Raw genomic sequence first — 220600 nt, 5'->3', positions numbered from 1 at the left:
GACGTTCTCAATTTGGACAGGAGTCCAGCCGTTTCCTGACTCTGGGTGTCTCCCTGCTCAGAATTCAAGGAAAACCGTACAAAGGGATATGTTTATAGTTCAGTAGGTCTGGGGTGCATTGTTTGGGATACAATGCCTGGTCTGGCTGGAGCCAGCCGACCAGCCAACCCCTCAGATCAAACGACAGGCCAGGGACCAGAGTGGGCTGCCCACTGTTGGCCACAGGCCAGTCTACAGAGACATGTCTGGGCACGTGCACTGTAATCACTGTCTCATTTGGTCTACAGACACACAGACTGGGTCTGGGTCATTGAGTGGGGATGATGATGTGAGGAGAGGTATTGAGTGTTTCCTCAACAAAAACTGCCTCTAATACAAGTTAGTCATACAGTGTGAGATTTCTGAAAAACCTATGGATGAAGGTCATTGCTGTAACTTTGTGTATTTCAAAGATGGATGTCAACCTTCTCTAACATTCCCATCTCAGTTACATGGTTTAATACATCCAAAGCATTACACAAAAATAGAGCACCAGGTTTGTTGTTGAGTCCTACCAACAGAAACATGTGTCACATGCTCCCTCTAGTTCTAATGCTTTGTATACCGTGCTTAACTTTACATATCACATGTTTGAACTTTTACACGTTCATTTGAGTGACCATGACACTGACAATACGTCTTACTACAAAAACATGACATGATTAAACTGTAAATTACAAAGAAATATACAACTACACATTCCTTCTACTGTGTACAAACTTTCAAGATCCATATAGTGTCCTCAGTATCGTTCACTGTATTCAGGTTAGTTATATTTTCCCAGCTAGTTATTCTGAGCCTTCTGAGGGACATTACAGTAAATCTAATCTAGTATGTCTGAATTATTATGGACTGCCTAGGGCAGAAAGGGGGAGGAAGGTTTTAAAGAGGGAAATTGTGTGAGATAAGCATTATTTTGTATTATTGTTTCAGTGGGAGATTGGATCTATGTGTCAACCTCTCTGATACTAGTGTTACAATGCCAACATGTCCAAGGCTCGAGTCCAGAATCAGACTCATTGACTTCAGGAAAATGTTAGAGACTTGAGAAGAGAGGGATACCGGAGTGCTTTTACAGATTCCTTTTGAATGTGTGTATTCAGAGTTCAGAGTAACCTGTAAAACACGTTTTATATATAGAATGAAATAGAATAGAATATTGGTATTTTATAGTAAATTAGCAGAATGTAGTAACTTTTATTTACTGTGGTCAAATTCTCTGACTGGATTTACACAGTTTGTATTTGACCCTGCTCAAAATTCAGCTTAGAGCAAAGGTCTGTGTAGAGGTAGTTTTACTTATCACCATTCTTCGGCAAATGCGTAAGGCTGAAACACCATGGTGTAACTCACAGCATTAGAAACAAGTACTAGATCAAGACCCATTGTATAATGCAGAGACTGATGATTGACTGTATTAATTTAGATGTAGCCATTTCAACCTCCCCATACCTCTTCTACACAACAAAGAGTGGAGGGATTCACTTGACCTACCAAAGGACATGTGCTTAGACAACCACTGTGATGCCAGTTATTCAATGAAGAATTGAGTTTTCCACCACGTTCACTAGTCTTGTGACATTGTGCTTTGTTGCAGTGTAACATAACACTATCTAAGAACTGTGAGGAATACTTTAATTTGTCCTCAAATGTAACTATTATATTTTTGTTTGAGGTGTAGTGATTTGTAAAGGCAAATAGGATGGATACTAATTACACAAATAGGTTTCCCTTTTATAGGAACAATAACAATAACATACATTGCTTATTGCTTATTTTAAGTTCCACTATGATTTATTACCACAATCCATAGAGTCCTCTGATAAAAGAACATGGAGCTTTCATTGTGTGTCAAATATGTGGTGTTTGCTCATGCAACAGTAATTGTGTTCAAATCATCTGGCTGTTGGTCATACTAAATAACTCTGTGTGTATAATGTAGGCTTCAGTGGGGTGATATTTTGATGTAATCTGGCCCTGTTTGCAAATGAGAATTCCAGTTGCACAATGCACGCCACTGGAGTGTTTTCACTCACTGTGGGCGGTACACACTACGACAGCAAGTGTGCTCAGTGTCCCAGGCTATTATGATCACAACAATGAAATTAAACATTATGTTTTTCTGGAAGCCACTTTAGATGCTATGTGTGATTATGATTAGACTCAATGCATACCCTAATCTACAGTCTTGGAGAACAGACACAAAGCTCGGAACAGATTCTTTTGTGTTGTGGTCCATAGGATAAACTTTCACTTTCAAGGCTTGACAATTGGCCAAGAAACTTGTGTTTGAGCAAAACAAACAGAACCATTGTGTATTTTTCCCTTACCAATACACATAGCTCATCTGACATTATGAGTTCACACTCCTCTAACCACCGTCTGTCTATCTAAGATAAACAGGCCACATGTGTGGGTTTGGACTTTGCACATAAGCTATGTACCGGTGACTATTCATAGGAGCTAAGTGCATATCCTAAGCTTACTCCATCCATCATTATATAATAAGGAATTTAAATCATATTTGGTCCTTTGCAGGCTAAATGCAAAGTGATCAGGGCCAATTGAGGATCATATGGGACCAATAATATTCGTATCATAATTGTTCTTAGCTATAAAAAAAAAATGATGTACATTATTACAGTTTGAATTGCAATTTAATGTTTGAATTGTAATGCATAAACAGGCACAGTTATCCATATATTTCATTGCCCCCCCCCATGCCTCCAAAGAAACATCTACTGTGGACATCTACTGTGTAGATGAAAATGGACATTGTCCACAAAACAAGACAGCTGATATGGATTCCTGTAAGACAGTTGTATGAAAATAAGAAAGGGTACAGTAGCCTGTTTTTATATTTTCTAAATATAATATTAAAAAACAGTTCCCAGAGTATACAATTTCATGAAGTGCTATTTTGATTCTCACATGCATTTAGGCTATCAACTGATAAACACCACTTGTGAAACCCGGTATGTGTGGTATGCTGGTGGTGTGTCTAAGCCTTAGGAGCCATGACTAACGTCTAAAGGTGATCATAGCCCATACCACAATGTAAACGCATTCAATCTCTGTAGCAGAGAGCAGCATAGGTTTGTGGCTGCAGGAGACACACGTTTTAGGATAGTCTGGCTGGCTGTTCAGACAGACCCCTGAGGACTACACTAACGAATTACTCTAGTAATCCATTGTCTGTAAAAAAAAAATGTTTTAAAAACATCACAACAAAATGTGATAATACCTACTTAACCAAGTTGTCATTGATACAATAGTCTACGGGGAATAAAAATAAACCTGTCAAAATAAATCAATATGCAGCCACCCATTCACCCTGTCTGAAATTAAATTAATTGAGTTTTTCCAATTTGGAATAGACCTCCTTCTCCACCAATAGGCAAGAAGGGTGGCGTGTAAATTCATCTGTGGGAAATATACCCCTTTGCGTCTTCAGAGGGAAGCAAAACTTCACAAACTCTCCGCAGACAAGGCAACGTGAACGTCGAGGAAGTCAAGAGGCAACGTGAACGTCGTGGAAATCAAGAGGCTGAGGTTGTTTAAAAAATCAAAAACACATGCAACCTAATTTCACGCTGTTGAACTTGAAACATGTGTTTCCAGAATACAAGAGAGGAGTACCAGTGACAATTTGTGGACAACATTTTACAGTTATCGCGGTGCCATGGGAAAAAGCATGAAGACGTAACCAAGGTAACAATACTATCTGATTGAGACGTTACATTCTCAGAACCGTAGTAGTATTTTCTGGCAATAGTTGAATATAATATAATATAATATAATGTTAAAGAGGCAATCTGCATTTCGAACAATAACAATCCACCTACCCCGCCACTGTTTTGGTAAATAGCTGAGGAATGGACTGAATAAATTAAATTCATAGACAGAACTATGGATGAAATGGTCTGACCATATAAAAAATGACGTTTGAGGCTATACAGTGTTTGTTTACAGTTTAATTGTTTACAAAAAAATGTGGTCGACAAGCTTATATTTTGGGTTATGATAGGAGACATTATGCATTTATGAGTTATTTTCAATAATCGATGGGTAGAGATCGTATATTTAAAAGTTTTTTTGAATTTTTTAAAATAAATAATATGAAATTGATTAAACATAATTCTCAGCATATCAATAGCATAGGTATAATTGTAAATAATATGATCACAACAATATCACACATGAGGAAAAGACAGTAATGCTTAGAATTAAAATACAAGCCAGACAACCTATCAGTCGCATTTGCTTTGACAGCTCGAAAACCCCGCCTATCTGACGTCATCCCCTTTCTTTCCAAAGATATTTATAAGCAAACCAAGATAAACCACGGCCTATCGTTTCCAATAGGAACAAATTAGTCATAGTGGGCAGAACAAGCAAGGAGGTGGGCAGAGCCAAGTACGAGCTAGCGAGATCCTATTTGCCTGTTCTATCCTACATCTGCATATTTCCGTTAGGGAACGCCTATTGTGTGAAATGCGTGAATGGAATAACTCAACTCGCATTTGTGCTCCTTATAAACAACGCGATGTTTAACATTTTTGACAAAGTCTACACAACTTAGTCCACTCTGTTCAAAACAGATTTTAGTTTAGTGAAAATAAATATGTATTGGGATCAAATGTTAATCGGTTAGAAACTTTGCAGAATTTCGGCCAAAATCCATTTCCTTCCATCTTCTCCCACTGCTCGCCACTGGGCTTCCTCTCACTACCAAATTTGGTAGTGAGTGGAAACGCCAAGCGAATGCTTCACATTTATACATCCGGTGAAATATCTGTCTCATTGTTCTATCTGTGTTTCTTCCTCTCTGTAGACTTCGGCAGTTTTGCTCGCTGCGTAGCTACGAAAGGGTTCGATTTAGCTTCAAATCTCGATCTGCACCTCCGCTTTGATGGCATTTTTTCTTTCCTATAGTGCCCCCGCCACTCTTTGAAAATTCCACCTAAAAGGAAAAAACGATCCACCCCAAATATTGGGTTTTATTCTCACGTAAGTACCTACTAGCTAGCTAGCTTGGTAAGTGGTTAACGTTAACTGTTTAAGGAGGGAAAGTAGCTAGAGTTAGCCGCAGCTAGCTACGTTAGCTAGTTAGGCAATGAACGAACTAGCTAACGACTGACTGTCATTATTGTCGTCATTCATCAAAGTTATTTAGCTAGCTATTTTAGTTTATTATATATTATCATAGCTAGCTAGCCAACTGTGCTAAGATAATTAACGTTAGTTACGATTATTTAAACGTTATCAGTGTTTCTAGCACTCGGAGTCTTATTTACAGCCATTTATCACACGTTAGCTAATATTCGCCTGCTGAGTTGGCATGTAATGTAAGTTAGCTGGCTAGCTAGCTATGGACGGTTTGTTTTGAAATTTCAGTGTTGTTATTTTGGAAACACAACAGTGGTACAATCAATAGCTATTTAGTTGAGGTTAGAACTTAGTTAACAACATTTAACATATTCGACAACATAAGGTACAACGTGGCATTCATTCAAAATTGAGAAATAATGATTTGAGATGACAACCATAACAACCTAAAGAGAATTTCACACCCGTTATAGCTGTGAAAACCATCAGTCCCTAACGATCAATTAACCTATGTCTTGCTTTCCCATTCAATATTTAATTTGATCTCATCTAATCCTCAGAGCCAGCTTTGCCTCTCTTTCCTCTTGACTCAACTGTATCTTGTCTTCTGTGCAGGTGTACAATTACTACCCAGACGGCTTAGGGGCGGCTCTCCGCCGAGAGCCGTTCGACTTCAACGCAGAGCCACCTTGGGATCCTAGCTGATAGTGGGGGAGCTCCATCTCCCAACTCGTCCATGTGAGTAGACATCAGGTCGCATAGGAGGAGTAATGTTCTCGGTTCAGTTTAGCCTCTTAGATCATAATAAATATAAAATACAATGGACAGGTTGTCCATGTCCTTGTGGTGACTGTTGTAATAACAATAGCATAGTGTTGGGCTACTTTTATCTGATGCTCTCTGTCCCTGTTTTTACTGGTGACTGGTTAGATCCAGTAACAGAGAGGAGGGGCCACTCAGCTATGAGTCATAGTTGTAACACAATGTTTCCTGTCTTCACCTTTAACCTAAATATGATGATTTCTTTGTGTATGTCATGTTGTAAGTATACTGTTAGATTTGTGATATGCTTTTATTTCCTCCCAGATCTTTGCCCCAGTGAAGTTAGTGGTCTGTAGAGTTAAACATTTTTCAAAGTTGCACAAATGTTTTTTTCCATCAACCAAAAAGAGACCATAATTTGTGACCTTTGATCTTTTGTCTTAATTGTAGTGGGTTGTTTTCAGTGTATTCACAGACTGCTGAGATGTTGTTTTAGTCATGCCACGGCTGGCCTGTTTCTTAGAGCTGTTCCAGCTTGCTATCATGAAGCTGTCTCTGTGTTTTTGAATTGCCAGTACGAGGCTCCCAGCCACAGAACAGAGACAGGGAGACACACAGCACCCTTATGATCACAATAGTCCAACCTGGCTGTGCGACACTGCACCCCTCTGATTACAGACAGTGTTCTGGTCCAGTCCAGCCGTCAGACATTGCAGTCTGAGGCCAACCAACCAGACATTGTGTCACCGCACACACACAGTGCACATCTGGGCCAGACCCAGGCCCACAATGCTCTACTGACTGACGTATTATGTAACATTATTGAATGCAGAGATCTGACATCCCATGCCGCTGGTATTGTACCCAGATAATGCCATCAAAAGAAACCTTTATGGGTCACTGCCAGTGGGATTAATCCTAATTGTCGGGAGTAATTGATGGTAAGGTAAACAAACTCCATGCCCCAGAGATCTTGTTTTCACAGTGGCTGTCCAGACACCCAGAGCTTCCCATACACAGCCCCATAACGTGATTTCCACCAAGACCTCTGATTGGCTGACCTCACAAATATCTTGGTTCACAGCCGGAAAACATCCTAAAGGCTTAACTGGTCAAACTAAGTGTAACATTTAGAGAAAAGTAGACCAACTGCTTTGGCCTTTTTCTGTCAAATAATTACCTATTTCTTTCCCCCCCATTTTTGTAATGATTGGATGGATCTAATTTTCCCCATCCACTTCAATAGTTAGGGCTATATTTCACGCTGTCTCTCTTCCTGTGTTTTCCAGTTTGCTGCATACTATCTAAGGGCTCAGAGAGCGACCACTTCACCCAGGGGCTCAGAGAGCGACCACTTCACCCAGGGGCTCAGAGAGCGACCACTTCACCCAGGGGCTCAGAGAGCGACCACTTCACCCAGGGGCTCAGAGAGCGACCACTTCACCCAGGGGCTCAGAGAGCGACCACTTCACCCAGGGGCTCAGAGAGAGACCACTTCACCAAGGCATAATTCTTTATGACTGGCAGATTAGCAGACAACAGTTGAGATGAAGGGACTAGCTGATGAACCAAACTACTCCATCGCCCTGCTGGAGGGAGCCACGGCCCTCAGCGACATGGTTGAGAATCACATTTATGAGCAAACACTGGTAAGTACTGTAAAGAGACATTCTCTGTACATTAATATACTTGCTACTTTATAGCGTATCGAAGTTGTGCCCATGGAAATGAGATTAGTTGATTGCCTAATCCAGAAATAGATTGATAAATTCTAGCAATCAGCACATAAATAAATTGATTGAGGATGTGACAAATACAATGCTGCTTTGTAAAACTGTGTGCCAGTCTCCTCTCACTTGGTTGAAGTGACAGGTTAATGAGTCATTGCGCCCGGTGACCACGCTCTATATGCTTTCAATTCACATCAGTGAAAAAATGAGGTTGTGGATTTCTCTTATATAATTGTATGGTGTTGGTTGATAGACAGTAAGAATAATCAGTCATTGTGTACTTGACAGATACAGGTGAATGACATAATAGCATGCCAGACAGCCAGTAAACCTGTCATGTCATGTTTTTCCTCCCTCAGGCTGAGAAGAATGCGTTCTTCGTGGCAGACTTGGGGGTCCTTATGAGGCAACATGTTCGCTGGCGAACCCACATGCCCCAGATGCGTCCCTTCTACGCTGTCCAAGCCAACAGCAGCCTGGCTGTCATTGAGATCCTAGCTGCTCTCGGCACTGGCTTCATCTGCACCAACAAGGTGCCTGCAGCGCTCTCTCCCGCTACTACTGTCATAACACTGCAATAGCATAACAGGCAACCTGTCCAGATCAAATTGCATTTTAGTGTAGATTAATTTACAGGTCCTTTTCCACAGCTTTAGGATGTGTTTTTCAGTTAAATGCATTTTATAGATTCATGGCTTACATCAGTTGCAGCTTCTCACAGCGCTGTTTAGGATTTGTTGGGCCAATTACTGCTTTATAACTGCTTCATAATTCGACTGGCCTCTACTCACAGAAAATAGGAAGGAGCGCCATCTAGTGGAGAAATGTCTCGCCACAGATCATGGCTCCTTCACTACTTAGAGCTGTAATATCAACATTGATGTTTTTGTGTCTTTTCAGTATGAGTTGGAGCTTGTGCAGGGCTATGGCGTTCCCTCTGAAGACATTATCTACAGCGGTGTGTGTAAGCAGATCTCCCAGATCAAGTACGCAGCTAAGAACGGCATCGACTTCCTGGTGTGTGACAACGAGGCCGAGCTACGCAAGATCGCTCGCTGCCATCCCCGTGCCAAGTAGGTGTCCATGTAACTGTTATTAAACCGTTGTTTTAAAAGTCTATATTTCATACTCTCTACAATAAAACTACAATGGCTATAGATATGAAATCCCTAAAAATGATAATCTCCCTCGTCTCTGCTCAGACTGCTGCTGGAGGTGTCCACAGAGGCTTCCGGTGAGGAGATGGGCATGGCGTTTGGCTCCAAGCTGAAGGACTGCAGGCACCTGCTGGAGAGCGCCAAGGAACTGGGCCTGCAGGTGGTGGGGGTCAGGTAAGTCCTTCTGCAACGCCACCCTTCCTCTCTAGTCAGAGTTCATTATTATATTCTAGGTTTTTCTCTTTTGTCTTTTAATTATGTGCTAATAAATTAAACTGTATGTGTGCAGCAGAATGGTGTGCCTGTGTCCAATACTATTTTCACCCTGAGGAGAAAATAGTTTACTGTATCATTGGGGATTGGACAATTCAGCAGTATTTTTTTTGTTTGCCTGAATAATATAGTCACTTGCTCGAAAATGTGAAAATAGTTGTTTACACCCAAATTGCTGTAACTTGTCGGTCACTTAACAATAGGGAGGAAGTAGAAAAATCAGTTTTATGGACCTGCTACATTGGACGTATAACTTCCGCAGAGTGTGAGACACTCCTATTCATTTCAACAAAACCCTGGGTGTAAGCGTGCCGGCTCCCCAAGAGGTTTGCGCTGCTTGAGCTGAACTCTATTTCTATTCTATTTTCAAGATTTCAACATGCAGCTCGCAGCCGAGATCAATAGGACATAGTAGCTAGTGCGCTGCGCTCTGACCACACGTTAAGCTTCCAGTTAAGCAGGCTACTGACATTTTATTTTTTGAAATTTTATCGCCTGCCTAATGAAGCTGCCCGGCTGCCATAAATTGACCGTCTTTCACTTAAACAATGGAGATGAACCAGACAGATCAGTTTTAGGTTAGGCCTACTGGATTTTTTTTTGCAGTTTTGTTCTTTCACTTCATTATTCCATTTTGTTATTACTTTGGGTGACCTCAGAGCAGGCTCGACTTGCCCGTCTGCTCAGTTTCCGTTCCTCAGTCAATCACCTGATTATATGGTATTCCCATGACGTCATCATTATCCCCATGATGCAGGTTCCACATTCCCAGCTCCTGTGACGACCCTCAGGCCTACAGCCATGCAGTGTCTGACGCTCGCTGTGTCTTTGACATGGGGGTGAGTTAGCTGGTGCTTATGTTATGGGACATTGAATGTGCATAATATGTGAAGGAGACAGCCTGAAATATGAACCACCCTCCTATTATATTTTTGTTTTGAAGTTTACAAGTATTTTTCTTTAATGTTGTTTTCAGGAGGATATTGGCTTCAGTATGACAATCCTGGATATTGGATGTGGATTCAACGGCTCAGAGACTCAGCTGAAACAGGTCATTATTGTATGATATGAGCTCGATACATTGGACTGATTTAGATGGATTACTTCAGCTGAATTAATATGTGACTCAGTCAGTCAATGGTCACAAACAACTTCACCTTTTTTCTGACGTCAGGCCTTTACTAGTAATGTATTTTTCAAAGGAAAGCCTTCACACAGCTTACCTTTTGAATTTGAACAAACACACTCTATAGAATGCCTGTTAGGCTGAAGGTGCTGACTGTTTTTTTCCCCCTGGTAACAGATTAACAGTGCAGTCAGGCCGTTGTTGGACCTGTACTTCCCTGCATCGTCTGGCGTCTCCATCATGGCAGAGCCTGGCAGTTACTACGTGTCCTCCTCTTTCACCCTGGCTGTCAACATCATCGCTAAGGAAGTAGGCGCCCGGGATCTTTATGGCAATCACGGTCAGGGGCAGTACCTTCTCAATACCTAGCATATGAAGTCAAATGCACTTCCATGGTGTGGTGGGCTGGTCAAAATCAGTGCTATAGTAAACGTGGTTCAGCAGACCTAGATGCTCCAGCAGACCAGCACACACCTTTTCTACTATTGTGTCTCATGACTCTTGACTGCCATACCTCTTTACAGATGAACCATCTCCCAACGATGAGCCAGAGTTCCTGTACTACATGAATGATGGGGTGTATGGCTCGTTCACTAGCAAGCTAGCAGACAATGTGATTCCAGCCCCGGCTCTGCCCAAGGTGAGTTTTGGCTTCAGGGCTTAGTAAACTAAATCTAAATAAACAAAATTACTAATGAAATGGCAATTATTCAGCATTTTCATGATTTTTTCATCACTAAGAAAAGTTCAGTTCAATTCAATTTCCTGTCTCAAGCACCCTGGAGTGAATATTAGGCTACACCCCAAATGGAAACCCTATTCCCTATTTACTCATAACCATGGCCCATAAGTCTCTCTAAATGACTCTCTCTGTGTCCCTGGATGTCCCAGAGCGGTGTGTCTGAGGAACCAGTGTTTGCCAGCAGTCTGTGGGGTCCGTCGGGTGATGAGCTGGACCAGGTGGTGGATCAGTGTCTGCTGCCAGAGCTCAGTGTGGGAGACTGGCTGATCTTCAACAACGCTGGTGCCTATAGCCTGGGCCCTCCGTCTACTTTCACAGATTCACCCAGACCCCCTGTCTACTACACCATCTCTACTGGAGACTGGTAAGAGACAGACGAATGTCAGGGTCAGGCTGTCACTGTTTGAAATGGGGAGCTGTTGAGGATTTGATTTGATTTATTGTTTGAGGTGAGTTTCCCTCATTTAATGTATGTAAAGTGCTTTCACCATCTGGAAAAGTGTTATTAAATTACATCAGTTTGTTTATTTGGGACCTACTGAGTTTTATGTTAACAGTTGTGTGCTTCCATTGACTTAGTTTGTTCTATATTTTTTTAGTAGTCATTGAAGTGAAGATTAGTTATTTTCAACAAGTTTTGTTTTTTGTTGTTGACAGGCTTGAGATGCAGGATGCTGGTATCACCCAGGACATCAGCATGAAGAACTTCTCTCTGGTCCCCTACTTCCTCCACTCCAGCCAATCAGACGAAGCCCTGTCGGTCCCAGCTTAGGCTAGCTGAACCAATCCCATGTCTCTGCTGTGCTGACCTCACCTGGTCAACATTCCAATGGGAGGAAAAGACTGAATGGTGCTTGCTGGCTAAAAGCTTTTTATTATTCATTTCATAAGGAATTGAGCTTTTTTTGGGGGGGGGAACAAGCCCTATACAGTATGTTGTTGGCTCTCTCAAGGAATAGCACAGATGTTCCTTCCTTTTCCACATGCAATAAAATGGATGAGTCTGTAGGGGTGGAACTCCCACCTGTGTGGGTATCCTATGTGGTTACAGTTTACATACAGTAAATGGAATTTAAAAGTTATACATGAAACATGTATTATATTGCCTATGTCTCCTTTTGCCAGTCTTGTAAATTCAATTGTTTACCTACTCAAAGTGGAGCAGTTGCTTATTTTAACAAAACCTGATGTTTTAAAGCCATTTTTGGATGCTTCGCTAAAACATATTTATGTTTATTTATGGTTTTGTTTGTGTTTGTTTTTTGTGCTATGAATATCTGATCCCCTGGCATTTATGATCAGTCAGTATTTAAAAGGGGGCATACAGTAGCCAATGATGCATCCCAAATGGCACTCTATTCCCTATTTACTGCACTACTTTTGAACAGGGCCCATAGTGCACTACTTTTGACCAGATCCCTATCTAGGGAATAGTGTCATTTGGGATGCATAAAACAGTACAGTTCCTCAGATAAAGGGGAACTCTATTTGACTCAAGCAATATGACTACAGAATATCATTCACCAAACATCTCGTTGATAGGGAGCTTGTGCTCACACTCTAAATATAGACCGTCTTGAGACAATTATCATAATGCAACATTGATGTTTCATTTTTTTTTTTTTTAATCCCTCTTACAAGTCTCTGTGGAAAGAATTGTCTGTGAATTGGTCTCCAGTTTTGCCTAAAGTAAATTAATATAAAAGCTCTGAATCATAATGTGTATATGTTGTTCTTGCTAGTAAAACATACATTTTCACCCACCGCTTATTAACCGCAATGTTATACTGGTAACATGAGCCACTATACCCAAACATACACAGGGGACAGTTTATTAGGTATACCTAATACTGGGTCGGACCCCCTTTGCCTCTAGAACAGCCCGAATTCTTTGGGGCATGGAAACATTGATCAATTGATATCAAAATAAAATGCTTTTGGTCACATATGCATATTTAGCAGATGTTATTGCGGGTTTAGTGAAATGCTTGTGTTCCTAGCTCCAACAGTGTGGTAGTATCTAACAATATACACATCTAAAAGTAAAATAATGGCATGAAGAAATATATAAATATTAGATTGAGCTATGTCGGAGTGGCATTGACTAAAATACAGTACAATAGAATACAGTATATACATATGAGATGAGTAAAGCAGTATGTAAACATTCAAGTGACTAGTGTTCCATTATTGAAGTGGCCAGTGATTCTATGTATATAGGGCAGCAGCCTCTAAGGTGCAGGGTTGCATAACCGGGTGGAAGCTGGTTAGTGATGGCTATTTAACAGTCTGATGACCTTGAGATAGCTGTTTTTCAGGCTCTTGGTCCCAGCTTACAGTGCCTTGCGAAAGTATTCGGCCCCCTTGAACTTTGCGACCTTTTGCCACATTTCAGGCTTCAAACATAAATATATAAAACTGTATTTTTTTGTGAAGAATCATCAACAAGTGGGACACAATCATGAAGTGGAACGACATTTATTGGATATTTCAAACTTTTTTAACAAATCAAAAACTGAAAAATTGGGCGTGCAAAATTATTCAGCCCCCTTAAGTTAATACTTTGTAGCGCCACCTTTTGCTGCGATTACAGCTGTAAGTCGCTTGGGGTATGTCTCTATCAGTTTTGCACATCGAGACTGACATTTTTTCCCATTCCTCCTTGCAAAACAGCTCGAGCTCAGTGAGGTTGGATGGAGAGCATTTGTGAACAGCAGTTTTCAGTTCTTTCCACAGATTCTCGATTGGATTCAGGTCTGGACTTTGACTTGGCCATTCTAACACCTGGATATGTTTATTTTTGAACCATTCCATTGTAGATTTTGCTTTATGTTTTGGATCATTGTCTTGTTGGAAGACAAATCTTCGTCCCAGTCTCAGGTCTTTTGCAGACTCCATCAGGTTTTCTTCCAGAATGGTCCTGTATTTGGCTCCATCCATCTTCCCATCAATTTTAACCATCTTCCCTGTCCCTGCTGAAGAAAAGCAGGCCCAAACCATGATGCTGCCACCACCATGTTTGACAGTGGGGATGGTGTGTTCAGGGTGATGAGCTGTGTTGCTTTTACGCCAAACATAACGTTTTGCATTGTTGCCAAAAAGTTCCATTTTGGTTTCATCTGACCAGAGCACCTTCTTCCACATGTTTGGCGTGTCTCCCAGGTGGCTTGTGGCAAACTTTAAACGACACTTTTTATGGATATCTTTAAGAAATGGCTTTCTTCTTACCACTCTTCCATAAAGGCCAGATTTGTGCAATATACGACTGATTGTTGTCCTATGGACAGAGTCTCCCACCTCAGCTGTAGATCTCTGCAGTTCATCCAGAGTGATCATGGGCCTCTTGGCTGCATCTCTGATCAGTCTTCTCCTTGTATGAGCTGAAAGTTTAGAGGGACGGCCAGGTCTTGGTAGATTTGCAGTGCTCTGATACTCCTTCCATTTCAATATTATCGCTTGCACAGTGCTCCTTGGGATGTTTAAAGCTTGGGAAATCTTTTTGTATCCAAATCCGGCTTTAAACTTCTTCACAACAGTATCTCGGACCTGCCTGGTGTGTTCCTTGTTCTTCATGATGCTCTCTGCCCTTTTTAACGTACCTCTGAGACTATCACAGTGCAGGTGCATTTATACGGAGACTTGATTACACACAGGTGGATTGTATTTATCATCATTAGTCATTTAGGTCAACATTGGATCATTCAGAGATCCTCACTGAACTTCTGGAGAGAGTTTGCTGCACTGAAAGTAAAGGGGCTGAATAATTTTGCACGCCCAATTTTTCAGTTTTTGATTTGTTAAAAAAGTTTGAAATATCCAATAAATGTTGTTCCACTTCATGATTGTGTCCCACTTGTTGTTGATTCTTCACAAAAAATACAGTTTTATATCTTTATGTTTGAAGCCTGAAATGTGGCAAAAGGTCGCAAAGTTCAAGGGGGCCGAATACTTTCGCAAGGCACTGTATATGCACCTGTACTGACTTCGCCTTCATGATGATGGCGGGGTGAACAGGCAGTGGCTCGGGTGGTTGTTGTCATTGATGATCTTTCTGGCCTTCCTGTGACATCAGGTGCTCTAGGTGTCCTGGAGGGCAGGTAGTTTGCCTCCGGTGAGGTGTTGGGCAGACCGTTGCGGGCGTAGCAGTTGCCGTACCAGGCGGCGATACAGCCTGACTTGATGCTCTCAATTGTGCATCTGTAAAAGTTTGTGAGGGTTTTAGTTGCCAAGCCAAATTTATTCAACCTCCTGAGGTTGAAGAGGCGCTGTTGCGCCTTCTTCACCACATTGTTTGTGTGGGTGGACCATTTCAGGTCGTCAAAAAAGTGATGAGTACACCAAGGAACTTGGAGCTTTCCACCTTCTCCACTGCGGTCCCATCGATGTGGATAGGGGCGTGCTCCCTCGGCTGTTTCCTGAAGTCCACGATCAGCTCCTTGGTTTTGTTGATGTTGAGTGAGAGGTTATTTTCCTGGCACCACTCTCCCAGGGCCCTCACCTCCCTGTAGGCTGTCTTGTCATTGTTGGTAATCAGCCCTACTAATGTTGTGTCGTCTGCAAACTTGATTGAGTTGGAGGCATATGTGGCCACGCAGTCATTGGTGAACAAGGAGTACAGGAGGGGGCTCAGCACACACCCTTGTGGGGCCCCAGTGTTGAGGATCAGCAAAGTGGAGGTGTTGTTTTGAAGTCCAGGAACCAGTTGCACGGGGCGGGGTTCAGACCCAGGGCCCAAACTTAATGATGAGCTTGGAGGGTACTATGGTGTTGAATGCTGAGCTGTAGTCAATGAACAGCATTCTTACATAGGTATTCCTCTTGTCCAGACGGGATAGGGCAGTGCGATGGCGATTGCATCGTCTGTGGACCTATTGGGGCGGTAAGCAAATTGAAGTGGGTCTTGGTGTAAGGTAGAGGTGATATGATCCTTAACTAGCCTCTCAAAGCACTTCATGGAACAATGGTGGACATCTTGAAGCAAGTGGGGATAGCGGATAGGGAGAGATTGAATATGTCTAAACACCAGTCAGCTGGTCTGCACATGCTCTGAGGACGTGGCTAGGGATGCCGTCTCGCATCAAAGTGGGCTAAGAAGGTGTTTAGCTTGTCCGGAAGCAAGGTCAAGAGACCTAACGTGTGCCAGGAAAACATTCCCCACTCCATTCTGCCACCAGCCTGTACCATTAACACCTGGCAGGATAGAGCCATACTCGTGCTGCTTACTCGAAATCCTGACTCTGCCATAAGCATGACGCAACAGGAACCGGGATTTGTCAGACCAGGCAAAGTTTTTCCACTCCTCAATCGTCCAGTGTTGGTGATCGTATGCCCACTGGAGCCGCTTCTTCTTGTTTTTAGCTGATAGGAGTGGAACCCGGTGTGGTCGTCTACTGCAATAGCCCATTCTTGACAAGGACCGACGAGTTGTGCGTTCTGAGATGCCGTCCTGCACACCACTGTTGTATGCCGCTATTTGCCTGTTTGCCTTTTAGCTTGCACGATTCTTGCCATTGTCCTTCGACCTCTTATCAACAAGCAAGTTTTCGCCCATAGGACTGCCACTGACGGGATGTTTTTTGTTTGTCGCACCATTCTCGGTAAACCCTATACACTGTCGTGCGTGAAAAGCCTAGGAGGCCAGCTGTTTCTGAGATACTGGCACCGACGATCATAACACGTTAGGTTGTTTAGGTCACTCATTTTGCCCATTCTAACGTTCAATTGAACAGTAACTGGATGCCTGTCTGTTACGAATCCCATTTTGGCCCGACAGTCTAGGGGGGGATGGTAGTGAGACCCGTAACATAACTCATGTAAATTATAATTGTGACAAAGTACGTGTGAACGAAATAACCACGACAACCGAAATAATACCGTCAAACTCAGGGTTTATTTATAAACACACGGTAATGGGGGGGAGCAGGAAAAGGGGCTGAGCTGGACCCAAGGAAATAAACAAATATGCAAAAACACCCCTAAGCTAGACTAGCCTATTTCAACAACAGCTAAGTAACTAACCAAAAATACAGTGGGTGGTCCACCCAGTTCTAACTAGTGTTTTTAACAAAGTTCACCTACGGGTAGTGTATGCCCATGGGCGACTTGTCTTGGTTTCCCCCTTTTCCCACCAGCAACAAACAAACACCATAACCAAAACAATACTCACAGGTGATGACAAAGTGCTATGGAGGTGCTCAAACAAAAGAGAGGTTAATTAATACACAGAGAGCGCGTGCAAAACAGAGGTCTACAAACATGGCATTACAAAGAGATTGAGCTTGAAATCTATATAGAGCAGAGATCTACCAACATGGCATTACAAAGATTGAGCTACTGAAATCTATCAAGAGCAGAGATCTACCAACATGGCATTACAAAAAGATTGAGCTCTCCTGAAATCTACAAAGAGCAGAGATCTACCAACATGGCATTACAAAAAGATTGAGCTCTAGAGCAAACAAATGATGGGGGTTTTAAACCATGGGGAAGGAACTATGATAGGGTAGGAAACAGGAGGAGGTGTGTCTTCTGATTGATGGGTTGATTGTTGACTGATTGGGGAGTGATGATTTTCACCTGTGAGGGGAGAAGGAGAGAAAAGAAACACACACAGGATACACACAGACACAGGATACCTGTATCCGTAACACTGTCTGCCTGCTTTATATAGCAGGCCACATGAATCAGTCTCTGTAGGAGCAAACCATAATCGAAAAATGTGTTGATGTACCTAATAAATTGGCCACAGTGTATATTCCACTAGAACAGGGTGTGTTGTCTATTTTCGACTGAGGATAACAATGTTGAGTAACTGGTTTTATGTTCACTCTACACAGAAAGTGAATGCCTCTCAATGGAAGGAGACTCCGGTGACCTCTAACCTACTATTCAGTCACAACACCACCTTGAAGTGACACAGATAGGTGCCCAGAAAGAGAAGTATACTACAAAGCAGGATCAATGTGCTTTGGGCAGCTAACTTTAATAAACAACCAAAAATAACAGTTGATTTTCTGGTTCATTAAGAAAGCTAAACATGTATACACTATATATACAAAAGTATGTGGACACCCCTTGAAATTAGTGGATTCAGCTATTTCAGCCACACCTGTTTCTGACAGGTGTATAAAATCGAGCACACAGTTATGCAATCTCCATAGACAAACATTGGCAGTAGAATGGCCTTACTGAAGAGCTCAGTGCCTTTCAATGTGGCACAGTCATAGGATGCCATCTTTCCAACAAGTCAGTTTGTGAAATTTCTGCACTGCTAAAGCTGCCCTGGTCAACTGTAAGTGCTGTTATTGTGAAGTGAAAACGTCTAGGAGCAACAACGGTTCAGTAGTGAAGTGGTAGGCCACACAAGCTCACAGAACAGGACAGCCGGGTGCTGAAGCGAGTAGCGAGTAAAATAATAATCTGTCCTCGGTTGCAACACTCCCTATCGAGATCCAAAAAACATCAGCACAAGAACTGTTTGTCGGGAGCTTCATGAAATGGGTTTCCATGGCCGAGCAGCCTCACCCAAGCCTAAGATCACCATGCGCAATGCCACGCGTCGGCTGGAGTGGTGTAAAGCTCGCTGCCATTGAACTCAAGCAGTAGAAACACGTTCTCTGTAGTGATGAATCACTCTACACCATCTGGCAGTATAACGGACAAATCTAGGTTTGGCGGGTACAGAGAACACTACCTGCCCCATTGCATAGTGTCGACTGTAAAGTTTTGTGGAGGAGGAATAATGGTCTGGGGCTGTTTTTCATGGTTCGGGCTAAATCTTAGCGCTACAGCATGCAATGACATTTTTAACGATTCTGTGCTTCCAACATTGTGGCAACAGTTTGGGGAAGGCCCTTTCCTGTTTCAGAATGGCAATGCACAAAGTGAGGTCCATACAGAAATGGTTTGTCGAGATCATTGTGGAAGTACTTGACTGGCCTGCACAGAGCCCTGACTTCAACCTCATCGAACACTTTTGGGATGAATTGGAACGCTGACTGTGAGCCAGGCCTAATCGCCCAACATCAATGCCCGACCTCACTAATGCATGTGGCTGAATGAAATCAAGTCCCCGCAGCAATGTTCCAACATCTAGTGCATTGGTATTCAACTCTTACTCTGTGAGGTCCGCAGCCTGCTGGTTTTCTGTTTTACCTAATAATTAATTGCACACACCTGGTGTCTCAGATCTAAATAAGTTCCTGATTAGAGGGGAACAATGAAAAGAAACCAGTGGAAGTGGCTGCGAGGTCGAGAGTTGAGTTTTAGGGATCTATTGGAAAGCCTTCCCAGAAGAGTGGAGGCTCTTCTTTCACACCAAGAAAGTCACGAAGAGGGCACAACAACTCATTTTCCCCCTCAGGAGACTGAAAAGATTTGGCATGGGTCCCCAGATCCTCAAAAAGTTCTACAGCTGCACCATCGAGAGCATCCTGACCGGTTGCATCATCACCTGGTATGGCAACTGTTCTGCATCTGACTGTAAGGCGCTACATTGTGTACAGCCCAGTACATCACTGGGGCCAAGCTTTCTGCTATCCAGGACCTATATACTAGGCGGTGTCAGAGGAAGAGACAAAAAATTGTCAAAGACTCCAATCACCCAAGTCATAAACTGTTCTCTCTGCTACCGCACGGCAAGATGTACCCGGAGCGCCAAGTCTAGGTCCAAAAGGCTCCTTAACAGCTTCTACCCCCAAGCCATAAGACTGCTGAACAATTCATAAATTCCCCTCCCCCTTGTTACGTTTTATTTTTTACTTTAGTTTATTTAGTAAATATTTTCTTAACTATTTCTTGAACTGCATTGTTGGTTAAGGGCTTATAAGTGAGCATTTCATGGTAATGTAAACATAGATACACTATATATACACTGTTGTATTTGGCACATGTGACAAATACAATTTGATTTGAATTCAACACAAATACAACAAACTAGTAAAGTTTTACACATTTTATTTCACCTGTAACAAAATAAGAAATATATGTAATTTAGTCAAGTTAAATATACATTTTCTCTTAACATTCTATCTTTGGCCAAACATAATTCCCATGAATATTAAATATACAGTGTATTGAGCACATTCAGTAGGTAGAAAAACAATTAAATGCACAAGATCTAATAGTCCTGCATAGTTTTGCAATCCATAACAGTAATTGACTTATTTGGTAGGCTCACAGATTCTGGAAGAGTCTATTTATTAAGGCTCTGGCTGTTCAGTTTTAACTTCTACATTTCTGGACCTTGCTCCACACTTTGGAGGTTGCCACCAAAAGAGCGGACAGTTGCCACCACTATAACCAAATGACAAGAGGGTGATCTCGTCTTGTCAGTAGTTCAAAGCACAGTTGTAAACAATAATATTTGTATAATCTTCAAGAAGAGCTGATCAAACTTTTAATGTAAAGGAGTAAAACCCTGCTATCATTCATCACACATTAAACTGCCAATAACAACATAATATCTCAAGTGGACCTGAATGAAATATGAAATTAAAAGTCAAGAAACTTTAAACATGTCTAAGAACTTTAGTTTTTTAAGAATTCAACATGTAATTAATTGCATTGAAGTCTTCAGTGAGCAGTAGCACAGTGAATGAGTTCCTTCCCATCTAATGAAGAAACAGCTTATTCTACAGTGTCTTTAAGGCAAGAGTTTATTCTGGGCAGAGGACGAAGGAATGGTGCTGAAAACACTGCATGTGTAACATCAACGCTGTGACAGACTCCCATCTGCCAACAGGGCACCTTCTTGGTGGCCAGGTGTCGACGGGCGTGCTTGGCCAGGTGGTCGCTACGCATGAAGCGGCTGTGGCACATGGGGCAGGCGAAGCGCTTCTCTCCCGTGTGGGTTCTACGGTGGCGTGATAGCTCATCGGATCGAGCGAAGCATCTCTCACAGCCTTCCCACCTGCATTTGAAAGGTTTCTCACCTGAACAGAACACATAGAGGAAAGACTAGTATTACAGCAAGAGACGCACACAGTCAGCCATACAGGCTAAGAAGGTCCTGATCTTGTTATTATGTAAGGTCTTTGAACGCTGTGGCTTTAGTGCAATTACAGCACCAATAAGGTAGGTAGCAAGAGGAAGCCAAAGAAAAGAACAACTTTTAAAAAACCTGAGATAAACTCTGTTGTTATTCCTACAATATGTAATGCTTGTGTTACTTGTAAACAAAAAGGCCACTACCTGAATTTGTAACATTTAAACCAGACTCCCCACAAGCCCTGTCTTACCTGTGTGAGTCCTCATGTGAGCCTTGAGGTGGGAGCTCTTAAAGTAGGTCTTGCCACAGTCCTCGTGGGGGCAGATATGGCTGCGGACTCTGGACACCTCAGCAGGCTGCAGGCTGCTCCGCTGGACCACTGAGGTGAAGCCTGGCGCTGGGGCGATGGCTGGCAGCTTGGTGCCACCAGATGTCAGCACTGACGGCTGGATCCCGACAACTGGCCGGGGAACCAAGAAGATGATAGGGCCCTTTGTCACCTGGTCGCCCATGAAGAAGACTGAAGGAGGACCAACTGCTGCTGACTGTTGTTGGTGACTGGTCTCTACCATTGGAATATGACTGTTCGCTGCAATGGGCACAGCAGGTAGTATCTGGCAGTAAACTGGAACAGGAGAAACCCCACAGTTGACAGGGGACACCGATGTAGGTTGGTGGAATTTACCAACAGAGGCTGGCAGAGTCACAGTAACCGGAGCCTGGGTGGCAGCCAGTTCAGCAGAGGAGTCAAGGGGTGTCATGTTCCCTTTGGAGTCCCTGCCAGATAGCCTATCTGCCAGGGGGTTGATGCTGTCTGGGCTTGGCTGGGGCTGGGGAGGCAGGGGTTGGGTTAGTCTGTGCTCCAGGGGGGCGGCTGGACAGATGCTCCAGCTGCAGTGCTGTGCGTCTGCAGTGTGACGGATCACACTAGTGGCTTGTGATTGGGGCTGGCTGACCATCTGTGGCTGTGTCAAGCCCTGCTGTGCTGGCTGTGGATTATGGCTCTGGCACCAGGAGGTCTGTACTGTCTCTGGAGCAGGATGACTGTGAATGGCCTCAAAGTTTGGCGGGCTGTATGGCGGGGTCATACACTGAGACGGGAGGGTAAAAAAAACAAGGTTGTGGTTACGAAACAATATAATCTCTACATTGTGTGAGGTTATATTTATTAAATTTAACTTATTCTGGAGAATTATCACAGTGAATGTATGTGACAGAACTTGAGAGAACACACACAAGTAACACAGGAAATTTACCAGAGACTCATGAACCTCAGCCGGGTCAAGTGAGAGACGAGAGTCATCCTCTGAGAAGTCAGAGGAAGGGGTCAGAGGTCGGAACTGTCTATGCTTGAAGCTCCTGGAAGTCCTGGCTTTCCAGTGGGTGTTCATGAACATAAGAGCCTCCATGTCTCCCACGGCCATAGGGTGACACTGGGACTCTTCATGGTTCTGACTGCCAGGATGGTACAGCTCATCAACTTCCATTGTGCCACTCTGTTAAGAGATAAAGAAATATACACTGAGTGTACAAAACATTAAGAACACCTGCTCTTTCCATGATATTGACTGACCTGGTGAATCTAGGTGAAAGCTATGATTCCTTATTGATGTCACTTGTTAAATCCACTTCAATCAGTGTAGATGAAGGGGAGGAGACGGGTTAAAGAAGGATTTTTAAGCCTTCAGACAATTGAGACATGGCTTGTTCATATGTGCCATTCAGAGGGTAAGTGGGCAAGCCAAAATATTTCAGTGCCAGGCACACCGGTTTGTTTCAAGAAATACAACACTGCTGGGTTATTCACACAACAGTTTTCTGTGTGTATCAAGAATGGTCCACCACCCAATAGACATCCAGCCAACTTGACACAATTATGGGAAGCATTGGAGGCAACATGGGCAAGCATCCCCGATAATGGACTATTAAGGCCCAGTGCGCTACTTCTGTGGGAATATATACACTACTGTATAAAGTTTGGGGTCACTTAGAAATGTTCTTGTTTTTAAAAGAGAAGGAAAAAAAAATCCATTAAAAATAACATAAAATTGATCAGAAATACAGTGTAAACATTGTTAATGTTGTAAATGACTATTGCAGCTGGAAACGGCTGATTTTTAATGGAATATCTACATAGGCGTAGAGGCCCGTTATCAGCAACCAATCACTCCTGTGTTCTAATGGCACGTTGTGTTAGCTAATCCGTTATCATTTTAAAAGGCTAATTTATCATTAGAAAACCATTTTGCAATTATGTTAACACAGCTGAAAACTGTTGTCTGATTAAAGAAGCAATAAAACTGTCCTTCTTTAGACTAGTGGAGTATCTGGAGCATCAGCATTTGTGGGTTCAATTACAGGCTCAAAATGGCCAGAAACAAAGGACTTTCTACTGAAAGTTGTCAGTCTATTCTTGTTCTGAGAAATGAAGGTAATTCCATGCGAGAAATTGCCAAGAAACTGAAGATCTCATACAATGCTGTGTACTACTCCCTTCACAGAACAGCGCAAACTGCCTCTAACCAGAATAGAAAGAGGAGTGGGAGGCCCCGGTGCACAACTGAGCAAGAGGACAAGTACATTAGTGTCTAGTTTGAGAAACAGCCGCCTCAAAGTCCTCAACTGGCAGCTTCATTAAATAGTACCCGCAAAACACCAGTCTCAAAGTCAACAGTGAAGAGGCGACTCCGGGATGCTGGCCCAGGCAGAGTTGCAAAGAAAAAGCCAAATCTCAGACTGGCCAATAAAAAGAAAAGATTAAGATGGGCAAAACACAGACACTGGACAGAGAAACTCTGCCTAGAAAGCCAGCATCCCAGAGTCGGCGGGATGTTTTTATTTAACTAGGCAAGTCAGTTAAGAACAAATTCTTATTTGACAATGATGGTGACGCTGGGCCAATTGTGCACCACCCTATCGGCCTCCCGATCATGGCCGGTTGTGATACAGCCCAGGATCAAACCAGGGTCTGTAGTGATGCCTCTAGCACTGAGATGCAGTGCCTTGACCGCTGTGCCACTCAGGAGCCACTATGTGCAATGGCAAAATTTATAGAATTGCCATAAATTTACTTTATTTTTTTTTTTTATCTCTGCTGTCAAGTAAACAAGTAAAATGTTTTGCTAACTTATGGCCCCGAAAAGGCTAGGGCCAGCCCTGGCTACTGGTTTAATACATTTACAATAGTAAGAGAGTTCAGTCATTTAACTTCACAAATGGATTGACTGCACAAATCAGTTGACTGCATGTGTGGGTATGGATGTGGGTACGCAGACCCGCCAGCCACTTCGGCTCTTTGTGAGGAGTTCAGAATTTGTGCCCCCTATCACAGTTCAGAATTTGTGCCCCCTATCACAGTTCAGAATTTTGTAAACTGTGAGTGATCGGCTAGTGTATCCCAGCACTTTGGCCTTTAACACAGTTACCCAGTAGATGCACCGGGCGTGCTGCTTATACAAACAGTCCCACGCCCCCTCCCACAGGCTACGCAGAAAGATGGGACTCAAATCTACTGTCCTACAAGTTAAACTAAATCTCAACATCCACTTATTATTACTGAAAATATCTCAAAAAGTTGTTTACTTCAAAACCTATTCCAAAAAGACATGCACTTTTTTAAAAAACAAAATGTAATCATCCAGCTTCACTAACGTTAGTGGTTTCCTAAATACTTCAGTGAGAATGAGTATTGTAGCTACTTACATTGTTGTGGCGCTCGACAAAGGACGACATACATTTTCTCATATTCGGAGACAATGTATCGAATGTAACGTCACTGTGTTAATGAAGTGGTGTGTGACAGTCAGATTTGTGGTAAATGTTACAATAGATGTTTCCCTTTTCCTTTTTCTAGTTCCATTCAGCGATACTTTCAAATGCAGTGGATACAGAGGGGCAGGTCTCTACTTTCAGCCAATCATACACAAAGGTGTGTTAGACAGGAACCAATAAGAAAAGAATCAACGCGTGATCAGGGGCTGATGTGGTCCGTGGAAACAGCGTGGTACACAACAGCATCAGCGTGTGAAAATACCGCTGCGAATCCTCTTTTTCCGAGTTGAGTGAGTCACATAAAACCCCTAACATGACGAATTGTCGAATTTTGAAAGATATCAGTTATTTCACTCTCTACTGAACTACATCTGATGATACTTTAATTGTTATATTATATTACATTATTTTACACACCTGATATTGTTAGTCCAAATAAAACTTTTATTTTTATTTTTTTAAGTCTAAGACTTGACTTAAAAATATAAAATCCAATATTATATAGTAGACTAGTCTCATAGACTATACAATGTAGTAAACGTAAATCCGGGATACCAAATTTGTATCATATATTACATTTGGTATGGTTGCGGCAGGTAGCCTAGGTCTGGGGGGCGGGGTGTAAGTAAAGGTTAGTGGTGAGTGTCAGCTGTCAAGATGTTCCTCCTTTGGGGCAGAGACTGGGAACAATGGGAGGCTGCATACAGAGACAATAGTGAAACATACACACAGATTGCCTCCCAAATGGCCCCCTGTTCACTTAACAATGTACTACTTTTGACCAGGACCCATAGGGTAGTGCACTATATAGAAAATAGGGAGCTATTTGATATGCACCCAACAGCCAGGCAGCACGGCAGCTCCAGGCCTCTGGGTGGTGTTACTGTCTATCTGACATTGAATGATAATATTTAACATCATACCTCCATTAAAATAACTGTCTATAAATCAAATAATAAAATATTTAATTCAGTCCAGTCAGTTATGACTCACTGAACTCTTTCCATCAAGTACAGTGTTCCTTAAAAGAGTTAACTCCATTACAGGTTCACTGTATCACAGTATCATGTAGTGTCAATGCACGGTCTCTAGACGACCAGCGGTCTCTAGCTCTGGGTGCCAAGTTTATGTACTGTACATCTCGGCCAAATAGTGTGTCCTAGATTCAAGTTGTAATGCAAATAGATGGGGTTGTATCTGGAGTGTTGGGACTGGAAACTGTGCCAGTACAGTATCTTGTATCAGTATCAGAACATTATAGGCTATCTGAGCTGCTGCTGTTCATCTGAGATTATTGCTGGAATGGAGGTGTGGCAAGAGGGCCTGGGCACAGTCCCTGAATCCATCCCTTTTTCTCAGAAGAGACCAGGAAAAGCCCAGCAGTGTCCATCCCTCCCCCTTTCTTACATAAATGCCAGCAGTCACATTATGCTGAACTCTGAAGCTGGGTTGCTTGTGAGATCGTAATGCATGGGGGTGGAGGAGTGAGTGGAGGAGTGAGAGGTGGTTGCATGCCTCTAGGCCTAGACAGACCCATATTAGATTACTAACATTTTTATTTTAACCTTTATTTAACTAGGTAAGTCAGTTAAGAACAAATTCTTATTTTCAATGACTGCCTAGGAACAGTGGGTTAACTGCCTTGTTCAGGGGCAGAACGACAGATTTTTACCTTGTCAATTCAGGGATTCGATTGTGCAACCTTTCGGTTACTAGTCCAACGCTCTAACCACTAGGTTACCTGCCGCCCCATTAACATTAAGACTAGACGCAGACTTATTCCAGTTTATCCCACACTGACCAGTCCTAAAATCAATATTTTTTTAGTCCCAGCTAGCAGTACAGAGGAGTTATTTTGAAGCATCACACCTCAGTGAGCTATCTTGTTACTGAGCTGGAAATAACTCATATTTGTGCTGGCCTGAGTGACGAGAGCTGGTGTCGTCCCAGCTGATGTGGGCCTGTTTAGTGGTGGTGAAATAGCAGTGGAGAGAGGCTCAGCATTTGGTCTTCAGAGTGTACATTGGAGGATTGTAAAATGTCAATCTTAAATCCTGGAGACATTGGCACTGTTTACTGATGCCTAAGAGATTTCTCCCTGTGTGAATGGGTGAGACCTCGTTTCAAGTATTCTTTCAAATACTTTTGAGAATTTCAATTAGTCCACCTGGAATGCCAGATGGGTGACATTTGTACTTTTGGGACTATTCTATTGTGAAAGGCAAGCTCAATCAAGTGCAGCTAAAGTTTTTGTTGTCTATCATAGTAAACTAATATAATTTGAAACCAGGTGTGGTGTGGATTACTTTAAGTAAAGGACACCAGGGTTTTACTCCAAACACTCCCCCACACAATATGACTCTAACTACAGTACTCCTCTGCTTATTTACTTATCAAATGGGGCAGTGTTTTTTTCCCCCAAGATGGCGTAGCAGTCGGACGTGTATTTGTCTTGTTCCGTATAAATAGTTGTTTTCCTTGTTTTTTTTCATATATATTTCATATATACTTTACTCACTTTCCATCTACGGACTGAAAATATTTTCCTGCAACCCGCCTCACCCAATGTGGTACAGTCTGCTATTTTTATACTTTAGAACTGGAACACCCATTAGAAGCTAGCCAGCTAACTAGCTACTAGCTAGTAGTCAGTTAGCCACTGCTAGCGGTCTTCACCGTTAACTCGGACACCAGCCAGCTTCAGCTCAGTCAATACCTGCCAGTCTGCACAGCGTGATATCAACCCAGAGCATATCGAACTGCTTTTTCTCTACCGCATCACCGGATTCCCGCCGCAAGCTCTGGACCATAACACCGGATCATCACAGCTAGTTAGCTGCAACCGAGTGGCTACTGCTGGCTGACACCTCTGTCTCGAAGCAAGCACAAGTTAACCTTGAGCTAGCCTCGAGCTAGGCCCATCTCCCGGCTAGCCGAAGAGGTCTACCAGCTAATTCTTTAGCTACAATACCTATTTTGCCAATTAGCCTGGAACCTTTATTGCCGACACAGAGCCCCACCGATCCATCACGACTGGTCTGCCGACATAATCGTCTGAGGTGGTTTCAACAGGCTTTTCTGTTGCAAGGTCGCTGAAGACCCATTTGCTAGGCCCGGCCTGCTAGCTTTCTGAATCGCCGTGTCTCCAGCTCGCCTAGCGTTGTAGCGACTACCGAACGGCTCCCTGACTCACCTATTGCTGCTCATTGGACCCTCATTGCTTCTGAAGCTAAGCAGGGTTGGTCCTGGTCAGTCCCTGGATGGGAGACCAGATGCTGCTGGAAGTGGTGTTGGAGGGCCAGTAGGAGGCACTCTTTCCTCTGGTCTAAAAAAAATATCCCAATGCCCCAGGGCAGTGATTGGGGATATTGCCCTGTGTAGGGTGCCGTCTTTCGGATGGGACGTTAAACGGGTGTCCTGACTCTCTGAGGTCATTAAAGATCCCATGGCACTTATCGTAAGAGTAGGGTTGTTAACCCCGGTGTCCTGGCTAAATTCCCAATCTGACCCTCAAACCATCACGGTCACCTAATAATCCCCAGTTTACAATTGGCTCATTCATCCCCCTCCTCTCCCCTGTAACTATTCCCCAGGTCGTTTCTGCAAATGGGAACGTGTTCTCAGTCAACTTACCTGGTAAAATAACGGATAAATAAAAATAAATAAATAAATGATCACTTGGCTACACATGCCTCTCCCTAATGTCAATATGCCTTGTCTACTGCTGTGTCAGTTAGTTATTATTGTTTTATTTCACTGTAGAGCCCCCAGCCCCGCCTAACATTCCTTAGATAGCTCTTTTGTCCCACTCCCCACACATGCAGAGACCTCAACTGGCTTAACTGGTGCCTCCAGAGACCCAACCGCTCTCATCATCACTCAATGCCTAGGTTTACCTCCACTATACTCACATCCTACCATACCCTTGTCTGTACATTATGCCCTGAATCTATTCTACCACGCCCAGAAATCTGCTCCTTTTATTCTCTGTTCCCAACGCACTAGACGACCAGTTCGTATAGCCTTTAGCTGTACCCTGATCCTACTCATCCTCTTTTCTGTTGGTTCCATTTTTCTGTGCTCCGTTTTTTTACTTAACAAATAAGGAATACTTAAAATGTGCACTTATAAATCATAACAATTTTGTTTTAAATACAGCTGTAGACAGAAGTCAAAGATCAAAGATCACACATGCAAATGTCTCTCCTGAATTCTGCAAAATAGGAAAAGGTCCAAGTTATTTTATTATGCTTGCAGTCAACCCCTAGTGATGTCACCTCCTACGTCATTACCTTCTACTCATGAGACCAAGCCCATGCATACACAACTATACAAACAATAGTTTCAGTGTTATCTAAAGGCTCAGCAGTAAATGTCCACTCCCCAAGTTGATTTATAGTGGTATGTCTGACTAGACTCTTATCTCTATCACTCCCCTGCAGGGTTCTGTGTCTATGAATCTATTTTATCTTTGAGGCGCTTTCTCACACACCCCCTGTTTTGATTGCAATCACTCACACATCTCTCAGACCGTTTCTTTACAAGAGGCAGAGACTAGAAAAGACTGCGGAACAATATTAAACCTTATAATGAAAATATATATTGTTCATCTGTAGTCTAGGACCCTGTAAATGTGGAGGGAGAGGGGTCTTATAGCCCTTCCCCTTCTATTAATACAACATAAGCATAATCAATTATTATAATACATCAAACATTTTGTGCAGACCCTATCATGACCCCAAGTTGACCCCGTCAGTTCCTCTGGTGATGTAGAGGTTAACCCAGGCCCTGTAGCCCCCAGTACCACACCTATTCCCCAGGCGCTGTAACCGTAAAAAGCTTGGTTTCATGCATGTTAACATCAGAAGCCTCCTCACTAAGTTTGTTTATTTCACTGCTTTAGCACACTCCGCCAACCCCGATGTGCTAGCAGTGTCTGAATCCTGGCTTAGGAAGGCCACCAAAAATTCTGAAATGTCCATCCCCGACTACAACATTTTCCGATAAGTTAGAACTGCCAAGGGGGCAGAGTTGCTATCCAGGTCTGTGCCCAAACAATTCAAGCTTCTACTTTTAAAAATCCACCTTTCCAGAAATAAGTCTCTCACCATTGCCGCTAGTTATATACCCCCCTCAGCCTCCAGCTGTGCCCTGGACACCATATGTGAACTGATTGCCCCCCATCTATTTTTAGAGTCCGTACTGTTAGGGGACCTATACTGGGATATGTTTAACACCCTGGCCATCCTACATTCTAAGCTAGATGCCCTCATCCCATCAGTAGAGGATGCCTGGTTGCTCTTTAAAAGTGCTTTCCTCACCATCTTAAATAAGCATGCCCCATTCAAAAAATGTAGAACTAAGAACAGATATAGCCCTTGGTTCACCCCAGACTTTACTGCCCATGACGAGCACAAAAACATCCTGTACCTTCTCCACTATGCAATCTGGTTTCCGAGCTGGTCATGGGTGCACCTCAGCCATGCTGAGGTCCTAAACGATATCATAACCATCATTGATAAAAGACAGTACTGTGCAGCCGTCTTTATTGACCTGGCCAAGGCTTTCGACTCTGTCAATCACCGCATTCTTATCGGCAGACTCAATAGCCTTGGTTTCTCAAATGGCTGCCTCGCCTGGTTCACCAACTACTTCTCAGATAGAGTTCAGTGTGTCAAATCGGAGGGCCTGTTGTCCGGACCTCTGCCAGTCTCTATGGGGGTACCACAGGGTTCAATTCTCGGGCCGACTCTTTTTTCTGTACATACAGTGGGGCAAAAAAGTATTTAGTCAGCCACCAATTGTGCAAGTTCTCCCACTTAAAAAGATGAGAGAGGCCTGTAATTTTCATCATGGGTACACTTCAACTATGACAGACAAAATTAGAAAAGAAATGAAAGAAAATCACATTGTAGGATTTTTAATTAATTAATTTGCAAATTATGGTGGTCACCTACAAACAAGCAAGATTTCTGGCTCTCACAGACCTGTAACTTCTTCTTTAAGAGGCTCCTCTGTCCTCCACTCGTTGCCTGTATTAATGGCACCTGTTTGAACTTGTTATCAGTATAAAAGACACCTGTCCACAACCTCAAACAGTCACACTCCAAACTCCACTATGGCCAAGACCAAAGAGCTGTCAAAGGACACCAGAAACAAAATTGTAGACCTGCACCAGGCTGGGAAGACTGAATCTGCAATAGGTAAGCAGCTTGGTTTGAAGAAATCAACTGTGGGTGCAATTATTAGGAAATGGAAGACATACAAGACTACTGATACAACACTCCTTCCGTGGCCTCCAACTGCTTTTAAATGCTAGTAAAACTAAATGCATGCTCTTCAACTGATTGCTGCCCGCACCTGCCCGCCCGACTAGCATCACTACTCTGGACGGTTCTGACTTAGAATATGTGGACAACTACAAATACCTAGGTGTCTGGTTAAACTGTAAACTCTCCTTCCAGACTCACATTAAGCATCTCCAATCCAAAATCAAATCAAAATCAAATCCTATTTCGCAACAAAGCATCCTTCACTCATGCTGTCAAACATACAGTGGGGCAAATTGTGCAAGTTCTCCGACTTAAAAACATGAGAGAGGCCTGTAATTTATCATAGGTACACTTCAACTATGACAGACAAAATTAGAGAAAAAAAATCCAGAAAATCACATTGTAGGATTTTTAATGAATTTATTTGCAAATTATGGTGGAAAATAAGTATTTGGTCAATAATAAAAGTGTATCTCAATACTTTGTTATATACCCTTTGTTGTCAATGACAGAGGTCAAACATTTTCTGTAAGTCTTCACAAGGTTTTCACACACTGTTGCTGGTATTTTGGCCCATTCCTCCATGCAGATCTCCTCTAGAGCAGTGATGTTTTGGGGCTGTTGCTGGGCAACACGGACTTTCAACTCCCTCCAAAGATTTTCTATGGGGTTGAGATCTGGAGACTGGCTAGGCCACTCCAGGACCTTGAAATGCTTCTTACGAAGCCACTCCTTCGTTGCCCGGGCAGTGTTTTTGGGATCATTGTCATGCTGAAAACCCAGCCACGTTTCATCTTCAATGCCCTTGCTGATGGAAGGAGGTTTTCACTCAAAATCTCACGATACATGGCCCCATTCATTCTTTGCTTTACACGGATCAGTCGTCCTGGTCCCTTTGTAGAAAAACATCCCCAAAGCATGATGTTTCCACCCCCATGCTTCACAGTAGGTATGGTGTTCTTTGGATGCAACTCAGCATTCTTTGTCCTTCAAACATGACGAGTTGAGTTTTTACCAAAAAGTTATATTTTGGTTTCATCTGACCATATGACATTCTTCTAATCTTCTTCTGGATCATCCAAATGCTCTCTAGCAAACTTCAGACGAGTCTGGACATGTACTGGCTTAAGCAGGGAGACACGTCTGGCACTGCAGGATTTGAGTCCCTGGCGGCGTAGTGTGTTACTGATGGTAGGCTTTGTTACTTTGGTGCCAGCTCTCTGCAGGTCATTCACTAGGTCCCCCCGTGTGGTTCTGGGATTTTTGCTCACCGTTCTTCAGATCGAGGGAGATTATCAGTGGTCTTGTATGTCTTCCATTTCCTAATAATTGCACCCACAGTTGATTTCTTCAAACCAAGCTGCTTACCTATTGCAGATTCAGTCTTCCCAGCCTGGTGCAGGTCTACAATGGTGTTTCTGGTGTCCTTTGACAGCTCTTTGGTCTTGGCCATAGTGGAGTTTGGAGTGTGACTGTTTGAGGTTGTGGATAGGTGTATTTTATACTGATAAAAAGTTCAAACAGGTGCCATTAATACAGGCAACGAGTGGAGGACAGAGGAGCCTCTTAAAGAAGAAGTTACAAGTCTGTGAGAGCCAGAAATCTTGCTTGTTTGTAGGTGACCAAAGACTTATTTTCCACCATAATTTGCAAATAAATTCATTAAAAATCCTACAATGTGATTTTATGGATTTTTTTTCTCATTTTGTCTGTCATAGTTGAAGTGTACCTATGATGAAAATTACAGGCCTCCCTCATCTTTTTAAGTGGGAGAACTTGCACAATTGGTGGCTGACTAAATACTTTTTTGCCCCACTGTACCCTCGTAAAACTGACTATCCTACTGATCCTTGACTTTGGCGACTGTCATTTAAAAAATAGCCTCCAACACTCTACTCAGCAAATTGGATGTAGTCTATCACAGTGCCATCTGTTTTGTCACCAAAGCCCCATATACTACCCACCACTGCAACCTGTATGCTCTCATTGGCTGGCCCTCGCTACATATTATTCGCCAAACACACTGGCTCCAGGTCATCTATAAGTCTTTGCTAGGTAAAGCCCCACCTTATCTCAGCTCACTGGTCACCATAGCAACACCCACCCGTAGCATGCGCTCCAGCAGGTATATTTCACTGGTCATCCCCAAAGCCAACACCTCCTTGGGCCACCTTCCCTTCCAGTTCTCTGCTGCCAATGATTGGAAAAAATTGCAAAATTCACTGAAGCTGGAGACTCATATCTCCCCCTCTAACTTTCAGAATCAGCTGTCAGAGCAGCTTACTGTACCTGTACAGAGCCCATCTGTAAATAGCACACACAACTACCCCATCCCCATATTGTTATTTATTTATTTTTGCTCTTTTGCACCCCAGTATCTCTACTTGCACATCATCATCTGCACATCTATCACTCCAGTGTTAATGCTAAATTGTAATTATTTCGCCTCTATGGCCTATTTATTGCCTTTAGCTCCCTAATCTTACTACATTTGCACACACTGTACATAGATTCCTCTATTGTTTTATTGACTGTACGTGTGTTTATCCCATATGTAACTCTGTTTTGTTGTTTTTGTAGGACAAATTGCTTTATCTTGGTCAGGTCACAGTTGTTAATGAGAACCTGTTCTCAACTGGCCTATCTGGTTAAATAAAGGTGAAAAAAAAAAAAAAAAAATGGAGCCTTTAAGTGGCTAGAAAATGGCAGAGGTTGTAATCTGATTTAAATTGTATAACCAATGTGAATATGTGAGGTGAAAGTTGAAGGATGTGCACTAGATTTCTGCATTGTATAATGCAGTGCATCCATTGCAGTGACACAGCAAGTTTCCTGCTGTTTGTTTTATTATCAGTATGTCCATATTGATCCCCATTTTAGGCCATTTGATAACACATTGACCCGTAATCTAAAAATAACAGTGATATTTCTATGTTCTTGTTTGACTTGGCTCTGATAAAAGGTTACATTTAGGCTTAGTGGCAACAGAGTGGTACTGGCATGGAGTTCAAGCACCTCAGGATAGGAATACACAGAGGCACACAGTGGATTTCTGGAAAAGCAACATGTTTTGGTGACAGTTCCACCAGCTATACAATCTGTTTAACTGCTGGAAATGTTCTTGCAGGTGATATTTTTAGGGAAATGACTTGTCAGACAATTAGCAAGCATAATCTGCTAAATGTATACATCATCTGAATAATCAGTGTTTTTTTTCTTCTGTCATCCAACTATTTTAACAGCATCTTAACAATGCATTACATTATGTAAACTAAGCCCCCCCCCCTATATAATGTGGCTTGCCACTGACAATTCAGAATACAACAATGCAAAGTACCTGAAGAGAAAGTAAAAAACAAACAATTATTATTTGTTATAAAACTGTTATAAACATAGACCACAGAGGTTATAACACAACATAAGAAACTAAAACATGGTCACCTCACATTTACTTGTGTGTACGCCTAGTACCAGACTAATGGCCACATGAACCAGATTTGCCCTCATGTTTTTCTTTTTTTGTAGAAACATTTTGCAATACCGCTGAGAGAATTGTCAACCAGCTGTACCAAATCTAACTTTACTGAAGAAAGCAAGTGAGTGTGAAGCAGATCACAGCAGCTGGCTCTCTGGGAACTTTGCAGTTTATGTTGATTCTGATGGAATGCGAGAGTCTCTCTGTCAGATGAAAGACTCTCTCCACTTATTCACCTCAGAGGCAGGCAGAGAGAAGTGGAGCTCTCTATTCCCTTCTTTTACACCCCTATACTCAAATGGGCTGTACAGTCACGAATTTCAGAGTATTAGTAATTTCTTCCACTGTATAGGCTGATGATGAAGAAGAGATGACGAACAGACAAACCTGTAGCATTACCTATGTGCCTCTCTTTGTCATTCAAATGAGCAGTTGTATACAGTTTAGATAATTTTATACCCTGAGAACACAGATATATCCATTTCCATTTGTGTTGTTTTTTTAACACAGAGCATATACTGTATCTTTTCTTTTTTGAGAAATATAGAAATCTTTATTTTCTGAATTAAATTCCTTCATAAATGAATTCTTCCTCTGATACTGTGATCATAAAATACAATATTTATTGAAAAAGTAATTTAAAAAAAAGAAACAGTCAAATACTTGTGATTTGACAAAGAGTTATTGGGTATCATAAGGGTAGGATTAGGGCCGTGTCTCTGGGATACTCGATCAGCAGCCAACAACACACTTCTCAAAAAGTGAAAGACAAAGCCTGCCATCTGCTGATATAAAAAACAAACTTCAAGTTACCCAGACAGACCATGGGTCTAAACTACTGAAGCTGTTTCTAGATGAGTAGGTACATGCAATCAATGCTCCTGCAACATAATAGAGTTATCTAAAAAACTGCACCAGGTCTATCAAAATGTTTTAATACATTTTCTTCAAAAATATGTACTGTAACATACAATCCCTCAACACTGGATGCGTAGCAAAAGCCAGCCAACATGTTTTTATTGCTGTGTGGAAATTGAAAAACAGGCTAAAATAATTATACCTTTGGTTCCTGCTGCCATGCTTCTTTTGGGGGTTCTGTCATAATTAGGCCAGCACAGCACTCATATCCAGGGCAACATGAATCAAGCAGTCCATGTATGATTTTGACAGTGGTTACTGAAGGTCTATAGACAAGAGCTATCTGTGGACCTTTTTTCATTACGCCACTATACCCACTGGGCAAAAACTGGTTGAATCAATATTGTTTCCACATCATTTCAACCCCAAAAATGAAATGTGATGACTTTGAACCAACGTGGAAAACGGATTGGATTTGTAAAAAGTCATCAATATAAGAGAATTTTGTATTTTATTCACACAACTTTTAACTTAAATCCTATGATAGGGTATAATGTTGGTTGATTTCACGTTGAATTCATGTTCGTTGACAACTCAACCAAATGTAATTCAAAACTAGACATTTAATTGAAGTATGTAATTCCTCTCTTGAGCTGTGGGGATGTCAACCAGCAGAGGGAGCATGGGGATTATACATGGAATGGGATACAATCATTGGCTAATATACACCTACACGAAAGTCATACTGGACAGTGATCCTCAATCTCCATGTTATAGTATCCACATACCAGTTTGCATAACGGAGAATGTTTATTTATCAGAAAAGTAATGACAGAGTGGAAAGGAAATGTCTGAATGTAAGACATGATTTTGTTTGCTCTATTGATCCAGTTTTGTCAATGTCAGAGGAAGTGCCTGCTATCATTGTTTGCTAAATTCCCACAGAGCTTCAAATTTATTATGGATTATCTCAAACATCCTTGGATTTGTTGGCAGCATTCCTTTGTGCATCCTTATCGTGCACCTGGAGGCATTGTGTATAATCTTCCTTCTAGGAGAGGATACTATCATAATTATCCTACCTCTTCTGTCAGGACCAATATAAAAAACAGTACCAATTTCCTTTAAACTGTAGTCTACTAATCCTAGACATCATATATCAACACATTCTTGTCTATTGGTGTTCTGTATTATGTCATTCTGTATTATGTTTAATGTTTGGTGTGGACCCCAGGAAGAGTAGCTGCTGCTTTCGCAACAGCTGATGGGGATCCTAATAAAATACCCAAATAACAAATAGATTTATCACAATTCAGTTACATTTTTAAAATAGCACGAGCTAGACGTCTAGAAATGTTCATTTCCTTTATCTTCATTGCCTTTCTTCTCTAAACCAATCCCGTTCCGTTTAACATATTCCCTGTTTCTGTTCAAGGTCCAACCAGCATCCAGTTTTCGTGTGTGCTAAGGTTAATCAACATACAGAACGAAAAAGCTTGGTAGAGTTAAGATGGCGGCATGTGGGTGAGGAGGCTGTAGTTCTAAGCTCGGGATTTTTTGTCATAAAATATTTATATGAATCCTTACATATACAGATATCGAGAAAATAACATTTCCCAGACACATTTGTGTGTTCATTTGGATTGGATCCATGACATCCATACACTTTGTGGTTCACCCGTTGCCCGGGACTGAGGACCAGCTCAATGACAGGTATTTGTTGCGGGCGTGGAAAATAGGGGTTTAAATCAATATATATGTGTAGGGTGTGGCACCCGACGATTATCTATTTGTTTCGAAGCAATATTCATATTGTCATGTGCATTTCAATCAAACAATTTTCGACCACATTACCGTACTTGAAGCAAGGCCCGGCATCTTGAACAAGCCTCTTCAACGTAGCTAACGACGTTAGCTAGCCTGGTGGCTAACTAGCCCATAGCTAGCAGCAGTTAACGGAGCTGTTTCGTTCGTTCTCTGTCTGGAATGATTGGCCGATGGTCAAAGTTGAGACGGACAATGCGGGTTGGGGGATGGGGGGGACGTCAGTGATTATGGCATTGTAATGATCCGTCAATGTTTTTTGTGCATTTGACTTTGTATGTCATGTTAGCTACCTTTTGGATATCTTATTGTCGACTATCCAGCTGGCTAGCTCAACGGAACGTTTGAAGATGTAGCTAGCTAGTTAAGTGGCTAATAAGCTAGCTAATGTATTAGTCACTGCTAGATAACGTTAGCTAAACTAGCCACATTTGTGCCAATATGTTTGCTTGCTCGTTAGGTACCGTTATCCAGCCAACCAACTGTAAGATAACATTGGATTGCTTATTTGATTCGACTTGTTTATCTAGCCAACGACGTTAGTTAAATAACAAACGTTAGTCAACCAACTAATATTGTTCGTCGTGAACTTGTAACTTGCCTAGTTCAATAAAAAATATATCAACCAGTTTTCAACGTCATAGTCATAATCTCCAGCATCAAACCAATACAGTTTGTGAAAACAGCGCTTTTCTATGATATGTGGTTTAAAAAAGTTAAGGTCCTAAAAAAATTATTCTCTGTGACATTAAAAGTATGATTTAAAAAATAATGATTTTCAAAACCTGCAACGAGTTTCTAGGCCACGGGTGTATTTTCTTGGCCCCCATGTCACCGCGACTCTCACACTGTTTTAAAATCACTGTTGAAGATATAATTTGGTAGCAAGAACGTTTTAACTTTGTATTCTTTGAAGTACAAAACAGAAATGCGCCGTTTTCACATATGCTGGACATAATAAGAGGTTGAAAGTGGTGGAGTTGGCCTTTTTAAGTGACTTTATTCTTTATTTTTACAGACGTTAGCTTAAGAGAGACAAGGACCAGCTATGAACAGTTGACTGTCTGTCTTGTGACCTGCATTTTGCTCTGTATGTGATTTATAGTAAACCTATTTATATCATCCATTGAGATTGAACAGATTAATGGGCCGTTCTACTTTAAGACAGAGATTGGGATGTTGGAAAAGCACATATTGAATGACCTTGAATTAAAATCCAGGATATGACATATGAAGCTAGGAATTTGTACTTGTGTATAATCCAGGTCTGTACCATTGGCCACCTGCTTGGGCCTAATTTACCAAGATGGTTCAGTTGACTTAACTTTGGCCTAATACAATCATGTTCACTCATCTTGTGACAATTGGCTGATGTGGAATGACAATCAATCCCTAGGTAAGCCATATATTTTATATATGCTAGCACAGGCAATGGCATGCATTCACATTTGCTATATGGTCACCATGTGCTAATATATCCCCCTACTGCTCAACTGCAGTTGTCTTACCAAAGAGGTGTTTCTTACCATAGTTCTCACAAAAAATGATATATTTGCTTACAAGAATGGGTTGTGACTCACAAGCCAGTTTCATGGACTGCTCTTGCCTCGACTGTTCAGGATGTCTTTCCATGATCCAGCTGAGTACACTAATTCTTCTCTGACCCACATGGATAAAACAGTATTTTTGTACAGGTTAGGAGGAGAACATTAGGTTGAGAATATGCAAACACATTTCTTGCAGACTAAAAGTGCCCTTCTATCCTGTTGATGTTGGTTATAAATGGCTCTGGGTGGTGTGCCTCGTATATCAGGACAGTGTTGCTGGCTCATTGTTTATCTTCTGCTGACGGACTGGTTCCTGTCGCTGGACAACCCACCGGGCCTTGCCTTATAAGTCATTGCCATCCATTGGCTTGTCCACTGTGCTTGCTTGACAGGAAATGTCATTTGGCATAGGCCTATTACTTACATTTTCACCCCTTACAGCTTGCATGCAACTGTCTGATAGCCTTTCCCCTTTGCAACAGGTAATATTGCATCTTTGGAGTTGCTAGTGCGCGAGTTGCTAGTGCGCGATGAGACAAGGATAGCCCTACCGGCCAAACCCCCCACCCCCCCCTAACCCGGACGACGCTAGTCCAATTAGTCCACAGCCGGCTGCGACAGAGCCTGGGCGCGAACCCAGAATCTCTGGTTGCACAGCTAGCACTGCGATGCAGTGCACTAGACCACTGCGCCACCCGGGAGGCTGCGACATGGTTTTTAAACTTCCCTACAATCAAATATTTTGCAGGTCTAGGATGGTGACAGTTAAGGACTTGGAGTTGTACTAAATAATCACTCTGCTAAACTTGTACTAAAAATAATGGTCACAATAGTACATACACTAAGTTGACTGTGCCCTTTAAACTGCTTGGAAAATCCCTGAAAATTATGTCATGGCTTTAGAAGCTTCTGATAGGCTAATTGACACTTTGAGTCAATTGGAGGTGTACCTGTGGATGTATTTCAAGGCCTACCTTCAAACTCATTGCTTCTTTGCTTGACATCATAGGAAAATCAAAATAAATCAGCCAAGACCTCAGAAAAAAATTGTAGCCTTCCACAAGTCTGGTTCATCCTTGGGAACAATTTCCAAATGCCTGAAGGTACCATGTTCATCTGTACAAACAATAGTACACAAGTATAAACATCATGGGACCAAGCAGCTGTCATACCGCTCAGGAAGGAAACATGTTCTGTCTCCTAGAGATTAACTTACTTTGGTGAGAAGTGCAAATCAATCCCAGAACAACAAAGGACCTGTGAAGATGCTGGAGGAAACGGGTACAAAAGTATCTCTATATCTACTCTAAAATGAGTCCTATAGCGACATAACCTGAAAGGCCGCTTAGCAAGGAAGAAGCCACTGCTCCAAAACCGCAATAAAAAAAGCCAGACTACGGTTTGAAACTGCACATGGGGACAAAGATTGTACTTTTTGGAGAAATGTCCTCTGGTCTGATGAAACAAAAATAGAACTGTTTGGCCATAATGACCATCGTTATGTTTGGAAGAAAAAGGGGGATGCTTGCAAGCCGAAGTACATCATCCCAACCGTGAAGCACGGGGGAGGCAGCATCATGTTGTGGGGGTGCTTTGCTGCTGGTGACACTGGTGCACTTCACAAAATAAATGGCATCACGAGGAAGGAAAATTGCGTGGATATTTTGAAGCAATCTTTCAAGACATCAGTCAGGAAGTTAAAGCTTGGTCGCAAATTGGTCTTCCAAATGGACAATGACCCAAGCATACTTCCAAAGTTGTGGCAAAATGGCTTAAGGACAACAGAGTCAAGGTATTGGAGTGGCCATCACAAAGCCCTGACCTCAATCCTACAGAAAATGTGTGGGCAGAACAGAAAAGGCGTGTGCGAGTAAGGAGGCCTATAAACTTAACTCGGTTACACCAGCTCTGTCTGTCAGGATTGGGCCAAAATTCACCCAACTTATTGTGGGAAGTTTGTGGAAGGCTACCTGAAACGTTTGACCCAAGTTAAACAATTTAAAGACAATGCTACCAAATACACTCAATTAGTATGTAAACTTCTGACCCACTGCGGATGTGATGAAAGAAATAAAAGCAGAAATAAATAATTATATTATTCTGACATTTCACATTCATAAAATAAAGTGGTGATCCTAACTGACCTAAGACACAATTTTTACTCTGATTAAATTTCAGGAATTGTGAAAAATTGAGTTTAAATGTATTTGGCTAAGGTGTATGTAAACTTCTGACTTCAACTGTAGCTCCGCACATTCCCTCTGTCTTTTGACTTTGGGAATGACCTGCCCGCTGGCATCCTGTGAGTGAAGGCAACAGTCCCAATGCAGTGCATGTGGTTATACACACCATGCTCTAACTGTTTAAGCTATACTGCTATTTAGATTTTTTTTAAAATTGAAGCTGGTGTGTAATTTTGATACTATTGAGATTCTCATCGGACTTCTTGTTAATGTCGTGCAAGCAGATGCCTTGCTCCTTAGTCTACACAGAGTACAGACTAGTAGAAATGTCCTTATTGGCCATGGATTTCCAGACCGTTAATTGCACAGATTCATACCGTGAACAGGAATGAACAATCTCACTAATGTCAATGTTTTTTTATTTAATTTTTTATCCTTAACAGACTTCGTGAAGTGTCGGAGAAACTCAACAAATACAACTTTAACAGGTAAGACTTGAATATGATGTATTTTATTTTAACTGTGGAATAATAAGCAAATGTATTATTCAGCCATGTCTTTCAGCAGGGACCACGTTCCACAGGTATATAGCGGTTTCTACATGTTAACATTCACTACATTATCTGTTTCCAATGCAGTCATCCACACCTCAACCTGCTGGAGCAGGCCTCCTTAAAACAATGTGTAGTTGGCCCAAACCATGCTGGCTTTCTGCTTGAGGTAACATCGAAGGATTTCTGTATATTACAATCAATAACATTTGAGCTGTACTGCCTCTACATTTTGGATGGCGGTTGTGATTCCAAATGGCACCATATTTCCCTATACAGTGCACAGTCTTTAAAAAAAATAAAAATAAGAGCACCATTTATTAATAAAACAAATATTTTAGTGCAGTCTTTTTTGTGACATGCCATCATCACCTTTTCATTTTTGATAATATGTAGTAATTTCTTTCTTTCCAGGATGGACGTGTGTGTCGGATCAGCTTTGCTGTCCAGCCTGATCGTTTGGAGCTGACCAAACCAGATGGCAACGATGGGTGAGACGAGACTGTTTACACTAGGAATATAGTTTAATCCTAATGGAGTTTAAGATAACTTTATATACCAGGGGTTGCATTAGCTTTTAGAAATTGGTGGTTTCAAAACATATACCATTAAAAAAAATCTGCGTTTTAAACCATTTCACCTGTGTTTTTATATTGAAAGTTTTTTTTTGTTTGTTGCTTCAGTAGAGTGATGAACTATATAGTTGTACACCCCTTTTCTTCACACAAAACACATTAGTGCAACACATTCGGCAGAAAATTGTTTTCATCCGATGACAACAGAAGTGCAATGCCATTTGGCTAGTAAATTAGTTTGCAATGAAAAAGCAAGGTATTTTTTTGCAAAAACAATGGGTGGCCATCATATTTGTAATGTTTGTCATCGAAAGAATGTAGCCAGCTACATTTCCTAATGTTTTGCCGGATGAAAATCTTTTTTTGTAACTTGTTACTGAAAAAACTACACTGGAGGCAAGTACCGAACACATCATATCAGTCAGAGTGCTGTCTGGTGATCCTATGAGAGAGCAGAGATTTCATCTGAGTGGGGAAGTGCAACTGAAGCACAAAATGAGTCCTTTTACATTCTTGATTTGGCGCGAACCCTGCCTGAAGCCGAGCAGAATTGACAAATAGAAGCGTTTTAGATCTGTATTTACAAAACGCAGCGAGATATTTTGTCTGCCTTGACTCCTGCATGCTGAAGCCTAGCAATGGTGAGTCCTGCGAGTTGAGTTCCACTGAGTTCATACTAAGTCCTTAGGCTTACTAGTTGAACGGTTTCATTATGTTATTACTTAGTCACTTAAAACACTATGACAAATGAAAGACCAGAAAGTGTTCACTGTGTTGAGGTGTTTTGCATCATGGACAATGTATGTTTATAGATAAGTCATTGGTATTTTATTCCATCTCTGCAATTTACTGTCCCCCCAAAAAACTAGACAAAACAAAGCTCGCAATGGTATTTTATCATTTAGGAAATCTATGCAGCATTCTGAAAGCCAATTGCATTTATGAATGAGCTTTTCTTTGTTTTATTTTGTATGAGCAAGAATGCCCTTTTAGCTTTTGCTCGGGATTGTGTTGGTGGCCGGCATGCATTTGTGAGTTTCATTGATAGCATATATATCTTACCAGCAGAACAGCATCGAACTGTGTACTAGGCCCTCTAGTTGCAAAGCATGCAAGTGAATCAGCCTGAGAATGACTGTTGAACAATGTGACTGGTTTACTTTAAGCTTTTCTGCAGAGCATATGTTTTGTTGCCTGGCACAGTGAAATAAGCTGAACTTTTGAAAAGAAAATGACATGGTTTCAGATGGTAATGGCTTTGCAGTCAGCCGCATTGTGGTTTACTGGAAAGCCTTACTGTGGAAAAAGCACTGCACATTTTCAATCAGTAACTTTGACAGCTGACTGAACAAAGCTTCCACTCAGAATACTATCCAGTCACACTGCACTATATTTCATTTTTTTACAGTGTCATACTTGTGTAATAAATGATAAACAAATGTACATTTTTACAGGTCTGTGAAGTCTGAAGTTTACAGGTCTCTGAAGTCTGCACAACTCATTGTTAGGCCTATTATACTCAGTTGCTAAATAAAACACTTCTATATTTTGTGTGTTGCTAAAATGCCTAATCGTAAAATGTATCTGCATTCTTTCATTGGGAAGCAATTCACAATATATTGAGATACTGTGTACAAAAGAGTCATGGGTTTGAATCTCAGAGAGGACATTGCTGTTATGGTCAGTCTCAGGCGTTGCTTATGATTTGGTGGCAAGTATGTAATGCAATTGACTCAATTAAATGTAGACTGCAGCATATCCATACATCCATGTACAATAGACATCAAATGTATTTAACACAATACACTCCGATGATATCAAATGATCATATTTTAGGAGTTAGCAATCGCAGCCCTAAAAAATCCCAAGAACCTTTAAAAAGGAATAAGTCTTGACGACGGAACGAGTTGCAGCCAATTCTGATTCCCGAGGGTGTTGCCATGCTAGTCTCCATTTCCCCTGGGTTTTTTTTAACCTTAAACATAAAAATGTAAAAGCCCTAAGACATGGGCCACAACCTGGGATTTCCACTCCCAGGTTGTCGTCTTAATCTTTGGTCCCATGTGGGACTACTAGGTATGTAGTAACTGATCTGATCTCCCGTCTTCCCGTCTTTTGTTTCCAGTTCAAAGTTGAGTGGCAGTGGTTCAGGGACAGGAAGGAGCTCCAGGCCAGGCAGGACTAGTGATCCTCCCTGGTTCCTGTCTGGCTCTGACACACTGGGCAGACTGGCAGGCAACACCCTTGGGTAAGTTCTGGCAGTAAGGGCCCTCAGGAAAAACCTCCCCTAGACACACTCGGGTAAAGTCGTTATATGGCTTCATGTGCATTAGCGCCACTTAGGCCTAGACAAAGACAGCTGCAGGAGGACTGCTGATGTCATTACTATCCAGGATTCAGGTATTGTCCATGTAAAATGAGATGACGTGGTCAGAATCAGACCTTGTAACACAGTTGTCCTGGAAATTGGGACCTTCAATCCAAAGCAGCAGCATCTCTGAGGTTAAAGGCATAAACATTAAATACCTATTGAGCTTTGATAGAAATGTGCTGTGGGCTGATTTTCAATGAGACTAGGTGAAAGCAATCTACCATCCTCCATTGTTTTTTCCACCTTGTTTTTTTTTTCTTACCTTACTGGCCCCTTAATTATGAGATTTAATGTAGTCAAATTCATCTCTCAAAAATGACAAGACATTTGCTACCAAACTATTTCTTCCAAATTGCAGTATGCATAAATACCCTAGGACCTCTGCTCTCTCTGTGAAAGCCAGCTGTCCCACGGTTAATTGCTAATCCAGTGTGCAGGCAGGCAGCCGTGTGTTGAGTTGAGTTTCTGCTGTGTGGCTGACTGCTGTGCCTGACCTTCGCCTTGTGCTATAACAGGAGTCGCTGGAGCTCCGGGGTGAACGGTGGATCAGGTGGAGGAGGTGGTGGTGGTGGCGGCGGTGGCAGCAGCAGCAGTGTAGGAGGTGCAGGGGGAGGAGGTGTCGGAGGAGCTGTCAGTGGAGGAGGTGGTGGAGGCTCCTCTGGGAGGTCATCTACAGCTGCCAGGGACTCGAGACGTCAGACCAGGGTGATCCGCACAGGGAGGGACCGGGGCTCTGGTCTCCTGGGCAGCCAGCCCCAGCCTGTCATCCCTGCCTCGGTCATCCCAGAGGAACTCATCTCCCAGGTTAGACCCACTGTCTGTCCTCAACTACATTTTTATTTAAATTCTGAAAGTGACCCCACCATATGACAATTTTATTGCTTGACCAGAGCCCCTCACATAAAGGGCCTCAACACATGTCCTTCACTTCTCTCTGGTGCTCAGTCACCACCGTCACATGGTTGATTTCTGTGTGGTGATCTTCATGTTGCCTCTCTTCTTCCCCAGGCTCAGGTGGTCCTCCAGGGGAAGTCTAGGAGTGTGATCATCCGGGAGCTCCAGAGGACCAACCTGGATGTCAACCTGGCTGTCAACAACCTACTGAGCAGAGACGATGAGGACGGTGACGATGGCGATGACACAGCCAGCGAGTCCTACCTCCCTGGAGGTACCACTTTATTTCACCTTGATGTGTATTCTACAGCTTTCTCATTAAGATGATAATCTATTGCAAGAAAGACTCAGCATGGCAGCTTTGTATGAAGAGCAGAGGGCTCTCAAACCGTTTGGTCTGGTTTTAAGGGGCTTATGTGAACGCTTTATGTAGATGGTATTTGCTAAATTTGTGAAACTGATGGAGTTTTCACAATTCTAAATGCAAACGTCTTTATTAACCTATGGGTTTGACCCTTGCCTGATGGGACCTTAATAGTCATGTCATTAACATCCCTCTCTTTTGTGTTGACCTTACAGAGGACCTGATGTCCTTGCTGGATGCTGACATCCACTCAGCCCACCCCAGTGTCATCATCGATGCTGACGCCATGTTCTCTGAGGACATCAGCTACTTCGGCTACCCCTCCTTCAGACGCTCCTCCCTGTCCCGCCTGGGTTCCTCGCGAGGTAACTGACCACACGGCACTCAGAGCTGCTGCCTAGGGACCATCATCCTCTTCTGTAGTCAGGAGATGGAGATTGAAATAATATTTATCTTCCTAAATAGTTGTAGTAACAAGTTACCTTATCCGTTACCTAAATGGATGTAAGATTACTTTTCACCACATATAGTATATGCTTTTGGTTCTCTGATAGTCGAGGTATATTGTTTAAGTCAATACTAGTCTTTCCTTTTCAACCTGTCGGCAAAGCCCATGTGGATGTGGTGTTGTGAATGTGTGTTCAGTGTGCTGCATGGCCATAATACCTGTTCTTCAGTGAGCCCTCTGAGAAAGGCCCATTAGACCCTGTCATTACAGGCACCACTCTCTACTGCAGCCGTATGCTGTAGGATAAACCCTCTCCCTTGTAAATGCATGTCTATCTCTAATCTATCCTGACCTGTCTTCCTACCTCACATTTCAACATGTGAGTGTGCAGACACCACTATTAACTTTCACCTTTTTACTGCCAAAACCCTCTTATTTGCATAATTCTAAAAACAAATTTCTTTAATTTGTTGACGGGTCTTCCCCAGAGAGTGGCTTACTTTTATCCCACTGGTGTGACCCCATTGCCATACCAGTTCTCCTTCTTCCCTTAGAGCGTGACTCAGAGCTGTTGCGTGAGCGCGAGTCTGTGTTGAGGTTGCGGGAGCGAAGGTGGCTGGATGGGGCCTCGTTTGACACGGAGAGGGGCTCCACCAGCCGCGAGGGGGAGCCCAGCCTGGACAAGAAGAACATCCCCGTCCAGAGCCCTGTCTCTCTGGGCGAGGAGCTGCAGTGGTGGCCTGACAAGGTGGGAGGATGGGGACATTGATCGATTGGTTGATGGAATAATTTGATTAATGGCAAGGTCCACTCATTTTGGTGTTCATTCATTCATGTGATGTCAATAAAGCTTGTTCAGGGAACATGACAGCATTAATTTATCATGTTAATTGATTTCCCACTTGGCTTATTTCTATCAATATGTTTTAAGTTTTCGCTAGGTCTATATCCTCAATATTGTTTTGGGTTAATATGCACAGATCAGATGAGCACATTTTTCTAAGTAATATTTCTGTTGGCGTTTTGGTCCAGGATGGTGTGAAGTTTGTGAGCATCGGGTCCTTGTTCTCTGAGCTGGTGGCAGTGAGCTCTAAGGGGGAACTCTACCAGTGGAAGTGGAGTGAACCAGAACCATACAGAAACACACAGGTAAACAGCAGTACTGTACAACAAGCCAACAGGACTGATTGCATGAACAATGTGAAGGATTCAGCAGCAGACTTTATCAAATAAAATTCAAATGATATATCAGAGACCAGTGCTGTACACTAAGAACATTAACTCTCCTCCTGAGGACTACTTTGCAAATAGGTGTTTTCATTCAAATACACATTTTATTAGCAAACCCACCCCATTAAAAAAAATATATATATAAAAAATGGACTCCTCCTCCAATCAGAACCCTTCTATCCGCCACCCCCGGGTGTCCTTCTTGGGCCTGGCCAATGAGAAGATAACCCTGCTGTCTGCTAACAGCATCAGAGCCACCGTGGCCACAGAGACCAACAAGGTGGCGACCTGGATGGATGACACCCTGAGCAGCGTGGCATCCAAGCTGGAACACAGTGCCCAGGCCTACCCTGAGCTGCAGGGGGAGCGCATCGTGTCTCTGCACTGCTGTGCCCTCTACACCTGCGCCCAGCTGGAGAGCAGCCTGTACTGGTGGTGAGTTACAGTACTTAATCTTCACTGCCGAGAGAGAGATTGGCTGGGTTTGCACTGGGATTGTGCCAAGCAAGCTCAATCAAGTGCAGCTAAAGTATTTGAAAAATAACAATTACTAGTTGAACTCAGGCAGTGGCTGGCCAGAGGCCCTCGCTCTACTCAAATGTCCAGTGCAAATGTAGAATTCGGTCCTTGAGATGTCTATGCGTACAAGAAGGTTCATCTGGTGGTTTATGTTTTGAAATGTTTCCTCAGGGGTGTTGTGCCTTTTAGTCAACGGAAAAAGATGCTTGAAAAGGCTAGAGCCAAGAACAAGAAGCCAAAGTCCAGTGCCGGCATCTCCTCAATACCCAACATCACCGTGGGAACGCAGGTGACAAAACATAACGTTAAAACATAAAACCAAGACTATGGGAGCATTAGAACCCTGTGTATAAATGTTCCTTTTTCCTGAAATGTTTTTGTTTTCTGCACCTGTGAATCCGGTTGGATGTCTGTTGCGTACACTCGTACACTGCTTTTGAACGAATGTGAACAGGTGTTTGTGTCCTCTCTCCAGGTGTGCCTGAGGAATAACCCCCTCTACCACGCTGGTGCTGTTGCCTTTTCTGTCAACGCTGGGATCCCCAAGGTGGGACTGCTCCTCGAGTCTGTCTGGAACATGAACGACAGCTGCAGGTTCCAGCTGCGATCACCAGAGAGCCTCAAGAACATGGACAAGACCACCAAGACACAGGAGATCAAGTGAGTTAACTTCCATTTCAGAGAGCAGCTGATCTCAATTTGCTCCCTGCCCTTTTCCCTTGGCCCTAACCCTTCTTTGTTTGCAGATGTGCAAATATCAAAGGGTTAGGCCCACGAGAAGGGGTAGGGAGTGAATTGAGACCAGCTTGTTCCCTTCTAAGCCACTCCAAATCTAAATCAAAGACACTCGTCTCCAAAACTCATGAACTCAATCCTACCCATTCTCGCCTTAGAACGGAGAGCAAGCCGGAGTTGGTAAAGACTGAGATGGGCCCCCCTCCTTCCCCGGCCTCCACCTGCAGTGACACCTCCTCCATCGCTAGCAGTGCCTCGCTGCCCTACAGTACGTCACATTACTAGCTACTATACTAACCACCTCTCTCGCTCTAATATTGCCATGACTCATTTGCCTTTGAAACAGATGGTGTGGCAATTGCAGGTCTCAATAATTTTTTTGCTTGCAGTTTGAGTTTGTCTCTAGTTGTTGTATCTGATAATGAAATCTGCTGTATCTGCTTACGAGACTTGGGTTAAATACTTCCGTCAAATGCTTGTGCTGCTATTGATTTAGCTTGCATAGTACAATGGAACCCAGATAGAATAGTCCTAAAAGTGCAAACCTCGCCCACCTTGCACAGTGGACAAGCTAAATCAAGCACACTGAGTATTTTACATGTTTGTTAACCCTGGTCTGCTGTTGTATGAATATCCTAGCGTGTTCTCTGCCCATACAGAACGAAGACGCTCGACCCCGGCTCCCAAAGAGGAGGAGAAGGTGAACGAGGAGCAGTGGCCTCTTCGGGAAGTGGTGTTTGTGGAGGATGTTAAAAATGTCCCTGTGGGAAAGGTGGGTGTGGCTACAGGAAGGGACCAGACCCTAACGCTCTCTGGCAGACTGGGGGATAGACACCATTGTTTTGTTTTTATTAACACTAAAATATTTAGATTTATCACATTTGATTAGTTATTTCTAAAACCTTCTACTCTATTTTTCAGATTTAGTTTTTTTTCTGTTTTCATTGACATGTAAAGAAATGCCTAAGAGCAGAACTCAAAGCCGTAGTAAAATGTTTTGTATCCTGTGGATTGTCTGTCCGTTGTTATTTTGGCGTCTTCACGACGGCCCTATTTGCAACAGCTCCGTCTTTTAACTTCAGGTGCTGAAAGTGGACGGTGCGTATGTAGCTGTGAAGTTTCCAGGGACGTCCAGCAGCGTGAGCACACAGCCGAGTCAGACTAGTGCTCCAGCTCCCATCACTGACTCTGACCCCTCCTCACTGCTGCAGGACTGTAGGCTGCTCAGAATAGACGAGTTACAGGTACGACTATTGGACGCTCACTTACTCACATACTTATAACAGTATAGTGTAGTTATTATTACTCCCAAAGAAATTTGTTTTCAGTGATGGTTTAATGTTTGTGCAATTTATCTAATCAATCTAAGCGCAATTTTACAATAAAAGTATCTGTCATTGTAGTATTACATCTGTTGTATAAATGTTTGTCTAAAAGCTGGTGCCTCTTTTAATCAACAGGTGGTAAAAACTGGTGGAACTCCTAAAGTTCCAGATTGCTTCCAGCGTACACCTAAAAAACTCTGCATCCCAGAGAAGGCTGAGATTCTGGCTGTGAATGTTGACTCCAAAGGTAAGACAATACAATGAAGTAATTCTTGTTGGTGTTGAATGCCGATAATGTAGTGTTGAGTGTTTTAAGTGTGGATATGAATGAATTCTATGTGTATTTCTGACTTGCTGTATTTTCTGCCCCTTCAGGAGTCCACGCAGTGCTGAAGACTGGTAACTGGGTGAGGTACTGTATCTTTGACCTGGCCACAGGCAAAGCAGAGCAGGAGAATAACTTCCCCACCAGTAACCTGGCCTTCCTGGGGCAGAGTGAACGCAATGTAGCGATCTTCACCGCAGGACAGGTCAGCACCTCTCCGCTACTCAATACAACCTTTTCTAATATAGCCATGCTTCATGTATTGCGAAAAGGTCGTGTAGGCAATTGCATATCCAACAATTTCCCTATTTTCTAAGCACATTTTGACCATTTTATTTCCAGGACTCCCCAGTCATCCTTCGTGATGGAAATGGCACAATTTACCCAATGGCCAAAGACTGTATGGGCGGGATCCGAGACCCTGAGTGGCTGGACCTGCCGCCCATCGCCAGCCTGGGCATGGGGGTGCACTCCCTGGCCAACCTCCCCACCAACTCAACCATCAAGAAGAAAGCTGCTATTATCATATTGGCTGTGGAGGTTAGCAAAATGTGATATTATTTAAAGCGCAAAGGGGATTATTTAGTTGATGGTCAATTTGTTACTGGGAGGATTGTCATTTTTGCAGGTTTCCCTAGATTGAGCTTACTTCTGGACCAAAAAAACATGCTCAATATAAACTCAGCAAAAAAGAAGCGTCCTCTCACTGTCAACTGCGTTTATTTTCAGCAAACTTAACATGTAAATATATTTATAAACATAAGATTCAACAACTGACAAGTTCTGCAGGCGTAACTAACAGAAATAGAACAATGTGTCCCTGAACAAAGGGGGGGGGGTCAAAATCAAAAGTAACCGTCAGTATCTGGTGTGGCCACCATCTGCATTAAGTACTGCAGTACATCTCCTCATGGACTGCACCAGATTTGCCAGTTCCTGCTGTGAGATGATACCCAACTCTTCCACCAAGGCACCTGCAAGTTTCCAGACATTTCTGGGGGGAATGGCCCTAGCCCTCAGGCCCTAGCCCTCACCCGCCGATCCAACATGTCCAAGACGTGCTCAATGGGATTGAGATCCGGGCTCTTCGCTGGCCATGGCAGAACACTGACATTCCTGCCTTGCAGGAATTCACGCACAGAATGAGCAGTATGACAGGTGGCGTTGTCATACTAGAGGGTCATGTTAGGATGAGCCTGCAGGAAGAGTACCACATGAGGGAGGAGGATGTCTTCCTTTGTAATGCACAGCGTTGAGATTGCCTGCAATGACAACAAGCTCAGTCCGATGATGCTGTGACACACTGCCCCAGACCATGACAGACCCTCCACCTCCAAATCAATCCCGCTCCAGAGGACAGGCCTCGGTGTAATGCTCATTCTTTCGTCGATAAACGCGAAACAGAGAAGAGCACTTTTTGCCAGTCCTGTCTGGTTCAGTGACGGTGGGTTTGTGTCCATAGGCGACGATGTTGCTGGTGATGTCTGGTGAGGACCTGCCTTACAACAGGCCTACAAGCCCGCAGTCCAGCCTCTCTCAGCCTATTGTGGACAGTTTGAGCACTGATAGAGGGATAGTGCGTTCCTGGTGTAACTCGGGCAGTTGTTGTTGCCATTCTGTGCAGGTGTTACACGTGATCTGCCACTGCGAGAACGATCAGCTGTCCGTCCTGTCTCCCTGTAGCGCTGTCTTAGGTGTCTCACAGTACGGACATTGCAATTTATTGTCCTGGCCACATCTGCAGTCCTCAAGCCTTGCAGCATGCCTAAAGCACGTTCACGCAGATGAGCAGGGACCCTGGCCATCTTTCTTCCGTGTTTTTCAGAGTCTGTAGAAAGTCCTCTTTAGTGTGCTAAGTTTTCATAACCGTGACCTAAATTGCCTACTGTCTGTAAGCTGTTAGTGTCTTAACGACCATTTCACAGGTGCATGTTCATTAATTGTTTATGGATCATTGAACAAACTTGGGAAACAGTGTTTACGATGAACACTTTACAATGAAGATCTGAAGTTATTTGGAATTTTACGAATTATCTTTGAAAGACAGGGTCCTGAAAAAGGGACGTTTCTTTTTTTTCTGAGTTTAGGCTCTACATTGGATGTGCTTTTTAGCCAAGGAAAAGTATGTTTTTAACCTTAAACCTTCCCTTATTGTATTCTGTTGATAAATGCTTTTGTATTTTGCAATTTTTTATTCCCGCTGTAAAGTATATTGAGATGCTGATGCACTTTAAATAACTTTGTTTAACTTGTGTTTCCAGAAGCAGACGTTGATGCAGCACGTGCTGCGTTGTGACTTTGAGGCCTGTCGTCAGTACCTGGTCAACCTGGAGCAGGCTGTTCTCCTGGAGCAGAGTCCCCACGTTCTCCACTCCTTTCTGGGCCACCGCTGCGACGGCAACCGCAACATCCTCCACGCCTGTGTCTCAGTCTGCTTCCCCGTCAGCAACAAGGAGACCAAGGAGGAGGAAGGTAAAACCACGGCTAGAGTGCTGGGTGGTGTATACAGCGAGATGAAACATTGCAGATGGAATTCAACAAATGGAGTTAACTGGATTCCTTGTTTTACCTGAAACACAAATCATATCTGTTCTACACAATATATTCCAATCTGAAATTTCTGTGAGGTTACACCAGCGTCAAGACTCCTGAAGTCTCCAAAGGCACAGTGTCAGTTTTGAGGCATCCTCTGTGTTATCTTTCCCATCTCCCATTTGACTTCCATTATTTCTTCATCTCCCTGTGTGTGTATATGTGTGGTAACTGTTGGGCTGGTGTTTTCCAGAAGCTGAACGGTCTGAGAGGAATACGTTTGCAGAGAGACTGTCAGCAGTGGAGGCCATCGCCAACGCAATCTCTGTGGTGTCTAGCAACAGCTCTGGGAACAGGACGGGCTCTTCTAGCAGCAGAGGGTAACTAACTTATAAGTTTTTAAGTTGACCATTTTCTTTCAGGCAACATGTTCATGATGAAAAACACTGAAGAACTGGATTATACTAACTGATTGTTCCATAATGCACAATAAGTTAAATAATTTTACTGAGCCTATTGGCTTTTTTTCCATTCTTAAAAAACCTATCAGGATGCCATTTAAGACACTTGAGACCAAGAACACTATCTTGGTGCCCATTTATGTTTACATGTCAGTCCTATTGTCTTTCCACCACTCATGTAACCTGTTAAGTGTGTTCTGTCTGACGCAGGCTGCGTCTGAGGGAGATGATGAGGCGCTCTCTGAGAGCAGCAGGGCTTGGTCGTCACGAGTCCGGCCCCTCCTCCAGCGACCACCAGGACCCTGTGTCCCCACCCATCGCCCCTCCCAGCTGGGTGCCTGACCCCCCTCCCATGGACCCAGACGGTGACATAGACTTCATCCTGGCCCCTGCAGTGGGATCTCTCACCACAGCCTCAACAGGGACCAGCCAGGGCCCCAGCACCTCCACTATACCAGGTTAGATACCTATCTAGATACAACCACACCTAGCTAGCTACTCCACCACTATACCAGGTCAAATACCTAGCCTGTGTGGTACTAAATGTCACCTAATTCCCTGTTTAGAGCACTACTTATGGCCAGAGCCTCTATATAAGGAATAGGATTCCATTTGGAACCAACCAATGGCTAGCTACTTCCTCACTATACTGCCATACATGCTCAGGTGTGGAGTTAGTTAGGGTTACCCTATTGTTGTTCTCCCCAATGTCTCTGACATGTTCCATCCTCCTGCCACAGGCCCCTCTGAGTCTTCGGTGGTGGAGTCTAAAGACCGCAAGGCCAACGCCCACCTCATCCTCAAACTGATGTGTGACAGCATGGTTCTTAGGCCACACCTCCGCGAGCTGCTCTCTGCCAAGTAAGACTAATTAGTTTTCATCTTTCTTTAAAAAACTTAAGTAAAGTTCCATTTTTTTGTATTTTCTTTGTGATAGAGGCAGGTGTGATTGAGGTGGGAGATTGAGAGTTGAGAAGGCCAATGGGTCTGGGCAAGCTTTTTCATTTTATAACACCGTAATGCCTTGTTTCATTAAAATACTTAACTATTGCTCTCATTATTATTGATGTTTGTCCCCCCCTCCTTTCTGTTGCTGTTCTAAAGAGTGTGTGTGTATTTGACAGGGATGCCCGTGGAATGACCCCGTTCATGCTGGCAGTAAGTGGGAGAGCTTACCCAGCTGCCATTACTGTTCTGGAGGCTGCGCAGAAAATGGCCAAGGGTACATCACTCACTACACTTTATTTGTCTTTGGTTGAGAAAGAGGAGACTTTGGCAGTGCTACTAATGGATATGAATGCCTACATGTTGATGTAAAGACATAAGTCATTAATTTATACATGAAGTGATTATACATGTACTGTTTAATAAGGAGAGTATCATTTTTTTAATGTGGAGATGACTACCTAAACTTAATAACCTAATAAAAATCAATATTTTAATGTTCTGTTGCAAATCCTGTTGTGTAGTGGGAGACCCCGGCATGACTGAGAAGGTGGATGCAGACTCTGTGTTCATGGAGATGATTTGTCCCTCGGGGACCAACCCTGACGACTCTCCTCTCTACGTCCTCTGCTGCAACGACACCTGCAGCTTCACCTGGACAGGCGCTGAACACATCAACCAGGTGGGTGGGTCACTTGGGAGGACAATGCAACACGCACAACAAATGAGTCACCTGTTCACACTGATTTGCCTTTTCACAGATGGGAATCTTTGCTGACCATTTACTCTCTGTCCCATCTAGGATATCTTTGAGTGCCGGACCTGCGGCCTGTTGGAGTCTCTCTGCTGCTGCACTGAGTGCGCCAGGGTGTGTCACAAAGGACACGACTGCAAGTATGTATTTCACTCTTCATCCTGATGTTAGTGGATTTTATTACTTACATCCCGGTTTTATACTGTTGTAATGCATCACTGCATCTGATACAGGGGATTTGCACCAGGCCTTTAATGTCTTTCTCCCCAGACTCAAGAGGACCTCTCCCACTGCATACTGTGACTGCTGGGAGAAGTGTAAGTGTAAGACGCTGATCGCTGGACAGAAAGCTGCTCGCCTGGACCTGCTGTACAGACTGCTCACCACCACTAACCTGGTCACCAGTCCGAACAGCCGGTAAACACACACACTGACTGACTGTGGGCTGTATTTTCTGTTCATTGTTAACACGTATTGCTTTTAAATCCAATGTTGGTTCTCTTCAATCAATCTGTAAGGTGTTTTTTCAGGGGCTTTAGTAATGTGTTTTTCCTCCTCTGGCTGGCCAACAGGGGGGAGCATATCCTTCTGTTCCTGGTGCAGACTGTTGCTAGGCAGAGTGTGGAGCACTGCCAATACCGGCCCCCTCGCATCAGAGAGGACAGGAACCGCAAGGCTGCCAATGCTGAAGGTGGGTGGAGGTTTACTACTGTTGGCAAGCCTGGTTTCACTTCAAGTAACACTGAAAATCTAGCATGATGGCATCAATTCTCTATTCTAATAGTTTTTTTATGTTGTCCTCCCTGTCTGTCAGACTCTGACATGCCGGACCATGACCTGGAACCTCCACGCTTCGCCCAGCTGGCCCTGGAGAGGGTGCTGCAGGACTGGAATGCTCTCAAGTCCATGATAATGTTCGGATCCCAGGAGAATAAAGACCCGTGAGTTCTCTAGCCCTGCCTGCCTTCACCAGCTCAGTGTCACTTCTCAAACCTCTTTGTCCATTCCTCCAACCTCTCTTTTATCCCGCCATCCCTCCTACCTCTTTGTCCATCCCTCCAATTTATACTTCAGCTGTCTAAAATAGTTACCGAAGCAAGCACATTTTCTTCCTGAAATGTACCTCATCAGATGAGCAGCTGTTTTACCAGTTACGAGTCCTCTTAGTAGTGTCACCTTTAACTCTGGCGTCCTGGTTGTGTGTTCCAGGCTGAGTGCCAGCAGCCGTATCGCCCATCTTCTTCCAGAGGAGCAGGTGTACCTGAACCAGCAGAGTGGCACCATCCGCCTGGACTGCTTCACACACTGCCTCATCGTGAAGTGTGCCCCTGACATAACAGTAAGTCGGATCAGTCTACCCCCCCCCCCCCCCCCTTAAATTACTCAGCTTCAGGAGTCACCTACAGGACGCACCACCCATCTTCTGTTGCAAGTCCTCTCTCAGGGTCGGATTCTCACACAGATTAAGCCTAGTCCTGGACTCCACCTATTTCATTGGAGAATTTAATTTGGGTCAGAGTAACTTGCCCAGAGGGTACACTACCTCCTATCTATGTGGCAAGTGCAACATTATCCCTCTAGGTGTAACTATGTGGAGTCAACCTTGAAGGTGGTCTGGTCTGTGTGTTAGCTAACTATCTCTGAATCTTCTGTCTCCTGTAGTTTATTGACACCCTACTGGGGACCTTGGTGAAGGAGCTGCAGAACAAGTACACTCCTGGCCGGAGAGAGGAGGCCATCGTCGTCACCAGGAGGTTCCTGCGCTCTGTGGCCAGGGTGTTTGTTATCCTCAGCGTCGAGATGGCTTCATCCAAAAAGAAAAAGTATGAGTACCAAATCCAGATTGATCTGCATTTTCCTGTTGTACAGGGCTGGGGAAGCAGTACAAGACAAATAAAATGTGTTTAAATCCACTAAAGGGCTAGTCCAGTCCTTTAAAATCACCTAAACTAAAGGACTGGACTAGCCCTTTAGTGGATTTAAACACATTTTATTTGTCTTGTACTGCTCCCCACTCCTAGGGGAATATAAACATAGCAGCAAGGACTGATTTGATACTTCCAGTTGACATCTAATCTCTTTTCTCGTTGTTTCTTCCAGTAACTTCATCCCCCAGCCCATTGGGAAGTGCAGGCGTGTGTTCCAGGCCCTGCTGCCCTATGCGGTGGAGGAGCTGTGCAACGTGGCGGAGTCCCTCATCGTGCCTGTGAGGATGGGCATCGCCCGGCCTACCGCCCCCTTCACCCTGGCCAGCACCAGCATCGATGCCGTGCAGGGCAGCGAGGAACTCTTCTCTGTGGAACCCTTGCCACCGAGACCCTCCCCAGACCAGTCCAGCAAGTGAGTGGTTTTACTCTGCATTCGCACAGACAGACATGCAGACTGTGTTCCCCAGCTCTGTTGATTTTGAGGTCTTCTATAATCTAGGGAAGTATAAATGTATATGTATAAATTGGTTTAAAGTGGCTTGGATTTAAACATTGGCGTTAACTCAAATGGTCTTGTTTGCCTGTGTGTGTCAGTTCTAGTCAGACTGCATCGTCCTACATCATCAGGAACCCCCAGCCTCGCCGCAGCAGCCAGTCCCAGCCGGTCAGAGGGAGAGACGAGGAGCAGGATGACATTGTGTCTGCTGATGTTGAAGAGGTGAAGAGTCTCACTAGAAAAGGAACATATCAATGGGGGGGGGCAAAGATCAAAGTGTTGGGTGTAATCAGGGTTGCTGTCAGTTTAATTAGAATTTCAGTTTACTTCTGACATTGATTGAATTGAAATGGAATTGAACCCAACCCTTGATGACATTTGCTTTCTCAGTACTGATTCCCAACTGTCTACCTCTGTTGTGGCAGGTGGAGGTTGTCGAGGGCGTTGCCGGGGAGGAGGATCACCATGAAGACCAGGAGGAACAGGGAGAACAGGGAGAGGAGAACACTGAGGCAGAGGGACAGCATGATGAACATGATGAGGATGGTGAGAACCTAGACTGGACTGACTTTTTTACCACTAATGTGGTAGAATTTTACAACCTTTCTACTAATTATTGACAGTGATGCTGATGGTGGTTGAAGAGGGTTATGTCCTTTCCTCTCCAGGAAGCGACATGGAGTTGGATCTGCTGGCTGCTGCAGAGACTGAGAGCGACAGCGAGAGTAACCATAGCAACCAGGACAATGCCAGCGGGCGGAGGAGTGTTGTCACCGCAGCAACTGCTGGCTCCGAAGCAGGTATTATAATTCCCACCATTATCTTTTGTATTCACATTTTAGTTTAAGTCCTTGTCATTTTAATTAAATTTAAATCCCTGGTTTATGTTCTTCTGTGATGTGGCCACTGGCCAGCCAGCCATCTAAATGACCTCATTTAACGATTCTACCTGAGTTCCAGAGACTGCTAAATGGAAATCGCTTTCTGCCTCAACGCCCTCTTTAATATTCAGTTGCTGTTCAGGCGGACTAACTATTTTTCTGTCTCATTATCACCAGTCTTGACTGGCCGTCACACCAGCTAGTAAAAGGGAAGAGGCCCTATTTATTTTTTTTTTAGGTCACATTGTTCTTACCACTATTGACATGGCTTAAGACTGCAGACCAACTAGTCTACTACTAGGGTTTCATTACTCAATGTATTTCATTTGCAGGATGTAGAATATTTTCAAAATGTTGGTATGGGCTCCTTTTTACTACAATGCATAATATGTCAGGGCTAAAGTGACATTTGAGGTGCACACACAGTTTATCCTAAGGAGTTCACCCAGTATTGCCCTCCATCTCACATATCACCATGGTTCTCATCAACTAATAATATCTTACTCCCAAGTCTAACTGTCTTGTTGGTGTTTCTCCCTGAATAACAATCTATTCACTTTCTTTAGACTTGCTAGCTGGTGTGGGGTTTCTACATTTTGCCTTTGATTCTTTGTTTGTGGTTGTAATTGCTTTTGATATGGAAAAGTCAGGAAATATTTATAATTATGGTGTCTTTTCCCATCAGACACTACTAAGATCACTCAATAAGACCAACAATAGAAATAAAAACCTATGATGGCCCAGTTTTTCAGAGTGATCGATCTGGATTTAGCCCATCAGATAGGATTAAATGCATAGCTGGAAACAGAATGAATAGAACAGGAGTCCCAATTAAAAGCAATAATTCTGTTATTTATTATATTTTATGCGTTTATTCCTATGCGATAGGCGAAATAACATTCTAAACTGCACCCTGGTGAAACTGTGGTACTTTAGCCTAATTTGAACAACAAGAAGCAGCGTTGTTTAAGCTGAGTTTAGCCGCTCAATATAACATGGCAGTGGTGTGGAATACTAACCTGCACTCCTGCTACCTGGCAAGGTGAGCAGCCACTCACACTCATCTCTCCTCTGTTTCCCCATCCTCCTCTATTTCCCCATCTCTCCCTAATCCCCCTTCGTCTTCCCATCCCTCTCCACCAAGGTGCCAGCAGTGTCCCTGCCTTCTTTTCAGAGGACGACTCCCAGTCCAACGACTCGAGCGACTCGGACAGCAGCAGCAGCCAGAGCGATGACGTGGACCAGGAGACCTTTCTATTGGATGAGCCCTTGGAGAGGACCACCACCGCCTCGCACGTCAACAGTGCTGCCCAGGCGCCACGCTCCATGCAGTGGGCTGTACGCAACACCCCCAGCCAGAGAACCACGGGCAGCGCCCCCTCCAGCTCCTCCACCCCCGCTGGTCAGCACTAAACTACTACACACAATATCTAGGCTGTACGCACCAGCACTCTCATATTGACACATCCAAGATGGACTGCATTTAGGACAGTCTTGTATTGATTTTTTTTAAATGTCTTTTGTCTGTCATTCTATCGCAAGAGAATATTGGACTGAGTCAGTGGGACATTTTTGGTATGTTTTGCTGGGGACTATGTTGGTGAGGTCTGTCTGTGCTGACGCTCATGTCTCTGTGCCCAGCAGCGAGCTCCACCGGTCTGATCTACATCGACCCATCCAACCTGCGGCGCAGCAGTGCCATCAGCACCAGCGCGGCCGCTGCGGCTGCAGCTCTGGAGGCCTCCAACTCGTCCAGCTACCTGACGTCAGCCTCCAGCTTAGCCCGGGCCTACAGCATCGTCATCAGACAGATCTCTGACCTGATGAGCCTCATCCCCAAGTACAACCACCTGGTCTACTCCCAGTACCCTGCTGCAGTCAAACTCACCTACCAGGACGCTGTCAACCTGCAGGTGACACAGACCCACACACAGATCACATTGCATTATGTTACCTACCAATGTTGACACATGTTAGTGTCAACAAAGTGGTTCTGGATGTATTTTATAGGATAATTATTTTGTCCACACCTTTCTGAATAAAGTGACTAACCGTTTTGTGGAGATGCAAATTTGATTGACTTTTACACTACACAAGTGTTATTGACGTTCTGACTGAAACGAGCTTATCTGTTTGTTAAACCACCAGAACTTTGTTGAGGAGAAGCTGATCCCTACGTGGAACTGGATGGTGTCCATCATGGACTCTACAGAGGCTCAGCTGCGTTACGGCTCGGCCCTGTCCTCAGCAGGCGACCCCGGACACCCATCCCACCCCCTCCACGCCTCGCAGCACTCCGCCCGCAGGGAGCGCATGACCGCCCGCGAGGAAGCCAGCCTCCGCACCTTGGAGGGACGGAGGTCTGGGTAAAATAAGTGTAACCCAAAATAGTAGAATGTGTTATTGGCAATCAGCAGTGTTTCGTAGGCCCCCACTAGTTTGCCATTGTTTATGGATTATATTTCAAGTCGCTGATGTGTGTGTTCCTTCCTCCCAGGCGTGCGGCCACTCTGCTGACAGTGCGTCAGGGGATGATGTCAGCGCGGGGTGACTTCCTGAACTACGCCCTGTCTCTGATGCGTTCCCATAATGACGAGCACTCTGACGTTCTGCCTGTGCTGGATGTGTGTTCTCTCAAACACGTGGCCTACGTCTTCCAGGCCCTCATCTACTGGATCAAAGCCATGAACCAGCAGACAACTCTGGACACAACACAGATGGACCGCAAGAGGTACTGACTCCCCTGGAATGGATGGACATGTTTACACTGACTCTTTCTTGACTATTTTCTCCATTCCTCCATGGCTCCTCACCTCTGACCTTGGCTTCTTCTGCAATGCTTTTTGAGAAGGAAGCGAGGACGTGGGGAATCAAGGAAAGCCTAATTGAGAAGGAGCCACTGACTCCCCTCACTGACTCCACTGTCAAATATTCAGTGTGATTTAACTCTATTCGTTTACCCCACAGGAGCCGAGAGATTCTGGAACTGGGACTGGACAATGAAGATTCTGAACATGAGAATGACGAGGACACCAATCAAAGTAAGTTAATTGAATTATGAATGATATGCTTTGATATTTGTGTGTTCTGTTTGAAGTGTTCTCATACAGGTGTCTTAATATATTATTGTTCACCTCAGTTGGATAGATAGCCGTTTTAAGAGTGAGTTACTAGTCCATTGACATGTGGAGCACTGTTAGGTTGTTTTCTGGTATTGCAAGGCAGACAAGCCAGAAGAAAGGCAGTTAGGCAGAAACGAGGCAAAAAGAAGAGGGCAGCTCCCAAAGGTACAGTTAAGTTCAGATTAGACAAACAGTGTTGCCCTTTTTGAGTCACTTAAATCTGACAAACGACACTTAAACTGTTTGCTCAATCAGCCACCTTTAGTCACTGTTAGTGAACAGTGCTGTGAAAAGTATTTGCCCCTTTTTATAATTTTCTCTACTTCTGCATATTTTTTATACTGAATTATCAGATCTTCAACCCAAAAAAAAGTAATTGCCACCTTACACTCAACAACTGGTCGTGCCACCATTAGCTGTAATGACTCCAACCAAACGCTTCTGTAGTTGTTGATCAGTCTCTCACGTCACTGTGGAGGAATTTTGGCCCACTCTTCCATGCAGAACTGCTTTAACTCGGCGACATTTGTGGGTTTTCAAGCATGAACTGCTATTTTCAAGTCCTGCCACCACAACTCAATTGGAATTAGGTCTGGACTTAGATTAGACCAGGTATTCCCAAACTGGGGTACGCGAAATGCCGTCAGGGGTACGCCAAATAAAAGTGATTTCACATTTTCAAACAGTGCATTTTAATTTACCAACGGGGCTAAACATCTGGGTGAGGGTTTTTTTCTCGCCTGAGTAGCCTCGTTTCACAGCTAAAAATGGAATGAAACCATGTAGTGTTCAGCGAAATAACGACACAATGTCAAATACAGGTAGCCTAGTCAAATAATTAACATCCAATCACATTAACTTGTCTAGCGGAACCCCGTTCTACTAGCAGAACCCCCCCCCCCCCCCCCCCGCAACAGCCAGTGAAAGTGTAGGGCGCCAAATTCAAAACAACAAATCTCATAATAAAAATTCCTCATGTTTCCAAGTATTTTACACCATTTTAAAGATAAAATTCTCGTTAATCCAGCCACAGTGTCTGATTTCAAAAAGGATTTACAACGAAAGCACCACAAACGATTGTTAGGTCACCACCAAGCCACAGAAAAACACAGCCATTTTTCCAGCCAAAGAGAGGAGTCACAAAAAGCAGAAATTGAGAAAATTAATCACTTACCTTTGATCTTCATCAGATGACGCTCATAGGACTTCATGTTACACAATAATGTATGTTTTGTTTGATGAAGTTCATATTTATATAAAAAAAAATCTGAGTTTACATTGGCGCATTACGTTCAGTAGTTCTGAAACATGCGGTGATTGTGCAGAGAGCCACATCAAATTACAGAAATACTCATAATAAACATTGATAAAGATACGACTATTATACATGGAACTTTTGATAAACTTCTCCTTAAGGCAACCGCTGTGTCAGATTTTAAAAAAACTTCACGGAGAAAGCAAACCATGCAATAATCTGAGTACAGTTTTTAGACAACAAAGCAGCCAAAAAGATACCCGCCATATTGGGTAGTCAACATTTCTCAGAAATAGCATTTTAAATATTCACTAACCTTTGATCTTCATCAGAATGCACTCCCAGGAATCCCAGTTCCACTATAAATGTTTGATTTGTTCGATAATGTCCATCGGTTATGTCCAAATATCTTATTTTGTAAGGGCGTTTGGTAAACAAATCCAAAAGCGCATTCAGGTCGCGCAGAACGTCGGACAAAAAGTTCAAAATGTTCCGTTACAGCCCGTAGAAACATGCCAAACTAAGTATGGAATCAATCTTTAGGATGTTTTTAACATAACTTCATTAATATTCCATCCGTTCCTTTGTCTGTACAAATGAAGTGGAACGTAGCTACCTTTCACGTGAGCGCGCCAGACCGAGGCTGTGGCACTCTGCCAGACCACTCACTCGAAGAGCTCTTATGAGCCCCTCCTTTTAGAGTAGAATCCTCAAAACAGTGTGTAAATACTGTTGACATCTAGTGGAAGCCTTGGGAAGTGAAACATAACTCACATCCCACTATTTTCAATGGGGGCTGAGTTGAAAAACTACAAACCTCAGATTTCCCACTTCCTGGTTGGATTTCTTCTCAGGCGTTTGCCTGCCATATGAGTTCTGTTATACTCAGACATTATTCAAACAGTTTTAGAAACTTCAGTGTTTTCTATCCAAATGTACTAATTATATGCATATTCTAGCTTTTACGGCTGGGTAGCAGGCAGCTTAATTTGGGCACGTTTTTCATCCAAGCTACCCAATACTGCCCCCTACCCCAAAGAAGTTAAGGGCCAGTAGGAGGTACCCTTTCCTCTGGTCTAAAAAAAATAATAATATCCCAATGCCCCAGGGCAGTGATTGTGGCCATTTCCCTGTGTAGGGTGCTGTCTTTCGGGATGGGAAGTTAAACATGTGTCCTGACTCTGTGGTCACTAAAGATCCCATGGCACTTATCGTGAGAGTAGGGGTGTCATGTAGCAACAGCACGTCACTAGCACTAGTATGTTGTCGAGCGCTGAAACCTGAACTAAAGATCTCAGTTTAAAAGCTGGCTGTTTTTAAATAATTCTATGTTATTTTTGAGCCTGCGGCTCTGTTGGGCTACATTTTTGTGAGCGCCGCTATCTCTCCCGGTATCCTGACAGATTCTGTATAGGGGGAGAGACGCAAAGCCTAGCTGTCTCGGCGGACTCAAATAGAGGCCGCCATTGAAAATTTCCAGCGTTGCAGGAGCTGTGTTTACTTTGCATTGTTCCGGGACAATGTGGACCGCGCTGACTTTCAATGTAGCAACTGCTTGCTTGCGGAGGACTACAGGAGCAAAGTAGCTACTCTTAGCAAACAAGTAGCAAACTTACATAAGCTACTGGAGAACCCACGGACACCTACTTTTTCCTTCCACCCCAGTAGCTGGACGCCGCTCTGGTCTGGTGGAAGTTTTGCCGCCGTGTCGGCTCTCCACAGCTGGTGTTAGGCAGGGTTCCATCCCAGAAGGGGTCTCCCCCCTTCCCTGGAGAACAGAGCTGATCTCAACCCAACCAACCAGCCATGGAGGTACGTCACTCGGCGTGGAAATCGAAGAAGGCGTCCTCTGGCAACGAGGGTCTCTATGGAGATGTTGAACCCGGAACTGACACGGACCAAAAACAGCTTTTCCGCCCTGGATCCAGAGGTTCCAGCACCTTGGTCCTTGGTGGCTTTTCAATCAAGATCTAATCCGGAGGTACCTGCGTCTTCGTCCTCGGTTCTGTCTCCCTCTCCGGTGGCTTCTACCTCGGGTTCAAATCCTCGGAGCTCCCAGCCTCACCAGACCGTGAGGCTGCCTTAGAGACCGGCCCATTCAACATCACCAGCTGTCATCATAGGCAGCTCCATGGTGAAAACCCTGTACTACGCAGGAGCACGAGTACAGGACATAAGGCTGCTTCTGTCTGTTCTACCACAGATGCCCAGAGCTGACACTGTCATAGTCCATGTGAGGTCAAACGACATCAGGAGGGCTAGCTCTGAACATTTTAAAAATGTATTTTAAAGAACTGATTTTAGCATTAAAAGACTCCCAAAAACGGCCAATCATTTCAGGTCCAGTACCATCGTTGGGCCGCAGGTGTGAAAGATTCAGCAGACTGCACCTCTGCTGGAGTCAATTTTATTAATAACTTTGACACCTTCTGGAAGCAGAAGATACTCTCAGGAATGACGGAGTCCATCCAAATCATCTTGGCTCCTGGACTCTGTCCACGCATTTCAAGGCTGCGTTAAAACCATGACTGGTAAATGAACCAAGACCTGCTCAGTTAATCCCTACCATTGTGACAATGAGTCGTCATAATGCTGCATCAAGTGTATATGATCTTAATGGCATTGGCAAACAATGTAAGTAATTTATGTACCCCTAATTGCCCCAAATACATCTGTTTATTCTACAGCTATTGTAAGCGGTCACCATGAGCCTGTAAACCAGAGTTACACTGTTAGCACTGAGGCGGTGTGCAATAATAGGAAGACCACTTTATGCAGCTCAGCCTGCACTCTCCGCTCCAATGTAAATAACTTGAGTAAGTCTACCTCGACAAGCTTCCCAGTAAAGCATTAAAAACAATCAAGCAACACAGGAAAGTGCTAAAAAAAATAGCCCATATTAACATATGCAGCCTAAGAAACAAGGTCCATGAAGTCAATGACGTGCTTGTAACAGATTACATTTCATATTCTATCTCTGAAACTCACTTAGATAATACTTTGATACAGCGGTAGGAATACATGGTTATAACATCTACTGAAAAGCCCACGGAGGCGATGTTGCGATCTATATTCAGAACCACATTCCTGTAAAGCTTAGATGATTTAATGTTAAATACTGTTGAAGTAATATGGCTACAGGTTCATCTGCTTCACCTAAAGCCCATTCTTGTGGGAAGATTGTATAGATCACCAAGTGCTAACAGTCAGTATCTGGATAATGTGTGTGAAATGCTTGATAATATATGTGATATCAACAGAGAAGTATATTTTCTGGGTGATTTTTAAATATTGACTTGCTATCATCAAGCTGCCCACTCAGGAAAAAACCTTGAACTCTAACAAGTGCCTGCAACCTGGATCATGTTGTCAGGCAACCAACCAGGGTAGTTACAAACAGTACAGGAATTAAATCATCTTATTGATCACATCTTTACTAACGCTGCAGATTTGTGCTTTAAAGTAGTATCCAAATTCATATAATGTAGTGATCACAATATAATAGCAATATCTATGAAAACCAAAGTTCCAAAGGCTGGGCCTAATATAGTGTATGAGTTCATACAATAAGTTTTGTTGATGTAAAGAATATTTGCTGGTCTGTGGCGTGTAATGAGGAGCAATCAGACGCTGCACTTGACACGTTTATGAAACTACTTATTCCAGTTATTATTAAGCACGCATCCTTTAAGAAAATTACTGTAAAAACTGTTAAATCCCCTTGGATTGATGAGGAATTGAACAATTGTATGGTTGAGAGGGATGAGGCAAAAGGTATGGCGATTAAGTCTGGCAGTCCAACTGATTGGCAAACGTACTGCAAATTTAAGAAAATGTGACTAAACTAAATAAAACTTAAACTACACTATGAAACAAATAAAGAATGTTAGTAAAGCTTTGGGGCAACTTAAATGGCATTTTTGGGAAAAAAAGCTAACTCTGCTCCTTCAGTCATTGAATCAGACGACTCATCACAAAGTCCACTGATATTGCAAACTACTTTAATGACTTTTGCATTGGCAAGATAAGCAAACTTGGGGATGACATGCCAGCAACAAACGCTGACACTACACAAGTATATCGGACCAAATTATGAAAGACAACAATTGTTATTTTGAATACCGTAAAGTCAGTGTGGAAGAGGTGAGAATTGTTGTCTATCAACGATAACAAGCCACCAGGGTCTGACAATCTGAATGGAAAATTACTGAGGATAATAGCAGACGATATTGCAACTCCTACTTGACACATCTTTTAAATTTAAGCCTACTAGAGAGCGTGTGCCCTCAGGCCTGGAGAGAAGCTAAAGTCATTCCGCTACCCAAGAATAGTAAATCCCCCTTTACTGGCTCAAATAGCCAACGAATCAGCCTGTTACCAACCCTTAGTAAACTTCTGGAAAAAATGGTGTTTGACCAGATACAATGCTATTTCACAGTCAACAAATTGACAACAGAATTTCAGCATGCTTATAGGGAAGGACAGTCAACAAGCACAGCACTTAAACAAATTACTGATTGGCTGAGAGAAATTGATAAAATGATTATGGGGGCTGTCTTGTTAGACTACAGTGCAGCTTTTGACATTATCGATTATAGTCTGCTGTCAGGAAAACTTGTATTATGGCTTTACACCCCCTGCTATATTGTGGATAAAGAGTTACCTGTCAAACAGAACAGAGGGTGTTCTTTAATGGAAGCCTCTCAAATATAAACCAGTTAGAATCAGGAATTCCCCAGGGTAGCTGTTTAGGCCCTTTTTTGTTTTTATTCCATTTTTACTAACGACATGCCACTGACTTTGAGTAAAGCCAGTGTGTCTATGTATCCAGATGACTATACACGTCAGCTACTACAGCAACTGAAATGACTGCAACACTCAACAAAGAGCTGCAGTTAGTTTGAGTGGGTGGCAAGGAATAAGTTGGCCATAAATATTTCTAAATCGAAAAGCATTGTATTTGGGGAAAAAAACACTCACTAAACCCTAATCCTCAACTAAATCTTGTAATAATGTGGATATTGAGCAAGTTGAGATGACTAAACTGCTTGGAGTAACCCTAGATTGTAAACTGTCATGGTCAAAACATATTGATGCAGTAGTAGCTAAGATGGAGAGAAGTCTGTCTATAATAAAGTGATGCTCTGCCTTAACAACACTATCAACAAGGCAGGTCCTACAGGCCCTAGTTGTGTCGCACCTTGACTACTGTTCAGTCGTGTGGTCAGGTGCCACAAAAAAGGACTTAGGAAAATTGGCTCAGAACAGGGCAGCACGGCTTTCCCTTGGATGTACACAGAGCTAATATTAATAATATGCATATCAATCTCTCCTGGCTGAAAGTGGAGGAGAGATTGACTTTATCACTACTTTTATTTATGAGCTGCCTGCCTAAACTACTGGCACACAGCTCGGACACCCATGCATACCCTACAAGACATGCCACAAGAGGGCCCTTCACAGTCCAAGTCCAGAACAGACTATGGGAGGCACACAGTACTATATAGAGCCATGACTACATGGAACTCTATTCCACATCAAGTAACAGACGCAAGCAGTCAAATTAGATTTTTTTTTTTAACTGATAAAAAACAAAAAAACACCTTATGGAACAGCTGGGACTGTGAAGAAACAAACATTGGCACAGACACACACGCGCATATATATATACATACATACATACATACATACATACATACATACATACATACATACATACATACACATGGATTTAGTACTGTAGATATGTTGTAGTGGTGGAGTAGGGGCCTGAGGGCACACAGTGTGTTGTGAAATCTGAATGTATTGTATGTTTTTTAAATTTGTTTAAACTGCCTTAATTTTGCTGGACCCCAAGAAGAGTTGTTGCTTTGGCACTATTCCCCAGGTCGTTGCTATAAATGAGAATGTGTTCTCAGTCAACTTACCTGGTAAAATAAGGGTTCAATAAACATGCTTGACCATTGGTTAAAGTTCTTACTGTGGAATGCAGTGTTTGGTTTTCGGCAGGCATAATGGGACCCATGTCGTCCAAAAAGTTGTTATACTTTTGACTCATCTGTCAATGGAAATGTAATTCTTCAGGTGCTTTTTGGTAAACTTGATACACCTTTTTGGATGAGATGGGTCCCATTATGTCTGTCGAAAACCAAACACTGCATTCCACAGTAAGAAACCACAAGCATGGTGGTGGTAATGTGACGGTTTGGGGATGCTTTGCTCCCTCAGGACCTGAATGACTTGCCTTAGAGCAGAATTCACAGTTCCTTCTATTATCAGAATTCTACAGGAGAATGTCAGGCCATCCGTCTGAGTTGAAGCTGAAGCGCATCTGGGTCATGCGGCAAGAAAGTGATCCAAAAGTGACAAATTTAAAGTTTTGGAATGGCCTAGTCAAAGTCCAGACCTAATCCTAATTGAGACCACGTTGTGTTAAGACTTGAACTGAGCAGTTCGTGAAGCCAGAAATGTTGTTGAGCTAAAGCAGTTCTACATGCAAGAATGGGCCAAAATTCCTCCACAGCGTTGAGCGACTCAACAACTACAGGAAGCATTTGGTTGCTGTTATTGCAGCTAAAGGTGGCACAATCAGTTATTGAGTATAAGGGGCAATTACTTTTTCACACAGGGGAATTGGGTGTTGCATCACTTTGTTAATTAAATAAATAAAATAAGTATACATTTTGGTTATTTGTAAACTCAGGTTCTCTTTATCTAGTATTATGTTTTAGTTCAAGTTCTGATGATCCTAGAGTGCGTCTCTCTTTAATTTTCAAGTTTTCTACTCCGCTAGCCAGCACCTCGCCTAAATAGGTGTGCGTTTCTTTTTCTTCTAGAAAGATCTGATGATAACATTCAGTAGCAAAAATAGAGAAAATCAGAAAGGGGGCAAATACTTTAAAAGTCACTGTAGGTCATGGCTCTCCATACCTGTTCATGGAGAGCTACCCTCGTAGGTTTTCACTCCAACCCCAGTTTTAAGTAACCCGATTTCAGATTATCAACCAGCTAATTATTAGAATCAGGTGCGTGTGATTACAGTTGCCGTGAACCTACAGGACGGTAGCTCTCCAGGAACTGGGTTGAAGAGCGCTGATGTAGGTGATAGTTCAAACAACTGCCTATGTACAGTTGTTTTTTTGGCCAGTCTTTCCCAGTGGTCTTTTGCAGTGTGGAGAAATGCAGAGAAGTAGTGCTGACCTCTCTCCCTCTCAGGCTCCACGCTCCAGGATAAGGAGGATGACCCGGTCCCTGCTGAGACGGGGCAGAACCACCCGTTCTTCCGGCGCTCTGACTCCATGACCTTCCTGGGCTGTATCCCCCCCAACCCCTTCGAGGTCCCCCTGGCTGAGGCCATCCCCCTGGCAGACCAGCCTCACCTCCTGCAGGTTAGTGCATTTCTTTCATTTGCACTGACCAGTATAAGTCGTTATCAATAAAACGTCACAATACAGTGCAGAGCGTTAGATTTGGCTGCTGGGGGGCAAGGAGACCCCCACCTCCACTAAAACCATTGACAGGTAGATGCTGTTTTTAAGGGATTGTTAACTATTTGGTTTTAATATCACTTTGAAGAGCATAGTCAGAACTACACAGTTCTGATTATTCCACATTTAGCTCTATCAGAGTTAAACAACAAGTAACTGCATGTTTTTCATGATCAGTAAACATCAATTGATCATGGATTGTCAGATGCATGAGGGTAACCTATCATTTGGCATCTAGCTAGCTAAACAAACTATGTCACTTAGCTTGCTTCATCAGAGGTTAGGCTTTTGGAAAGAGCTTGACATTGGCAAGTCCTCGTCAAATTATCATTTGGACTACTGTAATCACCTCTAGATGCCAAGCAAATTAAACAATATTTGGATATAGACTTCTAGTTTATCCCCTGAAAGTTAGCTTGTTAACTAGCCATATTGATGTCATCTGTTATTGGCTAGCCAATTTGACGTGGTCCATTAATCATGTTTGTCAGCAGCAATTGCGATTTAAACACCCAATTGTTTTTTAAAGGGCTTATGTTAGTTAACTTCACTAAGTAGGTCTATGTTGGTTGGAGGAAAAAAAGTACATAAGGTCTACTTAGCACTATGTTTAGCCAACTGTACAACGTTTCTACCGGTAGCTTGCAAAGTAAACGTCATTATCAGCTAACAATAGACTTACATTGGGAAATGCGGCCTTCTGCTGCTTGACAGGCAGAGCCCACAAAGGATGGGGAAATGAACCTAAACCTCTCATATTTATCAGGTATAGTTAGTTTACTTTTCACTCAAATATCTAACTAAAGGTTGAGAGACGTCAGGGTAGCCTCAACATATCTGAAATTACATGGCCAATTTATGTTTACTGATCATGACAAGCATGGATACTTGTTGTTTAACTCTGATAGAGCTAAATCTGGAATAATCTGAACTGTGTAGTTCTGACTATGCTCTTCATGAGGTTAAGATATTACAACCAAGTAGTTGTAACATTTATTTAACAACCCCTTGAAAACAGATTTTAGTTGTCAATGGTTTAAGCGGCACTGGGGGTCTCCTTGCCCCCCACCAGGCAAATCTAAAACTCTGCACTTTATTGTGACATTTTATTGATAACTATCCGAGGGAAATTAAAGTGACATGTGCAGGTGAAGTCCTAACGGGCTCCCCAAACAGCCTCTTCTGTATAATCCTTAATGCAGTGTAATTGATGCAGACCGTAATTATGTTAAATCACAGCTATAGCGCTTATTTGCCTACTTATACCTTTATGGGGCAAGCAGTGCAATATACACTTGAAGTCAATAAATCCACCACTAACAATACGCTGTTCATCTCTGTTTTTAGTTTGTTACAATAATGACACTGCAACTTATTTTTCTACCTCCCAGCCCAATGCAAGGAAGGAGGATCTGTTTGGCCGTCCTAGTCAGGGCCTGTACTCGTCCTCGTACACAGCAAGCAAAGGCCTGGCCGAGGCCGCCCTGGACCGCAGCTGCATGGAGGTTAACATGGGCTCCTCTCAGGTATACATAACACACTGTGTGCCCTGACAACACACCAGCTCTAATACGCTTATCATGCATCCTTCCTTTATCCCTCATCCCTTCAATCAACATGCATCCTTCCCTTATCCCGCCCTTCCCTCCTTTCTTGAAGGAATCACTGGTCTAACATGGCTGGATTGGTGAAAGCAATGGAAACTGGAAAGCTTGCCAACGCCAATCCATGTTAGATCAGTGATTAGTACTTCATGGAAGGAAAAATAGGAAGGAGAGATGCATCAAATTATGGGAGCAGAGCCACAGTCTTCACAGTACATTTCCATCATAATAAAAAACATTCATTATAGAAACCATTCACTACAACCACAGCTGTGTTGTGTCCTACAGATCCTACCCACCAAGATGTCCTACTCAGCCAACCTGAAGAACGTGATGAGTATGGAGACTAGTCAACGCGGCAGAGAGGACCAGCCCATGGACCAGGAGCTAGTGGCGCCAAAGCCAGGCCCCTCACCCCATGACCTAGCTGCCCAGCTGAAGAGCAGCCTCCTGGCTGAAATAGGCCTCACTGAGAGTGATGGCCCCCCGCTCCCTTCCTTTAGGTATGGTACACGTGTCTTAGTGGCTAGTAAATAAATGAAAATCCCATCTCGGTCTGCTTTCTCAGGTCGATTTATTTTTGCTTCAGTAAGGAAACAAAGAATATAGTTAGGTTACATAAATTAAAAATGTTCTCCCTCTTTGCGTCATACAACTGCATATGTATATGCCCCTTACTCTCCTGTCTTTTGTATTAACAAGGACGTAACATTGTTGTGCCTTCTCCTGTGTTCTCCAGACCCCACTGTAATACTAACCAGGAAGTATATCATCTCTCTGTCCTCTCCAGACCCCACTGTAGTTTCATGGGGATGGTGATCTCCCATGACATGCTGCTGGGCCGCTGGCGTCTGTCTCTGGAGCTGTTCGGGCGCGTCTTCATGGAGGATGTTGGAGCAGAGCCTGGATCGGTATGCACACTCAGGGATTGGTTTAAACACTTATACTGTATTATATTTATAGTATTTCCCCTGCCCCAAACCATTAATACAATGAAATCCACAAAAATATACAGCTAGACATGGACAAAATAAATAAAAAATACCTTTACCAAGAGGATGAAAGTTTATGAATTGCCTGGCTGGGCTGTTGAACAGGGCATTGATGATTCAAATGGAACTGTTAACAGGCTTTTCCCTGTGGATTATCGTGAATAACTAACAGCTATCAACCAATCAGCATCCCGGATCCAAATGTACGCTTTTAGAACGGTAGAAGTCTCTACAGCTTTCTGTCCCCAGATCTTGACAGACAAACATGTAATAAAGAAAAGTACAATTACCAAGATGAGATCAGGACTAAAAAAAATCTGTTAAACATTAAAAACAGTTGACGATCTAACCAGACATTTAATCCTGACTGTCTGATCCCGTCCCCAGATCCTGACCGAGCTGGGGGGATTTGAGGTGAAGGAGTCTAAGTTCCGCCGGGAGATGGAGAAACTCCGTAACCTCCAGTCCCGTGACCTGGCCCTGGAGGTGGACCGTGACCGTGACCAGCTGATCCAGCAGACCATGAGGCAGCTCAACACCCACTTTGGCCGGCGCTGCACCACCACACCCATGGCTGTGCACCGCGTCAAGGTCACCTTCAAGGACGAGCCGGGCGAGGGTAGTGGCGTGGCCCGTAGCTTCTACACGGCCATCGCCCTGGCCTTCCTGTCCAATGACAAGCTGCCCAACCTGGACTGTGTGCAGAGCGTCAGCAAGGGCATGCAGGCCAGCAGTACGTGTCATCACGATTACAACTCAAGTATGACATTGAGTATGAAACTACTAGCGTCAATTTATTAATTACTTAACCCAAATGGCAGTTTAACATGGTGACTGACAACTTACTGCTACCACCACTCTGGGGAAGCAAGAGGAATTTCAGAGGAGAACAGAGATATATAGATCTTTCCTAAAGTCTCCCTCTGTGTGTAGATCTGATGCAGCGGCTGAGGAACAGAGACCGGGAGAGGGAGCGGAGGAGTGGAGGGCTCCGAGCCGGCTCTAGGAGAGATCGAGACAGGTGAGAGACCAAACTTCCTGCCCACCAACCCTGTGGTTGTATTGTGTCATTAGGACATGTTGCCTTTCAGAAAACATTTGACCTTCATGTGTCAGGCTGGAGTTACACAAAGCAACTTTCAAGCAAATTTAGTTTCAGTTAGAGGTTGCAAGTGACATCTCAAGCAACTTTGCTGATACACGAAGTAACTCAAACGTAATTGAAATTGCGTGCAACAGCCAATCAAATTGAAGCTGCTATTGTCATTATGGTTTGAGAAGTCGTACCTCAGCTAGTCAAAATGACCAAGCTAGCAATAACCTAAGCTAGCTAGTGCAGTCATTAATCATGACTTCCCATGATGCCAATATTTATTTACAGCTCTCGTTTGGCTAATGTCTCTTCTACCAACCTTGATCACGGTTCCTGCAGCACTGACAGCTGTGTTGACTTGACAACTGGGTCAGAGTTGCGACCCTTCAAATGGATCATGTGCGACGCATTCATTTTGATTGGCTGTTGCTTGCAACTAGCGCACAAAGTATTTTTAATTTATTTTGCAACTGGATGCAACCATGTTGTAGATGAATTGCTTATCAGTTGCTGGTGGTGTTACACAAAGCAATTCAAATGCAACATAGTTTGAAAGTTGTAACTATAGCTTTATACATCTCTACTCAACTACACCGAAATAACACTCACTACTGAGCTGAGCCGAGCTGACCTGGTTACGCATCCACCAAAGTTTCTGTCCTGCACTGCATTGTCTCACATCGGATAACATGGCGGCCGTCTGTACTGATCTGTCTGATCTCGCAGACACTCATGGATAGCTAAAAAGAAGTCTGACTACAATATGCTGTCCTAACATAAAAAAATGTTACCAAGGTGACATCATCTACTGAACCCCTGTACATCCTCAAGCGTCAGTTAATCTTACCAAAAATGATGAACCTGTAGCTAATATTTAAAAGAGTAATGAGGATGTCTTCACTACCTAATTCTATATCTAGCTAAGGTGTTTTGTGGTGGTAATTCTTTATGTACGAACATTTCTAATCAATCCATATGAAAACACCAGTTCACACTCTCAATGCTGAATACTCCCTCTAGCTCTAGCAATGCACATGAGTTTTCATGATATCTGTTCTGCTGTGATTAGTGTGCCGAGTTCTACAGCACAGCTGACTGCTCTCTGCAACGTTATCGCGTTGGCCAAATGTTACAAAGTAGCGAGGCACAATAGCAGCTGTCTGTTGCATACATGCTGATTTCTGAGAGTCCCGTAACCCTGGTTCTGTACAACTTAATCAACAAGCTGTTAAACTAGCTACCGTATGGCCGTTCAAACAAGCTTGTACTAGGCTGTTAGCTGGAGCATGGTTTGCCGTCATAGCCAGAATTAGGAACTAGTGTTGAGCAAAATCTAGTTTTATAGATTAGTTCCACGTCCTACAAGACCGATCGGTTGAGGGACGAGCATTGATCTGGCGTAAGACAATGGCTTGCACTGGCCAGTTTGATTTGGGTCGGCACGATGGTGTAGAATGTTTGCGGGCGCTAGCTAACCTTCCTTTCTGTGTGTGTGTTCCAGGGACTCGAGGAGACAGCTGTCCATTGACACCCGGCCCTTCAGGCCAGCCTCTGAGGGGAACCCCAGTGACGAACCTGACCCACTACCTGCCCACAGACAGGCCCTGGGAGAGAGGCTGTACCCCCGCGTCCACGCTATGCAGCCGGTACCTACCAGCTTTACAACAATCTAATTCTAAGTATATTATCTATAAATGCAGTATCCATTCATTATCTAATCTATAATGCATAATATCTATATACAATCAAGAAATACTGTATGTGATGGGTGGTGAATAAGTGAAAACCTCAGGACAGTCTACATAATGTGACTGACTGGTGTTGTTCCTTCCTCTCCAGGCGTTTGCCAGTAAGATCACAGGGATGCTGCTGGAGCTCTCCCCAGCCCAGCTGCTGTTGCTCCTGGCCAGTGAGGACTCTCTCAGGGCCAGGGTGGAGGAGGCCATGGAGCTGCTCATTGCACATGGAAGGTATAGTACAGTGTCCTATTCACCACTCTGTCATTTTGTTCTCAAAATAGCACCCTGCTCGCAGTGCACTACTTTTGACCAGAGCCTCTTTATGCTATATAGGCAAAAAGGTGCCATTTGGGACGCATCGTCACCATACACAATTTCAAGGATGCCCTCTTTGCCTGGTCTCCCTTTTACCTCAATAGGACAACCTGGTTTGATAAAAATAAAGGATAACCTGACTAGAACCCATCTCTCCTTCCACAGGGAAAATGGTGCTGACAGCATACTGGACCTGGGTCTCCTGGAGGCTCCTGAGAAAGCACAGGTAAGCTTCAGCTCTCCATCTCCGGTCCCAGCATGCCCCAGCTCTGTGGTCCAGGAACACAAGTCATTAGACATGCCTGAAAGAAAGTTTTATGAAGAATAAAAGGACTGTTTGTCAACATTTCAGCCTTAGCAACCTTTCTCAAGACCAGTCACTTATATTTTACTGGGTGGCACTGATTTGAATTATAACCAACCATTATAACCAAAAATGTGTCAACTTTGTCAATTACGAATAGTTGTTGCTCATTTCCTGGTTGTAGCAGCAGGAGAACCGTAAGCGTCATGGCTCCACCCGCAGTGTGGTGGACATGGAGCTGGACGACCCTGAAGACGGAGATGACAACGCTCCCCTGTTCTACCAGCCCGGGAAGAGAGGCTTCTACTCTCCCCGGCCCGGCAAGAACACGGAGGCCAGGCTCAACTGCTTCAGGAACATCGGCAGGTAAGTCCTAGCATCCCATTCCCTTTATAGTGCAACCGGGACCCATAGGGAATCTGCAGACAATATTTACTTGTATTCAGGGATAAAACAACTAAATTATATGTAGCCTACCTCAAAGAATTTCCAAGTATTTAAGTTTTTTTATATTTTTTTCTTCTCCAGAATACTAGGGCTGTGTCTGCTGCAGAATGAGCTCTGTCCAATTACCTTGAACAGACATGTCATCAAGGTGCTGCTCGGCAGAAAGGTAATGATTTCCACTGTTATATGTGCACTGTTGTACACTGCAATATGGAAACCACTATATCTGGACTTGTACACGGATAGAGTTCTCATCAGTATGTGTGTCTGTGAGCAGGTGAACTGGCATGACTTTGCCTTCTTTGACCCGGTAATGTACGAGAGCCTGCGACAGTTGATCCGTCACTCTCAGGCTGGAGAGGCAGAGGCTGTGTTTGCAGCTATGGACCTGGCCTTCGCCATAGACCTGTGTAAGGAGGAAGGGGCTGGACAGGTAAAGAACTCACAGGGAGAATATTTCACATGCAGTCAACTCAACTCAGGAAGTGCACTTGGGAAACATTTTCAGTCCCGATTTTTCATTTCGTTATATTTTTGCACCTGACTGCATGCTCTGGTTTTAATGCACTCTGTCACAACTGGCATTTCACTGTACTTGTGCATGCAACATTAAACATTTGAAACTGCCAGGTTTTGCATTTATCAGAAGTTGACTGTTTTGAAAACACTTCTATTCTGCAGTCTAATTGTGACAGAGAGTGTTATGAAACATCGCATTGCATTATTAACATGACGTCTGCTGTCCATGGCTATATCAGGTGGAGCTGCTGTCAGGTGGGGTCAACATGCCTGTGACTCCTCTCAACGTTTACGAATACGTGAGAAAGTACGCCGAACACAGGATGCTGGTGGTTGCCGAGCAACCTCTTCATGTGAGTTGTACACTCATGTGGCAGTGTGAATTACCATTCACTATAATAAGGGGAACCAAGTGGGGCATTCTGTATCGAGTTAGGTCTAAAGTTAGCCTGGTCCCAGATCTGTTTTTGGCATGCCATAGGAGTTTCCAAAACAGCAAATCGGACACCAGTCCAGTCTAAAGCTGGAGTAGGGATAAGCCTAGATGTATACAGAGACAATATCGTCGAGTGTAAATGTATGTGAGATTAATACCTTGTTCTTTCTCAGCTGATGAGAAGGGGATGGATGTGTACTGTATATAAAGATGTTGACATTTAATGTTAATACTGTTTTGTCCATTCCAGGCGATGAGGAAGGGTCTGTTGGATGTCCTTCCTAAGAATGCCCTGGAGGACTTGACTGCTGAGGACTTCAGGCTGCTGGTCAACGGCTGTGGAGAGGTCAACGTGCAGATGCTCATCAGCTTCACTTCCTTCAATGATGAATCTGGTACAAAGACCTTGGCCCGTATTCACAAAGAATCTCAGAGTATGAGTGCTGATGTAGGATCAGTTTTGCCTTTTTGATCACAATTAATAAGATTATATGGACAGGGAGACCTGATCCTAGAACTGTGAAACCTGGATCTTTTTAGTTTTCCTTTGGTTATTGATCCTCACCCTAATACTTTTAGTTATGCAGTTAGAAGTCTTGTAACAAAAATACGTTTGTACTTTTACATGACTTAAGTGTGTTTGAGTTGATGGTTTTTATTCCATGATTGAGTCACTTATTTTTGTTATCCCACTCTGAATCTCAACAGGGGAAAATGCTGATAAGTTGTTGCAGTTCAAACGCTGGTTTTGGTCCATCGTGGAGAAGATGAGCATGACTGAGAGGCAAGATCTGGTAAGAAATTATTTTCACTACCTGATGCAGTCCCAGTTTGTGATTTTTATCTGCAGAAACTCAAATATAAATTCCAATACAATCGGATTCCTCTCCCTCTCTGCAGGTGTACTTCTGGACCTCCAGTCCGTCTCTGCCAGCCAGTGAGGAAGGCTTCCAGCCCATGCCCTCCATCACCATCAGGCCTCCGGATGACCAGCACCTGCCCACGGCCAACACCTGCATCTCGCGTCTCTACGTGCCACTCTACTCCTCCAAACAGATTCTAAAACAGAAACTCTTACTAGCCATTAAGACCAAGAACTTTGGTTTTGTGTAGAGGTTGACAAACATGTTTACCTGTTGTGTAATATTTACCTAGTTACATTTTTGTAGATTTGTTTTTTGTCTATACAATTTTATGGAATTTGAAGAAAATACAAAAAATGCAGTCGCTCCCCTGGCGGTTATTTTGTTTGTGTTGTGAACACAGACGGCTTGTTCTTATTTTATTTTAATTTTTTTAGTTCTGAAGGTAATATACATTCCTGCATTGGCTTTGTAAAGTTGAAACCCTCTGCTCTATTGGCTTAAACCTTTAGTTCCCAGGAATTTGGCTCGACAGCAAACTGTGCCGAAGCTCAGCCAAAGAGGACCGCAGTAGAAGTATTTAAAAAGTTAGTCTAAAAAAAAAAAAACACTGTGATTATGATTTTGTTCCTTGCCCTAAACAGAATACTTTCTATCACTGACAGTTCGCTGCTGCCTTGATGGAAAGTCAATATTTTTCTTGTATAGGGGGAGTAGGGAATTTCAAAATAAACTTGGATGCAAATTATCATTTTAGTCTCTTGATTGTTGTAGAATGTATTTCTGAATATGGTTTAAATGGATGACCTCACAATAAATGCTAGGCATGCTGATAACCTGGTTTTAGGAACTTTACAAAGACTGCAATTATTTAGATTGTCGGAATACACCCAAGCATACAATAAAACAGGCCACAAATTCTACTTGACGAGGTGGGCAGCAAAAGTTTGGTTTAAGATATGTGATTCATCATTGGGTATAGTTTTTAATCAAATATACTGGTAACTAACCCCAAGTAATCTGTTCTAGTCCAGGACCACCATTCTTAATCTGTATGAGGAAATTCGTCATGATTTCAGAGGGACTCCTTCTTCCATGACGTTGCACCAATCGTAGAGCGGGATGCTGCTAAGCACCGCCTGTTTTTCTGTTGCTCCTCGAAATCAACCTTCTTGCTTTATCAGTGGGCAAGAAACCGGTTCATCAGTCATACGAGCTGGACAAATAGCTAGCTATATGAGGGTAATTTATTTCGACCGACTCAAATGTTACATGATTGACAGCTAGCTAACGCGTTAGCAGCTAGGTGGATGACAAGCTAGCGATGATCGTGGTTTTATTGTTTGCCCTGTCAAAACCGTTATTTTTAGCCAGCTAACGTTAACTTTTGCATATTCTGTCAATCATCGAGATCAACCCAAATGGCAGAGAACTGGCAGGACGCGGCCTGTCAACAGGTCAAGTTGATAGCAGGTCGCCTGAATGAGCTTCTTTCCACTGGCCTAGACCTCTTGCACTCAGAACTCGGGGTGGATTTTGGAGTGAAGCCCGAGATTCCGCCATGGTTGATCTTCTTAGCAGCGTGTATTGGGCTCGTGCTAATGGTAGCTATGTGGGCCTCCGCATGTCGCGGGCTCTTCAAGAAGCGACCGACCATAGTTGAAGTTGAGGCCATGGAAAGCACTAAACCAGCTACTATCAAGACGGCAAAAGCAGAGGAACCGAAGAAAAAGAAAAGGAAACCTACAGAAAAGGTAACGTTTCCAATGCTAGCTTACTAGCTCATTTTGACAGCTCTGTCACAGTAGCTAGCTAACGTTTAGTAGCCGACATTAGCATGATTCGGCTAGCTAGATTAACCTGTCACGTGAGCCAAACTAATATTTGTTTTTAAATTAAGCCTTGTGTTCTCTTTTGCCCCACAGAAATCACAGCCAAATGGTAGTGTAGTTGCTGAGCTACAAGAGGAAGTCAGAGTGACTGAAGAAGACAACCTGCCAGTAGTGCCACATCATTCTCAAGTCAAGACAGAAAAGGCTTCTGAGGTAGGCCTAATGTTGCTTGTAGAGGCAAATTCTTGTATGCAAGCCTAGGAGACTAGTGAAACAATTGAATCTGTTGTATACAAAACAGAAGTCCGTTGTATGCTAAATAAATTCAGATATGCTTGGTTATACCTAGCTACACAATATCCCAATTTCTGCACTAAAACAAGCCTTCAAGATTGAGAACCGGCCTTATGGCGTTTGTAGTGGAGTTTTCCTAGTGATGATGTGGCTTTTAGACTAGAGGCCTGCCTCCCTTAGGACTCCTACAGTCCTGTGATGTGCAGGGGCCAGCTGGCAATGTCTGTTTGCCAGATTTTAACTTGCAGATGCAGCAAATCCTAAAGGATGGGACGGATGGCTTCCTCACTTAGCTAGTGTCAAGTGTAGCTCCTCCATGATCAAATACAGCTTTCAACCCAGTTGACTGTCAGTCTGTCAATCAATGCTCTCTATAGTTGTTTTTGACATCAATCTGCATTGAGGGGCTGACACTTCCAATATAATACTTATTTGATTTGTTTGGTTTATAGCTTTTGGGATTGTAAAGGACCGTATAGCCTATACATTACATGTCAAAAGGCTCTTGGTAGACAGATTTAGGTGAACAGGATGGTGTATGTGATTTGAGAGATATAGAGATATATATATATATATATATATACACACACACACACACACACACACACACACACACACACACACCCCGACCTACCTACCTAGTTTGACTGCGTTGACTTGATTGAGTGACTTTCATAACATGGGGTTTCTGTTCTAATGGTGCAGGGGGCGATGCATCTGTATGTTACCACTTTCCCTTTCTTTGCCTTGTAGCATTAATCCACCATACATGTTGAAATCTATATATTTAGGTAAAGAATACAAAGAAGAAGCAGAAACAGGCAGTAAAGGAGGCTAAGACGGCTTCTTCTCATGGCAAGGAATCGGAGGAAGGTACGCCATACAATACCACCAACTGTATGAATCAATTGTGCCTAGCAAAGCGCGGTGGGGGGCATACATTTACAGCTAATTATTACGTCCTTTCAGGGAAATTGAAATTAGTCATATTTTAATGTTAGTCTATGAAAGATTAAATCAATCATTCATGCAATCTGACCAAGATTCGGGGGGAGCACTGCTCTAGAATCAGCGTTCTCCCTTTCCAATCTTACCTTGACATTAGAATTATTCTACAAGACTGACGATGGATCGGCTCCTAGAGAGTTCACCTATGGTTACAAATATTGAGGCGGCTTATTCTAATGCTTACCTTATAATAATGCACTAAATCCAGGTTGTGCAAATGTTACATCATGAAATATATTGAGGCAAAAATGTATCGGTAGCTTACAAATATCCAAATAAAACGATTGCATTAACATGAAATTGATTTCTATATCATTCAAAAATGTGTATGTAGCCTATACAGTATTTGTCTTTTAATACAGTCATCTCGGTGTTCATTTGAAGCGTATTTGTTATGCAAAAAAATGGGCAACTTTGTTTTTGTAGTCAGTCTACAAACCTCTGATGTAATCAGCAGTCACAGAAAGACGGATAAACATCTGTGTATAAAGTGACGCGGAAGGGCAAGAAACATCTAACAACGTACTTTGCTGTTCTATGAGTGGTCTGAGGCAGTCGTTAAATAATGAGCATTTTCAAGAGCAACTTCAGTAATGATTGTTTTGGGAAACAGCTCGGAGATGTAACGATGTTCCTAAGAAGGCTTTAACGATGAACTTATTGTTTTGGGAAACTGGGCCCAGAGCCTGGACATTCTAACAGTGGATTTGAACATGAGATGTAGGCCTATTTAACTTGATCCCACTAACCTTCCCCATGTTTCTATCAGTATCAGGCACCTGGGAGACCAAGGTCAGTAACAAGGAGAAGCGTGAGCAGCGCCGTAAAGACAAGACCACCGGTGACGGCTCAGGGAGCCCTGGAGGAGTGGATCCTCTGCCTAGTACTCCTCCCACCGAGTCAACCAAAGTCAGCCCTAAAGCTGCAAACCCTGGGTCTGTCTCTGAGAAGAAGGAAAAGAAGAAGAAAGGTAAAGCTAGCTTGTCCATCACCTTATGGTATACCTCTCTGCTGGCAAAAGGCTGCAGCTGAGCAGGCCTGAGCTTGGTTAGACACCTACACTTTCACAAACTTTCTGTAAACATACTAATTTGGCATCCAGGGAGACTGCTACTCTCTGTCTTCTCCTGTTATTGAGTTCTGCTGGTCCCCTGTTGATCAGACCTGCTATAAATACAGACCCTGGAGGACTCCGATCCCAGAGAGAGAGCGGTGTAGCTTCTGCTGCTTGTCAATTGCTCTGTTAGCTTGGAAGCCAAACTGACATGCTCCGTTTCACCACTGAAACAATAGAACTGAGCATATCAGTTTGCGTTCCAGGCTACTGCTCTTTGTGTGTTGACATGCTCTCCATTTGCAAATAGGAAATATAAATGTATATGGAAATATAGCTACAGCCTTGCCTTTAAACATGAGTGTTATTTTCCCAGGAGAATCCTCCAAAACCAAAGCAGAGAAAGCAGGTGCCGTTGTTGCTGTTGCCGTAGGCAGACCTCAAGGTAAAAAAATATATACATATTGATTCAAATAAGGGTCTGATTAAGGCTTAGGGTGAAATCAAATCATGTCCCATTTTTAAGAAAAACAATTAGTTACATGCTCTTACTTGTGTAGTATTTGGTTGGAGTCCATTTCTTAGGCACACTATTTAAAGTGGTGCCATTGTGTGGATGTTCTTGAAGGATGTTAAATGTGTGTGTGTTGGTGTCAGCTATCAGCAGCGAGGAGGCTCCGGTAGTGACTGGAGGATGGACTGACCGGGCTGTGACGGCCCCAGCCCTTACCATTGTTCCTGATAAGGAGCACTGGACCACTTCTGAGAGCAATCAAGACACCACTGTCTGGGGGCACGAGACTGAAAGAAATTATAGTAGTAATATTTCCCTCGAATATACTGCATATGTACATATTAATCAAATCTTTCTTTTTGTTAAATGCAGGGAATACAGTATACACAGTACAATTACATTTTTACTGGCAGGAGTTTTCACTGAGGTTTTCTATTGCAATGTTGTGTTATTAGGAGGGTGGACTTATTAGGAGGATCCCTGATAACAGAGATAAAGGCTAAAGACCTGAATCTAGTCTCATTAACCAGACTAACAGTTGGCACTGCAGGTAATGGGCTGACTGTTCTTTGTGGACTCCTGGTGTAGGATCACCTTTTGGCCTCTAGATGGCATGGTTTACAGTACAGACAAGTATAGTGCCCTACAAAGGCAAAACGCATTAACTATGAATTTGGTCAAAAATATTTTTATCTGTTGTAATGGCCAGGTATGTTATTTGATTCGTGTGGTAATAAGTTTCCTGACACAAGAACAAGCCAGTTAATCAGAATATATAATGGAGTAACAAAAATTGCTCTCTGCCTAGACAGAAAGACAGACTTTGCAGTAAAAACAATTACTTAGGTACTGTGTTTTGCCTTTTGTAGGGCAGTATAGATATTTAATCAGATTAGTAGTTTAAACATGTTTTTTAAATGATACAAAGGATCAAAATCATATGGCAATATTAGTTTGCGTATATTGGTGATAGTCCGCCATGAAGCCAAGTCGTTGTGTGTGTTCCAGCAGTGGAACCCCAGCTGCCGTGTCCCAGCCAGCCTGAGCCTCAAGTGGAAGACGAGTGGTCTGGTCTGAGTAAGTAAAACAAACCTTTACACTGGCAATAAGTCATTGCAGGGATTAGATCGCATAATGAGTAGTTATACGGGTTGCAAGGTGGCCTGTAGATCAGTGATTCTGCACAGTCCAACTGTATTGTAGTCAGACTGCTGTAGGTTGGAAAATCATCATCTCTGTCTGTAGCATGTGTTGTAAAGGTTGTGTTTTTGTGAGGTGTTTTAACTAGAGCTTTCCTCTGGATGTGTTTTCAGATGGTGATGGGTCTGCTGCTGCAGCAGACGGGTGCTCTGACTGGAATGCCCCAGCGGAGGTGTGGGGGAACTATGAGGAACTCCCTGCTCCAGTAGAGGCTGCCCCCCCTGTCCTCAAGGAGTCCCTGCCAGAGACGGTCAAGGTTAGTCGCCAGTTGTGAGAACACTTTTTAGGTACCCCTCACGAGAGGTTTCTAACATCAAGGGCCTGTTCCTGGTTAAATAAATAACATGCCTTATATTTAAATACTGTCAATATAATCTGGGAAAGTTGAGGAGAGAGAAACCATCTCCAGAGTTAAACAGAACATTTCATGAGGAAGATGTCAGGGATTTAATTTAAATGTTGCATTTAAAAACCTCAATATAACTATGCAGGATAGACTGACTGGTAATGTGCACTACATCCTTGGAATATAACTAGTTTGACTGCAGTGCAACAGTCGCTTCTAAAGTGACCTGTACAAGGTTCTGCACAGAGTAATAGTAGTGATTTGGTGATTGCTTCATTTTAAAAGCCTCTGTCAAACAAAACTACACATTTTAAATTTCAGAAGCCTCATGTAAAAAAAAAACAACTATCTGCTGCTTAAGTTCAAGTTGGGGAAATGTTGTCAAGTTGTTGATTTGGGTTGAGCAGTCTAGATCTGTTAAGTATTTGAATTAATTTTGTACTTTGAATGTTGTTTCACAGCAGGTATCTGATGAAGAGAGAGAAAAGGCGGAGCCTGCCGCTGATGGAACTGGTAAATTGAAAAAGAAGAAAAAGAAGAAGAAGAAGCAAGCTGAAGATGATGTAGTTACTGGCCAGGTATCACCGTAGACTAAGCACTTACTGGATTCCTCCTTAACAACATTATAATGTTACTATAGTGATTAGTCTTATTACACAGGAATAGAGCAACTTAATTTAAACTGTTACCATCACTCGTTAGAACTACATTGCTGTGTCCTTCATTGGGTCATTGCTACCTGTGGCCTTCCTGATTGGCTCATATTTGTTCTGTTTGTCTGTGATTGACAGGAGTCAGAGGAGCGAAGTAAAAAGGTTGTTGCTGAGGCCAAGGTGAAGAAGCAGCCAATCCAGGAGCCTACTGCTCCTGCTGTCAATGTTGCTGCTGTGAAGGTTGGTGACACTGCTCTATAGACCTCAATGGCTGTGTCAAATGGCACCCTATTCCCTAATAGTGTACTACTTTTGACGAGGGCCTGTAAGGACTATAAAGTGCAATTTCGTTTAGGGGACCCCTGTTGGCCCAAGAGCACCCCCAGTGAGTGGCAAAGGTTCTTTAGCCTCTTTAATCCCAAGGTTTCTAATTCCTGCAGGCAAGAGTGGAGCAACCAGTTGTGGTTCAGAACACAGCCCCCATCACACAAGTGCCACCCCAACCCGCAGAGACGGAGCCTACTGCCAAGCAGAACAGTCTACCTGCTCCAACACATAGTAAGTCTATCAGAACTATGTGAATCACACTGGAGTCTGGTCTAGTGGTAGTGCTGCAGACCCTGGACTACGTATCTCTGCCAGCAGCTGGGGTTCGATCCCTGCATACATCTTACTTCACTTTATACTTTCCTCTATTCTATATCCCCACTCATTTCTTGCTATACTATGATCACAATAGAAACACATTAATATTAAAGGAGGAATAGCTTTACCTTGCCCTCAAACCATTCAGATCTAGACATATTAGTAAGCTGCTTGGTGGTGTTCCTGGGCAGGGCTGCCATGTTGTGTGATTGACTGGGCCACTAAGCTGCCTGCATACCACCTTCCTCTGAAGTGTAGCTCTTGTAGGAAGCAGCTAGGCCAGGTTATTACTACCAGATGTCCCCTCTCTCCATTCAGTTTGATTGGCTATCCCAGCTAGAGCATTAGTCCTTCTCTTTAATGTATCAATCATACGGTTGCAAAATTTCAGTAACTTTCCTTAAATCCTATTTGGAAGATTCTTGGAATACGTTTAGGAATAAGCAGAAAGTCCAGGAAAGTTACAAATGTTGCAACCCTAAAAACTCAAGACTGTATACAGGCAGGGCTGCAGTTCTCGCTCCATCTCCACTCACACTTTTCTACAGCTGCACTGTTTCTCAATCCACTCTTGGAGGACCACACCTCCACGGGGTGCACATTTCTGTTTCAACCCAGCTACTATCCAAGCCATTGATTGGATGATTCAGGTGGTAGTACTGCGCGAGAACAAAAATGTACACTTCCTAGTGATCATTCTGGAATGGATTCTACACACTTCCTGCTTCTAAAGTCTTCGTTTCTGTTTTATATTTATGATTTTTTTTTTTTCAACCTGTGTCTTGTCTTACAAGGAGTCCCATATTGTATTGTAAGACTATTCTCCCTGTGTTGTCCCTCATAGAAAAACCTGAAGAGAGCCAGCCTTCCAAACCAGTGATGAAGAAGAAACGGGCAAGAAGAGAAACATGAGTTGGAGTCATGAACATTATATGCAAAATACTTTGGATAAAACAGCTGTTTATGCAACATATAAATACTTCCCCTTTTAAAAACGGAAATATCAAACTTCTAAGTTCTGACCGGCCAGCTTCATATCCAAAATGCAGCCTGGTCAAGCAGACTGGATCTAGATGAACTGTAAAGCTAAATTCTGCGATTCTGATCAATATCGTAGTGTGGGCACACATGAACTGTTTTCCAATTCCAATGAATCATTCGAACGATCATGTTTGATGATTAGACACCTAGAAAATGAATAATAAATCGTGATTTAATAGTGATTGGGATGTTGTGGCTTTGAGATTATTATAGAGGAAGAGTCAGCCGAGTCACGTTACAGGCCTTTATTCTGCAGTCTTTGTTTGCTGTTTATATCGTTAACCATATTGGTGCAGTGACTCATGCTCAAAAGGTCAAGTCCAACACTATAAGGTTGTGTTCAATAGGGCACATGGTAGCAAACCGTTTTGAAAGGGAAAAACGAAATAAGAGATTGCTATCTGACAAGTCCAGGTAGTCCTCCCTGTTTCAGTCAATTTTGTACTGTTTGGTGTCTCATGAAAACGACCCAAGGGAATCATGTTTAGCATTTGGATGCAGGTGGTGTTAGTGGTATCTCTGCTATTCTGCTGTACATGGAAAAGAGACATACTTTCAGTTACTTGCTGTTATTTTGATAATCAGTGTTGTGCTCAGACTGTGTAGTTGCTTCTACCATTGATGGCTGTTGTCCTGTCCACCCGTGGTTGATGATTCTAAAGTCCTCAACCTTTTGTAACCTCTTTGTAATGAAACCGCTTCAAGCCATATGTAAAAAAATAAAAAGGCCCTTTTCTATATTTGATTTGTCTTTTATATTTCTATAGTTTTTTCCTATTAATCAGTTACCTCTTATTTTTCTCCTTTTTCTTTTGAGCAACTGATTGGTGTTTAGTCCTGCTGTAGACAGGATGGTTTCAAACTGCTTTAATCAATGATGTATTTGTAATGATGCAGTAATCAGGAATACAATTTGATGCCTTAGTTGGTTGGGTAATGTAGGCATGTGCTCTACCAACCGTTTTAATGTGCTGATTGTGTCCTATGTTGGACCATGTTTATTCTGCACCCTGAATCTTTCTCCACTTGTCTTTCTTTCTCTGGAAATGTAACATGTGAATTGCTTCCATTTTTCCTGATTGGGGATAGTAATGTCTCTGTTGAATTATTTAAATCAATGTGTTTGATACTTGTCCTTTACCTCTGTCTTTATTGTCAGAATGTTCCAAATGCAATAGAATCAAATATGCCTTTTGTGTGAATTTCTACCATAAAGATCATAAAGGCACTATTGTGAAGCGTGAATATTCTTATTCAACATATCTCAATAAACATAGCAGGCAGCTACAGTGTAACTATTTAAATTTCCCGGCGTTGGTGAAGGATGATGGGAACTCTATTCTCGAAACTAGTTACATCACCGGCTCTTGATCCTATCTAGCCCAGGTCACATGCTCCAATGTTTGCTACTTGCTGAGTTGATCGCTAGAGCCGCGGTGAGGCTTTTATCACGAATTGTGGACGACACCGCGCGCGCCGGAGAAATTCACCTCGATCTATTTGGATTGTTTATCATTAACAGATATATATATCTGTGAAGTGCGTCTTCCTCGGACTACAATATGATTTCCCCGTGGGACCGATGGCATTCCACCAGATGCTGCCTGTGCTGTCATGTCCGCACAGGCACTGTTATCCTGGGGGTTTGGTATATGGTGAGCATCCACAGTCGCTATTATTCACATACCACTATTTAGATAGGCTCAACAAAAACGGTATGTTATTATTTGTAGGACGTTTTTCCATGTTAAATTATGTTTATCAAGTAGAAAGTGGTCTCATTGTGATTGGCTGCAAGTGATAACATTTATTTAATGGATTGTTTTGTTAATTATGAATGAACAAGTTATTCCTCTAAGGTGTCAACGTAACCTAACACCATTGGGGAAAAAACGTTCATTAATTTTTCAGTACACTCAGCCCTTCAGGACAGGTTACAGGTCTTGTCAGGTAGAAAGAAGCCTTTAGGCTATGGCAATAATTAATTTTACAATATGCATATAGGGCCTAGGCATATGTATAATTAATTTAAAAGTTAACACACTCTCTATCCTTGTGGAGTCTTTCCATCATGTTGACATTAAATTGAATGTCAGCCTACATTGCTGAGTTAAAGAGGTGGTTCACTCAAATTATACAATTACTGTTTCCTTACCTGGAACACACAGCCAAATAGTTCCTAATTAAGGAATCATATAATAAAGTAATTTGGGTGAACTAGTTATCCCTTTATAAAGACTGAGCTATTAATATGTATCTGTATCCTTGTCAGTCTGACTGGTCCTTATGTCTTTGATATTAGCTGATTAATGCCATCAAATGCTTGTGGAGCCTTTCCTTCGTGTTGTGGTTGAACCTTTCCCTAACGTTGATGTGTATCGTGCTCCTATCGTGTTTGTCAGTCTAAATGTCCTTATGTCTTAATGTCCTTTAGCTGATGAATGCGGTGGTGTTACTCATTCTCGTCACGGCCCTGGGTGATCCTGACCAGTACCATCTGACCAGCGCTGAGCTGGCTAACGACTTAGATGACATGGATGACGCCAGTAAGTAGCCTACAGCTTTATGTCTGGGATAGATGTGTGTGTGACGTTGCATAGGCCTGCCCACACCTCCTTAGTAGCCTGACGGGCCAGTGTGTTTGTGCTCTAGCCAACTCCTCTGTGTGTATGTGATGACAATGATGGAAACTACTATGGCGTTACATATCAACGCCAAAACTACTGGTTTTATAAATCACTTTATATAATTGAAAGCAGCCAATAGTCAGTATTTCTCTCACTACACAATAAAGCAAATAAAATCTCTGTCCGTGGGCACGCATGTCTAATGTTCAGCTGTGTTGTGTATTTCCACAAACTTGCTAAATCAGCTAGGTCTTGCCCAGGTTGGAAGTGCTGTAGCAGCATATGCTGGCCAAATCGACATGTCTGCCATTGGTTGTCTGTACAGTAGTGGCTGATTGACACTGACTGAGTTGACCCAGTTCCGGTCAGATTAAGCGGTCCTGTGATCCCTTTTGCCGTTGGTCCAGCTGGCCCTGCATTAGGCAGGCCATAGAAATATAATTACTAGAACGGCCATCCCTGTTCAAGTCAATGTGCCATGATAGGTGGAACGGCAAATTTCTACGAGGCAGGAAGTGATTCAGTTCAGGCTAGTTACAGAACTAAAGCAGACTGGCTTTTGTTCTGTTCTGTTGGAGCAGACAACTGTGTTCTCTGGGCTGTGCACAGATGGACAGGATTACTGTGACGCTGACAGTTTGTGACATAGTATTTTTGTTTTCTGTGAAATCCACTCAATGTCATGGTATCAAGATCAGGTCACATCTACACAGAGAAAGTTGGGTCATTGACACTGATTATGTGAAAATCTAAGAATGAGCTGAGTTTATTATAAGCTTATAAATTACTGTGAGATTAAGACAATCACCATCCAAGGACAAAACACCAAGTGATTTTTTTCATAATTTGCTACGGTTTAATTTATTTTAATGCAGACCTTGTATACAGTATGATTTCCCTTCTTTTCCAGACATGTGTATTGCTTCAGCAATCTCGTTGTTGATGATACTAATTTCTGGGATGGCGACCTACGGTGCGTATAAGGTAAGCAAAAGTCATGTCAAAAGCTTTCTGCTGTTGCTTGTACTGGTATACTATGTCTGCTCTCATAAGAATGAATACAGATGAAGACACTAGGAGGATCATCCAAATATAGTTTAAACTTTATTGTCCAAATGTAGTTAAAAAAAAAAAAAACAGTTAAAATCCAGATTTACAGACATGGTCTTGAATGGCATCGTCCCACTAGAGTAAGTTCACCAAAACTCCCACCAGAAACACATTGATTTATGTTTAACGCATCGGTCAGACCGTTTTGTTTGAATCTTTGTTTTTTCAGATAGATATATTAGCCTTTCCTGCCGCTGCAGCTCTTCAGATGCTATTCCCTCGTGTCTAACAAACAGTTTTTCCTGTTTCAGCAACATGCTGCTTGGATCATCCCATTCTTCTGCTACCAAGTCTTTGACTGTGCACTGAACACCCTGGTGGCTGTTAGTATTGTGGTCTACCCCAACACCATACAAGATTACCTCCAACAGCTGGTAAGAAGGACTCCAAAGTCAAACTCTTATTCTAATAAAGTGCCTGACATGACACTCTATTGCCTGTATAATGCACTAGATAGTGCACCATATAAGGAATTGGGTGCCATTTTGGATGTAGCCACCACACTCTACCCCCAATCTCACTGCAGCTGATTTTGTCCATCTATCTGGTGTCACCCTCACAGCCTGAGAACTTCCCCTACAAAGAGGACATCATGGCCATGAGCAATGTGTGCCTGGTCTTCATCGTGCTCCTCTTCATCGGATGCATCCTCACCTTCAAGGTAACTGCTACTGAACTGACACACACACACATATAATTTTCATTACTTACTGTATGAGTGACAAAACAGTGCTTATGCTGTGTGAGAGATGAAAATTGTGCTCATCTGAGGAAGTTATTCAGGTTATTTTTTGGGCAGAAACCCTTGGGGACAGACAGAGGGTCCTGCAGTGGTTCAAACGTCTGGCAGAAGCCGTTTCACAAGGCTGTTGTTTTCATAACACTATAATGGGAGCCATTAAGGCAGTGCCCTCGTCAGTGTTGCTCTTGGCCCATTCAGGCTAGAGAGCTTTCACATTAGCTCTGACACAAACTGTCAGATGATGCCAACTACCAATGTCCCACCACACTATACAACTCTGTTTTATGGCATTGTAAAAGCCCCTCTAAATGGCCTGCCTGTTCTATTAGGCTGCTGCTACAGAGCTCCATAGACTATCCAAAAGTAGGGAAACAGATTGAAAGAGGATGTGGTTTATTTTGATAGACTGCAGTAAGGCTCTGTGTCACCATGTAAAACTGTGGAGATACCTTACTGAGAGCATCTTAATGCAAACATGCTATAATAATGAGGATGAGCACACGTTTCTATTACTTCTGGTCCAATCCAAAAGTAAGGGTTGATACGTAGCTTTGCTCTCAGTGAGTGATAATTGTTCTGTATAGATGTTTGCTACCTCTACCAGCATATCATCCACAGACGACTGACGATTGTATGTGAGTTTAGCACATTGAGTAATGTATTTTGGAAACACAGAATGTCTATAGACATTATATACCATTACTTTACGTTGTTGAAGAGCCCGTAAAAGTGACAGAGGTGTGAATTCATTAAAGTTTTGTTACGTTACAGCCTTATTGTATAATGTATTAAATAAAAAATGTTCCTCATCAATCTACACACAATACCCCATAATGGCAAAGCAAAAAGTTTTTTTTATTTTTTATGTTTGCACATTTCTTTAAAAAATAAAACAATGAATACCTTATTTACATAAGTATTCAGACCCTTTGCTATGAGACTCGAAATTGAGCCCAGCTGCATCCTGTTTCCATTGATCATCCTTGAGATGTTTCTACTATTTGATTGGAGTCCACCTGTGGTAAATTCAATTGATTGGACATAATTTGGAAAGGCACACACCTGTTTATAAAAGGTCCCACAGTTGACAGTGCATGTCAGAGAAAAAAACAAGCCATGAGGTCGTTGGAATTGTCCCCAGAGCTCGGAGACAGGATTGTGTCGAGGCACAGATCTGTGGGAGGTGTAACAAAACATTTCTGCAGCATTGAAGGTTCCCAAGAACACAGTGGCCTCCATTCTTAATTGGAAGAAGTTTGGAACCACCAAGACACTTCCTAGAGCTGCCCGCCCGGCCAAACTGAGCAATCGGGGGAGAAGGGCTTTGGTCAGGGAGGTCACCAAGAACCCGATGGTCACTTTGACAGAGCTCAAGAGTTTCTCTGTTGAGATGAGAGAACCTTCCAGAAGCAGAACTATCTCTGCAGCACTCCACCAATCAGGCATTTATGGTAGAGTGGCCAGATGGAAACCACTCCTTAGTAAATGGCACATGACAGCACACTTGGAGTTTGCCAAAAGGCACTTAATGATCTCTGACCATGAGAAACAAGATTCTCAGGTCTGATGAAACCAAGATTGAACTCTTTGGCCTGAATGCCAAGTGTCACGTCTGGAGGAAACCTGGCACCATCGCTACGGTGAAGCATAGTGGTGGCAGCATCATGCTGTGGGGGTGTTTTTCAGTGGCAGGGACCGGGCGACTAGTCAGGATTGAGGAAAAGATTAACGGAGCAAAGTACAGAGAGATCCTTGATGAAAACCTACTCCAGAGCACTCAGAACCTCAGACTGGGACGAAGGTTCACCTTGCAACAGGACAATGACCCTAAGCACACAGGCAAGACAACGCAGGAGAGTGGCTTCGGGACAAGTCTCTGAATGTCCTTGAGTGGCCCAGCCAGAGCCCGGACTTGAACCCGACCTGAAAATAGCTGTGCAGCGATATATATACACTTCTCAAAAAAATAAAGGGAACACTAAAATAACACATCCTAGATATGAATGAATGAAATATTCTTATTAAATACTTTTTTCTTTACATAGTTGAATATGCTGACAACAAAATCACACAGAAATTATCAATGGAAATCAAATTTATCAACCCATGGAGGTCTGGATTAGGAGTCACACTCAAAATTAAAGTGGAAAACCACACTACAGTAAAAATGAGGCTCAGTAGTATGTGTGGCCTCCACGTGCCTGTATGACCTCCCTACAACGCCTGGGCATGCTCCTGATGAGGTGGCGGATGGTCTCCTGAGGGATCTCCTCCCAGACCTGGACTAAAGCATCCGCCAACTCCTGGACAGTCTGTGGTGCAACGTGGCGTTGGTGGATGGAGCGAGACATGATGTCCCAGATGTGCTCAATTGGATTCAGGTCTGGGGAACGGGCGGGCCAGTCCATAGCATCAATGCCTTCCTCTTGCAGGAACTGCTGACACACTCCAGCCACATGAGGTCTAGCATTGTCTTGCATTAGGAGGAACCCAGGGCCAACCGCACCAGCATATGGTCTCACAAGGGGTCTGAGGATCTCATCTCGGTACCTAATGGCAGTCAGGCTACCTCTGGCGAGCACATGGAGGGCTGTGCGGCCCCCCAAAGAAATGCCACACCACACCATGACTGACCCACCGCTAAACCGGTCATGCTGGAGGATGTTGCAGGCAGCAGAACGTTCTCCACGGCGTCTCCAGACTGTCACGTCTGTCACATGTGCTCAGTGTGAACCTGCTTTCATCTGTGAAGAGCACAGGGCGTCAGTGGCGAATTTGCCAATCTTGGTGTTCTCTGGCAAATGCCAAACGTCCTGCACGGTGTTGGGCTGTAAGCACAACCCCCACCTGTGGACGTCGGGCCCTCATACCACCCTCATGGAGTCTGTTTCTGACCGTTTGAGCAGACACATGCCCATTTGTGGCCTGCTGGAGGTCATTTTGCAGGGCTCTGGCAGTGCTCCTCCTGCTCCTCCTTGCACAAAGTCCTGCTGCTGTGTTGTTGCCCTCCTACGGCCTCCTCCACGTCTCCTGATGTACTGGCCTGTCTCCTGGTAGCGCCTCCATGCTCTGGACACTACGCTGACAGACACAGCAAACCTTCTTGCCACAGCTCGCATTGATGTGCCCTCCTGGATGAGCTGCACTACCTGAGCCACTTGTGTGGGTTGTAGACTCCGTCTCATGCAACCACTATAGTGAAAGCACCACCAGCATTCAAAAGTGATCAAAACATCAGCCAGGAAGCATAGGAACTGAGAAGTGGTCTGTGGTTATCACCTGCAGAACCACTCCTTTATTGGGGGTGTCTTGCTAATTGCATATAATTTCCACCTGTTGTCTATTCCATTTGCACAACAGCATGTGAAATTTATTGTCAATCAGTATTGCTTCCTAAGTGGACAGTTTGATTTCACAGAAGTGTGATTGACTTGGAGTTACATTGTGTTGTGTAAGTGTTCCCTTTATTTTTTGAGCAGTGTATATATATATATATGTATATATCAAAAGAAATCAGCCCTCAGGGAAAAAAAATTGTAGACCTCCACATGTCTGGTTCATCCTCGGGAGCAATTTCCAAACGCCTGAAGGTGCCACGTTCATCTGTACAAAAAATAGTATGCAAGTATAAACACCATGGGACCACTCAGCCGTCATACTGCTCAGGAAGGAGACGCGTTCTGTTTCCTAGAGATTAACATACTTTAGTGCGAAACACACATACATACATACAGTGGGGCAAAAAAGTATTTGGTCAGCCACCAATTGTGCAAGTTCTCCCACTTAAAAAGAAGAGAGGCCTGTAAAAAAAATCCAGAAAATGACATTATAGGATTTTTAATGAATTTATTTGCCAATTATGGTGGAAAATAAGTATTTGGTCACCTACAAACAAGTAAGATTTCTGACTCTCACAAACCTGTAACTTCTTCTTTAAGAGGCTCCTCTGTCCACCACTCGTTACCTGTATTAATGGCACCTGTGTGAACTTGTTATCAGTATAAAAGACACCTGTCCACAACCTCAAACAGTCACACTCCAACCTCCACTATGGCCAAGACCAAAGAGCTGTCAAAAGACACCAGAAACAAAATTGTAGACCTGCACCAGGCTGGGAAGACTGAATCTGCAATAGGTAAGCAGCTTGGTTTGAAGAAATCAACTGTGGGAGCAATTATTAGGAAATGGAAGACATACAAGACCACTGATAATCTCCCTCGATCTGAGGCTCCACGCAAGATCTCACCCCGTGGGGTCAAAATGATCACAAGAACGGTGAGCAAAAATCCAAGAACCGCACGGGGGGACCTAGTGAATGACCTGCAGAGAGCTGGCACCAAAGTAACAAAGCCTACCATCAGTAACACACTACGCTGCCAGGGACTCAAATCCTGCAGTGCCAGACGTGTCCCCCTGCTTAAGCCAGTACATTTCCAGGCCCGTCTGAAGTTTGCTAGAGAGCATTTGGATGATCCAGAAGAAGATTGGGAGAATGTCATATGGTCAGATGAAACCAAAATATAACTTTTTGGTAAAAACTCAACTTGTCGTGTTTGGAGGACAAAGAATGCTGAGTTGCATCCAAAGAACACCATACCTACTGTGAAGCATGGGGGTGGAAACATCATGCTTTGGGGCTGTTTTTCTGCAAAGGGACCAGGACGACTGATCCGTGTAAAGGAAAGAATGAATGGGGCCATGTACCGTGAGATTTTGAGTGAAAACCTCCTTCCATCAGCAAGGGCATTGAAGATGAAACGTGGCTGGGTCTTTCAGCATGACAATGATCCCAAACACACCGCCCGGGCAACGAAGGAGTGGCTTCGTAAGAAGCATTTCAAGGTCCTGGAGTGGCCTAGCCAGTCTCCAGATCTCAAGCCCATAGAAAATCTTTGGAGGGAGTTGAAAGTCCGTGTTGCCCAGCAACAGCCCCAAAACATCACTGCTCTAGAGGAGATCTGCATGGAGGAATGGGCCAAAATACCAGCAACAGTGTGTGAAAACTTACAGAAAACGTTTGACCTCTGTCATTGCCAACAAAGGGTATATAACAAAGTATTGAGACATTTTTGTTATTGACCAAATACTTATTTTCCACCATAATTTGCAAATAAATTCATAAAAAATCCTACAATGTGATTTTCTGGATTTTTTTTTTCTCATTTTGTCTGTCATAGTTGAAGTGCACCTACGATGAAAATTACAGGCCTCATCTTTTTAAGTGGGAGAACTTGCACAATTGGTGGCTGACTAAATACTTTTTTGCCCCACTATACATACACACACACACACACACACACACACACACACACACTGGGGAGAACAAGTATTTGATTCCGTCTCTCACAGTTGATGTGTACCTATGATAAAAATTACAGACCTCTACATGCTTTGTAAGTAGGAAAACCTGCAAAATCGGCAGTGTATCTGTAACGGATGTGAAACGGCTAGCTTAGTTAGCGTGGGCGCTAAATAGCGTTTCAATCAGTGACGTCACTTGCTCTGAGACCTTGAAGTAGTAGTTCCCCTTGCTCTGCAAGGGCCGCGGCTTTTGTGGAGCGATGGGTAACGACGCTTCGTAGGTGTCAGTTGTTGATGTGTGCAGAAGGTCCCTGGTTCGCGCCCGGGTATGGGCGAGGGGACGGTTTAAAATTATACTGTTACATTGATGCTGTTGACCCGGATTACTGGTTGCTGCGGAAAAAAAAAGGAGGAAGGTCAAAAGGGGGGTGAGTGTAACGGATGTGAAACGGCTAGCTTAGTTAGCGTGGGCGCTAAATAGCGTTTCAATCAGTGACGTCACTTGCTCTGAGACCTTGAAGTAGTAGGTCCCCTTGCTTTTGTGGAGCGATGGGTAACGATGCTTCGAGGGTGACTGTTGATGTGTGCAGAAGGCCCCTGGTTCGCGCCCGGGTATGGGCGAGGGGACGGTTTAAAATTATACTGTTACATATCAAATACTTGTTCTCCCCACTGTATGTGTGTGTGTGCGCAAATTCTAAAAACCTGCTTTGCTTTGTCATTATGGTGTATTGTGTGTAGATTGATGAGGGGACACACACAATTTAATCAATTTTAGAGAATGTGGAAAAAGTCTAGGTGTCTGAATACTTTCCAAATGCACTGTGTATATATACAGCTGAGCTCAGTCCTAGTCTGTCTTATAGGAGCCAACTGCTTTACCAGATGGTGTTTGGCTGGACAGGACAAATCGCCCAGAAAACTACCGTACTGCTCACTGAGCGTGATGATGTCAGGGAATAATGAGAGCTTGTTTTTGTACCACTCTCCTGAATGAGCTGTACTATACCTTTCTGCAATGGACTGGACATTGAGTCTTGTCATTTTCTGAATGAATGAATCCCCTCTGCATTGGGCTGGAGATTGAGTCTTTACGCTTTCTGAATTAATTATACAGTACCCCTTTGGATTAAGATGAATATTGAGCCTTTGAGAGATACTGTACCTTTTAAATTATGTCAGCTGTTGATAAAGTTATTTTCTTTCATGTCTTTGATAATGGTTTTCCCTTTGCAGGCATACCTGATAGCATGTGTGTGGAACTGCTACCGGTATGTGCGTGCAAGAAGCACCACAGAAGTCCTGATATACGTCACTACTAATGACACCACGGTAAGTCCCAGGATACAAGCATCTATTTAAATTGCTGTACTGTACATGAATGACAAGTCCTACATTATGGCATGGTGGGTTCGTTTTTGTATTTTATACTAGTCTGCTGTAGTTACTACAGTGTTATGCAATTTCCTCTGTTCAGTTAGTTGGGTTTGAAGAAACTGACATATACTCCAGACAAACCACCTCTGTGAATGCTAACTACCTTTATGACAGTTATGTTTTTCCACAAATATTGACATGCTTTTACTCCTACAATAATGTTTTAATTTCCAACTCGACCAGCAGCTGAGAAATGCACTGTTTCTGTTATTCACTCTAACCCTTTGCTTGCAAAGTTGAAACAATCTAGATATTTACCAGTGCTGTACTATCATATAATATATTTCTTTGTATCATATGAATACATCTCATCTACTCTATAATTACCCATCCCTCCCTTCCTCATTAACTCCCTCTGCTTTGTGCTTTGCATTCTGGAGAAAGTAAAAATAATAAATATATCATAAAGCATTCATCATATCTCGGTGTGATAGGTCACTGATCAGGTTCATATTATGCGTAGGTTAGGTTCCCCTCAAGACGGTGAGGGAGAGCACATTCCATCAGTAAAGCCATCATGTCAGAGTAGGAAGGAAGTATAAAGTTGTAGTAAGAGGCTTTGCGTGGATGAGGCCGGAAAAAAATCCACACTGGCAAACTCATTAATATGGCCATAGTACATTGGCCACCTACTCAATGAAAATCTCTTGGTTTGTCTCTCTCTCTACTGGTATCATATAGCTCAAGCTTGGCCACCTGGCTGCTTATCCGCAGATATTACAACACGTTATCCACTGTTGAACCAGGGGAGGGGAGAAATGCAGCCTGAAAACATGGCGTTAGCGAGGGGTGGATCTGGTTTAGCTATCAGATCATTGCAGCACTGCTCATCCAGCTAGCCTGGGGGAAGAAGATTACTGTGTGATGTCACAATGCAGGTGTAGGAGAGGAGAGTCAGGGGTTGTCAACAGTGTTTGTACCTCAACGATGAGAGTCAGAACAATACCATTATCAGGACTTTTTGTTCCACCAGTAAAATGTGTCACTGCATAATGTTGTAATTGACAAGAGTTTGATATCCAAAAGTGATGAAGTAGGCTTATGTAAATTGGATATTTATTTGTCACCCCGAATATAAACCTTAAATTCAAAGCCACTACGAATGGCTCATGATGCTCATGATTTGTTTTGAACATGTAGAGCACAGGTCAGCTACAATGTGGCTTTTTTTGTTCTGACCCCCAAACGTTTTTAGCACCAGGAATTCAGCTTAAAATCTGTTCAAGTATTTCCACCCCCCCTACTTTCATTTCTTTTTTTACCTGTCCCGCAGTTGGCATTTTGCCTACTGCTGGGGACGTCATTGTAAATAAGAATTTGTACTTAATTGTCTTGCATATTTAAATAAAACATATATAGTTGCCTACCCTGATGTAGAGGAATGACTTGATGTTTTGGTCTAGAGAAGCTGAGGCCCTTCTGGTGCTCCTTATGTGTAAAACACCTTAGCTATAAAAGGGATTGGACGAGACTGCTCTTTTTAACCATTCAAATCATTAGTCAAAAGTGCGAGAAAAACAACATTCTGCCTGCCATGCTTTCTGTAGGTCTAGGCTTTTCAATTTAGGCTTCGAGTGGGCAAGTGGGCAGAACATATTCTGGTAGACCACCAGTCTAATGGAGTGTTCTGATTCCCTACTTCTCTCCTGAAGTGTACACTCACTCACTCCCCTCCTAAACTTAAATGATGTTGATTAAGTGATTTAGAGGAGTTTCCTACACCAGTCCATTCCTTTTAAATCTATAGTGGGGATTGACTGAGTGTACACTTCATGGAAAAAGGTAGACTGCAGCCATCTGTGTATTATTGACAGGTTATTATAATCAGGGACACTGCGTTGCCTTCCGACAGGTGGCGTCACTCCTACACGACGCTAAGCCCTCGAACAGTGCAGATGGAGTTGTGCTAATAATGGGGATAGCCTACTGTAGATGTGATGTCTTCCACATTATGAAAGTCAGTATGTCTGGACTGAGCAGAGCCACCGAGGGGGCGGTTTTCCAGACACACATTGCTTTTTAGTCCAGGACTCGACCTAATCTGTGTCCGGGAAACCACCCCGTGAAGTATAGCTTCAGGACATCAAACACAATGTGTAGTGTTAAATCACTGGTCTGAGATCAGAAAGGTTCACCATGACATGGACTCCAGCCTGGACTGTAATGCCATTATGCCCCTAACTAGTGCCTTACTGATGTGTGTGAGGATGGCATTGGCATACTCTAACCAACCGGTGTTGTCCATCGAAAATGCATTGAATCAGAGATGTTGCCTATAGTATGTCTCTGTGTTAGTAGGAAAACCAGGATGGGTTACATGCATCTGAGAGCGACACACACACACACACACACACACACACACACATCCCATGATAGCATTTGGTTGGTTCCCCAGAGAGAGTGTAGTAGTCTGAAGAGAGGACATCTGAGACGGAGTTCTACTTTACCTCATCAAATACATAGAGGAACTGGCTGACTGAACCTGACTCATGTCAGTCAGATAGGATGAGAATGTGGACTTGCCTTGCTGACTGAGAACCACAGTCACTGCCTGGAATCCAAACTGTTTCACTTCACAGATTTCAGTCTGGACCTGCTCCAATAGACTTGGATCGCATTCATTTACTGTATGGCCTTCTCTATAGATTTGGCCTCTCAATAGACTTGTACCACATTCATTCATGGCCTGCCTTTGTCCCTCTTTAATCTTCTCTATTCTCCCATCCAGACTATTTGAAGATCATTACAGATCTGTTTTGAAATCCTCTGTCATCCTCTCTATATATGACCATCGTGTCACTTCCGGGAGCTCACACTATTTTCACTTTATCCTCAAGAGTATATTTGACCAACTGCTGTTTGGAATTAGACCAATACACAGCCTATTATATTACTGCTTGTAGTCTTTGCCAGTGACAAAAACCAATATATTCGAAACCATGTCAAAAAGTTAAATAGCATTTTGATGTCGGTTGTCAGTCACACATTAGAAGACTCTGGTCTTGATCACCCTTTATTCTGTATTCCCAGGTACTGTTACCCCCATACGATGACACCATGGCTATTCCATCATCCAAGAACGCTCCTCCCCCCTATGGGGCACCCTACATAGCATGAAGAATCTGGGCCGCTGTTCTGCTGACGGACTGGACCCCCTTGTTACTACAGCAGCCAGACATTCCAACCAGACCTGGGCAACAAATATGATGTTTTCTTTCCAATACATTATTCATTTTATAGTTGGCATTTGATAACTGGGTGTGTAGTGTTAGCAGTATTTTAATTTAAAAAAAAATGTTTTGTAATAATTTGACCCAGACCCCAATACTACTGATTCTTTTCAAAACATTTAACCTACACACATTTACTTATTTACCTGTTACTGTGATACTGTTTAACATTATACTGTTTATTTGGAGTTATTTATTTTCACTGATCTACAGTTGAAACATTGAGCAGGAAAGAGTTCAAATATGAGCGCTAGTAGTGAGTGTAATAGCAGATATATTTTTATTTATTGTACTAAACTGTACTTCTACATGTTCTCTACTGTCAGTCCTAGTCCAAAGGCCACCCACCAGAAACGTGTTTTCATGGTCTAAGTACACACCCTCAGGGGTGTCCCCTCCTGTATTCCCTTTTCACCCACGACTGCGTGGCCAAACACGACTCCAACACCATCATTAAGTTTGCTCACGATACAACAGTGGTAGGCTTGATCACCAACAACGATGAGACGACCTATAGGGAGGAGGTCAGAGAACTGGCCGTGTGGTGCCAGGAAAACAATCTCTCCCTCAATGTGAGCAAGACAAAGGAGCTGATCGTGGACTACAGCAAAAGGCTGGCCGAAGAGGCCCCCATTAACATCGACGGGGCTGTAGTGGAGCGGGTCGAGAGTTTCAAGTTCCTTGGTGTCCACATCACCAACAAACTATCATGGTCCAAACACACCAAGACAGTTGTGAAGAGGGCACGACAAAACCTTTTCCCCCTCAGGAGACTGAAAAGATTTGGCATAGGCCCCCAGATCCTCAAAAGATTCTACAGCTGCACCATCGAGAGCATCCTGACCCGTTGCATCACCGCCTGGTATGGCAACTGCTCAGCATCTGACCGTAAGGCACTACAGAGGGTAGTGCGAACGGCCCAGGGCCAAACTTCCTGCCATCCAGGACCTATATAATAGGCGGTGTCAGAGGAAAGCCCATAAAATTGTCAGTGACTCCAGTCCCCCAAGTTATAGGCTGTCTTCTCTGCTACCGCATGGCAAGCGATACCGGAGCTCCAAGTCTAGGACCAAAAGGCTCCTCAACAGCTTCTACCCCCAAACCATTAGACTGCTGAACAATTTACATTGACCCCCCCCCCCCCCCCTTGTACACTGCTGCTACTCGCTGTTTGTTTGTTACCTAAGCCTAGTCATTTTGCCCCCACCTACATGTATAGATTACCTCAACTAGCCTGTACCCCTGCACACTGACTCTGGACCGGTGCCCTTGTATATAGCCTTGTTATTCTTATTCTTATTGTGTCACTTTTTATTATAACTTTTGATTGTAGCCTACTTGGTAAATATTTACTTCTTCATGAATTGCACTGTTGCTTAGTAAGTAAGAATTTCACGGTAAAGTCTAGACCTACACAAATCAAATCAGGCACTGCAACCCCCCCACATTTTTTTAAATGTATTATTATTGCCCATGATTTAGGCTGGTCCCAGAGCTGTATGTGCGTTTTCATGACGATTACAGTCAGAGGAGTTAGCTAAAGCACACACAGATCTGAAAACAGGCGAATGAGGATTGTATCCTCGACTCAAAATATTTATTTGTTCTGCCCATGATCACTGTTCGTTGTTGGATTTCCTTTACAAACAACATCCTTTCTGATTAGGGTGCACTGAGAGATGTATGTTGCTATGCGCGGAAGGATCCCAAAGATTTAAAGCACTTGCCTGTAATCTAACAGATGACCGAAGAGCAGAAGTCATATCACCAAGTTACTTGTACGTTATAGTTTAGTGTGTGTAGAAAACTGTCATTATCCTGAATTATTACAACAGGACTGTGTTGAGTTGACATTTATTTTTAAGGTTGAGTTATATGACTTGTACATTTGATCTTATATCTGTGTTGTTTCGAATAAAGTAAAAAGTGGTGGTCCTGTTTTTTGAATTAAGCCAATGTAAGCAGACCAGTCTGCTCTGCTGGATGCAGTTATTGGCAAGCTGTTCCCCAGACGGGGGATGTCCTCTGAGGACTCCGTCACATTTAACCGTCTGCTGCTGCAGCATAAAAAGACATAGAAGTTATATTTATTTGTCTATTAAAAACACATTTAATTGATGGACAGATCTTGTTTTTATTTTGGATCCATAAGTATGCTGTGTGTTGTATTTACTGTGCATCTCATTTTAATGTGTTATACACTTGATCAGTTCTAGGGCAGGGGCTACGGTTCTGTTTTTCAAAAGGGCTTTGAGACAAATCCACTATAGTATAATTGTGTTACGTCACATCACTGCTGGTTAGGCCTATGAGATGAAAAGTCAAGGACTAAAAGGCCTCGTTTTTTCTTCGACTGGCACTAATTCTGTCTTCCTCATAAACCTGAATAATGGAAATTCTCTATGATACGTGGAAACTATTTGGCCATCGACTTTAAAAGCGGTTAGGGCCATAACGTTGTAACATTGTAAGACAGGTAGTCTATTTTCAGGATGATTGACATACAGTAAGCCTATATACAGTACAATACTTCCATTAAGGCTTTGTGTTCTCCCCCTGTAAATACTATATTAGTTACAGTAAGCCTATATACAGTACAATACTTCCATTAAGGCTTTCTTTGTGTTCTCCCCCAGAGAGCTTGTGTAATTATCACATATAGTATGCCTGGCCTACTGTACCTCCAGTAATGCCTGTGTAATTATCACATATAGTATGCCTGGCCTACTGCACCTCCAGTAATGCCTGTGTAATTATCACATATAGTATGCCTGGCCTACTGTACCTCCAGTAATGCCTGTGTAATTATCACATATAGTATGCCTGGCCTACTGTACCTCCAGTAATGCCTGTGTCTTTCCCCAGAGAGCCTGTGTAAAGGGAAGCCCCTGGATTTTGTGTTCATCATCGACAGCTCCCGCAGCGTGCGTCCCAGCGACTACGAAAAGGTCAAGATCTTCATCACCAACATCGTGGCCTTCCTGGACGTGGGGCCGGAGGCGACGCGCGTCGGGCTGCTGCAGTACGGCAGCGTGGTGCAGAACGAGTTCTCCCTCAACACCTACAGCAGCAAGGTAGTCTAGGCCCAAGGGAACAAGTTAACCCATAACAACTATCGCAGCAAGGTAGCCTGGGGAACAAGTTCTTTGTCTCTCTCTCTGTCTCTCTCTCTGTGTCTCTCTTTCTCTGTGTCTCTCTTTCTCCGTGTCTCTCTCTCTCTCTGTGTCTCTCTCTGTGTCTCTCTCTGTGTCTCTCTCTCTCTCTCTCTCTAACATCAATCGCAGCAAGGTACCCTGGGGAATGAGTTCTTTAGCTCTCTCTCTGTCTCTCTCTCTGTGTCTCTCTCTCTCTCTCTGTGTCTCTGGCTCTCTCTGTGTCTCTGGCTCTCTCTGTGTCTCTGGCTCTCTCTGTGTCTCTCTCTCTCTCTCTGTGTCTCTGGCTCTCTGTGTCTCTCTCTCTGTGTCTGTCTCTCTGAGTCTCTCTCCGTGTCTGTGCGTCTCTCTCTCAATTCAATTCAATTCAAGGGGCTTTATTGGCATGGGAAACGTGTTAACATTGCCAAAGCAAGTGAGGTAGATAATATGCAAAAGTGAAATAAACAATAAAAATTAACAGTAAACATTACACATACAGAAGTATCAAAACAATAAAGACATTACAAATGTCTTATATATATATACTGTGTTTTAACAGTGTACAAATGGTTAAAGTACACAAGGGAAAATAAATAAGCATAAATATGGGTTGGGTCTCTCTCTCTCTCTCTCAGATATACTGTTCTATTATTTTTACAATATGTTTATTTGGTCTTCCTAGTACAGTTGCACAGAAACCGTCTGTAACAAGAATCCCCAATAAACGAACCCACCCACATTAACAAACACATAACTGTTGTATTCAAGGCAGATGTGGAGCGGGTGGTGAAGGCCATGGACCACCTGACCCCGGCACCATGACCGGCCTGGCTATCCAGTACACCATGGAGACAGCCTTCACCGAGCCAGAGGGCGCCCGACCCGCCGACATGCACATCCCCCGCATCGCCATGATCGTAACGGACGGGCGCCCCCAGGACATGGTGGAGGAGGTGGCAGCACAGGCCCGGCAGGCGGGCATCCAGATATTCGCCATCGGAGTGGGCAGGGTGGATATGAACACGCTGCGGGCCATCGGGAGTGAGCCCCACTCGGAGCATGTGTACCTGGTGGCCAACTTCAGCCAGATAGAGACCCTCATCTCCGTCTTCCAGTCCAATCTGTGTGGAGGTGTTTTCTCTCTGTTCATCTCTCAATACTCTCATGTGCTTTAATCATTAAATTGATGGAGATTCTAAGGATGTATTATTTGTATATGTGTGTGTATGTATGCTCTGTGATGGACCATCAGTGTGATCACCTCTGTGTGAGCACCCCAGCCTCCTACATGTGCCGGTGCAGAAGGGGTTACACCCTTAACTCCGATGGCAAGACCTGCCGCAGTGAGTGAACAGCAGCAGAAGCATAGGGGAAGGGTTAGGGTTCTGGTTAGGGTTCTGGTTAGGGTTCTGGTTAGGGTTAGGGTTCTGGTTAGGGTTCTGGTTAGGGTTAGGGTTAGGGATAGGGTCAGCTACAGCAGTAGTATTCAATCCTGTCTTTGCCTATGTTGTGGTCCTCCTGGTTCTGTAGTGGAAGACCCGTGTGATGTGGTGGACCATGGCTGTGCCCACATCTGTGCCAACATGCCAGGGGTACTCGGCTACGAGTGTCGCTGCCGGCTTGGGTATGAACTCAACGAGGACGAGAGCACGTGCCGAAGTGAGATTCTAAGTTTTTCTTCTTTCGTTCTTTCTTTCTTTCTTTTTTGTGGTTATGACTAAAGTTAACATAGAACAAAAATAATGAATTTACCCTGAAAACAAGTAATTTATCTGCTTGTGAAGGTTAACCTGAATTCCAGATTTGCATATGTCCTTTCATTGCTCAAATCTGATGGTCTATTATACTGAAAACAATACTTAGTTTTTGGTTACATTTCAATCCATGGACTGGCTCAGTGATGCAACTATGCTTGACTATTGTAGTGTTCACAATCAGTTCTTTAAGCAGTTGAAGGGTGGAGGTGGAGGTCCAAGTCCACCCACATTTGGACGTGCCCCTAGTTCTCTAGTGGAACTTCAGACTTCAGAGTAGCATAGGGGAGATCTCCAAGAGGAAGTGTGCTTTTTGAATCATCTCACTGGCTGCTGACATATGGGGGAGTGTGTCCATGGTATCAGAATACTAAGAAATCATAACAGACAGCCAGGGTTCCATCTGGTTTGATCTGTAGAAAGGGTTCTACATGGAACCAAAAGGGTTCTCCTATGGGGACAGCCGAACAAACCTTTTTGGCTCTAGATAGCACCTTTTTTCTAAGAGTGTATGATCCGATACAAATTGCACAATAAACATTTCAATTCACTTCAGAAAGCACACCTCTCGAGTGTATTACAATCCTAACACATTTGGAATATTGATTTCAGAGCCCTGTGTGTTAATCATAATCTGTAAGTGCTTAAAAAAAATAGGCAGAAACAACTGGTATTACAGGAAATAAAGAACATTTCAAATTAAAGGCACCTATTCTCTTTTTGACATCCTGAGAATAATGTATGAATTCAAGCCTGTCTATGTGTGTCTCTACCCCCCCCCCCCCCCCCCCCCCCCCAGTGACCTGGGGAACCATGGCTGTCAGCATGACTGTGTCAGCTCTCCTGAGTCCTACGTCTGTAGATGCACGAGGGGCTATGTTCTCAACCGCAATGGCAAGACCTGCAGCAGTAAGTTCATCACTCCTCTGGTTGTATGAACTGTGTTACTGTGCTATTAACAACACTGTACTCAACTCCCCCCCCCTCCTGAGATGGAAGTGCCAGTACACCTCTAAAAATGGTTTAAAATATATTTAATCTAACAAATAAAGCAATCAGAAACTGTTAATTCAAAATATCAGTCCCTGGAGGACTCCGCAACAGAGGGCTGTGCTCACTGCGTGGGCAGTGTTGAGGAAAACATTTGTAATGTATTTATTTGTTGAATGTAGTGAATATGTGAGTCACTGTTATATTTCTATATAACAGTGTAGAAGTGTTACTTCCCTGAAAGAATATTAGCATGCGTTGTCCCTTTCTCTCTCCTGCCTTGTTTCTATCTCTGTACCCGATGTGACTAACACCTCTCAGAGATTGACCACTGTGCTCTTGGCGACCACAGGTGTGAACATGAGTGTGTGAACACTGAAGATTCATTTTTCTGTTTTTCTGTATCTCAGTCTCACCTAATACGCAGAAATATCATTTGTATTCAACATTTTACTTAGATTTCAACATACTAGCAAGTCTTGCTTATTGATTCATTTGTGTGTAGATGTCGAGAAGGCTACAAACTCAGACCTGATAACAGAACCTGCCAGAGTAAGTCCATGACATGCTTCCATGTCTTACTATCAGCTGTGTGGTAACAGATCTTTTGGACATTGCACAGTAATACGAGGATCTTCTCTATGCATCATGCTGTTTTGGCCCAATGGATTCACATCCCTTTGAATTGGTATGTTAGAATGAATGTTACGCATTAATGCTTATGTGACTGAGGGAAGTTGGACTGCCTTCAAATATACACCTAACTTCCTCTTTTGTAATGGGTCTGACTGTGACTGAGTGTTTTTCCATCCTGGTATTTATATGTTACATAAATTGTGAGTTGTGATTATGAGGTCATGGTTAATCCTGATGCTCCCTCTAGTCCAGGGTGTTCTTTTCCTGGATTAAGAGGAATATTCCATACCGTTTGACAGTGACAGGCACATGTCATGAAGGAAGTAAGAGTAGTCCTCGATAGGTAGATAGATGGATATTCATGCACATTATTACCCAATGTTGCATTAAAATGACTATGTATTTGGTACCATGAAGCCTGGAGTAGAGTAGAGAACATACATTTCCATTATTAATGAGAATGATCCTTATTACTATTTGAATTTGACCTGCACCAGGGGTGCAACTTTCACTGGGGACGGGGGACTTGTCCCCCGCACATTCTGAAATTGCATTTTTGTCCCCCCCAGTTTTATCATTGAAATGTGATACAAAACGATGCAATGGTGTGCTTTAGGACCATGTGGACGCCTCTAAGCGGCCAGTAGGCTGTTTGGAGTGTTTATCTGACTGGATAAAAATAATAATATGTCCCCCCACTCTAAAACCAAAGTTGCGCCCCTGACCTACACACAGGTAGGTCTTCATAATGTTGGGCCATTATTGTAAAATGAGCCAGTTATCAGCCTATCAGCGACATTGTTTAAGTAATGTAGGCTAGTACATTCTTCTGCTGTCTTGCCATGGTATAGTTCATTTGGGGTGTCGTGACGACTCAACACTATTTGTCTCTAATACGGCAGAGTGTTCAGATGGAGTGATGGATCTGGTATTTGTAATTGACGGTTCTAAAAGCCTGGGGCCGGCCAACTTTGACCTTGACAAGCAGTTTGTGAACAGCATCGTGTACTCTCTGGACGTGTCCGGCACGGGCACCCACGTGGGGCTGCTGCAGTACTCCAGTAAGGTCCGCACAGAGTTCATCCTGGGTCAGTATACCTCAGGCCGGGACATCAACAGGGCCCGTGTCGCAGATGCAGTACATGGGCAGAGGATCCATGACGGGCGCTGCCCTGCGTCACATGTTTGAGTACAGCTTCTCTGCCAAGGAGGGGGCCAGGCCTGACATGCCACGGATCAGCATCGTGTTCACCGACTGACGATCCCAGGATGATGTGTCGAAATGGGCCACTAAGGCAAAGGATGCCGGTACGGTTTCTTACATCGTGTTTGCTGAACTTGATCTGATTGCAGAGCCATTTAAATAGCCTTTAATAGAGTACCATCTTCTCTTAAAGGAGTCATTCATCCACTTCCTTCTGACCTGCTTCCCCGCCCCCAGGTATCACGATATATGCACTTGGTGTTGGTAAAGCCATCGAAGAGGAGCTCAGGGAAATTGCTTCCGAGCCAGATGATAAGCATTTGTACTATGCTGAAGATTTTAGCAACATGGGAGAAATTACAGACAAATTGAAGTCACGGATATGTAAAGGTACCCAATGAATAAAACACACTCTAAAATAACTTTCTTATTAAAGATCCATCACAGCTACACATTATTCATTATTTCTCACACTTTCCTGCACAGTGCACAAATCGTCTCATCTTGAATAAATTATCAAATCTATAAATACAAATACTAAATCAAAAAATGCCCCTAACCCCATCTAAAGTCTTAAAACTAATCCGATTGTTTATGGTGGTGCTTATAGACTTCCATATAATTTTTTATACTTAAGCAATAATCCCTGAAGGGGTGTGGTATATGGCCAATATACCACGGCTAAGGGCGGTTCCTATGCACTCCGCATTGCGTCGTGCATAAGAACAGCCCTTAGCCGTGATATATCGACCATATACCACAAACCCCCGAGGTGACTTATTGCTATTATAAACTGGTTACCAATGTAATTAGAGGATTACATACACATTTTTTGTTGTACCCGTGGTATACCTCTGATATACCACGGCTGTCAGCCAATCAGCATTCAGGGCTCGAACCACCCAGTTTAAAATGTGTGTTAGATCGATTTTCTCTCATGCACTGCATTTCAGGAAATATTTATTGAGGAGTCGGTAAGTACTTTATGTTCAGGGGAAAAATGCTGTACATCTCTGCCACCTGCAGGTGAATTTATGAAGTACAACAGCAACCATACAATTGGAGGCCTATCATTGTACAGTATATTGTGCAGCTCTGGGAATGAATAATTGTATTGCACTTAATCTGTGTCAGTCTGTTCCTAAAAGACAATCCATACGGTGTCTGTCTGTGAACAGAGAAACCCTCCCCTCAAGATATGTGTAAGTGTGAGAACATGATGCTCTTCCAGAGGCAGGTCAGCGAACAGTTTAGGAGACTGACCCAGAATAATATCCTTTACAGCTCTGTGGTGGTGTGCATACTTTAGATAAGAGCTTTAATATTGCCATAACATTGAATGCTTTACAAACGGTACCCTATTTACTGTATGGTGCGCTACTTTTGACCAGAGTCCTATCAGCCCTGGTCAAAAGTAGTGCACTATAAAGGAAATAGGCTGCCATTTAGGATGCAATCATTATGTTTAAAAATGTGTTTGGTTTAAAATCAATAACTTCCTTAATGTGTAAATACTTGAGGTTGTGTCAAAAAGGATGGAGACCCTTGAGAATCAGCTTGGACACAAATGAAGGAAGGACAAAGACATTGCTTTCATCTGTTCGTCCTCAACGGATTCTTCTCAACTGGCCTGCGGTGCAAGGGCTTCACTAAACTTCAAGGGATAACTTTAAGCTATTTCAACATGCTACACTGAAACATAATATGGTATATTTTCTACTGTAACTGCTATTTATATTCTGAACAAAACGATGCATTTGGCTGTGGACTGGAGTGAAGCCAAAAATACTGTATATCTTTGCTACATTCAGGTATCAAAATGTACTTATTTTTAAAAGTAAAATGTTATTTGGCAGATGACTGCAATTTATAGATCCAAATATAACTCATATAAGATACAGTACAACATTTTATGACAAATCACTTTGTATTTCAAGCAAAATGCTTTCTATTGCTGTTGATGTGAATAAAATCCCTGTTGATCTTGCTTGTATTGTACTTTGTGGAACACCACAATATGCTACAATGTTTTCAAAGATTGGAAGATCAGATCATCTGTTAGATTTGGATTGAACCTGACAAGGTTTTTGTATAAAACAGAAACACACATAGTGGTCTTACTGCTACAATTTTCAATGCATGTGAATCCTGAATAATCTAACAATGAAACATTGTTTGCCTTGCTGCATAGATCTAGGTTAGAGTCAGCCGCTCCTTTTCCCTCCCTGATAGATCAAGCTTCACTATGTTGTGAACCCGGCTGTCAGGTCTCTGGATAACACACCGCTAGGGGCATGTCCCAAATGGCACCATATTCCCTAGATAGTGGACCCTAGTCAAGGGTAGTGCACTAAATAGGGAATAGAGTGCCATTTTGGATGCACACCACCAGGCCTTTTGTCTTCCTCTCCGTCCCTTTACAAAGGTCATGTGTTTCCTGGCCAAACACCAGGCTTTGGTGTTGCTTACAGATACGTGATCAGAATATCAAACCAGGGTGTGAGATGAATTCAGAGGGTTGGAACCTGTTGAAGTAGGTACGCTACACTGCACCAAGTGGACCTGTGCAGGGCAGGAGCATGATAGTAGCAAGTGGTGAGGTACACAACATGTTTCAAAAGTATGTGGACACCTGCTCGTCCAAAATCACGGGCATTAAAATGGTGTTGGTCCCCCGTTGCTGCTGTAACAGCCTCCACTCCTCTGGGAAGGCTTTCACTAGATGTTGGAACATTGCTGCAGGACTTACTTCCGTTCAGCCACAAGAGCATTAGTGAGGTTGGGCGAATTGCCTTGGCTCACAGTCAGCGTTCCAATTCCTCCCACAGGTGTTTGATGGAGTTGAGGTCAGGGCTCTGTGCAGGCCAGTCAAGTTCTTACACACCGATCTCGACAAACCATTCCTGTATGGACTTTAGTTTGTCATACTGAAACAGGAAGTAGGCCTTTGTGTCGCTGCTCAGCCATAGAAACTCATTTAATGAAGCTCCCAACAGTTAGTGCTGACATTGCTTCCAGCGGTAGTTTAGAACTCGTTAGTGAGTGCTGCAACCTAGGACAGAATTTTTACGCACTTCGGGCGTCCGGTTTCGTGAGCTTGTGTGGCCTACCACTTTGTGGCTGAGCCGTTGTTGCTCCTATATGTTTCCACTTCACAATGACAGCACTTACTGTTTACCGAGGCAGCTCTAGCAGGGTAGACATTTGACCAACTGACTTGTTGGAAAGGTGGCACCCTATGACAGTCCCACATTGAAAGTCACTAAGCTCTTCAGTAAGGCAATTCTAATGACAATGTTTGTCTATGAAGAACACATGGCTGTGTGCTCGATTTTAGACACCTGTCAGCAGGTGTCCACATACTTGTATATATAGTGTAGAGTTGTCACATGAGAAATATCAGGAAAAAAAATGCATTGTGACCAGATTTGATACAAGAGAGCTTATTTCTTGCATGTCGCTAGTCGTGTTGGTATGTGACCAGCTTGTCTTTTGCTTCCATTCAACAAAAACAATACTTCCCATATCAACCTTTTGGGTTGATGAATACACACATTTTATTTAAAATTACAAACCATGTAACAAAAGATTACAAACCAAAAATAGTTACATAAAGGTTCTTAATGACAGTAAAATTGAGCTGACCAGATGACAATTGACAGTAAGCTGGTAAGAAAAACACTTAAAACTTCAAATGGTTTTGCTGGAGACAGCCAGCAAACCACTTAGCAACCGTTGCTCTTCTCTTACCGTCATAGTAATCACACAATAGAATTTACAACCAGAGGGAAAAACAGTTAATCAAACTAAAATCTAAAACACCAGTCCTCCTCCTCACCAGTAGTGTGTAAGAAACCAACCCCTCTCTTAACACATGCACACATTATGAAACAGACTAGCATTTCAGATGAATAATCAGCAACTTAAATTAAAATGTTGTCTGACTTTGATCAGAGAGGTCATGGTGTTAATCATTTTGGAGCAGCCTAGAGCGCAACACACCAAGCTGCCGCAGAGAGAAAAACAACCACTGATCCGATCAAAACAACTGTTGACTAGCTGGTAAAAGGCTGCTAAATGCATTTTTAATTTAACCTTTATTTAACTAGGCAAGTCAGTTAAGAATTTGTTCTTATTGTCAATGACTGCCTAGGAACAGTGGGCAGTGAACCTGCCTTGTTCAGGGGCAGAACGACAGACCTTGTCAGCTCTGGGATTCGATCTTGCAACCTTCCGGTTACTGGTCCAATGCTCTAACCACTAGGCTACCTGCCACCCCATGTCTCTTAAAATAAGAAGTCTCCTACTTTCAACACGGCTGCATCACACACACACTGTCTGGAGACAAGGGACCGTTCAAACAACTTCCATAAAACAACTCAACGCTCAATTAACAAGTTGTATGGGGAAAGACTTTGCTCCCAAGGCCCACCAGTAAATGTAGATTATCACTCATTTTCAGGGGGGTAATTTTCATCTTTAAAGTCTAATATAATGAGCATCTCCTTGCCTTGAGACAGTTATATGCAGGGTTGGTTTGAGTCGGTTTCAGAGTCCTACATTAACTGAGAATGTTAGCTACAGTGCAGAGGTTCAAGATGAGTTGAGCTCACACTTCAGTACACTGGCCGTCAGGCCTTCGCGACCTCACACTACTGCTGCTGGAGGCCTCAGCCCCAGGGGGGGACCTGTCCTCTGGGCTCTCCCCCAAACGCTGTCTCTGCTCCCGGGGATCCACTGCCTCCCCATCCCCCTCGTCGTCGCTCCAGTCCCCAGAACCATCCACAGAGGTGTTAGGACCAGATGACATGGAGGGTGTAGCAGTGGCCTCTTCTTCCCCCTCCTCTCCCTCTCCAACCTCAGCCCTCTCAGGCGCATCTGTGGGACTGATGTGGAGCAGGGCCAGGGTGTCCTCCAGGGAGGGGCTGGTCGGGCTGCCAGGCTGGCCCCCCAGAGAGGTGGGAGGCCTGGCAGGAGCAGACAGGACTGTGGAGGTAGCTGGAGAGGCTGCAGCCTGCTGCACTGCGGCTGCTGAAGTATCAGCCCCGTCTGCAGAGTTCCCTCTCCCTGCCGCAGCGGACCCCTGCGCGCCACCCTCGGTGTCCAGACGGAGGCCCGCCACCCCTTTCTTGGGGATGTCCACAACGTCCCGTTTTATCTTGCGGCGGCGGCCGTGCTCATTGCGCCGGTACTGCACCATGTTCTCCAGGTCGGCCACGTACAGGAACCCGGCTATCAGCATCTCAGCCGTCTTCTTGCCCTTGGAGAAAGCGTCCTCCAGCTCACGACTGGTCCTTTCGTCATACTGCCACCAGCCATTCCTTCCCTCATAGTACCAGGCATTGTCCCCTGTGGCACCCCACCCTCCGGTCTTAAGCTCTTCGGGGGACAGCAGAGTGGGGTGCTCCAGGAAGTCCTCGGGAACCTCCTGTCTACAGAGAGCACAGCGCTTGCTCTGCCAGGACGCCCCTTTCACACACAGGAAGCAGAAGACATGGCGGCAGGGTAGCTGGACAGGGTGAACACAGCTCTGCAGGCAAATGGCACATTCTGGGACAGGCAGGGCAGGTGATGAGCCACTGGAAACAGAGCAGGCAGAGTCACCACTCCCCTTCTTACTGGATGGGAGCGAGCTCAAAGTGTGGTCAACCTCACCACAGCTAGCCATCCTTAGGAAGTACTTTTGGGGGGGGGGGCAAAGAGACAGAAAATGATGTTAATGTGAACTACGAGCATCATAGTTGTCAAATTAAATCAACCAATACACTGAACAAGTTAAAGCAGTTTATTTAGCTACACACAGGACAGGCAGAGATTCTGTAGTAGCTACTTACTGTAATATCTGCTAATGTTGCCGCTGTAGCATTAGGCTTATTGGTGGTTGTTCAAATGTCTCACTGCCAAAAGGAAACGAAGGTTATAGCACAGACTTTTTTTAATCAATAGATGAGGTTATGATTCCGGGAAGGTAAACAATATGGGAATGACAATAAATCAATTGTTTTCAGATAGTCTTTCAATTATTTATATTTGATTATTTTAAACTAAATGAAAAATCGGTCACCATGTCAGTCACCATGAAATGACCGATACACTAGCTAGTTAACCTGTTTGGGCTAGGAGGCAGCATTTTCAAGTTTGGATGAAAAGCGTGTCCAGAGTAAACTGCCTGCTACCCAGTCCCAGTTGCTAATATATGCATATTATTAGTAGATTTGGATAAAAAAAAAACTCTGAAGTTTCTAAAACTGTTTGAATGATGTCTGTGAGTATAACAGCACTCATATGGTAGGAAAAAACCAGGAAGTGGGAAATCTGAGGTTTGTAGTTTTTCAACTCTTGGCCTATTGAATACACAGTGTCAATGGGTCATATTGCACTCCCTAAGGCTTCCACTAGATGTCATTAGTCTTTAGAACCTTGTTTGATGCTTCTACTGTGAAGTGGGGGTGAATGAGAGGGGATTGAGTCAGAGGTCTGCCAGAGACCCACGAGCTGGTGACACGTGTTCATGTGAAAGGTAGCTTGCGTTCCATTGCATTTCTGAAGACAAAGGAATTCTCCGGTTGGAACATTATTGAAGATTTGTTAAAAACATCCTAAAGATGGATTCTATACTTCATTTTACATGTTTCTACGGACTGTAACGGAACTTTTTGACTTTGTCTGCTCCTAGTAATCGTGTGTCATGCATTTGGAATACTGGGCTAAACGTGCTAACAAAAAGGAGATATTTGGACATATATTAACTATCGAACAAATCAAACATTTGTGGAACTGGGATTCCTGGGAGTGCATTCTGATGAAGATCAAAGGTAAGTGAATATTTATAATGCTATTTCTGACTTCTTGTTGTTCTTGTTGACTTCAACACGGCGGATATCTTTTTGGGTTGTGTTGGTCTCAGCGCCGTACACAGATTATTGCATGGTTTGCTTTTTCCATAAAGTTTTTTAAAAATCTGACACAGCGGTTGCATTAAGTAGAAGTATATCTTTACTTCTGTGAATAACTTGTATCTTTTATCAATGTTTATTATGAGTATTTCTGTAAATTGATGTGGCTCTGTGAAAATTCACGGGATGTTTTGGAGGCAAAGCCAAATGTAAACTGAGGTTTTTGGATATAAATATGAACTTGATTGAACAAAACATACATGTATTGTGTAACATGTTGTCCCAGGAGTGTCATCTGATAAAGAATATCAAAGGTTAGTGATTCATTTTATCTCCATTTCTGCTTTTTGTGACTCCTCTCTTTGGTTGGATAATAGCTGTATGGTTTCTGTGACTAGTTGCCGACCTAACAATGATATGTTCTGCTTTCACCGAAAAGCCTTTTTGAAATCGGACACTGTGGTTGGATTACCGAGAATTTTATCTTTAAAATGGTGTCTAATATTTGTATGTTTGAGAAATTTTAATTAGGACATTTCTGTTGATTGAATTTGCGCCCTGCAATTTCATTGGCTGTTGGCGAGCTAGCGGAACCCCGTTCCTAGACAGGTTAACAATTACATTTTGGACCTTATATGGCAGTTGGCAACCAACTTGAGGTGCATTACTGCAACCGACTGAAGTTTGGACCTAAGTTCTTCTTCAATTCACCCAAATAGGACCAATTATACTATTTTAGCGTCTGGTCACGCAGGTGCACCCGAGCAGTGTGGGTGCAATGATTGAATAGCGTGTACATGTATTTTGCAAAACTCGCGTACACGACTGGTTTGATCAGCATGTAAGTTCCATTTTATCGCCTGGCTACGCAGAAACTCATTGACCTGTGCAAGCAGTGTGGATGCAATGATTTATTAACAGATTCTTTTACCATTTTTCCTCCCCAATTTCGTGGTAAGCAATTGGTAGTTATAATCTCTTCTCGTCGCTGAAACTCCCGTACGAACTCGTGAAAGTCGAGAGCCGTGCATCCTCCGAAACACAACCCAACCAAGCCACACTGATTCCTTGAAACTGTACACCTGGCGACCATGTCACCGTGCACTGCTCCCAGCTCACCACAAGAGTCACTAGTGTGCAATGGGACAAGTACATCGCTGCCCCTAATGACGCTGGGCACATTGTTCACCTCCCCATGGGTCTCCGGTCGCAGCCTGCTGCGACAGAGCCTGGACTTAAACCCAGAATCTCTAGTGGCACAGCTAACACTGCTTTAGACCACTCAAGCGCCACTCAAGAGGCCCTTAACATGCATGTCTGAATTTATTTTGCACTCAAGCGATGTGAGCAGTATGGTCAGTATGTGAGCTAGCTAACTGACAGGACCTGTATCGCGATACTCGTTAGTATCGTGGCAAGGAAACAAAACATTAAGCAGATTTAACTTATTTTGGAAAACAGCCCTAATGTTACAAACAAAACATGTCATCCAGTGTCACTTATTACCCATTGTCATATTTTTTTCCCAAGCTATTTTACATACAGCAGGTTATTAAAAGGACCAAAGAGTCGAGTCTGCTTCGTTAAAATTTGCGCGATGGAAAAAAAATATCGTGAAAAAACGGAAGACAGCAAACGTAAGCGAGAACAGCAGTTTTTTTCCCCTTCTTCCTTCGAGGATAAACCACCGTTAGCCATGTAACGTTATCTAACTAACGTTGGCTAATCGCCGAGCTAGCAAACTCGACAGCATTCTCATTTTACATAACATTATCGTAGCGAACTACGACCACAATATTTTGATATTTTCGGTGACGGTGTTAGTCGCATTGAAAATGCGACAAACTGACGTTAGCTAGTCTGCTAACTTTGATTTGAACTAACGTTACCCACCCCCAGGAGGATAAAAACAACGAGACATGTTGTATCCAAGTATCTAGGACTGACAACGTAGCTAGCTGACGTTAGCTTGCCGTCTCGGTCGACAAAGAAAGCCAGAGCTCGTCACGTCTCTCTCTTAGCCGAGACTGTAAAGTCGCATGTTAGATTTATCGGTCATTGTGCGCCTCTTGTATTGTTAAATATTACATTGACCTTAAATCATACACATTTATCTAAATTAGCTGCATAGCGAGAAATGTTAAGTTAAACTCACCCGTCTGTTTTCCTCCTTCACAAAAAGCAGCGTAGTAAGTCTAGCGCATTTAGCCTGTTAACGTGATGACTACCTTAATTGTACGTAATCACGCACAGCACACGCACATTACAATTTTCTCGAATCAGCAGAGAAGTGCAATATGAAGTAATTGCAGACCGCAATTCGGGACGTTTCTTAGGGTGGGCGTTCCTTGATATTAGAAAACGCACATTTGTGTATACCATTGGTCAGTCCATAGATATTTAGTTTTTTTTTAACCTTTATTTAACTAGGCAAGCCAGTTAAGAACACATTCTTATTTACAATGACACCATACACCAGCCAAATTGGTGGTCACACCAGATACGGGCTGTTTTTCTGATCCACACCCCAATTTTACATTTTTTTTTTAAAGTTATGTGATCAGATGTAGGTCTGTATTTCCAGTGAAAACAATGGTTTAGGGCCTAATGAATTCAATTCAATTGACTGATTTCCTTATATGAACTGTAACTGAGTAGAATCTTTGAAGTTGTTGCATTTATATTTTTGTCCAGTGTAGTTACACACAGCACTGTTACCATACAATATTTTCAACTTGCATATTTGATACACATTGACATATATGATCACACTGTGTATGTTCATTTTTTACAGTAATTATTATCCAACATGTCCTCACCTGGGATTTGAACTCAAAACCTCTTGGTTCATGATATTCTGATATGCCACCATGTCTGTGTCAATTAATCTGATTGGATTCATTTATTTAATCAACATTAGATTTTTCTGTATAGGGGAACCCTCGTCACACTGGCCTGTGCTGTTTCAGACACAGGGAATATATACCTCCATATTTTATATTCCCTGTGTCAACTTCTTCGATCAATTCCTGATCAACGGGCCATCTGGCAGCAAAGGATTGGCAAATCCCACTGGGTGGATGAAATATGTGCATTTTGTTGACTTCCTGAAATATTTAATTGAGCATACGAAATGCTCAAAGGAAAAGCCCTGTTCACTCCTTTTGGACAAAACCACGAGTCTCTTTTGTCCAGTGACAGACTCAATTATGCCAAAGAAAATGGCATAATTATGCTGTAATTTCCACCCCATGCTCTTGTCGGGTTCAACCCTTAGACAGGTCTGTCTACGGGCCACTAAAGACACCGCGTGTGATGCCTGGATGAGGAACAATCCCGGGAAGACAATGTCAATTTATGACATTCCAGGCCTCCCGGGTGGCACAGTGGTTAAGGGCGCTGCGCCAGCTGTGCCACCAGAGACTCTGGGTTCGCGCCCAGGCTCTGTCGTAACCATCCGCGACCGGGAGGTCCGTGGGGCGACGCACAATTGGCATAGGGGGGGTTAGGGAGGGTTTGGCCAGTAGGGATATCCTTGTCTCATCGCACACCAGCGACTCCTGTGGCGGGCCAGGCACAGTGCTCGCTAACAGGTGTTTCCTCCGTTGGTGCGGCTGGCTTCCGGGTTGGATGCGCGCTGTGTGCGGCTTGGTTGGGCATCGGAGAGTTGTAGCGATGAGATAAGATAGTAGCTACTAACAATTGTTGTAATCGTCTACTCTCTGGCTGCAAGCCCCTTGAACATTCAGGCTGGTACAACCTTTCAGATTGCCCCATTCAGAACCCAACATTCCAGCCCAGCACCCTGCCTATTGCGAGCTCAGTTCTTATGCCATTCCAGCCCTGCCTATTGCTGATAGCGGACTACCAACTCCTGAGCAGATCCAGCTATATCAAAAAGCTGGCCCCTGAAAACCAGCTTGCAAAGGAAGAAAATAGCGCAAAACTGCAATTCTAACTCAGTGAAGCAGGTACTAGAAATGCAAAAGAATAGGCACAATCTAGAAAAAGGCTGTTTCTGAAGAAAGGGAAGCAGGACCTGAACAAGGCAGCTAAAAAAAGAAAAATGGTAGAAGAGTCATCATCAGATGAAGAGGAGTGATTCTGCCTCGTCTGTGTGGAGCCATTTTCAAACAGCCTTCCAAAGGAGACTTGGGTGAAGTGTGTGAGATGCAACAAATGGGCCCATGATGCTTGTACCTCAGGCCAGGCAATTTATGTCAGCCAGAACTGTGACTCTGAAGATGAGTCTGATTAGTCAGATACGGATGTACTCGTATAGACTGTTACAAAACTGTGCATTAGTGTGTTCAAACACCTCGTCTGATTTGTTAAGACTTGTGGCAGACCAGGGGGTTGGGTCAAAACCTTTACCCAGATCAGATCACAGACAGAGTAGGATTAGCTCAGTTTCAAAGGTGTTTATTCTAATAATAGTTCAAAAGAAAATAATAGGTCTCCACCATGAGACCCTCTCGGGGATACCATCTTCTTGGCTCCTGGTCTTGCTGTATCCTGTGGGGATCAAAAACTGAACTCACTCCTGTTACCTCCGCAACCGTCCCCAACTATACGAGAGTCCTTTCTTCCCCCACTCTCTCCCTGTGTGCTGCCCATCTGGCAGCTTTATGGGACTTGCACAGCAGGTGAGCAATCAGTCCCAATTTGTCAAACAATTCTTATTTGTGTTCTTATTTGTTGATAATCCAATGTGACAATTTACCCGACGTAACGTGACAATTTACCTGCTTATGGGGTAAATTGTCACAAGTGCACACTCTCTATTTAGCGGTCTACAACTCCATACTGAAATAAGATAAGAAGATGTAATGAATACAACATAAGTGCCCAAGACTTACTTCTTTCATTTGGTATACATTTATACCATTGTGATGTATTGTCCCCAGTAAATGTTAGACAGCGTGACAAGTGTGACAACATACCTCACTCTCCCCTACATTAGACATTAACATGCACAATGCAATCATGTATGTCAACATGTGTCCAATATGTTATTGACACAGACGTGGTGGCATAGCAGGAAGATTGGTATACTGTGAACCAAGAGGTTGTGATTTTGCACAATGTAATCAGGTGTCAAATATGTAAGTTGAAAACATTGGATGTTAAAAGCACTGTGTGTGTAACTGTTTCTACAGCCTTTTTCTGTTGGTAAAATAATACTTTTCTAGTTTAATTAACATATGAGACAAAATTGAGCAAACACATTTTAAGACCCACTGAATTTTTGTCTACCTTTCCTCATGTTGAAAAACTAAAAATGAAAAGTTGAGTAAACCAAAAAAAAGTCTGTGGAACCAGTTACTTAATTATTCATATTTAGTTACAGTGTACCCAGCCCTTGAGTTCTCAATTGAATGTATGGACAACAGCTGGATCAACGACTACAATCCCAACACTCGGTTTTAATGTTAAGAAACGTTATTAATCCTTCTAGCAATACGGTTTTATAAACCTTTGGAACTTAACTTTCATGTAAGCGAGAAAGATTCTTTCAATTGTATTATTATTAAATAAAAAAAGATACACTTACTGTGAGCAGTTTTGCAAAGTTGCACCTGGATGTTTTCACACACCACCTCGGATAGCACACTTCCTCTCATCTTGCGCTCTCATTTCTATTGGTCCATTCTATTGGTCTATTCCATTCCACATTTCCGACTGGATCGCATGTATTTCTCAAAATACAACTGGGTGCAACTGTCAAAAAACTGCGTACAGTAAGTGTACCTTTTGGATATAATATAATATTTCTCGATTATATGAAAGTTCAATTCCAAATGTTACCGAAAGTGTATTTGCATTTAGACAGCATTTGGCCAGCGTTGGGCCATTCCCCTCACAAGGCTAAACGGGACATACTAATAGCTCAATGTAATGTAATGGAATTGGAGTGTTGAACACGGGTAAGTAAGGTTGTGGTGGGTTTGATTCAGCATGTCACTGACAGTTCTTTGACTATCTATGACCATCTATTTAATGCAATTTATGTGAAGGCCTATATTAACTTACAAACAACTGTGTTTAGGATGGATATATCTTCAAAAGACTTGCAAAAACGAAGCAAACGCAGTCAATCTGAAATTAGAAAGGCAGGTCTCCAGAGAGTGTTTATTGATGTAGTTGACAAATAATAAAGGGGCGATTCCATACTAGCGTGTCCCAAAAATATTTAGGTTATCTCCGAATGTTCTAGCTATTTTCACATAGAAACTTCATATGGGAGTAAGGATGTTTGATATGCTTTTTAGATTTGTACCACAAACTATTTTTGTGGGATGAGAGTGGCCAATTCGTCCCTTTTAGACCTATAGATGTCCCCTGTAAGATGATCCATGAACTGTACATGATAAAGACAACATCGTGGTGTCATTATACTCCTTATCGAGTGCTCTAAAATATGGAGTGTCTTGTTTCTGAAATATATATATATTTTAGAAATTGTCCACTTTTATCATGATTTTCCCCCAAATGGTTTGTGATACAAATTGAAAAAGCATGCCAAACATCCTTCCCATGAATTAAGGTTTCATGTGACAGTTGCCAGAACAATCTGAGATACCAAAAATATTTTCAGGCATAGAATTACCCAAAGATAACAAATGAAAAACAAAGACAAGTACAAACCCATTATAGTTTATTTGACATACAGATGCTTTTGATTTCTGCTCAGGTGGCTTTAGTGAAAGCACAGATCCTGCTTACACAGACAGGCAAACTAGCACTTTGTCCAGGACGCTTCTGAACAAACATGACCAATAATAAGTTGGGTGGAAAACACTGGGGTCCGTCCTCATTCTTTCACAAAATCAATTCAGTCGGTTTGTCTCATATGTTTACTATACATCTGGATGCAGTAACCACATCTGACTGTCTGTCTTTCTGTTACTGATATCCCATGATAATTTACTCAGCAAAAAACAACAAACAAAAACATAAAGACAACAACAACAACAATTCTACATAATGTCACAAATTAAACCTACATTGAAACCAAGACGCAAAGTTTGTTTTTAACTCCTCCCTCAGCCTTTTAAATAACCAATTCAACAAGCATTTACATTGTCCCGACTCTCAATGACAAACACATCATCATCCCCATACTGTCACATTTCAATGTCTCACTCCTCTCCTCTCTGTACAGTCCCATCCAATCACAAGAGCAGTTTTGTTCATTCCCCTCCAATCAACAGCATTCTTGGGTCTCTCTGGTCTGGTGAAACTAGAGGACAGGACGGGAAGGGGGAGGCGGCCTCTCAGTGGTGTGGTGGAGGGGGGCAGATAGGTAGGTATGTAGGGGAGAAGTCCTTAGAGTCTGTAGTGGCTCGATCGAGTGACCCCATCTCTCTTGTGCATATACAGTATATATTTAAATAATACAGGTAGCAGCAGCACCCCTTCAGCAAGGAGTTGAGGGGGCGAGGGGGACAAAGAGGGGGTGGAGTGAGAGGGCTCCTCCAGGCTCTGTTACTGTGTAGGACCTCCTCCCTCAGGTGAGACAACAGGGTCTCTGTTTTGGCCTCTCCGGCGTCTTTGCTCTGTCTTGTTCCTGTTCTCAGAGTCCTCCCGGTCACCTGCCTCCCCCCTCTCCCTCTCTCTCTCCTTCTTCCTCTCCCGCCGGCCTTCCCCCTGGCTGTCCTTGTCCCGGCGGTTGTCCCGATTTCTCCTTTCGCCCCGCCGCTCACCCTTCCTCCCCTTGCCTTGCCCTAGAGATGGAAAAAACATTGAACAGAAAACACTTGTTAGTCAACTGCTGGCATCTGGTTAAAAGGTGCCTTTTGAGTTTACCAAGGAAAGAAAACAATTCTGTTTCTATACACAGCCTGTCGTCTCTTTATAATGATTTCTGTTGTAGATTAAACTCTGATATTTTCAAGTGATCTACATTACTTTACACAGAGAGCTGGTTGAGGGTCATGGCAGGAGCTGCACTTTCAGATAAGGATATACAGAATAAGATGAATATGAAGAGAGAATGGGTGTGATGATGGCTGTCCAGGGAGTAACTCTGTAGTATGGCACAGTACAAACATGTTCCCCCTATTCACCACTAGAGGTCAGCCTTGCATCACAGACAGTGGCCACACCCTGTGAACAAGGTTTATTTCAGCTGTTGCAATTCTCCACTGAAAGGCTTTGTCAAAAATAGAATGCCTTTAAATAGTTTATCTACTCAGTTGATCTGCTCTTTCGCCATCTCATAAACAAATCAATTTCATGGAATGTTGTAGAGGTTACCACTGAAAGCTGAAAAGCCCCACATCATTCATATAAAACACCCCGAGAGAGAGAGAGAGAGAGAGAGAGAGAGAGAGAGAGAGAGAGAGAGAGAGAGAGAGAGAGAGAGAGAGAGAGAGAGAGAGAGAGAGAGAGAGAGAGAGAGAGAGAGAGAGAGAGAGAGAGAGAGAGAGAGAGAGAGAGAGAGAGAGAGAGAGAGAGAGAGATCGACAAAATGAAAAGCAGCAGGATTGCGAAACTGCTGAGGTAGGCACGGAGCCCCTCTCTCCCCCTGGCCCCCCTTCAGCCTGTGTCCATTAATCAGCCCAGCCGTGCTCTGAGCTCCGCTCCATCCTGACCAGGCAGAGGAGGGCTCGCAGCGCACGCCAGCCCAACGCTGACCCACACATTCCTGGGGTCCAGCCAATGCGATATAGGGCCCTACCATACAACTCTGTTTAGTCTTTCCTGGCTCTGGTCGGCAGGAATAATGAAAGCACACCAGCCTCAAAGGTGAGACAAAACTGGTGCTGGCACTGGTGCTAGCTCTCCCCAGCTGTAATCTGTATCTGAACTATCTGAGCTCAGGGCAGGAGAGGAGGAGAGGCCCCCATACATCCCACAAGGCCAGGAAGATTGTATGGTGTGTGTGTGTCCAGTGTGTGTTTATGGCATATGTGTGTGTGTGTGTGTGTGTGTATAGTACAGTGTGAAAGAGGCATTATTGAAAGGGCTTTGGTGGGTTGCTCTTGCAGCAGGAGTGTAGGGTCCAAACAATGTGTGGGGGTGTAGAGAGGGATAGAGAGAAAAAGAGAGCAAGAGAGAGTGAGATAACTAGATAATGAGAGAGAGAGAGACTGGAACAGAGACACAGCGAGAGAGAGCAAGAGAATGATAGAGAGAAAAAGAATGATGGAGACAGAGAGAGAGAGGGGGAGACAGAGAGATACACACAGAGAGACAGGGATATAGAGAGAGAGACAAGGAGAAAGAGGGAGACAGAGAGAGACACTCAGAGAGATGGAGATAGAGAGAGAGACACACAGAGCGACAGGGAGATAGAGACAGGGAGACAGAGAGAGACACTCAGAGAGACAGGGAGATAGAGACACACAGGGAGATAAAGAGAGAGGGAGATGGAGAGAGACAGAAAGAGACAGGGAGACAGAGAGAGAGACACTCAGAGAGACAGGGCGATAGAGAGAGACAGAGAGACAGGGAGACAGAGAGAGACACTCTGAGAGACAGGAAGATAGAGAGAGAGTCACACAGAGAGACTGGGAGACAGAGAGAGAGGGAGACAGAGAGTCTCAGAAAGACAGGGAGATAGAGAGAGACACACAGAGGGAGACAATGAGATAGACATGGAGACAGAGAGAGACACTCAGAGAGACAGGAAGATAGAGAGAATCACACAGAGAAAGACGGGGAGATAGAGAGAGACAATGGGATAGAGAGAGAGAGACAGGGAAATAGAGAGACAGGGATATATGAATATATATATATTTATAAAGAGAGAGAGACAGGGATATATGTATATATATATTTATAGAGGGAGAGAGAGAGAGAGAGACAGGGAGATAGACACACAGAGAGAGACAGGAAGATAGAGAGAATCACACAGAGAAAGACGGGGAGATAGAGAGAGACAATGGGATAGAGAGAGAGAGACAGGGAAATAGAGAGACAGGGATATATGAATATATATATATTTATAAAGAGAGAGAGAGACAGGGATATATGTGTATATATATTTATAGAGGGAGAGAGAGAGAGAGAGACAGGGAGATAGACACACAGAGAGAGACAGGGATACATGTATATATATATTTATAGAGAGAGAGAGAGAGAAAGAGAGAGAGACACATAGAGAGAGAGACAGGGAGATAGCGTGAGAGACAGGAAGATAGAGAGAGACACACAAAGAGAGAATGATAGAGAGTAAAAGAGAATGATAGAGAATGATAGAGAGAATGATAGAGAGAAAAAGAGAATGAGAAAGAATGATAGAGAGAGAATGATAAAGAGAGAATGAGGGAGAGAGAGAATGATATAGAGAGAATGAGAGCGATAGAGAGAGAGAATGATAGAGAGAGAAAGAGATGAGCAGCATTCTGAATCTGACTCCGCCCCCCCATCCCAACCCACCTCTGGCTCTTTCAACACAGGAAGTCCCCTCTACACACATTGTTTTGTTTGTCATAACCATTTAAAGATAAGCGGCTTAGTCATAATCTCTGGGTTTCCTAAAACCCAAGGCACAACTTCATCTGGGCTCGTGTTGAGGTGATTACTGGGTATGTTTATCAGAGAAGGCTTTTGTCTGTCTGAACTGTGTCTATGGATTCTATAAACTGTCCAGCGATGCAGTGGACCCGAAGGAGACACTTGAATTAAAACACTTTCAACAGAGATTTAGCACATTCTTACCAGCATGGTCATCACCGCTACACTGCAGTGGATGACTGGCAGTGTTTTTTGGGATGGTTTGTGTGTGTGTGTGTGGGTGTGTGTGTGTGTGTGTGTGGGGGGGGGGGGGTGCAGCTATTATAAAACAAACATTTTGATGTGACGTATGTCCACGTAAAGTATGATCAGGTTCAGGCATGTGGTTTATATAAACTGTAAAATAGAACTGTGAAAAATGACTATAAAAGTAATATCAACAGAGCTGGATTATAAGATTACTGTAACTAAGGACAGCTTTCAAAAGTGTTGCAACTTCACAAGAGTTTATGCAAGTGCTTGGCTTTCACATTGCTTAGCCCTAGCTAGATATCTCAGCTGAATTGATACTTTCATTGAACTGTCATCTGGCATTGATTATTTACCATTTTTATCATAGAGTTTGGGTGAAAAGGGGAGATATAGAGAGAGAAAGTGAAAGAGAGAGCAGTGAGTGTAAGAAAACTGCTGAAATTGTTTCTCGGGATCACCCTCCAACACACACTCCTATGCAGTGCAATTACACTGATATCCCTACAGTGCATTGGTTGCACAAAGTACTAGACATCATGCTGCTCAGTGCTCACTGGTGTGCAGACTGTTTGTGTGTTAGGGTGCCTGTGTGTGCAGACCGTTTGTGTGTTAGGGTGCCTGTGTGTGCAGACCGTTTGTGTGTTAGGGTGCCTGTGTGTGCAGACCGTTTGTGTTTTAGGGTGCCTGTGTGTGCATGCGGGGAAACAGTCTGGCCCGCTGTCAGAGAGGGGATGTGCAGGAGCATAATTAGTCTAATGACGCAGAGGGGGCAACATCCTCCATGGCAGGCACACTGTCGTCCAGGGGGCTTTTGGTGGGAGCCAGGCTGGGATTAAAGGCTCTGGGCTGTCCCACAGGAGAAATGCCCGGAGCTTTGAAGGCTACGGGACGCCTGTCCCGCTCCCCCTCACTGGGGGACGGGAGGGGGCTACCTTCTAGCTGGGTTAGATAGATAGGGGAACGGTGGTTTGGAGGACAAATTAGCCGCAGTTGTTAACACAAAGCAGACAGCAGGCAGGCAGGCGAGGACATGTATGTTAACATTTACGACAACCAAGCATGTTGAAGGAGGGGGAGGAGGACACTGTACACTGAAAAGATATGACACCTCTGGCTACTGTAGCTCAACAGAGCTTACTAGAGATGAAACGACCAAATCAGAGTTGTGTTAAAGAGGAAGAGTGAAAGTGAGGGTTCTTGCCCTGTGATTCATTCTGTGACATTCCATATTTCTCTAAGTACTGGACCTGTTTAAAGTCCAGCTCCTGTTGTCATTTTTGTGGATAAGGAGCGTAAAACCTCCTTGATTCATATTGAGAGTTCCTGCTCTCTGATTCATAAGGAGGGGGAGGACTGGGGGTGACATGGAGGTTACAACGTTCTGTTTAAAAACAGAAAAGACCGATGGAGAGAGCCAAAAGAGAAGAAGTTAGAAAACAACAGCCATTAGGGAGAGCTGGAGGGAGACGGCAAGAGAGACGGGGAGAAAAGAGACAGGGAGAGAAAAGGGGGAGAAAAGAGACAGGGAGAGAAAATACACAGGGAGAGAAAAGAGACAGGGAGAGAAAAGAGACAGGGAGAGAAAAGAGACAGGGAGAGAAAAGACACAGGGAGAGAAAAGACACAGGGAGAGAAAAGAGACAGGGAGAGAAAAGGGGGAGAAAAGAGACAGGGAGAGAAAAAGGAGAGAAAAGAGACAGGGAGAGAAAAGAGACGGGGAGAGAAAAGAGACAGGGAGAGAAAGGGGGAGAAAAGAGACAGGGATAGAAAAGGGGGAGAAATGAGACAGGGAGAGAAAAGAGACAGGGAGAGAAAAGGGGGAGAAAAGAGAAGGAGAGAAAAGAGACGGGGAGAGAAAAGGGGGAGAAAAGAGACAGGGAGAGAAAAGGGGGAGAAAAGGGGGAGAAAAGAGACAGGGGGAGAAAAGAGACAGGGAGAAAAGAAGAGAGAGAAAAAGAGTGAGAGCTCTTTCTAGAGAAAGACAAAACTTGGCTGGAGAAATAACAAATAAACCTGGTCTGGGGATGGACGGAGGCCCTTGGGGAGCAATGGAGGGAAGATGGAGGGGTGAAGGGATAGAGGGAGGAGGATGTATCAGTGTCTGAGGGGCTGGTGGGGATTAGAGCGAGCTGGCGGAGGTCGGACCAGTGACCCCGTGGCGTATGCGGAACGTAAACACGGAGCGGAGGGGACGCGCCAGAGCAGATAATTAGCTCTGCTCACTGGATGTTCCAGGAGCCGGCCGGCCGACCCGGGGGAAGCAGCTGGGTAATCACACGCAGGGGCAAGGTCGATAACCGTGTGTGTGTGTGTGTGTGTGTGTGTGTGTGTGTGTGTGATAACCAGGCCTCGGCCTACAGTGTGTAACCGGCACCCACCCACACACCTACCCACCCACAGCTCTGGCCTGCCTCCACCCCGCTCAGGCCGATCAGCACAGCACCGACTCCACACTAAGACCCCCACTCCACCACGGGACAGGGGAACAGGAGCCCCATTCAGGAGGAAGGAGGGGTGGTGTGTTTTTTTTGGGTGTGCAAAAGAGAGTATCAGCAGGGTGGAGAAAAAGGGGAGAAAGAGAGAAAGACGACAGACTGGGGGAGGAGCAGAGGCCACATTTCACAGCCTAAATGACAGATTCAACCCAACCAGGACTCTTTACAAATTACCGCCTATGGTTTTTAAAGGGACCAGTTGATGTGGGTGTGTATTCAGATCTGTATGTGTGTTGGCAGCTGCTGTTATTAGTCTAAACTAATGCTGATTCCCCCCATCGCCTCATGGCTCCCCAAGGGAGGATGTTTGAGGAGTCTGTGTGTTTCTGCTTCACAGTAAACTTTTCTGCTGAATCGCTACTGAGGGGTTGTGTTTGTGCTGTAAGTAAGGCTGCCTCAAGGCCCTGGTGGGCTGGGGAGCTGGGGGCCTGGGGGGCTCGAGGGCTGAGGGCCTGTTGTCTGACCCTTAACACTACAGTCAGGGCCGGCTGAAGGATCAGTCTCCCCTCAGCCACCAATGACAAACAAACCACATACAAATATAATAAGCAACAAGCAAATATGTTTTTATGACCCCAAACTCCTTCTTACAAACACTCTTTCTGTTTGGCTTCGGTTGAAAACATATTTTTGGTAATTCATTAGAAATCATCAGATCAATGTTTACGAGGAAAAATCGAGTGTTTTGACATATTTTTATAATCCGTAAAGTCTGGATTCGAAGAGTTGGAGCAACAACACACAGGCGTTTCACCATTATCCACTAACCACAATGCATATTCTTAAAGTCAACAATTCAGGTCCCTTAAGGAGAGGAGAGGAGTGGCAGATGACTGACCAGTCATTTCAGATTATAGTGTAGGGACAAAGTTGGTTCCGGAACTCTAGCCTACAACTGTACTAACAATGGAGATAGTGACCTGTCCTACTACTGATGACCCCCGTATAGTTATTATAGTATTTACCTGGACATCGCCTCCTCTTGAGGACACACTCTTTCTTTTCCCAGATGGGGGGACAGGGTTTTCCGTAGGCGGTAGGGAACTGGACAACTTCCCGGGTCCTCGTCTCCTCACCCCATTTAAATCCACAGGTTTTCCCTGACCGGGAGCAGGGGCTCCACTCTCCCCACTCACCCACTGCGCAGTGCACTGCACAAATGATTAAGGAAGAGGAGGAGACACACACTCTATGTTACAAGAGGCATAGACCAAAGCTATCAACAACCAACATTCACATATAGAAGGGCAAAGTCACTGTAAAGCATTTGAAGTAAACACCAGTGGAGTCTAGTGCCACTTTAAATCGGAGGTTGGGCTTATTGTTTTGGCTGGATACTAAACACACCATGTGTTTGATGTGTTCCATACCTTTTCATTCCGGCCCAATGAGCCCATCCTCAGATTTCCCCACCAGCCTCCACTGGTAAACACTCTCTCCTCCTTGTTCTGGAGCTCACCTTGAAGGGAACACTCCATGAGTTTGTCGTTTGGTTCAAACTCATCTGGACAGACGTGGTGACACTTCCCCAGCAGCAGGTACAGGCCTGGTCTGCACCTCGTACATGTGTCATTGATCAGACAGGCATCACAGTCCGCAGGACACTCTGAAACACCAACACATACATAATATTACACCTGCACTGGAGTCAAATCACATCAACACACACAACAAAGACCTTTACAATTACATTTAACTGCATTCTTCCATTCTAAGAAAACCAAATGCAATACGATATGCTATTTTAACTCCACATTTTACATCATGTGATTGAGACATAGAAACAAATATGTAACGCTAATACACTACACTAGCCCTCTCTTTGTAACGTGTCTAACACCAACACCATCAGGACTTGACAATAACGTAACAGTCTAATATTCTACTCACTGGGAACACATTCCCTTTGTGTGTCGCTGCAGACCAGGCTCTCTGGGCAGCTCTCCTGACACTTGCCCAGGTGGAGATAGTACCCCGCTCGGCACCGCATGCAAAGGTTCTTATTGAAGCAAGAATCACACTCCGGCCTGCACTCTGAAACACCCAGTCAGTCTGTCAACAGCCTGCAAGATTATGTTGCTCTTGAAGTGATTTGTTGAACATGCAGTATGTTAGAATGAGCAGCACTCTAAAACAGGACAATTGGCTGCACATAGATGCACATCCCTTCATGAGATTTTAGTGTACAAAATAATAGAAGATCATGCATTTGGAGTGACTGGCATGCAGTGATACCAAATAGACTTAATACATACACTAAAACACAGATTAAGCCTAGCCCTGGACTAAAAAGCATGGAGATTCTCAGTTGAAATAGCTTTTTAGTCTAGGACTAGGCTTAATCTGTCTATGTAAACCGTCCCTTAGTGTAAAAGTAGAGGTAGGTTACGTCTTTGGTAATAGCCATGCAACTTACTTGTGCATGTGTTTCTGTCTGGTGAGCGGGTGCCATAGAAACCACTGGGGCAGGAGGGCAGACACACCCCCATCTGCCTCATCCCATTTCTCTCCAGGAAGATAAAGAGGCGGGGCTTACAGGACAGACAGCCATTATAATCAGAGCAGGTCAGACAGCCTCCCTGGCACCCTGAGCTCACCCCTGGGTTCTCTGCAGGTAAGACGGAGGGAGAGGATGTGGCACAGAAGGACAAAAGTCAGTTTAGACATTTTACTTTATGTGTCTCAAATGGCACAACATTGACTTTATAGTGCACTGCAAAAGTAGTGCACTATAGGAATAGGTTGCCATTTGGGAAGCAACCATACAATCAGTTGGCACAGGGTTTCTCAAACTTTTTGGGATACTGTACCCCCCCAATCACATGTTGATCTGCCTGAAGTACCCCACTCCTCCTGTACAACTGATCGTTTGGCATATGGGTCCTTTCCAAGTACCCTGTGTACAGGCCAGGCTGGCAGGTACCCTCACAGGGTACTGCTACCCAAAGATGAGAAGCACTGATTAAGCAGAGACTCTTATCCAGAGTGCTTTATAATAACATAAGTGTATTCAACTAAAGTAATTGAGACAACGACATGATCATTGCAAAAGGTATTGTCTTATGTCAGGTGGCGTCACTCCTACGTGATGATCGTCCCTAAACTGACATGGTAGTATATCTGACTTTAACAATATGCAAAAGGTGCATCAACACCCAGCCACACTAAACCAACCAACAACGGTGGAACAGAGGAACATCCCTCAACATGTTGTTACACTATCATTTACATTCAATAGAACTAATGTGGAAATGGAGATATCCTACGTTTTTAAAAGAATCGACAATGCCAATCCAAGTTATTGTTTTAATATATTACTGCGGCTGTGAGACAGATGAAGGTGTTAACCAACACTGCAACTCAACACATCACACGTCAACATATCACAAATCAACTACGCCTCTCTCTCTCTCTCTCTCTCTCTCTCTCTCTCTCTCTCTCTCTCTCTCTCTCTATGCCAATTAAATAAAGAGGGACTACTGCTTACATTTAAACAAATATAGCTCTTCAGACTATATGAACTGTTTGTAGTCTATGACTTCTATCCAACTACCGCAACGAGGATACCAAATAGCCAACAAAGCGTTTGGATGGTGACAAAATGCTACAGATTTACAGATTTTTCTGGGAACAATGACCATAGAACAACTCAATACTAAACATGACAGGCAACAAGCAGGCCTGTGGACTCTCTTGGAGGGAAAAATAATCAAATGAGACGTCAAGCATACCAAGGTTCGCACGCAATGCCAGAAGCCGCGCACTTCTTATTCTCGCTCTCTCCACAGAAGGAGTACAGTTTATTCGTTGTACTATGACTAAAAGGACGAAACAATTTGGCAACATTATCAATATTCAGACAGACCTCCAGCTGACTGTCTGGCCATGACACTGCGAACACAGCCAAATGAGTAAGATGAGTAATCGGCACTGGCACTGATAACTTTGCAACATGTCTCAAATTCATCTTCATTATGCTTCGTGTTGAAGATAAGCCTATCTGTCGACCCACATCGTTCACAGGGTCGACTGTGTTATAAACAGGGAAAGGCTGAGCTTTCATTATGACTGATGGTAGGATTAGAAAGGGATTGCAAAACTGCCTGTCTGTAGGCCTATACATTCTACTAAGATAGCAAGTCTTGTGTCAGAGATATTTCCATAGGCTCAGAAAAAAGCCCTGCCAGAATGTGAATAACATCCAATTTCTCTGTTGGTTGGTGTGGAGGTTGGCACCTGCTCAGGTTGAAATTATTAACATTTTATGTACGCAAAATGTTCACAGGAAAGTGTTATTACTCAGACTTTGGAGTTGGTCTCCAGGTTAAAGTCCTGCATAAATGTGTCCAGTCTCTACTATAATAAGGAGGCTATAAAATGCCCAGGGTAGGACAGTGTCTTTGAAAGAGGGATAGTGTCATCACAGTATGTGAGAAGTCTACAGTCAAATGGGGAACTGAGCAGAGGCTCCATTACCACAAACTGCCATCTTGGACTGGGCATAAGTGAAAACTCATGCGTCCTGACTGCCACTGCTGATTTAAGCTATGTGTGACTGATTTGTAGGGCAGGATGTCAAATGGCTTAACTCTCAACTCTTGTTGAATTACAGAGCTTGACCTCAGAGGACGGTGGAGATGAGGACAGACTGGTTGAGAGGAGAAGAGGTTGGGTATGTACTAGGACTACCAGCAGGAACTGCAAGTGAGTACCTGACTGAGGATATATATTGCTATTTCACACTACTGATCCAAGCTGAACTGAGCTGTATTGGTCCTGGTTATGCATCTACTGTACCATAGTTGCTGGAACCATGCAGGAAAGGACATGTGAAAAGATCATATCTGAGCCTGCACATTATAGTTTGGGTTGGCACGATGTGACAAGGGTACTAGCAGGTGGCTCTGGGTTACTTTAAACCAGGAGTGCTCAAACTTTTGGGATTGGTGGGACAAAATATAATCTGAGTGGTGGGCCGCGGGCCAAACAAATGTACATGATTTATTTAAAAACAAGGTAAACAATACCCTTTTAGGGTCGTGAAATAATAGTTTTTTTGAAGGTAATCATAAAATGTCACTTCAAACATTAATCAAATCATAGCCATATAACTTGACACACATTCTGATTACCACCCACTGGGCAAAAACTACTTGAATCAACAGTGTTACCACGTCAAATTGAATGTGATGACTTTGAATTTACGTGGAAAATTGATTGCAAAAAGTTACCAACGCAAGTGAATTTTGACTTTATTTTACACACGTGTTTACCGAAATCCAACTATGTGGTGATTTTTGTTGTTGTGGTTGATTTCACGTTGAATTCATGTTAGCTGGCAACTCAAGCAAATGTAAATCAAAACTAGATGTTGAAATAACTTCTGTGCCCAGTGGGCAGATGTATTACATTTTTTTACCATTGTAGCATAGTAACTGCAACCAAGTTTCTATGTTCATAAGGCTAATGACTTTATTGTGTGCAGGTTTTGGGGGGGGGCTAAGCCCCCCACTTTGCACGCAAAACATTTTAGTGTCCCCCTCTTGGCCGCGGAGAGAAATATTTGCAGCTTTAAAGTTAATGGGGGGGGGGGGGGGGGAATTCAGCAATTCTACAAATGTTTCCATGGGGCAGAGAGGAAATGTTGCAGTTTTTTTATATGCTACAATGGTAAAAAATGCAATACATCTGTCCACTCAAGAGCTGGGTCAAAGGCCAGAGAATGGCATGCATGGTACCTGATGCAATGACAGGGAGCACCTCACTGAGTCAGATATTTTGAGCTCATTTAGTAGATGTCCCTTGATGGTTAAGGTAAGGGTTTGGGGAATGTACGCAGATCCTATATCAGTTCTTAGGGGGAACATCTCAGGGGCAACTTCTGGGATTGCGACACATGGTAAGAGCTAGTCTCAGTATTCACCACTGCAGAGCTACGCAAGGAGCATATCAGTGTGTGCAGTAGGTGTTTTATCCTCCTAGTTCTCTGGCATATCGTGCCGTGGGTGAGTTGTTGGCCTTTTCTCCCTCCTTCACTTCAGGGTTAGCTGCCAGATTGCCATAGATCACAGAGATTGTGTTTGAAATATTTTAGCAATCTTTACAACTGCTGTCCATTTGCCCTCATGTGTTCCTGCCAAGGCCCCCTAATTCACAGAACCCTTAACACAGAGGAATTTTGCCTGGCCTTGCCTAGCTCGCACTGACACAACAGGGCAATCCCATGGTAACAGAATTATGCTAAGACTCTGATTTTTCACTTTAAAATGAACGCCAAACAAAAACCATTGATTTCAAAGTTTAACAAACGATAGAACTCCATGCATAATGACTTCTTTGAACAATTTACATAGGACATTTTTTTAAATCTACATTTTCTGGAAAATTGGTGCAGATGCAAAGTTCTTCCTGGAAATGGGTTTTTGTAACATTGTCAGTGGAAATTGTTAAAAGTAGTCCTTGTGTATATAGTTTGTTAAACTTTGAAATCAATGTTTTTTTGTTTGGTATACATTTTAAAGTAAGAAATCTGAGTCTCAGCATAATTCTGTTACCATGGAATTGCCCAACATCAATTAGGCGGCTTGCATACCCACAACAAAATTGTTCTTGCATGAGGTCTGTCCTGTGAGTTCTGTCCTGTGAGGTCTGTCTTGTTGGGTCTGTCTTGTGAGGTCTGTCCTGTGAGGTTTGTCCTGTGAGGTCTGTACTGTGAGGTCTGTACTGTGAAGTCTGTACTGTGAGGTTTCAATTGCCTGAACTGCTTGAACCACTTGTAAAGTTAAAATCATTGACCACAAGATGAAAACAACCATGATTATTTTGAGCATCATGTGTAGATATAAACAAAACGGCTAACAGCAGAATGATGAAGGCAAACACGCAAGTCATAGGGCACAGACCTAAAAAAAAACAAGTTTGCCTTTCCAAGATGTTTTCTTAATCAAACTCTGTGGTGTTGAACCTCTGCATATCTCCCCCTCCTTTAATTTCATTATCTGTCCTTCTTTCCCTTTATTAGGAATCCAATCTGTTATTCACACCTAGTGTCTATTTTAGACCCACTAGAAATCATTCTGGCCTCTATTTTAGACCCACTAGAAATCATTCTGGTCTCTATTCTAGAACACCTAGAAATCATTCTGGCCTCTATTCTAGAACACCTAGAAATCATTCTGGCCTCTATTCTAGAACATCTAGAAATCATTCTGGCCTCTATTCTAGAACACACAGAAAATCATTCTGGCCTCTATTCTAGAACACACAAAAATCATCTGGCATCTATATTCTAGACCACATAGAAATCATTCTGGCCTCTATTCTAGAAATCATTATGCTATCTTGTGTTTTCTCGCAGGCATTCATATCTCTCATTTGTGGATACATCAAGGGCAGAAGGAAGTGGACTGTTTTTGGCCAGTTGACTGCATGGTCAGGTCCCTGACTGAGAGCTCATTCACCCTGCTCTCTCTGTCTGACTATCACAGATAGTCATATGTCAGGTCGGCCTCCTTCAATTAGCACCAGCTAAGTAGGCTGCGATGCGCTAGGGGAGGCCCACAGTTTGTCTATCTGGAATGCACCCACAAACCAATGTGGACCCACAATTTCTACGCAGGCATGTAGGGTTTAGATAAGAATATGATATATCAAGTTGAAGAAGTGGTTCTTAAGACGTTAAACACTTCTTCAGGCAATGCGTATGGGACGCACACCAAAACACCGCTATTGTTTGTTACCAGCCTACCTTTCCAGATAACAATCCACCTGGCAACAGGTGATGCATGCAATACTCCATTCTACTAAGGCAGAAGAGCACATCTGGAAGCTCATCTGGAACTTCAATATAGTGCAGAGAGAGAATAATAAAGCAAGCTCCATGGTACTACTGACAAGATACAGGGTGAGACCCGTGGAGTTACTTGACACAGAACATGATATCTATTAGGCTTAAAGAAAGATGCTGAACGGATACCTTCATGCAGAGTTCTCCAACTCTGGTCCTGGAGAACTACTGGAAGTGCTGGCTTTTGTTCCAGCCCAGCACTAACACACAGAACTGGGGTTGGAGAACCCTGCCATGGTCAATGTTGCTGATACTCTGAACATCTAGGAAGCAAAACAAAAAATAAGTAAAGTGTCTACTGATTTACCTGAGCTTCTTTGTTGTGTTTTGGATATGATGATAGTTTTGCTTCAGAGCTTTGAAATACTGTAAATCATTTCATACAAGATACTAACCCCTCTGAATTTCTAACTGAAAAATTGTTGTATTCTGAACTGCCAACTAAATATGAACATATGAGTTCCCTCTTCCATTTTTTCAACACCACAAAAAATGATCACCACAGAAAGTCACAGTTATGGTAAACAAAAAAAATGTGTTACAGCTTTGGCAATTCTACACAGAACGCCCTTTAACACAGAACGCCCTTTAAAGATGAACATGGCCAGGCTTTCATGTATTTTCACATTAGATGCACAATCTTATATTCTACATGTATTACAATCAAGAAGATAACTGTATCAGCATCCTCTAACAGCGGTTAGATGGCACGCGCGGCCACATGCTCAAAGCTTCTACTCAGTGTTGCAGAGGAAGCACAAGCACTGAAGACATTCCATAACATCAGTGAAATGCAAATATAATACACTTCAGATGAACTTTCTATGTAATGAATCATTTAGATCAGAAAGTTATAACATACTTTGTCGGCAGACATGCCGCGTAAAAAGTGCTCTGCCACTGGCCGCTAGAGAGCGATGGGAACTAGGGGATGCAGCGCGCACTGCAGCTTTGTGGAATAAACTTCTAAGAAAACTGTCAGGGAACAGTGACTGGTTGAATTTTATCAGTAGAAAATGACAACCCTGAGGGTCATGTAATGTTGAACGCCATGCAGTCCAATTATTGACTGCGGTGTGGTTGAGGACGAAATGTGCGTAAAATTGGCCGCTGCAGAGAGTAAAGTACGCATATTGCTTTTGTAGACACCATATAGTGAGTTCCACAGAGGCATGTTGCCTAGTGATTAAAATGAAAGTTTATTGATCTGAAAACACATTTTTTAGATTGGTCGAGTTGCCTTTGATTATAACTAAATGCGGGCTGTACTTAAAAAACGGTATCATATTATAAATGATAAGCTACCCACCCTATCACCATTGTTTTGACACATTCATTTATGGGAAGTTTCATATGTTGTAATAGAGATTGAACCACAGGACTATGTTATTACATCTCCACCTCAACCAAAAAAACATTCCAACCCAATTAGGCATATTTCCTAAAGCCATGCTATGATCTTTCATTGTAAATGTCATTGTCAAGTATGAGATGTTCAAATCATATCGGTTAACCTTGATACAGTACTCATATTGTTATGTTATTTATACATCTACATGAAAATATGTATGTCATATGGTATGATAGGCACTACAACACTACAGTAGGGTTCAATGGAACAGAGACCAGGAGCATGTGTGTGCGCGCGAGCAACTCACTGCATGCGCGGGCGCTCTTTACTCACGTTTATGTTGCCGATACCTAGAGGGTTGCTGCTGACAATCAGTGTATTCCATGCAGTGCAAGATCAAAACAAAGGAGATCAGTTGTAATTGCATAGTAACCCGGAGATGATGACTTGAATAGCCAATGTCAATGTCCTCCAGAAAAGTGCAGCTTTGATTCCACTTTTTTGAGAGGGAATGTGTTGTCTTATTCCTGGAAAGAGCAGAATCCCCTGCTCTGCGCAGAGAGTGATGTCTGATTTACGATGGCCCAATGACACCTGGGCCGTTTAGACAGTAACATCCTTGATAGAATCCTCATGTGTGCCACAAAGCGAGACCAAATCAGGTATCCGTAGTGAGCATATTCCCACAACCAAACCGTTAGATTATCATCCACCGCGGGAAAAATAAGATACTCAAAGAAAGAAAGCGTAGATCATATAATCGAGGCTGGCATATTGATACAGTTTCAGTTGTCTTCCTGTATCCTCCACTGATACTCTCTCGAAGTTCGCCGCACGTCCAGGTGTGAGGGTTACTTTATTGTGCCCTGCGTGTAGGAGGTCATCGCGTCATCCCCATCATCTAACAGAGTAGACAAAAACTGGGAGCCGCGCGCGTCACTGGCTGCAGCAGCACCTAACTGTAATAAAGTACCAAGATTCGACGAGGTGAGAACCAACTTGATTGTCGCGCACTTCTCGTTGTTCGACAGTTAAAGCAAAAATAATCTGCGCAGTTTCAGCTCTTTTCAGTTTTGCGTGCAATACTCATTCCCCCACTCCAACTCGCTCTCTTATGACTTCAGCCCTCTGCGGTCTCCCTCTACACGCTCGAAAGTTTATTTAGAGGGCAAGCACCCCCACGTTAGATTTCCTTCGCGTTTGACCCCTCCGTTGAGAAGACTTTTACTTGGCATGGTGTTGATAATGTGTCTTTGGGAAATTGCGCTGTTTTACGCACGTAGTATTTCTATGGAATTTCAGATATTCGCTGTTTATGGCCAAATAGTCCTTTTAATTTCGATTTTATGATGCACTTTTATTATGTTTGATTACTGTTATTTCTGGCTACAGAGAAACACACTTTAAACGTTGTAATTGTTTGTAGATGGCACTAATTGCAATTATCAAGAACACAAAAAAGAAGTGCACTTGTGCAGCATGACGTGCTGTTTATTTTGTGTCGTTTTTGATGTACAATCACTTGAAACTTCAAGAGACAAGTTTCCCATTCTCTGCTTGTATATAACACGCGAGCTTGGTCTAGTGTGCAGCGAGCGGAACCTCTGATGGGACCTGCGGTCGCGTAACTCTCACAGAGAGAGAGAGTGTGAGAGGGAGAGGGAGAGGGAGAGGGAGACATTTCCTAGTATAGCCTAATCTGGTTTGAGGGCGCCTGTCGAGTAAAGTGTGGTATACAATTAACCCAAAGCCAGGCTCCTCCTTAACTCGCGTCTTTTGAAGCTACCGAATCTATTCCATTTTAGACTGACGTAATTCTCCACGGCAATTATGGCTCTTGAGTTTGTTTATGAATTTGTGCACTTTAGAGGTAAAATACGAGAAGACGATCAGTGAGCTGCTCGAGGGACTCAACATGGGACCCTCTCTAAAGGAGTCTCTGTATTGCATATATATGCTGTCATTACACGCCGTAACCAGTTGGGTATGCAGTACGGAGCGCGCATGTTTATGTAACAAAGCACTTTGGACAATGGCATCATTTTTCTTTAACCTATTTGTTATTGTATGGTGTTCTTGTTAAAGAAGGCATCTAGCAAGGGGAGCTTAACTGCACATCTGTAGGTAGGCAATAGACATACCATGAGAGGAGAGAAGCAGTTTGTCCCATCACCTCTAGAGGGAGTCAGTGCCATAAAAGCGTCTGTCTGTAGTGATTCATATACACGGCACAGGTTTTGAGGGCAGCGTTGTTTAGGAAAACCTTGAGAGATCCACTTCCATTCTGTGTGAGGAACATACTTGTATGTTCTATCCCAACAACAACACCAGCGATGGGAGGGATGATATAGGGAGAGAGAGTTATATGTAATTATTTACCCTTTTGTAATTGAACTATTTTCACATCATTATAACACTGTATATAGCTATAATATGAAATTTGAAATGTCTCTATTCCCTTTAAACTTTTATGAGTGTAATGTTTACTGTTAATGTCTGATCATTTATTCCACTTTTGTTTAATATCTACAGTATTTCACTTGCGTCCACACTGACGTGGAATATAATGTAAGCGTTGTGTTGGTTGTTTTTACTGTAGGAAGGTGAACTAAAGTCTCTATTGTCAACTGCACCTACACAGAACCAGGCCAAGCAGTAGTATTGCAGATGGATTTGTTTTATAGTGATATAATGTCAAATACTTTAACCACAGCTAAGATGCAAAGGACCGACCTCAACCATGATATGTTCACATCTCCAATTGTATTTGTCACTGATAGTGTGCGGACATTGTGCTCAAAATCCATGGAATGAAGATGATAGCTAGGTCCCCAAGATGTTGAACATAAGGGAGGGTTAGAAACAAGCCCCTCTTTGTACCCCCCCCCCCCCCCCCCCCCCCCCCCCCCAGCCCCCCTCATAGTGTTGTCCCATACAGAGGGGTACTGCCTGGGAGGGCAGGAGAGGGGGTGTGAGGGGGAAGGTCGCTTGGTCACTCCCTGTGACCGTCTGCGAGGGGATCCATCAACACCCTTAAATGAAGTCTGCCAGGTGCGCGAGTCAACCACAGAACAGTGAGCTCCAGCTGACAATGGGGCAGTAGGGCAAATCAAACTCAGAGCCAGGGAACTGGGAGGAATTATCATGTTTTATTGGATACTTCTATTTGTCTGCCACAGTCTGCCCATGTCTGTTGAAATCCCATCCATTGTGATCTTTGCTTGAATTATTATTTGGACAATAACTGAGGTTGTGTCCCAAATGGCAGCCTATGGGCCCTGGTCAAAAGTAGTGCACTACATAGGGAATAGGGTGCCTTTTAGGAGGCAGACACTGACATTCTCCCCAATGATGATGCCCATGTGCAGTAGTTCATCTTCATTGTCTTACCATTACGATTCAGTTACCCTGGATGGCAATGGAGATGGAGATTCAAAGTGGGCCGTGTTGGTGAGCCGTGGAGAGCCTGTGAAAACACACAGCACCCACCCTGTCCTTATAAGCATGTTTTTTAAGGTGGCAGCAGCTTTCCATTTTAGCAGCCTGTGTCCTGATGATAATCCCAGGTCCACACTGATCCAGGACATTCTCCGAACATGAAGCAACCAGAGTGTGCATGGATGGGATGAGGAGAGGGAGAGGAGTGGGTATGGTGTCAGCCATATTGAATGTGCCCACGAGGGCACTGTGAAGCGCTGTGCCCACATTCTTATCTTGGTACAGTCAGATTACCTTGGTCTGAAGGGCTTTGTCTGTTCTTGTAATTCTATTTCTATGATGTCACCCTCACAGTCAGAGCCTCCTAATAAATGGACGTTACTTCATGAGATTGTCCTATCTGGAGGCAGAGGGCTTAGATCAAACCACTGCGGCATGCATGAGACAGATGCTTGTATCGAGGTTGGTGGTGGGATCATGTCTGAGTAAGGGGGATTCAGGAGTTGGCTAAGGACAGATAATCAAGGATCAGTTCAGCTGCCTACCATGCAGAGTGAAAACACAGCTAGGTGAGGAGAGGACAGAGAGAGCCACGTCATGTGTCATAGATAGAGACACGCATGCATGTACACACACACATACACACACACACACACACACACACACACACACACACACACACACACACACACACACACACACACACACACACACACACACACACACACACACACACACACACACACACACACACACACACACACACACAGAGAGAGAGGCGTCCGGCCCTGGGTTGAGCCTCCCTGCACCTGCTGCTCCTCCGAAAAAAACCTGTTGCGGCATTGGGATCGTTTCACAAGCGTTCCCCAGACGTTGGTCAGACGTTTTTACAGGCACTGAGCTCCGGTCGTTTTCATGATGAAATCAACCCCGGAGCAATCCCTCGGCAGGCCTAACTAATTTGAGCGTGAACCTAAGATGAAAAGAAACCAGGATCTGTGGCTGGCAGGACCTCAATTTATGTATTTCCTCCGTTTCCTCTCAGTGCATGACTGCTGCCTGTGTGACTGTCTGTCAGTTTAGACACATCATGAAATCAACCCCCCCCCCCCCCCCACAAAAAAAGTATTCTGAGAAATCTGGGAAACAAAGCCAGCTACAAATGAGATGAGTTTCCACCTAATAAATTCTTCAATCTCATCATGGTTTTTCTGGAGGGATAACAACGACAACACTCCGGCACCGAGGGGTCAAACCCCCTGACCCCAGGAGATTTAATCATAAGAGTTCCAACACCTTATTCTCATCAGTTGTTGCCAGGCAACGTGTGCAGCAGCCCCATGCAGGCGTTCGGGAGGGAGCGGAGGGATCTGAGTCTGTAAAGAACCATGGGTTTATATTCATCTGCATGGGGGTCATGGAGATTCCTTCACTTTGATTAAGCTTTTTTTTTCTTTCTTAACAGGTGGCCTGTGCTGTCTGCCCCAACCTTTGTCCCACAGTAACCACTCTGCTCTACAGAGACAGGAGTCAGGGAGCGGGGAGGGAATAGCTCTTCAGTTTGTGTGCATGTGTGTGAGAGAGAGAGAGAAAGTGAGAGTCTGTGTGTCTGCGTGTTTGTATGTGTACTGTACTGTATGTGTATTCTTGTGAGTTGGATGGCAGTTTCTCTACTACTGTTGTTAAAAGGTAAACATTGTGTCTTGTGATTGTTTATTTGCACCTGTTCACTAATTACAGCAGGTATTTTATGAAGTCACACATCATTTTATTCCCACTCTTGAAAGGTTGGAGTGAGGGTGACAAGGGACACGTGGAGACACTTAAATTCTGGCAGTTCAACTTCAATGACAAGATAAATAGTTTAATCTAGACTGACGGACCGGTAGAATGTTTCAGTAGAACACTTGGGCGCCGTTTCTGACCCGCATAGACGTTTTAAATCCTCCCTAAGTTAGGCGATAGATACTTTGTGCTTGAAAGTCAAACTGTAGGTCAAGCTGAGGGTCCCGTTGGTGCAGTAAAGATATCATTATTTTACAACTGAAAATTACAGCGTCAGTTTGGTGAGAAACTATCAAGGGATGGACGTGCTAGAACAGAGAGCACCTGGCTGGTGGGATTAGATAATGCTGGATGGCCAGTCAGCATTTTTCCGATGAAGTCACAATATCATCTCTCAGGATAAGATGTCATGCAGATTTTAACAGTGCACAAGAATCTATGACCCTCTTGCTCATGTTGTCTCATACACTACTTATTCCCCAAACAACTCTTTCTTTGTTTGCACACTAATTTAAATTATGCATACAGCTAAATACAAAGCCTATACTCTTTGCAAAGTATTACAGGAGAGTCTGAGATGATTCTTCTACTCGCTATCAAACCAAGATGGGAGTGCTTGAAGTAAATTCAACACAAGGCAGATGTAGGGAGCATTATTTTTCTACTGAACAATTTCCTTTCAATCTAGGGGCTTCTAATGGAAAGTTCTTGAATTAAAACACTTGTGAAAGCACAATTTACCTTTTTCTGTTGAGGCAGAACTACTTCGGGTGCACTGCGATGAAGTAAAAAATAACCATTATAACCCAAATTAATTCAGACTTTTTCCATTCTATAAAACTAGCCCCTTGCCCCCTCCAAACATGGCTGGTGTAAGGCACATCTGTTCTTCTGAAGTTAGTGGTGGGTAACAAACCCCTCTGAATGAAGACTGTTGAACTCTAACAGATTCAGACAGACATAACCACTCTGATCAAACCTGATTATCCTCAACACTTAATTTTTTTGATTCAAAAGTCTACATTTAAATCCTGAGTGTGGAACATCTCTTCAGGAAGCCAACCAGTGATTATCAACAAATTCCAATGGAAGCATTAGCCTATGTCGTCCAAACACTGAGCTTTGGTGAATGCTTGGCATGTTCAATTAGATTCCATTGCTTTAACGTTAGTCCACTATAGCTACTTATTAAAAAAACACATCTAACTCACAGCAGTGAGATGAAAACTTCAATGGGTTTCATTTTAGCCAAGTTGTCATATCTAACAAAGAAATGGAATTCTGCCATCGCCACTGAGAGGCACCACTAAAACTAACTGGTGTTGATTAGACTACAAACATACATTTAACGTTGTTTAAAAAACCCAGTCACATAAAAATTACTCAGGACCCATAAAACAGTATGATTCAGGTGTGCGTTTAGTTTAAAGCCAAAGCTTTTCCCTGCTAATGACCACTGGAGTGGTCTCGTTGGTTGGTGTGGACCCATCTATAACAGTAAGCCAGTCTGGGCCAGAGCAGAGCTGATCGTCACAAAATAAATAGCACATGTGTTTAGCGTGTGTTTAGCACATGAAGCCTGTAAAACATACATGATTCTGCGTCGGAGCTGACTGAGAGCGTGGGGCGACTCTTGGCTGTTTATAGCGAGTGATAATGGCCCCTCTATAAAACCAACCTTGGTCTAATTGTGCCTATGGTTTTGTGACACTGTTTTAGCAGCCTGCAGTTCTACTGGACTAGAAGGCTGTAGCTGAGTAGCCCCAGAAAAATGAGATAGCGATGGCTAGTACTGTGACAGCCAAGAGTGTGACCTACGTCAGATCAATGGCAAGAAAAAAAGCCTCTATAGTCCTCACCGGATTCATACTAACATTGATTGAGACTGAGGGGAATTGATAAAAAAACGGTTTCCATCTCAGTCTCCATCAAAAATCCCCCTTCCTTTTGCACCCTAGCCAGTTGGCCCTGAGCATGTCTGTCCTGTCCACATTTTAGACACGCTCCGCCATTAGAGCTTATTGGGTTTCCTTTGTTTTCATTGTTCTAATTAGAGGTAGGACAAGACGGAGCAGAAGCACGCTATCCTGTGGATCTTACATTCATCCATCCCAGCAATACAGGCTCTCTCTCTGGTTTTCTAAACCCTAGCCTGGTCCCCAATCTGTTTGTGCTGTCTTGCCAACTCCTATGCTCCTACAGAGTTAGGATCTTAATTTGATCATCTTGTTGCAGGATAACTTTCCAGGAAATGTAAAACTTGTAGTGTATTTGAGGTTAAAAAAGGGCGTCTGAAGTTTGTAATTTCCACTTTGAAATTTCAGACTTGATTTTCCCTTGTGAAAAATGTATCAACCCCTACACAAATATCCATGAATTATAATAACTTACAACAGTGTTTCCCATCCTTGGGGTGATGATGCCAAAAGAGTACATAGTGCAAAAATGTGCCTCAGTTTTGGATCTTTCCTATTTTTCACATGTGCTGGTTCCCTTCTTTCTAAGTGTTCCTATTGTTGATACCTATGCACCTGGAGCTGACACTATTTGTTAAAAATGACATTTAAAGAGCACATACAGCCTCTCATCATTTCATTCATTATAATCCACATAATAATTCACATTTCCTGCTGCTCTAGGATTACTTTCCTGTTGTAGCAAACTGACTCAAATTAAGATCCTACATCTGCATGGTCATAATGACCATAGGAGTCAACAAGGCAGCAGAAGTAGATCTGGCACCAGGCTGCAAGGCTAAACCCTTAACTGGCCCTGGTCGCAAACAGCCATGAACCCAGTCAGACCCCGGAAACATACATCCAGGGTTGTAGTTGGAGTGGGTTGTTTAGGGAAGGCTAATGCAGGGTTGTAGTTGGAGTGGGTTGTGAAAGGAAGGCTAATGCAGGGTTGTAGTTGGAGTGGGTTGTGAAGGGAAGGCTAATGCAGGGTTGTAGTTGGAGTGGGTTGTGAAGGGAAGGCTAATGCAGGGTTGTAGTTGGAGTGGGTTGTTTAGGGAAGGCTAATGCAGGGTTGTAGTTGGAGTGGGTTGTGAAGGGAAGGCTAATGCAGGGTTGTAGTTGGAGTGGGTTGTGAAGGAAAGGCTAATGCAGGGTTGTAGTTGGAGTGGGTTGTTTAGGGAAGGCTAATGCAGGGTTGTAGTTGGAGTGGGTTGTGAAAGGAAGGCTAATGCAGGGTTGTAGTTGGGGTGGGTTGTGAAGGGAAGGCTAATGCAGGGTTGTAGTTGGAGTGGGTTGTTTAGGGAAGGCTAATGCAGGGTTGTAGTTGGAGTGGGTTGTGAAAGGAAGGCTAATGCAGGGTTGTAGTTGGAGTGGGTTGTGAAGGGAAGGCTAATGCAGGGTTGTAGTTGGAGTGGGTTGTTTAGGGAAGGCTAATGCAGGATTGTAGTTGGAGTGGGTTGTGAAGGGAAGGCTAATGCAGGGTTGTAGTTGGAGTGGGTTGTGAAAGGAAGGCTAATGCAGGGTTGTAGTTGGAGTGGGTTGTGAAGGGAAGGCTAATGCAGGGTTGTAGTTGGAGTGGGTTGTGAAGGGAAGGCTAATGCAGGGTTGTAGTTGGAGTGGGTTGTGAAGGAAAGGCTAATGCAGGGTTGTAGTTGGAGTGGGTTGTTTAGGGAAGGCTAATGCAGGGTTGTAGTTGGAGTGGGTTGTGAAGGGAAGGCTAATGCAGGGTGGTAGTTGGAGTGGGTTGTTTAGGGAAGGCTAATGCAGGGTGGTAGTTGGAGTGGGTTGTGAAGGGAAGGCTAATGCAGGGTGGTAGTTGGAGTGGGTTGTGTAGGGAAGGCTAATGCAGGGTGGTAGTTGGAGTGGGTTGTGAAGGGAAGGCTAATGCAGGGTGGTAGTTGGAGTGGGTTGTGAAGGGAAGGCTAATGCAGGGTGGTAGTTGGAGTGGGTTGTGAAGGGAAGGCTAATGCAGGGTTGTAGTTGGAGTGGGTTGTGAAGGGAAGGCTAATGCAGGGTTGTAGTTGGAGTGGGTTGTGAAGGAAAGGCTAATGCAGGGTTGTAGTTGGAGTGGGTTGTGAAGGAAAGGCTAATGCAGGGTTGGAGTTGGAGTGGGTTGTGAAGGAAAGGCTAATGCAGGGTTGGAGTTGGAGTGGGTTGTTGAGGGAAGGCTAATGCAGTACACATGCAAAGTGCTGAGGGATCCCACTCTGATATTTTGTAAGCAGATTTGTTGGGTTTGGATCGTATGTTTCTGGCATAGACATTCTTCACATCCTTGCCTTGCCTACAATAGCTGCAGTTGGATTGCTGAAGTTATAGACAACCATTTCACATCAACAAGGACTACTCCCTTGGCCTTGTTACTCACCTGGTATACAATCCTACTGATACTCTTAGCACAGCTGCAATATTACACTTAACCACAAATCTCTTGTACACTTCCGGGACTTCCAAACACAAAATGTAGTAGGCACACATACACCCTCACCCCCTCTAAACGGAATATAATACAGTGTTATTTGACAGTGGAAAAAATTGAACTGGTGTATCGGACTGAACAGAAAGGCCACCAGGGAGGAAGCACTTCAGATGATTAGGAGGGAGGGAGGGAGGGAGGGAGGGAGAGAGGGAGAGAGAGAGAGAGGGAGAGAGGGAGGGAGAGAGAGAGAGAGAGAGAGAGAGAGATAGAGAAAATAAGCCACCTCCATAATAGATGAGTAGTATTTCTCTTATTCCTGGAACTTTACTGGAATTTTCTAATCACTGGCAAGTGGCAAACAGAGAGAGAAAAATGAACCAAAAGACTAAGCAGCAAAATGGCAGAAAACACAAATGTGGTAACACTCTACCCTCATGGTAAACATTCTCCATGATTGCACGTGTGTGTGTTTGTACCGTGTGTTTGTGGTGTGTGTTTAGGGATTCTGTCTCCAGGGCATTTCCTTTGTGGCTTGGGCGAGCCCTCTGAACCCTGCTATGATTGGAAACACTGCGACCCCCAAAACACAGATCATTCTCCCCACACACGCTGTGGCGGCTGGAAACCACACGGCTAACGCTCACACGCCACTATAACATAACAGACAGACAAAACAGTTTGTGATAACATATCATAAGATGACAACATAACATAGACCTAACATAACCCAGCGGGTAACTACCAACATCAAACCAGTGGGGAAACAAACAAACCCCAAAAGTAGATCTATCTCGACAATTGAGCACATCAAACCAGCTTACACTTCACATATGAGATGCTTCACAGTGCAGTTTTGCAACCTTGTACTAGTAGTTTCTCCATAGCCTAATAACAGCTCCCTCACTCCCAGGGTCTCTGGTCACTGTAGTTTAACTACTGTAGTGTTCTGTCAACAAATGATAGGTCGTTTTTCCCTCTCCACCTATCAGCCTAACACTGGAACAATAAGTGCTAAGCCCAGCCTGTACAAGTCTTCCAATCCTGACAGAGTGATACTTTGCTGTGTAACTATTTATCACTTTACAAAAACAAATTGCTGAAGTAGGCTACTAGGCCTACCAAAGGATTCTTGCGGAAAGTGTATTGGTTGACTCATGTGTTTGTTATTAGAGTTAAGTCAAAGTTATTACACTATAATCATTTTACAAGTCAGGGCAGAATAGCTGTTTCACTGAGGGAGTTTATGGTCACCTTTTTCGAATGTGAAGCCCCAGAAAGCCTTCACAGATCTCACTAACACCCCAGAAAGCCTTCACAGATCTCACTAACACCCCAGAAAGCCTTCACAGATCTCACTAACATCCCAGATAAAAGCTGGACCGGCCACATTCTAACATCAATCATGTAGTCATCTTCCAACTATTTAAACTGGGACATTTTAATGTAGGTAGTTATAGGGTAGATTTACAGTTGTATAGTGAAGTGTTGCATGAGAACGGAAAAACACATCACATCACTGAACCCCTCACTGTCTCCCTGTCCTCCTCAAACTGACCAATGGTCTCCCCTCGCTCTCTCTTCTGTCACTTCCTTCTTTAATTCTCTACTTAGCCACTCTCTCTCTCTCTCTCGCCCTCACTCCCCCCTCTCTTTCTATCTCTCTCACGCTCTCTCTCTCTCTCTCTCTCTCTCGCTCTCTCTCGCCCTCAATCCCCCCTCTCTCTTTCTATCTCTCTCACGCTCACTCTCTCTCTCCCCCCTCTCCCGCTCCCTCTCTGCCCCCCCACCACTCGCCCCCCCCCCCCTCTCTTTCTCTTTACCTCTCTCTCTCCACTCTTTTTACTGCAGCACCAAACTACTCTAAGGATGAATATTAGCCCATCCATCCACCTATCCCAAGGAAACCCGTCAGCCCCTTTAGATGGCCCTCATAAGCAGCTTCACCCTAGCTGACTGACACAGCTCTGCTTTGGAAAAACCAGGGCCATAAATATGTCTGAGGCCGTTCTATAATGACACGACGGCTCACTGTTTATATCAGCAACAGAGTAAACAAATATGCAATCTATTTCACTGGGAACGGGTGCTCCCCTAACAAAACACCACAGGGCATTCACAAACACACACAAACTACATCTGCACACACACACACACACACACACTGACACATGTTGTCTTTGAAACCCAACCCGATAAACAGTATGTATAGGCTATAAACAAAGCCAAATATTTGACGGTGCTGTTGTCACTACCACTGCCGAGCCTGGTGATGACAGTTGTTATACATGGATACCTCTGTAGTGATGGTGTGTGTTCTGTAGTGATGGTGTGTGTTCTGTAATGATGGTGTGTGTTCTGTAGTGATGGTGTGTGTTCTGTAGTGATGGTGTGTGTTCTGTAAGGATTGTACGTGTTCTGTAGGGATTGTGTGTGTGTTCTGTAGGGATTGTGTGTGTGTTCTGTAGGGATTGTGTGTGTGTTCTGTAAGGATTGTGTGTGTTCTGTAGGGATTGCGTGTGTGTTCTGTAGTATTTAATGTGTTTTCAGATTGAAGCCAAGAGTCGCTCCAGGTCGATTTCCCCCTAAATACCGTCCCCTAAATCCTAACCTTAAATATTTACGTGAAACATGTCAAACTGGCCTTCCGTCAGTGTCTAGGGGCAACTTGGGCCAACTGTCTATGTGAAGTGGAAAGTGAGACATCATGTCTCTGTGTGGTTGGAGTGAGGTTTGTGCTTCATAGGCATGCTTGGCTTGGGGGGTGGAGGAGGTGGTGGTCTGTGTACTTTTGGGCACGCTCGTTTGTGTGTTTGCGTGTGGGTCCACTTGTGTGTGTGTGTGTGTGTGTGTGTGTGTGTGGTGGAATGCCCCTGGGGTGCAATGGGAAGCTCCCCACACAGGGACCCATAAACACCTCAGCATGTGAGGAGTGTCGTGAGCAGCCAAGCCCAGCAGACTCTGTTTACACACCAGCAGCACAGGCCAGGGACTCCCTCCCCTCCTCCTGTGTGTCTGTCTGTGTCTGTCTGCCTCGCGGCTGTTGCAGGGATTTTACTCACACACTTTAAGAGCTTTCTCTGAAAATAAATAAACAAACACCACAATCCCGCAGAGCATTCATTCAACACACTCATGAGCGTGTGTACACAGACATACACCCACACGCACACACACATGTTGCAGTGCCACAAGGACAATTACAGTGTCTGAGTGACAAATGAGTGGGGTTGTAAAATGCAGAAAAAAAAGAGAAAGAATGAATGAGAGTAAAAGAAAGTGAGACATTTAAAGAGAGGTGTGATAAAGAGAGAGAAAGAGGGAGAGAGACTTGTTGTTGATGATGATGATCGTAGAGATGATATCATTCTAATGATTCTATTTATTATGTGATGATGATGATTATAATTAGGCTGATTATCATCATGACAACAATATTTGACCATAAAGTCATAGACATTCATGTTGACGTCAATGTTGACGGTGACGATGGCTCTGTTATAAGTCGATGACGACTGACTGAGACACCAGACAGATCTCGACAGTGAAAAGCCCCTTCTCTTCTTTCCCTTCAGACGGGACAGCTAACAGGCAGGTTAGGTTCTCCATGGTGACTAAACATAGTGTAAATTTCTCCTTGCTGGAGAGGGAGGTGAGGTCGGGCACACCTGGCTTCAAATACTATTCGAAATCTTTCAAATACTCTGAGTTTTTACTCTAGCCTGCCTGGAGTGCTAGGTAGGAGGGGTTTGCCCTTTTGAGACTTCTCTATTGGTTCCTTGCAATAGGCAAGCTCAATCAAGCACATTTAACACAGCATTTAAAAATGATTTCAAATAGCATTTGAACTCAGGTTTGAGGCTGGGCTGTTGCTCTGTGATTTAACTCTGCGGCCGATAAGAGCGGAGCGAGAGACGGAACAATGACATCGATTGTGTACTTAAGGCATGTGGGCTGAGTGAGGAGTCGTGCAGGTATGCACACAGCCGTCAAAACTATGAAAACAAACAACTTTTGGATGTGGTTTGGTTTTGCTCTCTCTCATGGAGCTCTTTGACTTTACAACCCAAGAGCTTCTCTAAAGACATCAAGATGCCCACAGTTCTGTTCTGGATAGCCTCCTCTCTCTGCTTTTACTGCTCACCACACTAAGTCTATACTAACATCTCAGACCAAACAACACAGAGAAATACATTTCAGTCTAGAGAAGAATGTTGTATATTATTTGATGTATTTTATAACTGTCAATTGTAATTGACAGTGATTGTTGCCTCAGTTAAGTTAAAACAATTAAAACACGTTTTCATCTACCTGCAGAGGGAGATGGACCCCTGTGGTTGTGTTAAGAAGACGTCTATTTGACTATTGTACTGTACACTCCCCATGTACACATTCCACAGAGAGACAGCAATCTCTGAGGACCTTATCGGTCCAACCACTTAACCTAGGGGATGGGAGAACAGTCTGTCTCTGTGTAAATCTTCAAGAGATAAACCTCAACTGCTTCCCTTTGTGTGAAGACGAGACACCTCACCATGAGGGAGATTGAGATGAAAGATTCCCTTTCAACACAAAACGGAAACAAACAGACAGATGGCTTCCAGTTCCACAATCCTGCTACGTGCTCTCTGGGTTTCGCCATGAGGGACTCCTCTAAACTTTGAGTCAACCATTGATTGACTTGCTCTTTGGGGTTTAGGGGTGGGGTAAGTGTAAAGCATTATGTGATAACTGCTGATGAAAAAAAGGACAATGATTTTGAATTTGATTCATTGATTGAACCATGCTTCAGTTCAGACCAGAGATGGGCAGGTACCTGGGCATCAAAATAGCATCTGCTAAATCAGTGGTGATGCGTCATGTGGGGCAGGTGGGGCCGAGCCCTCCAATATCCAGGAGATTTGCATGCAATTATGTTATTTCATGTCACAACAATATAGCACATCAGTTAGCGAAATTGTTAAACAAAATGTTAACTGCTTGATCAAATAAAGCAGATGTGGTTGCTTTCCCATTGTATTGTTGTTTTGTTCAATTTTCCTTGAGTATGGCAGCTCCAAAATGCAGCTGTTTTAGCCTCACTGCTTTCTGTGATGGAGGGGCAGACAGAAAAAGTACAGAGCGTAGGTGTTGTTGATCTTCTCTGGTTGCATGTGATTGGCTCAGGGTGCTGTCACTCATGGGGACACTACGTCACAGCAGCACCTGCTTGGAGAGCTAGCCTGCAAAAGCCCCTATTCTGTGCTCCATTGATTTACAGTAGAAGAGCCTGCCCAAGAAGGCACATTGTCTTTGGCCACAGATAAACCAACGTCTTATGCTATGATTGAACTGATGTGTCAACTTCATAGCTAGCTAGTTGTTTACCACACGCTGTTACCACATCTTCAAACTAGGTGACTAGCTTAGCTATCTCAGAGCAAATAATTGTCAAACTTAGAATTATGAAGGAAATGTAGCGATAAAACGTATGGGTGCTCATTAGCCACCTAAACTTTAAAATATGGCCAACCCTTAAAATAAAGCAAGCTGTAAACAAAGATTTAAGTCGAGTGGTGGATCATGGAGCAGTGGCTAGCATCTATTTTGAGGTAGGCTAGCATCTATTTTGAGGTAGGCTAGCATCTATTTTGAGGTAGGCTAGCATCTATTTTGAGGTAGGCTAGCTACAATATCCTATAGGCTATGTGTCTTATTTTTGATGGCAGACTGTAATGCCCATGGAACCACATGTAGAAGAAGGGTTAGTTATAAATACCTTTGATGGAACTGTAACTGTGCAATAAACGAAGCAAAGGAATAACATTATAAATGTTGCATATTGTTAACTGGGCCCATTGGTAACAGGCTAGCCGACACATGCAATGTCACAATATTGCAGACCGATTCCTAGCTAGTTTACTCTATAAAAGTATGCTAGACTACCCCTGGTCTTCTGTGCAATAACAGCTAAAGTTATGGGAAGTAACCATGTACTGATCATAACCCAAATGTTATAACATTTGTGTGTATGGCTCAAAACTCATTTCTGGGATTGGTTATTAGTGCATTTAATGTGTAGCCAGTGTAGTCTACTGATTTCGATGCATACGAGCTTTGTTGATTAAGTTTGCCCCACCAATATTTTCATGTTCAAATCATCATTGTGCTAAATGACTAAAATGTTGAATGTAATCATCTGAACCTGATGGCTGCCGCTCGCCGCCCCTCCAGACAGCTCTAGGAAAGTAAGTCAAGGGAGCGGGAGGGCAGAAGTATGCTTTCAATTATATCAGCCTCTTACTCATTGTCCTCATTCATCAAAATGCATCTGTAGAACAGGTCTGTTACCTGTGTTTATAACTGTTACTTGTGTTTATAACTGTTACCTGTGTTTATAACTGTTACCTGTGTTTATAACTGTTACCTGTGCTTATAACTGTTACCTGTGTTTATAACTGTTACCTGTGTTTATAACTGTTACCTGTGTTTATAACTGTTACCTGTGCTTATAACTGTTACCTGTGCTTATAACTGTTACCTGTGTTTATAACTGTTACCTGTGTTTATAACTGTTACCTGTGTGTATAACTGTTACCTGTGTTTATAACTGTTACCTGTGTTTATAACTGTTATCTGTGTTTATAACTGTTACTTGTGTTTATAACTGTTACCTGTGTTTATAACTGTTACCTGTGTTTATAACTGTTACCTGTGTTTATAACTGTTACCTGTGTTTATAACTGTTACCTGTGTTTACAACTGTTACCTGTGCTGTGCAACCAGAGGCAGTGGAGAAAAATTGGATGGACGACACCAAACATGGATCAGATCAGTCGCTACTCTCCTAAGCTGTTTAGGGGAGGAGGATAAAGAGCGTTTTCGGATAAAGACAGAGGTTTGATGGGGGTGTCATAATCCGCTTCATTCCTATAGGGGTGCGTGAGTGGCCCCTGAACCACCCCCCTGTCCACCCCCTCCCGCCAAACAGTCCACAGCTGTGTGAGCCACATACCCCTAGACTGGGACGCTTCACTGGGGTCAGACTCTGGATGTGTCTGTAATGGGACCCTATTCCCTTTATAGTGCACTACGTTTTACCAGGACCTTGGTCAAAAGTAGTGCACTATATAGGGATTAGGGTGCTATTTGGAATGCATGCTCTGTCTGGACTCTCACCATATTCACAGCAGTGGAACAGCCAGGGGATTTCCATGGCTTAACAACACTGCTGTACCATGCCTCACATAGTGCACCTGTGGAAGGGTGTTGCGATGCAAAAATGCAGAAGTTGTTGAAGGTCATGTTGATGTACAGTGCCATCAGAAAGTATTCATACTGCTTGAGTTATTCAACATTTTGTTGTGTTACAGCGTGAATTCAAAATGGATTCAATATTTTGTTTTCTCATCCATCTACACACAATATCCCAAAATGACAAAGTGGAAACATGTTTTTAGAAATTTTAGCAAATTTATTGAAAATGAATACAGAAATTCCACACCTGGATCGTGCAACATTTGCCCATTATTCTTTAAAAAGACGTATTCAAGTTCTCACAGTTGTTGTTGATCTTTGCTAGACAACCATTTGCAGGTATTGCCATAGATTTCCAAGTAGATTTAAGTCAAAACTGTAACTCGGCCACTCAGGAACATTCACTGTCTCCTTGGTAAGCAACTCCAGTGTAGATTTGGCCTGCCTTGTGTTTTAGGTTATTGTCCTTCTGAAAGGTGAATTAATCTCCCAGTGTCTGAGCCAGGTTTTCCTCTAGAATTTTGCTTGTGTTTAGCTTCATTCCATTTATTTTTTATCTTGAAAAACTCCCCAGTCCTTAACAATTACAAGCATACCCATAACATGATGCAGCCACCACTATGCTTAAAAATATGAAGAATGGTACTCAGTAATGTGTTTTATTGGATTTGCCCCAAGCTTAACACTTTGTATTCGGAACAGTCTTACTTTACTGCCTTTTTGCAAACAGGATGCATGTTTTGGAATATTTTAATTTTATACAGGCTTTCTTTGTCACGCCCTGACCATAGAGCTTTTTACTCTCTATGTTGGTTAAATCTGAAGCGTGTGACTAGGGTGGGTTATCTAGGTTATTATATATCTATGTTGGCCTGGTATGGTTCCCAATCAGAGGCAGCTGTTTATCGTTGTCTCTGATTGGGGATCATATTTAGGCAGCCATTTCCCCATTATGCTTTGTGGGATCTTGTCTATGTATAGTTGCCTGCGAGCACTACATTTGTGTCACGTTTTGTTTTGCTATCTTTTCCCAATGTGTTTCATTTCCAAATAAATAGGATGGAACCATACCACGCTGCATTTTGGTCCGATTCATATTACAACGATCGTGACATTCTTCTTTTCACTCTGTCAATCAGGTTAGTATTGTGGAGTAGCTACAGTGGTGATCCACTCTCAGTGTTTTCCCATCACAGCCATTAAACTCTGTAACTGGCCTCATTAAACTCCTCTCTGGGAACTGAGTTAGGAAGGACACCTGTATCTTTGTAGTGACTGGGTGTATTGATACACCATACAAAGTGTAATTAATAACTTCACCATGCTCAACGGGATATTCAATGAACTGGTCTTTGTGGTTGAATCTGTGTTTGAAATTCACTGCTCAACTGAACGACCTTACAGATAATTGTATATGTGGGGTACAGAGTTGAGGTAGTCAGTCAAAAATCATGTTAAACACTATTGCACACAGAGTGCCCATTATTTTACTTGTTAAGCACCTTTTTACTCCTGAACTTACAGTATTTAGGCTAACGAAGGGGTTGAATACTTATTGACTTTGTTTGTCAGCTTTTCATTTTTAATGAACAATTTTTTTTTTGGTTTGTTTTTAAACATAATTCCACTTTGACGTGTTGGGGTTATTGTGTGTAGGCCACAAAAAGTCAAGGGGTATGAACACTTTCTGAAGGCACTCTATATGTTTTTTTGGGAACCTGTCTTTTTGAGTGTTAAAGCTTGTACTATTGATAGGTTTGATCTCAGGTCGGTCTGTCTTGTATTGTTGCTGTGATGCGTTCCTCTCAGACATTCCTGCTCTGTTTTCCCACATCAGATTCATTCTGTGCTCTGTGACTCATTCTGTGCAGAGTGCAGGCAAGGTGTCTGCTGTGTGTTGGTTATAACATGGGATGGGGAGGTACAAGGGATGAGATGAAAGTGACAGAGTCACTCCAGAAGGGTCTCTTTGCTTAGAATTGCACACTGCCCATTCATAATGAGCTTCACTTCAAAGATCAAACACAGGCATCTCTGGTATGAGCAGAGGAAACGAGGAGACTTGTTGCGCATACTTGTGCTGTTTGTCCTAAATGGCTCCCTATTCACTATAGAATGCACTACTTTTGACCAGGAACCATAAGGATCTGGTTGAAAGTAGTGCACTATATAAGGTGCTAAGGTGCTATTTGGGACTCAGACTTGGTCTTTGATCCTCAATGGAACTCCTCTATTCATTCACAAACACACACAAACTCTCCACGCAACACTGAATTACTTAGTGATCCACCAGATCTGGAAGGTTCAACTCTCCCACTACTGATCTAGGCCCTGGCTGTATCTTTTTACTTTGAGCACTGCTGATTATACCCCAAAAATATAATTACAAAGGAAAAGGCTATAAGCTGAATCATCAAACCTACTCTGTTATAATTCATGTTCCACCGCAATTATCCCATTGGTAATAAAATATGTGTCTTGCATTTAATGGATCTGCCCCCTTTTTTCAATTTTCGCCTAAAATGACATACCCAAATCTAACTGCCTGTAGCTCAGGCCCTGATGCAAGGATATTCATATTACTGATACAATTTCAAAGGAAATACTTTGAAGTTTGTGGAAATGTGAAATGAATGTAGAAGAATATAACACATTAGATCTTGTAAAAAAAAATATAACAATAAAAAAAAAACTGTTATTTTGTATTTTTTTGTACCGTCATCTTTGAAATGCAAGAGAAAGGCCATAATGTATAATTCCAGCCCAGGCGCAATTAAGTGTATGTGCAAAGTTGTAGACTGATCCAATAAACCATTGGATTTCTGTTCAAAACTTTGTATCAAGACTACCCAAATGTGCCTAATTGGTTTATTAATAACTTTTCAAGTTAACTGTGCACTCTCCTCAAACAATAGCATGGTATTAGTTCGCTGTAATAGCTACTGTAAATTGGACAGTGCAGTTAGATTAACAAGAATTTAAGCTTTCTGCTAATATCAGATATGTCTATGTCCTGGGAAATGTTATTGTTACTTACAACTTCATGCTAATCGCATTAGCCTATGTTAGCTCAACCGTCCCGTGGGGGACCCACCAATCCTGAAGAAGATTTATTCTGATGGGATTAACCCAGATCTACCCCTCCCACTGACTATAGACTTTCTTCCTCTCTTTGTTGATTCAGAACCCTGAGACATATCCTGACAGACATATCCTGCTGGACCAACATGTCCTCTGCATTTTCTCCCACATTATCTCCTCAGGCTGATTGGCACTTCTCTATGGCCATTATCAGATGGCTCAGCCAACCGGCATGCATGTGATCTCCTGCCCGCTGCTCATCCATGGTGATGATTCCGGAATGGAGGCAGAATAAGTTGGTGCTGGTAGCGTCTTAGTTGTGGTACAACTCTTTCTTCTTCCTGTGTCTAGTCTCACCAAACCCAACCCAAACCACCAGTCAGCCACCCAAACTAATCTCCAATATGAAAGCACACACTGGAGACCTTCCTGAGTGTTTTTCACTCTATGGGAGACCGTAGGCCCTTCACCCCTACTGTAGAATGAAGAGGAACAGTCCAAGTGGGGGCAGTTACTGTTTATTTCATTTGACCTGCATTTGAAACAGATTCCATGTCCAGTTCAATATCTCCACTGAGCGGAATCCTAAATGATTTTACCCTCTTCAGGGGTCTCAGTAGGGGATATGGGCCTCGTTCCCTCCTCCATACACCAGAGCAGGAACAGAACAGCCTCTCTCTCTCTCTCTCTCTCTCTCTCTAATCTAATCTAATGTTTTGTTTTTCTCTCCCAAAGAACATGTCTTAATGGTTGACGTTGATGAATGCATGTAAGGGATGTGCTGCAGGTAGGATAGGGTTACAGGCTGAGCTAGGAGAGAGAGGAGGGGGAGGTGAAGGGGAGGGGTGTTTGTGTTGTAGGGGCAGGGGGCAGGATGTTTGTGATCCAATGAGGCGTGACCCTGGGAGAAAGAGGCGGGGCCACAGAGGGTAAGAGCATCCTCACAGAGAGGTCCTCAGAGCAGGTGAGGAGCGAACAGGACTTTGAGGGGGTCCAGGGGGTGTACTTGTACATCAAATCAATCCAATTGTATTTGTCACGTACACATGGTTAGCAGATATTAATGCGAGTGTAGCGAAATGCTTGTGCTTCAAGTTCCGACAGTGCAGTAATATCTAACAAGTAATATAACAATTTCACAACAACTACCTTATACACAGGGATTAATAAGAATATATACATATAAATATATGGATGAGTGATGGCCGTGCGGCATAGGCAAGATGCAGTAGATGGTATAGAGTACAGTATATACATATGAGATGAATAATGTAGGATATGTAAACATTATATAAAGTGGCATTGTTTAAAGTGGCTAGTGATACATTTATTACATCAATTTTTTTATTATTAAAGTGGCTAGAGATGAGTCAGTATGTTGGCAGCAGCCACTCAATGCTAGTGATGGCTGTTTAACAGTCTGATGGCCTTGAGATAGAAGCTGTTTTTCAGTCTCTTGGTCCCCGCTTTGATGCACCTGTACTGACCTCGCCTTCTGGATGATAGCGGGGTGAACAGGTAGTGGTTCGGTGGTTGTTGTCCTTGATGATCTTTTTGGCCTTCCTGTGACATTGGGTGGTGTAGGTGTCCTGGAGGGCAGGTAGTTTGCCCCCGGTGATGCGTTGTGCAGACCTCACTACCGCATCGTACTACACTGTTTTCTACTACACTGTTTGCTACACTGTTTGTATTCGGTCATGTTTCAATCAAGCCTATTTACAGCCCTTTCTTACAATGGAGAGAGAAAAATATAGACAAAATTATAACACGAGGAATAAATACACAATGAGTAACGATAACTATACACATGGGGTACCAGTACTGAGTCGATGTGCAGGAGTACGAGGTAATTGAGGTAGACATGAACAGTGGGGCAAAAAAGTATTTAGTCAGCCACCAATTGTGCAAGTTCTCCCACTTAAAAAGATGAGAGAGGCCTGTAATTTTCATCATAGGTACACTTCAACTATGACAGACAAAATGAGGAAAAAAATCCAGAAAATCTTATTGTAGGATTTTTAATGAATTTATTTTCATTTTTTTTTTTTTACCTTTTTGAAGGTAGAGGAGATGGTAAATTGCATTTTTTGTTTTACTGTAATGCTACACAGGCCTCTCCAATTGAAATGAATGTGGATAAATGAATGGATGAATAGATCACTGACTGACTGAGATTTTCACATACATTGCATGTCTCTTGTCCCATAACTGTCCAAATTCTTCCTTCCTGGAACTGTAAAGTCACCTACCCTGAAGCAGTTGACCCCCACCCCACAGATGCACCAATTCAGCCACACATGGGTCAGCTGAACCTCTAAGAGGGGGAGATTGAAAGTAATTATTCACATTTCCCCTTTAAAGTAGCATAGGTCTTTCCATGGTCGTCTGGCAACGTTACAAAAATGTCCACACATGGCCCACTCCAGAGGGGCTGGCGTTTATATCGGCTTCATATTGGATTTATCTGAAAAATGATGCGGAGTAGCTGTGCCAGCCAAGCCCAAGAACTGGAGTTTTCTGTTTCCAAAATTGCAAGCAGGTGTTCCTTCCTTCCTCTAACCATCTCTCTCTCCTCTTCCAGCACTGCTCCATGTCCCCCTGCCTGTGTAATTGCGGAACATAAGTTCCCAATGTACCAAAACCTTTCTAAATGTTCACTATTTATAATCTAAACATATGAATGTTGTTTCTGATATGCATGTGACATGCACACAAACAGGTGGTAGGAAATTGGATTATTCTCTCTCTCTTTTTCTCTCTCTCCTCTATCTCTGTTGTCTTTCCCTCCTCTCTCTGTCTCTCTCTGTCTCTCTCTGTCTCTCTCTCTCCGTCTCGCTCTCTCTGCTGTTTATTTCTATAATTGGAAGGGAAAAAACAGGGGGTGAAATGTGAGTGGACAATGTGGCATTTAACGGCTATCCAAACAGGGATGCAGGTAATTTACAACCAAAGTGAAGGGGTATAAGAGGCAAGCATTCCAGAGGCTTTACTACACTTCAGAGGACAGTGGAGGGAGGGCGAACCAACCCACAGCACAGCCTAGAACTCCTCTCATATAGAGAGAGACAGAGAGAGACACAGAGAGATAGAGAGATACAGAGAGAGATACAGAGAGAGAGAGATCCAATGAGGATCAGGGGAATTAGAACAAAGTTCTCAATTGGTACAAAATATATAGAGTACTGCACACACTACAATTACTTAGGTTTAAAAATAAGCTCAACTGGACACCTTAATGAGGCAGTGAATGAACTGAGAGAGAAAGCACACAGGGCATTCTACGCCATTAAAAAATAATTAAAGTAGGTATTTCAATTCAAATTTGTCTAAAACTAATTGAATGTGTCATTGAACCAATTTCACTTTAAATCAAATCAAATTTTATTGGTCACATACACATGGTTAGCAGATGTTAATGTGAGTGTAGCAAAATGCTTGTGCTTCTAGTTCCGACCGTGCAGTAATATCTAACAAGTAATCTAACAATTTCACAACATCTACCTTTTACACACAAGTGTAAAGGAAGGAATAAGAATATGGCAGTGAGGTGTGGGGTCCACTTGCAAAACAAGATTTCATCAAATAGGACAAACACCCCATTGAAACCCTGCATGCAGAGTTCTGTAAGATTCTCCTACATGACCAGAGGAAAACTGCAAACGATGCATGCAGGGCAGAATGAGGCCGATATCCACCAATAATAAAAACTCAAAAAAGAGCCATTAGGTTTTGGAAACATCTATAATACAGTGACCCCTCTCATATCATTACTAAGCCCTGCAATGCCAAGAACTGAGCAAAGAAAAGAGTCCCCTCATCCAGCTGGTCCTGGGGATGAGTTCAAAAACTTGTTCTACTAACACACTGAAGCCTCAAGACCAGAACATCCGATCAATCACAATGAACCAAATTACAACACAGTCAAAATGAAACTACATTGCTTATTGGGAGACACAAGCACAAAGCAAAATGCAGTGCTATCTGGCCGTAAATCGACAGTACACTGTGGCTAACTATTTGACCATGGTTACTGATCAAAACCTTAGAAAAACCTTGACAAAGTACAGAATCAGTGAGCACAGCCTTGCCATTGAGAAGGGTAGACACAGGATAACCTGGCTCCCTGTAGAGGAAAGGCTGTGCAACTACTGCACAATAGCAGAACCTGAGACGAGCTGCATTTCCTGACAAAATGTCAAAAATATAAAACAATTAAAGAGTGTCATTTCCCCAAATTTGAAACCCTTATTTAAGGTTTCAAAGACCTCTCTGATGAGAGTAGGCTACCCGTCCTGTTGGGGCAGGACGCAGAGAGCTGTGGGTTGGCAGCGCACTACATTGCTGCCTGCCATAAGTTAAGGGACAGTGTCTGACAGACCAATCAACCTGCACATGTCCTCTATTGTATGCTTATTGTTATTGTTCAATGTATGGTTATTTTGACCCTTGGTTATTGTTGTCCCATTGACAATTTTGATTCTTTTGATTCATTATTTTCATATTGTAAATATCCAAAGTAAGCTTTGGCAATATGTACATGTACAAGAAAGCAAATTGAATTGAATTGAGAAACACACACACACAGAGACACACAGAGAGAGAGAGAGACAGACAGAGAGACAGACAGAGAGAGAGAGACATACAGAGAGAGAGAGAGAGAGAGAGAGAGAGACAGACAGAGAGAGAGAGAGAGAGAGATACAGACAGAGAGACAGACAGAGAGAGAGACAGAGAGAGAGAGAGACAGACAGAGAGAGAGAGAGAGAGACAGACAGAGAGAGAGAGAGACACACAGAGAGAGACATACGGATAGAGAGAGAGACATACAGAGAGAGAGACAGAGAGAGAGAGAGAGAGAAATACAGAGAGGAGGAGAGAGACACAGTGAGAGAGAGAGAGACCCACAGAGAGAGACATACACAGAAAGAGACATACAGAGAGAGACATACACCGAGAGAGAGATAAAAGAGAGAGAGATAGAGAAAGAGATACTGAGAGAGAACAAAGCAACTTGAATTGATAGACAGAGGGAGAGAGCAGAGAGAAAAAGAGATTGACAGAGAGAGCTAGACAGATAGAGATAGAGCCTGTGTGGTGCAGAAAGAGGTGAGATGTGTGAGTCTCCTCTTTAGTATGCCCTGGGGGTATAGCTGTAATGACCTGCTGGGTTACTGGTCTTTGTGTGAACAACATGCTGACAATACAGCCCATCAAAGCCTGCACTGTGTGTTGCTGTACTCACACTAACCAAGCTGACAGACACACACTTAACCTGCCTTACTTCACTTTCTCTAGCCCCTCTGATCCCTCTGTCTATCTCAGTTTGTTTTCCAGTCATTTTTTATATCTGTCTCCAATACTTTTTCACATTTTTTTGCCGCACATTCTGCAAGGTCATTTTAGCTTCTTCAAAACTGTGAACCACAACTGGGTATGGGATGGTTTGGAACCAACATTTTAAGAAAAGGAAGACGATCATCTCCTTTTTTTCTTTCCCTCTGTCCTCCTTTTTAATCTCCATCCCTCTGTAAACTGTGTGTCTCTCTGGAGCTCTCAACTCCACCGTGTATAACTGGTCTCTCTCCTTGTCTACTACCCTCTCCTGCCCCTGAGGAACTCAAACAACCTCTTTGTTCCTAGATAACCACCTCTCTCTCTCGCTCTCCCACTCTCTCTCTATCTACTGCTCCCTCCATCCCTCCCTACCTCGCTCCCTCCCTCCCTCACAATTTGTCTCTACGTATCTGGGTAAAGTTCTCCAAAAAGCACTTGCCAGATCTCAAGGATTTGGAAAGCTCTGGTCTTCTTCCACCCCTGTACCGTGAGATTGATGGGCTGCCTAAGTGCTCTGATTTCCTCCAGTTATTAAACACATTCATCACACGCCTTCCTCTCAATTATTAAGGTGAGATAAAGAGAAAAAGAAAGGTATAGAGTTCGTAAGTCAGTAAGTGCTGCATGGCAGGGCTGCTGCTGAGGCTCGCCTGGCCTCGCTCGCAGTGATTAAATAGCATTTAAGAGGGCCATGCAGACTTACTCTCATTCTCCTCCTGTTGCCCTGGCCTGGGATGGGAATGTGATGCTGCATTTCACATGAAGGAGAAGCTATCATCAGGATGTTTATATATCTTTAACATCAGGTCCAACTTCAGACTTATTACATCATTGTATCGGGCCTGTCCACTAATTCAACCTGTGATTAATTGCTGGGTTGATTGAGCCTGTGAGGAGAGTTTGCTGTCTGCCTCATTTCCTTTAGACTACTCAGGCATAGTGTTCCTTTTTCATTAACACCAGCCAGACCTGGGTTCAAATACTATTTGAAATAAATTCAAATACTTAAGCTGTGCCTGATTGAGTTTGCCTGGCTCAATGAAACCAATAGAATAGTGCCAAAACCTGCCCAACGGGCACTCCAGGCAGGCTGAAGCAAAAGCTGAAAGTATTTGAAAGAGTTCAAATAGTATTTGAACCCAGGTCTGAGACAAGCACAGGTACAGTATTGGGTTTTAATGAGATGCTGAACTAGACTAGTGCCTTAAATAGATGATGTAGTCACATTTTAAACAAGCAACGTATGCTGGAAGTAATTAATACTATGTTTCTCAAAATTCTTCAACTGCCATTCATGTAAATGGTGGACATTTTTAAAGAGCTGGTTCAGAAGGTCATCTGAACATAAATATGTCAAAATATTTTTAAGGGCAGCTGCAACTACAGTATTTTCTGCATGAACTGTTGGTCCACTTTATGGAGCTTATTTACATTTAGCATCAAGTTAAATGGCTTTCATTTAAAATCCATTGCTCACATTCTATTATAATCGGAGCGATATTACTGGAACAACATTTACAGTATATTAATGGTTGAGTAACTCCCATTATGGCAACCTCTCTCACCCTTTCTCACCTTCTCGCTCTCTCTTTGTCTCTCTCTGTCAGTGATTTTCATCTTCTCTCTGTGGCCTGTTTGCCATTCCATTCTGCAGCCTTCCATAGTGCAATTTATGGATTTTATTACATATCTTAAGACTTATGCCTTTGGCACTGTCGGATCAGGTTGGTTACACACACACACACACACACACACACAAACACACGCACACGCACACACACATACCGTCACGCCCTGTCCTTAGAGAACCATTTTATGTCTCTATTTGGTTTGGTCAGGGTGTGATTTGGGTGGGCATTCTATGTTCTTTATTTCTTTGTTTCTGGCCGAGTATGGTCCCCAATCAGAGGCAGCTGTCTATCGTTGTCTCTGATTGGGGATTATACTTAGGCAGCCCTTTTTCCCACCTGTGATTGTGGGTAGTTGTCTATGTGTAGTGGCCTGCGAGCACTACGTAGCTTGACGTTCGTGTGTTATTTCTGGTTTTGTTGGCAGCATTATAAATAAACAAACGCCCTGACCTTAGAGATACTTTTTATGTCTCTATTTGGTTTGGTACATATAAGTTATAAATAAACTAAAATGTACGCTTACCACGCTGTGGCTTGGTCCATTCCTTTCGACGAGCGTGACACACACACACACACACACACACACACACACACACACACACACACACACACACACACACACACACACACACACACACACACACACACACACACACACACACACACACACACACACACACGTATCAGTTCCACCTGACTGTTCAATTCAGGGCCATGATGGCCAGAAGCAGCCTGGTCTAATTGAAGTCTAGGCCCTCAGTCAGATATGTAGTATCTACTGCTTCTTTGATCTAAACAGGAAACTCAGCGGGACATGTCCCTTCCAACCACTGCCAGAAAGAATGTCTGCTTCTCATACTTTTGAAAATACACCAGATTGGTTCTGTTTTTTGATTACCACGTTTAACCGTTTCTCTACTAGCGTTGCCTGCCTCTCACTACAAAGTTCTCCTCTTGCAACAATTGACTCTGTGTTTCAGCTCTCAACATGCCAACACCCGCTCCTGCCTCCACTGCGACCAGTCGACCTCCATGGCGATCTCTCCGCTTTCTCTCCTCTCTCTCTCTCTATCTACCGCTCTGTCTCTCTTTTTCCCTCACACTCTCTTGCTCTCTCTCGCTCTCTCTCTCTTGCTATCTATGTCTGCCACTCAAGCAGAGCCTCGTTTAGTCATCACCTCCCTACACAAAGCTCTGGGTGGTCAAAGAGAGCAAGTAGTGGGAATCTGGAGCATTAGAGAGACAGAGAGAGAAAGAGGGAGAGAGAAGAGTGGAGACTACTGGGTGTATGTGTGAGAGAAAAGTTGAGAGAGCTGGTGAGAGAGATGGAGAGAAATATGGATGGATAGTGAGAGATAGAGGCCACAGAGAGGGTGTTGAGTCAGAAAGCATCCTGTTGTCTCACGCTACGGGAATGTGAATGTCTGTCTGTGTGTGAGTCCCTAGGACCTGCAGATGACCTGGTGTGTTAATGTAGCTGACTCTGGAGAAGATTGATTTCATTCAGCAGGCCATTACACACTGTCCATGAGAACATGCACTCACACAAACACAGGTGGCCCCGAAAACCACCTCAAGCCACCATCACCACGGCAACGCCCTCTGAGCTCTTTGATCTTCAGCTGACGTGAGGGTGACACATAAAGTATAAAGCGCCCAGGCTGGTACTAAAGACTGGAAAGGGAGAGGCCTGTCACATCCAACCACAGAGCACCTGTTTCATAAAATACATCCATAAAGTCTTCATGATAGATAGGAGGAGACAACAAATAATGGTCCACACATGCTTAGTACACCACATCATCACAACAACCAAAACAGGTGGTAAATGTTTTACTACTGAAATAAACCTGGATTGGGAGTTTTGGAGATATAATTAATGAATGGGTGAAATTAAGAAAAAAGGTTGTGCAGCGATCAGCTGTGAGTCTTTCTGGGTAAGTCTCTAAGATCTTTCCACACCTGGATGGTGAAACATTAGCCAATTATTATTTTTCAAAATTCATTGCTAGACAACCATTTTCAGGTCTCGACATAGATTTTCAAGTACATTTAAATCAAAACTGTAACTCGACCACTTAAGAAAATTCACAGTCTTCAGTGTAGTGGCTTTGTGTTTTAGGTTATTGTCCTACTGAAAGGTGAAGTTGTCTCCCAGTGTCTGGTGGAAAGCAGCTTTTCCTTTAGGATTTTGCCTGTCCTGAGCTCTATTCTGTTTCTTTTTTATCCTGAAAAACTCTCTAGTCCTTAACGGTTACAAGCATACCCATAACATGATGCAGCCACCACTATGCTTGAAAATATGGAGAGTGTTACTCAGTAATGTGTTGCCCCAAACATAACATTTTGTATTCAGGGCAAAAAGTTAATTGCTTTGCCACATGTTTTGTATTATTACTTTAGTACCTTGTTGCAAACAGGATGCATGTTTTGGAATATTTTTATTCTGTACAGACTTCCTTCTTTTCACTCTGTTAATTAGGTAAGTATTGTGGAGTAACTACATTGTTGTTGATCCATCCTCAGTTTTCTCCCATCACAGCCATTCAAATCTGTAACTGTTTTAAAGTCACCATTAGCCTCATGGTGAAATCCCTAAGCAGTCTCCTTCCTCTCTGGCAAGTGAGTTAGGAAGGACGCCTGTATTTTTGTAGTGACTGGGTGTATTGATACACCCTCCAAAGCCTAATTAATAACTTCACCAAAGGGATATTCAATGTCTGTTTTTTTAAATTATTACCCATCTACCAATAGGTGCCCTTCTTTGCAAGGCATTGGAAAACCTCCCTAGTCTTTGTGATTGAATCTGTGTTTGAAATTCACTACTCAACAGTGGGACCTTACAGTGGGGCACAGAGATGAGGTAGTCCTTCAAAAATGATGTTAAACACTATTATTGCACACAGAGTCCATGCAACTTATTATGTGACTTGTTAAGCACATTTTTACTCCTCAAATCATTTAGGTTTGCCATAACAAATTAGTTGAATACATACTCACTCAAGACACTTCAGTTTTTCATTTATAATTCATTTGTTTAAAAAAAAAAAATCTAAAAACATAATTCCACTTTCACATTATGGGGTATTGTGTGTAGGCCTGTTACAAAAACAAATCTGCATTTGATACTTTTAAATTCAGACTGTAACATAACAAATTGTGGAAAACCTCAAGGGGTGTGAATACTTTCTAAAAGCACTGTACATATAAAATAATGGGCCTATTTTTTTTAATGACTTTTGCTCTATTTCTCCGTTGTCAAAATCATCTATTTTTAGCATTTGCCTAATGAGTGGACAACAGCCGGCCCTCCTAAAAAATGGGCCGGCACGGTTTTCTGATTGGCTGAGCTGAGGTGGCACAAATTCATATTCAAAGTCAAATGCGCATCATCAAGAGAGTGTGACCCGCTCTGAGTCTCTGTCAGTCACTTAGTCAAAACAGAAATTGCTGCGTTTAAATTGTGAAGAAATAATAAACATTCTAATCTTTTCCATCGGCCTCATTAATTGAAACTACATTTATTTCAACTATACTACTTTGATATGCATCAGTGGGGATTAAGAAGTGAGTATACGCAATGCCCACAACACCACTGACTAATAATTAGTAAAGTATTTTTGCAGTCCCTAATCTAAAGTGACCGTTATTTATACTTTATAAATACTTTATAAATGTTTTGCGTGACCAGTGTAATTTCTCACAAAAAGATGGGCATGCCATTGGCAGACATTCCTGCAGTTCATGGTAAAGGAACAAGCACACAACACAGGATGTAAAAGGAAATATATATACATGTGTGAATAACTAGCTTACTAACATTTACAAATGTGCTAATGGCTGGTTTTGCTTGTAAATACTTTTTTAGTTTTTTAGTTACAAGCATTTGTATATTTTTCTAGTTTTAACGGTTTATTATGGACTCTTAAAATAAAGCGTTACTCTAGGATGTTGCTGGGCCCAGCACAGGCAGTGTGGTCCCCTCTTCTACTGGTCCCAGTGATACTAGGCTTACAGGATTCAGATCCCTTGACTTTTCCCACATTCTGTTACATTACAGCCTTATTCTAAAATGGATTAAATATTTTTAAAATCATCAATATACAAACAATACCCCACAATGACAAAGCAAAAAATAAATGAAAAATAACTGACATATGACATTTACATAAGTATTCAGATCCTTTACTCAGTACTTTGTTGAAGCACCTTTGGCAGCTATTACAGCATTGATTCTTCTTGGGTCTGACGCTACAAGCTTGGCACACCTCTATTTGGGGAGTTTCTCCCATTCTTCCCTGTAGATCCTCTCAAGCTCTGTCAGGTTGGATGAGGAGCATCGCTGCAAATGGCCATCCGGACTATTTACATTGACACCTGCTGCTACTCGCTGTTTATTATCTATGCATAGTCACTTTACCCCTATACAAATCATCTCGACTAACCTGTATTCCTGCAACATGACACGGTACTGGCACCCCCTGTATATAGCCTCGTTATTGTTATTTTATTGTGTCACTTTTTATAGATTTTTTTAACTTTAGTTTGTTTAGTAAATATTTTCTTAACTCTATTTATTGAACTGCATTGTTGGTTAAGGCCTTGTATAAGTAAGCATTGCAGTTGGCACAAGTGACAAATAACATTTTATTTTATCTGCACAGCTATTTTAGATCTCTCCAGAGATGTTCGATCGGGTTCAAGTCTGGACTCTGGCTGGGCAACTCAAGGACATTCAGAGACTTGTCCCGATGCCACTTTTCTGTTGTCTTGGCTGTATGCTTAGGGTCATTGTCCTATTGGAAGGTGAACCTTTGCCCCAGTCTGAGGTCCCGAGAGCTCTGGAACAGGTTTTCATCAAGGATCTCTCTGTACTTTGCTCTGTTCATTTTTCCCTCGATCCTGGCTAGTCTCCCAGTCCCTGCTGCTGAAAAACATACCCACAGCACGATGCTGCCTCCACTGTGCTTCACTGTAGGGATGGTGCCAGGTTTCCTCCAGACGTGACGCTTGGCATTCAGGAAGAGACTCTAGGAAGAGTCTTGGTGGTTCCAAACTTCTTCTATTTCTTGGTGACCTTCAATGCTGCAGAAATGTTTTGGTACCCTTCCCCAGATTTGTGCCGCAACACAATCCTGTTTTGGAGCCCTACAGACAACTCATTCGAACTCATGGCTTGGTTTTTGCTCTGACGTGCACTGTCAACTCTGGGACATTATATAGACAGGTGTGTTCCTTTCCAAATCATGTCCAATCAGTTGAATTTACCACAGGTGGACTCCAATCAAGTTGTAGAAACAGCTCAAGGATGATCAATGATGCAGCTGAGCTCAATTTCAAGACTCGTAGCAATGGGTCTGAATACTTATGTAAATAAGGTATTTCTGTTTTTTTATTTTTTTATTCATTTGCAAAAAAATCTAAACGTATTTTCGCTTTCTCATTATGGGGTATTGAGTGTAGATTGATGAGGGGAAAGTAGCTAAATGTGGAAAGTCAAGGGGTCTGAATACTTTTCCGAATGCACTGAAACAGCCCAGACAGCTCAGGTGCTGCTGCAGTAGTCAAGTGTAGTTTACATAGAGAGAAAACACAGAGAGAGAGAAAGACACACACTGACACGTACTGCCAGTTTATTGATATTTTGGCTCTATATTATGTAATAGTAATTAACCCTTAAGATGGGGGGGACATCTATGATAGCCAGGCAGTAATATTTTCAATGTAAGTAGTTAGGCTTTTATAAGGTATTATGAGCAAATGGTCACCTATTAGGCATGTATTCAGTGACCTTTCTTCTTCTTCTAATAAATATGTTTATTCATTCACAACTAGGATGTTGCTGGTCCCAGCACAGGCAGTGTGGTCCCCTGGTCTTCTGGTGCCAGTGCTGTGGGAAAGGATGCTAGGCTTAGCAAAGACAGCTCAGAGGCGAATGCAGGAGGTAGGAAGAAAACAGAGAGACACAGATGTACTGCCAGTTCCTTAATATGCTGCAGCACCCTCCTCCAAAAATTTAATAATTAAAAATAAAAGTATGACCTTTTATTTTTTCAACAAAAGTAACGCACGGGACCTTTACTAGCCCTGTATTAGCTGACTGATATAGCCATCTGTAGCACGGGCAAAAACAATTATTCTGCGCCCCCCCCTTCCCACGGCTATGCTTAGGAGTGACAGACAGAGTGACAGACAGACAGAGTGACAGACAGACAGACAGACAGACAGACAGACAGACAGACAGACAGACAGACAGACAGACAGACAGACAGACAGACAGACAGACAGACAGACAGACAGACAGACAGACAGACAGACAGACAGACAGACAGACAGACAGACAGACAGACAGACAGACAGAGTGTGCACACAGTGATGTGGGTTGGTGTAGCTAAAATGCCAGGACTGAATTTTTGTTCCAGTCTGCCCCTGATGCACTGGACCAAAACAGAGACATTTCCTTTCCATGAGAAACATATTATTTAAATATATAAGTGGACCAAGCCGACCAAATAAGATTATTTTCCACTTGGACTACAATATGTAAATAGATACACATACTTTCCCCCTCTCCAGAATGCTCTCTCCCCTGCAGGGCATGTCAAATAGCATAGCAGAGAGATGACAGGGCGACATTGCTGAGAGTTTGTTCAGCGCAGGCCGTCTACTAGTCCAACCACAATCACTGACACATGTAGAGATTTAGATGTATAAACCCCACTGTGCAGCACTAGCTCCCACAGATCGAAGGTACACCCAGGGCCCAAAATGTCTCTGTTCAAAAGTAGTGCACTATACAGGGAATAAGCTGCCATTTGGGACCAAGCCCCAGAGAGAGTGAAGGCTACTGTCTGCAGTATCAGCTGGCTCCACAGGGCTGTGGAGGTCACAGGTTAAACCGGTGTACAGTAGACCAGGGTTGGAGTCGATTCCATTTCAATTCAGTAATTAAGTTATGTCATTGTAATTGAATTGACACCATCCCTGATATAGAATGAGTACCTGTAGCCAAAAGGCAATGGGCACAGCTAAATACTAAATGACATGCATTGGAATTTAAATTCACTATACGCTTCACCGTAGGGATGGTGCCAGGTTTCCTCCAGATGTGACACTTGGCATTCAGGCCAAATAGTTCAATCTTGGTTTCATGGTCTGAGAGCTGTCATGTGCCTTTTACAGAGGAGTGGCTTCCTTCTGGCCACTGTACACTAAAGGTCTGATTGGTGGAATGCTGCAGAGATGGTTGTCCTTTGGAAGACTCTAGAGACTCTGGTTCCAAATTTCTTCTATTTAAGAATGATGGAGGCCACTTTGTTCTTGGGGACCTTCAATGCTGCAGAAATGTTTTGGTACCCTTCCCCAGATCTGTGCCTCAACACAATCCTCTTGTTGCTCTAAGGACAATTCCTTCGACCTCATGGCTTGGTTTTTGCTCTGACATGCACAGTCAATTGTGGGACCTTATATAGACAGGTGTGTGCCTTTCCAAATCATATCCAATCAATTGCATCTACCACAGGTGGACTCCAATCTAGTTGTAGAAACATCTTAAGAATGATCAATGGAAACAGGATGCACCTGAGCTCAATTTAGAGTCTCATAGCAAAGGGTCTGAATACTTAAAGTATTTCTGTTTTTTATTTTTAATACATTTGCAAACATTTCTTGACCTGTTTTCACTTTGTTATTATGGCGTATTGTGTGTAGATTGATGAGGAAAAAACATGTTTTTAATTGATTTAAGAATAAGGCTGTAACGTAACAAAATATAGAAAAAGGGAAGGGGTCTGAATACTTTCCGAATGCACTGTAACTAAATATAGTGTTGTCTCATATTTTGGAGTTCTGGTAAAATGAGGTGGGAAGGTGAGCTGTGTCTACAGAGAATGTGTAATGTTGTTAAATGGGTAATTCTATACATCAGTATGTCCAGAGCCAGGCTACAACAGTAACCACATGTTTGTGCCTGGCCCTGTTCCCCTTTTGTTTAACTTAGTGGCAGAAATTCCTGGGGCTTTCCTTGCTTTCCATAACCCAAGCAAGCTGACTGCTCTTGGACAATATCTTTTTTACCACTTTGTTTTCTTTATGTATTTACGGATCCTCTTTTAAATATATTCAACTTGGCAGATCTGGGCTCTAACAAGCCATTTTTGCTTTTCATATTTGATGTTATAGCCCATTTTATATTCAAGTTGGTATTATGGGCCTTCTGTGCTGAGGTATAGCATTAAGGCCAAATGAAGGAGCAAGGATGGATTAGGCATTAGATCCTGAGGGGTAGATGGAGTCGGGATACAGAAGTTAATGTACAGAACTGAATTGCAGCATACAGAACTGAATTGCAGCTCTCTCTCTCTCTCTCTCTCTCTCTGTCTCTTTTTCTCTCTCTCCTCTTCTCTCGCTCTTTCTCTGTTGTCTTCCCCTCCTCTCTCTATGTTACATCTAAAAGTACAACAAGTTCAGTACACTTGATGTTTTGGTGTCTAGGAATTTGCCAAATGTTTGTACCAAAACAAAGACTTTCCATCTGTTCTGGCTGGTTGTTTGAAGGCAAACATTTAGGTAATGACAGTAATCTTGACTGAAATTAACATGTTGGTTTTAAACATTTTTGTAATGATTAGTATCATACTGAGAATAATACAAATGATTTAATGTGTTATTTAACCTCAATGAAAAAGTTTAAAAAAAATCTAAACGGAGTATATCTGTCTCCCATCAGGCGTAATTCATACAAACGGGAATGGTTTCCTTTCCTCACTGCGGAGAAAACTAAACCTCTAAGTGTGGAAGGTTGCCAAAAAAACTTGCCCTTGGTGTTTTGGCCCTGGCGTTTTCTCTCAAGAGGTATTCATTTCATTTGTGTGAAAATGTGATCAATTCAATGACATCAGTCACAATCAGTGAATAACAATGGGAAGATTGTTGTTGAATACAACAGTGAATAGATTGTTATCCAGTATAGGCTCAAACTTGACCACACCACTCTCATCACTCAGTCAAATGTGTAAGAGTGCATGTTTTAGTATATAACTTATGTGTATCCTTGGAAGCATCCCAAATGGCACCCTATTCCCTACATAGTGCACTAGATTTGACCCTATGGGTAAGCCCTTTGGGCCCTGGTCAAAAGTTGTGCACTAGAAAACAGTGTGACATTTGGGAAACAGACTGTGTATTTGCCTGTGGCCAATATATGTGTGTTATGTCATGTTCCCAGCCACCCCGTGTCTGGCTACGAGAAAAGGAGAGATGGTTGCGTGATTCTGTTCAACTTTAGAAGAAGATTGTCGTGTCTGTTTTGTTCTTAGTGTTCCCAACGGGAGCCTTTGAGTCATTACAAAATGTCCAGGTAGTAAAATTTCATTTCACTTTTCTTCTCTGGAATTGCAACCAGATTGCACATAGACTCACAGTCATTTTGTTGTCAGATGCATCACTACTCTTTCATGTGCTATGTTTGATTTGTGTGGGATCCCAGTACTAGCTGCATCAGAATTATGAGTTAAATATTGTTATGTTCATCTGATGGCACGCTATCTGTATCTGGTGGGAAAGCTCTAGTGCAGTATCTTGCTGTAGTGTTTTGTACATTTCATTGACATTTCATTGACTAGTTAATTGGTTGCAACAGTATCTTTGATTAGCGTCCATTGATATTAGCAGTATATTGTTTGGTGCTGGTGTATTTCCAACAGCAGTCTGGGTGTTATATTGACCCCTGCTCCTGCCTCCATGTCTCGCTCTGCCTCAGTCTCTGCCTCTGCCTCCATCTCTCCCTCTGTCTCAGTCTCTGTCTCTGCCCCGGCATCTGCCTTAGTCTCTGCCTCTACCTCTGTCTCTCCCTGACATGTTGAGCTTCCGGGCTGCTCCGTTAGTTCAGGTGAGAACGAGGCAGCCACAGTGGCTGTACAAACACACACGCCAGACACATGTTACTGTGAACAAAGCCTTACTAAGTGGCTAAACCACGTGCCTAAAATTAGAGCTCCAAAAGTGTATTATTGCTTTTATTCAGCTTTTAGTAAGAAGTGTCTGGAAAATAGTGTTGGGGAGGAGTGTTGAGAAGCCTTCCTCCTCTCCGGCGCTGCCGGAGTCTCCCGCCTGTCCGGCGCTGCCAGAGCTTCTGCCCCTGTCCAGAGGCGCCAGAGCCCCTCTGTCCAGCGCTGCCTGAGCCTTCCTCCTCTCCAGCGCTGCCGGAGTCTCCCGCCTGTCCGGTGCTGCCAGAGCTTCCGCCCCTCAGTCCAGAGGCGCCAAAGCCCCTCAGTCCAGAGGCGCCAGAGCCCCTCAGTCCAGAGGCGCCAGAGCTCCTCTGTCCAGCGCTGCCAGAGCCTTCCTCCTCTCCAGCGCTGCCGGAGTCTCCAGTCTGCCCAGCGCTGCCTGAGCTGCCTGTCTGCCCAGCGCCGTCTGAGCTGCCCGTCTGACCAGCGCCGCCTGAGCTGGCCTTCTGTCCAGAGCTGCTAGAGTCTCCCGTCTGTCCAGAGCTGCTAGAGTTTCCTGTCTGTCCAGAGCTGCTAGAGTCTCCCGTCTGTCATGAGACGCCAGAGCCGCCAGTCAGCATGGAGCCGCCAGAGCTGCCAGTCAGCCAGGATCTGCCAGAGCCGCCATTCAGCCAGGATCTGCCAGAGCCGCCATTCAGCCAGGATCTGCCAGAGCCGCCAGTCAGCCAGGATCTGCCAGAGCCGCCAGTCAGCCAGGATCTGCCAGAGCTGTCAGTCAGCCAGAAGCTGCCAGAGCCGTCAGTCAGCCAGAAGCTGCCAGAACTGAGCTACCCCTCAGTCCGGAGCTACCCCTCAGTCCTGAGCTACCTCTCAGTCCTGAGCTACCTCTCAGTCCTGAGTTACCTATCAGTCCTGAGCTACCCCTCAGTCCTGAGCTACCCCTTAAGTCCAGAGGTGTCCCTCAGTCCGGTGGGCCTGTTGTTTAGGGTTCCCAGGTCAGGGTCGGCGGCAAGGGTCGCCGTTCCTAGGAGACCACAGAGGCGGACTAAGACTATGGTGGAGTGTGGTCCACGTCCAGCGCCAGAGCCGCCACCACAGACAGATGCCCACCCAGACCCTCCCCTATAGGTTCAGGTTTTGCGGCCGGAGTCCGCACCTTGGGAGGGGGTGCCAGAGCCGTCACGTTCTGTCACGTTCTGATCCTAGTTATTGTGTTAATTGTTTGTTTTAGTTGGTCAGGACGTGAGTTGGGTGGGCATTCTATGTTTTGTGTGTCTAGGTTGTTTTTCTGTGTTCGGCCTAGTATGGTTCTCAATCAGAGGCAGGTGTCGTTAGTTGTCTCTGATTGAGAATCATACTTAGGTAACCTGGGTTTCACTGTTGTTTTGTGGGTGATTGTTTCCGTGTCTGTGTTTGTTTCACCACACAGGACTGTTTCGGTCTTCACATTTATTGTTTTGTATTTTTGTAGTGTTCTCGGTTATCGTCTATATTAAAGATGTTTAACACTAACCACGCTGCATTTTGGTCCTCCTCTCCTTCAGCGGAAGAAAACCATTACAGTTGTGTTGTCGAGAATGAACCTAAGCATTTTATTGGATGGGGTATACTATGTTTATCCTGTACATATGCCCAATAAAACTTTAAACTTTAATGTGAACATTATGACTCACGGATAAACACAGACCTATAGGTCAGAGGCTGGAGCAGTCTCCTGTTCCTAACTGTTCTAAACCTCAGGCTAACTGATAAGACTGATGAGGCATGCAGTCCACACAGCAACCACTTCAAAATCAACCCCTCCAAATAAAGATTACTAAAGGTTGTTTAGTTTACACTAAATGGCATGAAATGAACAAGATGTTTTCTGTGATGTATTCAAATCAAACATGTCAGTCGATACAGGCTATCACTGATCTGATTACCTACCAAGACTACCATCTTCACAGTGGCTGTGTAACCCACATTACAAAATATCTTTCAAATGATAACTCAAGTCATGAAAAGTGCTATCAGCTTGGAGGTTAAGTGAGAATGGGACCCTCTCCAACAGCAGACCAGGGTTATCACCATCAGCAGCACCCATCCATGCAGTCTGGCCTGCCATATCGTAGTGTATCTACCGTTCGGTCCTCTACGGAAGATCCCAGGCATGTCTGGATCTGGGGCTGACGTGCTAATTGAAGAACAATGGGCATCTTGTTTAGTGTGTGCACCATGAAAACCCATTCCCAGTTCTTCCAACTAAACCACTCCAAAAGCACACAGGCTTGGCTTCACAGAGCTTCTCAGAGCTTGGATTCTGAGATTGCAGTCATATGTAAGAAAAACATGATTCTGCAAGGAGCCATGGATTCCTGGCATTCCTCAGAATCTGTGAGAAGGAAGTAGGAGAGGTTTCTGGGGGGAGAGAGGAGAGACAGAGGTAGAATTGGAGGAGGTGGAGTATGCGAGAGAGTGGTGTTGGATGACTAAGGGGAGGAGAGAAAGAAGGAGTTGAGGTGTCTGTATAAGAGCGAGAGAATATATATATATATATATATATATATATATATATATATATATACTGTATATATATACTGTATATATATATATATATATATATATATATATATATATATATATTCACCTTTATTTAACCAGGTAGGCCAGTTGAGAACAAGTTCTAATTTACAACTGCGACCTGGCCAAGATAAAGCAAAGCAGTGTGACACAAACAACAACACAGAGTCACACATGGAATAAACAAATGTAGTCAATAACACAATAGAAAAAATCTATATATCTATATACAGTGTGTGCAGATGAGGTAAGATTAGGGAGGTGAGGCAATAAATGTGCCGTAGTGGTGAAGTAATTACAATTTAGCAATTAAACACTGGAGTGATAGATGTGCAGAAGATGAATGTGCAAGTAGAGATACTGGGGTGCAAAGGAGCAAAAAAACTAAAACAATATGGGGATGAGATAGTTGGATGGGCTATTTACAGATGGGCTATGTACAGGTGCAATGATCTGTGAGCTGCGCTGACAGCTGATGCTTAAAGTTAGTGAGGGAGATATGAGTCTCCAGCTTCATTGATTTTTGCAATTTGTTCCAGTCATTGACAGCAGAGAACTGGAAGGAAATGCGGCCAAAGGAAGAATTGGCTTCGGGGGTGACCAGTGAAATATACCTGCTGGAGCGCATGCTATGGGTGGGTGCTACTATGGTGACCAGTGTGCTGAGATAAGGCGGGACTTTACCTAGCAAAGACTTATAGATGACCTGTAGCCAGTGGGTTTGGCGACGAATATGAAGCTAGGGCCAGCCAACAAGAGCATACAGGTCACAGTGGTGGGTAGTACATAGGGCTTTGGTGACAAAACGGATTTGGAGGCTAATTTTATAGACTGCATCCAGTTGGCTGAGTAGAGTGTTGGAAGCTATTGTGTAAATGACATTGCCGAAGTTAAGGATCGGTAGGATAGTCAGTTTTACGAGGGTATGTTTGGCAGCATGAGTGAAGAATGCTTTGTTGCGAAATAGGAAGCCGATTCTAGATTTCATTTTGGATTGGAGATGCTTTTAAAAAAAAAATATTTCACCTTTATATAACCAGGTAGGCAAGTTGAGAACAAGTTCGCATTTACAATTGTGACCTGGCCAAGATAAAGCAAAGCAGTTAGACACATGCAACACACATGGAGTAAAACAAACATACAGTCAATAATACAGTAGAAAAATAAGTCTATATACGATGTGAGCAAATAAGGTGAGATAAGGGAGGTAAAGGCAAAAATAAGGCCATGGTGGTGAAGTAAATACAATATAGCAAGTAAAACACTGGAATGGTTGATTTGCAGTTGAAGAATGTGCGAAGTAGAAATATAAATAATGGGGTGCAAAGGAGCAAAATAAATAAATAAATACAGTAATAATGAGTAAGTAATAAGTAAGTAAGTAGTAAGTAAGTAATAATAAGTAAATAAGTAAGTAATGCTTAATGTGAATCTGGAAGGAGAGTTTATAGTCTAACGAGACACCTAGATATTTGTAGTTGTCCACATATTCTAAGTCCGAACCGTCCAGAGTAGTGATGCTAGTTGGGCGGGTGTGGGTGCGGGCAGCAATCGGTTGAAGAGCATGCATTTAGTTTTACTTGCATTTAAGAGCAGTTGGAGGCCACGGAAGGAGAGTTGTATGGCATTGAAGGTCGTCTGGAGGTTAGTTAACACAGTGTCCAAAGAAGGGCCAGAAGTATACAGAATGGTGTCGTCTGTGTAGAGGTGGATCAGAGAATCACCCGCAGCAAGAGCGACATCATTGATGTATACAGAGAAAAGATTCAGCCCAGAGGGAAGGGGAGGGAGGGAGGGCTGGGTTTTCTCAAAACAAACCATGCTCTCCCCCCTCCCACACCCCACATCCCACTCTCCCCACACCCCACACCTATGCCCTGGGAGAGGAAGGGTGTTGCCCTGCCTGGTGGTTCACCTCACAGGTCACCCCTGTTACTAAGACGACTATTAATGCACTGCACCAACTCCAGGAAACAGAGAGCTGTTTATTCACTATGGCTGCGTCTGAAATGGCACCATATTCGCTATTTATTCCCATAGAGCGCTGGTCAAACGTGGTGCACTCCATAGGGAAAAGGGTGCCATTTCAGACACACTCTGTGTCAGATCCAGCATCAACACTTCCTCATCACCCTCAATATCATGGCAACGATATTATGATTTCTATTTTTAGGGGCAGGTCTGAATGCCAGCAGTGTAATTACTGTCTTACCTCTCAAACAGCAACAGCTGTGGCCAGGAGCTCCATGGTCCACCCTGCTGTATCCACAGTCAAAAGTTCCCTTCTGCTCCATAGAAAATCAGACCTGAAGGGCCCATAGGGCTCTGGTCAAAAGTAGGGCACTATATCAGGAATAAGGTTCCATTTGGGACTGACAGCCTTTCTGTACTCCAAAACCCTACATCACTACTGTACTATACTGTACTGAACTGTACTGTACATTACAGAGAATGGGTATTGGATGGAACCTGAGACAAGTAGGAAAGAGTTGAGCCAGCCAATAAGAGGTCAGTATAGAGATGATGGAGGAGGATCAAATCAAAAGCAAATCACATTTTATTTGTCACACGCTTCGTGAACAATTGTGAAATGCTTACTTACGAGCCCTTCCCAACAATAGAGAAGTAATAGAAAAGTAAAACACATAATATTAAATACACAATGAGTAACGTTAACTTGGCTATATACATGGGGTACTAGTACCGAGTCGATGTGCAGGAGTACGAGGTAATTAGTAAATATGTACATATAACTAGGAATAAAGTGACAGATAATAAACTGTGGTAGAAGCATTTGTGATGAGTAAAAATAAGTTTAAAAAAGGGTCACTGTAGATAGCTATTTGGTTAACTATTTAACTAACTATTTAGCAGTATTGTGGCTTTGGGGTAGAAGCTGTTCAGGGTCCTGTTGGCCCCAGACTTGCTGCATTGGTACCACTTGCCGTGCGGTAGCAGAAAGCACAGTCTGTGGCTTGGGTGGCTAGAGTCTTTAACAATTTTAAGGGCCTTCCTCTGACACCACCTGGTATAGAGGTCCTGGATGGCAGGGAGTTCGGCCCCTGTGTTGTACTGGACCGTACGCACTACCCTCTGTAGCGCGGTCAGATGTCAAGCAGTTGCCATACCAAGAGGTGATGCAGCCAGTCAAGATGCTCTCAATTGTGCAGCTGTATAACTTTTTGAGGATCTGAACACCCATGACAAATCTTTTGAGCCTCCTAAGGGGGAAGAGGTGTTGTTGTGACCTCTTTGAATGGTGAGCTGTACTCAATGAACAGCATTCTTACGTACAGTAGCTGTTCCTCTTGTCCGGGTGGGAAGGGGCAGTTTGGAGTGCAATAGAGATTGCGTCATCTGTGGATCTGTTGGGGCGGTATGCCCCAGGGTGTCTGGGATGATGGTGTTGCTTGTGAGCCATGACCAGCCTTTCAAAGCATTTCATGGCTACAGATGTGAGTGCTATGGGGAGATAGTCATTTAGGCAGGTTACCTTAGTGTTCTTGGGCACAGGGACTATGTTTGAAACGTGTTGGTGAAGACACTTGTAAGTTGGTCAGCGCATGCTCAGAGTACACGTCCTGGTAATCTGTCTGGCCCTGCGACCTTGTGAATGTTGACCTGTTGGCGTTCTTGGCCATAGAGACTATGGTGGTTTGCTTGAAACATGTAGGTATTACAGACTGGGTCAGGGAGAGGTTGAAAATGTCAGAGAAGACACTTGCCAGCTGGTCAGCGTATGCTCTGTGTACCCGTCCTGGTAATCCGTCTGGCCCTGCAGCCTTGTGTTTGTTAACCTGTTGAAAGGTCTTACATCGGCTACGGAGAGCGTGATCACACAGTCGTCCGGAACAGCTGGTGCTCTCATGCATGGTTCAGTGTTGCTTGCCTCAAAGCAAGCAGGGAAGGCATTTATCTTGTCTGGTAGTCTAGAGTTTCTCTTTGTAATCCGTGATAGTTTGCAAGCCCTGTCACATCCGACGAGCATCAGAGCCGGTGTAGTAGGATTCAATCTTTGTCCAGTATTGACACTTTGCCTGTTTGATGGTTTGTCAGAGGGCATTGTGGGATTTCTTATAGCCTTTAGCTCAGTGTGGATGTTGCCTGTAACCTATGGCTTCAGGTTGGGATATGTACGTACGGTCAATGTGGGTGTAACAGTATAGCTTCCGTCCCTCTCCTCGCCCCTACCTGGGCTTGAACCAGGGACCCTCTGCACACATCGACAACAGCCACCCTTGAAGCATCGTTACCCATCGCCCCACAAAAGCTGCGTTCCTTGCAGATGAAGGGTAACAACTACTTCAAGGTCTCAGCGTGAGTGACGTCACCGATTGAAACGCTATTAGTGCGCACCCTGCAAACTAGCTAGCCATTTCACATCGGTTACATGGGCACAACATTGTTGATGCACTTATTAATGAAGACGGTGGCTGATGTGATAAATTCCTTAATGCCATCGGATGAATCACTGAAAATATTCCAGTCTGTGCTAGCGAAAAAGTCCCGTAGCGTAGCATCCGCTTCATAAGACCACTTCTGTATTGAGCGCATCATTGGTACTTCCTGTTTGTTTTTGCTTGTTAAGCAGGAGAGTTCAGTGGGATAACAATGCTTCATCTGCTCCTGGCATCCTGATCGGTGCTGCAGAGCACAGATGATTTGTAATGTGGAGGGTGGGTTTGGGGGAGGGAGAGAGGGAGAGATGGAGTGAGGGAGGGTTTTACAGCAGGTAGGAGGCCATTGTCACTGGCAAGTCATTGGCATGACTTACAAGAAGAGGAAAAAAATATTTTGTCTCTGCTCTCCCTTGCCCGTAGGCGTGCTGTGTAGAGCCGGATCTGTAAACCTCAATGGATTCTATTCGTGTAGAACAAGGCGTGGACCTGAGGATCTTCCCACTCACAGAGAAACTCTCTCTCTCTCTCTGCCTCTCTCTCTCTCTCTCTGTCTGTCTGTCTGTCTGTCTGTCTGTCTGTCTGTCTGTCTGTCTGTCTGTCTGTCTGTCCGTCCGTCCGTCCATCCCAGATCAGCAACCTGTCAAAAAATTCAGGAGAATACTAGCATAATTATTTTTAGTGAAGCCACTGTTTTCTGCTCTGCTTTTTTTCATATTTTATCTGCAAAACAAGAAGTAAAAGCAGATGTTTAGTTTGTTTTAGACATGCAAAGCATCCAGGGATGGGATGTGTGTGATGTCCCAGGAGGCCATGAGGCTGTTACACATTCCTCTGTATGACTACCTGACTACTAAACTACTACAAAACTTTATTTTTCAGATAAGCCCAAATGTGAAACCTCGGCCTTTAATGGACAGTACTTAGTTGGCTACTCCCAGTACATCCGTGTGTGCGTGAGTGTGTGCATTGTGTGTGAGAAAGACACATTCTCTCCAGTCTACATCTGCCCGCTGATGAGACAGTTCAGACACTGTTACATTACTGTAAGTTATGTATTGATGACTCAGTGTTTTCTGGGATTGTGTGTGGTGGTCGAACACACGTCACTGTTGTCTACTCTGTGCCCTCTGTCACCCAGCCCACTGGCAGAAGCCCTCCCTCCCATTACTAGTGGAAAAGTCAGGCCCCATCACACCTCATCTCCATTTCTACTGTTTGAAGATTAATGAGTGTATTCCAGATTTGACATCCATCCATTTGACTGTCATTACAACCAATTAGCAATTTGGCAGTTGTAAATATATCATTTAAATAAGGAGTTTGCTGTATAGTGAATTATGACAGGCTGAACCATGGGCGTTACTGTGGATCAGTAATAAGTTAGGAATGTTGGGCAAGAAAATAGACCCACAGACTCCTTCAGTTTACTGACTTGTCAAACGCTGTTAAGTCAGACATTTGACGCCCAATATATCACTTCTCAAGTGACAAGTATTGGCCACCCTTAAATAAACTCAATAAACGTCAAAATACTGCACTCAGTCAGTTAACAATATTTGAATCACAAAACCTATTTAAAACCCAAAGAAATCAACGAACTGAAAGGTTTTGTATGCCTTCCAATTTAACCAGTTGTTTTTCAATTTGGACCACAATTCCTTTAAAATCTGAAGATGTTTATGAGAAACGTAAATAAAACAGCAATTTGACAATACATCATGTCATAAATCAAGAACAAGAATCCAAAAGGATTGTTTTGGAAAGTGGAAAATGAAAAAATTAGTAATTCTGAATTCCTGGTCTCCCAGTCAGTCATTCCGGGTCTCTCGCTCCACACATGAAGCAGGATGGAGGATCTGCTGTCATCTGGTTTCAATGATTAGGAGACGCTCTGTTTGGTGAACTTGTTGAAGGGCTCTCCAGCATAAACCTTTCTCTATCGCCATACCTCTCTAGCATAAACCTTTCTCTATCGCCATACCTCTCTAGCATAAACCTTTCTCTATCTCCATACCTCTCTAGCATAAACCTTTCTCTATCGCCATACCTCTCTAGCATAAACCTTTCTCTATATCTATACCTCTCTAGCATAAACCTTTCTCTATCTCCATACCTCTCTAGCATAAACCTTTCTCTCCATACCTCTCTAGCATAAACCTTTCTCTATCTCCATACCTCTCTAGCATAAACCTTTCTCTATATCTATACCTCTCTAGCATAAACCTTTATCTCCATACCTCTCTAGCATAAACCTTTCTCTATCTCCATACCTCTCTAGCATAAACCTTTCTCTATATCTATACCTCTCTAGCATAAACCTTTCTCTATCTCCGTACCTCTCTAGCATAAACCTTTCTCTATATCTATACCTCTCTAGCATAAACCTTTCTCTATCTCCGTACCTCTCTAGCATAAACCTTTCTCTATATCTATACCTCTCTAGCATAAACCTTTATCTCCATACCTCTCCAGCATAAACCTTTCTCTATCTCCATACCTCTCTAGCATAAACCTTTCTCTATCTCCATACCTCTCTAGCATAAACCTTTCTCTATATCTATACCTCTCTAGCATAAACCTTTCTCTATCTCCATTCCTCTCTAGCATAAACCTTTCTCTATATCTATACCTCTCTAGGATAAACCTTTCTCTATATCTATACCTCTCTAGGATAAACCTTCTCTATCTCCGTACCTCTCTAGCATAAACATTTCTCTATATCCATACCTCTCCAGCTCTTGCTCTCTCTCTCTCTCTCTCTCTCCCTGTCTCTGACTCGTTCTCCATATCTCCCTCCCTCTCAGTATATCTCTCTCTTTTGTCTCTCTCTCGTCCATCTTTCTCTTTCTGTCCGCCCCTCTATTTCTCTCTCTCTCTCTTGTCCGTCTCTTTTTCTCTCCCCGTCAATCCCTCTCTTTCTCTTTCTCTCTCCCCATCCCCCTTTCTCTCGCTCTCTTTCTCCACTCTCTTCCTTTAACTAAATAAACAGGAAAGAGAGCCTTGTAACCAGAGCTTCCCACACAGGGCCAGTACGGCTGAGGCTGTGGCAGGCCAAGGGTTCAAGCAGCATACACATATTCACTGCTCCTCCATCCCACCATGCTACTCCTGCCACAGAGCGCGTCTGTAAGCAGGTTTGCATGTCTGTGAGCAGGTCGCTGACAGTATTTTTCTTCATGAAGTCTTTTTAAACCGTAAACTCACTTAGTAAAGCTGACTGACTGACGGATGTACTGACTGCAGAACATACACTATAATCATTCTGAATAGAGAAAAACATGTATAAAGCACCACTGAGCAAAATCCACATATGAGATTGATTAGAATAAATGTTATTTTACACTCAACAGTAGTGTCCTCTAGTGCTAGCTCAGCTTCTGGTTAGCACTGTACTGACTTGTGATTGGCTGGCTGGGGTTCTTGTGGAGTCGTCCTCGGATGATCAGAACCCGTCGGGCTAAATACCACGATGGTTCTCTGTGGGATTTGGGAAAGGGTGTGTGTGCTTGTACGTGCACTCGTGTGTGTGTGTTTGGGGGAAGTGTGTGGAGTGGAGTAGAGGGGAGGGGAAACTGAATCATGTATGGTTTCTGGACAATGAAGTTACTGTTGTAATCTCTCCAAAACCATATGAGGGCACTCTTTCTTTTTCCCATGTCTAAACAGGGTCTGTCCTGTCATCACCTTATCCATGGCCACTGAAACACAGGCTTAATTGAAATAAATTCCACCAGAAGCATTAGTTTTCTATGGACTCAAGGAATATGTTGCTGGAAAACCCCAAAATGTCATTAATTTAGAGAGAATAATAAATCATCTGTAATGCTCTTAATGCATTGTGGTTCAGGATCAATTTACTGGTTGTCTTTACTTGAACCCTACAAATTCAAGTCACCCCCAGGGCCCATATTAAGCCTTTTGGTTTTCGCCTTGTTTTTTCTTGGCTCATAGGAAATCTCTTTCAGTTCTGAGAATGATGGAGGGGTGGATGAGAGAGAAATAAAAAGATAAATAGATACACAGAGAGAGAGGGAGGGAGAAAGAGGCATGGAAGGTTCCCAGCTGTGCTCTACTCCCTATGTGGGGTGTGTGGGTGTGCTTACGTCCCCCTCAGAGACAATAGCAGAGGCTATGTGTGCTCATGCCAGGTCATGGGTCAAGGTTGCTAAGGCTGTGAGGCAGACATATTTATATGGTGGTATGGAGGGGAGGAAGGCTAAGGCTGAGAGTGTGTGTGTGTGTGTGTGTGTGTGTGTGTGTGTGTGTGTGTGTGTGTGTGTGTGTGTGTGTGTGTGTGTGTGTGTGTGTGTGTGTGTGTGTGTGTGTGTGTGTGTGTGTGTGTGTTGAGAGAGTGTATGAGTTTGCATTCTGACACTAAGAATTCTGGGACCACTAATGCTAATGGGGGCAAACTCCTTGACCCACCTACACCTTTCTTCTTCTGCCTTTATTACCATCCTCTGTCTATAGGCTACATTCCATCCATCCACACTGCCTCTGCCACCCTTCACTGTTTTATCCCATTGTTATTCCACTGCCTGTTTCCCATCCACTCTGCTCTCTCACCCTGGCCCTTATTCTCCCATCCTGCACTCGCCCTGGCCCTTATTCTCCCTCTCTCCCTGCGCTCACTGCTCTCTTCTTATCAATGTCGTCTGCAGCCCCCCTGGTCAGACTAATTTGCTGTCTGTCAGTGGCTGTGTGTGTGTGTTTCTGTGTGTGTGTGCGTGTGTCTGTCAATGACTGCGTAATTGGAGACGTTTAGGAGGTCATCTCATCCAGGTAGGCGGGGGCCGGAATGTGTGACGGACCAGGAACCCTAGCTTCCCACGCCTGTACCACCCGAGAGCCATGTTGGAATCATCTAATCTCAGTATATAGAAGGGCATACGTAACCTAACAAATTATTAGGCACACGCAACCTGGTGAAATCTTAGGAATTAGGCATACACTACCGGTCAAAAGTTTCAGAACACCTACTCATTCAAGGGTTTTTCTTTATTTTTACTATGTTCTACATTGTAAAACTGTGAAAACATTTAACAAAAACTATGAAATAACACATATGGAATCATGTAGTAATCAAAAAAGTGTTCAACAAGATTCTTCAAAGTAGCCACCCACCCTTTGCACAATCTTGCCATTTTCTCAACCAGCTTCACCTGGAATGCTTTTCCAACAGTCTTGAAGGAGTTCCCACATATGCTGAGCACTTGATGGCTGCTTTTCCTTGACTCTGTCGTCCGACTCATACCAAACCATCTCAATTGAATTGAGGTCAGGTGATTGTGGAGGACAGGTCATCTGATGCAGCACTCCATCACTCTCCTTATTGGTAAAATAGCCCTTACACAGCCTGGAGGTGTGTTCGGTCATTGTCCTGTTGAAAAACAAATGATAGTCCCACTAGGCCCAAACCAGATGGGATGGCGTATCTCTGCAGAATGCTGTGGTAGCCATGCTAGTTAAGTGTGCTTTGAATTCTAAACAAATCACAGACAGTGTCATCAGCAAAGCAGCCCCACACAATAACACCTCCTCCTTCATGCTTTATGGTAGGAAATATACATGCGGAGATCATCCTTTCACCCACACCACGTCTCACAAAGACACGGCGGTTGGAACCAAACATCTCCAATTTGGACTCCAGATAAAAGGGCACATTTCCACTGGTCTAATGTCCATTGCTTGTGTTTCTTGGCCCAAGCAAGTCTCTTCTTATTATTGGTGTCCTTTAGTAGTGGTTTCTTTGCAGCAATTCGACCATGAGGGACTGATTCACACAGTCTCCTCTGAACAGTTGATGTTGAGATGTGTCTGAACTCTGTGAAGCATTTATTTGGGCTGCAACTTCTGAGGCTGATAACTCCAATGAACTTATCCTCTGCAGCAGAGGTAACTCTGGGTCTTCCATTCCTGTGGCGGAGCTTGTTGATATTTGCGACTGCCGTTGATGAAATCTCCCATATTGACTGACCTTCATGTCTTAAAGTAATGATGGACTCTAATTTCTCTTTGCTTATTTGAGCAGTTCTTGCCATAATATGGTATTTTACCAAATAGGGCTATCTTCTGTATACCCACCCTACCTTATCACAACACAACTGATTGGCTCAAACTAATTAAAAAGAAAATAAATTCCACACATTTACTTTTAAGAAGGCACACCTGTTAACTGAAATGCATTCCAGGTGACTACCTCATGAAGCTGGTTGAGAGAATGCCAAGAGTGTGCAACGCTGTCATCAAGGCAAATGGTAGCTATTTGAAGAATCTGAAATATAACATATGTTTTGATTCGTTTAACTCTTTTTTGGTTGCTACATGATTCCATATGTGTTATTTCATAGTTCGGAAATCTTCCCTATTCTACAACGTAGAAAATAGTAAAAATAAAGAAAAACCCTTGAATGAGTAGGTGTTCTAAAACTTTTGACCAGTAGTGTACATAACCTACATAGTGAATTATGATCATTATTACGCATTAACAACCTAGTGATATTTTATACAGACCACATAAGGAGTCATGTCATGTTATCATAAAACTCACACATCTTAGGTTGGTCACTAATAATAATACAGTGTATAATGTAAGTCCATCCAATTAACATCTGTCATGATCTCTGTCAAACCTTTATAATTAGATTCATTCACTTCATGATAAATCCTGACATGCCTTGACATGGTTATCTTGATGGAAATTGGTTATTATTTATGAGAATTGTTAGCTTTGAGTGGCCAGGACTCCCCCACTTTGTTTTTGTGTTCAGAACTTGTGTTGTGTTGGGTTTCAGATGAGGTTTGCGATAGCATTTTGCACAGATGTAATTGCTAAGGCTTGGGAGAGTCTCACCCTTGAGTTGCATGAGTTGTGTCAGATATAATTATTGGGATGGGGTTTACCCTGTGTAGCATCTCATGTTGCTGTGGAAAATAGCAGAGAACGGAAGACAGTGTAATGAGGTACATTTGATTACATTTGTGAAACTGCTGTGCAAAATAACCATCAGAATCTCCCAACTGCTATTGTTAGCTAAGTGGCAATCTGAAATGTCACCATAAAATGCTCTTACTCAGGCCAAAAGTTGTCAGAGGGAGGGAGGGAGGGAGGGAGGGAGGGAGGGAGGGAGGGGAAGACTACCTGGTGTGTGTGAGTGAATGGAGAGAGTCATGAGAGCAGAGCAGAGGCGACATAACAATGGAGGTTTGTTGTTCTGTCTGCGCTGGGTTCACAGAGAGGGGTCACGGAAACCAGCCATGCTTATGGAAATAAATAATTTATCACCTGGTGATTCCCTGGGGTAGAGTTACTAGTGAAAGAGAGAGAGATGGAGAGAGAGAGAAGAATATCATAAGGGAGGAAGCGAGCGATGGGGAGAGAGAAAAAGAGAGTGTAGAGACCAAGACAAGTATAATTGAAACATATACAATACTGTATTTTATGTTAAAAGATAAAGTATGCAAACATGGTACATTGTGGAGTAATGTCTTTAAAAGATAACAATTTGTACCTCCCTGTAAAATACCCTGATGGAGATCGACTGAGACCGTTGGTTAAAAGATCCATTACATTTTTGGAAGCATCAAGATTGGAACCTGGAAAATAAAATAAACTGGAAAAGAAATGTTTTTAGGAACTGAATCAGAACCGGGAACAAAAGTGATCTATACTGTTCCGGAACAGAACCGCTATTTTTAAAAACATGGGAACCGGTTAGTCTTTTACATTCCGGACATTTTTTTCCAGTCCCACAAAAAACACAACAAAGCGCCTATGCAAAGCCCTCACTCTGTCACTCAGAAACAATTTCCAGTGTCTGCATGTAAGCTACCTGGCCCTCCCCCTCCAAAGCATTCTAGTCTACTGATGTTACAAGCAGGATTCAGAAATTAGGGAGAGAAATGTTTATTTGAGAAGAAAATATAAATGTTTTCAAGGCTAGTTAAGGATATTATAGTTATTATGTTTCACATTGGATTTATTAACTACAAAAAGGTAAGATGTGTTTGTATTTTAATTATCTTGCTGCTCTGCACACACAAGCTTCTTAGCTAGCACTAGCTAGCTCTGGGCTAACGTTAAGCCTACTCTTGGATGTTCAAAGACATTCAAAGTTCCTTCACAGATCCACTCCCCCGTAGGTATAATTCTGTGGGCCTAATTCAGATAATGCATGTCATCATAACAAGATGCTCAGCGCTTTAACCCAAGCCTCCTCCACCCTCTCTCGCTCGCTCCCCACCTGCAAAATATTTATACACTGAGTACAAAGCATTAAGTACACCTTCCTAATATTGAGTAGCACCCCCCCCCCCCTTTGCCCTCAGAACAGCCTCAATTCGTTGCGGGCATGGACTCTAAAAGGTGGATGCCCTTTGGGTGGTGGATCATTCTTGATACACACGGGAAACTGTTGCAGTTCTTGACAGTTCACCTACTACCATACCCCGTTCAAAAGCACTTTTGTCTTGCCCATTCACACATGCACAATCCACGTCACAATTGTCTCAAGGCTTAAAATCCCTTATTTAACCTGTCTTCTCCCCTTCATCTACACTGAATGAAGTGGATTTAACAAGTGACATCAATAAGGGATCATAGCTTTCTCCTGGATTTCCATGGTCACTCTATGTCATGGAAAGAGCAGGTGTTCTTAATGTTTTGTACACTACATATTTCAGTGACATAATGCTTTATTGGTCTATCTCAGGCAATAAAGCATTAGACAACCCCAACTCTAACCCTAGCTTCAAGTCCACCTCCCAGTTCAACCTTAACACAAAACATGGCTTTATTCTCAGTGGCACAGTATGCTAGTTAGGTGTGCACATTGGAAAAAGGACACATTTTTGGACTGGTAGTCTCAACATGTAAGACAGCGATGGCCTGACCACAACTCACACTCTACATCAACCTGAAAGGACACTCCCATTGCATCTAGATCACCTGTCAGTGAAAGAGCTTGGTGGAAAACACACTTCTGCTACTTGCCCCAAAAAGACGAAAAAGGACAGAATGGAGGAATTGAAGTAGAGTATTAAACTGAGGTTGTCTGCATCAATTTCACCCGGGATGAAAATGCTTGTTAATTACTAGCAGATATCATCTATTGTGTGTGTGTGTGTGTGTGGGGGGGGGGGGGCTTAGTCATGTCTTCCCCGCCCGTCCCGTGTGTCATGTCCACGGGGGTGATGACGGGGGTGTTGGGAGATCCGATGGGTTAGGGGGGGCTGGAGTCCGCTCCCTTGGTTGGGTTGGTTCTCTCTGAAATGTCCTAGTGACAGTAACTAGATCCATTGTAAGGCCGTCTAGCCGACAGACAGATCATTGAGCACCGAGCGGCTACCTGTCAGAATCATCAACATGACCTCTAAGAGAGAAAGAGACACAGAGAGAGAGAGAGCCTGTCACTGACCATGGAGACTGGCATTCACAGAAAGGGAGTGGTTGTAAGTGATCACCCACCACCCCCACTGACAGTGCAGATCAGATAGCCCATCTCTAGCTAACTTCTCTCTCCCTCTTCCCTCTCTCTCTGTATCTCTCTTTCTCTCACTCCTCTCTCTCACAGGGCACTTATCGAAAAGCAAAACGTCTGTAGCAAGTAGAAACAACAGCAGCAACAGCAGTGCTGTAGTACTGTACTGCTGGTCAATGTCTCTCCCTCCCTCGGCCTCCTCAGAGAGAGTGTTTCATCATGGGCTGTAACCCCCTGTGTGTTGCTTGTGAGCCATTTTCCCCATCCACAGGGTAGTTTATCCTGCTCCTGCCCTGCCTGGCCCAGACTTGCTCTTAAATTCCAGCACTCGGCAGTATTGGATTATGAGCTCGTAGTGGGAAAAGTAAAAACCTGCTTTATTGCGGCTCATCCATTTGGTTTATGTCTTATTAAATTATGGAGCAGGAAGGCCAGTAACAGGTATGTCAGACACGTCCCCCCCTCCAAGTTTATATTGTCTTCATTTCAATATGCTGGGAGGACTTGTTTTCACTAAGTGTGTGTGTTGTTTTCCCTGAGGACCAACACTAGATAGGTCAGTAAACTACAGGGATTGTCTGTCTCTGTACCTAGACACTCTCAAACCCAAACGACCCCACATCTAGAAGCCTCTACACCCAATAAAAATAGAGGGTCTGTGTGTGTGGAGACATTCTACTTATTGAAATTAGTTTATACTTTCTTTGCTTATTCGTGTGATTTTTCAGCATTTTCACTTTCTATGATTTGAAAATGACAAATGAATACACAAGTGTCAAATTGTCAATCTCTCTTGAGGCTTAATAATAGTGGAAATACTGTACAACCTCAAACATATTTTGGGTGCAATTTGTGCACATAGCTGTCTAATAAGTTACCCTTGTAAACATGTTAAGCTGAAACAAATATGAACATGCTGAACTGCAGAATAAATCAGTAACAAAGTAAATTTCTAAAAATCAATCCAAAATAACTTGACACCATAATGAATGTTCCTGTGTTTCCTCTTCACGCTAAAAGTGCTAGGTCTGATGTTGAGATAAACAGATATATAGGTAATGACGGCTGTCTGCCCTGCATGGTACGTTTAACCAAACACCTTATCTATGGGCAGACGGCTGATATCTGCGGTTTGCTGCTCTTACCTGTACAGTCACTGGAGAGCTGAGGGCTATGTAGGCTACTACAAAAGTACAGTGCCTTGCGAAAGTATTCGGCCCCCTTGAACTTTGCGACCTTTTGCCACATTTCAGGCTTCAAACATAAAGATATAAAACTGTATTTTTTTGTGAAGAATCAACAACAAGTGGGACACAATCATGAAGTGGAACGACATTTATTGGATATTTCAAACTTTTTTAACAAATCAAAAACTGAAAAATTGGGCGTGCAAAATTATTCAGCCCCCTTAAGTTAATACTTTGTAGCGCCACCTTTTGCTGCGATTACAGCTGTAAGTCGCTTGGGGTATGTCTCTATCAGTTTTGCACATCGAGAGACTGACATTTTTTCCCATTCCTCCTTGCAAAACAGCTCGAGCTCAGTGAGGTTGGATGGAGAGCATTTGTGAACAGTAGTTTTCAGTTCTTTCCACAGATTCTCGATTGGATTCAGGTCTGGACTTTGACTTGGCCATTCTAACACCTGGATATGTTTATTATTGAACCATTCCATTGTAGATTTTGCTTTATGTTTTGGATCATTGTCTTGTTGGAAGACAAATCTCCGTCCCAGTCTCAGGTCTTTTGCAGACTCCATCAGGTTTTCTTCCAGAATGGTCCTGTATTTGGCTCCATCCATCTTCCCATCAATTTTAACCATCTTTCCTGTCCCTGCTGAAGAAAAGCAGGCCCAAACCATGATGCTGCCACCACCATGTTTGACAGTGGGGATGGTGTGAGCTGTGTTGCTTTTACGCCAAACATAACGTTTTGCATTGTTGCCAAAAAGTTCAATTTTGGTTTCATCTGACCAGAGCACCTTCTTCCACATGTTTGGTGTGTATTCCCAGGTGGCATGTGGCAAACTTTAAACAACACTTTTTATGGATATCTTTAAGAAATGGCTTACTTCTTGCCACTCTTCCATAAAGGCCAGATTTGTGCAATATACGACTGATTGTTGTCCTATGGACAGAGTCTCCCACCTCAGCTGTAGATCTCTGCAGTTCATCCAGAGTGATCATGGGCCTCTTGGCTGCATCTCTGATCAGTCTTCTCCTTGTATGAGCTGAAAGTTTAGAGGGACGGCCAGGTCTTGGTAGATTTGCAGTGGTCTGATACTCCTTCCATTTCAATATTATCGCTTGCACAGTGTGCTCCTTGGGATGTTTAAAGCTTGGGAAATATTTTTGTATCCAAATCCGGCTTTAAACTTCTTCACAACAGTATCTCGGACCTGCCTGGTGTGTTCCTTGTTCTTCATGATGCTCTCTGCGCTTTTAACGGACCTCTGAGACTATCACAGTGCAGGTGCATTTATACGGAGACTTGATTACACACAGGTGGATTGTATTTATCATCATTAGTCATTTAGGTCAACATTGGATCATTCAGAGATCCTCACTGAACTTCTGGAGAGAGTTTGCTGCACTGAAAGTAAAGGGGCTGAATAATTTTGCACGCCCAATTTTTCAGTTTTTGATTTGTTAAAAAAGTTTGAAATATCCAATAAATGTCGTTCCACTTCATGATTGTGTCCCACTTGTTGTTGATTCTTCACAAAAAAATACAGTTTTTGGCAAAAGGTCGCAAAGTTCAAGGGGGCCGAATACTTTCGCAAGGCACTGTAAATGAAGAGTTTCTTTCCAAAACGATGTATATCAATTTTCAGAAATGTTGGTAAATTAGCTTTTATTGTTTAAAGATCTTATGAAAGAGAATAATGTGTTTTTTCACTATCTAATCATGGCATGGGCTTGTTCAATGACAGACACATATTTGTTTGAAATCTATCACTTGCTGGTTTCATTTCAGAGAAACAAATAATCATGCTTATTTAGCAAAACACCATATATCAGCCCCACTCTAAATAAGTAGTACTGCTAGGTTTTTACACAATCACATGTAACAAATAACTAGTTTTTTTTCATAAAGAAATGTACAAATGATACATTTGTGACATCAATATTTAGAAAATACATAAACAAATGTAATCAATACAGTAATATGAGATCTGTATGTAAAACATACAATTTTAACATTTTAGTCATTTAGCAGAAGCTCTTATCCAGAGTGACTTACAGTTACTGCATTCATCTTAAGATAGCTAGGTGAGACAAATCCATATCCACAGTCAAATACGCAGTATATGGGGAGCAAAAGAAAAGAGAGTATAGATAGTCATATTTCGTCCACATGCTTCCACAGGTCTGACCTCAGTGTATCAATGTTGTCATTAAAACTACATTTCATGTCTCAGTGGCTTTCTCCATAATATTTAATCTTGTATCGCTGCAGTTCAAGAGAATTCTCCCCGTATATGATATCAGGACAGGGAGAATTCAAATAAACATGCAGTTGGAGGTAACAAGTTTAAGATGTCACAATCAGACACACATCCATCATGGCCGCCGCCAATAGGCCAGCGTGTCGCTGTGGGTTACCAATAACAGGAAACCAGGAAGGGGGATACATCAGTGAAATTACACCGCATGTACACAGGCTGCATCGCTTCTCATTCAGACATGGGAATAATTAGCCAAACAGTAAATATAGTGAAATAAAATAATATACAAACGGGAACACTGAGACAGATGTACATCAAGACAGTTCCAGTTGCTGGCAACTTTGGGAGTGAAGTGGAAAGTGCTATAGGCCTAATTTCAAATCAAAATCAAATCAAATTTTATTAGTCACATGCGCCATTCACAATATGTGTAGACCTTACAGTAAAATGCTTACTTACGAGCCCCTAACCAACAGTGAAATGCTTACTTACGAGATCCTATCCAACAGTGCAGTTTCAAAAATATGGATAAGAATAAGAGATAAAAGTAACAAGTAATTAAAGAGCAGCAGTAAAGAATAACAATATTTATAGGGGGGTGCTGGTACAGAGTCAATGTTAAACATGTATTGTAAATGTTTATCAGCACAGTGTTATGACAGCATTTTCTAAACTGCAGAGGGGGTTCTTGCTACTATTTCATTATCTTCTGTAGAATGCATTTATTAAACCCCTCTTGTACAGTATATTCAAATCTAGAAGTGCAGTACTTGAACAAGGATGGGTTCAAACATTTACAGGAAGTAGTCAGGGGTGCGTCTAGTCACATGAGGCTCTCCGCGTCGAGGCACCGGTTACTTGAGGTAGTATGTTCAGTTGAAGTCAGAAGTTTACATGCACCTTAGCCAAATACATTTAAACTCAGTATTTCACAATCCTAGTAAAAATTCCCTGTTTTAGGTCAGTTAGAATCACCACTTTATTTTAAGAATATGAAATGTCAGAATAATAGTAGAGAGAATTATTTATTCCAGCTTTTGTTTATTTCATCACATTCCCAGTGGGTCAGAAGTTAACATACACTCAGTTAGTATTTGGTAGCACTGCCTTTAAATTGTTTAACTTGGGGAAAATGTTTTGGGTAGCCTTCCACAAGCTTCCCACAATAAGTTGGGTGAATGTTGTCCCATTCCTCCTGACAGAGCTGGTGTAACTGAGTCAGGTTTGTAGGCCTCCTTGCTCACACACGCTTTTTCAGTTCTGCCCACAAATTTTCTATGGGATTGAGGTCAGGGCTTTGTGATGGCCACTCCAATACCTTGACTTTGTTGTCCTTAAGCCATTTTGCCACAACTTTGGAAGTATGCTTGGGGTCATTGTCCATTTGAAAGACCCATTTGCGACCAAGCTTTTACTTCCTGACTGATTTCTTGGGATGTTTCTTCAATATATCCACGTAATTTTCCTTCCTCATGAAACCATCTATTTTGTGAAGTGCGCCAGTCCCTCCTGCAGCAATGCACCCCCACAACATGATGCTGCCACCCCCGTGCTTCAAGGTTGGGATGGTGTTCTTCGACTTGTGTACCTCTCCCCTTTTCCTCCTCATTATGGCCAAACAGTTCTATTTTTGTTTCATCAGACCAGAGGACATTTCTTCAAAAGGTACAATCTTTGTCCCCATGTGCAGTTGCAAACCGTAGTCTTTTTATGGCAGTTTTGGAGCAGTGGCTTCTCCTTTGCTGAGCGGCCTTTCTGGTTATGTCGATATAGGACTCATTTTACTGTGTATATAGATACTTTTGTACCCGTTTCCTTCCGCATCTTCACAAGGTCCTTTGCTGTTGTTCTGGGATTGATTTGCACCTTTCAACCAAACTACGTTAATCTCTAGGAGACAGTACTGCGTCTCCTTCCTGAGTGGTATGACGGCTGCGTGGTCCCATGGTGTTTATACTTGCGTACTATTGTTTGTACAGATGAATGTGGTACCTTCAGAGGTTTGGAAATTGCTTCCAAAGATGAACCAGACTTGTGAAGGTTTCCAATTTTTTTTCTGAGGTCTTGGCTGATTTCTTTTGATTTTCCCATGATGTCAAGCAAAGAGGCACTGAGTTTGAAGGTAGGCCTTGAAATACATCCACAGGTACACCTCCAATTGACACAAATGATGTCAATTAGCCTATCAGAAACTTCTAAAGCCAATTTCCAAGCTGTTTAAAGGCACAGTCAACTCCGTGTAAACTTGTATGTAAACTTCTGACCCACTGGAATTGTGATACAGTGAATTATAAGTGAAATAAGCTGTCTGTAAACAATTGTTGGAAAAATTCCTTGTGTCATGCACAAAGTAGATGGCCTAACCGACTTGCCGAAACTATAGTTTGTTAACAAGAAATATGTGGAGTGGTTGAAAAACTAGTTTTAATGACTCCAACTTAAGTGTATGCAAACTTCTGACTTCAACTGTACATGTAGGTAGAGTTAATTAATGTGACTATGCATAGATGACAACAGAGAGTGGCAGTGGTGTGGGAGGGGAGCATTTGACTAGATGTTCATGAGTCTTAGGGCTTGGGGGTAGAAGCTGTTTAGAGGCCTCTTGGACCTAGACTTGGTGCTCCGGTACCGCTTGCCGTGCTGTAGCAGAGAGAACAGTCTATGACTAGGGTGGCTGGAGTTGTTGACAATTTTTAGACCCTTCCTCTGACACCGCCTAGTATTGAGGTCCTGATGGCAGGAAGCTTGGCCCCAGTGATGTACTGGGCCGTTCGCACTACCCTCTCTTGTGCCTTGCGGTCAGAGGCCGAGCAGTTGCCATACCAGGCAGTGATGCAACCCGTCAGGATGCTCTCGATGGTGCAGCTGTAGAATCTTTTGAGGATATGATAACCCATGCCAAATCTTTTCAGTCTCCTGAGGGGGAAGAGGTTTTGTCGTGCCCTCTTCACGACTGTCATGGTGTGCTTGGACCATGTTTGTTTGTTGGTGATGTGGACACTAAGGAACTTGAAGCTCTCAACCTGCTCCACTGCAGCTTCGTCGATGAGAATGGGGGCGTGCTCGGCCCTCTTTTTCCTGTAGTCCACAATCATCTCCTTTGTCTTGACCACGTTGAGGGAGAGGTTGTTGCCCTGGCACCACACGGCCAGGTCTCTGACGTCTTCCCTATAGGCGGTCTCATTGTTGTCGGTGATCAGGCCTACCACTGATTTGTTATTGGCAAATTTAATGACGGTGTCTGAGTCGTGCCTGGCCATGCGGTCATGAGTGAACAGAGAGTACAGGAGGAGGCTGAGCACGCACCCCTGATGAGCCCCTGTGTTGAGGATCAGCGTGGAGGATGTGTTGTTACCTACCCTTACCACCTGGGGGTGGCCTGTAAGGAAGTCCAGGATCCAGTTGCAAAGGGAGGTGTTTAGTCCCAGGGTCCTTAACTTATTGATGAGCTTTGAGGGCACTATGGTGCAGAACGCTGAGCTGTAGTCAATGAATAGCATTCTCACATAGATGTTCCTTTTGTCCAGGTGGGAAAGGGCAGTCTGAAGTGCAACAGAGATTGCATCATCTGTGGATCTGTTGGGGCGGTATCCAAATTGGAGTGGGTCTAGGGTTTCTGGTATGATGGTGTTGATGTGAGCCATGACCATCCTTTCAAAGCATTTCATGGCTACAGACGTGAGTGCTACGGGTTGGTAGTCATTTAGGCAGGTTACCTTAGTGTTCTTGGGCACAGGCACTATGGTGTTCTGCTTAAAACATGTTGGTATTACAGACTCGGACAGGGAGAGGTTGAAAATGTCAGTGAAGACACTTGCTAGTTGGTCAGCGCATGCTCACAGTACATGTCCTGGTAATCCATCTGTCCCTGCGGCCTTGTGAATGTTGACCTGTCTAAAGGTCTTACTCACATCGGCTGCGGAGAGCGTGATCACACAGTCTTCCGGTACAGCTTTTGGTCACCCAATCTGTTGTTCTTCTCTTGCTGCGAGTCATATATTTACAGTTTGAATTATCTGACTGATTAAAAATCTCCACATCTCCTCAGACATTTTTATTTGCAGTCCGTTGGGAGTGAGGAGAACCTAATTTGGTGAGTAGTTCCTCCTCCTCCCCGTCTTCCTCCTCCTCCTCCTTCACCTCTCTCTCTAATGGTGATATGTCCCACAGAGTGTTAACATCTCAGGCCAGTGGCCAGCAGAGCAGTAGACACCCCCTGCCTCTTATCACCCCAGGAGTGATATTATCAGGTCACCGTGACCACGGCAACAGACATGGCTCTTCGGGAACAGAAAGGGAGGAGAGGTGGGGAGAGGAGAGGATGGGAGGAGAGAGTAGGAAGCAGGGGGTGAGTAGTGTGGTCTCATCTAGTAGGAGATGGAGGTCTCATCTAGTAGGAGGTGGAGGTGAGTTGAGTTGTGTGGTCTCATCTAGTAGGAGGCGGAGGTGAGTAGTGTGGTCTCATCTAGTAGGAGACCAAGGAAAAATAGGAGCGATAACACTGACTAACTTTTATTGACCTTCAGAGATTCTTGTGGAAAGAATATTCTCCAAAAAATGACACAGTACTTTATGCCATGAATAGTAAACAATATGACACTGTCTGCGGGAACACCTGCTAAAACACTGAAACATGTATCTTATTCCAAGAAACTTGTCCAAACCAGTTTTTCACAGACAACTTGATATTGATACGTTTGGTTGACTGCGTCGGGAAATGTTCAGCACAAAAGTTTAAATGGCAATAACCATCATCACTATTTATCCAATTAGATGTCCCAAAAGGCACTCTGTTTTCTGTACCACGTTTGGCCAGAGCCCTATGGGCCCATACCCTAACTAGACCTATGGGCCCTAGTACAAAGTAGTGCACCATTAAGGGAAAAAGGTGCCATTTGGAATACAGCCACTGTAGTCGGTAGAGAAAAAGTACACTGTCAGATGTATAGCTGACCGACGGAAAACCAAACAACCATCAAAACATTTCCATTATGTCAAAGTTTTCTGACAGCCTGTGGCAACCAACATATATCTCCACAAAAAAAAGGAAAATTGTTGCTATGACAGCCTTTCCCCGGCCTGCTCACCCAACGTATAAATCCACATGATTATGATCCATGTCTGGCCAGAGTGCTTAACCAATAAGTTATCTGGATACAGTGGAGGCGAGGAGTACACCTCAGGCCCAATACATCCAACCACATGTCTCAGGCATGAAGTTCCCGCTGCACACGGCCGGCCCACACACGGGCTTGGTCTTTAGCAGTGACCACGGGGGACGGCGGGGATAATCGCAGCCACATGCTCCAGACAGTTTTTACTGTAAATACACTTTCACACAGAAAAGTGTGAGAACTTTTTCACCAGCACATCTGAGGCACCCATCCTCTTTCGCTCTCTCTCCCCCCTCCCCCCACATTTCTCTTCCCCTCTCTCCTTCTCCCACCTCCCTCTACCCTCTCCTAGCTGCTCCCCATATGTGCAGGTTTGTGTCCTGTAACTATTGGACCAGGTCAGGTCAGAGACCTATCTACTTACCTGGAACCATGGAACCATGCCTAGCTACTCCTGGAAATCCTGGAAGCATGCAGCCTGCATGCAGCCTCAGATAGTAAACAGGTCCTGCCCTGCACACCATACCATTCATTACATGGGCAGCACAGAAACTAGACAAACGAAAGGTGTAACGGGTCAACACTCCAAAAGATGTTGCATAAAGCTCACTTGATCTTTTTCTATTATTTTCACTGCATCAGGAATAGAGTACAAACATATTTGTTTCTATTATTTTCACTGCATCAGGAATAGAGTACAAACATATTTTTTTATATTATTTTCACTGCATCAGGAATAGAGTACAAACATATTTTTGAGTGCGGACCCATTACACCTTTTGTTTGTCTGAATTCACGGGTTTTATGCACCAGCCAAGCTTCTGGGGAAGTGCAATGGTCCCACTTTGATCAGTACATAAACTATAAACTGCAACTTGTATGTGTTACATTGAATTGTTACATAATGCTAATGTAATGATAACATAACATGATTTATCCAATTATGTAGTTCTGGATATAAAGTGAATCCCACAGGCATGTTACAAGCCAGAATGTATTATTTGCAAATTGTTTAAAATATTTAGCATTTTTGTAAAACATGAATATTCTCCTAATGACATGACAATCGTATCTCAGTCTAAAGGTGATGACTCCGAAGATAAGCGGTTACCCAAATGTAAACCATTTCTCCTTCAGCTCCTGGGTGGTCTGGGTAAGACAAAAGAGTAGGAACATCTTTCCAAGTTAGAAAAGATTCATGATACACTAGAAAACCTCTAAACCTTTAAGAGAATGGCATTCATTGTCATTCCTTCACCAAGGATGAATGTGTCATATCGTAGTGATTTAAACTTGTTCAAGTATTCAACGCTGCGTCATGCAATATGCAGAGAACATGTCTATACTTCCCATCAATCCTGCACGTCTTGTCCTAGTCAGCAGCTGCTATGTAGAGAGACACTGAGAATCATCAATTCCATCTGTTAATGCCTCAGCTCCTATCCTCTTCCTATTAGCTTCCTGTCAACAGCTGCCATGCGGACCTCTCCTCTCTTCGCTGAGCCTGGACAGTCCCTTCCAAATAACATCATTATCCCAAGTATTTTTATGAACAATGTTAGTCACACAGACACACACATCACCACGCAAACACTACCACCACCTTCACACGGCTGATATGACTTTTGACCTTAGGGACGTGTTGGAGAGAAGTCGGGGTGAGAGCCTGTCACGGCTGAGGCGGCCAGCCGAAGCTTGCAGGGCAGGGAGGTTATGGGTAATGAGGGAGACGAGGGGAATTGTAGCTCATTTAGAGTTAGAGTGACCTGCTCGTTTATCACTGGTGACAAAGTGTAAAAGTACGCTGGGGGGATAGAATTTACACTCAGGTCGTAAATCAAGACATGGCAGGACCTCTAACATTCTCGCTCTACTCTCTCCTAATTTCTCTCAACTGCTCCATTTATCTCTATCCCATTGGCAAGGAGGAATCTAAACATATGCTACTCAACAACTGAGCTTGTTTTATTTTATTTTATCTACTACATGAAGAACACTGCACTTTTGACTTGCTGTAGTTTTAAATGAGACATCTTTGTTAACAGTAGGGAGGAAGGCTGGGCTGAGATGTCTGAAAGTTCTCAAACCCTCTCTTTTCCTCCCATCTACTCCTCTTTCTGGCACCCCTTCAGGAGAAGTAGGGAGAGAGCAGTGCTGAGCCTGAGCTGAGAGGGAGAAAGGCTGGGTTGAGAAGGAGGAAGGCTGGGTTGAGGGGAGGAAGGCTGAGATGTCCAAGTGCTCAGTGACCTCTGTGGGGGTCAGTAAACATCCAGACACGTGAGCACAACAACCACAAAACACCTCCTCTCCCCAACATACATGCACAGCAACCCTCTCCCCTACCCAACACACACCAACCTCCTTCCCTACCCAACCTCCTCCCCTAACCAACACACATCAACCTCCTTCCATACCCAACACACAGCAACCCCATTCCCTCCTAATACAGGGCTCCGGTATTTTAATTAGGAGCACCAGTACACCTAGAAAAGAAAAATAAATAAAAAATCGCCCAAATAATAATTGCTTTAATTTACATTTTAGTCATTTAGCAGACTCTTTTATCCAAAGCGACTTACAGTTAGTGCATTCGTCTTAAGATAGCTAGGTGAGACAACCACATATCACAGTCGTAGTGAGTACAATTTTTCCTCAATACAGAAGCTATCAGCAAAGTCAGTGGTAGTAATGATTAGGCTTCGCTGTACCATTGTTTCCAAGTGCCTTAGAGGAAAACAATCTAGCACATACTCGCTAGCATCATGGTTGTACCATTACTACAAAAACAGCTTTTTTTTCTAGCTTCAACAGTTCAGAAGATATGACCCATATTACCGGCGCAGAGTTTTTCTTTCTTACTATGGCATTTCACATTCACAAACTGTTCTAAAACACTACTCGTGGGCCATTTGTTTACACCTTGTTCAGCCATGTTACCTTATTAGCTAGCTAAAGACCTGGTGGGTTTACTGCAACCATCGACGGCCAACAGATTATCGCCATTTGATCCCTCGTTAAACCATCAATACGCGTTAATTCACCCGCACAGTTGATCTCAATTGCAACCATTATTGGTCACCTCAATGCTGCTCCCTAAAAGGAGTGTTACTTTAGTCCTGCTTGCTACCACATTCTTTCAATATATGCTCGCCCGCTGCTGGGTATTATCATGGAACAATTTAGACAAACCTTTGGTGCAGACTAAGGGCGATTTATCTACATGACAGTCATTCCATACAACTGAAATAAAGTATTTATTATTTGACCATGGCAAATCTTCTGTGGCAATTTACCTGACACGTTGTATGAATGGAAAACAAATATTGTACCCTACTGTTATTGTATTTGTTTCCAGTGTATGTAATCCATTAAATACAACTGACTTTAAATTGTTTTTGTCTGGTATGGTTATTTTTTTAAATCAAGACCAGGGAGGGGTAAAATATTTTCAAATGTGTTACTAAATCCAGTAAATGGTGATTGAGCTATTTAAGCAGCTAAATCATTTCTTTATTCTTGTGGATTTTTCGTTGCAATCAAGCTTATTTTAGCACACAAGTTCATGTAATCGCCTGTTAGTTTTGTTTGAAGAAAACCTGCGCTAACATGGTGCTCTATGCGAAGTTCTGCGTCTTCGTTGCAACCCACCTGGTAACTTTACTTCTAGGCTATTAGCCGAACATTTGGGGACACAGAATAAAGAAAGGAAAAGGGATAGCTTCTTGAAGAGATCAATGACCATAGCACTGAATGAATAGATGCATTCCTCTGCCCAGGCGTTGATGGCACATGCCAGCATTTACGCAAGTAGTAAACAATGGACCTGATCAGAAAAGCTCAGAGCCTCTGCTCTTTTCTGTCCATAAGAAACAATTAGATTGGTGGAAGAGGCAGGGCAAGCCAGGAGCAAGGAGGGAGGGTGTGGTCAAGCAATGCATACCCCGAGGCTGGATGCCCTAAGGTTTTTATCAGCGGCGTAGATTAGTTTCGCCTTTATTATTTTCCCGACATGAGTTTGTGGTGTTTTGCTTTAGAAGTAGAAGTAAAAAATAAATAAAAAAGATAAAAAGGTTAAAAAAATAATAATATATTTTTTTTAAATAAAAAAATAAAAAATACGGGATAAAAAGGTCATGAAAATTATAGCTCACAACTGTGCAGGGAGAGAGGGGAGTGCATTCACATATATCTACACATTTTCATACACACACAAATGATTGTATTTTTTGGTATTTTTGTATTTCTTTTTGTATTTTTTTTTGTGTATTTTTTATTTAGTATTTTGTTTTTTTCCCCTCTCCTTTCCTCTCTTCTAGGTCAGTTTCAGCATTATGGACATGGGTGTATCTGTGGTCCATTTGGCCTGTCCCACGGCTTCCTTCAATGATGGGTTGTGAATGGCTCTGTTGATGAACTGCCAGCACCTACAATGCCTGGATAGGTATTTTATGTACCAGCTAAACACATTATGTTATAGTCATCTGGTGCCCGACGGCACAGTTGATAACGTGGCATGCAACCATTGGTTGATTCATGCAGCATCTGAAATGTGCAGTTTTGTCAAACATCACAATGCCACAGTTTTAAGGGAGCGTGCAGTTGGCATGCTGACTGCAGGAATGTCCACCAGAGCTGTTGCCAGATAATTTAATGTTAATTTCTCTACCATCAGAACCCTCCAACGTAATTTTAGAGAATGTGGCAGTTTTAAAACTTGAACAGCAACCACCTCCTCTCCCCAACACATGCAGAGCAGAGCCAACGGAAGGATGGATGAAGCCAGCAGGCGAGACGGCAGGGCAAGTCAGGGGTGTCAGGTCAAGAGATTACTAAAGATCCCCTGTGAGGTGTCATTTTATCCATCTGGAGACCTGTGAGGGATGGAGGAAGGGAAAGAGGAATGGAGAGAGGGAGGGGTGGAGGGAGGGGGAGAGAGAGAGCAAGGCAGATAGGGTAGAGGTTTCATGAGGTCCGCCTAGCAGGCGAGCTGGCTGGCTGGGAGAAAAGGAAACTATACATCTCCTTCTCACTCAGCGTCCTCTTGACTTCTGCCAACTGGAAATAGCCCAACGAGAGGGCAGCTTTAGTGAAGTGGCCCAACAGGGGGTTGGAGGGGAGATAAGTGGTCCCCCTTTTTTCCTGATCTTTCCCATGTCCCTCTACTTTCATCTTTCGATCCTCTCCTCCTCTCTTTCTCTTTCTATCTCGCTCTCTCCATATCTTGTAGACTGGTTTAGTCTATATGCTTTAGTCAGTGAGAAGCATACTTGGTGATTATACTGTTAATCTGGATTCAGCAGGTCTTCAGTGTGAATCAGGTCAATACAGTAGGTCAGAAGGTTTATCCAAACACACCCCAAAATAATTGATATTTCATACTGTATCCTTCTACCTAGAGCTTGAAGGGTAGAAAATGACACATACAAAGGTACAGAGCACTGAAGCCAACATTGTAAGGTCAATGGTGATCTTTCTGGATACAGTAAATAACAATAACACACAAGTGATGTAAAGGAGAAAACACAGAGGAATTTGTGGATAGGGTCCACAGTCCCAATTTAATGACATTTTATCACACATCGACACATATCTGGTGGTTAAAACATTCACACCTTCCTTAAATAATGACAAAACCTTACACTGACTGTATGGTCAAACGAAGTGAACAAATAAATCATTTGCCTAAATAACAAGTCACACAATCCAAGTCAATAATGGATTTTCCCATGAATATTTGGATAATAAGATAAAGATACTCACAAATCTAAAAACAGTAATTGGCAAAAAGGAAGTACTTTTTAAAATGTGTGTTTAGTTTTGGAGGACTTCTCAGTCAGAAAGCAGCACTATTTGCCACCTGATACAACATTAGAATTTGTTTAAAACATTCAAATCAAATTAAATCAAATTGTATACCAGGCAGTGATGCAACCCATCAGGATGCTCTCGATGGTGCAGCTGTAGAACCTTTTGAGGATCTGAGGACCCATGCCAAATCTTTTCAGTCTCCTGAGGGGGAATAGGTTTTGTTGTGCCCTCTTCACAACTGTCTTGGTGTGCTTGGACCATGTTTGTTTGTTGGTGATGTGGACGCCAAGGAACTGGAAGCTCTCAAACTGCTCCACTGCAGCACCGTCGATGAGAATGGGGCGTGCTCGGTCCTCCTTTTCCTGTAGTCCACAATCATCCCCTTTGTCTTGATCACGTTGAGGGAGAGGTTGTTGTCCTTGCACCACGTGGTCAAGTTTTCTGACCTCCCTATAGGCTGTCTCATCATTGGCGGTGATCAGGCCTACCACTGTTGTGTCATCGGCAAACTTAATGATGGTGTTGGAGTCGTGCAGTCATGGGTGTACAGGAGGGCACTGAGCACGCACCCCTGAGGAACCCCCGTCCTGAGGATCAGCGTGGCGTATGTGTTGTTACCTACCCTTACCACTTGGGGGTGGCCCGTCAGGAAGTCCCGGATCCAGTTGCAGAGGGAGGTGTTTAGTCCCAGGGTCCTTAGCTTAGTGATGAGTTTTGAGGGCACTATGGTGTTGAACGCTGAGATGTAGTCAATGAATAGCATTCTCACATAGGTGTTCCTTTTGTCCAGGTGGGAAAGGGCAGTATGGAGTGCAATAGAGATTGCATCATCTGTGGATCTGTTGGGGCGGTATGCAAATTGGAGTGTGTCTAGGGTTTCTGGGATAATGGTGTTGATGTGAGCCATGACCAGTCTTTCAAAGCATTTCATGGCTACAGACGTGAATGCTACGGGTCGCTAGTCATTTAGGCAGGTTACCTTAGTGTTCTTGGGCACAGGGACTATGTTTGAAACGTGTTGGTGAAGACACTTGTAAGTTGGTCAGCGCATGCTCAGAGTACACGTCCTGGTAATCTGTCTGGCCCTGCGACCTTGTGAATGTTGACCTGTTTAAAGGTCTTACTCACATTGGCTGCGGAGAACGTGATCACATAGTTGCCCGGAACAACTGATGCTCTCATGCATGTTTCAGTGTTACTTCCCATGGAGCGAGCATAGAAGTTATTCTTGAGGGCTATTCCAGACTCCAATGAGCGCCAGTTTAAGGATGACCTAAGTAAGGGGCCTATTCCGACTCAAGAAATGTACACCTTTCCTATGCACGCCTTTCCTACGCACTTCTCAGTAGCTGCTATTCAGACTTACCTAATGCAGGTGCTTAATGGGCTTTGCTGGCATGGTTCCCTTGCGCGTGCTGAATACATTTAATGCAACCGCTGAAAACCCTCCCACTTGCTGGCCAACAGATTTTCATTCAATAGGGTTTTCAGTACATTTATCTTAAGTCATCCCTTTAAATACTATGTACCCTTAATTTAAATTTTGTCGACAGACTCACTAGAATACATCAAGAGAACGGGTTCAGAATATTAGGGATCAAGTAAAGAAAGCCATCTAAATACATGCATATTCATTTCCGTTTCAGTACCAACTGGTAGATGTAAGAAAAATACTCTGGTTTGGGGAGCCTTTACACAAAAATATATTGAGGAATCAAAATACAATGGTTTGATTCATCATATTCAAGTTCAAACCATGAAATATTGGAAGGTGGAAAAAAGTGTACAATAAGGTTGAACAATAGTCCTATAAATCTACCCTATTCCTCACTAATCATGGAGCTGGATGAAAGTTGTCCAGTCTTTGTGAACCGTGCGCCAGGCTCCAGGTTTAACCTGCTACTTGTGGCCTGAGTTCCGTAATGATTCAAATAGGCAACTTGTCCCAAATTCTTGCACAATGTTAGCCTAGTATGATCCACTAATGCTAGCGACCCTCAGGAACAACTACACAGACGTGACAGAGGAAAGAAAGGTAAACGGAATGGAAAAGTGACAGTTCTAAATGTATGTGGGTATTACTGATGGTGGCTAACTGATAGCAGGTAATATTTAAAATAATACAAATTGTAAAATAAAATGGAGAAAAGCCTGGCGTATACATGTATCTGTAGACACACCTTCATTTCTTAGATCTCCACCCCAAACGAATAGCGTTTGAATAGATTGCTATTCTCATGCTTAGGTTCAAGGTCAGAATACGTATAGAGAGAAAAGTGCATACAAATCCATTTACGCGTGCTTAACTTGGGTCGGAATCGGCCCCTAAGAGTGTGTTTGGTTTGGCTAGCGGATACTTGGTGTGGTTCTGGCTCTTTGTCCCTACTCAAATAAACCATATTTTGTTTTATTTATCTGTGCCCTCCGTATATCAATCCTACCTCATTTAGGTTCCTGTTGAATAACACAACAGACCAAAAATGGTATGTCCTAAGAATGTGAGGATGCCAAATGAATTTGATTGTATCATGTACTGACAGAACAGTACATCATGCTTTTTATTTTGACAATGAGTCACATTCCTGATCATATCATTGAAAAAATGTATCATAATCTGCCTAAATGTTATTCTGCTCTGTATCTCCCATGTACACTCATCCTTTCTGTCAGGAAACATGCTGAGTTTATTTACTGTATCCAAGAACACTGTCTGGGGCTCACTTTCTCTCTCTCTCTCTCTCGCTCTCTCTCTCTCTCTCTCACCAACCAAGAGTCAATTAGGCTTACAGTGTAATATGAGAGAGAGAGAGAGAGAGAGAGAGAGAGAGAGAGAGAGAGAGAGAGAGGGAGAGGGAGAGAGAGAGAGAGAGAGAGAGAGAGAGAGAGAGAGAGAGAGAGAGAGAGAGAGAGAGAGAGAGAGAGATTTTTTTTTTCATTTTGAGTTCAAGTAGCCACTATTGACTTCCCATAGTGGAGTATCAAGTGTTTGGACCTCCATCTGCCTCCAGCACCAGGCCAGACGCTGGGGTGCTGACCCGACCTAAGCCAGGAGGAGAGAGGCCCAGGCTGGGTTCAGAGGGAGATGCAACCCCTTGGTCTGCCCACACGGAGATACTTAATTTTTCTATAGTGACATTTTATTGGCAACAATACAGGCATTCCTGGCATACATACAGTATAATACATCACAACCCTTCACTTATATACAACATACATCACAGAACATACATGGTCAGACAGACATGTACACTGAGTTTACAAAACATTAAGAGCATCTGCTCTTTCCATGACATGGACTGATCAGGTGCATCCAGTTGAAAGCTATGATTCCTTATTGATGTCACTTGTTAAATCCACTTCAATCAGTTTAGAACAAGGGGAGGAGACATGTTAAAAAAATCATTTTTAAGCCTTAAGACAATTGAGACATGGATGGTATGTGTGTGTCATTCAGAGGGTGAATGGGAAAGACAAAATATTTAAGTGCCTTTGAATGGGGTATGGTAGTAGGAGCCAGGCGCACCGGTGTGTGTCAAGAACTGCAACACTGCAGGGTTTTTCACGCTCAACAGTTTCCTGTGTGTATTAAGAACGGTCCACCACCCAAAAGACATCCAGCCAACTTGACACAACTATGGGAAGCATTGGAGTCAACATGGGCCAACATGGGCCAGCACCCCTGTGGAACGCTTTCGACACCTTGTAGAGTAGAGCCTGACGAATTGAGGCTGTTCTGAGGGCAACTCAATATTAGGAAGGTGTTCCTAATGTTTGGTATACTCAGTGTATATGTATACTATGGGTTGTGGGTTATGGTTTATAGTCCTCTGTTGGTTGGCATAAATTACTTGCATGCCTGGAGACTCTTCCCCCAGTGAGTAGATGTTGTACAGTACAGTAGGCTAACTCTTTCTCCATTATTACCTGTGTACGTTGTCCATTTCAGGACAGCCTAACTCTCAGTGTGGATGTCTCAGTAAAAAGGAGTGAAACAACGACCAAGCTAAAACCAAGCATTAACATATTGGCTATCACAAGATATGCCTGGAATACACTTCAAAACAGGTCAATTTTTATTTTCCCCCAACAGAGTGAACGGTCAAGTTAGGACTAGAACTAGGACTAGAACTAGGACTAGAACTAGGACTAGAAATGTCTTCAGTTGGCCACGTCTCAACAGTCATAATACTTTGGAGGTGTATGTTTCTATTTGGATCTGTTCTTGTTCAAACACAAAATGATGTTTAAGCTTAACTTGATTGTATTGCTTAAGATTACTCTCACTGGTCATCGCTCATAAACAATGATCCTTCTCTCTTGCGGGAAAGTTAATGACTCATAAGCAGATCGTCTTTCACATTGTTTAGGGAGAGTCATTTAGGGCGAGCAGGGAGCTTCAGGGCTGAATTTGTGAGAGGTCAAACCCGTCAGACAGAAACACAAATCAGATTGGTAGCTACTGTGTAATAACAAAAACAAATGACTAACATTCCGGAGGGTGAGTCATTACGTAACTATGATCACATTTCAAGTGGTCTTCTCCATTGAAACATCCTCTTCCTGAGTATTATCTTAGTCACACCAACCACATGCCCTCAGTGCCAACCAGATGCCCTCATCTCACCCAGACTGACCTATATCTGCCCTGCAAGATTCAAAAGAAAGGAATGCTAATGAATAGCAGAAGCTAAGTTGTTTGATTTCTGTGGTGACCAAACCCAAACACGAGGGTGGGATTCCTCAGTTATATGATGATGATGGCCTTACAGAGTCTTGCATTGGACTTGATTGGCTGGCCGAGCTCAACTATCATGTTCTCTTAGAGTGCATCTGAAATGACATCCTATTCACTTTATAGTGCACTACTTTTGACCAGGGCCCACAGGACTCTATAGGTAATAGGGTGCCACACTTTTAATAATTTACCAGCTCGAGAGGTCAACGGTTAAAGGTGAACTTCACAAAACGGGGTCAGGGCAGACGATGGCTAGATCAGGATAGCCACTTAAAGACTCTCTGACCTCTGCATCAAAGTGTAATGGGTCAGTCAAGCAGCCTCACTCTCCTCGCCACAGCTAGGAGTATAGCCTGGTCCCGTCCGTCAGTCGCTGGGATGCCTTAGCCTCAGTTTTTCTATCTTTCTTCCTCCCCCTCCTCCTTCTCCTCTCTATTCCTAGGTGTTGTGGATCCGAAGGACCCATAAAAAGGGCAATTCAAAGCTCTCTGCCATAACAGTAATAGGTCCTGAATGAAATGTTAGACACCCATTAGGCTAATGGGCCCTACTCTAACAGCCCTCTTTGGGTTTCAGTTGCAGGGTGAAGGGCCCCTGTACTTCATATTGATATAAACATGGTGCAATGAGTCACGTTTATAAAGCATTAAATAGACCTGGATGGCCGCTCTCAGATAAACAGAATTAAACCCAGGTGTCGGTTGATATATACCTCCCAAGACAAGTTGTAAACCCTTTTCTGATCCCAATTCCATGCCATCTGAAAAGGATAGGTACAGTATGCTAATAGTTGGTCCACTACTCTAACTTGAACCCTAACTGTTCTAAACACTAGGGCTGCAGTCAGTCTTCTCTCAGAGACACATAGCCTACATTACAGGTCTCCGTTACATCCTCCTTGTGAGAACAGGAAGCCAGGCACAGCTTTTACAGTCAGAACCATTTACTGTGTTTTAACCCTGGTTAGCAGGGCAGCACGCACACACAGACCTACCTCAGGTGGAGGGAGGGAGCGAGAGAGGTAGAGAGAGAGAGAGAGAGAGAGAGAGGTGGGGGGAGAGGAAGAGAGGGGAGGATAGATGGGAGTTGGGGTGAGAAAGACAAAGGGGGAGAAAAAGACAGAGAGAGAGATATTAGTGCCCCCTCCCTCCCTCTCTCTCTCCCTGCTCTGCTTGTTTTTACCAGAGAGCAAATGATAGAGTCCTCAGTTAGAGGGGAAGTGCTTTTTTTATGGGGCCCTCTCTGGTGGGGCAGTCCCAAAAACCCTAAACCCCAAAACCCTAAACCTAACTCTAACCCCTAAACCCTAAACCCTAACCCCAAAACCCTAAACTGAACCCTAACTCCAAAACCCTAAACCTAACCCTAAACCCAAAACCCTAAACCTAACCCTAAACCTAACCCTAACTCCAAAACCCTAAACCTAAACCTAACCCCCAAAACCCTAAACCTAAACCTAACCCTAACCACAAAACCCTAAACCTAACCCCAAAACCCTGAACCTAACCCTAAACCTAACCCCAAAACCCTAAACCTAAACCTAACCCTAAACCTAACCCTAACCCCAAAACCCTAAACCTAACCCCAAAACCCTGAACCTAACCCTAAACCTAACCCTAACCCCAAAATCCAAAACCTAACCCCAAAACCCTAAACCTAACCCTAACCCCAAAACCCTAAACCTAACCCCAAAACCCTAAACCTTAACCTAAACCTAACCCCAAAACCCTAAACCTAACCCTAACCCCAAAACCCTAAACCTAACCCCAAAACCCTGAACCTAACCCTAAACCTAACCCTAACCCCAAAACCCTAAACCTAACCCCAAAACCCTAAACCTAACCCTAACCCCAAAACCCTAAACCTAACCCCAAAACCCTAAACCTAACCCTAACCCCAAAACCCTAAACCTAACCCCAAAACCCTGAACCTAACCCTAAACCTAACCCTAACCCCAAAACCCAAAACCTAACCACAAAACCCTAAACCTAACCCTAACCCCAAAACCCTAAACCTAACCCCAAAACCCTAAACCTAAACCTAAACCTAACCCCAAAACCCTAACCCTAACCCCAAAACCCTAAACCTAACCCCAAAACCCTGAACCTAACCCTAAACCTAACCCTAACCCCAAAACCCTAAACCTAACCCCCAAACCCTAAACCTAACCCTAACCCCAAAACCCTAAACCTAACCCCAAAACCCTAAACCTAACCCCAAAACCCTGAACCTAACCCCAAACCTAACCCTAACCCCAAAACCCAAAACCCTAAACCTAACCCTAACCCCAAACCCCTAAACCTAACCCCAAAACCCTAAACCTAACCCTAACCCCAAAACCCTAAACCTAACCCCAAAACCCTAAACCTAAACCTAAACCTAACCCCAAAACCCTGAACCTGACCCTAAACCTAACCCTAACCCCAAACCCCTAAACCTAACCCCAAAACCCTAAACCTAACCCTAACCCTAAACCTAACCCTTAAGCTTGAAATAACATTTGAACCAATTCAGGACCTGAAAAAAGTCCTGGCGTTAAAAAAAGTTGTTTTCAGACTTTTTCAGGACATTACGGTGAAATGTAAGGATATTGGGGTGTAGGAAATGTAGGAAAACAAGTGACAGAGGATGGTAATAAAGGCAGAAGAAGAAAGGTGTAGGTGGGTCAAGGAGTATGCCCCCATTAGCCTTAGTAGTCCCAGAATTCTTAGTGTCAGAATGCAAACTCATACACTCTCTCAACACACACACACACACACACACACACACACACACACACACACACGCACACACACACACACACACACACACACACACACACACACACACACACACACACACACACACACACACACACACTGTGGGGTTGAGGAGAAGGGAATTCGAGCTGCAACTAATGCTCTTGTTACCTACAGCGAATTGAGTTAGAGCTCACCTATGGAAAGTTTGACTTTCGTGATGTAATCCCTAATGGCACCCTATTCTCTAGTCAAATGTAATGCTCTATATAGGGAATATGGTGCAATTTAAGACTGAGACTCTGCAATTCAAAGGAATACTCTGGGGATGTGGAAGCAACCAGCCTCATGCTCACACTGAGTAGAAGGTTTCCAATACATGGCTGCACACTGTCACAATGCTTCTACATCAGCCACAACAGGCTGAGCGGGAATCAACCAGTTAAGGCACTCCTTACGTAAAGATGTGCACACACACAGGCACACATGCTAAGAGTGTCCTTGGATAACTAGAGAAAGAGAGAGAGAGATATGCAAAACCACATGATTAACAACATTGGACACTTGATGGAACCAAAAGCCCTCACCATTTATTTATCTTACCTTTATTTAACCAGGCAAGTCAGTTAAGAACAAATTCTTATTTTCAATGACGGCCTAGGAACAGATCTTGTCAGCTCGGGGATTTGAACTTGCAACCTTCCGGTTATTAGCCCAACGCTCTAACCACTAGGCTACCCTGCCGCCCCATCACTCTCATCCTGGAATATACAAGGTCTAAGGTCATCTGCCTTTGGCCTAAAGAGCAGGAACATGTACATCAAAAAATAAATTAGAAATACAGAGATTGTCATCCTATAGGAAACATGGTATAGAGGAGATGGACCCACGGGTTGCCCTCTAGGTTGCAGAGAGCTGGTTGTCCCATCCACCAAACTACCAGGTGCGAAACAGGGAAGGTATAGAGTAGACCTATCTCACTCTATTAAATTAATCAAAACAGGAAAAATTTTACATTTGGCTAGATATTCAAAAGGAAATGATCTCAACAGAGAAAAATATCCTCCTGTGTGCTACATATATCCCCCCAAATTGAGACTGCATGAAGAATTCTGCAAAAATATCCTCCATGTACAACGTAAAACACCAAATAATGGATGCAGAGCAGAATTAGGCCGATAACTGCTAATTATCAAAGTCATAGGAAACTATTGTGAGTGTAATGTATACTGTAATTTTTCTATTGTTTATTTCACGTTGCTTTATTATCTATTTCACTTGCTTTGGCAATGTAAACATATGTTCCCCATGCCAATAAAGCCCTTAAATTGAAATTAAATTTAGAGAGAGAGAGAGAGAGAGAGAGAGAGAGAGAGAGAGAGAGAGAGAGAGAGAGAGAGAGAGAGATGGGAAATGAGTTTCCCATCAGTGCCTCGCCAGTCAGTTAGACCCCTGAGTGGAGACTCCTAAAGCCCATGGAATAAACCCCAGAGACATGGGAAACCAGTTTCATCAAACGCTCTGTGTGTTCCATAGAGTCTGGGTGGACCCCTGCACCCCTTCTCCCCTCCTCCCCCCTCGCCCATTAACAATGAGGGGATGTGTGAGAAAAGAACCAAGAAGTGTGGTTCTCCCTCCTCTCTCCGTCAGGCCAGGGGTGTAAATTCCACCCCACCCAGGGGCTCAGGATGAAGGGGAGGCTAAGACCTGTGTGCCCCCTCCTCTCCCCAGCAGGATCCCCAGAAAGTAATGAAGGCCTGGGGCGGGAAGGCGGCTGGGGACCATTGGGGGGGCGGTCGGGCTGGCGGGATAGAGGATTCCAGCCTGATGGTGTGGAGAGGGTCTTTCTGTAACTCTCTGCAGGTAGCCAGGAGTATAGCCCTGAGGCAGGGATTCCTGAGCCTGCTCCCCTCGTCACCTCTGACGACCGGGGTCTTAATCACACTGTTCACACACTCACACCTCACCCTGCATTTCCTTGCCCTCTCTTACTCTCTCCCTTCTGTCTCCCCACAACACTCTGTCTCCCTTCTGCTCTCTCTGCTCTGTCCCCATTCTCTGTCTTCCCACAACACTCTGTCTCCCTTCTGCTCTCTTTCTTTACTCTCTTTCTCAACCTCTTTTCCCATCCACAGCAGCTAACTTCCTCTAAAATCCTTCTCAGTCTGTCTTACTCTCTTCTCCCATACTGTAACCAACTGTAATATACCTTAACCAACTATAATATACAGTAACCAACTAGACTTTATAGTAACCAATTATAATATACAGTAACTAACTATGATATACTGTAACCAACTATACTTTACAGTAACCAACTATAATATACAGTAACCAACTATAATATACAGTAACCAACTATACTTTACAGTAACCAACTATAATATACAGTAACCAACTATAATATACAGTAACCAACTATACTTTACAGTAACCAACTATAATATACAGTAACCAACTATAATATACAGTAACCAACTATAATATACAGTAACCAACTATAAAATAATGTAACCACCTATAATATACAGTAACCAACAATAATAACATGTAACCAACTATAATATACAGTAACCAACTATAATATAATGTAACCAACAATAATAAAATGTAACCAACTATTATATACAGTAACCAACTATAATATAATGTAACCAACTATAATATACAGTAACCAACTATAATATACAGTAACCAACTATAACATAATGTAACCACCTATAATATACAGTAACCAACTAGAATATAATGTAACCAACTATAATATACAGTATCCAACTATAATATACAGTAACCAACTATAATATAATGTAACCAACTATAATATACAGTAACCAACTATAATATACAGTATCCAACTATAATATACTGTAACCAACTATACTATACAGTAACCAACTATAAAATAATGTAACCACCTATAATATACAGTAACCAACAATAATAACATGTAACCAACTATAATATACAGTGACCAACTATAATATAATGTAACCAACAATAATAAAATGTAACCAACTATTATATACAGTAACCAACTATAATATAATGTAACCAACTATAATATACAGTAACCAACTATAATATACAGTAACCTACTATATTATACAGTCACCAACTATAATATACTGTAACCAACTATAATATACAGTAACCAACTATAATATAGAGTAACCAACTATAATATACAGTAACCAACTCTAATATACAGTAACCAACTATAACATAATGTAACCACCTATAATATACAGTAACCAACTAGAATATAATGTAACCAACTATAATATACAGTATCCAACTATAATATACAGTAACCAACTATAATATAATGTAACCAACTATAATATACAGTAACCAACTATAATATACAGTAACCAACTATAATATAGGGTAACCAACTATAATATACAGTAACCAACTCTGAAACCAACTCTGAGCTGTTGGCTGTCGTCAAGGCCTTGAAGGCGTGGAGAGGCTTGAGGGGGCTAGACACCCTTTTCTCATCTGGACTGACCACCACAATCTAGAGTACATCCGGGCAGCGAGGAGACTGAACCCTCACCAGGCAAGGTGGTCCATGTTCTGTCCCCATTCTCTGTCTTCCCACAACACTCTGTCTCCCTTCTGCTCTCTTTCTTTACTCTCTTTCTCAACCTCTTTTCCCATCCACAGCAGCTAACTTCCTCTAAAATCCTTCTCAGTCTGTCTTGCTCTCTTCTCCCATACTGTAACCAACTGTAATATACCTTAACCAACTATAATATACAGTAACCAACTAGACTTTATAGTAACCAATTATAATATACAGTAACTAACTATGATATACTGTAACCAACTATACTTTACAGTAACCAACTATAATATACAGTAACCAACTATAATATACAGTAACCAACTATACTTTACAGTAACCAACTATAATATACAGTAACCAACTATAATATACAGTAACCAACTATAATATACAGTAACCAACTATAAAATAATGTAACCACCTATAATATACAGTAACCAACAATAATAACATGTAACCAACTATAATATACAGTAACCAACTATAATATAATGTAACCAACTATAATATACAGTAACCAACTATAATATACAGTAACCAACTATAACATAATGTAACCACCTATAATATACAGTAACCAACTAGAATATAATGTAACCAACTATAATATACAGTATCCAACTATAATATACAGTAACCAACTATAATATAATGTAACCAACTATAATATACAGTAACCAACTATAATATACAGTATCCAACTATAATATACTGTAACCAACTATAATATACAGTAACCAACTATAAAATAATGTAACCACCTATAATATACAGTAACCAACAATAATAACATGTAACCAACTATAATATACAGTAACCAACTATAATATAATGTAACCAACAATAATAAAATGTAACCAACTATTATATACAGTAACCAACTATAATATAATGTAACCAACTATAATATACAGTAACCAACTATAATATACAGTAACCTACTATATTATACAGTCACCAACTATAATATACTGTAACCAACTATAATATACAGTAACCAACTATAATATAGAGTAACCAACTATAATATACAGTAACCAACTCTAATATACAGTAACCAACTATAACATAATGTAACCACCTATAATATACAGTAACCAACTAGAATATAATGTAACCAACTATAATATACAGTATCCAACTATAATATACAGTAACCAACTATAATATAATGTAACCAACTATAATATACAGTAACCAACTATAATATACAGTAACCAACTATAATATAGGGTAACCAACTATAATATACAGTAACCAACTCTGAAACCAACTCTGAAAGCAAACATGTTGACATGAGTACCCTGATATCGGGGAATTTGTGCCATTCTGAAAAAATTGTTACGACTGTCACGACTTCCGCCGAAGTTAGTCCCTCTCCTTGTTCGGGCGGCGTTCGACAGTCGACATTTTCCATTGGTTTTGTCTTGTCTTCCATTACAGGTGCTTCCAATTCCATCAATTACGTGTTGTGTATTTAACCCTCTGTTCCTCCCCATGTCCTTGTCCGTAATTGTTTCTTGTAGTGCTTGTGCACGGTATGCTGGTATTACCGGGTTTTGTTTGACCCATTTCATTGATTGTTCTGTTGACGGTGGTTTATGTTGATTAAACGACACTGTTGTAAATCAGTTTTCACTCTCCTGCACATGACTTCTCTGCCACCAGTACGCACCTCATTACAGAATTACGGACCCAAACTATGGAGTCAGCAGGAGCAGGTACCCCGGGTATAGGGGTGGAGGAGCACGTCCTGGAGCACGCAGCAATGCTCCACCATCTTGGCACCGCCATGGGCCGCGTTGTCCAGACTATGGACCGCTGGGAGAGACAGGGAGTTCTTCCAGCGCCTCCACCAGCACAACCGGGGTCTCCCCTGAGCGCCCCTCTTCCTCCTGGTCCCAGTGGGATTTGTCTCTCCCTGCCCCAGGAATACGGTGGGAAGGCTGCGAACTGCCAGGGGTTTCTTTTACAACTGGACCTATACCTGGCCACCGTCCACCCGGCTCCTTCAGGCCGTGAGAGTGTGTCCGCCCACTTCTCGTGCCTCACCGAGTTTGAGGAGTTCACCCACTGTTTCCGGGTAGTCTTTGACCCCCCGCCCGAGGATAGAGCGGCGGGTGAGCTCCTCTTCCATCTGAGGCAAGAGACGAGGAGTGCCCAGGAGTTCGCCCTGGACCCTGGCTGCCGGTGTGGGATAGAACGACAGGGCCCTGATCGACCATTACCACAGCAGTCTGCGCGACAATGTCCGTCGGGAGTTGGCCTGCAGAGGCACAACCCTCACATTCGGCAAGATGGTGGACCAGTCCATCCGTCTGGACAACCTGCTGGCTACCCGTGGACGTTCAGATCGAGGTCTGGTGGTTCCACCCCCCCGCACCCCCTCTCCGACACCCATGGATCTGGGAAGGGCGGTGAGCAGGGAGACGGGAGGGGGTTCCAGCTTGTGCACCATCTGTGGCCGCAGAAGTCACACTGCCGGTCGGTGCCGTGTTGGTTCCTCTGGGGATCGAGGCAGCAGGCAGGGCGCTCTGGCATCACCCCAGGAGCCGGCACCATTCTCACCCAGAGCCCTCTACTGCCCATATGTTTGTGTATGTCACTTTTTCAGAGTTTTCCCCGCATTCCCAGCATGCGAAAAACTTTAAAAAAAAATCAGAATGGCACAAATTCCCCGATATCAGGGTACTCATGTCAACATGTTTGCTTTCAGAGCATATTTGATCCCAAATTATAAGGGGGAGCGATACCTCGGTGTCTCAGGCGCGGCTGGGAATGTTATAGATAGATTGTTCGCCCATAGTTTAGGCATCCCCATTGTTCCCGTGGCTGTGCCCTTCCCTTAGATAATCAACCATTAGGGTCAGGTTTGATCAGGGAGGCCACCACTCTTCTGGGCATGGTGACGCAGGGGGGGCACAATGAGAGAATTAGTCTCTTCCTTATTGACTCTCCTGCGTTTCCCGTGGTGCTAGGCCTACCCTAGTTAGTTTGTCATGACCCCACTGTTTCTTGGCCACAGAGGGCTCTCACGGGGTGGTCGCGGTATTGCTCGGTGAGGTGTTTAGGGGTTTCCGTTGGTACTACTACGGTGGAAAGTCCAGACCAGGTCTCCACCGTGCGCATTCCCCCTGAATATGCCAACTTACCACCCCATCAACGGGGTCTGTATCTCTTCAGTATCTCACCTGGTAGACGCTGCACTTCCCAGGAGTCATGTGTATCCCCTCTCACAGGCGGAGATGGAGGCTATGGAAACATATGTCTCCGAATCCCTGCATCAGGGGTACATTCGGTCTTCCACTTCACCCATCTCCTCAAGTTTCTTTTTTGTGAAGAAGAAGGAGGGAGGTCTGCACCTGTGTATTGACTATCGGGGGCTGAACCAGATCACTGTGAGGTATAGTTACCTGCTACCACTCATAGCCACAGCGATTGAGTCAATGCACGGGGAGAGCTTCTTCACCAAACTAAATCTCAGGAGCGGTTACA

The 220600-nt window shown here is 43.2% G+C and overlaps 7 protein-coding genes and 1 pseudogene across 36 annotated transcripts; 5 read left to right on the top strand and 3 right to left on the bottom strand.

The window, feature by feature from the left end:
* The first annotated feature begins 3484 nt into the window (after window positions 1-3484).
* LOC139391154 (antizyme inhibitor 1-like) lies at window positions 3485-12657 on the top strand. 2 transcript variants are annotated; one of them, XM_071138726.1, is made up of 12 exons: window positions 3485-3750; window positions 5764-5886; window positions 7200-7559; window positions 8000-8173; window positions 8541-8713; window positions 8843-8971; window positions 9828-9909; window positions 10047-10121; window positions 10374-10536; window positions 10721-10836; window positions 11088-11302; window positions 11596-12657. In XM_071138726.1, exons 3-12 carry the CDS (start codon window positions 7458-7460, stop codon window positions 11708-11710), a joined length of 1344 nt encoding a protein of 447 aa, XP_070994827.1. In that variant the 5' UTR covers window positions 3485-3750; window positions 5764-5886; window positions 7200-7457; the 3' UTR covers window positions 11711-12657. The 2 variants fall into 2 exon arrangements, with proteins under 2 accessions (XP_070994827.1, XP_070994819.1); XM_071138718.1 differs by lacking the exon at window positions 3485-3750 and adding an exon at window positions 4768-5049.
* A 7219-nt stretch (window positions 12658-19876) lies between these two features.
* Window positions 19877-37257, bottom strand: LOC139391140 (Krueppel-like factor 10). 2 transcript variants are annotated; one of them, XM_071138700.1, is made up of 4 exons: window positions 24629-24808; window positions 22183-22422; window positions 21177-22017; window positions 19877-20870 (listed from the first exon to the last, which is right to left on the bottom strand). In XM_071138700.1, exons 1-4 carry the CDS (start codon window positions 24668-24670, stop codon window positions 20566-20568), a joined length of 1428 nt encoding a protein of 475 aa, XP_070994801.1. In that variant the 5' UTR covers window positions 24671-24808; the 3' UTR covers window positions 19877-20565. The 2 variants fall into 2 exon arrangements, with proteins under 2 accessions (XP_070994801.1, XP_070994808.1); XM_071138707.1 differs by lacking the exon at window positions 24629-24808 and adding an exon at window positions 37157-37257 and having other exon boundaries at window positions 20323-20870.
* LOC139391040 (E3 ubiquitin-protein ligase UBR5-like) lies at window positions 36760-79115 on the top strand. Of its 20 annotated transcripts, none has more exons than XM_071138617.1 (56): window positions 36760-37015; window positions 41300-41344; window positions 41495-41576; window positions 41822-41898; window positions 44108-44230; window positions 44869-45157; window positions 45362-45521; window positions 45827-45976; window positions 46614-46807; window positions 47092-47208; window positions 47459-47724; window positions 47980-48097; window positions 48284-48468; window positions 48702-48811; window positions 49203-49315; window positions 49626-49787; window positions 50004-50115; window positions 50244-50398; window positions 50536-50733; window positions 52455-52665; window positions 52979-53105; window positions 53397-53644; window positions 53927-54047; window positions 54311-54408; window positions 54656-54813; window positions 54934-55025; window positions 55156-55302; window positions 55458-55576; window positions 55700-55826; window positions 56095-56224; window positions 56548-56708; window positions 56986-57225; window positions 57408-57531; window positions 57735-57855; window positions 57978-58109; window positions 59335-59592; window positions 59832-60103; window positions 60339-60556; window positions 60688-60921; window positions 61158-61231; window positions 69783-69955; window positions 71446-71580; window positions 71947-72161; window positions 72449-72569; window positions 73038-73410; window positions 73584-73671; window positions 75245-75389; window positions 75583-75713; window positions 75963-76023; window positions 76286-76467; window positions 76630-76714; window positions 76826-76981; window positions 77307-77420; window positions 77754-77937; window positions 78212-78297; window positions 78404-79115. In XM_071138617.1, exons 1-56 carry the CDS (start codon window positions 36954-36956, stop codon window positions 78614-78616), a joined length of 8592 nt encoding a protein of 2863 aa, XP_070994718.1. In that variant the 5' UTR covers window positions 36760-36953; the 3' UTR covers window positions 78617-79115. The 20 variants fall into 20 exon arrangements, with proteins under 20 accessions (XP_070994718.1, XP_070994677.1, XP_070994779.1 ...); XM_071138576.1 differs by having other exon boundaries at window positions 48263-48468; XM_071138678.1 differs by having other exon boundaries at window positions 46596-46807; window positions 59835-60103; window positions 60339-60550; window positions 77754-77898.
* A 354-nt stretch (window positions 79116-79469) lies between these two features.
* On the top strand, window positions 79470-88181 carry LOC139390993 (protein LYRIC-like). Of its 9 annotated transcripts, none has more exons than XM_071138460.1 (13): window positions 79526-80120; window positions 80292-80411; window positions 81284-81365; window positions 82270-82470; window positions 82931-82999; window positions 83212-83370; window positions 83541-83618; window positions 84077-84145; window positions 84382-84524; window positions 85076-85192; window positions 85406-85507; window positions 85708-85825; window positions 86757-88181. In XM_071138460.1, the coding sequence occupies exons 1-13, from the start codon at window positions 79788-79790 to the stop codon at window positions 86822-86824; spliced, it is 1659 nt and encodes a 552-aa protein (XP_070994561.1). In that variant the 5' UTR covers window positions 79526-79787; the 3' UTR covers window positions 86825-88181. The 9 variants fall into 9 exon arrangements, with proteins under 9 accessions (XP_070994583.1, XP_070994614.1, XP_070994590.1 ...); XM_071138466.1 differs by having other exon boundaries at window positions 83212-83373; window positions 84080-84145; XM_071138475.1 differs by having other exon boundaries at window positions 83212-83373; window positions 85079-85192.
* Window positions 88182-88315: 134 nt separating this feature from the next.
* LOC139390988 (lysosomal-associated transmembrane protein 4B-like) lies at window positions 88316-103518 on the top strand. Its single transcript, XM_071138438.1, has 7 exons — window positions 88316-88608; window positions 89388-89499; window positions 90491-90564; window positions 90942-91064; window positions 91253-91351; window positions 97970-98065; window positions 101201-103518. The coding sequence occupies exons 1-7, from the start codon at window positions 88516-88518 to the stop codon at window positions 101285-101287; spliced, it is 684 nt and encodes a 227-aa protein (XP_070994539.1). The 5' UTR covers window positions 88316-88515; the 3' UTR covers window positions 101288-103518.
* Window positions 103519-104261: 743 nt separating this feature from the next.
* On the top strand, window positions 104262-111026 carry LOC139385190 (cartilage matrix protein-like; annotated as a pseudogene).
* Window positions 111027-112650: 1624 nt separating this feature from the next.
* LOC139390979 (E3 ubiquitin-protein ligase rnf146) lies at window positions 112651-118228 on the bottom strand. The gene is made up of 3 exons (XM_071138424.1): window positions 118170-118228; window positions 114953-115015; window positions 112651-114798 (listed from the first exon to the last, which is right to left on the bottom strand). Exon 3 carries the CDS (start codon window positions 114784-114786, stop codon window positions 113728-113730), a length of 1059 nt encoding a protein of 352 aa, XP_070994525.1. The 5' UTR covers window positions 114787-114798; window positions 114953-115015; window positions 118170-118228; the 3' UTR covers window positions 112651-113727.
* Window positions 118229-122114: 3886 nt separating this feature from the next.
* On the bottom strand, window positions 122115-139642 carry LOC139405830 (R-spondin-3-like). The gene is made up of 6 exons (XM_071148265.1): window positions 138756-139642; window positions 131642-131833; window positions 131116-131259; window positions 130685-130831; window positions 130191-130376; window positions 122115-123741 (listed from the first exon to the last, which is right to left on the bottom strand). The coding sequence occupies exons 1-6, from the start codon at window positions 138847-138849 to the stop codon at window positions 123503-123505; spliced, it is 1002 nt and encodes a 333-aa protein (XP_071004366.1). The 5' UTR covers window positions 138850-139642; the 3' UTR covers window positions 122115-123502.
* Between the last annotated feature and the right edge of the window lie 80958 nt (window positions 139643-220600).

Source organism: Oncorhynchus clarkii, chromosome 3 (assembly GCF_045791955.1).
Source record: "Oncorhynchus clarkii lewisi isolate Uvic-CL-2024 chromosome 3, UVic_Ocla_1.0, whole genome shotgun sequence".
In the NCBI taxonomy this organism is placed as follows: Eukaryota; Metazoa; Chordata; class Actinopteri; order Salmoniformes; family Salmonidae; genus Oncorhynchus; species Oncorhynchus clarkii.
This window is presented reverse-complemented; position numbering and strand designations above follow the sequence as displayed.

Coding starts and splice junctions, on each gene's coding strand:
- LOC139391140 (XM_071138700.1), bottom strand. CDS start 24,670: ATGAGAAAATGTATGTCGTCCTTTGTCGAGCGCCACAACAAT. Junction 22,423..24,628: donor TTGTCGAGCGCCACAACAAT/GTAAGTAGCTAC, acceptor ATCTCTTAACAG/AGTGGCACAATGGAAGTTGA. Junction 20,871..21,176: donor TCACATGAGGACTCACACAG/GTAAGACAGGGC, acceptor TGTTCTGTTCAG/GTGAGAAACCTTTCAAATGC.
- LOC139390988 (XM_071138438.1), top strand. CDS start 88,516: ATGATTTCCCCGTGGGACCGATGGCATTCCACCAGATGCTGCCTGTGC. Junction 90,565..90,941: donor CGACCTACGGTGCGTATAAG/GTAAGCAAAAGT, acceptor TTCCTGTTTCAG/CAACATGCTGCTTGGATCAT. Junction 91,352..97,969: donor GATGCATCCTCACCTTCAAG/GTAACTGCTACT, acceptor TTCCCTTTGCAG/GCATACCTGATAGCATGTGT.
- LOC139390993 (XM_071138452.1), top strand. CDS start 79,788: ATGGCAGAGAACTGGCAGGACGCGGCCTGTCAACAGGTCAAGTTGATA. Junction 81,366..82,269: donor TGGCAAGGAATCGGAGGAAG/GTACGCCATACA, acceptor TGTTTCTATCAG/TATCAGGCACCTGGGAGACC. Junction 83,000..83,211: donor TGCCGTAGGCAGACCTCAAG/GTAAAAAAATAT, acceptor TGTTGGTGTCAG/CTATCAGCAGCGAGGAGGCT.
- LOC139405830 (XM_071148265.1), bottom strand. CDS start 138,849: ATGCAATTACAACTGATCTCCTTTGTTTTGATCTTGCACTGCATGGAA. Junction 130,832..131,115: donor ACAAAGGGAATGTGTTCCCA/GTGAGTAGAATA, acceptor TTGGTGTTTCAG/AGTGTCCTGCGGACTGTGAT. Junction 130,377..130,684: donor CATGGAGTGTTCCCTTCAAG/GTGAGCTCCAGA, acceptor TCATTTGTGCAG/TGCACTGCGCAGTGGGTGAG.
- LOC139391154 (XM_071138726.1), top strand. CDS start 7,458: ATGAAGGGACTAGCTGATGAACCAAACTACTCCATCGCCCTGCTGGAG. Junction 7,560..7,999: donor ACATTTATGAGCAAACACTG/GTAAGTACTGTA, acceptor TTCCTCCCTCAG/GCTGAGAAGAATGCGTTCTT. Junction 8,714..8,842: donor CGCTGCCATCCCCGTGCCAA/GTAGGTGTCCAT, acceptor GTCTCTGCTCAG/ACTGCTGCTGGAGGTGTCCA.
- LOC139390979 (XM_071138424.1), bottom strand. CDS start 114,786: ATGGCTAGCTGTGGTGAGGTTGACCACACTTTGAGCTCGCTCCCATCC.
- LOC139391040 (XM_071138526.1), top strand. CDS start 36,954: ATGACATCCATACACTTTGTGGTTCACCCGTTGCCCGGGACTGAGGAC. Junction 41,899..44,107: donor AAACCAGATGGCAACGATGG/GTGAGACGAGAC, acceptor TTTTGTTTCCAG/TTCAAAGTTGAGTGGCAGTG. Junction 52,666..52,978: donor GGAGACCAAGGAGGAGGAAG/GTAAAACCACGG, acceptor GGTGTTTTCCAG/AAGCTGAACGGTCTGAGAGG.